The following is a 285,929-nucleotide window of genomic DNA, read 5'->3' on the forward strand; positions in this document are numbered from 1 at the left end:
GAAAACTTGATCTATATGTTCCCATGTTTGTTCAGGTGAAATCTTGATCTATATGTTCCCATGTTTATTCAGGTGAAAACTTGATCTATATGTTTTTTTGTTTGTTCAGGTGAAAACTTGATCTTTATGTTCCCATGTTTGTTCAAGTGAAAACTTGATCTATATGTTCCCATGTTTATTCAGGTGAAAACTTTATCTATATGTTTTTTTGTTTGTTCAGGTGAAATCTTGATCTATATGTTCCCGTGTTTATTCAGGTGAAAACTTGATCTATATGTTCCCATGTTTATTCAGGTGAAAACTTTATCTATATGTTTTTTTGTTTGTTCAGGTGAAATCTTGATCTATATGTTCCCGTGTTTATTCAGGTGAAAACTTGATCTATAATTATGTTCCCGTGTTTGTTCAGGTGAAAACTTGATCTATATGTTCCCATGTTTGTTCAGGTGAAAACTTGATCTATATGTTCCCGTGTTTGTTCAGTTGAAATCTTGATCTATATGTTCCCATGTTTGTTCAGGTGAAAACTTGATCTATATGTTCCCATGTTTATTCAGGTGAAAACTTGATCTATAATTATGTTCCCGTGTTTGTTCAGGTGAAAACTTGATCTATATGTTCCCATGTTTATTCAGGTGAAAACTTGATCTATATGTTCCCATGTTTGTTCAGCAGAACACTTCACCATATGTTCCCATGTTTGTTCAGCAGAACACCTGAATCATACACTATGTTCCCGTGTTTGTTTAGGTAAACACTTGTACCATTTGCTCTCGTGTTTGTTCAGGTGAACACTTGCATTGCCTGTACATGTTTATGGGACGGGTGCCTACGATGGGGTAGAATACGCTCACCTTTCCCGAACAACTGGTATGATCACTATTTGATAATGATTCATAAACACATGGTTATGATATAATCGGAATCGTATAATGGAAGCTGCTTTTACTGCATATTTGTTATCATTATGGAAAGTGTTTTGTCGCTTTTATCACAATATATCAAGATTCACACCTTTGTCTGGAACTACATACATAAATGTATGCCATTAGACACAACGGAGTAATGCATGTTGGAATGATTGAAACATCAAACTGAAACTACGAAAGCTCTATGATATTTCTTTTGTCATGAGAAATACAATCCATTTTCAGACCTTCCATGGTCCCAATTCTAATGCCCCCCAATGTATTACTGTCCCCGGGACAAATATACAGACCAATGTAAATCACTACAAATGATGAATAAAATCAACACGATACATTGTGAAAGTCCCAGCTATGATTGTATCAGTTTCCAACTCACATTGATAGTCCAGACAATTTGCCGTTCAATGCTTTTTATGATATAGATATCATAGCTTCATTTGACGTGGCATTCAAGCTCAACTGGCGGACTACACTGACATTAAAAGTTACCCATAAGTTTGGAATGATCGTGTGTAATAACTTTCCGATATTTGCACATGTTCATGTTAGCGGTTCTCAAAGCTGATTGGCCAACTGTCACAGCGCTTCCTTGTTGAGCAAAATACGATCAGACGTTCATGACGTCACATTTTGATCAACTGATCACATAACGTCATCTGAACAATAGACTGCCTTCAGTGAAGTTTCTCTGGAGGGTTGACATTTTGTACGTTTTTTTCTCTCATAAAATGTCAATGGGTAAAATATAGAATAACCTACTCGAAACTCGGAAATGCGGATTATTTGTCCCTCGTGAATGAATGATGTAAGACCCTAGCCAGGGGCTCGGGATTAACATTAGTCATTCACGCAATTCCTCGTAGCTTGTTGGTTAGTCCCTAAATGTCCCGAGGATTTTTACTTGACCAGGTTCCATTGTACATGTTTTAGACCTTTCGCTTCTTGCGTTTATTCAGATCTGTCTGAAGAAACCCTTAACAAGCTCTACGATCTATCCGAACTATACTATTAACAAGAATAATGTCGTGAGGTAGAAATGACGGGTTTCACATTGCTGATCACCAAAAGGATATTCCGGGCTAGACTATGCTGGTCGTAAGAGGCGACTAAATGGAACGGGTGGTCAGGCTCGGGAACTTGGCTTATTGCATTTCATCGTACCCCGACGGCGTGGATCGATTCTCATAATATCGATCACTGTATCGTCTATCCTAGACTCGATCATCTACAGACCGCCGTCATATCGCTGCAATATTGCTGAGTGGTGCGTTAAACAACAAACAAGCATACTTAAATGAGAGTTTACAGATACAGAGTGGTGTTTGAATAATTTCAATCAAACCAGCTATGCCTGCAAATGACCCAATCCAAGGTGAATGTTCGATGAAGTTAAGTCCTCTGATCTCTATTGGCCAGTTCCTGATGTGACGAAGTGCGAAATGAATTTGTTGTGTTTATTAACGCATGTACAAATGTCCCATGTTCATGGTTATGACCCGATCTTCACATCTGAAACAGAATATGGATCACAGTACACTATTACGTATATATCGCTATATATTCCACGGCAAATGATATCTGATGTAAACTTGTACTTTATTCACACACACACACGCAAATAATTACTTATTTATAATGTCAAGCATATGCCCGCATCCAACCTGGTCCCAGATGATCAAGATAAATGTGTTTGTGATAGACATATAAATAACGACGCATGTCCATGTTTTGTATCTTGCTATCACATGCCCAAGCAAATTGATGAACCCAAGCAATAACAAGATGACCCTCAGTTCCAAGATCACCTTCCCACCAAAAGAATGAGTGAGTGAATATGGTGTCTCGCCGATTTTAGCAATATTCCAGCAATATCACGGCGGTGGACACCAGAAATGGGCTTCACACATTGTACCCATGTTGGGAATCGAACCCGGATCGGCGGCGTGACCAGCCCCACCAAAAGAACATGCATATCATCAAATATCATCAATCAAAGTTTTGGCAATATTTTTGAAAACATCAGGCAGGTGTGAATACACAATGCCAATTAGAAAGTGGTCAAAAATAACAAATGTTCTATTTGGGAAAATACTTTCTCAGTCAGGTACAAATTCTAGTACTTTTGGGTGGTTGAGTCCCGTGCGGGATTCGAACCCACACTCTCAGAATGAGGCACCCATAAGGTAAGTGGGCTGACCATATTATCCCACCTTCGGTCCGATTACGATCCTTGGTTTCTCAGCACCAAACCCTACTTGTACATCTAACTACCATGGTAAACGGCCAATACCTGATTTAATTTGGGCGCTCAAAACATACACGCTACCCACTCGTATATATGTTCTTAGGGCGGTCGGGTAGCCTAGTGGTTAAAGCGTTCGCTCGTCACGCCGAAGACCCGGTTTCGATTCCCGACATGGGTACAATGTGTGAAGCCCATTTCTGGTGTCCCCCGCCGTGATATTGCTGGAATATTGCAAAAAGCGGCGTTAAACCATACTCACTCACTCAAAATATGTTCTTACCGTTAATGTCGTAGGTGGTGCCTTGTTGACAAGCGGCCCTGATGTCATGGCTGAGATGATGGTACTCATTATTGGCCACCACAAGAAAGTGTTTCGCCGATTTCAGTTCACTAATCAGTACGTGCTGATGAGAATAACAGTATATTTCAGTTCACTAATCAGTACGTGCTGTTGAGAATAACAGTATATTTCAGTTCACTAATCAGTACGTGCTGTTGAGAATAACAGTATATTTCAGTTCACTAATCAGTACGTGCTGTTGAGAATAACAGTATATTTCAGTTCACTAATCAGTACGTGCTGTTGAGAATAACAGTATATTTCAGTTCACTAATCAGTACGTGCTGTTGAGAATAACAGTACATTTCAGTTCACTAATCAGTACGTGCTGTTGAGAATAACAGTATATTTCAGTTCACTAATCAGTACGTGCTGTTGAGAATAACAGTATATTTCAGTTCACTAATCAGTACGTGCTGTTGAGAATAACAGTATATTTCAATTCACTAATCAGTACGTGCTGTTGAGAATAACAGTACATTTCAGTTCACTAATCAGTACGTGCTGTTGAGAATAACAGTATATTTCAGTTCACTAATCAGTACGTGTTGTTGAGAATAACAGTTTATTTCAGTGCCAAAATACTTGACCTCTTCCAACCAAAACAACATGTAATATTTTCGGATAAGATACAGTCGAACCTCGTTTTTCGAACCCTGTTATCTCGAACGTACCGATATCTCGAACTTACTTTCCGTTCCCGACCCCTAACAATATAATTTTCATGTCTCGTTATCTCGAATGTCCGGATATCTCGAAGTTACAACACGGTCCCGCTAGGTTCGAGATAACAGGTTCCACTGAAATTTGAACATGTTTTGTGTCGGTATTAGGTAATAGACCTGGATGTAAATGAGATCTGTTAACGCTCGTACCATCGAGTTGATGTACAGAAATGGAAATTTATCTCTGGACATTGCAGGATATGAAATGACATGATTGCAAAGTAATTGTGTTGGTCAAATTGTGTTGTGTGAGGAAATGACGTCGGCCGTTTGGAAACATACATGTATCTAACATACGTCTGTATATACATATGATTTGTTTCAGGTTATGGTTACTTTTTTATTAGAAGTTTCATCATCCATGATTGTTTAGCGACCATAACTGGGATTCGAACCACGGTCGCCGGCTTTGTCGACATGACCAAAGAGGTAAAACCCCGTCAACAAGCTGAAAAGGTACGGATGGTATCTGTGGAATGACTCCACGTCCGAATAAACAAGTTCCTGGAATAACGCATAATACCTACAAAGTTAATTTCCTCTAGATATAGATGTTCCCAACAGGATAATCAGGAAGGTTTCAGAACTATCAGGATACGTAATAATGGTGTTTCACTGTACATCAAAAGTATGAGTAGGTCGTTCTGTGTATAAGAGAATGCAAGGGACTGGCATATCCCGTCTGGGTCGTGAAGATAAACCGCCAATGCCAGAGAATAACCAGTCTCGATTATTTGCCGAAACGTTTCACTGGGCTTAAAAGGCACAACAGCGGAGAAGATCATATGGATGGATCACTGAAAACACCAGGTGTTTAACCTACATCCATGTCATCCACACCGCCTGGGTTGGCCGCACTGAGCACTTCCTCGTCCGTCAGATGGTACAGGTAACACCCGGACTTGGTGACGATGGCCACCACATCCTGCAATACATGACACAGGAACAGGAATATATAGCATACAGTTGACACATTCAACAAACGACCGTGACATGAATATATAGCATACAGTTGACATAAACAGCACACGACCGTGACGGGAATATATAGTATACAGTTGAAACATACAGCACACGACCGTGACAGGAATATATAGCATTAGGTTGGCACATTCAACCCACGACCGTGACAGGAATATATGGCATACAGTTGACACATACAACAAACGACCGTGACATGAATATATAGCATACAGCTGGCACATTCAACACACGACCGTGACATGAATATATAGCATACAGTTGACACATTCAACACACCACCGTGACAGGAATATATAGCATACAGTTGACACAAACAGCACACGACTCTGACGGGAATATGAAGTATACAGTTGAAACATACAGCACACGACCGTGACAGGAATATATAGCATACAGTTGGCACATTCAACACACGACCGTGACAGGAATATATGGCATACAGTTGACACATACAACAAACGACCGTGACATGAATATATAGCATACAGCTGGCACATTCAACAAACGACCGTGACATGAATATATAGCATACAGCTGACACATTCAACACACCACCGTGACAGAAATATATAGCATACAGCTGGCACATTCAACACACGACCGTGACAGGAATATATAGCATACAGTTGACACATCCAACACACGACCGTGATTGGAATATATGGCATACAGTTGACACACACAGCACACGACCGTGACAGGAATATATAGTATACAGTTGACACATACAGAACACTACCGTGACAGGAATATATAGCATACAGTTGACACATTCAACACACGACCGTGACAGGAATATATAGCATACATTTGACACATACAGCACACGGCCGTGACAGGAAGATAAGGCATACAGTTGACATACCGCTGACACATACAGTTGACACATACAGTTTAAATACATACAAATGATATATGCCGTTGACACATACTGATGAGATACATACATAGATAAGGTTGGTTGGTTGTTGTTTTTTTGTATGACGACGGTCTGTAAATACTCGAATCTGGACCAGACAATCCAGTGATTGATATCACGAGTATCGATCCACGCAATTGTGGTCGATGACCTGCATCAACCAAGTCAGCGAGTCTGACCACCCAATCCCGTTAGTCGCCTCTTACGACAAACATAGTCGCCTTTTACGGCAAGCATGGGTTGCTGAGGACCTATTGTACCCCGGATCTTCACGGATTCACAGATAAGGTGATGATGTTGGGTGGGTCAGTTGAACGTTACGCCGCTCAGAACAGCGTATCAGTTATATCGTGTTAGTTTCATGTGGGAGGAAAGCCCATAATGATGCGGGTCGAAGCTGACAAACCGAGGATCATAACCGGGTGATCTTGGATTCGAACCCAGGACAAGCGGATTCTTGCACTGGTAAGTAACACAACACCTCCTTCATCAACACTGTGGTCTTATATGAAGTCGCGGTACTTATATGAACTTCTTTACTGTGTTTAACAAAGTTTCATGTGATTTGTCTCACCAGTTGAAACCTGAACGGGTACGTGTATGTGGTTATATATAGGCTGATGTTTACACAGGGTGGGATTAATGTACAAATATAGAACCGATAGTAGTACAACAGAAGCATCCTTACACGTTTCCTTACGCTGTAATCCTTGTGCAAAACATCCAAGATGAAACTCGGCTACACGATGATCACATTTGAAACTATAAAACACCATCTGATCCATTATGACACATCCGAATTGACTGCACGATGATCACATTTGAAACTTTTGAACACCTTAATTGTTCTTATCCATTATGAAACCTAATTCACAACTCCTAAGCATAATCAGTCTCTAATTTCAGCTGAAACAGATTCCATAGGGCGTAAGAGGCAAAATTATATTACTGGAATACTGAAAGTAGAACAATAGAATACCGACGTTTCTCTGGTCCAGACTGAAGACGGGGTTGCTTGTGTCCGGCACGTGCACTTGTCCACCGGGATCAGTCTGTCGTAGAGACAGCTCCGCACCAATCTGGAACATATGGACATATATCAGTCTGTCGTAGAGACAGCTCCGCGCCAATCTGGAACATATAGACATATATCAGTCTGTCGTAGAGACAGATCCGCACCTATCTGGAACATATGGACATATATCAGTCTATCGTAGAGACAACTCGGCACCAATCTGGAACATATGGACATATATCAGTCTGTCGTAGAGACAGCTCCGCACCAATCTGGAACATATGGACATATATCAGTCTGTCGTAGAGACAGCTCCGCACCAATCTGGAACATATGGACATATATCAGTCTGTCGTAGAGACAGCCCCCGCACCAATCTGAAACATATGGACATATATCAGTCTGTCGTAGAGACAGCTCCGCACCAATCTGGAACATATGGACATATATCAGTCTGTCGTAGAGACAGCTCCGCACCAATCTGGAACATATGGACATATATCAGTCTGTCGTAGAGACAGCTCCGCACCAATCTGGAACATACGGACATATATCAGTCTGTCGTAGAGACAGCTCCGCACCAATCTGGAACATATGGACATATATCAGTCTGTCGTAGAGACAGCTCCGCACCAATCTGGAACATATGGACATATATCAGTCTGTTGTAGAGACAGCCCCCGCACCAATCTGAAACATATGGACATATATCAGTCTGTCGTAGAGACAGCTCCGCACCAATCTGGAACATATGGACATATATCAGTCTGTCGTAGAGACAGCTCCGCACCAATCTGGAACATATGGACATATATCAGTCTGTCGTAGAGACAGCTCCGCACCAATCTGGAACATATGGACATATATCAGTCTGTCGTAGAGACAGCCCCCGCACCAATCTGAAACATTGGACATATATCAGTCTGTCGTAGAGACAGCTCCGCACCAATCTGGAACATATGGACATATATCAGTCTGTCGTAGAGACAGCTCCGCACCAATCTGGAACATATGGACATATATCAGTCTGTCGTAGAGACAGCTCCGCACCAATCTGGAACATATGGACATATATCAGTCTGTCGTAGAGACAGCTCCGCACCAATCTGAAACATACGGACATATATCAGTCTGTCGTAGAGACAGCTCCGCACCAATCTGGAACATATGGACATATATCAGTCTGTCGTAGAGACAGCTCCGCACCTATCTGGAACATATGGACATATATCAGTCTGTCGTAGAGACAGCCCCCGCACCAATCTGAAACATATGGACATATATCAGTCTGTCGTAGAGACAGCTCCGCACCAATCTGGAACATATGGACATATATCAGTCTATCGTAGAGACAACTCGGCACCAATCTGGAACATATGGACATATATCAGTCTGTCGTAGAGACAGCTCCGCACCAATCTGGAACATATGGACATATATCAGTCTGTCGTAGAGACAGCTCCGCACCAATCTGGAACATACGGACATATATCAGTCTGTCGTAGAGACAGCTCCGCACCAATCTGGAACATATGGACATATATCAGTCTGTCGTAGAGACAGCTCCGCACCAATCTGGAACATATGGACATATATCAGTCTGTTGTAGAGACAGCCCCCGCACCAATCTGAAACATATGGACATATATCAGTCTGTCGTAGAGACAGCTCCGCACCAATCTGGAACATATGGACATATATCAGTCTGTCGTAGAGACAGCTCCGCACCAATCTGGAACATATGGACATATATCAGTCTGTCGTAGAGACAGCTCCGCACCAATCTGGAACATATGGACATATATCAGTCTGTCGTAGAGACAGCCCCCGCACCAATCTGAAACATTGGACATATATCAGTCTGTCGTAGAGACAGCTCCGCACCAATCTGGAACATATGGACATATATCAGTCTGTCGTAGAGACAGCTCCGCACCAATCTGGAACATATGGACATATATCAGTCTGTCGTAGAGACAGCTCCGCACCAATCTGGAACATATGGACATATATCAGTCTGTCGTAGAGACAGCTCCGCACCAATCTGAAACATACGGACATATATCAGTCTGTCGTAGAGACAGCTCCGCACCAATCTGGAACATATGGACATATATCAGTCTGTCGTAGAGACAGCTCCGCACCTATCTGGAACATATGGACATATATCAGTCTGTCGTAGAGACAGCCCCCGCACCAATCTGAAACATATGGACATATATCAGTCTGTCGTAGAGACAGCTCCGCACCAATCTGGAACATATGGACATATATCAGTCTATCGTAGAGACAACTCGGCACCAATCTGGAACATATGGACATATATCAGTCTGTCGTAGAGACATCTGCGCCAATCTGAAACATATGGACATATATCAGTCTGTCGTAGAGTCAGCTCCGCACCAATCTGGAACATACGGACATATATCAGTCTGTCGTAGAGACAGCTCCGCACCAGTCTGGAACATATGGACATATATCAGTCTATCGTAGAGACAACTCGGCACCAATCTGAAACATATGGACATATATCAGTCTGTCGAAGAGACAGCTCCGCGCCCATCTGGAACATATGGACATATATCAGTCTATCGTAGAGACAGCTCCGCACCAATCTGGAACATATGGACATATATCAGTCTATCGTAGAGACAGCTCCGCACCAATCTGAAACATATGGACATATATCAGTCTGTCGTAGAGACAGCTCCGCACCAATCTGGAACATATGGACATATATCAGTCAGGTTACTTTTGGTTTTTTGCTAAGCAATATTCAATATATCGGGACTGTACGTGTTTAAGACCTGGGATTAATAACGGAGTTTGCCTTTTTAATTCAGTAACATTTTATTCAAATTTAAGCCCTCCCAGGGCTTAAAAACGAAGAAGGACAAAAACATGATAGGAAGAATGAATGTCCCAAGTTGTTTAATGTACTTACTCTCACAAATGGAACGATAGAGCAACACTTTAACGTAAGACATGGTTTTCACTTTCGACTTGATAATTATGAAACAAGAACGAGTTTAAAATTGAAATGACAGCTGTCAAAAAAGTAACAACAAACTAATGTCGCGGGTGTCTGTGTCTGCCATATGCGTTTTAAATGTCACACTGAATATCCAGAATATATCCTAAGTTAGGGGTCTGGTGTGTCTTGTGAATGTGGAAACCTCTAACAGCGTTTGAAGTGTACTATTGGTGCAAATTGGTCACATAGAAGCGTACTACAACACCCAGTAAGGGAAGTCAAGCAATTTTTCAATTTAATTTATGCCCATGGGCTTAAAAGCGTTCGATTTTGTCCGTTTGTAAGCCCAAGGGCTAAATAACGACGCGAATTAAAAACGTACAGTCCCGGTACCAGCGGGAGAAACAAAGGGCTTCAAACCCGTTTTGCTTTAGCAAGTACACCAACACTCCTCTATCCTCATCTTCGATTGTCTTGTATATTCTATGTCCATTCCTTTGTCATAAATAAAGTGGACACATTCGTTACCATGGCATTGTTTCGGAGGTGACGTCACCACCCCCATCCCTCCTGTCTCTGACGTACCATATAATTTCTCACGCTCGTAGGATTAATTTGATTAGACTGTTTAACGCCGCGCCATTCGAATCAAGGTCAAAACGAGATTATGGGGTTCTATGGTATATATCATAATAGAATGGGAATACAATACTCTGGTTAATAGAGGATCCGCAAGTCTGAGAGAAGGGATATAGACGCATTATATTAAGACAATGAGAATGAATACTAGTCTTTTTATTTCCTTTCAGCCGTTTTTCATTCCTGCTCGTCTTATCTTTTATCAAGATTTCAGTACACTGTAGTGGCGTCATATAAGTGGTAAAAGTGGGTGCTACCTGAGTCAAAAACATTTCAATGGTTCCACCGATTTTACTTCTACCACTTCTACTACCACTACCACTACCACTACCACTACCACTACCACTACTACTACTACCTTTTAGTAGTATAACTCTGGGACGCCGCATTAAATATTTTCTCAGATCATACCAAAGAGAAACATGAAATATATTCTTATGTGCTTTGGAACTTTATTTCTCAAAGGAATGAACCCAAAGATTATAAACAAAATAAAACCTTGATACCAACGGTCTTCAATCGTTAGCTGTTTCTTTTAACAATGGTTTAGTTTAGGTGATCTTGGAGGATCTCACCCAGGTGTCCCTTAATTTCAAATATATCATCGATGACGTCACTATGAACTGCAAAGCATTGTGATGCAATTTCACCCAATAGATATCTCTCGTTCTGTTTGGTACCGATTTTTTTATCTCTTCAAGCTTCTTCAAACTCACTCTCTTTATACTGTCGAAAATGGAAATTAACAGTTAACAAACATGTATCTAAAACTAAAGTTGTTGTTTTCTGCAGTGGTACTAAAAAGAGAAAACCCGCCCCCTTCATTTTCGACAAAAATGAATTAGAAACGGTAGTCTTTAATGAATATTTAGGCATAGAATTTGTCGTCAAAGAATACATGTACTGTCTCCTGAAGGAATCTCGAAATATCAATCTCCCACTCGACTGTAAATTAAATTAAAGCATTTGACGTAATTGTGTTACTAATCTTACTGTGTGGTACCGACGTGTGGGTATTTGGAAGTTTGACTATGGAAAAATCATCTACACCTCCCTTAATAGTCTATGGCGAATGAGGCAGTACCCCCCTTTATATCATAGTAACTAAGAGAATTATAGGATTTGGGATAGAATTAGTAATACTAGTATACAATCCCCTTAAAATGAATGTTCTCTAATGTATCAATCCAGTAAAAGTAATGCTACTCACCCTTGGTTATATGATTTAGAATGTTTAATAAACTCGTGTGGTCTGACCCAAGTGTATAATATGCTATGAAATTACAACACCAAGTGTCTCGTCTGTGGAAAGAATACAGACCGATCATTGTTTACAGTCCTGGAGAAGTTCAATAGTGTCGCGTTCAAAAGGTTTCTATTATAAATATCTTAAAGGAATGTCATTATTTGAAAACTCCATCTACCTTAATCTGTTTATTATCCTCTCTTAACATTTCGTATCAATAACCACAATTTACCAGTCGAGACTGGCCGCTGGAATAATGTACCCAGAGAACAACGTCCATGTACACTCTGTAACTCTCCGTCAATAGCAAATAAATTCCATTATATATTACTTTTACTTATACCTAGCAGATTTTGTAATGTGGTAAAATGTGTTTTTATAAAAAAAGTCTACCAATATGTGTATTATTTGTATCTCCCAACCTTGAATACTCAATCTATATGCACACAGCCATCCTGATGTACATATTATATTTATCTATGTACAGTATATATGTTCTTGTGACACCGTCGGTGGCCTGTGGTGAAATAAAGAATCTGAACTGAAGGCAGTTTTGGATGATAAATGTCTTGTAGACTATTGTGACATTATTGGTTACATGACATCGCAATACAATGACGTGACAATGGTCTGCAGAACATTTCATTCTGGCGATGTCCCCTTGGAGATATTGCTTGATCTCACCGAAGTTCTTCCTCCCGAGGAAGCCAGTTTTGTATGTTTAATCACAGAAAGCGATATAGGTGAGCAGATTGTCACAAACGTCTACATTGTGTGCACAGAAAAGTAGAGAAACCAGACTTTCTTGTCCCAATGACATTCCTTTTTAAAGCTATTTGGTTTAACTGATGCCCTGAAAGTGCTGCGTTTCACGTTGCCTACCTCAAAGTTCTACTTATCAGTAGATACATGTATGGCAGTTTTGTAGTTATGTAGTCACCCCTGCTTCATTTGTCACATGTCTACAATATGCGAAGCACAGTCTTTGTGTCCCCTGTCATCACGCGTTGAATCAGAGACGGACGTTTTACCTTCATTGAAGCAATACAGTAATTATTATATTAAATTATATTTGAGTGCTGCTTTCTGCCCATGTATAGTAACATAATCACGTTTCATTTTTTGCTGATTTTGCAAAAAAAATATTTATGCAATAGTTTTAATTTCTATACCGATTCATGTTAACGCATTCTTTTCAACTCTAAGAAAAAAGATGTTTAAACGAGCATATGAAAAGGCATATTTTCTGTTCAATTGCGTACAGATTAAATTTAAACGTCAACGCCAGAGAATAACCAGTCTCGATTATCCATGAGGCGTAAAAGGCAAAATTATATGAATGGATCAGTGATGACACTCGGTGTTCGCGAACAGGAACTTGAAGCTTGAATATCAAGCAACACTGTGTATACCATACATGTCGAGTGAGTGAGTGAGTGAGTGGGATTTACGCCGCTTTTAGCAATATTCCAGCAATATCACTCCGGGGGACACAGATTGTACCCATGTGGGCATGGAACACGGGCTCTCGGCGTGACGATTGAAAGCTTTAACCACTGGGCTACCCCACCGCCCCATAAGGAGAACAGACTCTGGTCATTCCAATGAAAGGCTGCACAAGTTTAAATACACGTCTGTGTTCAATTGTCAAATACATTTATAAAGATTCGTACAAAAACGATAATACTGTCTGAAAACACCAAGACAACATTTACTTACCGAGGCTATGCAAAGGATAAAAAATGATATTACAGACTTCATGTTAGAGTAATTCTCAACTAAAAAGTGGCAGCGTAATATGTTATCTTATGTAGACATCGACCCAGGACACCAGCTGCTGCTTTCAAGTATTTCTAGGAGTCAGCTGGTATGTGGTGTATGATGACATGGTCGTGGGAAGCCGAGCATATGTAAGTCTCTTTGTGAATTGCTATCTTGTCAGTAGGACTATATATGATCGTCATTGTTCTCTTTCGTCCCTATCTTTTTTTCACATATTGTAGGCGCTTTGGTATTCCAAGGAGTGGATTTCAGAGCGTTATGAACATACAGTTACATTTGCTTATTACCGAGTATTTATAATAATCATAATCATAATCATAGGCCATTTAGATTGCGCATATTTCCACACCACACAGAGGCATGCTCAAAGCGCTATTATGACCCCGATCACTGGATCAGTGTGCACTCAGCTATCATTCTCAGCTCCCAGTGTATACAACCCAAGCTACCCGATAGGCGCAAGAAGGTTAACAGCCACATTACCCATTCACCGCTGGGTGGATAGAGGCACATTGCGAACAAAGTCACTTGCCCAAGGAGACACCACATGTGTAACATGTGCTTCAGTGTGGGGCAGCCTAGAAACTCTCAGGAGCCAAGCTGCCGAAACGAGGTCACTCATCTGAGGACTCTCCGCGACCGACCTTGTGACCTGTGCGCTGTGCATAGGACCAGAACAAATATTCTTGTAAAACGTGGCTGTGTGTATGAGTAGGTGGATAAATGGAGGCTAATGGAGTTGAATAGCTTTTCAGTTATATCACGGCGTGTCAGCTTGATGTGGGGGGACATTTTAATGTATCTTTGACGTTTACCACTTTGGTGAACCCACTACATGTAGCATGGGTCTGGTGCTGACATAATCAAACGTGGGATTCGAAGCCACGATCCTAGGTTCCTGGCGATCATAAGGGATGCAACTCTGAAATCTAAATGTAAACGTTGTCGATGGTTACATTGTGTCTGTGTAATTCTGTAATCATTATCTAGTATATTCACACAGATAATAGTGTTAGAACTGCGAAACTGTTTAAGGTGAGGTGAGGTGAAATTGGGTTTAACGTCGCGTCCAAGATTATTACACTTATATAGCAACGTGCATGCATGTGTATGTGTGGCTACTTTGTACTGACCGGACTGATGCCGATTTATAGTGCTAGCCCACTGAGATACCATGCCGCAGTTTGACATGAATACCCCACTCAGACACAGTATACTGACTCCGAGCCGACCAGTCCTTGCTTTAACCCCTTAATGCCGAGCGCCAGACAGGGTAACAACAAGTACCATCTTTTAACGTCTTTTGGTATGACGCGGCCGGGGATCGAACCCCGGACCTTCCGCTCTCCGGGCGGACGCTCTACCACTAGACCACGGAGGCGTTCGAAACTGTTTAAGCCCAGTCCCCTTTTAACACATGTAACCGTTCATACACGGCTTCGCTCTGTAACGGTACACTTTGTCGATACGATAAAATGTCGTGTCATGTTATAATTTTATAATATTTTGATCAAACACATTTAGCAAATCTGAGTCAATTAGTAGTGGTTAAAGAAATCTAACAGGGACAGAAGTTTTAAAAAAATGGGTACACCATTTTCTATGTACTTCTCATGGACCTTTATCATTTTGTATCGATACATTAACCCATGATACGATATTCCTTTTATGGCACATTGTGCCGTGTTGCATAGAAATGATGAAATGAGGTTAACGTCGCGTTCAAGATTATTGCGCTTTTGTAGGGGCGTGCATGCGTGTGTGTGTGCGTGTGTGTGTGCGTGTGTGTGTGTGTGTGTGTATGTGTGTGCGTGCGTGCGTGCGTGCAGCTGCTGATCGAGCCATCGACATTGACCGCCTACTTCACACTCGTGTTGTTGATGTTGATGTCTTCAGCTATCCATGCTTTCCGTAAAAGGCAACTATGCTGGTCGTAAGAGGCGACAAACGGGATCGGGTGGTCAGGCTCGCTGATTTGGTTGATGCATGTCATCGTATCCCAATTGCGTGGATCAAACACTGGATTGTCTGGTCCAGACTCGACTATTTACTCCAAAAAGTCAAAATCATTTTTTGGTAGCATGTGACGGGCAATTCCAAACTTGACGCATCAGATGATATCGGAGACATTTCCCTATTTTTTACTTTTAGCACATGTTCCCGTCTTTGTGCAAATGAACACTTGATTCTCATGGCGTGTGTGTGTGACAGGAGCTGTCTGTGGGGGTAGGACACGTTCACCTTTCACACACACCTTCGATCATTATTTTTTTATAGTGTTTCATACAGGCATGGTTATGATGAAGGACTCTGGGTTTTCTTAGGATTACAGGGTTTTGTCGCATGAATGTGTTTATCGATAAGATCGATGTCGTGCACCTTTAACTTTAACTTCATAGACACATCATCACACGTAGTTTACCATTCCTGACTAACTGTACAATTAATTATCCACAGTATAAATGTATCAATTTGTCTATCATTTATCATTTTTGTATCCCGAACGTACATGTGTCATTTTTCTAACCATGAGGGGCGGTCGGGTAGCCTAGTGGTTAAAGCGTTTGTTCGTCACACCGAAGATTCCCGACATGGGTACAATGTGTGAAGCCCATTCCTGGTGTCCCCCGCCGTGATATTGCTGGAATATTGCTGGAATATTGCTAAAAGCCGTGTAAAACCATATTTACTCACTGACTCTAACCATGAAGTGAGTGAGTGGGTAAGTGTTATTTTAATCCGCTTTACGATCATTGCAACAACATAATGTCGGAGGGTACCAACAATGTTGGGAATAGAAACCAACTAACGGGTGATCGCTTACACCGCTATCCCACTGACCCCTAAGTCACATTAATGCTATGTGTATAATAGAACATAACAACCACTTAAACATTCTTCTCGTATATTGTAACATGTTTTATCGTGACAATCACCAGTTTACCTATTCCTTTCCTTTTTGAATGTATTCATGGGAACATTGTCTCCGAAGTACATGTACCATGAGACACATAGTGTCCGCGCGTCTTTCTCTACATGAGACACGTAGTGTCCGCGCGTCTTTCTCTACATGAGACACATGGTGTCCGCGCGTCTTTCTCTACATTAGACACATAGTGTCCGCGCGTCTTTCTCTACATGAGACACATAGTGTCCGAGCGTCTTTCTCTACATGAGACACATAGTGTCCGCGCGTCTTTCTCTACATGAGACACATAGTGTCCGAGCGTCTTTCTCTACATGAGATACATAGTGTCCGCGCGTCTTTCTCTACATGAGACACATAGTGTCCGCGCGTCTTTCTCTACATGAGACACGTAGTGTCCGCGCGTCTTTCTCAACATGAGACACGTAGTGTCCGCGCGTCTTTCTCTACATGAGATACATAGTGTCCGCGCGTCTTTCTCTACATGAGACACATAGTGTCCGCGCGTCTTTCTCTACATGAGACACACAGTGTCCGCGCGTCTTTCTCTACATGAGACACATAGTGTCCGCGCGTCTTTCTCTACATGAGACACACAGTGTCCGCGCGTCTTTCTCTACATGAGACACATAGTGTCCGCGCGTCTTTCTCTCGCGTCTTTCTCTACATGGTCACATAGTGTCCGCGCGTCTTTCTCTACATGAGACACATAGTGTCTCTGCGCGTCTTCCTCTACTTGAGACACATAGTGTCCGTGCGTCTTTCTCTACACGAGACACATAGTGTCCGTGCGTCTTTCTCTACATGAGACACATAGTGTCCGAGCGTCTTTCTCTACATGAGACACATAGTGTCCGCGCGTCTCTCTCTACATGAGAGACATAGTGTCCGTGCGTCTTTCTCTACATGAGACACATAGTGTCCGCGCGTCTTTCTCTACATATACCAGAACAATATGACTCGAACGTCAACGTGAGATGGTAAATCATTTTCTAAATGGACCGTTCTCATGATGTCATTTCGAATGGTCATCGCTTATTCCATCCATTCAACTAATCCTCTTATGTGTCTACATGTTTGGCTTAACTTTCATTCGAACAAACAATCTTTCATTTACAAACTCTCATTCTAGATGGATGAACGTTGATATATTATATACGTTAAAAAGAAGTACAAAAAGGTGTCAAGGGAGTTCTCCAGCGTTTATATCCAAATATATAGGTCTTCTAATTCCTTCTCAACGTACTTCAAGATTAACACTCGTTCCTTAAGCACAGCAACTTGTACACTCTCAAGAGAAAATTCTTTAGTTAAATTATCCTCAAACTTTCTACACGAGTCGAGTATTGACGTACCAATACTACACTGATTCTGCAAACATTCTCTTAATGCAACAGCCCTTACATGTCAGTGTGTCCCTTTCAGAGTGAAACATCTTCAGAAATCGGACCCCTTCTGTGCTACATAGAGAAGGTAACTCTCCTCTCTCCTCCATTGTGGGGCCGATAACAGCCTGTAATTGATCATCACACTACCGGAATCAATAGCAAGGCTAACCCACCCAATCTTTGCCATCCAGCAAGAGACATGGACGGGAAATACAAGAGGCACAACTAAAGCCTTCAATCCTTCACAAAGCCCTCGGGGGATTCACGACCTCGTCTTTTTACTTGTGGATTGCTTCCTACATGGTGGTGTCCTGGGTTTTATATAATCTTTAACCTAGGGCTGATTACAGTCTCTAATTTCGAATCCCACGAAAACAATTACATTTGCCTTAATAAGACCACATTCGACCTTAGCGTCTTCCTGGGTTGATTGTATCCTAGGAGGTTTCATTTGATTTTAGCATGATTACAATTTCATTGACCTTTTCGCGTCTTTGATTTGCTCGACATTCTCTTTTAGGACACAATTAACTGATGGAACAGCACCGTTTGCATTCATGTCGAAAGTCATTTAAAGGAACATGGTTTTATTGAGTTCCATGTTTCAAAATGCAACTTCCCGTTTCAATCTGTGTGATGCTGCTTCACATACAAACACGCAGCAGATCATGTATCGGTGTTCGAGGACTCAATTTCCCCATAGCATTACCTCTTGTTACTTTGCTTCTTTTTATAATGATTACGCAAGAGAATTTACTTTCAGACATGTATTTTCAACGTTTGGTGTCACGGTAAAGAAGTATTTCAAAATTGCATCTTTTTCATCAGCGTATTGTTTTCTCTCGTAAATGTATTCTTTTCATGTAGTTTGTCATGACTGCACTGAAGAGAGTCGACTCATCTACAGTTCGAGACAAGCGATGTTAGACCATAGTCCTGTTGCAAATTCTGCCGGAAAAACAGTGCATCGACTTAAACGTTATGTCGTGATAATTGAGTTCAAGTTAATATATTCCTTGTATTAACCCATTCACGAAAAGGTTTTTATTTACTGTTTTAAAACCGTGAACATCTGGAGTCATCTCCGATTGTCATGATTCATAATCTTCTCACTGCTATTTGGCCTTTTATGCCTAGTTGAATCAGTTTCTTCGGATAATAAACGTTAACTTTCATATTAAAGAAAAAATAACGTTTTGAGCTTTGGGTACTTGTGATGAAAAAAATTAATAATGCTTCATTACTAATACCGCTAGGAGACGAGAAATACAAATAGTGGCACTACACTTCAAACAATTTCCAGTTTCGAGACGAAAACCATTTAAGCATTAATTAGATTTAAGGACATTTGAACTGAAAACAAGATATACCATTTATATATGCAGTGTTTACAATGTAAAGACTGGCAAAGTGCAGGGCCATGCCTTTCAAAAGACGTGTTTGGCCATCTACAAATTCTCCCAAGCAACGTATCAATATATCGATGCATATAGCAGCAATTTTCAAGAACTAGTTTTCATTGACCCACTTGCGCATGCATAGCGAGTCGTTATTTGCCCATATGCAACAGGGATAGACGCCAAGACATATGGCAAACACTCCCTGTTCCTAGCTTTTAAACTTATTTGTTTGTAAGTTCTTTCAAGTCCGATTCCCATGTAGAAGCTAGGACGGTGGGTCCAATTAAGAATTATAGTTGTGTTTGTCAGTGAGGAACGCTCATCTTCTCCTCTATCGGCGGGCTGCCATCTTACAGAATTAGAAGGAAAGACCCCGAATGCTCTGATAGGCTTAATATTTCCACCAATCGATAGTTGTCATTCGGGATGAGAGTTCGGTAATTGAAAGCATAACATGTCCTATGGGAAATAAGACTTTAAGTCCTATTGAGGAGACATTTCTGCCGAACTGTGACCTTATCTATAAGATAGTGAAAATTGGCAGGTTCCTTTAAGCCTAATGGAGGGCTAGATACACCGAACTGTGACCCGAGATGACTTAGGCAGGGAATTTATGATGGATAATATTCCGGTGAAGGTTTTGGAAATATACTAAAAACGAAAAATGATTGATTGGTGCCTTGCATCCATGTTTTCATTTATTTTGGTCAAAATGGCATACGTGCAATATAGGTTCCGGGGTTGTTCACGCGCCATGATCCATTTTTTCCTGTGTTCCTTTCGTTTATTATGTGATGCTTTCAACAGTTCACATACTCCACGTTGCAGTGGCTGACTGGGGAAAATGAACACACAGAACCCTTCAGCTACTGTGATGAATACCTGTTTGATTACATAGTTTTGTACATTGATAGATGTAACAATATGAATCTCTCTTTCACGCCGATATTTGATTGAGTGGGGTTTGATTTCATGTCGCTTTTATTAATATTCCAGCTTTATGACGGCTGGGGGCACAGGCAATGTGCTTCACACATTGTGCTCATGTGGGAATCGAACCAGGGCCTTCGGCGTGACGAGCTAACGCTTTAACTACTAGGCTACCCGACCACCCCGGGTATACGAACATAATTCAAGCTGTGTCTGCTTGCTGACACATTTATATTGAACAACGCTCAAGAAACCCCATTGGTAATACCAAATATTTAGTTCTTTCAGTTATGGGTTTACTTCACCCCTCACATTGTTTAGATGGGTACTGAGTTCGAATCCAACGCTTGAAAGAAACCTGTCTTGGTCACATGCTTATCACAAACAGGACGTGGAAATCATCAGGGAAGTAGCGAAAATGCTAGGAAGAAAATAAAAACATGAGTCGCAAGTACTAACTGTAATTATTGCGTGACAATACACCAAGAAACCACCTACATGACAGTAGATTTAATGGCCGAGGGTGAGGAGGTTATAAGGGGATACCCTAATTTAGAAATGGAATAAATTCTATAAAAGGCCTAAATGGCATAACCATACCAGGCCAAATTTAGCTATGTGGCGACTATGTCGCCAAACACAATTGTTGATAGATAAGTAATGCTAAGGCCCAAATGGCGGAAACGTCGCTACCCGACCACAGCTGCGGGTCTGCTGGGAGCGAACGCGGTCAGGGCCAGCCATGTCACAACTTGCGTTGCCAAATTTAATTATTACTCTCGATTCTCGAGTTTAAAAACGGGAAAGACTGGGTTCAAACTGGTAAGAAGGTAACCCAGTCTGGGTTCCCGCTGGAAAGCCGGTAACCGAAAACCCAAATTGGTATATTTATCTATTAATTATATAAATTATGATGATACAGGAGGTGTCCCAGAAGAACCGCGCCACTGCACGACATGTGTAATTCATATTGCTAAGATATTACAATATTCTGTACAATTTGTTGTGCCTGGTACCTCTTATGGACAATAAAATATGATGTACAATGGAAATGAGATGGGTGGAGACAAAAAGGGCGGGCGGGTGGTAAAGGGGAAAGCGATAATGCGATGTGACACCCGATGAAAGGCTGTGCGAAAGTGATGAGTGGAGACAGTGACGTAATTGAAGAAGCAGTGATGACGTCACCACGAGATGGTTACGTAACTTCCGAGGATACGCGCGTGCAATGACGCAATGGATGGTGAACTTGTAAACATAAGATGATATACATACGATAATCTCTCCACGGGTTTCCCACAAAAAAAAACCTACCACGGTCGTTCTCTTAACAGGAAATAACCGAAATGTTCATACCCATCCTCACCGGCCGCGTCATACCAAAAGACGTTAAAAGATGGTACTTGTTTTTACCCTGTCTGGCGCTCGGCAATAAGGGGCTTAAACAAGGACTGGTCGGCTCGGAGTCAGTATACTGTGTCTGAGTGGGGTAGTCATGTTAAAACTGCGGCATGGTATCTCAGTGAGCTAGCACTATAAATCGGCATCAGTCCGGACTAGTACAAGCAGCCACACACACACACACACACACACACACACACACACACACACACACACACACACACACACATACATACACGTGCATGCACGTCGCTATATAAGTGCAATAATCTTGGACGCGACGTTAAACCCCATTTCACCTCATCTCACCTCATACCCATCCGTTTCGTCCATACGGGGTGTGATGCGTTTTTGCTGAAGGAATTTAATGCCATGTTATTGAATGGACAAGTGCGTAAGGGTCAAGGCAGAATCGTCACTTTTATAACCCATTCAACGTCTCCTTTCTAGGTTCTACTACACCAAATCATAACCAGTTTGGACAGTGCGGTTTTCGTAGGGTAAGCCTTCAGTGCAGATCGAGAGATAACTGCAGGCTGTGATTGGAGGATATTGTGTAAGATTTTTATGTCTTTTAAATGTACATCCATCCAGTTATTAAAACTGACCATGGTTTTCTTTATTTAGTACTGTCTTTTTCAACATGATGACTTATGGTGAATTTTACCACAGCTATTTACAAGTAGGTGACATTTGGTGCGAAACTGGGGGTGGTGTGTTTAGCTTCCTGTACTCGGAAAAGGAGCTGGCTAAGCTAGTCATTTTTTCAAAAAAAATTATTGCTGCTCTAAGGCCAAACTGTGTGCACACGTACAAGTAATAGCTGTTGAATGCTTAGTTATTTTTAAAAAAAATATAACGTTGCTATAGAAGTCGTTTAGTTGGGTGTAACCTCTACACTCTGCGCGTCTATTTCCATATCCCAACAAGCGTCCGGGAAACAATCATGTTTCAGAGAAGGTTATCCAGTGACAGGAAGCCAGCACTCATGCAAGCTTAATTAGTGTATCTATTTCAAATAAAGCTCCATTAAAAACATATTTGTCAACACGAGCCAACTCGGTTCATCATTAGCCGAATCCAGCACTCAATCCTGCTGTCCGTTCCCTCTGCTGCTGTCGCGTGACGAAAGAACGCTGACGCAGCTACTACACTGCAACGACTCGTTAGGTCACGTTGCGACGATGTTGCGATGACATATGTTAGCGATGCATCAGTTTAACGTCGGTGGGGTTTGGTAGCCCGTCAGTGCGGCCGTAAACTTTGATATAATGTCAACATTGAGACTGGTTGTGGTGAAATGAAGTTTTATCCAAGTTAATCTAAGGGCGTCTGCGGGAATACAGCGTTGTCTGGGATTGCTAATAGATGTCACTTATTGACATAAGGTTAACTAATATTTAACGACGCCGGGAAACAGCAATTACGATGTCACGGCATGCAAAAATATTAATATGTGTCTGATTGTGTAATCAGAATTTTGCATTTTAACCAAGCTGACAAGAAAAAAACTTTTGGTGTTTTTTCAGATGACCGTTTCGGTTTACAACATGAAGTTTGAAGTTTGCTGGAAGTTTATCTCCCTGTGCAAATTAGTTGCCTGGTACTAAGGGTAATACATGTCATTGTTGAGCGACCTGGTCAGAGTGTGGGTCATCATCCCCTGGCTAATTTTTTTCTCCCGGATTTACTCGAGTGGGGTGGGGTGAGGTAAGGCGAGCTGAAATTGGGTTTAACGTTGCATTTAAGCTATACATGTATACACTTATGTAGAGACCTGTGTGCGTGCGTGCGTGTGGCTGCTTGTACTAGTCAGTTTAATTATGTTTTTTAAAGTGTTAGCCCTCTGAGATACCATGCCGCAGTTTTTCATGGATACCCCACTCAGACACAGCATACTGACTCCGAGCCGACCAGTCCCCTTAATACCGAGCGCCAGGCAGGGTAACAACAAGTACCATCTTTTTGTATCATGCGGCCGGGTATCGTGCCACCGACCTTCCACCCTCAGGGCAGATATTCGAGTTTTGGTCAGGGCCATTCGTCACAAAGCAATCGTAGCAATAGGACGACCGTATGGTCGCTTTAATATGACCCGTAAAGATCCGGGTAGAGAATAGGTCTTCAGCAACCCATGCTTGTAAGAAGCGACTAACGGGATCGAGTGATCAGTCTCGCTGACTTGGCTGATGCATGTCATCGTATCCGAATTGCGTGAATCGATGCTCATGATGTCAATCACTGATTGTCTGATCCAAACTCCATTATTTGCAAACCACCGTCATATAGATGGAATCTTGCTAAGTGCGGCGTTAAACAACAAACAAACAAAACCTCCAACCGTCTAGCAGAGGAAACTGTTGCAGGAGCAGTAATGCGCGATCGTAGAACTGACTAGCGGTTGGCGACTTTCACAAAGCGATATTAGTATTAGCCTATGTGAGTTACGATCGATCTACAGCTACCCTCGCTTTGTGACACGGGCCCGTGTATAAAGTTCCCAACATTATTAATCTTAACGTCCCGTGCCCAAAAGCCAATTTGAATGCAAAATATATGATCCAAACCAGGATGTGACACATCAACAACAATTCTATGTTGGCATGTGAGCGTGGGAGTCGAGGTCCAACGAGCTTGTTGACGCCTTTGCCTCTTATCACAATAATCCACCCACCCAGCAGTGAACGTACCGTCAGGCCAATATACGGAACACCAGCAGCGCACACGTGTACCGCCCGTGTGGCAAGGTTCAGCCAAAACAAACTGGCATGGGCGTCGTTGACATTCCACACAAACCGGCTACTTATAATCCAAGTATGTCACCCTCCCTAACAACATCCATATCGACTTACATGTATTAGAAATAAATGGTCATAATAAGTGTGTTTCAGCAAGAGGTCAAGCTGATTTTCACTTGGGGGACGCTATCACGCAAGGATGGCTGTGTCTGCTCATTCGCTGATGTTCCTTGTTTTCAGCTTGGTGAGTATTTCAATGTACATTTTTTGATGAGTTGACGCTTTGGATTTTAGTGGCAGCTTCATATGGGATGTGAGCCCATGGAGACGTAGAACTTGATGAATATGAGACTCGAACACACCATCAGCGGATCCTGGCTCGACAAAGGAACCTTTGGTGCCTTTGCAATTATGTCATGAACATCCCATGAATAAAAACCTTTGAGTATTGGCATACAACCTACTCAGAAGGTGATTAATTAAACAGCCTGAAGGCAACCTGACCTCAACTGCTGCATTTTATTTTTCCAAGCGTGTCTAACCACTAATGAAAATCGCATGAATATCGTAACTGCGGTTGTAATCAAACAGTTTCCTCAGTAATTTCAGATGAGACTATTCTTTCTTATGATCCAAATAAAAGTGTTACTTGTTCAAAATATCAATTGAACTTTAGATCGAGATATATATCTATAAACAAGTGATTTCATCAGATGTATAAGTTGAATATACCTGTCAGTAAGCTACGGTTATAACGAACTCAAAGGGACCACTCATTTTAGTTCGTTATAACCGTAGTTCATTATAAGCATATATACAGCATATATATAATAAAACGGACGGGACCAAAAATAGTTCGTTATATCCGCCAGTTCGTTATAAGCGTGTTCGTTATAATCTGTACAAAAAACACGAATATCTGGACTCTGTTGTTTTTGCTTTATTTTGGGGGGTCCCGACCATTTCCTGTAGATATGCAGTATATATGCTTATAACGAGCCACGATTATAAATAATTAACCTTAGGTCCCTTTGAGTTCGTTATAACCGTAGTTAACTGTATATGAACAATATTTACATGAACATAAACTCCAAACATTGACGTTGGTGAGAGGCCCGCCTAAGCATCCTGGTATCGATCCACAAAATGAACTTAGCGTTACGACTACCATAAGTGGGACGTAACGCTTCCGTTGCTTAGTGCCCTTGGGTCTTAATCTGCTTTGATTAAGGGTTCGAAACAGCTTCCTTGCTTCAACATGGCGCCAGTATTGGCTGTGCAGAGTTGAGTCATATAGGAATGCTAGAAGCTTGTGATCGTGGTTTCGAATCCCAGTTCGCCCTGGTTATGCTTCTTGGTTTGTCAGCACCGTTCCTGTGCTTAAAGGTTTCGCCAAAATGGTAAGCGTCCAAAACCCGCACCAATTCGGGTTTTCCTCCCACATCAAGCTGACATACCATGTTATAACTGTTGTACTGTTCAAAGGAGCTTTAAACCCAATTCAGTGTCAGTGTCAGTGAGTGTGGTTTTACGCCGCTTTTAGCAATATTTCAGCAATATCACGGCGGGGGACACCAGAAATGGGCTTCACACATTGTACCCATGTCGGGAATCGAACCCGGGTCTTCGGCGTGACGAGCGAACGCTTTAACCACTAGGCTGCCCGGCCGCCCCTAAACCCAATTCACACCAATAAGCTTTAAAGATACATAATGATATCTTATCCCTACAACGCAATAAACTGTTTTGTATTACCTTTCTGCAGAAGAAATCACGTGTGTTTCAAGGCACTGTTAAATATGAACGGGGTAAGTTTTACTTCAGAGAAAATAAGACTTTACTAAAAGAAAACAACATACATTTTACTATACTTGGTACGAGGACAATAATATTAATCAATTGTTGTGTTTTATTCTTTGTGTTACAGGTTGTGGCATTTACGTTGGTTCATGCAAGACGTTGCCCGGTAGGTATTTAACATTGTACTCGTTCACATCTAACCGTCGTTAGCCAGGAAACCTCGCGAATATGTATCACATATATCACGTGCATTGCTCCACCAATTCGTTAATCCGGACACTTTAAATTCCGGACGGAGTTTCAAAAATGTATTTTATTTTGTTTCTTGACGAATCCACGAGGAAAATAGAATGCATATCACACTTGAGGGATCGCTAATATATACATGCGTACCATACGTACCTAACGCCACGTCGACGTTTCCTTCCTACGTCAACTTCCGACGTGACAAGACGGATATTTCGCATTAGTTATCCTACTTGTGGGATTAGGGGTAACGCGATTATTCGATAACAATAGCCACTACTCAAGTGTCATTAGGTATTCATTTGACTGTGTCTAGGCCGTCTAGAGGTGGCACCTTATCCTATCATCCACTGATTAGCTGGTCAATTGGTCAAAGGTAAACGCAAGGCCAACTACAATGTATGCCAGCAATGTATGCTAATGATATACAATGATATGTCGGATAAACGAGTATGTCGGATAAACGAAATTAAGTGTGTGTGTGTGTGTGTGTGTGTGTGTGTGTGTGTGTGTGTGTGTGTGTGTGTGTGTGTGTGTTTATTGCGAGTTTCAATAAATTCAAAACTACCTGGCATATACGCGTTAAATACCGATTGTTACTGCAACTTTGTTTTTTATAAATAAAAGCGACAAATCAGAGTCCAATGCACGATTTTGACTGTATCATTAGCATGTGCCCGCGGCAAATCAGGAAAATAAATTCTAAATACAAAAATGCCCAATTACTGACTGTTTCATGGGAAAACTGTTAAACTGAATCCATGTCAAATGTTAAAACTACTAACGTGAATTCTGTATTTAAAAAATTCAGTTCAAGGGTAGACTAGAATTTTTGACTGAAAGAAGATACTTTTCGGTTACTGATTCAAATCACGTATATTAATTGTGAAACAGGAGACGAACATTTTCTTGTCCAGCATTTCTTGTTTAATGGGCATAAGTTACAAGATGACGGATGACAAAGTAGACACAATTTATGGATAACAAGTTCTTTATTTTACTGTAATGACGACGTTTCGGTACTTAATCCTGCTCAGTTGACTTCCTGTTTATTGGCTTCCTCACCGTGTGTTTTCTGTCCACCATGTTGTTGTGGTATTATCTTTCTGTTGTTATTATTTAACCTACTCATGTTAATCTCACTCGTGTATGCAACTGTGACTACTGTTAATCCTCCACCTACCATATATATTCTGTGCCATGTTCATCATTGAGCCTTGCTTGACAACGGTATAAGGATCTATACCTAAATGTCGCCATTACAGAAAAATGAAGTTATCCATAAATTGTGTCTACATTATCTTGTTTCACATAACCTGATCACGAGGACAAAATATTTTTGTTTCAATTATTTCTGGTTCAAACCACCCCACCAACGCCACCGTACCCTACTTGACTTGACTGTCAGTCAGGGTGACTTAACAAGTTTACATAATTTTTTATCATTGTATTCAAGATAAATCGATAGCCATAACGCCCTGCCCTTGTATCACCCACCACTATAGTCTAGTACTTCTATAGTTCGCAGTCAGAGCATAATATACGAATACTGTTTCAGGCCACTATATCCTGCCCCGAAGGATATACTTGCATCAAGGTTTCGGGATTCGGACATATCTGCAGTGAGTATCTCTCTGATTTAATTAGTGATTTGTTTATCGATAACCGTAATATCGATCTCGATTCCAATTTAGCCGTGTTGATAAAGAAAATTACTCAGATCAACGGGTACAAAATATACAACTGAGACAAACAATCTGTGAAGTTTACTTTTTGTAAAACGTAATATCGATCTAGATTCCAATTTAGCCGTGTTGATAAAGAAAATTACTCAGATCAACGGGTACACAATATACCACTGAGACAAACAATCTGTGAAGTTTACTTTTTGTAAAACATAAAATATTTTACAATGCTCATTAAAATATATGACACACAATGAAAACGCACAATCAATTTCAACTCGAAGGAGAAGAAAACGATTTTACCAAAAAAAGATGACTGTGGGACAAAATGACATTGATGTGTTTGATTATCTCTTGGCTAAATAAACAGAACAACTTAATTTGATTTTTGTTAGGATTTTGTCATGTTTAAAAAACTTGAATATTCGTTATAAAAGTGTTTAAGTGGAAACCCCAAAGCAAGTTATGTGGATGTGTTTGGGATATAGGATACAATATCACGGCGCAATATAACTTAGTGTATTGGATGGCAGGGTAGCTTATAGCCTACTGGTGAAAAACGTCGACTCTTTGGATATACAGATTCGAAAAGCCTAACCATGTACGTACTTCATAGTGACATTGATGAAATGTTGCTAATATTACGTCACCCATGACTAATAGTGTGTACAATGTATGATCTGGATGACAGTGGTTGACAGTATCCTGACGACTAGGGGCGGTGTTCATGATATCAATCATTGGTTTACCAGGTCCCGATTCGATTATATACAATCTAGCGTGATATGTCTTTCCTGGAATATCAGTATCAGCCTGCCTAAAAAAATTTAAAACAGGTTAGATCTTGTGACGAAAATCAGGATTTGCTTGTCATTCCCTTGGTTGGGAATTGTATACATTTCTCATATATTCAAAACAAGTGCTCGACTTGCAGAACTCCACACTCCACTCTAAATCTTAGCCGTGTTCATCCGTACTGATATACTTATCCGCGCATTTAGTAACTTAATTCACTCACCGTTCTTAAAAGAAAGGAAACGGTAATTAATCTTATCCAACTACAAAGTGTTAGAATCTATTATCTGCTATTAATCTCTTTAAAGTCAAACTGTCATAGTTCACTTTCATTTCTTAATTTAAAAAAAATTAATTAATCGTATCCCATTAAGTATTTGATAAAATATGCTTCTTCTAATCTCTATATTATAGCACTATCTTAAGTTGTCCAAACCCAAACACCCCTAAGACCACTAATAGTCTCTCTCAAATAGATTGGACGGATCAGTAACTTCACTGAACCATGTAGAAACCACTCATGCATGGTGAAACAACCGGGACATAGCTCTAAACGTTAGACGACCAGGGTTGTAATCAGAATATCACCGACGGCGTATTACAACATTCATTCTCCCTCTGTTTTTTTTAACGAAGCACTATCCTAGCTGTATGATGGCGGTCTGTAAATAGTCGAGTCCGGACCAGACAATCCAGTGATTGACATCATGAGCATCGATCTACGCAATTGAGATACGATGACATGCATCAACCAAGTCAGCGAGGCTGACCACCCGATCCCGTTAGTCGACGACAAGCGTGGGTTGCAGAAGTTTTAACCCGGATCTTAATGGGTTCATTGTCCCTAGTTGCTACAAGAATGTACACACTAAAGCTGACGTATTGCCATCCTGTGCTATATCTTCATTCAAGTAATCTCATTGAAATCATGATAAGTCTCACATCATCCACTCTGTGTCATTCATTAATGTACACCTGTGTCGGCCGTCAATGGAAACAATTCCAAGAAAAGTCGTTTAACAGACACATTGTCTGCAATATATTATGTCTATGAGTTCATGACCAGTTAAACAGGTAGGAATTTTTAACATTGCATATAACTGTCGGGTAAAAGAAAGTATACACTTGAAAATTGGATTTGAACAATCAATCACAAACGTTATCAAAACGTTACTAGGCTGAAACAGTCGCCGAAACACTTCAAACGTAAAGTCAAAAACACATCTATGTTACCCATATCAAATACACCACTATCGAATAACCATTTTGTTTGTTTAAGTATTAATTAGTCACCATCAAACATACTTCTTTTGACCGGCAGTTTTGTTACGTCTACATTAATAATAATTCAGTACCGTGAATACTAATATTCGTAGTATCAAGTGAAAAATGCAATTTTAAGTATCAAAACCTTGTTGCCTAATGCCAAAATAAACTATTGCACAGGCGCCGACCAGTGCAATTTTGGGGAAGGGAGACAATTTTTATTTTGCTATGTCCATTCATTCATCTATCAGTGCTAATGCCTTCTAAAGACCTAATTTTTATTTTAACCAAACTATTAGAACATCCAGCATACCCACTGAACAATCCAGTGTAGCATCTCCCATCCAACTCCTCTACTCACAGATTCCCCCAATATCAATCAGTATTTCCAACCACTTCATTAAGGAACCACTGCAACAAACTACAGACACGAAGACTCTGACACCGGCGATTGCGGCTGCTACTAAGCGACCAGAGGTTCCATTTAACATGACCACGAACGCTTTTACCATTCCCTGGCACACGGATGCTTCATTACCAATTATCCTTTTTGTTGGTAATCGTTCTGAACTCTATAATTGCGGTAGAGAAACACATGTCAATTTGTGTCAGAGGAGTCCCTCTGGTACATCCCAAATGAGTGTTTCCTTAAGCACACTGGTGCCCTGATGAAGAACCAGAGCACTGTGAGGCGTCCATGTCAGTACATCGTGAACGTAACAAAATATACCTATGTCCTCCTTGTCTAACGATGCATATAGTTGAACCCAGAAAAGAGACTAACAGTACATCTGCAGTTTTTACGAGGTGTTAATTTTGACATTTAATTCTGCAAACATTCAATCACTCAAAGTCAATTAAGTGGATATTTGTTGGCATGGCTCTATTAGCCCCTTTAAAGATGCATCACAACGTACTAAACTATCTACAATGTGTATCTTTGGTTGATTACATCCGATGATTCCGGTCTGATCCACGTGTATCAGACCTCTAAAAGATGACATCCTTTCAACCTTAACCTCTTTAATCATATGGACAAGGGATCCGACCTCGGATCAGAAGGTTCGTGGTTCAAGTCCAATCACGGTACTCTGACCGCTACATTGGCTCTATCCCCTTGAAGATCCGGGGTAGAATAGGTCTTCAGCAACCCATGCTTGCCGTAAAAGGCGACTATGCTTGTCGTAAGAGGCGACTAACGGGATCGGGTGGTCAGGCTCGCTGACTTGGTTGATGCGTGTCATCGATCCCAATTGCGTGGATCGATGTTCATGATATTAATCACTGGATTGTCTGGTCCAGACTCGATAATTTACAGACCGCCATCATGATCATATAGCTGGGATATTGCTGAGTGCGGCGTTAAATAACCAACCAACCAAACAACCGACTACATTGGCTCTATAGCCTTGGAGTTAGGCTGAGCACGTTCATATCAACTTTGTACAAAATACGCCCTACCATGCGACCCGGGATGTGATTCCGTTGACGGAGGAGTATGTAGCAGGGCGTGAAGTCATCCCACAGATGACATGCCCACCTTGTCAGCTTCCTGACGGGGTTGACCTCTTTGGCCATGTGGACTAGGTGTCTTACCTCGGAGCAGAAGGTCCTTGGCTCGAGCCCCATCGCGGTAATCGGAAATTTTATGGCCGCTAGGCACGCAAATTGAGTCCTTAAGAAATAGCCCGAACGATTTGTTTGTGTGTCGTTATACAAAAATATTCGCAACAAATGCATCCAAATATGCACTCCTTGGTCTTTATGAATTCAATCAAGACACCACATGACACCAGTTATCTTGCCCTGCCCTACCGGCAGCAATTTACAGAAAAAGTATACAATCTACATGTTTAAATCACATAACATTTTGAGGGGAATTGGTTTATTTGTAATAACGTTTAAAACAAAGATTAAACCCACACACGAACAAACTTTTGATGAAACTTTTAAGTGAAACTAGTTTCACCAAGACCAACTAAGAGGTTCGATGTCCATGTGTCCTTTAAGGTCCCTGTTGTACAGAGACGTTACAGATACTACGAACGTATACGTAGACGTAATAGATTAGATAGTTGTGATTGACGCTTTTAAGTCAGAATATGTCAGAAATTTTCGCCAAGGGTAGTGTAGAAACGATTACAAATACGCTAATTGGATTCAATAGATCAATATACATCTAGATATATCTCTTATATACCGTGGGGGCTAGTATAGAGTCATACCTCGGTTTTAAGAAGAATTTAATAAAAGCGACAAAAAGATTTCCATAATCATAAGAAAGCTGTGCTTAAAGCAGAGTCAATTGTACAATTCCGACCATATCATTATGTATTCGCGATAAGGTGAGCGTTCCATGCCCCACCGTTGGCACCCGCCTCAAACACATGGAAAGGCAAATCAATTGTTCACCTGAATAAACATTTGAACATACGGTGCAAATCAAAATAAAGAATTGCATCGGACATCATGTGGGTCGCTGATACGTCACGTTTGGACGACCATCACATCACAGACCATCATCACCAGATCACACATTGTAAACATCCGATCCTAAATTTCGCCTACCCTTACGACAAGCATGGGCTGCTGGGGATCTCTAACGCCACGAATTCCCCCACTGGGCATACGTGTGGTATTCACATGTTAAGTTCGATGAACTGTCTGCATCTGACATCAACAGTTTTAGAAATGAATTACTATTATACCAAAAACATTTATGTTATTTGTGTATGTTTCAGTTCCACATCGATGTGCTCAGAGGCGCTATATTGGTAGATGCAGAGCCCGAAAGCCCCGCTATTATTTCCACACAAGGACACTGAGTTGTCGCCCTTTCTCCTATGGCGGATGTAGGGGCAATACTAATCGTTTCTACACAAGGGACGAATGTGAGAGGGAGTGTTCCCCACTTTAAACATAAATGACAGTGGGGCCATTCCAAAGGCACTAAATAAATACTTGAAGCACCAACAGAAATGTTTTCCTTCTTGCAAATATTTATTGTAAAAAAGATTAAGTGAATTGGTTTTATAAGTTCCTAACGGACAATTCAGCGAGTAAATAAGTAAATGAATGTGGTAAACAAATGCAGTATTTCAATTTAATCACGACGTGACAGATTCGTGCGGGAGGACAGCCCGAAGTGATGCAAGTCTTAGGCTTTGACAAGGAACAGGGGGCTGTATCAAAATGTTCAGTGGGTATCGATGCTATCAACAATAAATATCCTGACAATGCTATTATATGCATATGACCTGTTGCATAGTCAGGTCCCATAACAGGTTTGAGGTGTGTGATCCAGATGTATAATATTTCACACCTCTGTTACATATTGCTGTATTTACAAAATGCATTTTGATCTCCGGGAATGTCAGCCCACGAGGCTGAGCTGTTCTCCTGCGTAACCTGAGGCTGATCATCATTCCCGGATTGTGTGATCCAGTTGTACCTGTACACTGTCCTCAGTTATCCCTTGTGGGCATCGGGGGCGATCGGGTAGCCTAGTGGTTAAAGTTCGCTCGCCACGCCGAAGACCCGGATTCGATTCCCGATATGGGTACAATGTGTGAAGCCCATTTCTGGTGTCCCCCTGCCGTGATATTGCTGAAATATTGCTAAAAGCGGCGTAAAACATCGCTGTTCAGGTTTACCGCTGTCTATTGACCACTCAGCAGCGGAGAATATTATAATCACACAACGTCAGATAAAGTGTACAATATTGATAGCATTAGTTTAACACGCTCGGCTCAAAAAAAGTGTTTTTTTATTATATACTCAGAGTGAAAGACTGAGTTTTCTGAAGTTGAGAAAATGGTATTTTCATTGCAGTGAACATAACACTTGATATTTCACTGCAGTCAATATAACGCTTTGACGAAACTATTGTCATACAAGAGCTACCTCCCCGCAAATTGTCTCCCTTTTTCGTAAATATCCAGCCCGTACACAATCTGCTGACTTCCTTTTTACGTTAGTTCCACATTAACAAGACAAAACAATGGCTGATGGTCATTTATGGAGTTAATATCGCTTTTGCCGTTTGTTATTCTCTTGAAAATATTTCGTTATAAACTGTACATTTCTCATTTAACTTGTCAATCGAGACTGTTCGTTTGGCAAAGCGCCAGTGTTGTTACGTGACCAGCGTCTATTCTTTTGTTTCCAACAGCGGTCTCGTAGATTTCAAGAATATTTGTTTTTAAGTTGATTTCGTATATAATTATTTCCAAATGTATGATTAAGAATTTTAGTGACCTCAAAAATATTTTATGACTTTTATTTATATTTATTAGGATTTTGCAAACTCGGAACTACTTTTTAAGGGGCTGTGAAACGTCATTGTGTGTTAGGTAGGGAGAATTTACGTTTCAAGGGTTCACATTTGTAATGGAAAAAGAAATTTCCGGTTGACAACTACCGCACTCGTGAAAATATCTCCTTCCCCATTCACTCGATGAGGGACGCGTGAAATATCCTCTATATGACTTGTACAATGAATACATCTGTCCATTAGCCTCTACTTCTTACATCGGTATGACACTTCTGCGGGGAAGGTGTGTGACATCACTACGGTGAAGGTGTGTGACATAACTATGATGAAGGTGTGTGCATAACTGTACTCACGATGTGTGACATAACTGCAGTGAAGGTGTGTGACATAACTATGGTGAAGGTGTGTGACATAACTATGGTGAAGGTGTGTGACATAACTATGTTGAAGGTGTGTGACATAACTATGGTGAATGTGTGTGGCATAACTATGGTGAATGTGTGTGGCATAACTATGGTGAAGGTGTTTGACATAACTATGGTGAAGGTGGGTTGCATAACTATGGTGAATGTGTGTGGCATAACTATGGTGAAGGTGTTTGACATAACTATGGTGAATGTGTGTGGCATAACTATGGTGAATGTGTGTGGCATAACTATGGTGAAGGTGGGTGGCATAACTATGGTGAAGGTGTTTGACATAACTATGGTGAAGGTGTGTGACATAACTATGGTGAAGGCGCGTGACATAACTATGGTGAAGGTGTGTGACATAACTATGGTGAAGGTGTGTGGCATAACTATGGTGAATGTGTGTGGCATAACTATGGTGAAGGTGGGTGGCATAACTATGGGGAAGGTGTTTGACATAACTATGGTGAAGGTGTGTGACATAACTATGGTGAAGGCGCGTGACATAACTATGGTGAAGGTGTGTGACATAACTATGGTGAAGGCGCGTGACATAACTATGGTGAAGGTGTGTGACAACTATGGAGAAGGCGTGTGACATACCTTCGGTGAAAGTGTGTGACATGGCTCTTGTAAAGGCGTGCGACAACTATGGTGAAGGTGTGTGGCAAAACTATGGTGAAGGCGCAGGACGTAACTATGGTGAAGATGTGTGACACAGCTCTTGTAAAGGCGTGCGAAAACTATGGTGAAGGCGTGTGACGTAACTATGATGAAGGTGTGTGACAAAACTATGATGAAGGTGTGTGACATAACTTTGGTGAAGGTGTGTGACATAACTATGATGAAGGTGTGTGACATAACTATGATGAAGGTGTGTGACATAACTATGATGAAGGTGTGTGACATAACTATGGTGAAGGTGTGTGACATAGCTATGGTGAAGGTGTGTGACATAACTATGGTGAAGGTGTGTGACATAACTCTGATGAAGGTGTGTGACAAAACTATGATGAAGGTGTGTGACATAACTATGGTGAAGGTGTGTGACATAACTATGGTGAAGGTGTGTTACATAACTATGATGAAGGTGTGTGACATAACTGTACTGACGGTGTGTGACATAACTGCAGTGAAGGTGTGTGACATAACTATGGTGAAGGTGTGTGACATAACTATGGTGAAGGTGTGTGACATCACTACGGTGAAGGTGTGTGACATAACTATGATGAAGGTGTGTGACATAACTATGATGAAGGTGTGTGACATAACTATGGTGAAGGTGTGTGACATAGCTATGGTGAAGGTGTGTGACATAACTATGGTGAAGGTGTGTGACATAACTCTGATGAAGGTGTGTGACAAAACTATGATGAAGGTGTGTGACATAACTATGGTGAAGGTGTGTGACATAACTATGGTGAAGGTGTGTGACATAACTATGATGAAGGTGTGTGACATAACTGTACTGACGGTGTGTGACATAACTGCAGTGAAGGTTTGTGACATAACTATGGTGAAGGTGTGTGACATAACTATGGTGAAGGTGTGTGACATCACTACGGTGAAGGTGTGTGACATAACTATGATGAAGGTGTGTGACATAACTATGGTGAAGGCGCGTGACATAACTATGGTGAAGGTGTGTGACATAACTATGGTGAAGGTGTGTGACATCACTACGGTGAAGGTGTGTGACATAACTATGATGAAGGTATGTGACATAACTATGGTGAAGGCGCGTGACATAACTATGGTGAAGGTGTGTGACATAACTATGGTGAAGGCGCGTGACATAACTATGGTTAAGGTGTGTGACAACTATGGAGAAGGCGTGTGACATACCTTCGGTGAAAGTGTGTGACATGGCTCTTGTAAAGGCGTGCGACAACTATGGTGAAGGTGTGTGGCAAAACTATGGTGAAGGCGCAGGACGTAACTATGGTGAAGATGTGTGACACAGCTCTTGTAAAGGCGTGCCAAAACTATGGTGAAGGCGTGTGACGTAACTATGATGAAGGTGTGTGACATAACTTTGGTGACGGTGTGTGACATAACTATGGTGAAGGTGTGTGACATAACTATGTTGAAGGTGTGTGACATAACTATGGTGAAAATGTGTGGCATAACTATGGTGAATGTGTGTGGCATAACTATGGTGAATGTGTGTGGCATAACTATGGTGAAGGTGGGTGGCATAACTATGGTGAAGGTGTGTGACATCACTACGGTGAAGGTGTGTGACATAACTATGATGAAGGTGCGTGACATAACTATGGTGAAGGTGTGTGACATAACTATGGTGAAGGTGTGTGGCATAACTATGGTGAATGTGTGTGGCATAACTATGGTGAAGGTGGGTGGCATAACTATGGGGAAGGTGTGTGACAACTATGGAGAAGGCGTGTGACATACCTTCGGTGAAAGTGTGTGACATGGCTCTTGTAAAGGCGTGCGACAACTATGGTGAAGGTGTGTGGCAAAACTATGGTGAAGGCGCAGGACGTAACTATGGTGAAGATGTGTGACACAGCTCTTGTAAAGGCGTGCGAAAACTATGGTGAAGGCGTGTGACGTAACTACGGTGAAGGTGTGTGACATAACTATGATGAAGGTGTCTGACATAACTATGATGAAGGTGTGTGACATAACTATGATGAAGGTGTGTGACATAACTATGGTGAAGGTGTGTGACATAACTATGATGAAGGTGTGTGACATAACTATGATGAAGGTGTGTGACATAACTATGGTGAAGGTGTGTGACATAACTATGATGAAGGTGTGTGACATAACTATGGTGAAGGTGTGTGACATAACTATGATGAAGGTGTGTGACATAACTATGGTGAAGGTGTGTGACATAACTATGATGAAGGTGTGTGACATACCTTCGGTGAAGGTGTGTGACATAACTATGGTGAAGGCGTGTGATACAACTACTGGGATGACGTATGATAACAGTGGTGAAGCCGTATTACATCATTGCGTTGAGGGCGTATGACCTCCACAGTGAGGGTGTATGACATCCCTACCATCTATTCCGATAAGGACCGTATACCTGCATTCCCCATCCATCCCCTGTATTCCCACCCATCCCCTGTATTCACCATCCATTCCCTGTATTCCCAATCCATCTCCTGTATTCCCATCCACCCCCTGTATTCCCATCTATCCCCTGTATTCCCCATACATCCCCTGTGTTCCCATCCATCTCCTGTATTCCCCATACATCCCATGTATTCCCCATCCGTCTCCTGTATTCTCCATCCATCTCCTGTATTCCAATCTATCCCCTGTATTCCCCATCCATCTCCTGTACTCCTTATCAATCTCCTGTATTCCCTATCCATTTCCTGTATTCCCTTTCCATCTCCTGTATTCCACATCCATTTCCTGTATTCCCCATCCATTTAGTGTATTCATTATCCATTTCCTGTATTCCTCATCAATCGCCTGTATTCTCAATCCACCCACTGTATTCCCATCCATCTCCTGTAATCCCCATCCCAATTCCGGTATACAAATTTCATCTCCTGTTTTCCCCATCCATTTCCTGTATTCCTTATCAATTTCCTGTATTCCCCCAACCATCCCCTGTATTCAAATCCATCTCCTGTATTCCCTATCCATTTTCCTGTATTCACTATCCATCCCCTGTGTTCCCCATCCATTTAGTGTATTCCTTATCCATTTCCTGTATTCCTCATCCATCGCCTGTATTCCCAATCCACCCCCTGTATTCCCATCCATCTCCTGCATTCCCCATCATCTCCTATATTCCCCATCCATTTCCTGTATTCCCAATCCATCTCCTGTATTTCGCATCCATCTCCTGTATTCCCCATCCACCGCCTGTATTCCCATCCATCCCCTGTATTCACCATCCCTACCATCTATTCCGGTAAGGACCGTATACCTGCATTCCCCATCCATCCCCTGTATTCCCACCCATCCAATGTATTCACCATCCATTCCCTGTATTCCCCATCCATCTCCTGTATTCCCATCCATCCCCTGTATTCCCATCCATCCCCTGTATTCCCATCTATCCCCTGTAATCCCCATACATCCCCTGTGTTCCCATCCATCCCCTGTATTCCCCATACATCCCCTGTGTTCCCATCCATCCCCTGTATTCCCGGTACATCCCATGTATTCCCCATCCGTCTCCTGTATTCTCCATCCATCTCCTGTATTCCCATCTATCCCCTGTATTCCCATCCATCCCCTGTATTCCCATCCATCCCCTGTATTCCCATCCATCCCCTGTATTCCCATCCATCTCCTGTATTCCCATCCATCCCCTGTATTCCCATCCATCCCCTGTATTCCCATCTATCCCCTGTAATCCCCATACATCCCCTGTGTTCCCATCCATCCCCTGTATTCCCCATACATCCCCTGTGTTCCCATCCATCCCCTGTATTCCCGGTACATCCCATGTATTCCCCATCCGTCTCCTGTATTCTCCATCCATCTCCTGTATTCCCATCTATCCCCTGTATTCCCCATCCATCTCCTGTACTCCTTATCAATCTCCTGTATACCCTATCCATTTCCTGTATTCCCTATCCATCCCCTGTATTCCCCATCCATCTCCTGTATTCCACATCCATTTTCTGTATTCCCCATCCATTTAGTGTATTCCTTATCCATTTCCTGTATTCCTCATCCATCTCCTGTATTCTCAATCCACCCACTGTATTCCCATCCATCTCCTGTAATCCCCATCCCAATTCCGGTATACAAATTTCATCTCCTGTTTTTCCCATCCATTTCCTGTAATCCCCATCCATTTCCTGTATTCCCCCAACCATCCCCTGTATTCAAATCCATCTCCTGTATTCCCATCCATCTCCTGTATTCCCCATCATCTCCTATATTCCCCATCCATTTCCTGTCTTCCCCATCCACCGCCTGTATTCCAATCCATTTCCTGTATTCCCCATCCATCTCCTGTATTTCGCATCCATCTCCTGTATTAAAATGTTGATATATCTCCTATATTTCATCCCAATTCCGGTATACAAAATCCATATCCTGTATTCCCCAACCCCACACCAATATTTCTAATTCATCCTCTGTATTCCCCATCTATTTCCTGTATACTTCAAAAAATGGTGAAAAAAGATTATTTCTAGACATATATGAAATAAGTATCAGGCAATGCATTTTGGTCTTCGCAATTGGAAAACTGACGATCCGGGGGACTGGCACACCTTCTTGTCAAATATATACAAACTTTATCATTCGAGTGATTATGAAATAATATAATGTACCGTCTTGTATCAACATTTTACATGGTAAGTGGAAAGATAATTCGATCTAATTTATGATATATTCTATTTCAGTAGAACTTGATTTATGCATTTGACTCAGAATGCTCATAAAGTAACTATTTGTTGTCCACTAAAAAACGGCGTAATGTTTACAGAGCAGCAAATCGTTACTGTAGATACTATGTAGATATCATATTTTCTTAACTGCAGAAATGTCACTTCCCGTCACTGGATACAATGAATATAAAAAGTCAACGGTAGATAGCCAGTCTCGATTATCCGCCGATTATTCCATTAGTCCTGAAAGGCAAAATAACGGTAAAAATGGATCACTGAAAATCAGTGATGACACCAGGTGTTCGCGAAAACACTTCACTTCAGATTGTCCATAGTGTTAAATATTGACATAGCTTCGTGACTGTGAGTTAAAATAATTGACTGTACCGTAATCAGAAATGAAATAACATTGTTATCTTCTTGACGATCGAGGTGTGACATTTTGTCACGCATTTTGCTTAATATAGACCTTCCGTATTAAAAGAAATGATCAAATTTCGGAAGCTGAAATAAAACGCAGCCTGTTGTTACATTAGGTAAAGCGAATAGTAAGAACGGACTGGACAGAAGACACCAGCACTGTAAAATACCGTTAACATTGCATCATGAGTATTGTCAGAGTTGCTTCCCTTGTCGTATTTACAAAGTGTCACATGAAGTTTGAGGGGGCGATAAGACAGCAACAAATACATTTATTGTAGAATCATTGCATAGCTGGAAGACAATATCAAAATGTCTTTGGAGATTCCAATGATATACTAATTTTGATTAATGTTTTTCCCGGAATATGAATCTGAAATATCATCGCTTCCACATGCCATTTCCTTCTTTCGTTGGACAAGTACTCACGTCTGAACCCATGCAGAGTCTACAGGTCCACAACGTTGTCTTATAGGGACCGGAGGAAATAATGAACCGTCGTCCAGCCCGTTGAACAATATAATAGAAACATGTTTATTAATTGAATACATACATAAAGGTCATATTATGTACAAAAGACATGGATTAATGTGTTTTTGCATAAATGAACACGTGTGGCCATACTTTTGAAAATAAGTTCACTTTCCATCCCATCGACCCCAGGACACTAAATTAACTATACATTGTTAACCAGAACATCGACTAAAAATCTGATGTGGCCATCTTTATTATGTTTGAAACTTGAGTGTTTTCTCCTTAATAGCGTTTATAGCAAACTGGTAATGCTACAGTGATCTTAATTGGATGTTAAGAATCAAATTGATTTGCAAAGATAATCCCATTTCCTGACAAATTCTTATATGAAACTTTTCGGCTTTAGCTGAAATGAATGCATTGTTACTGGTGTACAATCTGAAACTACACTGTGCGTGTCACCCGTTACACTCTGTCTCCTTGACATTGTATATAAATGATATAGTTGTACATGGGCTGGCCGTTCCACTGAATTATACCTTCTTTCTGAAATGTCGGTAGGGTATAGATATACAAATGCACTAAAACGTCGTTACGATATGGCCTTAAAATCTGAGCTGCACGGGCAATAATAATAATAATAATAATAATAATAATAATAATAATAATAATAATATAAAATAATAATATTAATAATGATAATAATAATACTAATATAATAATAATAATAATAATAATAATAATAATAATAATAATAATAGGTAAAATAAATAAATAAATAAATAAATAATAACAGGACAACCGTTACATGGACAACCATACACCCCATTGGGTAAATAAGTACACAAAGCAGCCACAAGGCATCACGTTATTACACAACAGGTAAACATACAAGTATAACCTCAGTTGAGTTACGGGATTAGCACTAAGGCTGTTCCGCGACAGTTCCCATCGCCAACATGTCACGGTCCTTATACGAAGTGGCTAATCGTGATTTCACTACATTACAATACTGGTTGTTGCCAGACACTCTCCTGGAGGTATCTATCTATACATGTACATGTATAGCACACTTTTTCTCAGTTCATGTAGATTCAGGTATGACTCAACGAGATTCATCAAGCGGACACTGTTAACAGTGGGTTATGCGATATTTAAATTAAATGCAGCTGATGAAGCGAACACGGAGTCCTTAAAGGTGACCTGTCTCTGTACCTACAGCATTGGAGGACTGTAGTCCAGCTGTACAGCTATCATATCATTGCTATTCACTATAACCAAGGCCCGCTTCTTAAAGGACTCGTAAACTGTTCTGGAGACTGCACCAAGTCTAGGTCACGACTCGATCCTCATGGGACTGAATCATACACCAATGAGCAAGCATAACTGTAAAAGTCAAAAGCTGCAGTCTGAGAAAGGCATAGCCAACGGGTCATTGATTCATAGCCAACATGAAATTCGGCTTTCTGATACCAAATCAGATATCCCTACACAACTGCTTGGTGGTGATGGTTGAGGTACACGTGTGTAGTCATTGGTGATCCGTGTTGATCCCAGGTCCTGTTGGTAAATGCTCGTAAGCATATTGAGAGCTGTTGAGGGCTGATGAGAGTTGTACCTGAGCTTGTTAGTCGTGGGTGATGAGGCTTCAGACATCCTCACTATCATCTCTATAGTAGTCATCTTCTGTAACAAAACACTTATTGTAAAGGATCCGTTAGTTATTGAGTTTTGTCCTTGCCCAACTTCCACATATTATCCACGTTCCCATTAAGGGGTTATTGGCAGCAAACCAGAGGCTATAGCTAAATGATCTATAGTTGCTTTCTCAGCATCAGTATTAGTAATAGCAAGCAAAGCATCCTTAAAATCAGCATCTGATATATAGTTTGGTACAACAATTTTCGAAAGTTACTCGCCACCTCCTATATATGATATTTCAACAGGACAAAATATCTAAATTAATCACATACCTAGATGAAATGTAGCCATACTTCTATTTCTTGTGCCACATATTCCAATATCATTTCTGCCGACGAAATTAAAACCATGTTCCGAAAAATGAGGAACAAACTCTTTTCCCAAACTTAACAAGAACGCTCGTATCAAACTTGAAACTAGCAGCTAAGTCAATGTTATCAAGAATCGAATTGGGTTTTTCCAAAGAATATTTCCAGATGTGGATTTTTATTGTATATTGTCGTATTGTATTGTATTGTTTCGTATGTATTGTATTGGTTTCGTGCTGTATTGTATTGTCTGTTTCGGATAATATTTATTGTACTTAATTGTATGGTTTCCGTTTTGTATTTTATTATTGTGATGTGATGTGTTGTATTGTATTGGAATATATAATTAGACATAATCTATATGTTGAAATATGTTGAAATGTGGTATATTTTAAGAGAATAGCACGATTCAAGGTTCAGATACATGTTACTGGAATAGTGTGGAAAGAAAGCTATTTTTGTCCAGTGCATGTTTCCAATGCAAGAGAATTATATATCAGCTGCAAAAGCGGTACCAATAAACGTTTGCTGCACATTGATCTCATTAAAAACTTATACTCCGAGACAATACCTCCATGTGTGCAGATGTGAGGACACTGCCATAAAATGTCAAGTAAGTTGAACCCTGAACGAACTTTGACCTTACAATCTAAATGAAGGAAGCGTGGGTCTTTGAGCCAATCAGATGTCAGCTTTCTAACGTAAAAGGCTTCATTCTTAACCACCACGATTCGGAATGTCGTGGCGCCCATATATGACAGAGTGAATAAAATATCCACAACAAATGCAACGTTTACTTTCGGAAAAAGCCGATAAAATAAGTTTTAGAAAAAAACAGCCATCACATCGTAATGCTTAGCGCACTCGAGAATGTAGATGCCTTGGTGAGACCTTCTTGGAGGTTCCTCAGATCTTGACTCAGACCGGTATTGTATCGGAATAGGATAATTGTAATGAGATTGGCACTACAAACACGCAAGCCATTAAAGCCTTGGTGACAAATGCATAGGACAAAAGCAATAGGAACTCAATCTTTTCATCTGCATCTACGCCTACATGTACCAGGGGTGGCTGAAACGTTCTGAGGCTAACTAGGATGGAATCCGTTTTTGGAATTCAACATAATTCCCTCCGAGGTCCACACACTTCTGCCAAAGATGCTTGTGAATCCGGATGATGTTCAATGACTTCAAAGCCAGTATTACATTGCATCCATGGCGACAAAAGACACGTGCATTGTCCTGGCGGAACAACATACCTTAAGTGAGCAGATTAGCATAGTATTGGCCATATTGGCCACCAAAAGGATTCTTTTGGAATGCCAGAAAACCGAAGCCATCACCTTGAAAGCTGACGGAACAGGCTTTGCATTTGTCTTCGGATTAAAGGTCAGATGTTCCACTATTTTTGTCTCTGGCTGATAGTGCTGAATGCAAGACTCATGGTTATAAATAGCGCAACAAAATATGTTGGATCTGCTTCAAAACGGTGTACATTCTCACGAGAGATGATGAACCTGTAATGTTTCAGTCCAAAGCCTTGGAGCCAAACGTGGAGATACCTTTGTCATACCCAGTTGACAACTCTTTCATGAGATATGCCTACTATATTGGCTATGTGAGTGAGTCATCGATCATTATCATATGATGTACTTAAAAAAATAACCCATAGCGGTGGCAGTTAAAAGACTTCCTGATCTTGGATTACGTTCCATGACCTCTCGTCCCCTATTGAACTTCTCTGCCTCTCAACAATGGCAAAGCAAGGAGCATCAATCCCCAAAAGGTGACACCATGTCAGCATAGATGGCTGTTGGAGTTAGCAATTTCAGATGTATAGATACTTTGATGACAGCACCAGTAGCCAATTTAGTCCATTTTCATCATACCTTGTCAAATTGATCCCAGAAATATGCTACCTGGTTTTGTATTAGGTTCAAATGTAGCCTGTAAGCCTTGAACATATTGTTCTCAATACATGCAAACTGTTAAGGGTGTACTCTACATCCTTCGTAGTTAGGCTCAGAACCTTTTAGCCACACCTCTACAATACTCCTACTACTACCTGCAGCCGCCACTACTCCTACGCCATAAAGGTCAGAGGCTATGTGCAAACCCTGACCTTCTGCTATCGTACTCATCGCAGACGACTTCCGGCGAACATTTTGTTTGACCCGGATACCCAGATCACGTGACATTCGTCTCAGTTGGAAAATCTTCTGCCGAGTTGCTCTTCCAAATCTCATGTATGCTTCCCTGTGAAATAAAATGCGACATATTACTCGGATTTGTCTTGGTTATCATTAAAACACAAACCAAACTGGTTGTGATATTTGGTTACTGTACGTTATACTATCCTTTCAGGTAATCAAATATCATAATCATCATATGAAAACGATTTTCAAAACTACTCAAAGCATCCCAATGGTTACCCTGCCTCACGAACAACTTTTACGTTGATCTTGCACGGAGCTTATAGGAGGTCATTCATGGTTGACTGGTACTGTGTTAATAGTTTTGGAGGAACCCCATTGCCAGAAGGGTTAATGAGATATTCCTGATGTTTAAACACATTGTGTTTTCATTAAGAAAAAAATGCAAACAAAATGTTTTTAAAAACAAAGACAGACTAATACCTGTATTGAAAAGTTTTAATCTAAAACAAATTTAGCTTTATTTCGGAACATAACTTCTAAAATATCCTTCTTTGCAGGCAAAACAACTATTATTTTTAGAGTATGAAAGGCCTTTTTTTAAATCTGTCCTCCAAAGAAAACCCAGGTCTATCCTTTAAAAGTCAACTTCAGCTAATCGTTGTGACAGGCCAAGGGTCGATATTGTAGTTAAAAAGAGACTATAGCGCAAGGTTTATCGACGCGTCTTATAATAGGTCTTGAAACTAGTGCCTAGTTTGAAACATAAATATTTCTCTTGGGAAAATTGGGTAATTATTAACTCAACTTTCTCAATCGTTGTCATTTACGTAAGAATCCCAATTGCGTGGATCGATGTTCATGATATCAATCACTGGATTGTCTGGTCCAGGCTCGATTATTTACAGACCGCCGTCATATAGCTGGAATATTGCTGAGTGCGGCGTTAAACAATAAAGCAAGCAACCATTTAAGTAAGACAGGGGGCAGGAACCCCTTGATATAAACTTACCTGGCTGTCATTTGTCTTTTCCGTGTAATTATTTCATACACAATCAGGAAGAGCAACACGAGGAAGAAGGCAGCCAAGGTGAGACCAACAACTGTCAATACATCCATGCGGAATGTTGATGAAGCACAACAAACGTATCTACTATTGTGAAAGTTGTTACGATGAGCTTATCATCTTCCAAAGACGTTAATGAACGTTAATTATCGTATTGAGTATACAAAGCAAGGCATTTGATGGCAGTGCCTGAAACATCGATACCTCTGTGAAGAAACCTTGAAATGAAACATCAGAATTCCTCACTATATAAATGTTTCCTCCACTTGGTTGTCTATTGCTTTCTTAATGTGTGAGTGAGTATGGTTTTACGCCGCTTCTAGCAATATTTCAGCAATATAACGGCGCGGTACACTAGAACTGGGCTTCACACATCGTACCCATGTGGGCATTCAAACCCGGGCTTTTGGCGTGACGAGCCAACGCTTTCACCACTATATTCTATCAACTAACATTTTGTAACCCGGTTCTTCACAATTATTTTCCATTAAACACGCAACGGAAGTTGGTTATTATCTAATAATAATCGTTGACCTAACTAGAAATACCATTTTGGAATATTTCATAGAAGAAAAATATTTTCTTCATTGTTATCATGTAATTTTGTGACCGCTGACACGGCCCTGTGAGAACAACCGATTAACAATGACAATAATGGGTGTCAAACATGCTTGCTACATGAATGGCCCAAGGTCATAGTTATATCCACCCCGATGGCGAAGGAATGTCTCAAAGTCATATAAATAAATTAAAATGACTTTTGAACGGAACTTTTATTGAAACTGCCTAGCAAATGAAAACTTAATATCAGGCCTTCCTATCTATCGGAGTGAAGTGAAGAAAAACTGGTCTCATTACCATCCATATAATGTGAGGAATTTCGCTATGAGAAGTGAAAACAAAATAGATAGATCATAAAGCTGTTTCCGTGACAAGCGCTTACAATGGTGAATTGGCACCAGTTCTGGAACGTAATGCGCGCGACAAAATGGCGGACACTGGCGTAGGTGGAGAGCAGGCAAGATTTCTAATGCGTCATAAATATAGAATAACGAACATATCTACGGAACTTTGACTGACAACGATTGTATTACATATTTATCTTCACGGAAATGTTAACTTTGATGAATGTCATTAACGTGCTATATTCCTGTACAAGGTGTAGATCTAGTGGCGATTGCGGGTTGCTTTTAATTCCTATTTTCACCATTGGCCCTTTGTGTTTATTGTAGGGCAATTGCATATTGTGATGTGAAAGAAATCGAAAGACATTTATTTTATTCCATACTTCAAGAAGTAAATATAGTGGGTGGGAATTGGAAAACAATTGGAGTCAAATCCCTCGCCATAATACATTCACACGTTTGGCTTTACCGAAAACACAAGTCCTGGCAGGCCATCATGCTCAGGTTGGCAATAATACCACGTATCGATACTTGGACTTGCTTGCTCTAATAATCATATAAATATGAAAACTTTACAAATAGACATAGAACATAATATAAATGTAACATGCGCTGAAATTATTGTTGTTCATCATTTTCTTCTCGTTGCAATACCGGTAAAGGTGTGGTCGCTGGGCTTATATTTTTTTCACTCTGATAGATAGGAATGCCTGAATATTATACCAGAATTGTTGATTAAAACACCTTCCGAGTATCTGAAAATCAGGACATTACATCAGATGGGCACTCGTCGGACAATCCGTGTTCAATGTCTGAGTCATCGTAGTATCTAAATAAATAACGGTATGTGGAATGATATCTCGCAATTCCTGCTTGTCAAAACCTCTTTGAGAGGCATTTAGAAGTTGGAGGACGAAGTAAGGATAAGAGTTATGGATGACCCACTTCTTTATTACAAATAGTAGCGACGTTTCGGTGTAGATTCTAACACCGTTATGAAGCAAGTGATGTACAGAGTATGGTTGACAAGCATGTATACAGGTAGGAGGCAGTGTTTATACAGTAGAGTAGATGAGAAGATGGGGATGTAAAATGTAGTTACACTGGCGTGGGGAAGCCGGTTATGTACACAAAAGGGGTGATACAAGGTAAACATCTGACAGGTGAAGCCAGTAGCATAAATAAAGGGAGTATGACTGATGGGGGTCTTTGATTAGTTGATGGTACGCAGGGGGTATGTAGTAGACTTGATCAGGTTCATTGATGGTTGGAGTCTTTTGAAGTTGATGGCTTCTTGGAGTTTTCTTAGTTTTAAGTCTTTGAGGTTGTTGTAAGGGTTTTGAATTTGTCCCACTGGATACTGTGGCCGGGGCTGTCACGGATATGGTCTGATAGAGCCTACTTAGAGTCAACTTTGCTTTCAGGTCGACTTCTTGTTACTAATAGTCATTTCATTGGTCGGTCAAAGTTCGCGAAAGATCGTTCTGACGTAACCTGTAATATGATGTACTCTGATCTTTGTTTAGCGGTAGCAGGAACAAAGATCTGATTTTAATGAGATTGGCAGCAAGCATGTTAAACACATATTGTCATTGTTAAATCGTCTGTTCTTAGTACCCACCACAGGGCCATGTCAACAGTCACAAAATTACATGATATTAACAATGAAGAAAACATTTTTATTCGGACATGAAAAAGAACAAAACTGGTATTTCTAGTTAAGTCAACGATTATTATCAGATAATAACCAATTTTCGTCGCGTGATTGCGGATTTAATGGAAAATAATTGTGAAAAACCGCATGCCACAATGGTGGTTGACGGATTATAGGGTACCCCATCGTGCTACCAAACAATGGACCAACAGTGGACAGATGAATGAGTGGGGTAAAACGCCTCTTTTTGTGATAGTTTGTTGGCAGAATGTCTTAACATTGGTGGAAAACCTGAAGTGATGCGGGACTTACGAGCACAGGTATGATGATGCCACAACAAGGATCGATCATAATTATTGTCAAATCGTGATTCGAACCTATGATGGTCGGATCCTGCTACGACTAAGGTATGTAACTCTGCATAGCAAATTGCTGCACCTTAGTGAATATGACAGTACCAGAAAAGGTATGATTGAAACATAATGTGTCACTTACATTCCCAGTTGGTCTTACAGTTATCACTTCCGCAGCTGCAATAAGAACATTTAATAATATGATAATAATATTGAACATGATGAGACGTTTTGTTTGTTTGTTTGTTTCTTGTTTAACGCGAACATGATGAGACGACGACGGTGATGATGATGATGATGATGATAATACGTGAAAGTAAATCTAAATACTGTTACTTTACTGCATTCCTTAAATTCGGGATATACATGCACAATCTCTCCTTCGTCGTTTGTTTAGTTACGTATTTGCATGTAACAATTTTCCTACAAGTACTTACGATTCTTGATGCAGTTCCGCCGTCGTTGGTTCTGGAAGCAGATTAATTCTTTAGGAGCTTTAGGTCTGAGAATACTATTTATGATATCAAAACAACGATCTTACAGTCAGGATTACTTCATATCAGCTCGCGTTAAATAATAACGTAACGTATGAATTCGAACTCTCGGGAATGTTATTGTAATGTAAGGTCCCAAAATGTGTTTTATCTAAAGTGGTCAATTATTTATACATATTTCAAATCCCTTAAACGAATCCTTTTCTCATATACAGGTATGGTGAAATTAATTGGACTGACGTAGGGACATGTTTCTTAGCCTAACCAGTATCATTACTTTACGCTGACTTACAAATGATTATTACATTCAGTCAGGATTATTTGTGACTGAAGCGTAAATCACCACTACAAGCTAAGTGTTGGACGGTTAACTAAAACGTCTGCCTGACCAAAACCTGCAAACTTTCCATGATAGATTCCAGTAACCGAAACTTCACATAGTGTAAACAAACTATCGCGGGCGTTGAGATGGTAAGTTGCTTCACGCTGCAGTCAGCCATATTGCAACTTTATCACGGGGCTTGAAAATACGCCAATCTGGATAGGCAAACCCGTGACTGAGAGCAACGCTCCGGGTATGATGACACACAATCATCCAAGTCACAGAGACTCAACAACAGATTCTCCAATAATCGGCATGAGGTACTGGGGACCCTAATCTGAACCAGAATCCCCAAAGAGGCGGAATAAGACCAGGGCCCTCAGGGTCGATTTGCACAAAGCGATCTTAGCGCTAAGTCTTTCGTAACTCCCATGGTTTAACATGGGCCTACGGAGTCGTAGCGCTAAGATCGCTTTGTGCAAGTGAGCCCTGTTTCACGAAGCGATTGTAGCGTTAAGACGAACGTAACTCCAGTACTTTACCATAACGTATGGCAGTCGAAGCGCTAAGGTCCCTTCGTGGAACGGGCCTGACCTTTAATTTTGTTACGCCCAGGCGCTGCATACCCAATATGCCTATATCATTTAACCGTATTATGATGGTTTCATAAGTAATTATACCCTTGAAGACCCGGGTAGAGAATAGGTCTTCAGCAACCCATGCTTGCCGTAACTGGCTACTATGCTTGTCGCAAGAGGCGACTAACGGGATCGGATGGTCAGGTTCGCTGACTTTGCTGATACATGTCATCGTATCCCAATTGCGAATATCGATGCTCATGATGTCAGTCACTGTATTGTCTGGTCCAGATGCTATTATTTACTGACCGCCGTCATACAGCTGGAATATTGCAACAAACACAAGACTTAGTAATTATACACTGCGTCAGCGGACAGTGTTTCCATGTGTGTTCACGTACAGGACAATTTGTTGTTACATGTACCTATACACTTTCGGCCCATCCTGAGTCCCAGTCTCCTGGAGTCGTCATCGTAGATTGACCTACAGACGCACAGGAAGCCCCCGAGGGTGTTGATGCACCAGGAGCCGGAGTGGCAGTCGTTGTAGTCGCTGTGCCTACACTCATCCAGGTCTGTAAACGACAGTACGGTGAAGTCTTTAAGCAGACCCTTCATATAAACAAATGGAACCGTTCCCTATAGTTCTTGTCGTTTCTTCAAGACAAACAACAGTTTTCTCCCACCCCCACCAAACTCGTCCCTAGATATCAAGTGGTCGATTCCTTACAAAAACCTCTTTGCTGAGCAATGCTCAAGTCTCAAAACACATTTCTTCTGTGCGGTTGAAAAGAAGATTGATGTTCATTCTAAAGAATTTGGAAATTAATACTAATGAAAGTAGGTAATTATAGGTACTGTATTGAGCCAACCGATGAGTACAGCCTTAGGTAGCAGACAACCAGATCACTTGACTCTTCTTAGACGATATTGTCTTTGGACATACAAACCGTCTTGCTAACATTTATATCATGATATCGTGTAGTATTCTTTACATATTTATTTGATTTCTCGATTTCATCAATGTTTATAAACTACTTGAAAGAAATTAAGGAACAATCGAATCTTTCATATTACCATAGTTAATCCTTAACTTCTTTGAGCAGTATCTTTCGAATGACAGACTATCCCTACAATTAATACACATGACATTCATATCTTTCCCTCCTTGATAGAACTTACCTTTGACTTTAACATGGCTAAAATAAGGTGTGCCAACTTTTAACCGACTTTGTCCCAATTCGCCATTAGACCTGGAGTAACAGGATTGAGACAAGAATTACATCTTCCATATTACATGGCAAAGAGAGTGAGTGAGTGAATGAGGTTTTAGCAATATTTCACCAATATCCAAACGGGGGACACCGGAAATGGGCTTCACACGTGGTACCAATATTGGGCATCAAACGTGGCGAGAAAGCGCTTTTTTGCACTTGGCCAATCCACCGCCTCCATGGCAAAGTAGTGTAATGGTATCACAAATGGATATTTCGTCATCATAACGTGTAAACAATACACCTTGATAAGGCTTAAGGTCTTATCAGTCTCATAATTAAAAAAAACGCTAGCGTGGTCTAGTGGATAGAGCGTCTGCCTGGAGAGCAGGAGGTCGGTGGTTCGATCCCGGCCGCGTCATATCAAAAGACGTTTAAAGATGCCGGTTTTATAATGCTAGCCCACTGAGATACCATGCCGCAGTTTAACATGAACATCCCTCTCAGACACAGCATGCTGATTCCGAGCCGAACGCTCCTTGTTTCACGCCACAAAGTCCGAGCGCCAGGCAGTGTACCAAGTACCAACTGTTATCGTCTTTTAGTATGACGCAGCTGGGGATCAAACCATCGACATTCCGCTCTCCGGGCAGACTCTACCCAATAGACCACGGAGGCAACAATCTATTGAAGTCTGACTGACTTTCGAAATAGAAAGTAAATATTAATACTTTGGTAAATTTTTGAAATTATTATATTTTACTCATTCATATTGACATGAACACACATAATTTGATTATTATTGAATCTAATAATTGTGGAACAAAGCCGTGTGATATGTGTTACCTTTCTATCAATAGAACCAACCAATCTTCGATAAGCTGTGGCTGCATTGGGTTGTACTTCCGGGCTGTCACCTGTACAACCGCGGATACATTAAGACCCGGATGGAGATCGGTGATATTAAGCAGCGAACTGCGCAGGTACTTGGAGGGTAGGGAGGCGTTGAGAAATATGTTGTCAAGCTGTACAAACACATAAATAAATATCAGTCGTACTATATATCAGTTTCATCATTATAAGGTATAGTAATTTCCCTCAAAGGAAATTAAATCATGCTTGGTTTTTTTTAATTTGTGAAATGAACTATTAGTCCAGGCAAAGAAAGGTGTCATTTAGAACAAATTGCAACAGAATTTATTTCACCACAATGCATTTCTACAAGGTCCCGAAAACAAAATACTAAAAGTCCCAAGCAATCCTAATTTGGGAAATATGTCTAATTTGCATCATCCAATATGGCCACGAATTATCAATATATCTTCCATATTTCAGATGAGGTTCATGTTTTGATGAAAAAAAACATGTGTTGTATTGCGAAATAGCCATATTATGTTTCTAAAAAGGTATTCACAACTACTGAACGTTTTCGACTACTGACAAATCTGCAAAAATTCAAGATGGTTGCCAATTTCAAGATGGCCGACAAGTTTCCTTCATGTGTTTACACTGTTGAATCTTTTAAATCTAAAACAGAGTGCTAGGACTTATATGCATATAACTTGGCACACTAACTCACTGACGTATAGTTAACACTTTTAGATATAAACTCTGTCACCAGACCCCCTGGTGGCCCAACATTCCAAGATGGCCGCCAAGAGTTTGATGGCTAGACATAGAATATCAATACACCGTTGGTCTCTGATGACATATTTGAGTGATTTGAACTTCTACATTGGGGTAAACAGTCCCAATGATACATGAAGAATACTCATTCATTTGCATAAATCCAATATAACCACCAAATATCAATAATCTTAAAAGCAATCTTAAATGACATGGTTTGTCGAGTTAAGATATCATTGTTGATTGTTATTTTCTGAATATACTTATAAACATGACAATAAACGCTATTCACCTTCGATATGTAGGATAAAGGAGCTTCCGTCGCTGTCATTATTGAATATTCACTATTGTATGGGGAGGTGGGGTGAAATTGGGTGTAAGGTCGTGTTAAGGATTAATGCAGTTATATTGAGACGTGCATGCATGTGTGTGTGTGGCTACTCGTACTTGTCAGGACCGGGGATCGAACCACCGACCTTCCGCTCTCCGGGCAGACAACAGAGGCGGTCAACTCTTGTATGGCCTCATACGTGATCGCGATTTTTATACTTATGATTATTTCTATTGTTATTGCTAATGAATAATTATCATAATATAGTAATATACTATAATTGGTTCTGATAATAATAGTAATAGTAAAAGATGATGACTTCGACGATGATGATAGCGAGGGGAAAAGACGAATAGACGTCGCTTTCTACTCACCCCTGCCAAGGTTATCCTTGACCTCATCTCGTTGTAGCGATCAGAGCTTCTGTTGGCAAGACTAGGGTGGAATGTGATGGGCAGGTAATCATATGTGCCAGCCTCCATGGTAATGTTTAATGAGACGTGATAGGACTGGGTTGCTGTAACAAATAACAGTAAAATGTACATCCAAGGGACAAAACATCCTCTATATCTCCAGGACTAGCATAACAGAAATGAATTGTGTACATGACGTTTTGTCTCCATCCTCTATATTTACCGGGCTCGCATTTCGGTAAACGTACACTGACCCTTGGATCCAATCTCAAATTACCCGCCCTTGATTTCCATTTGCTAATTTGATTGGCTACGCTACTAGGTTTAACGTACCAATCAGAATTCGAGTCACAAACAGGCCTTAATGATGGTTTGGCCAATCTCATTGATTATGATCGATTTTGCGAGAAATTCAAAACTGAAAAACCGACTGAGAGGCAAAAGAAAGTCCTCAAAAATCTTTTGGATGGAAAGGATGTCTTCGTGTTACCTCCCTTACCCTTTCCCCTTTCCCTTTCTCTAATGTCGACGTTTGATTTGTCGGTGAACTGTTATTGCAAATCAAGGGCGGGTAATTTGCGATTGAAAGAACCACGAGTGTGGATCCAGGGGTTATTGTAGGTTTACCGAAATGCGAGCCCGGTAAATATAGAGGATGGAGAAAAAACCTCATATACACAAATCATTTCTGTAATGTCAATGGCACCAGGTTCGGGGAGGTGTTAGGTTTAACTTTTTGTGAACACCTGGTGTCATCACTCTGGTTGTGACTCATAAACACAATCTTATATTGCAATTTATAATTTTTAGGTACAATGGAGCATGTTGTTTCTAGATTTCAAATAGCGTCATGCGTCATAGTTGTTTGATCAGGGTCACATCATCAAAGCCTCAGTACAGCTCAGTACAATTTAAAAATTTGACGCATCGTTGAACAAAATAAAGTCTAGGGCAATTTCCTATTTTGACTTGAACCATGTGTCCCCGTGTTTGTTCAGGCGACAACTTGACTTGCCTTTGCATGTGTTTATGACGTGTGCCACAGCTAAAGCAGGATACACTCACCTTTTTGCTGTATCAACACTTTATATAATGGTGATTCATAAACACATGCTCAGGGCTCTTTCTTATGATTATGGAACGGGTTTTGTGCTTTACACAGTGTAGCAGTAACATCCTTGTCAACTCCTGCCTTCCTATAACGCCTTTCACTTCAGTCTGTCCTTCCCTTTAATGATATATAGAATGAGAATCCTTTTGTTTTTTCAAGCCCATTTTTATATTTCATGGAATAATAACACGTAATATAGTACAACCTCTAATATATAGTTTATATATAATTTCCATGATAAAGGATTTCTATTAGCAAACTACCAAGCGTTCCCGGAGAGCAAAGTAATTTAATCCCATCGGGTACCCTTGTTACAACTAATGAAATGCATCCGTGTTTTCTAGCTAAAATGGCAGTGAAGCACTCTGGTGTCGGGTAGTTACATCATCTCAAGTCACGCCAAAGAGCCAGCTTCGATTCCATGCATGGTACAATGTGTGAATCACTTTTCCGATGCCCCGTATACTAAGCTACTGTAGATGCTACGTCAAAGTTCTCTCTTATCATTTTATTTCCGATACATATAGACCACCGGCCTTTGTGTACAGAAGTTGAAACTTCTCTCTCAGAACGTCCATACGGTAAGTGAGTGAATATTATTTAGCGCCGCATCAGGTTGCTGCTATTTTAAATTTATCCTGCTCCACGCTGAAGCACGTGTAGCAAATGTGTTGTCTATTAGATATGTCTATGTGTTGAGAGAGAGTTTTGATATGCCAAAACTCTTAACAAAGTCGATTATTGCAACATAAGTTGGCATGTCTGTGCCGTTATAAGCCTTTGCAGTTTTTGTTGGAATCGATATTGTCTGGTACTATGTTTATTTTAGCAAGGTTCTGATAGAAACCTTCAATTTCATGCTTGGTTTCAAAATAATATGCGCTGTGAGACTAACCAGATATATATTTTTATAGACAAAATCGTTTGTCTCGTTATCTTTATTCGATGTGGGATACAGACGAATAGCATCACCATAACAAACTCAAGTCTTTGATAGGCATTTGGATGTTAGAAGAACATAGATAACAACTTCTTTGTTCAGAAATTTTTATCCGTAAAACAAATGTCATGTAAACATTAGGAACTCATTTGATCATACTGGTTGGGTGAACCCACGACTATTCTAATAGTTATATATAAACTGAGGGCCAAAAGAAACGTTACCAACATTAACTGATTTGCCACTTTGAAACAAAGATGCCAACCTGTTCAAAAACAGTAAAGAACACATCTCACGAATACAGACTTCATGTTCTCTGTCGTTCTTTGCCAGGCTTTGCAGATTTTGGGAGATATTGGTGTTTTTCAGCAATTTTTTAAAACATTCTTTCCCAAATTATCGTGCAATTTCCGGGTATAAATTACGCACGGATCTGTTCCCTATCATTGGTTGCGATGATTAACACCAACGAACATGCCAAGACTGACCGCTGTCCAGAGGGAGAGAGCCATAGGTATGCTGCAGATGGGAGCGACACAGAGAGCGGTTGCCATTAACATGAACTGCTCCAAGATGACCATTACCAGACTGGTCGCACGTCTCCGACAGACTGGCAGAACCGCAGACAGACCACGGAGTGGCAGACCAAAGGTCACGACCCCGCAGGATGACCGCTATTTACGGGTACTTCATCTGAGGAACAGATTTCTTACTGTGACGTCATCAGCTACCAACAGCTTAGGACATCCGGTCAGCAGACAAACAGTGACCAGACGACTACGACATTATGGTCTCCGGGCTTATCGCCCTTTCAAAGGCATGACCTTGACCCGTCAACTTCGACGTGCCAGATTGACGCGGTGCAGACAAACTCAGCAAACTTTGGCAAATTCTTCCCCAACAAAAGCTGTAGCATTATCAGTTACAATAATTTCTGGTATGCCATAAGCTGCAAACATCCGACGCAGCTGGTTTATGGTAGCCTTTGCATTTGACGACGACATAGGTGCACATTCGATCCATTTGGAGTAGGCGTCAATCACTATAAGAAACATGCTACCCATGAATGGACCAGCATAATCCATATGCAGTCTTTGCCAAGGTTGAGAAGGATACTCCCAAGGGTGTAGGGGAGCTACACTCGGACAATTCCTGTCTTCCTGGCAGGAATCACAACTGTTTACTGTTGTTTCTATGTCAGCATCTAGATGCGGCCACCAAACATAGCTTCGGGCCAAGCCCTTCATCCTGGTGATTCCTGGGTGGGACTGATGCAACTCTGACAATATGACAGATCTGAGTTTCAATGGAATGATGACCCTCGAACCTCTCAATAAGCATCCATCCATCACACTGAGTTCAGAACGAACTCTGTAGTACGGCTCATAGTGGTCATCCAACTTATCACGCTGCGGCCAACCTCGGATCACAAATTCTCGAACAATAGACAATGTTCGGTCCTTGCCAGTCTGGATACTTATGTCTTTAGACTTCAGAGGGCACGTGTCCAATTCCTGAAGCATTAAGACTGTCATGTCTTCCATAGGCTTCCCTGAGTCAGGCGCTGGCAACCTGCTCAATGCGTCTGATATCTAGTGCTGTTTAGTGACGAGAGCAGGTTCAAACTCTTCAAACCTGATGGGCGGACGCGAGTTTATCGACGACGTGGTGAACGTACGGCTCCTTGTTGTGTCCAGGAGGTGGAACCTTACGGGGGCGGAAGTGTGATGGTCTGGGGCGGCATTTGCGGGGACGAGAAGACGGAACTTGTCATCATCGAAGGCAATCTGACAGCACAACGCTACATTGACAATATCTTACGGCCAGTGGTTCTTCCTTTCATCCAGCGTCATCAACAGACGGTGTTCCAACAAGATAACGTCACACCCCATAAAGCCCGTATTACTAGAGACTTCCTCAACGCCAACAAAGTGACTGTCCTGCCGTGGCCAGCTCGATCACCAGATCTGTCACCCATATAACATCTCTGGGACCAGCTGGGGCGTCGTCTTTGGAAACGTCAACATCCTCCCTTCACGAGACAAGCGTTGGTCGTTGCCCTCCGTGAGGAATGGAATCGGATACCTGCAGTCGATGTAAGGACGCTTGTCTACTCAGTTCGACGCCGCATTCGAAGATGCATTGCCGCTCATGGAGGTCATATCCCGTATTGAACGGTCTTGGCCGTCGTCACCTTAAAGTTGTAACCAATGTTGTTGATCGAATACTGGACGAATGACCCCTTGTCAAGAAATGTCCCTGTTGGAGGTCAAGGACTTTGTTGATGAATTAGTAAATTCGCATTTTACTGTTCTGAATGATGAATTTCTACAATACAATTGTTATTGCTGCTTCAAATTGTGCTGGTCATATTTTATCCTAGAACTATCGTTGGTAACTTTTCTTTTGGCCGTGTGTTTATTTATACACAACATAGTACAGTGCTATTTCAGCAATACCCAAAAATACACGGCAGCTTAATCATGCTAAACCATTATGATGAAGTCATACTATTGGTCTTACAGTTGATTCTGAGCTAGGAATTCAATTGCCATTCTGAACGTGCATTTTAAACAAATAAACCCGACGCAACTATAGCTCATAATGCAAAATCATAGTGAAAGTATGTTCAACGTAACATAACATGTTCTAATCAAGAGAAATCACTCAAAGCTGTCGATTCCGGAAGTAGAATCAACAAATTCTCATATATATAATTATATATATATATATATATATATACAGATTTGGATACACTATCCTTATATCATTTTGCAACTCTGAGTTTCACGCACCCATGGTATTGTAGGACACAATAAGACATTACAATACACACAATACATATCTGTACTATACAGCAGAATACCTTGGCAAGGTTCATCTTTGTAAGGGGAGGCAAATCCTGCCATACACCGACAGATGCCGCTCGTCACCGGAACAGGACCCAAAGGCAAACTACACATGCTGTTGTTGTCGCTGTTGCATTTCCATTGGTCGCTCGGGTCACACAGCCTCGGGGGAGACGTTGTTGGAATGTGAAAAGGAGGAATGTGCGGACCTGAAGCGAAATAAGATATCAATGCCTACAAATGTGATCAGAAAATCTTGCGGCCAGGAATCGAATCACGACCGCCCTGCGGGCAGATGCTCTGTCTTTTAGGCCACAGACGCCGTCTGCCTGGGTGCGATTGCAGTCTATGTGTTGAAGTTCAAAGCATAACGTATTTAATTAAGGTTCCTTTGTCAAGAAATAAAATAAAGCTGAAACACATGTCAACTTTGTAATTGATACATCCGTGAGAAACCGGTGATGACGTAAACTACCTGGTAACTGGCAGGTTGGTTGAGGTGAGGTGAAATGGGGTTTAACGTCGCGTTCAAGATTATTGCACTTAATATAGCGTAGTGCATGCACGTGTGTGTGTGTCGCTCTGTGTTGGTGTATGTGTGTGTAGCTTTGTGCGTTTGTATTGTTCTAGCACACCGAGATACCATGCCGCAGTTTAACATGGATACCCCACTCAGACAAAAAACCAGTTTTATCAACCTAATGCCGAGTGCCAGACAGAGTAACAAACAGCGGCCAGGAATCAAACTACCGACCTTCCACTCTCTGGCTCGGTTCTCTTCATCGGTACTATTAATGTGCTTATCAAAGTTTTGGCGTACCCGCCGCAATACGGCTAAAATGGTTCCTGAAGTGATGTTCGCTCCATCTCCATCTTCCAACAGTGTGAACATTATTTAAATTACTAGCATATCACGGTGTGTCATCTTGAAGAGGGAGGAAATGATAAATGAATGATGCAGGTCTCAGACGTCACACACTGTTGGAACCAGCGAGCAGGGGTGTTGACAAACCAAGACATAATCAGGCGAAACGGGAGTCGAACCTATGATCACAGATTCCTGGCACGCATAGGGGACCCAAATCAAAAGTGGTGCCTAAATAATGCTGCTACCCGTGTCGTCTACTCCTTTTGTAATAGATCAGGTACAAGGTTCTTTTGTCAAGAAATAGAAAAGAAGTTGAAATACATCAGTCAACTCTGAGTTGTGTTCCTTTGGCGTGACACAAACCATGGTAGCGTGTTCGAATTCCAGTTTCACCCCAATTATGTTTCTTGGTTTTTCAGCACCATATCCGGGTTAGCGAGTTTCACTAAAGTGGTAAACGTATAAAACCTGCATCGCTTCGGGCTTTCCTCCAACGTAAACTGACACACCGTGATATAACTGAAACACTGTTCAAAGCGGCGATAAACACAACTCACTCTTTCACACTAACAGCTTCTATCGGTCATATTAAGCTAATGCATCACTAATGTTTGACCCAACCGGGTCCAATTTGTTCACCTAAGTTCAAACCCTAAAAGAAGGAATCTAACTGCTGGAGATGTGCACAGTGATTAATGCTATCAGACCTTCGAAGAACCAAGTTCGCTTTTTCTGAATTTCGTTAAAAAATAATTTTAAAAGATGAACTTATTTGCTTCATCCTCACTGATGTGCAACTAATATACGTCAGTCAGGTCAACACATGTACACATCGTTATAAGCTGTGAGAACATTAAAACATCATCATAAGCATATTTAATAACGGAAAGAGTTCGAAAAAAGTGTATTCAAAAACACACGTCAGCCATTAAAATATCTTCTTGCAAAAAAAAATAATATTCAAAGGCGCTCAAACCCTTCTGATACGATGCAATTACAACGTAGCCATTGGCTGTATCATTTTACATCCTCTTTATAACCAGATTCTAGGTGCTTCTAGTATAACAGCGGGTTGTGGCCGTTTCAGTGTTGTTGATAATATCCAGGTGTTATTTTACGCATATAAGCCAACTGCTAAATACACCAAGACGCTTGTTGTAGTTTGCATCCGGAAATAACATGGACTTCATGTACACATAGGTTCCTCCACACCAAATGCAACATCTGTGATACGCTAATCGCATTGCAATTAAGCGCGCATCTATGTGAAAAACTGATGGAGTTTAACGTCAAATTCTTCAGGACGTGGCATTTGGATGAAACAGCGCACCATAAATTTGAACACGTGTTGCGCTCGTTTCATATGAGTCCATGTCTACATGGATCTAAATGGTCATATTCGGAATGTTGAACATGCACTTAGGCGGTGCAGTAAGCATATGGCTGTCAGTCTGAGGGATGGCCGGACAGGTAATATACTCATTTACATTTTTGGTTTGGATACAGTTGTCACGCTGTTTTCAAATGGATATTACACTCAGATGGCAGAAAGAGGTATTCATTGAACGCTGCTGCTAATCTTCAGCTTTGGCTTATTTAGATAACTCTTTAGCACTGCGAATGTTTTGAGTGGGCTGACACATGTATAATGTTAATGTATGGTGTGGTTTGTACCTTCAACATAAAATACACAATTTTAAAATCGTGTATATTCTCATATATCCAAACATGTAGTGCATTAAGTGCCCTTCACTTCATACACAATGCAGCAGAACGCTCGCTGCAATAAAGACCGTGACTGTATATATGTGAATGTATTTCAAACTTTTAGATGAAGAGCTGGAATCTAATTATCACACGATGTCTCATATTATCCGACACAGGCCAATCTCCGGTTACCCAGAGCAGACCAGTCTCCCATGACACGTAACAGACCAGTCTCCCATGACACGTAAACAGACCAGTCTCCCATGACACGTGACAGACCGGTCTCCCATGACACGTAACAGACCAGTCTCCCATGACACGTGACAGACCAGTCTCCCATGACACGTAACAGACCAGTCTCCCATGACACGTGACAGACCAGTCTCCCATGACACGTAACAGACCAGTCTCCCATGACACGTAACACACCAGTCTTCCATTACTTAGGACTCGACCCGTGAAGATCCGGGGTAGAATAGGTCTTCAACAACCCATTCTTGCCGTAAAAGGCGACTAACGGGATCAGGTGGTCAAACTCGCTGACTTGGTTGATGCATGTCATCGTATCCCAATTGCGTGGATCTATGCTCATGATCTCAATAACCGGATTGCCTGGTTCAGACTCGATTATTTACAGACCGCCGTCATATAGATGGACTATTGCTGAGTGCGGCGTTAAAACAACAAACAAACAAACAACAGGACTGATCCGTCTCCATAACCCAGGACATGCCTCTAACAACAATTCCCGGGCGAGACCAATCTTCAATTACCTCCAACAAGCATCCACTCACCCTGTTCATACTAAACATATGTAACTGTATCTATATACCTAAATCAGTATTACATGAGTTTTTGGACTTCAGTAACCAAGAACCGGAGCAGTCTCACCCTACCCAAATAGACCGCTCCGTGGTCTGGTGGTAGAGCGTCCGCAAGGAGATTCGAACCTCTGCGGCGTCATACCAAAAGACGTTAAAAGATGGTACTTGTTGTTACCCTGTATGCGCTTGACATTTATGGGCTAAACAAGGACTGGTCGGCTTGGGGTCAGTATGTTATGCCTGAGTGGGATATTCATGTTAAACTGCGGCATGGTGTCCCAGTAGGCTAGCACTATAAAATCGGCATCAGTGCGGACAAGTACAAGCAGCCACACACACGTGCATGCACGACGCTACATAAGTGCAATAATCTTGAACTCGACGTTAACCCCATTTCACCTCACCTCCCTCTTACCCAACTCCTCTGACACACAAAACGCTCCTAATTTACTTACGTTCAACACAACGGGTGTTGTTTTCGACCGGTGTGTAGCCATACACACAGGAGCAGTTCTGGATTGATGAGCACTCCGAATGGTTCAATGTTCTGCTGCAGTGCCAATCATCCAGGCATCTGTCCCCCAACAACACGGGGTCTAAAGGTAAAACAAACAGCACATGCTAACATGATTAAAGAGTATTGTTTGGAGGCTAATGAGGCCATGTGCGACTAAAGAGTAAGAAGCCTTCTTCTTGATGTCTGTTTCGGAACATTCCTTCAGCAGTATATTTAGAGGAAAATACGTTTGGAAGGACGCTCTAACTTACGAACAGAAACATTTCAACAGCTTTTCACGTTATACAAACATACCAGAACATTGTAAGGAGAGTCATGAATCGTTTAAATAAGTATTCCTTCATGCACACGCTCACGTCAAAACTTACATTTTTGACAGGCGTTACTGTCTGTATCTGGGAAGTACCCATCGTTGCAGACACAGGTGTAGTTGCTGCTGCAGTAGCTGTTGCTGATGGCGGTGATGCACTGGGAAGGCCTATTGCAGTAGTCGTTCAGCTGCACAGGATCTGATCCACAGCAAATAACTATAAGCATCTAGTTGATGTTAATAGAGAACAAAGCGGCTCTCTTGGTATTCACTACTTCCATGGGTGAGTCACCATGTTTATGAATAACGTTAACGATGGATTCTAAACTACCTGTACTCTGCGTGTTTATGAGTGAGTGAGTAGTGTTTTACGCCGCTTTTAGCAATATTCTTCCAATATCACGGCGGGGGACACCAGAAATGGGCTTCACACATTGCACCCATGAAGGGTGCCTTAGTTATAACGCCAAAACCCATTTTGACCAGTGCATGTAAAACACTTTCTGAACAGGCTTCTAAAGCACTGTGGCCAGTAAAATCCGTGATCAGGTGACTTGAATTTACTCCTTAAGATTCGTTTTACCTATTTGATAAGAAAAATGTACCCATTTTGTTAAATGGTTGCAAAATCTCGGGCTACCAAAGAAGGGAAATCATAGAAATTGCCCACCGAAAGTTTTGTAAATTATTGTTACACATTGGATATAGATCATCTAAGGCTCCTGAATATGGTGAATGCAACAGAGTTCCTTTGTGCACTATCTATTTTGTAAAATGTGTTAAATATTGGTCAAGATTGCTTCTTATAAATTTTAATAGATATCCATATAATTGCTATCTCTTTTTCTTAGCTACTGTTGATAGGAAACGCACCAACTGGGCCACACATGTAAGAAATTTATTATTTTCCTATGGCTTTGGTATCGCTTGGATTTCACAGGTGATCGAAAGCTATTTACAGTAAACTACGGTTATAACGAACACGCTTATAACGAACTGACGGATATAACGAACTTATTTTTTGGACCCGACTATTTGCTGTAGTTATACTGTATATATTCTTATAACGAACTACGGTTATAACGAACTAAAATTAGTAGTCCCTTTGAGTTCGTTATAACCGTAGTTTTACCAAGTTGTATTACCAAGTTTAAAGAAAGAGTGTACAAATGTTCTTTGCAAGAATGGCATGCCTCCTTAGACTGAAATGTACTAACATTTTATAAGACTCAGAAACCATTGTTAGATTGTGAAAAATATTTATCTCTTCAAATGCCGTGGGAGTACAAACGTCTATTAACAAAGTTTAGAATTGGCTGTAATTCTTTGGGTGTACAGCATCTACGTCGGGGTGTATCTACAACAACTGATGATAATGTTATGTGTGAACATTGCAACGCAATTGAAGATGAAATTCATGTTGTATATGACTGTAAACATTATGAAGATAAGCGTAAAATGTTATTACCTAAATTGGCAAATAAGCAGTATCATTCACTTAAAAAGCCTACGTATTTGACAGATATTAATGTATTGCAATAAACTACGTTTATAACGAACACGATTATAACGAACTGACGGATATAACGAACTTATTTTTAGTCCAGACCATTTGTTGTATATATGCGGTATGTATGCATATAACTACGGTTATTACGAACTAAATTTAGTGGTCCCCTCGAGTTCGTTATAACCGTAGTCTACTGAATTGCATTTACCAAGTTTAAGAAACATCTTTTAAGAACTGTTCCTCTTAATAAGTAATTTTGTTAATTTGAGTCGGTATATCTTCATATGGTATCTCAAATTATAATGTAAAAAGTTTTGTACTTTAGGTCACGTGGCCTTTAATCCAAATAAACCTGCCTGTCTGTCTATCTATCCATGAAGGGAGTCAAACCCTGGCCTTAGGCGGGGCGAGCGAACGCTTTAACCACTAAGCTACCTCACCGCCCCTGCGTGTACAACCTTCAAACATTGAACCGTCAACTGTAATGATGAAGAAACAACCTATCTTTGCGTTCCTCATATTAACCTTAAATAACTATAAACGATCCTACATTTATGTGTAAACGTTAAATACAGAATATTTAACCTCCTTACATTGTACTCATACATGTGTGACGTCAAGTAACGAAAAGTTTGAATTGCGCACATAAGGTTAAATAAACCTCTTTACTGATGCGCGTAAAAAAATTAAAAAGTACCAGAAATCACCTAATAAGTACGTATATCACGTTAATTAAAGAACGGACCGGTGGTTAGCTTAGTGGTTGAAGTGTTCGTTGGTCACGCCGAAGAGCCGGGTTCGTTGCTCAAATAAATACAATGGGTGACGCCGATTTCTGGTGTCCCCCCACCGTAATATTCCTGGAATATTGCTAAAAGCGGCGTAAAACCACACTAACTCACGCATACAGTAAAGGACAATAATAACATATTAAGATATACAATGTACGAGTATCGAATTTACGTGTCTCAGAATCACGTTCATGTGTTCTCTTTGCATTGTACCTTCCAACATTTAATCCTAATATTTGTATCCATGAAAAGATAAGCTGAAGTGTTTGTTTTGCTGCAAAGTGTTTGTATTCAGACCACAAGACACATCAACGACAGGCCAAAGATGAAGCCACGCCTACACGAGGGTCATTATTTAGTACCTATCGAAACGATCACGTGTGTCATTTTAGCAAACACCTGATGGAGGCGGAACGTTAAGAACTGAAAACATTTTGATTTAATGTCAGGAAAAAATACGATCATAAATATAATCAGGAAAAACGAACTCCTCTTAACGAAGTCTGGCTTATGTATTATCATTTCAAAGAAGGTAAACTGTACCCCTCAGATGTGGGAGCAAACAGCGATCCAAGCCGTATCATGCCCTGTAAGTTACACACTGCATGTCATTACGAGTCTCTCATATTACATTTCAGCATCATTATTCTCACCAATAGGACGTTAATGTGCATTCGGTGTCAGAGATCGCTTTAAAGAAGTTTAAACTGAGAGTGTACCGCAATTTATTTCGTATTACAAATGAATATCTGAGGCAGGTGATTGCATACTTTCATGTTTATAATCTATTTAGGATCATAATTCAGGAGTGATATTAATTATGGCAAGTTATAGGCTCGGTTGAAATGTTTTAACGTTCCTTGCACCTGTATCGGCGCACCCTGCAGTTGTCAGAAGCGAGTGCATCGAAATGCAAAACGCTTTGCACATTTGCAGTTACATGTAGATAATTCATGCAAGACGCACACTTGGTATAATTGACGTCAACCTCGTCCCTTATTCTTCGCATATTGGATCATTTTGAGATGTAATGGCTAACGATGGGGACAAGTCTCTACAGGGCCATCCTAATGTAGTTATACTTAGCTAATTGATAAATAAAGCATTGCATTAACACTTGTGTTATTTAAAGAGTAAACCTATGTATTAATGACGGATTGTAAGAAATGTATGACAATGTTCATTGTAGTTTGCGACCGGCTACATTATTTAAAGAGTAAACCTATGTATTAATGACGGATTGTAAGAAATGTATGACAATGTTCATTGTAGTTTGCGACAGGCTACATTATTTAAAGAGTAAACCTATGTATTAATGACGGATTGTAAGAAATGTATGACAATGTTCATTGTAGTTTGCGACAGGCTACATTATTTAAAGAGTAAACCTATGTATTAATGACGGATTGTAAGAAATGTATGACAATGTTCATTGTAGTTTGCAACCGGCTACATTATTTAAAGAGTAAACCTATGTATTAATGACGGATTGTAAGAAATGTATGACAATGTTCATTGTAGTTTGCGACAGGCTACATTATTTAAAGAGTAAACCTATGTATTAATGACGGATTGTAAGAAATGTATGACAATGTTCATTGTAGTTTGCGACAGGCTACATTATTTAAAGAGTAAACCTATGTATTAATGACGGATTGTAAGAAATGTATGACAATGTTCATTGTAGTTTGCGACCGGCTACATTATTTAAAGAGTAAACCTATGTATTAATGACGGATTGTAAGAAATGTATGACAATGTTCATTGTAGTTTGCGACAGGCTACATTATTTAAAGAGTAAACCTATGTATTAATGACGGATTGTAAGAAATGTATGACAATGTTCATTGTAGTTTGCAACCGGCTACATTATTTAAAGAGTAAACCTATGTATTAATGACGGATTGTAAGAAATGTATGACAATGTTCATTGTAGTTTGCGACAGGCTACATTATTTAAAGAGTAAACCTATGTATTAATGACGGATTGTAAGAAATGTATGACAATGTTCATTGTAGTTTGCGACAGGCTACATTATTTAAAGAGTAAACCTATGTATTAATGACGGATTGTAAGAAATGTATGACAATGTTTATTGTAGTTTGCGACAGGCTACATTATTTAAAGAGTAAACCTATGTATTAATGACGGATTGTAAGAAATGTATGACAATGTTTATTGTAGTTTGCGACCGGCTACATTATTTAAAGAGTAAACCTATGTATTAATGACGGATTGTAAGAAATGTATGACAATGTTCATTGTAGTTTGCGACAGGCTACATTATTTAAAGAGTAAACCTATGTATTAATGACGGATTGTAAGAAATGTATGACAATGTTCATTGTAGTTTGCAACCGGCTACATTATTTAAAGAGTAAACCTATGTATTAATGACGGATTGTAAGAAATGTATGACAATGTTCATTGTAGTTTGCGACAGGCTACATTATTTAAAGAGTAAACCTATGTATTAATGACGGATTGTAAGAAATGTATGACAATGTTCATTGTAGTTTGCGACAGGCTACATTATTTAAAGAGTAAACCTATGTATTAATGACGGATTGTAAGAAATGTATGACAATGTTCATTGTAGTTTGCGACAGGCTACATTATTTAAAGAGTAAACCTATGTATTAATGACGGATTGTAAGAAATGTATGACAATGTTTATTGTAGTTTGCGACCGGCTACATTATTTAAAGAGTAAACCTTTGTATTAATGACGGATTGTAAGAAATGTATGACAATGTTTATTGTAGTTTGCGACCGGCTACATTATTTAAAGAGTAAACCTATGTATTAATGACGGATTGTAAGAAATGTATGAGAATGTTCATTGTAGTTTGCGACAGGCTACATCATTTAAAGAGTAAACCTATGTATTAATGACGGATTGTAAGAAATGTATGACAATGTTTATTGTAGTTTGCGACCGGCTACATTATTTAAAGAGTAAACCTATGTATTAATGACGGATTGTAAGAAATGTATGACAATGTTCACTGTAGTTTACGACAGGCTACATTATGTAAGGGTAAACCTATGTAATGATGACGGATTGTAAGAAATGTATGACAATGTTCTTGTAGTTTGCGACAGGCTACACATTGATAGCCCTTGTCATATATATTGCGACTTGAAAGGTTTTGGTCATACTGCCATATCACACAGTCAATGATTGGAAACATATGACTTGATAGGTTGGCTATAGTGTCACAAACACTGATGTGTCTTGATTATACAGTGAAACCCCCTTAATCTGGACAGCATCTTCTTGATGACATCGCCCCTATAGTAAATCAGGGGCACGGTGTAACGTTTGTTTGAACTGTTTAACGCCGCACTCAGCAATATTCCAGCTATATGACGGCGGTCAGTAAATAATCGAATCTGGACCAGACAATCCAGTGATTGACATCATGAGCATCGATCTACGAAATTGGGATACGATGACGTGCATCAACCAATGGAATAACGTCTAAACCTTCTCACCATGATTCGCCCATAAGGCAGACACCGAAACAGGAGGGTCGGATACGTAAGGTTTCGGATTAACAGGGTTTCAATGTTTATGGAAAAAACCCGGACCCTGCTTTTAACATACGTTTACCGTACTGAAAACATACTTACATGGCTGACACGTGATGTTGTCAAAAAGAACAAAGTGTTCGTGTGGACAAACACAGGCATCGTTAGCATCACAATAGCTTTTGGGGTGAATATGCCGACACTGGGCGAAGAAATAGCACCTCTCACTCAAATACGAAGGACCTAGAAAACACTTTCTGCTGAGCAACTAAAACCACACATATTAGTAGAAACCTAAATACCCACGCTATGACCCACTGAACACTAGTCACTCGTGTCTTGACGTCGTAAAACATCTGTACGCTTTGAAGACGGCAATCGCTTAATGAAGCTCTTTTGATATAAAGATCGAATGTTCACATTTGATATTTTGAGAATTCTTTGACTAAGTCTAGTTCACGAGGATGAAGTTGGGTCAGTTTATGCCAAAAACATCATACAAAGAGTATATTTGACAATTGTTCTTAGCGAAAATAGCGTGGGCAAGCAATACACACAATGTAAGTGAGGCTTCCTTTGCCCTGAAATGAGGTCAATAAGGAACATATGATAGTTTGAATGAATGTTGAATAGGTTATGCCGTTATCAAAGCAAAATAACCAAGTCAGGGATAATGCACGTAACATATATATTACCATTGCTTTCACTTCTGTACCAAAACATCTACTGAAAGTATCAATTCGTCTATGTCAGTTACCAAAGCTTGTCAAAAAGACTTTCAACGAAGGATTTGTGAATCTGGGTTTGATAACATTTTCATATATAGAATTTTTAGCATGTAGGTCGGATAATACATGTACAGGAACTTTCTGTATACAGTGAAACCTCACAAATCAGGACGGTGCTGTGTCAAATGAATTCGTCCGGATGTGATTAACAAATGTCCGGTTTAACACATGTTTGGATAAACAAATATCCGGATTAACAAATGTCCGGATAAACAAATGTCAGGATTAATAATTTTTGATTGACAAAAGTGTACGGATTAACACATGTCCGGATGCATAGATGTCCGTTTAACACATGTTTGGATTAACAAATGCCCGGAACAGTGATTATCCAGATAAGTGAGGTTTCTCCGGACGTATAAACATATAGCAATATCTGTACGTTGATTAAATCTCCTGAACTTGGTCATAACATGAACAACATTAAGATTGTAGGCCTCTCTGCAAATTAAACTGAAAAGTAAATATTAGTACTATTTAAACAAGGGTTACTGCAAGCAAAATTAAAAAAGCTTACATAAGATTAATTATTCGCTTGCGCAGATGTATTGCACATAAAGAATTAACTCCAACAAAACTAAAGGTAATCTCATTTGCTCCCAAGAAACTAAAATGATCAACAACATGTAGAAAATAAAAAAAATATTCAATGAATCTTCCTCCAAAGCTTCTCAACCGGCGCTGTCAGCTGGGCAACTTACGCTTGACACACGCAGTTTTTAAGTGTGTGACGTCATATCCGGAGTCGCACGTGCATGTTCCCTCGCTACACCAGCTGTGCGGGACGGCGGCATTGCAGTCAGAGTTTATCACACAGGAAGCATCACCAATCATTCCTGGAAGAACATGAACATACTGAACATGTACATTACATATTGCAGCGGGGGGAAACGGCGATGTAATCACTGGACGAAAAACATTATTTCCAACCTTGAAAAGAGCATGGAATTAACGATCATTTCTAAACTTTCTGAGTATGTCCGCCAATTCAATCAAAGAGTAGAATGATTTCTTTTCGAACAGTATTTCCAAACACGGTTGGTCTCACATTTCAGAGATTATGTCCATGTATTCTTGAATACATTGTATATTGTCTCTTCAGCATGTATGTAGCCAAACATTTTAAAGATGGATTTAATGTTTGGTAACAACGTAATTACATGCTTTGAAAATGAAAGCGCTTTACACGAGTGTATGAAGGCCGAAATTTATCAGAAATGTTAATATTTCATAAGAAAGAAAGAAAAAAATTGAATCTCAATCGCAAACGCTTCAACAACTAAAAACACAAACTGTATTTAGCGTTATTCATTGAATCGGGCCAACACTGTTACAGCGATAATGGTATTGTTGAATTTCTGAGATTTAAAGACAGGAGTCACTATTATCTGTGAAAATCGACGATGAAACACTGCAAACCAATTAAAATCAGATATTTTACTCGTTTTAGACATCTGGTGGGATCAAGAACCCAAGAATCCTCAATTGGAGGGGGGTGGGAGCTGAAGCGACCTTCCACTTCTAGAACCCACATAAAAGTAATGCGTATGGCGAAACAGAAGGGGCACCGACATTACACCCTTGTGCTCTGTTTGTTTGTTGTTTAACGCCGTACTCAGCAATATTTAAACTATATGACGACAGTCTGTGCAAAATTGAGTCGTCATTGACATCATGAGCATCGATCTACGCAATTGGTATACGATGACATGTATCAAACAAGTCAGCGAGCCTGACCACCGGATCCCGTTAGTCGCCTCTTAAGACAAGCATAGACTCCATTTACGGCAAGCATGGATGGCTGAAGACCTATTCAAACACGGATCGTCGCGGGTCAGTGTGCTGAGTGAATAGGGTTTTACGTCTGAATAAAGCTTGCTAGTTATAGGAGTTTCAAGGTAGGCTAATGGGTTTGGGTTAGTTTTACTACTTACTTAGAATACACATAGTCTTGTTGGTGGAAACATGATAACCCGAATCACATTTGCATATTCCACGGGAGCAGTTGCTATGGGAAACGGCATCATAGCAGTCAGCGTCAACCGTACACGTAGAATCAAATATCTTCCTCTTCGTGCACGTAGTCTTCGTATCATCTACTTGGTATCCCGATAAGCACGTGCATCTAGCTTTCGCGCATGCGCTCATGGCAACGACAGAATTACAGTCAGTGTCCAATGAGCAAGAGTCTCCAATTTTGCGTTTTGTACAGGTATCATTGAATTTGTTGCTATAGTAACCGGAATTACAGTAGCACGTGCCATCTGTACAGTTACTGTTAGTCACCGCTGCGTTGCAGTCAATATTTTTTTCACAAGTTCTATCGTAAATTCGGCGTTCGGTGCAAACCGTCCTCTTCTTGTTCACACTGTGGCCAAGTAAACACAAACACACCCCGCCAACACAGTGGCTTTTTGGGACAGCGTCATTGCAGTCGGAGTCAATGAGACATGTGGTGTCATAGATCTTTCGCATGCTGCATGTTGTTTTTTTGGTGTTGGCATGGTAACCAGAATTACACAGACACATGCGAGAGGTACAATTGCTATTGGCAACTGCATCAGAACAGTCGGAATCACGGAAGCACGTAGCGTCGCCTATTTTCCCTGCAACAAAGTGAAGTTGTTTAGATAATAGGAGATGGGTGATTAAATAGAGATCATGGACACATTAATACCAGTAGATTGGTGATGAAATAGAGACCATGGACACATTAATACCAGTAGATGGGTGATGAAATAGAGACAATGGACACATTATTACCAGTAGATGGGCGATGAAATAGAGACCATGGACACATTAATACCAGTAGATGGGTGATGAAATAGAGACCATGAACACATAAATACCAGTAGATGGGTGATGAAATAGAGATCATAGACACATGAGCTGCAGTTAGCTTTCTGGTGGGCATATATGTACTAGTAGCAGTATTGGTGAGCAGAGAGGAAGATACGAGTGAGTATTGGGTTTATTTTAGCAGAGAGGATGATTATATAGATACTGGTAGATGGACTGGTGCGCCGAGAGGTCGGGTATATTGATACTAGTAAATCGATAAGTGAGCAGAGAGGTGGATATATAAATACCAGTAGATGGATTGGTGACCAGAGACGAGTATTTAGATACCAGTAGATGGATTGGTGACCAGAGACGGGGATGTATAGATACCGACAGATGGATTGGTGACCAGAGACGGGAATGTATAGATACCGACAGGTGGATTGGTGAGCAGAGGCGGGAATGTATAGATACTGGCAGATGGATTGGTGACCAGGACGGGGATGTATAGATACCGACAGGTGGATTGGTGACCAGAGACGGGAATGTATAGATACCGACAGGAGGATTGGTGAGCAGAGACGGGAATGTATAGATACTGGCAGATGGATTGGTGACCAGGACGGGGATGTATAGATACCGACAGGTGGATTGGTGAGCGGAGACGGGGATGTATAGATACCGACAGGTGGATTGGTGACCAGAGACGGGAATGTATAGATACCGACAGGTGGATTGGTGAGCAGAGACGGGAATGTATAGATACCGACAGGTGGATTGGTGAGCAGAGACGTGGATGTATAGATACCGACAGATGGATTGGTGACCAGAGACGGGGATGTATAGATACCGACAGATGGATTGGTGACCAGAGGCGGGGATGTATAGATACTGGCAGATGGATTGGTGACCAGAGACGGGGATGTATAAATACCGACAGATGGATTGGTGACCAGAGACGGGGATATATAGATACCGACAGATGGATTGGTGACCAGAGACGGGGATGTATAGATACCGACAGATGGATTGGTGACCAGAGACGGGGATGTATAGATACCGACAGATGGATTGGTGACCAGAGACGGGGATGTATAGCTACCGACAGATGGATTGGTGACCAGAGACCGGGATGTATAGATACTGGCAGATGGATTGGTGACCAGAGACGGGGATGTATAGATACCGACAGATGGATTGGTGACCAGAGACGGGAATGTATAGATACCGACAGGTGGATTGGTGAGCAGAGACGGGAATGTATAGATACTGGCAGATGGATTGGTGACCAGGACGGGGATGTATAGATACCGACAGGTGGATTGGTGAGCGGAGACGGGGATGTATAGATACCGACAGTTGGATTGGTGACCAGAGACGGGAATGTATAGATACCGACAGGTGGATTGGTGATCAGAGACGGGAATGTATAGATACCGACAGATGGATTGGTGAGCAGAGACGTGGATGTATAGATACCGACAGATGGATTGGTGACCAGAGACGGGGATGTATAGATACCGACAGATGGATTGGTGACCAGAGGCGGGGATGTATAGATACTGGCAGATGGATTGGTGACCAGAGACGGGGATGTATAAATACCGACAGATGGATTGGTGACCAGAGACGGGGATAAATAGATACCGACAGATGGATTGGTGACCAGAGACGGGGATGTATAGATACCGACAGGTGGATTGGTGACCAGAGACGGGGATGTATAAAAACCGACAGATGGATTGGTGACCAGAGACGGGGATGTATAGATACCGACAGATGGATTGGTGACCAGAGACGGGGATGTATAGCTACCGACAGATGGATTGGTGACCAGAGACCGGGATGTATAGATACTGGCAGATGGATTGGTGACCAGAGACGGGGATGTATAGATACCGACAGATGGATTGGTGACCAGAGACGGGGATGTATAGTTACTGGCAGATGGATTGGTAACCAGAGACGGGGATGTATAGATACCGACAGGTGGATTGGTGAGCAGAGGCGGGAATGTATAGATACTGGCAGATGGATTGGTGACCAGGACGGGGATGTATAGATACCGACAGGTGGATTGGTGAGCAGAGACGGGAATGTATAGATACCGACAGGTGGATTGGTGAGCAGAGACGGGGATGTATAAATACCGACAGATTGATTGATAAACAGAGAGGACGTGTATACACGACCATCAGACAATCCCAGTATCGCCAACAAAAAGTGAATTTTATATATTTGACAACTACAAGCGTCATACTTACTTTTAACACACTCTGTTCTATAATTTTCATCGTAGAAGCCAGAATTACAGTAGCACGTGCCAGATGTACAGTTGCTATTGGCAACGGCGTCGCTGCAATCGGCGTCAACCTTACACGTGGCATCTCCAACCACTCTGAGCACGCATATCTTGAAGTCATCAGTATGGTGAGACCCGGACACACACGTACAGGTGTTATTCAAGCACATAGAGTCGGGGACTGCGTCAGAACAGTCAGGGTCTGATTTACAGTTACTGTCACCTATTTTACGCTGGATACAGGATGTCATGTTTCCGGTGACGTAGAACCCACCGTTACACTGACACACGCCGCCCTCACAGTTGCTATGCAACACGGCGTCAGAACAATCAGTGTCAATGTCACAGGCGTCATGAATGACCCGCTTTGTGCAAAGGTCTTGCGCGTCTTCACTTCTGTAGCCAGAGTCACAGTAGCAGACACCATTTGTGCAATTACTGTTTGGAACGGCGTTGAAACAGTCACTGTCGACGTTGCAAGACGCATCACCAATCTTTCGTTTTATGCATGTGTTTCTGTCGTTGGACGCCCTATACCCTGGTACACAGGAGCATCTGTTGTTGTCACAGGTGCTGCTATCAATTGCATCTCTACAGTCTGTATCAAGAGCGCACTCATCATTTACTTGACGTCGTATACAAGAGGAGTTGTACACGGTGACCTTGAACCCCGAATCACACAAGCACGTGCCTTTGGTACAATTGCTGTTCCGAACAGCATCGTGACAGTCCGTGTCGCTGAAACAGGTGTTGTCGTATATCTTCCGTTTAATGCACTTGCTGAAATCCCTAGAAGGGTAAAATCCGGAAACGCATTTACACACGAAGTTGAGACAGTCACTATTTGTCACGGCGTCAGAGCAGTCAGTGGGCGTAGCCATAAAACAAAAATCATTTATTTTGCGAAGGATGCATTTAGATTTATCAGAGCTTTGGTAAAACCCAGAATTGCAGGTGCACGCCCCGTTGGTGCAGTTGCTGTCAAGGACAGCGTCGAAGCAGTCTCGGTTTGTCGTGCATGTTGCATCACCTATTCTGCGCTGTTCGCATTCGGTACCCGAGTTTATAGAGTGGTACCCTGACGCACATTCGCAAATCTTACTAACACATTTACCCATGGAAACTGCACGACAATCACTGTCTACTTCGCATTTACTTCCTATAGTCCGAATAATGCACTCATTACTATTGTCACTCGAATAATACCCCATGTCACACACACACGCCTCGTCGGTGCAGTTGCTGTGCTCCACAGCGTCAAAACAATCGGCATGGACGGCACAGGCATCACCAATACCTCGGAGGTCACAGGAATCCAACTCAGGACTTGCGAGGAAACCAGACCGACAGACGCACATTGATCCTCGGCACTCCGAGTCAGCTATGACAGACCTGCAGTCGTCATGGACTTTACAGGTTGGGTCCCCAATTTTACGTTTTAGGCATTTCGTGTTTTCTTTAACAACCCTGTATCCCACTTCACACGCGCATTTTGAGTCCTTGCAATAGCTATTTGGAATAGCATCACTGCAGTGCATATCAAAGAAACAGAAATCGTCGATTTTATTCATGATGCACTCATTGTCGTCATCGCCTACCCTAAATCCAGGCTTGCACGTGCACATTTTGCTGCTGCAAGTGCTGTTTCCAACTGCATCTGTGCAGTCTGAGTTAATGCTACAACGATCTCCGATCTTACGGACTGTGCACTCCGTGCTTCTAGGGTTGCCATAGTATCCGGAGTTGCAAGTGCAGGCGCCTTTGGTGCAGTTGCTGTGTGCCACGGCATCGGTACAGTCGCTATGAACGCTGCATTTGTCCGCGATTTTTCCTGAAAAATAGTTGCTCACATAAAGTCTGTAATACATGAACATGAAATATCATAATAAATATATTTTACTCGAAACCGGATGCATAATAGATGGCTACTTTCCTTTGGAGACACTTGGAAGCGTACTCGCATTCTCGCGATCGCGACCTTTAATACAGGGACAAAATATGGATAAATGACAAGATTGCGAAATCACGTGAACGCGAGATTTGACAAAATTCTTATATTCTTGCATTCTCTGGGGGTGTTTTTTGGACAAAGTACCTTTTCTAAAACACATAGAACAAGAGAATGCGCCATTCTATTTCCTCGCGTTCTCGTCTTTAAAAGGATAAAAAGATCAGTTGGTTTCAGCGTGTCAGTGCCGATTGTATTTTACTTTAACCTGACAACCAAGACTTTTGATCATTAAATTAACCACTGTTAGTTCTGGTACATTAGACCGCCTCTCTGGTCTAGTGGTTAAGCGTCTTCCCGGGGAGCGTTAGGTCGGTATTTGTTGTTACCCTGCCTGGAGCTCGACATTAAGGGGATAAAACAAGGACTGGTCGGCTCGGAGTCAGTATACTCATGTTCATGTTAAACTGTGGGATGGTATCTCAGTGGGCTAGCACTAGAAATCGGCATCAGTCCAGACTAGTACAAGCAGCCACACACACATACACACGTGAATACACGTAGCTGTATTAGTGTAGTAATCTTTAACGCGACGTTAAACCCCATGTCACCTCATCTCACCCGGCACATTACAGATTATCTACAATATATCAACCACTTGTTGTCCAGGAACATCACAGATTATCTGCATGCCAATGCCCAAAAGATAATATTCCATGCCTTTGGAAAGCAATTGATTCTGATTGGTTGATCAAAAGTTTCAAATCACATAAAAAAGTCGCATTATTTTTGTCTGTGAAAATCAATATCCAGAACGGCAGTGGACAGAATCTGACTGAGAATGGAATTTCTAAACGACGGTTGACATGAACCGATTGCATATCTTTTAATGACCGGTTTTCTTATGCAAAAGGTTGTTGCGTTTAACTTACTAAGTATACAGTGCTTGTTGTCTGACGTCACACGATAACCGCTGATACACACGCACGCGCCCTTGGAGCAGATGCTGTTGGCAACAGCAGCCGAGCAATCTTCATCACTGCCACAGGTAGCGTCACCAATCTTTCCTGAAGTTGAAAAAGATGCGAATGATAAAAAGGTGGTGTGTATAAACATTTACACAGTTAGATATCGCTTGTATACATACAATGATACAGTTACATCTCGGTGTACATACGTATATAACGGCACAATTTTAAGGATAAGCGCTAATAAAAGTAAAAACGGCAAATCTATTTGATCCTCGAACGAGCTTAGATATAAAAATAGTATTTTCACAACCATACAATTAGGATATTCGTAGTTATTGTTCAGCTGTGGCATAACAAACGATTTTTTTATAAGAAGAATTACACCGCTCTTATTCTTGATGGTATGCATACGTGACGTACACGCGCAGGCAGTGGGTATCTCATGTCTGATGTTATGAGTGAGTGAGTGAGTGAGTTAGGTTTAACGCCGCTTTTAACAGTATTCCAGTTATATCGCGGCGTGTCAGCTTAATGTGGGATGAAAGCCTGAAGGAATGCAGGTCTCAGACGTTTACCACTTCGGTGAAACCCACGAGCACTGGTATGGTGCTGACAAACCTAGAAACATAATCGGGGCGAACCGGGATTTGAACCCACGACCATAGGTTTCTGGCGTGCCCAAGGGACACAACTCTGCACAGCGAATCGCGGCGCCTGAGACGACTGGGACATCCGTGCCCCTAATAGACATGACGTCACTCTTAAATGCTATGGCGTCATATGCCTGCATGACAGTTGAATTTCATAGTTAGGCGAATGCAGAGAAAAATGAACTAAAACGGAGCTTTTCGGATAAATTTTAACAAAACGCATTTAATAATGGATGCGACATGCATGTCTCCATGCCGAACGCAACTCTGTTCCTGCCTCGAATCAATGAAGTTATCAACGAATTTAGGAGGAAAGAATGGAAAATATTTTCAACAATTCAAACTTAAACATTTAAACATGAAAGATCCAGGAAGCAGGAGGGATGACAAATGCCCAATTTGCACATGGAAGATGCATAATTTAATAGATCAGAAATATTTTTTAAATCAATTTAAAAATGATCAGATGGAAGTAGACTTTGTTCAATTCACCAGCTGCATGTTTGCGACTTATGACAACACAAAATGCAGACGTGAGGCTAAAATGTGTCCAAAAGGCCATTTTGTGGAGGTTACCAGGAAGCGTTTTTACATATTAGAACAAAAGCAAATCTTTGACCCAAGCTGACGGAAAAAAAACATATGGTAAAAAATACATGTTGGGTCACGGACTTGTCTATTTTTAGATTTGGGATAGATCGTTCCTTTTCCCTAATTTCTTGTGTACTTGAACATGCCAGAAGTAAATAACACTTGCAAGTCAGAGAGAGAAAAGGGTCACTTGTCACCATTTTATCATGTCTGGTGATTTTTTAACCATTATTTCAAATTGTTTGTAAGTACACAAGGTCCAAAATGTGCCGTTATCCAAACTATGATGACGCATGTAAAACAATGAATTCCCTTGTTATTGAGTGAGCCACCGCAGAGAGGGGGTTTATTGTCGGCAATCTGAGACATCTTTGTCGGTTATCATTAGGAATTTCACCCTGACTCTAATTAATCTAACAGACAGCACCTGTTGCTCTTATGGCTAGTGGGGTATTCTCTCACAACGCCGGATCCACATTTTAGAGAACCTTTTCTCTAGGAAGACATTCCATGCTAAAGCCAGCACCTGCATATTCACTAAATATCGCGATTTCTCTATGGCGTGCTGTAAGCTAGAACGCCATTCACGAAAGAGCAAACTATATTTATATTGTAAATTGGACACACGACACCACGGTCGTCTGTACCGGAGTCGAGAAAAAACGCATCCGATCTACTTTTGATCTAAGTTTGAAGCACGCGTTCTGGCTTAGATCTCAGAACACAGAATTCCACTGATGATGGGCGTGTTAAACAATTGTGATTGAATTGACGATATCATATTGATCATATTGTGTGTGGTAAAACATACAATAGCAGTTTGGTTAATCGTTTGATATGCTTTATTGTGCCCCTCTGCTGCACTGTTATGGACTCTCTTCCTTTACAGTTCTGATGCACCCCCTTCATTAACCGCCTTTAAATCACGACTAAAGACCCATCAATTTTCAGCAATATTGACATTTCTTGACCGTGGGTTTGTATGCCCACGAGTGGCTTCACCACCACCATCATCATCATCATCATCATCATCATCATCATCATCATCACTGTTATTTACAAATTAAAATACTTTTGCAGAAAAGAGGGTTTGGGTGATCCTGGCAGTCTGTCTTGCTAGGCTCATCATCAGCTCAGGGCCTACATGCAGCCCAGACAGCGAATGGGATTTTCCCCAGAGAGCGCTGCATGGGTCAAACCCACCCAGAACATTTCGGAGCATGTGAAGACTCCTCAACACTGCAACCTTCTGCATTTCCCAGATTGGCAGAAGGGTTGTATTCCTGTTAGCAAACCCGGGTACTCTCCCTATGTCAGTCAACAGATTGGTAGGTACCAAACCTAAGGCTCCGAGAACAATGGGGAGTCGGACAACTTGGTATTTGGGATGCAAGTGGGACATTTCCTGAATCTTGTGTCAAGTGTCAAAAGGAACAGAAAATTCAATTATATAAATGATTTCATTGGATTTATTTTACACGACAAGATCAGGTTTGTTGGCCTGGATAGGTCTGAGGTTGTATACGGGCCTATTCTAAAGAATTTTGAATTTACCATGACGCCCTCTACATATTCCGGGTCGTACCATGGATAGATCTCTGTGTCAAAACCACAAGCATGGCGAAGACGGTAATTAAAAGATCGAGCCACTCCATCATGTCGCTTAAGACAGTGCGTTTATGCCAAAGCTGGCCATCCACTGACAATGTGATGGACAGTCTCATTAAACTTCATTTCACAATCTACATTTCATTTCCTGAGCAGCAAACGGAAAGCCTTCTGTTTCATTTTTTCATGCCAGCCGACTTCATCCAAACGAAGGACTCTGCAGGGTTGCTTGCTCTCAACACACTACACATAAACTTGATGCAGTGGTCGTTCTCCTTGAAAACACTGATCTGATATTGCACTTCGCTTGCTTGACATTCATTTCTGCACCGCCCAGCAGTACAGAACCATCAACACAATCAATATTGACATTGAGATTATGTACCACCGCCTTGGTTGTTTAAGAAAACGATGGAACCTCTTGTTTTCAACATGTGTCTTGACATACTTCCAATGTTCACACAAATAAATGTGTGTCAAAGTGCACAATACAATAGTATCATGAAGAGCCTCCATGTTAATCTTACCACGCAGTCCCATTATAAATGGTAAATATAAACGATTGAGGTAAGAGAGTGGTGGGATCTGTTGTCTCACATGATTCTTCATGTGAGGGTGGCAGTACCGTGAATTTCTTGTTTCGTCCAATTTAACAATACCAAGAGAATACGAAAGGATGGATACAGCATAAGTATTTGTAGCTTTGACTTTATTGCGAGATTTCAGCTTTGAACTCCAGATTTGCTAAACTACCGGGCAAAAGAAAGTTTTCACTTTAAAAACAGTTGTATAAAAAGCAAAAAAGCTGGTACAGGTTTGAACCCCCGCAGAAAACAGTCGCCCAAATGCATCGTGACCACAACCACAACGCAGCTTTCGAAATCATGCATTGTTGAAAACGTGCAAAACGTGATTTTGAGACATTGGTCCAAATGCACGTGCGTGATTGTGGCATAAATACCAACGTTGGACAGAGCAGGCATTCAGTAAGCAAAAAACCACCAAGAATATGCCCAGTCTTACACAAGCGCAACGAGACAGAGCGATCGGTATGGCCAATATGGGGGCTACTCAACGTCAGATAGCCAGAACCTTTAACTGCTCCCAGACCACCATCAGCAAGTTGATAATCCGCTACCAACAGACAGGACAGACTCAAGACCGGCCAAGATCGGGAAGACCGAGAGTGACAACACCGACCGAAGACCGCTACATCCGGCAGATTCACCTCCGAAACAGATGTGTGACGGCGACGTCAACGGCGGCATCAGCACTAGGGCATGCCATCAGCAGACGAACAGTCCTTCAACGACTTCGTACAGCTGGTATACGAGCCTACCGACCCTTCCGTGGAATGGCCTTGACCCGTCTACACCGTCAACGCAGACTGCAATGGGCACGAACTGTACGTCGGTTGCAGCGACGTGACTGGGCGAGAGTGCTTTTTACAGATGAAAGTCGGTTCTGTCTGTTCAGGAACGATGGCAGAGTTCGAGCTTTTCGACGAAGGAGAGAGCGACTGGTGCCAAACTATTTGGAGGTGGAGGCGTCATGGTATGGGTAGGCATATGAGGCCAGATTACAACACGGCTGGTTATCATCCGAGGAAACCTGAATGCTCAGCGATACAGGGATGAAGTGTTGAGACCTGTTGTGGTGCCCTTTATTCAACATCAGCCATGAGGATTAATTTTGCAAGAAGACAACGCAAGGCCTCACACCGCCCGAATTGTTCAAGACTACCTGAACAACGTTAACGTCAACGTATTGCCCTGGCCACCTTGTTCTCCAGTCATGAACCCCATTGAACATCTCTGGGATCATCTTGATCGTCAGCTGAGACAACATGTACCGAATCCAGCGAAACCGACAGGAACTTGAACAGACTCTATTGAACTTATGGAACGGGATTCCTGTTGACGTTATTCGCCGACTGACGACGTCAATGAGGAGGCGTGTGTTGGCGTGCATGGGTGCCCAAGTGGTCACACTCGCTATTGATGACGTGTTACCTGACTACTGTGTCATTAATGGACTCTTTATGCACTTTTTCAATGAACTCTGATTTGTGTAATTTTTAATTTGGACCCCTTGACTCTTTCTTTGTGTATTGCGGAGAATGCAATATCGGCATTAAAATGCATTTTCATTCTAATTCATGGAAAATGATTTCTGTTTTATAAATTAATCATCATAAATCTCACATATGTCTTTGTTTTTGGTGTTTGGCCAAGTAATGTCGGTGAAAACTTTCTTTTGCTCGGTAGTTTAGATGTGGGAATGGGATGAGTATTGGCTGCTACAGCTGTGAGGGGATGAGTATAGTCTGCTAGAGGTGAGAATGGAGTGAGTATATGTTACTAGAGGTGAGAAGGGGGTGAGTATAGGCTGCTAAGGGTGTGAATGGGATTTGTATAGGCTTCTAGGGGTGAGAATGGGGTGAGTATATGTTACTAGAGGTAAGAATGGGGTGAGTATAGGCTACTAGAGGTGTGAGTGTGATGAATATAGGCTACTGGAGATGAGAAATGGGGTGAGTATAGGCTGCTAGAGGTGAAAATGGGCAAAGTACACATTTGAACACAGCCCTCTCTCTTCAACTTTGCCGCGTTTCAGATGAATGTTGCATTTGTCGAGTCCAAAGGACATGCCAATATCATTAGAAAAGTCCGCGACGATGAGAATCTGGGTTTTTTACAGAGTTGATTCTTCTTTGGGAAGAAGTTCAAGGTCATCCAACTCTATCAAAACCCATTACGAAAAGTTTTAAGCAGCACGATAATTTTACACGTTAAAAATTATAAATTGTAATAGCTACATTGGTAACTGGACCATGAAACAACTAAACTAATGCTTACAACAGGTCCTGCGATTTTTATTGTATATTAAAGCTGGGGATGTCCTGGAGGTAGCAGTGTTCAAATACCATCACATCCGGATATATAAATGGACGTCAAATGCGAATGACGGTATAGCTGTAATGTAGCTAAAGGATAGTAGTGTGTTTGATCATGTGTTACATAAGAGCCGCCTGTTGATATGGGTTTCTGCATTTCAGATGTCGAATACCTGGTCATGTTTAGTCTGGTACTAGACTTTTGATCAAAAAGAGCGATTTAACATGGAGTTGTTAATGTGGAGAAATCCGCTAAAGCGTTATATGTTCATTTCGTAATTGTACGGTGCTTTATCTTGAAGTATATCGAACCGCAAAAGAAACGTCACCATGGAAAGATATATGAGAAACCTTATTTGTCCAAACACTGTAAACATACTTTGAGACATACTAAAAAGATAAAACTTGGCAAAACTGATCATCAAGGTTGAAGTGTTCTTAAGGTGAAACACAACACTAGTCTCTGAGAAAATGGCATCACAAATCAGTATCTCGTGTGTCCGCCATGTGCATTGATGACTGCCGTGCAACGTCGATACATGGAATGGATGAGGCGTTTGATGAAGGCCATAGTCACTTGAGCCCACACACTGAGGAACGCCTGACGTAGTTCAGCTGCAGTTGTCGGCCTTGGTCGGACGTCATTCAGCCGTCTTTGAATCTCGTCCCACAGGTGCTCAATGGGATTTAAATCTGGACTGAGGGCAGGCCACTGCATGGTTCTGATGTCATTCTGCTGAAGGAAGTCTCTTGTTGCTCTCGCAGTGTGGGCACGGGCGTTATCACGCTTTGTTGCGGCGACGTGCCAAATTAGGTATGGCGTGTGGTCTCAAGACTTGAGCAATGTACCGAGCTACTGTGACACCATTGCCTCTCCCTGGACCGATGTTCTGGAAGGCCAAAGATCGGACCTCTCTGTGCAAGACCAATTCCACCCAACATCATGGTGCTCGGACCACCCTACGAGTCTCTCCCAACAACACAAGCATCCGAATAACGGTCCCCACGGCGTCGCCAGACTCTCTCTCTCTGCCATCAGCTGTTGAGATACAGTAACGGCTCTCGTCTGAGAAGAGGACTCTTCTCCACTGCTGGTGGCGCCAATGCTGGTGCTGTGTTGCCCACTGAAGACGGTCGCGGCGATTACGTGGTGTCAAAATGGGTCCTCGGTGTGGCCTGTGACAGTGGAGGTGTCTGCTCGTCAATCGTCGACGCACGGTGTCCGCACTAATGTGTCGCTGATGTGTCCCCATGGTCTGTCGAGCAGTTTCCGCAGCAGTATCAGAGCGTTCTTAAAGATGCTGTCGCACAATCTGACGATCCTGACATCGGGTGGTGACCCTTGGTCTTCCACTACGTTGTCGGTCATCTGTACTGTTGGTGGTCTATTACCGTTGCTTGAGCCTGTATATTGTCCTTACGTGGACTTGAAATGCATTGGCTACTTGCCGGAAGGTTTGCCCAGCTTGCAATCGTCCAAGGGCTTGGTGTTGCTGATTTCTTGTCAGTCTTGGCATGTGGTAGCAATTCAATAACGAATGAATATTATCCGATCTGGGGAGATTTTTATAGGGCAAGAAATGGGGGAACGCATGTTCATTAATTTTCAATTTGCACGGAACTCACGTGCATCAGGCTACAATGGCCGTTGCGATCGGTTTTATTGTCATCTGCTTTGTTTTTTTATCATCAAATGTCATTTTTCCGGACAAGGTTAAATTAATGTTAATGTTAAAAAATGTTAGATTTTAGAAACTTTGACAAAAAAAACCGAGATATTTAAATTACAACTTTTCATGCAATGTTACTTGGGGTGACGTTTCTTTTGCGGTTCAGTATATTAACACACTAATTGAGTTAAGATAAAAGGGCGTCAAACAACCGCCAGCAAAATAGAACTTTCGACGTTTCTAAATATCTCCTATGTCTCTGTAAACACGGGGATGTCAAGTACGAGTGATTAAGTAACACCTTTCTACCGATGCCTGGTTTACTCTTCAACCAATCGGAGCCAAGGTGTAGTCTGACTGAAATAGACCGACTGTCGCTTTTCGGTGCGGCTGCATGATTTATATTATTCTGGGCATATAATCTTGATTATATCTGCGATACAGTTCAAGATTATTCTCTCTTTTTTAAATTAATTCGATTTTTATGGATACACCCAAATGTCGAAATTGTTTGGGCCTCGTAAAAGATTTTAGAAGTAATGTAATATGATGTAATATGATCTATCTAAATTAACATTTATATTGCATGTCAGCTGTCAATATGGTACCAGCGGATCGTTCAAGAGCCTTGAAGAATCAGAGAGAACCCGTATCAAGTGTATTTAAGAGGAAATATTGTAAAATGTTCGTAATAATACGTCTTTGCAAATCCGATCGGTAGATAAATTCAAGGTAATGATTTTAAAGAATTTTCCTATCTGGTAAAACCATCTACAAGATACATTCCGTTTCTCTCTGGAAGATACATTTCCTTTCTCGCTACAAAACACAGTTCGTTTCTCTCTATAAGATAGATTTCCTTTCTCGCTACAAGATACATTTCCTTTCTCGCTACAAAACACAGTTCGTTTCTCTCTATAAGATAGATTTCCTTTCTCGCTACAAGATACATTTGCTTTCTCGCTATAAGAGACAGTTCGTTTCTCTCTAGAAGAGAGATTTCGTTTCCCTCTACAAGACACATTTGCTTTCTCGCTGCAAGAAGCATTTCCTTTTTCGCTACAAGATACATTTCCTTTCTCGCTGCAAGATACATTTTCTTTCTCTCTACAAGATACAGTTCGTTTCTCTCTACAGGATACATTTCCTTAATACTCTCTTTTAACATACATTTCCTTTCTCGCTACAAGACACATTTCGTTTCTCTCTACAAGACACATTTCCTTTCTCTCTACAAGACACAGTTCGTTTCTTGCTGCAAGATACATTTCCTTCTCTCTACAAGATACATTTCCTATCTCGCTACAATATACATTTCCTTTCTCTCTACAAGACACAGTTCGTTTCTTGGTGCAAGATACATTTCCTTTCTCTCTACAAGATACATTTCCTTTCTCGCTACAAGATAATTTCTTTTCTCCCTAAACAAGATGCATTTCCTTTCTCTCTACAAGACACAGTTCGTTTTCTATCTAGAAGACAGATTTCGTTTCTCTCTACAAGACACATTTCCTTTCTCGCTGCAAGATAATTTCCTTTCTCTCTAAAATACACAGTTCGTTTCTCTCTAGAAGTTGGATTTCCTTTCTCTCTACAAGATACATTTCCTATCTCGCTACGATATACATTTATTTTCTCTCTACAAGATACATTTCCTTCCTCGCTACAAGATACATTTCCTTTCTCGATGTAAAATACATTAATTTTCCTTTCTCGCTACAAGATACATTTCCTTCCTCGCTACAGCATACACTTCCCTTTTCTCTAAAAGACACAGTTCGTTTCTCTCTACAGGATACATTTCCTTTCTCTCTTCAACATACATTTCTTTTCTCGCTTAAAAAAACCACAGTTCGTTTCTCTCTATGAGATAGATTTCCTTTCTCGCTACAAGTTACATTTCCTTTCTCGCTACAAAACACAGTTCGTTTCTCTCTATAAGATAGATTTCCTTTCTCGCTACAAGATACATTTGCTTTCTCGCTATAAGAGACAGTTCGTTTCTCTCTAGAAGAGAGATTTCGTTTCCCTCTACAAGACACATTTGCTTTCTCGCTGCAAGAAGCATTTCCTTTTTCGCTACAAGATACATTTCCTTTCTCGCTGCAAGATACATGTTCTTTCTCTCTACAAGATACAGTTCGTTTCTCTCTACAGGATACATTTCCTTAATACTCTCTTTTAACATACATTTCCTTTCTCGCTACAAGACACATTTCGTTTCTCTCTACAAGACACATTTCCTTTCTCTCTACAAGACACAGTTCGTTTCTTGCTGCAAGATACATTTTCTTTCTCTCTACAAGATACATTTCCTTTCTCTCTACAAGATACATTTCCTATCTCCCTACAAGATAATTTCCTTTCTCGCTACAAGATACATTTACTTTCCCGCTACAAGATAATTTCCTTTCTCTCTACAAGATACATTTCCTACCTTTCTACAAGACACATTTCCTTTCTCGCTACAAGACACATTTCCTTTCTCTCTACAAGACACAGTTCGTTTCTTGCTGCAAGATACATTTCCTTCTCTCTACAAGATACATTTCCTTTCTCGCTGCAAGATAATTTCCTTTCTCTCTAAAATACACAGTTCGTTTCTCTCTAGAAGTTGGATTTCCTTTCTCTCTACAAGATACATTTCCTATCTCGCTACGATATACATTTCTTTTCTCTCTACAAGATACATTTCCTTCCTCGCTACAAGATACATTTCCTTTCTCGATGTAAAATACATTAATTTTCCTTTCTCGCTACAAGATACATTTCCCTTGCTACAGCATACACTTCCCTTTTCTCTAAAAGACACAGTTCGTTTCTCTCTACAGGATACATTTCCTTTCTCTCTTCAACATACATTTCTTTTCTCGCTTAAAAAAAACACAGTTCGTTTCTCTCTATGAGATAGATTTCCTTTCTCTCTACAAGATACATTTCCTACCTTTCTACAAGACACATTTCCTTTCTCGCTACAAGACACATTTCCTTTCTCTCTACAAGACACAGTTCGTTTCTTGCTGCAAGATACATTTCCTTCTCTCTACAAGATACATTTCCTATCTCGCTACAATATACATTTCCTTTCTCTCTACAAGACACAGTTCGTTTCTTGGTGCAAGATACATTTCCTTTCTCTCTACAAGATACATTTCCTTTCTCGCTACAAGATAATTTCTTTTCTCCCTAAACAAGATGCATTTCCTTTCTCTCTACAAGACACAGTTCGTTTTCTATCTAGAAGACAGATTTCGTTTCTCTCTACAAGACACATTTCCTTTCTCGCTACAAGATAATTTCCTTTCTCTCTAAAATACACAGTTCGTTTCTCTCTAGAAGTTGGATTTCCTTTCTCTCTACAAGATACATTTCCTATCTCGCTACGATATACATTTCTTTTCTCTCTACAAGATACATTTCCTTTCTCGCTACAAGATACATTTCCTTCCTCGCTACAGCATACACTTCCCTTTTCTCTAAAAGACACAGTTCGTTTCTCTCTACAGGATACATTTCCTTTCTCTCTTCAACATACATTTCTTTTCTCGCTAAAAAAAACACAGTTCGTTTCTCTCTATGAGATAGATTTCCTTTCTCTCTACAAGATATATTTCCTTTCTCGTTACAAGATACATTTCCTTTCTCGATGTAAGATACATTAATTTTGCTTTCTCGCTACAAGATACATTTCCTTTCTCGCTACAAGATACATTTCCTTTCTCTCTACAAGATACATTTCCTTTCTCGCTACAAGATAATTTCTTTTCTCCCTAAACAAGATGCATTTCCTTTCTCTCTACAAGACACAGTTCGTTTTCTATCTAGAAGACAGATTTCGTTTCTCTCTACAAGACACATTTCCTTTCTCGCTGCAAGATAATTTCCTTTCTCTCTAAAATACACAGTTCGTTTCTCTCTAGAAGTTGGATTTCCTTTCTCTCTACAAGATACATTTCCTATCTCGCTACGATATACATTTATTTTCTCTCTACAAGATACATTTCCTTCCTCGCTACAAGATACATTTCCTTTCTCGATGTAAAATACATTAATTTTCCTTTCTCGCTACAAGATACATTTCCTTCCTCGCTACAGCATACACTTCCCTTTTCTCTAAAAGACACAGTTCGTTTCTCTCTACAGGATACATTTCCTTTCTCTCTTCAACATACATTTCTTTTCTCGCTTAAAAAAACCACAGTTCGTTTCTCTCTATGAGATAGATTTCCTTTCTCGCTACAAGTTACATTTCCTTTCTCGCTACAAAACACAGTTCGTTTCTCTCTATAAGATAGATTTCCTTTCTCGCTACAAGATACATTTGCTTTCTCGCTATAAGAGACAGTTCGTTTCTCTCTAGAAGAGAGATTTCGTTTCCCTCTACAAGACACATTTGCTTTCTCGCTGCAAGAAGCATTTCCTTTTTCGCTACAAGATACATTTCCTTTCTCGCTGCAAGATACATGTTCTTTCTCTCTACAAGATACAGTTCGTTTCTCTCTACAGGATACATTTCCTTAATACTCTCTTTTAACATACATTTCCTTTCTCGCTACAAGACACATTTCGTTTCTCTCTACAAGACACATTTCCTTTCTCTCTACAAGACACAGTTCGTTTCTTGCTGCAAGATACATTTTCTTTCTCTCTACAAGATACATTTCCTTTCTCTCTACAAGATACATTTCCTATCTCCCTACAAGATAATTTCCTTTCTCGCTACAAGATACATTTACTTTCCCGCTACAAGATAATTTCCTTTCTCTCTACAAGATACATTTCCTACCTTTCTACAAGACACATTTCCTTTCTCGCTACAAGACACATTTCCTTTCTCTCTACAAGACACAGTTCGTTTCTTGCTGCAAGATACATTTCCTTCTCTCTACAAGATACATTTCCTTTCTCGCTACAAGATAATTTCCTTTCTCTCTAAAATACACAGTTCGTTTCTCTCTAGAAGTTGGATTTCCTTTCTCTCTACAAGATACATTTCCTATCTCGCTACGATATACATTTCTTTTCTCTCTACAAGATACATTTCCTTCCTCGCTACAAGATACATTTCCTTTCTCGATGTAAAATACATTAATTTTCCTTTCTCGCTACAAGATACATTTCCCTTGCTACAGCATACACTTCCCTTTTCTCTAAAAGACACAGTTCGTTTCTCTCTACAGGATACATTTCCTTTCTCTCTTCAACATACATTTCTTTTCTCGCTTAAAAAAAACACAGTTCGTTTCTCTCTATGAGATAGATTTCCTTTCTCTCTACAAGATACATTTCCTACCTTTCTACAAGACACATTTCCTTTCTCGCTACAAGACACATTTCCTTTCTCTCTACAAGACACAGTTCGTTTCTTGCTGCAAGATACATTTCCTTCTCTCTACAAGATACATTTCCTATCTCGCTACAATATACATTTCCTTTCTCTCTACAAGACACAGTTCGTTTCTTGGTGCAAGATACATTTCCTTTCTCTCTACAAGATACATTTCCTTTCTCGCTACAAGATAATTTCTTTTCTCCCTAAACAAGATGCATTTCCTTTCTCTCTACAAGACACAGTTCGTTTTCTATCTAGAAGACAGATTTCGTTTCTCTCTACAAGACACATTTCCTTTCTCGCTACAAGATAATTTCCTTTCTCTCTAAAATACACAGTTCGTTTCTCTCTAGAAGTTGGATTTCCTTTCTCTCTACAAGATACATTTCCTATCTCGCTACGATATACATTTCTTTTCTCTCTACAAGATACATTTCCTTTCTCGCTACAAGATACATTTCCTTCCTCGCTACAGCATACACTTCCCTTTTCTCTAAAAGACACAGTTCGTTTCTCTCTACAGGATACATTTCCTTTCTCTCTTCAACATACATTTCTTTTCTCGCTAAAAAAAACACAGTTCGTTTCTCTCTATGAGATAGATTTCCTTTCTCTCTACAAGATATATTTCCTTTCTCGTTACAAGATACATTTCCTTTCTCGATGTAAGATACATTAATTTTGCTTTCTCGCTACAAGATACATTTCCTTTCTCGCTACAAGATACATTTCCTTTCTCTCCACAAGATCCATTTCCTTTCTCGCTACAGGATACATTTCCCTTTTCTCTACAAGACACAGTTCGTTTCTCTCTAGAAGATAGATTTCGTTTCTCTCTACAAGATACATTTCCTTTCTCTCTACAAGACACAGTTCGTTTCTCTCTAGAAGATAGATTTCGTTTCTCTCTACAAGACACATTTCCTTTCTTGCTGCAAGATACATTTCCTTTCTAGCTGCAAGATACATTTATTTTCCTTTCTCTCTGCAAGATACATTTCCTTTCTCGCTACAAGATACATGTCCTTTCTCTCTACAAGACACAGTTCGTTTCTCTCTAGAAGATAGATTTCGTTTCTCTCTACAAGACACATTTCCTTTCTTGCTGCAAGATACATTTCCTTTCTCTCTACAAGACACAGTTCGTTTCTCTCTAGAAAATAGATTTCGTTTCTTGCTACAATATATATGTCCTTTATCTCTACAAGACACAGTTCGTTTCTCTCTATTAGATACATTTCCTTTCTCGCTACAAGATACATTTCCTTTCTCTCTACAAGATATATTTCCTATCTCGCTACAAGATACATTTCCTTTCTCTCTTCAACATACATTTCATTTCTCTCTACAACATAAATTTCGATTGTAGAAAAATATTGTAGATGTAAATTCACACAATACCGTTATGAGAAGTCCGACGATTTTCATCGTTCAATCCTTTCTGACGCAGTAGGAGCCAGAAATACATTTGTATGACAGATCTACATTATTGTGCCCGTCGTTGAGCTCACAGAATGTTCACGCAGTGTGGGAACTGAATTGTGTTGTAACAAGCAAGTGACGCCACGCCGTCGGAAAACGATGACACTCAATGAACTACTTCGCTGATCCATTAAGTCTACTCCACAAGTTCCTAGGGACATATTCTGACTCGGAACCGCAACAATGGCGCATCTTGGTACCGATCCTTACTGTACCATGTAAGTTTCAGCAACATTGTCTGTGTTACATTTGGTACATATTCAAGGGCGAAGATTTAGAGGGTGAGCTGTTATGAGATATATCGGAATACCTAGTGAATGTACGATGAGTTTTCCTTCATTTTGGACAGGTATTCGATGGCCTTAAAGCAACTCAGATACCCGTAACGATTATTCGAGGGACTTACATCATGCACATGTTGGGACACAAAGTATGCATTCACTCCGGACATAAGGTTCATTCACTTGGGACAGGGAAGAAGGTCATCCACAAGGGGCATAATGCATTCACTCAGTCAGGGCATAAGTATTCATTTCATTTCGCTCTGAATTATATAATAAAATGTATTTATTGACTCGAGACATAAATTATTCATTCATTCGGGACATAAAGTATTTATCCACTCAGGTGTGGTTGCTTGTGTCCGGCTAATAGATCAGTGAAGTACGAAACAGTTTGTTTCCTTCTGTCCCATTTATAATCAATGAAGAACTAAACAGTTTGTTTCCTTGTGTCTCATTTATAATCAATGAAGTACTAAACAGTTTGTTTCCTTCTGTCTCATTTATAATCAATGAAGTACTAAACAGTTTGTTTCCTTGTGTCTCATTTATAATCAATGAAGTACTAAACAGTTTGTTTCCTTCTGTCTCATTTATAATCAATGAAGTACTAAACAGTTTGTTTCCTTCTGTCTCATTTATAATCAATGAAGTACTAAACAGTTTGTTTCCTTCTGTCTCATTTATAATCAATGAAGTACCAAACAGTTTGTTTCCTTCTGTCTCATTTATAATCAATGAAGTACTAAAAAGTTTGTTTCCTTCTGTCTCATTTATAATCAATGAAGTACCAAACAGTTTCATTTCCTTGTGTCCGGCTTATAATCAATGAAGTACTAAACAGTTTGTTTCCTTCTGTCTCATTTATAATCAATGAAGTACCAAACAGTTTGTTTCTTTCTGTCTCATTTATAATCAATGAAGTACTAAACAGTTTGTTTCCTTCAGTCTCATTTATAATCAATGAAGTACCAAACAGTTTGTTTCCTTCTGTCTCATTTATAATCAATGAAGTACTAAACAGTTTGTTTCCTTCTGTCTCATTTATAATCAATGAAGTACCAAACAGTTTCATTTCCTTGTGTCCGGCTTATAATCAATGAAGTACTAAACAGTTTGTTTCCTTCTGTCTCATTTATAATCAATGAAGTACTAAACAGTTTGTTTCCTTCTGTCTCATTTATAATCAATGAAGTACTAAACAGTTTGTTTCCTTCTGTCTCATTTATAATCAATGAAGTACTAAACAGTTTGTTTCCTTCTGTCTCATTTATAATCAATGAAGTACTAAACAGTTTGTTTCTTTCTGTCTCATTTATAATCAATGAAGTACTAAACTGTTTGTTTCCTTCTGTCTCATTTATAATCAATGAAGTACCAAACAGTTAGTTTCCTTGTGTCCGGCTTATAATCAATAAAGTACTAAACAGTTTGTTTCCTTCTGTCTCATTTATAATCAATGAAGTACTAAACAGTTTGTTTCCTTCTGTCTCATTTATAATCAATGAAGTACTAAACAGTTTGTTTCCTTCTGTCTCATTTATAATCAATGAAGTACCAAACAGTTAGTTTCATTCTGTCTCATTTATAATCAATGAAGTACTAAACAGTTTGTTTCCTTCTGTCTCATTTATAATCAATGAAGTACTAAACAGTTTGTTTCCTTCTGACTCATTTATAATCAATGACGTTCTTAACAGTTTGTTTCCTTGTGTCCGGCTTATAATCAATGAAGTACCAAACAGGTTTTGGGTTTTTTTTGTATCCGGCTTATAGCCAATCAAGAACTTAACTTGTGCCCAATCCTTTTCATATGAATAAAATATGTGTAAACCAAACTCAAGTATAATAGCACGAAGTTACGTTTTCATGTCTTTCTCTCTTAATCACTGCTGTAATAAGAAAACACACCTCTAGATGTTCATCTGAAGCGAATGGGAATAACCCCCATAAACGCCATTGAACTTACTTAAGTGTGTTCAAGCATTACCCCATCCTGGATCTATTACAATTATTCAATTATTTATAACACGGTTAAATCTTAATCTTTGAAATTGTTAAGCTAAAAAATATTCTTTTTTTAGGATATCCCTAAGTGTTGCCTTAATATGCAGTGCTACACAAGTTCCTCCTAACACCTGAAGACACATTTTAACATTAATTTAACATTTTAATTTACTTTTCTTGCCTTCTTCTAGGGAACAATTCATGAACGGCCTTGCTATATAATGATACCGACAATACTAACATGGTAGGTAGATCAGCAACTGTGCAATGCAAACGAAACAATCACTGAATAACCAGTCGTAAATTATATCATTGGCAATTTCACACTCGCATTATTTTCAAGATTTACAGTATTCAAATGTTGAATCTTCTATGAAGACCACATACGTTATACGCGTATTAAGAAAATGGTTGAGCGCTATTCCTTAAAGACATATGTTAAGTCTGTAACACTTTTGCGTTCCTTTCAGCTGGCCAAATAAACCCTCACGTCTTAGGTTACCAACAGTCAACAACAGTAGCACACGAACAGAAGGTACCGGACACTGAAACAGTTCCTGCAAACCTAGCTGGACTGAACACTTACTTCATTATAAATCTATTTACACCCTCACCCCTCTCATCGTTGGCATCTATGGTATTTTATGTATCTGCTTGGCCAATCAATTCCACTGTTGGTACATCCAATGAATGAGCTGAACTACACGAAGATGAGTCTCATCCAGTACAATCAAGTTGGTATAAAGGCTAATTTAGCGATTTGCATTGTCAGTTAGAGTCGTTAAAATGTGTGAGGGGAAGATATACATCTGGTAGAGTGATATACAAAAGTTAACCACATCTCCCTCGATGGAGGAGGCAGGAATTATCACTTCAGGCAGTGCGGTTCACAGCCCGGCTTTATCTTGGGAGCTTAAGTAACAGGGAAAGAAAAAAATCTGAGTGAACAAACAGACCACCTATAAACCCTGTCGACACTCTATTGTGCTTTCATCTTCAAATAATAAATGGTACAGATATTTTGAGAAAAAATACACCAAATTTCCAAAACCTTCCCTGAAGAATATTTTCTTAAACACGTTTTTTTCCGACATGACGCAATACTGGCTTTTGTCGGTTCACTACCTGTTCTAAAAAGAGAAATTCTATTGACACTTTGGGAGAACATTATTGTGTGATAAAGGATTTAGTTCCGTACCACTCGGCTCAGCTCCTCAAAGCCACATATGCCCAGTACAGTTAAAGCAATGAAAAAATATGCAAAAAAGGAAACATTTTTTATATGTACATCAGCTGAGGTCAAAAACGAAAAAGTACGCGACCTTTCAAATATATAAAGTGTCCACTGAAATATCACAAGTGTCTAATAATTAATTCTTCACACATATCACACCAGTTAAAATAAATGTATATTCTAAATGGCCTCTTAATCTTCTATTAAAACCCACTATAAGACCTTCTTTTCTACAACAAAATATTTAGATACAGTGTATCATATCCCCTGAATCATAAATCTACTTTCTAAAATCCAACAGTCTCGTAATCGAATGAAAAACATATCGTTATTTCTCATGCTGGAAAAATGTTACTTCCAGTATTTGTGATTGGTGCCACCGTTGGGGCAGGATATGCACACCTTTTCATCAACACCTGGTATCATCACTATTTGATAGTCATTCATAAACACATGCTCATAATACAGTCGGAATTTTATCGACTCTGCTTTCGCCAGAGATTTCTAATGAATATGGAGTTTTGTCGCTTTTATTTAGCCGCCATACAACAAGGGTGTATACTTTCTTTTGCTCATCAGTTTATGTGGTCTAATGCTTCCTTAGACTTGCACGATGTTTGAACAATTCATAAATTTGGTGATACACTTTGAACACTAAGTTAGCCAACAGCTGCTACGGTAACAGACGTCACGCCCATGTGAAATATGGATTTTGTCCAATCAATGTCCAGCAATGTGAAAAAGGTATAACTCACGGTTGCATATTAGTTCCCTGGAGGTTTTTTTCATATTTTGGTGAAGATAATGTTAATTATGCTAAGTTTTTGGCATTTCGACAAAATGTCGTTTTTTCGAATTAGGTCATGAGCAAGATTCCTTGGCTATTCCCTGGCTTCTGTTCTAAGACCTACGTGTGTAAGCGCTCACGTTTACCAACAGAGGTTTATGACTGACGTTTGAGTTTTGTATTACCGGAGCTGGGTGAGTTGTAAGGCACGTTGTCTGTCAAAACAAGGAGATGATACAACTATGTAGCTTACTGGAGAGGAGGAGATTGAGAAGAGACGCAATTTACAACTTGTTCACGATGTGACGCACATTAAGCCTTCAGACGAAGGTGAGGTGAGGTGAAATGGGGTCTAACGTCAAGCGTATCGCACTTATATAGAGACGTGCATGCACGCGTATGTTTATATATAGCTGCTTTCACTAGTCCGAGCTAATGCCGATTTTATAGTGCTAGCCTACTGAGATGCCATGCCGCAGTTTAACATGGATACCTGCTCAGACGCAGTATACCGACAACGAGCCGACGTGTTATCCCCTTAAGGCCACGCGCAAGGCAGTATAAGGTTTTGGTATGACGCGTACGGGGCTCGAACCATGGACCTTCAGCTGCCCGGACAGACGCTCTACCCACCAGAACATGGAGGCGGTCAGATGAGGGTACAAGGTACCATTAATTGGGCGAGTTGTGTGCAGTCCCTAATATAAGATTATGTTATCGTTGAAGCAGTTTGCAGTAGTCGAAATATAATTTAAATTGAAATGCCATAGAGGTAGTTAATCCAAATTTATAAATCGTAAACCATTAAAGCACAAATGGCATTTATCTAATACTTCATGCATGAATCAGTAATGAGGACATTCTGGTGTAACTATCTGATACAAGGTGTCCGCTAAGTGGATGGACATATTTGACGTACGGGTTGCATACCGTCACACACCAAGAATACTTTCTTCCTTGGTCAAACCTCCCTCACTCACTCTGTGCCTTAAAATTGCAAATTTCTACTAAAAATATTTACAGGTCAGTCCATTTTCTTCGCTGCCCGAAACAATTCTGTTTCATATCTCTTTCTTTCCTTAAGAGAGAATACATCCTGTATTAGTAGTTAAATGATAAAGGTAGATATTTCTGAACATATAACAAGGAATTGATACATAATAAAAAAAGAAGTGAAAAGAAGAAACAGGCCGATCAAAACGAACACAGCATGTCAAATACTTCCTTTACGCCTTCACTGTACATTGTAAAACACAGTGACTTACTTTTGACGCACTGTGTTCCGTCGTCGGTGGGGTTGAAGCCGACACTGCAGGTGCATATAGTCTGGGTGCATTCGCTGTTGGGCACTGCATCCTCACAGTCACTGTCGATTGCGCAAGTTGTGTCACCTATCTTTCCTGTTGAGAAAATAAGTTCCTTTTGAAAACACACATAACAGTGATACCACTTAACGCAGCTAAATTAGCGCTTCACATATATGAAGAACACAAACGAACAGCACGCCTTGGGAACTCTGTGATGAAAAAAGGAATGTTAGCTTTTCGCAATAAATGATATCAAACAGCGGTCGATTGACCATCATCTATGTTTACGAAAGTAAAACCGAGGTAACACTTCGTACTTTATATATTGCACAAATGCCATTTTATTAATTCAATTACCATATTCAACATGGTCATATTGAATTAATAACAAAGTAAGTTCGGTTTTACCTTTTACAATTCACAATACATAATATCAAAAGTTAGATCATTTACAAATACGTTGCAAAAATTAAAAAAATATAATTCATGTGAATTCCGAAATCTGAAATAAAAAAGATGATTAATGTCATATGATGTTCACATAATATAACATTTGAGTGGGAGCAAATGAGATTACAACAATACATCTGAGCAACAAATGGTACATATATATGTGAATGAACCATTAAGTCCATCAAATATCAGAAAAACACAGCATGAAATTCGCAACGGCGCATAATCAGTTAATGATAAGATACGAGACAGCAAGAACAATAAGCATCTGTCTTTATCGCAAGACACCTCCCATACCCGTCTTAAGGTAACAGTAAATTGATTCAGAGAAACGTGTGGTTTACTCTAATGTTTCTTTAAGGGCGTTGTTACTGCTTATCACTCTTCGGCGTAATGCTTTTCTAAGTGCAGGACCTCACAAAAATCGCTTTTGTTCATTATCAAGATCCAAGAACCTCTTAACCTAACGCAAAGTTTATATTTTCCTAATATAATAATTGACAAGTACACATATATAACATTAATCAGAAGCATGTACATCGGAGACGCTTAAAACATTTATTTTGCAAACAAGAAAATATAATGATAAAAATAATAATTTACAACATCAATTCTATAACAATGTCATACTGAAACATAACATATTATGCAACGTAAATCACTCAAAGGCGATCATACTAAAATATGTTTGCGTATAAACGTAAGGGCATATAAAATACTTACTTAATGTACAGCCAGTAAGGTTATCGTGCCTATAGTAGCCTGATTCACAGGCACATGTTCCGTTCCTGGAGCACACGCCTCTGGGATAGGCGTCCCAACATTCTCTGTTTAATGTACAGCGGTCTCCAAACTTACCTGAAAAGTGTTAAATACTTACGATAAGTCAATATTGCATAAAGGATACAGAGCGAAAGTGAACATCTCCATGTCTTAGGTGGTAACTGTATTGCAGGATGTCCTGTGTGTTCCGGAGTGGTGTCTCTAGCAATAGCTGGGTGTCAGTGAAAGTAGTGTACTGGGAGTATTCCGTATGGAGCTCAAATTGGGGTGATATAACGTTTTAACCGAGTCACCGTATGGCTGAGTAATAACAGCACTCCTTCAAGAACGGTTCTGTTACATGGCTACCATTCCTCCTAACGAGAAGATACAGAGCACCATATCAGCTTCCAAAGCCTAATATTCACCAAAAGGCACCATTAGCGAATCCATCAATGATCCGGTCCAAAACAATAGATTATGGAACTTTTAAGCGCACGGCTTCGAAGCGGCTTTGTCAAAACAGTTACTGCTCCATACAGGCGTAGCAGGATGGGTATCTGTGTACGGAATCCCGTAACGGCCATCTCAAGAGGCTGATGAGGTACGAGTTGGCCCAATCATACCAGAGATTCGCCATCATCAGCCAATCAGCGTCAGCTTCCTCTGATTTACAGCTGCTGCATGTGATGACGTGCACACGAGGGTGGCACGCCTTTATTCTCATCTTTTTAAACAGTGTTTTATTTTGTCATTAATAGGGTAATAGTACCTTTACGAGACGTGCCCTGACTCTTATCACTTAGGAGCATATTGTGTACACTTCATGGATAAAGAAATGGAACCTATAATGGCTAATAACCGCTCTTGTTCTTATAGCGATGGGGAAGGATTATATTTAACAATCTCGTTCAAGGCGCATTCGGGCTTTGGAGATGTATAGGCAGTATAACATGACTGAGTGTGTCACTTTGTTCAGACGTTTTGAATTTCACGAGCAAGGGTGACATTTTCATTAATTCTGATATTCGTTTGTTTGTTTGTTTGTTTTTGTTTAACGCCGCACTCAGAAATATTACAGCTATATGACGGCGGTCTGTAAATAATCGAGTCTGGACCACACAATCCAGTGACTTATGTCATGAGCATCGATCCAAGCAATTGGGATGCGATGACATGCATAAACCAAGTCAGCGAGCCTGACCACCCGATCCCGTTAGTCACCTTTACGGCAAGCATACGCGCCTTTTGTTATAATTCGTAAAATCGGTATGATACACACTCGAATGTAGTATTTATCCATACATGTAGTTGATATACAGCTGTTCAGAAGCGGCGGATGCGTATGGAGAACAGTTTCAATAGATAAACAACACCAGAATGATGCCACCAATGAAGATTGTGACGTCACATCTGTAAATCCCACGTCAGCAATAATGCATTACGTCATCAATGCCATGGAGTGAAAGAGTATGGTTTTACGCCGCTCTTAGAATATTCCAGCAATGTCACAAGAAATGTACTTCACAAACTGAACTCATGTAGAAATCGAACCCGGACCTTTGGCATGACGAGGGAACGCTTTAACCGCTAGATTAACCCACCGCCCAAAATGTTTTTGTATATCTTCAATACCTCGCTTATCGCAAAATTTGAAACTAAATAAACCGAGTTCGAGATAAATGGAATGTCGATGTTATACCCTAGTTCCGATCTGAATTCTGTCGAATCGGCAGAATACGCTCCTCTTGTCACGAACATCTCGTATCACGACTATTTGTTAGTGATTCATAAACACATGATCATGCTATAGTCGGAATCGACATTTAGCAGACATTTCTTGTGATTATGAAATGAGTTTTGTCGCTTTTATTTCCATCACCGAAATAGTGAGTGAGTTGGGTTTTACGCCGTTTTGAACAGTATTCCAGTGATATCACGGCGTTCACCAAAATAACATATTCGAGTTAAAACAGTTCGTGTTAATAATGTGTCTATGTGTTATATATGGAAATTTACATTACATTACCCATTGCATGAACTGCATGAACTGCATGAACTAGTAATTGCTTTAATTCCTTTTTTATCATGTTTTACAAGTTTTGTCATGTTTCACAATTTGTTACACAAGATAAGACGGAATTCATAGAATGCCATAAAAGAGCCATCACGGAAAGCTGCTGTTATCACAACATATCAGTTTGCATTTCCTACAGCAGGAATTATGTTGAGTCGGAGCAACTGTTAGAAACTTTATTTGCCGACTCTACCCATTCACAGTTACCCCTGACAAGTGTTTCTTTGCAACATCTTCCTAGATCGATTACACCCTCCTTACAAACGCTTCCCCACATAACCCCTCACCTCCTCCCCACTAGAAGTATAAGGAGAATGACGTCATGAGTGTCATGAACATTTAGTGTCTGCTGTGGTTTACTGGCAGCTGTAAACGACAATACAATTTACGTTATTTTTTAAGTGCAAAACGACCACATCGAGAAATCGTCTTTCTTATTTCTAACTACACTTGAAACTGTATTCGGGTCAGTTGTGAGTCAGTGGTATCATGTGCCGTTATTATTGTGCATATATGGTCCCTTAGTTGTATCAGGGTCCGCTGAAAATTGATTCCATTTGAATGTGTGCCACTGTACCCGTGATCGGGGGTTTCACAAAAGTGATTATCGTCAACGACATGTTGTCACTTTGGAATTTCCTGCCAAGGAGTGAGTGAGTGAGTGAGTTGGGTTTAACGCCGCTTTTAACAGTATTCCATTTATATCACGGCGCGGCAGCTTAATGTGGGAGGAAAGTCCGGAAAATTACCCATTTAGATGTTCCTGCCAAGGAAATACTGTCCAAAGGTGCACTCAGGTTCATATACGTTAATATCCTGATATACAATAATTAAAGAACAAATAACCCATTTAGATGTTCGTGTTGATATGTGTTTACTTTTTGTATTACCTTTTTTAAACAGGATGCAAGAAAAAATTATAACGTGACACTCGGTTGTCCTTTTATTGTGAATTATTATGGAAACTCTCTCGCCGATATCAATATAAACATATCTCGAGAGGATTTATACTCTATTCCCAAACTCATCATTGTCTATACAATGTCTACGATTAGAAAAGACAAACGCTGTGTTTCACGGTCTTGCCATTCAACAAATAATCATTGCCAATATCTTTCACTGCTGACATTAAATAAAAGCGACAAAAACCCTTTCCATAGCCACAAGAAGTCTCTGCTAAAAGCAGAGTCGAATGTACGATACCGACTGTATCAAGAGCATGTGTTTATGAATCACTATCAAATAGTGGTGATACCAATGATCAAAGGAATCTATCATGCACCTGATCAAACACGGTAACATATGGTACAAGTCAAAATAGGGAATGCATCGGACATCATTTTTGTCACTGATGCGTCAAATTTGGAAATGTCTTCCACATGTTAACCATAAAACTTTTTGAAAGCTTTACTGATGCCATGAATGTAACCTTGATCAAATAACTTTTGAGCCAGATTTGCATGACCCTCTTTGAAATCTCGAATATACCGCAAAGGTTGTGAAATGCAGACACCAAAGGCAAATGTCTGCAAGGTGATTTCATACCTGACCAGTACCATCGTCCATAATGTACGCCTGTACACGGAATCGTGTTCCGATCGTAAAAAGTGTCAGGGACCAAATGGCTTGCATTACGTTAAAAGGTTTTGGAATTAGCTCCATTGTGCTCATTATGAACGGTACGCACTGAGCTTATTTCCAGAGGCGTTCTGCATCTAAATGTCATCACTGATAGACACGACAGCATGTGTTTATTACATGCATTCCTTGTATAATGAAACATATATAGCACGCCCTGTAGGATGTTCTTACCAACAAGCCTCCATATCAGTATGTGCACATAGAAACGTTCAAAGAAGCAGGAGGTATGCATTCTATCCAAGAATTGTGCATTTATGTTATCTTTCCATCAGTCAGACATATATTTTTGTTGTTCTATGACCTTATTGTTTACTGGTCACAGATTATGAGTTGTTACATAATGCAGCAGAAAACAGCTGATAGTCACGAAATGTGCCTGGAGCTTGAAGAACAATTATATCAGATTTATACGCTGTTGGGAAAATATCTTTGAAAGTACATGTCTAGGAATTCACTACCCCTTTTTATCATTTGCCATCTAGGAGCTAGTAGAAAAATATGACTCATTATAAGAAAATGAAAACTTAAGGCAACTCCTCTTTAGTTTTGGAGGTTAAACGCAACGTTTGTACAATGATATAGGTATATTACATTTGTAGCCATACATTAATGACACTTTGACAAGAGATCATGAACTGAAAGCATTTTCTGGAATTTTAATAGTAATAACAGTAATTCCGAAAAAGTAAAATCATAACTGACCAATGATGTAAATCCCAATTTTACAATTTCATGAACACACATTTACGTGCTCGTAGTTGTAGTTCTCAATTACACAAGCATATTACAACGCGTGAGACCTTTCACAATCTGTGAAGCATGCTGCCAATTTATTTCCTTGATATGTTGCTATCTCATCCTTGTACACATATGCAGAGATGATAAAAAATGTCGTATGACGTTATTTGCCTTACTCTTTCTTGCCTGGAGCAAAAATATCTTCCAAAGTGAAACAGCTACTAATTATAGATTTCTGCGACTCCTTGTTTATTTACAAAGGATTTTTTACCAAGGTACAATGTCTGAGATGCTGGACAGAGATAGAATTGACGGATTACATTATGCCCTGAGGTTATCCTTGAATATAAACTGACGTCGATGTTGCTATAATACCCACCGAACATGGTATTCTGGCGTAAATACTGTTGGAAATACCATCAAAACATATTCCAGAGATTGTGTCATTCAAACATCATTATCTGATGTTGCAGAAAAGGTGCCTCATTGAAGACTGGTCGTGTTACACTGGAGATATTATAACAATGTCTGTTGACTGTTGAAGCCAGCATCTTGTGATCAGTGTCTATTTGGGAAATGTGGGAAATGTCTCGGAGGAATTCGACCTACTCGTAAACATGGTTCTCATACTCTCAGTGAAGCTGAGTAGTAAGAGGCTTTGTCTTTAGAAATACAGTAGGAAGGATAATTAGATATATGTTTATAGTGATGATGTGTACATACCGTTGATAATGATTCCTTTCAGATGTACCGTGTTTCTACGTTGTTGTGTTGTTTACCGCCTCCTCAATCATCAATATTCAAGTATTCGCGACGACGCGTTAAAAGATTGTGTCTGGGCAAAACAAACCAGTGGTTGATATTATGAGCATCGTCCCACGGTACGATGACACATTAGTGCTACCGATCCTGATCATCCCATCCATTAAGCGTCTTACGAAAACCATAGTCTACAAGGACCTAGTCTAACATACGGTTCTCTACACGTACAGTGAGTTAGTTAGAAACGGTATCAAACGATCAGGTTTTGAAACGAGTTGTAAGCTAAATGGTATCTGAGAGGCACGAATGTAGTAATCTCTTTCTTACACACCTTAAAATTGCACTATTTTAGCATCGAATCTATGCCTATTTTGTCTATTCTTATGATCACAGTGGCTGTGATCACATACCACTACGGTCATTGTGACGTCATCCGGGCTACTCCTTACTACCCATACCTAGTGTGAGCCTCCACAAAATAGTTTCCACCATATCTGTGGATTATGAAGGCGATGATGGCAATGCAAAACTAGACAAGGCCAAATAATATTTATTAACACTTCAAAAACCACAAAGTCCCGTCACAGACGTTGGTGAAGCACGAGTAAGTTAATTAATTATAATCAGGAAAGTAGTCCGTCATAAATTGACCTTAGGTCATCACCATGAAGTAACCAATCACGGACCTGGAATTCGATCTCACACATACGTTTGGTGCCAGTTATCTCAAATAGGTTTCTCACCAACAGGTATGTACGAAAACTAGATCATTCTGTGACATGTGACTCAATTATACCCAAGGGTAAAGGTCATTCAGGTAAAATAATTATTTTTGTCTGACTGTTGTTTTTTATACAAGCCATCAATCAAAATTAGACAATAACAGCAAACATCAAGATTGTAATGTAAAGGAAGTTGGCATATTTTTTATATAGTCTAAGCTGCAAGTGATAAATATGTCTGCGATATTGTAACTAAATTATTTTAGAGTGGGTGAGTGAATTGTTTTTTAGCGGAATTTCAGGTACACCTCGGCGTGGCATGAAAGAACTAAGCAATGGAGGTCGTTGAACCCTCCTAGCACAGTAGGGGGCTGGGGCGGTCAGATAGCCTAATGGTTAAAGCGTTTGCTCGTAAACGCCGAAGAGCCGGGTTCGATTTCCGACATGGGTACAATGTGTGAAGCCCATTTCTGGTGTCACCCCGCCGTGATATTGCTGGAATATTGCTAAAAGCCGCGTAAAACCGTACTCACTCACTTACTTAATCCTAACAGTGATAATACCCACGATCAAATGAATCCAGCACGCTAAAGGGATAAACTCGACGCAGCGTATTTCAATCATTAAGATTAAAAGAAAATGTCGATTGTTTAATAGTTATTTCAAAATATAACTTACGTCTGATGTTTTGTGGAGGGGTTTTCGGAATGGATTACATTCATGGAGTCTTTGTATGTTGATTTCTGTGTGTGAGAGCGGGTGTTCACATGCGTATGTTTGTGGAACGTCGTCGTAGGTTGAAGCATACCCAGATCAGTTGATATACACATGTAATACGATGAGGCAGTTTATCAAGAGTGGTTGATCCAACCACACGTCATAGAATCTGAGCTGTTCAGTGTGTCGGTATGCAAGCTTGCCTTAAAATTATTATTGACGAGAAGGTAATGTACATTCATAGCTTCTGAACGTTGTCCATGAGTAGAACATTACGATGCCAAAGACGATTCGGGTCAAACGAAATACAGGAACGTCCATATTTTTATTGTTTTAAATATATTTAAGTGCCTTTGAAATCGTAAGCGTTTATGTTTCGTAACATTTGCCTTGCCATCTGTTTTTCAAAACGTACAATAACATTTGATTTGTTCATCATTTCCATAGATATGTGGTAAAAATATCATTTTGAATCGTTATTTTGGCAATATATCAAGACTTTGGATCTTAGACATTGAATACTTGTATTGTCATGTAATAACTCTCTTAATGGCCAAATGAATTCATTCTTGTACAGCAATGCGATCAGGTTTATGGTTTGAAGAAAAATTATTTATCAAAGAAAACTTTGGAAGTAAACGTAACAACAGAGAAGCCCTCATCTCTCTCAAGTGTTCTTATCAGGCAGATAGACACTTGTACCCCAGGACATACAGTTTACTCGTTGTTATCAAGTACGTTATAAAGTTGGCAAATATGCAAAATCCATTTGCGTGATTAAGGCAAGATGATTTCGTAGTTGATGTTTGAATGCCAGATGAAAGCAACCTGTTCCCAAGTACAGGGATGAGCTGTTTAACGGAAGGATGAGAAAGTGGCTAGAACAATTTAAAGCGTAAAACATGGTAAAGCGAGGCCATTGTTGACTGGTCACACTGACCATATGATTTGATTTCTGTCCGATAGTGGTTGATAACAATGAGGCAACAGGTATTCTATGTACCATTTCACTCTTTGCTTTTATTTGTGTAAGCAATTAAGTTTGAATGTCAGGGAAAAGGGAATGCGGGTGGTCCAGTCGCCCGAGGCACCACCCTTCGCTGTCCATAGTTGCTATCATTTGCTGCAAGATCCGCTAATCCTGGGTTCGAATCCAAGATTCAATTGATTATGAACAATGGTCTGGCACCACAAGAGCCGTTTTCGAAGGGGAAAGCATTGAAAACGTAACCCATGGTAAAGGGATCATGGATACTGAATTTGCATGAATACATGTCCGTTGACTACCGTACCAATACCATGCGCATGATGCGTTCCCCTCTGTGCAAGCCCCTCTGTCTTGTGCTTTATAAAAACCAAATATCATATTCATTATTATCATTTGAAAATTCTCTTCGTCGTTTTATTATCATTGCTGATAGTGTTGGCAATAGTATTGTTACTTTGACCGTAATATATTACAAATAAACGTTATTTGCTTTTTATCTTTATCACCGTGTCCATGTAATGTGCTCATACTTTCCCTCATGTACGTATAACTGCCTGTAAAGCCAGCTGACTTTGTAGATATGTGGATTCAAGTGTTTCCGGAATTTTACATAAGATGCATACAACCCTACAAGCATTTCTAGTGCCGTGTGTTTAGCTACATGTGCATCACTGCCAAGGTCAGCGTTCTTGGCCTCGTAATTAAGATAAAAGGCATCCTTCGCAAATAACTGACTTGTTTTGAATATAATATCTATTTTAAGAAGGTTCTTAACTACAAGTATTAAATATTATTTTCTTCTTGTTATTAACTGCACAGTCAAACTTCTTGTGCAGTCTTGTTCATTGTTGGTTCTCTTGACGAACGTTTTATATCTGCATCAAAGTAATGTTTTGTACTGGTAGCACAGTAGAAGAAGAAGGTTTTGTAGTCAGAAGAGTTAAAGCGTGGCATACTGAAATGTCATATTAAAATGAATGACGATTTTATGACTCCATGACGAGACAAATACTGGAGTAAAGATGGCTTCACGGCTGCATGGTATGGCATAAAGTAGTCTTGCGAAATAAAGTACAGACAGCTTTACAACTTTATGCAAAGTTAAGTTGACGTGCAGTTTAGCTAACCTCGCGAATGTTACACAACGCACAAACTGGTTTAGCATTACAGTAGATTCACGATTATTTTCAGGGCACGTGTGGTCCAGTCGTCTGAGACGCAGCAATTCGTTGTGCAGAGTTGCTTACCTTGGATACGCCAGAAACATATGATAGGGGGTTCGAATCTCTGAATATATTCCTAGGTTTGTCAGCACCATACACGTGCTCGTGGATTTCAAAGTGGTAAACGTCAAAAACCTGTATCATTTTAGCTTTTCCGCCGACATTAAGCTAACACGCAGTGATATAGGCAGCGTTTATCATTCACTCAATCACTCACGATAGATTTATATTGTACGAACGTAGCCCAGCGTAATGAATAAATAAAGATAATAATTCATAACAGCGACAAAAAAAGTCTTTCCAAAGAAATATCTGTTCACCTGAACAAATTAGGGAATTGCATTGAACATCAAGCAGAGTCCTTTGTGCACCGACTATATCACAAGTGTGTATTTTGTGAATCACCATCAAATAGTGATGATACCAGGTGTTCGCAAAGAGGGGAGAGTATCCTGCCCCATCGGTGGTACCCGTCAGATACAATTTCAAAATCACGTCAAGTGTTCACCTGAACAAATTAGGGAATTGCATTGAACATGATATGATATGTGGCCTCCATATATCTACAATAAACATTTTAAAAGCATTACTGATGCCTAGAATGCATTTATGCTGATCACACAACTCTGAGCATGAGCCGCATAACGCTCATTCAAATCTTTGTGGAAAGAACATACTCGATTGTACCAGTCCTCAAATATTGACAAAAAGGCTGGAGCTGCCAGACCAGTGTTTGACATGAAGTAAAAGTTGACTATTGGAAACTTCTACATCCTTCTTGACATGGCATACAGTCCTGTGGTAAAATCTGACACTGATTCGTTATGCTGGAATCTAAAAATGAAACGGATAAGGCGCTTTCAGCGGTCCCTTGTTATTCTAGTGGATGGAAAAGTGGAAAGCAATTGGCTATTTGACGATAAATGGTACGATATGACGATATCAGACCATCGATATACTTCTTGGCCAAACTCCCCTTCTCTGATTTTACTAACCCGCGCAGATATTCCTATTCGTACGCAGATCAGCAAGAAGGGGCTCACAATTGGTGCCCATGGGGATGCCTACTTCTTCCCTAAATGTTCTAAGTATCCCCAATCTCATAATGCACTGGATCCAATGAAGACGCGATACTTCAAGGTTGAATAACGGTACATATATTGCAGCGAATAGAAGTATGCACGGTGTTATGTTTGAGCGGAATGAAGTACAAATGTAAGGGTGTCTTTGAGTCTGCATAATGCAGTATCATGGGCTTTGAATAATGATAGTTTCACAACTGTATAACGTATAATACGGTGTTCTGAATAGGAATGAACTAAGTAAGAATAAGATATATGGATGAACAACTTCTTTATTACAATCAGTGTTTGATAACGGTGTTAAAATCTACACCAAAAGGTCGCTCTTCATTGAAGTTGTTCATCCATATATTTTATCCTTACATTATCCTTACTCCTACTTGTGGTTCATCCTTACTCCTACTTGTGTTTTATCATTACTCCTACTTGTGGCCCCTCAAAGAATTTGGGATTGAATTAAGGATAGTTCCAGATGGTTTGTTGCAGCATAATGGTTTTATGGATAACGATGGTATAGAGTAGAACACATCTCGTACTAGGTTGTAGTCACGAGGATCGATGAAGTATGTGCATAGATGCAGGGAACCCTAGTATTGCAGGCATACATGTATGCAGTGTAAACAGCTTCATCATTTTATGAACTAATGCGTTGTAACCTATGCTTGAATGTTTTGAAAAGTGAATTTATCACTGAAGGTAGAACAAGTGTAGTTAGGTTTGGATTGCCAAAGAAAACATAAAATATGCATTACATAAATACATTTACATATCGTTATTATATTGAAATAATGCATAAGGAATATATTTTGTTAATACATGTATACTTACGTCTAGTGCACCGTGTTCCAAGACTGTTGGGGAAGTACCCGGAGAAACACTGGCACGATCCCTTGCGGCACTCAGAGAAACGAACATACTGGTCGCAGTCACAGCAGGGAGGGTTGGGTCGACACGACATCCCGATACGTTTGGCTGTATGAGAAGAAACTCTTGTTCAGTCAAGTTGTTGCATAGTCACGAACATAACCTCTTGAAACAATTGTATTTTTACTATATTTTTGTATATTAACTACCCACATGTTAGGTATCAAATAGACATGTATGTTTGAATAACAACCCGTCCGGGGAATCCAAGATTAAGACACTAATCTAGGAAGGTGGATAAGTACATCAAAACACATCAGACACTAACATATGTTTTAAGTGGGTAACATCAGGCCTGGTTGTTTAACCCTACAGACGCTGTTTATTGTTGGTTTATAAGTGAGTGAATGAGTTGTGTTTAACGCCGCTTTGAACAGTATTTCAGTTATTTTACGGCCTGCCAGTTCATGGATGGTCTTCACAAGCTAAGGGTCATAGCCAGGATTGAATTGGGATTCCAACCCAGAGGTTCCTGGTTCCCCGAAGAGACGCAGCTGGTGCCGCTAAAGTTCCAAATTGATCAGGGTAGTTATATGGGCATCATGTGATATTTACATCTCCCAGGGAGTTGATTTTTTTTCAACTGTCGGTCAAAACAGAAGAGGAAAAGCAAATTTACAAATCTTTCTTTCTTGACCTAGTATTATGGCCGCCAAAAGGATTATGTCATACGATGAAACAAACTTCGTTTGGGTTACTTGTATTCACTTGCACAAGAAAAGAAAATATAAAAACAATAAAATGTCCGCTGATGGCTATAGGTGAAACAAGGGAGACACGTTTATTCGATGATGATGTATTTGATACGGGTGTCATACTTGTTTGCAGCACTAAAGTTTGAAGTACTTCGGCAACTGTTTACAGCTTAGTAACGTTTTGATAACGTTTGTAAGTGTTTCGTCAAATTCAATTTTCAGTTGGCTGTTGAATTCAAGAACTGAACCGAGATGACAATGATGACACCAGGTGTTGGCGAACACTGAGTCTGGGTGTAGTTACTGATGAAACTTGTTTTTATCATTTTATCAAAGATTTGTGTAAGTGTAAAAATAAATACATTGCTTCTTTTCAATCGAGGGGAAAAGGAGGAGAGGGTGAAACATGTTGGGTAAAGTACACTGATAACACTGATAACTTCCTTCAGCACGTTATCGATTATCGTATTATACCAGACTATCCGAAATGTGAACGTTCTCCTTGACCTTAACCCACCTTCATCTGAACCGTCGTGACAGTCATCTTCAAGGTCAAGGACCCATGACTGTTTTATACAGCGTCTGTTTTTACACGTGAATTCTCCCGGTTTGCATGGGCGAGTGACTGGAAGAATTTTCAAGTAGGAAATTACGAGTGCTTAAACCATAAGTAAACCATACACAATCCATCATAGTATTGTGCGACGTACACTCAAGGGTGCAACCTGAGCCACAGAATAAAGCGAGAGCTGAAGGGGACATTTCTGCCTCAAATTCCAATGTGATTCGTGTTTGTTCTTGCTTGCTAAGAGTAGCGGAATCATTTTGACACAAAACTATTTCTTAAATACAGTGAAACCTCGTTAAGACGAACTCATCGGGACCATCAAAAATATTTCGAGTTATGCGCTTTTCGAAGTATGCGGAGTGGCAACATTTTATCATCCTGGTGATGCGGAAGAATATGAGATTGCCTCCCCCCAACCCGAATCCGGAATATTAAGACTATTTTTTCAGTCTCAATTGCTCACCCCTGAAACCCGAGTACTGATAAATAACACTATTCTCAATGGTATATGTCAGAATGCACTCTACAAATGCAGAATGCCAATAACAGACTAAACCCAATAGAATAAGTTCTTAGTTTATAAGAGCGTGCGATTCAGGGTAAATAACTGATTAAAATACAATATATAAAGGAAACGTTTACGCACACCATAATCTATTTATAAATGTTGAATCTACGTACCGCATACGATTTCACTTGTGTTCGCGTACCACACTGCTGAGTCCCTAATACCCTCCAAACAGACCAAAAAGGGGGTTGGCAGCCTAGATAAAGTGCCTAGATACATTGTCTATGACGAGGTATATGAGGTAGAAGGCGTTCGATTTAACGAGGTTTAAATGTAAGCATAAGTGCACTTTAACCAGGATTTGGCCGAAGGTTGGAGATTTAATAGTAATGTCACATTCGGTTTCTCTCAAGATTGATACCCTTTATTCTGTGCCAGTGAGTTGTGAAATGGTGACATACCTTCGTCACTTCCGTCAGCACAATCCATGACGTCATTAAGGACCTGTGTGATGTTGATGCACGTGTTGTCCGTGTTGCACGTGAATGTGCCGACAAGGCAAGGCTCACTAACTGTGAATCAAATCAAACACACACGGTGCAAGATGTGCATTGTGGACAATAAGGTGTGTGTTTATGTGTGGCATCATGAACTATCAGGAACGTCTACATGCAAAAAACAACTTCAAGGTAAAGTGGGTGAAACGTGGCACTGTGCATCTTCCCGGGGCTAGAGAGTTTCCAGCCTTGCCGAACTAGGCTGGAATTCTAGAGTTACATTTCGGCTGTACTAACGAGTCTATGGATAGTCCAATCAAAATCACTCAACGAACTAGACATTCGATTCGTAAACAACATGGATATCGACGTGCCGATTTCGATTGACTGCAGTATTTGCAAAACATGTGTACCGTCAACTGTATTTAATCAAGGTGCTCAAATGATCTGGTGCACTTTGCGAGGTAAGGCCCGTTTTATTACAATATAGATGTTGATTATCAAGCAGATCGTCTTGACTGGGCAGCCGCCATTTTGTTTGAAGCAAATGCAAGTGATGTGAGAAGTGAAATCTGATTGGTCAATAGAAGGGAGTCAGAAGGGACATAACTCGCCACTAGTGGCGCTACGATCGAGGCCTGGAAATTCAAGCGTAGTTCGGCAAGGGTGGAAACTGGACTTTTAAAGTCAGTTAACTCCCTTGCCTCGGGAAGATGGTGGTGTCAGTGGTATTGGTTTGGGGTGCTCAAGTGTTTTCAATAACGGAATCTGCCACACAGCTATATCACAAAAACAAGGTTACATATTGTGTCTCCACAGAGAAGAGACTTCGTTCGAAATATGTCTTTGTTCAACCAGCAGTAAATGGGTACCCGGTAGGGTGACATGGCAAATGCCCGTTAAGCTTCAGGATTATTATTGGACTTATTCATAACATCAACAGCACCGTCATACGAATATATCCACACACACACCAGTTGATATTGTTGTCTTGTGGTTGCTCATCGACGTGAGATTCACAAAAAGCAGCCATTTTGTACACACAATACCCTATCACTCGCGTCTCACGACAAGCGTGGAGTGATTGTGGTAGGGCGGACGGGGGTATGTGTGTGTGTGTGTGGGGGGGGGGGGGGGGGGGGGTGAGGGCCAATCGTTCTTGCCTTAGGACCTGATAGATAGTTTTACACCTTGTGGCACATCAGCTTCCAAAATCAGCAGCCATTTTGTCCACACGATACCAATTAAATGGCCTCGCATGACAGACACGGGATACACCAATCTTTGATGCCATGAAGCTAAGAATGATATATACAGTGACCACTCATCGAATAAGCACCCAAACCCAGCAGCCACTATATCCACGGGATACCCATTTAGTCTCTCACGACAAGGAGGGTTATTGACACAAATGTATTCCTGAACATGAAGAAAACTATTCCAAATATCGATAACGTATCCCGCATGCCTCTCAGTAGTCTCAGCATGTGCCCCAGATCGTAGCCTGTTCACAACATCTGTTACGACCGACCCTGCATGGCGCTGCTACCAGAGGGGAAGAGCCTACATGTACGAGAGCGGACACCATTGCACATAAAAACAAACATTGCCGGTTTACCTGTATACGCTCAATTAACTTTACATAAACCGTATGGTGTATTTGAGGAGGCTAGAATGTAAGCGTGAGCGCTTGATCAACATCTAGATTTCCTGCGATAAGTCCAAAAACGAATAAAAAAATCTCTACTAAAGGCAGCGTCCATTGTACGATTCAGTTTTTGAATAAGTGATGATACCAGGTATTCGCGGGAGGTTAACGCTAAATGCAGTCATTACTGAGTGCATAGGGTGATCAACATAGAGTTTTACTTTTGTAGTAGTGGCCAAGCTATTTTTTCTGTTGTATACATGTATTGACAGATGGTCAACTGGTCATGTGGCCTGTATATAGTAACACTATTACTAAAGGGGAAATGTTATTGCTGCTGACTGGTGATGGTAAAATACGCCAGTCTACTTGTTATACAGGGTAAGGCTCTGAGCCATATCATACTTTTACTGTGACGACTTTCACTGAAAAACGTAAATGTTACTATGTCTATTGGAAAATATAATGAACTTGAAAATACACTGGTTCAATGAAAAACCACACCTTGACTTTTAGAATATTCTTATTAAAAGTTGAGAGTTATAATGTTTGACTTGAATGATTCATAAAGACATGCTTATGATATAGCCAGAATCGTAGAATTGAAAATGCTTTTAGCAGAGACCATCATGGAAACAGTTTTATAGTTGACAGGCGGAATTGGGTTTAACGTCGCGTCCTAGATTATTTCACTTATATAGCGACGTGCACGCATGTGGCTGCTTATACTAGTCCCGATTTATAGTGCGTGCCCACTGAGATACCATGCCGTAGTTTAACATGTATACCCCACTCAGACACCGACTCGAGCCAGTCCCTGCTCGAGCGCCAGGCAGGGTAACAACATCTACAATATTGTAATGTCACGGCAAGGGAATCGAACTACCGACCTTCCGTTGAGGCGGTTTGTAGTTTGAAAGAATTGAAAACTTGCTCAGAACACTTAAAGGAGAAATAGGACGGCCTCCGTGGTCTAGTGGTAGAGCGACCGCCCGGAGAAAGGCAGGTCCGGGATACGATCCCCGGCCGCGTCTTACAAAAAGATGGTACTTGTTGTTACCCTGTCTGGCGCTCGGCATTAAGGGGGTAGGTCGGCTCGGAGTCAGTATACTGTGTCTGGCTGGGGTATTCCTGTTAAACTGCGGTATGGTATCTCAGTCAGCTAGCAGTATAAATCACCACACACACATGCATGCACGTCGCTATATAAGTGCAATAATCTTGGACGCGACGTTAAACCAAATTTCACTTCAACTCACCTTCAAGAGAAATATTGTCATGTATGAAGTCCAACATGGTGTTAAATATAACATCTATAATTATTTACTGGCTGTGATTGTGATGACGAATGTGCACTGTTCAACATGCAGCATGTTAACAATCTGTTCATATTACAAAAGCAATCAGTGGAAAAAGAACATTAACTGACCAGTATAACTTGTTCACGATTAAACTCTAACCTTTAAAAGCGCAATAAATATGAATTCAATTTTAAATAATTGGATTTATCCAAAAATATTAAATCAACAAAGGCGCTTTAGAATGTCTTGTTATTGTTATTATAACCTTCTGGTGATAACGTACCTTCGTCAGAGTTGTCTCCGCAGTCATTGACGGAGTTATTGAACTTGTCGCGAGGCAAACAGCGTCCATTGGCACATTGTAACTCCGTGTCTAAGTTACAGAATGGTCCCCCTGTTTGAAATGTGAATGAGACTTGTTGTTTGTATCTGTGATATAAAATATCGGTTCTTCTCCAGGCGAATTCCACTCTCAACAGTCCAAATATTTTCTAATATTTAGAATAGTCTCAATATGAAAAAATTCAATTAATTAATCTTATCAACATTTTGTGTTTAGCTATATTCGCATATAAAAGAAAAATATTTAATGCACTATTCAACACATTTTTGCAAATTAATGGAAAGGAAATGATACAAACGTTCATCATATTTTCCATCGCCGCAGTCATCAACGCCATTTTGAATACGCGCTTCTGGGATACATCTTCCGTTAGGACATCGTGATTCCCCAACAGGACAAAATGACAACACTGAAAGAGAAAGAGAAAGAATGTTTGTCAAACAGTCAGTTTAACTGCTCTTGTAACTCTACTATATACAGTATGATCCGTTGATCGTCATTTTCATCACAATTGTTTAAGAAATCCATCACCAGATGAATTCTGCATTCTAAAATATATAAAGCCATCTTTGACGGCAGATTAATCACGGTGAGCAGAGTGATTGAAGCGCCATATCAATACCCATGTAGTGTGTGCCTGGTGCCCAAGCAAGGAGAGATTTTGTTTTGTTTGTTGTTGAACGCCGCACTCAGCAATAGTCCAGCTATATGACGGCGGTCTGTAAATATTCGAGTCTGGATCAGACAATCCAGTGATTGACATCATGAGCATCGATACACGCAATTGGGATACGATGACATGCATTTTCTAAATTAGCGTGCTTGACCACCCGATCCCGTAAGACGCCTCTTACGACAAGCATGGTCGCCTTTTACGACAAGCATGGGTTATTGAAGACCTATTCTACCCCGAACCTACCAGGAGAGGTACAACCACATTCCTAGGCTAACGCTTAGTATCTGAAAATGTTTAATATCTGATAGAAACAAGTAACAACATTTGAATTTAAAAGAAGTCTCAATGAAATGGGAGATTCAGAACCTAGAATCTAGACTTTCTTCATTTAGAGCTACAGCAATTCAGTACGAGCTGGACGGAAGCGAACATAATATGTTCAGGGATTGTGAGACAGGCTACCACCTTCCTGCGTAAACAACATCCTAACCGTGAATTTGCAATCAGCCTGAATGTAAAATAGAAAAGAATTGTGACAATTTCAAATAATAACTAATATGCAACATTCAGTAAGAAATCATACAATATTATTGCGAATATATACGACTCATGACATATTAACTATAGTAATATGAAGCATTGGATGTTCTTTAATTTCTTTTGGGTAGTATATTTTGTAATTGTCACAGGTAGACCATGCGACTACATTGCCGCTATTTACTGTGAGGAGTGACGTCCTTGTGAGTGGCACGTTATCAAGCAATGATCATATGATCGAATTCCACATTGGCCTTGATTACGATCTTTTGTTTGCCAGCACCATACCCGTGTTCCTGAGTTTCACCAAAGTGGTAAACGTCTGTGACTTGATTAATGTCGGGCTTTCCTCCCGCATCATGCTGTGACGCTCTGGATTAACTGAAATACTGTTTAAAGCGACGAACAAGACAACCCACACCTCAATCAAAGTGCGATAGTGTCCCGGTCGTCTAAGGCGCCGCAATTCGCAATGAGAGTTGCGTCTCTTAGTCGTGCCAGGATCCAGTGATCGTGAGTTCAAGACCAATATGATAATGATCTCTGGATTCGTCAGCCCCATGCCAATGTGGTGAACGTCTAAGACCCGCGACGCTGTTAGGGTACCAACCCGCACCAAGCTGACACGGCGCGAGGCTGACATTGCTGGAATATTGCTAAAAGCAGCGTAAAACCAAATCACTCGGCCAGTCACTGACACGCCGCGATACAAATGCATTACTGTTCAAAGAGGCATTAACTGCAACAAACTCACTCAATCACTCACTAACACACTAACTCACTCACCAAACAGGAAAATTCAGCAAGCAGAAAACATTATATTATATTCACATGCACGATTAAAGCGATTCTCCACCCATTCTATTACACCTCGTTCTCATGACAAACGGCTGCGCACATTCTTCACAGACGCTTCAACGCCGGCTGCCATTCACATGCACGGCAGCAGCCGGGCGACTGTGTGTTAACCTACTTACATCGTGTGGTATGTGGTAATTATATTCCCTTTGAAAACACACCGCTACTATCGTCAACAATGGGCCTCAGAGTGAACGGCATGAGCGAGTCGGTTGGTTTCATCTACCACCCCCATTTATGATATATTTTTACGACTACACAATCCATGGAGTTTTTGATTGAAAAGGCTTCTTTATATAATAATAATGTGCATCCTTATAAAGCGCAAAGTCACACCTCAAAGCATGCTTAAAATGCTACATTTCTACCTCGGTGTGAACTCGATTTTCATTCTCAGCTCCGTGGAGATCATACAACACAAGTTGCCTGTGAATTGCTAGAACGGTCACATCCTACCGGGTACCCATTCACTATAACAGGTTCCAATATAGTTTACCTCCCCGAACCCTTAATTAATAAAACGGAATTGATATCATGGTGGTTGAATCCAAAGAATATCAATTTCGGTAAACTACGGTTACAACGAACTCATGTGGACCACTAACTTTTGTTCGTTATAACCGAAGTTCGTTATAAGTATATATATATAGCATCTATACAGCAAATTGCCGCTACCAAAAAATAAGTTCGTCAGATCGTTATAAGCGTGTTCGTTATAAACGTATTTTGCTTTATTGGAATGTTATTTAAAAAAATAACTCCCTATATGAACACACATGTGCAACTACTTAAGGCTTTTTTCACATGCAGAAGGGGCAATGGATTAGCTAATTGTGGTTAAATCCGCTCGTTACGCCCGGGTTCGATTCCCCTGATTTGTGTACTACTATTGGTCATCCCTGTGGTTATACATCTTCCTGAGGCAAGGGGGATAACAAACTACAAAAGTCCAATTTCCATCCTTGCTGAACTCGGCTGCAATTACTGAGTTATGTTTTGACTGGAATAACGAGTCTATGCATAGTCCAATCGAAATCGCGTAACGAAATCGACATCCGGTTCGTAAAACTGTCGTGCAGATTTTAGTTGATTGCAGGATTTGCAGAGCATGTGTTCCATCAAATGGGCGTCGACAGATATTTTCCAAATCTTTTCATGTTTTTAATTAAGGGGCTCACGTGATTTGATGCACTTTGCGAGGTAAGATCCGTTTTCTTACGATATAGATCTTGACTATCGATCAGACTGGACTCCGTTTTGTTTGAAGCAAACGCAAGTGATATGAGAGGTGGAATCTGATTGGTTAATAGGAAGGACATGGAAGGGACATAACTACTAGCCACTGGTGGAGCTTCGATCGAGCCCAAAAATTCCAGCCTAGTTCCGCAAGGGTGGAAACTGGACTTTTATAGTAAGTTAACTCACTTGCCTCGGGAAGATGGTGGTTATGATGATGAAATAGTGATACAAGCGGCGTAAAACACCCACTTACTTGTATGCAGTTATGGAGTGATTGCTGCTGTCAGATGAAAGCGCGGAGTGAGACGGAGTGTTCTACTGCCGGGTTGTCGCGCATGAATACAAGAAGAGTATGTCTTCCTCACGAACATGTGGTGTCCAGATATACTTAGTATACCACAGTTGATGTAAACCGTGTGTGTGTGTCACTGAGGTTGTCTCCATCCACCAGAGATGTCGGGATAGCTAAGTGGTTAAGCGTTAGCGTGTCATGTCGATGTCTAGTTCCATGCCTCTAATAGGTACTATATGTGAAGACTATGACTAGTGCCCCCTACGTGTTATTGCAAACATACTGCTAAAGAGGGCGTAACACAATACTCACTCACTTTATCCACCATTCTGTCAACTGGTGGATTTCAGTTTTAAGTGAGTGAGTACGCCGATTTAGCAATATTCCAGCAATATCACGGCGGGGGACACTTTGTACCCATGTCGGGAATCGAACCCGGGTCTTCGGCGTGACGAGCGAACGCTTTAACCACTAGGCTACCCCACCGCCCCTTTCAGTTTGAACTTAAAAACAATGTTTACATTGACAAGAATATGTATGCTAGTCTATGTTCACTTTGTCCAGCGCCATGGTTGTGGAACACAACGTACTAGTATATATAGTTTATGAAACCAATACCATTCTAGGTTAGGAAAAAGCATCTCAAGTCAGCTCTGTTTCACTATGAAAAAGGCACCCGGTAAAAAGTGAACGTTTTCAAGTAGAGAAATGTTTTGTGTAATAAAGGCGAGAGAGTTTTTTAGGAACTTGGTGTTTCCGAAGTCGTCATCAGCATCCTGGTTGTTGGGTTAATTAGCAGAACAGTGTGTCAGTATGTTGTTAAGAAATACATGTCGGTACTATCTCATCCTATCGTTCCTCACACAAGACAAGATAAAAACACTAATAGGACAGATGGCGGAATATAGTTTTTGTGGGTTTCTTTTTTCTTTGCGATAATATCTATATCAATTACATGCTCCATAAACCATTTTCTTTTGAAGCGTGTGTAATGCTGTTTGTCTAGACGACTGTTGGTATGGTCCTTATGCTTGTAGGAATGTTACTGACACAAATATATGAAGAATTAAAGTCAGCAATTCTTAATGGGAATTTATGTATATCTTATTAAATAATGTTCCAGTGTTAAAGTCACAATGATTCTTAACATGGTTATAATTACACATACATACATACATACATACATACATACATACATACATACATACATACATACATACATACATACATACAAACATACAAATGATGTTTAAGGGTTTAAATCAGGACAACAATGCCCTATTTAATTGTAATATTTGTAAATATTGTACTTCATGATCATTAAATGGACGCAGCCACAGAAAGCCGAACCATCCCACTTGCACTGGAAGTTTAAACTTACAAACCTGTGGATGTAGCAGGGGGTACATTGAGTACACAGAGCCAGGAGGCAAGGATATACTATATATCAGAGATTCCAGCAATGAATCCCTCGCCTCGCTACAGGAGTGCTGTAAGGGCGCTGAGGTGTGCTGTTTAATTGTTATCCCATACCGAGCGGCGTTGTGTTTTCTACGGAAACAGATGCTACTAATATCACAAACTGAGAAACTGATTGAACCGATATGACCTTTGCAGCATAGAGACTCGTCTTCATTAATATTGAAGGTGTGGGAGAAAAATAAAGAAAATCATTGAGCGATACACAAGGTAAGAAGACTTGAAGAATCACGTGACTTGAATAAGTCTCGATAGAATTATGACAGTAAACCAGTGCTACACCTACATCTTGAAATTTATGACTAGAAAACCCCCCTATCGCCCAAAATAGCACAAAAACTCTAGACTCGTTTTATGAAAAAGCAGCGCTTTGAATGAGCCGTTGATGCCTTTAATGCGGCGGAATTTTATTCGTACGACCAAATTTGATTGATTTTATAATGACGGGCTAAAATATTTTGGTGTAATAGTTACTAAGATATATTGATCTTCCAGAAATTGATTTGGGTTTGTGCAGTGGAGGTAGATGTCGTTGCAATCATAATTATGTGCGGCATTTGAACCGCCTTATCATTAAGATATTGTTTTTACTTTTTCAACATTGTTTTGGACCTAACTACACGTTGTTTTTTGTCTCAACAATCATGAGGCGTTTTATGTTTTGTTTACGGATCCGCCGATCCTAATAATGTCGAAATAAATAAATTTCAAGTCTTACAGATTTTTTTCATAACATTTAAAAATAAATTCCAAAAACAACCTGACTTTGTTTTTGTGTTAACTCTATAAAATGTTTAACACTCTTGTCACATACCACAAAAAACCAATGATATAACGACAATTTGAAAATCAAATGTTTAATAAATTGCACTGACTGATTTGTCTTTTTCTAGATCCGGCTGATAAAACAGGAAAGGCCTTAAATACGATATCATCTCAGAACTAAAGTCAGGCTATGCTTAGCTGAATTTTAGACATCGTCCTAATTGATTCTACAAATGTATTTTGAAAACTCCACCACTGTACTATACCATCCGAAACCTCAATTATAGTAGGTAAGACGCCGCTACACTACACGGGTTTATAGTGTAGTACAGAGTTAGGCAGAAGACAAGACAGTTAAGGAGCTCATAGAGCTACACAAACACCAAAACTACATCAGTGCCAGATTGTAAACACAAATGTAAATGGCTGCCTTCTCATAAGGATCTCCTCAGTAGTGTCTCAGTGTATAGAGAATCTCACCCGAGTGTCTTTTGATATCAAATATATCAACACGAATTGATATATTTGATATCAAAAGACACGAGGGTGAGATTTTGTTTATCATCCAACATCATTCTTCCAACGTTTTCAGTTTGTAGACACTAATAAGCAGTGTCTTAAGTGTAAAAAGTACTGCTAACAGCTTCAGTAGCAGAGCCATTAGTGATGTCATTTGATTGTGACGTCATGGTAACAAATGATGTTTCAATGGTCTACAACACAGTGTGATGCAATTTCATTGCCGCGATATCTACAATGTAGATTTCGCTTGATCTCAGTCAAGCGATATCTCCTGTGGGAACCTAGTGATTCTACTTCAATCTGACGAGGGAGTGAGTGACGTTTATGCAGCTTCACCAACATCAACATTCCATTACAACATAGTTCTAATTAGGGAATCGAACCCGAATGTTCGACATGACGAGCGAATATTTGCACCACCAAGCTTATCACAATCCTGCAAGGTGTATGGTACAAGACAAGACATGAGATGGATTCTCAGGCCTTAGTTGATAAACCTACAGTTTGAAGTCGTCTCACAGGTTTAACATTAGAAAAAGCGGTATCGAATCTAGAGTGAGAAGGCCTCATATTTTAAAAAAACTTTGGGCTTATCCAAAGAGGCGACGCAAATATTAGCGGCGTCAAGATATATGGTCACATCCAGAATCAGTGCTGTTTGAAAGGAAACGATGTAATGAGGACAGCTCACAAAAGCCCTAATTTAGGTACCTCGTTTTCACCAATCGGAATCAATCATTCTTCAATGTCATGGTAAAATTTGAAGTCCTGTATGTAAAATCTGGTTTCACTTTTTAAAAGTCGTTAATACAAAAAGACGAAATCAACATTTCAAATGTGTGTATATATATATATATGTGTGTGTGAATCTCACCCGAGTATCTTTTGATATCAAATATATCAACACGAGTTGATAAAAGTGGAAAAATTACGAGGCTTGCCGAGGATTTTTGCCACTTTTATCAACGAGTGTTGATATATTTTATATCAAAAGACACAAGGGTGAGATTTTATTTATCATCCAACATCATTCTTCCAGCTTTTTCAATTTGTTGACAGTAATTAGCAGTGTCTTCAATGTAAAAAAAAGTACTGTTAACAGCTTCAGTAGCAGAGCCATTAGTGATGTCATTTTAGTTTAGTCATGTTTAGTTATTTCAGTTACATAGTATACATATATATTGAATGTGATATAAAAAGAGTTCTTATTTACTTACTTACTTACCAAGACAGGCAGAAGCGCGTAGAGGGTATTGGCTTGCAATGAAGTCCTGCTGTGACTGACGATGTGTGCAAGATAGTGATATCTGAAGCATTCGCGACCACCCAGGGGTAATGACAACCGGGCCTCCTACAACTCATGTTTCCGTACAGTACGTAAAAGATTATTTTCTTTACAACTGACCTTATAAGTAACACATAGTGCAAAGCAGCGCAACTTGTTCATCTCCGGTTTAAGTGATGTTTTAGTTCAACAGTGCAGTATCAATTTCGGTTTGTTTGGTTTGGGTGTTCTTGTCGAAAGCTGTAATAATCTTTCCAAACGCACGCTTGTCTTGGCAAGGAGCTGTTAATGAGTATCATTTCTTTATTCTTTGGCGTTGGAAGTATTGCCTCTAAAAATGTCTTGGTATGAGAGACAAGGTTCGGGCACTGTTGGCGTCCTTAGCAAACTTTATTCACCTCATTCAATAAAAACAATAAAACACTTTCCATAATCATACGAAATCTCTGCTACAAATCGGACTATATCGATATGTGTTCATGAATCACTTTCAAAATGAGAACGTATACAACCCAACCGGTGGCACCTGTCACAAAGACATGCAGTGGCAAGTCAATTGCTCACCAAGAAAAACATGGGGAAGTCAATAAATGGGAATTGCTTCCTACATCATTTTGGTCCCTCATGCGTCACATTTGGAAATGCCCTCCACATGTCTCTCATAAAACATTTTGAAAGCGTTACTAGTGAATTGAATGCTGTTGCCTTAATCAAACTATTGAAAAAACGTTGTATGACAATATTTGTCATCTTCTTAGAAATTGCATGCTTTTTTGTAAGTCAAAACTTGTCCTATTGAGACACCAAAGGCTAGATTTGCTTCGAATACTACTCAACGTTAAGAGTCGTATATCGCTCTTTGAAATCCAAATTAAATCAAATCCAACATAAGACTCAGATTGAAATGTACATCAATCATTTGTTTGTTTTGTTTGTTGTTTAACGCCGCACTCAGCAATAGTCCAGCTATATGACGACGGTCTGTAAAACTCGTGTCTGGAACAGACAATCCAGTGATTGTCGTCATAAGCATCGATTCATGCAATTGGGATATGATGACATGCTTCTCCTTAGTCAGCGAGCCTGACCACCCGATCCCGTAAGTCGCCTCTTGCGGCAAGCATAATTGACTTTCACGGCAAGCATGGGTTGCTGAAGACCTACACTACTCCGGATCTTCGCATCAATCAAGTAGTTTTTGAAAACCATAATTACACAGACACAATGTCTCATTGTGAAGTGACTAATCACAACTTCCATACCTTGACCTAATAATGGCCCAGGACAGCGTAGCAGGGCTATAGTCCCTGCAAAGAATATTTAACTGGGCCTTGAAATACTGGTTTCCACGTAACGGCAACATGGGGCATGACGCATCATCAACTGAAACTACTTCCAGACAGTGCGCATCGATGTTTATTGCATATGTTTGCATTCTACTAGTTCTTATTTTGATAACATAGTTCTCAGTTTTGCTGAAAACTTCTTTTTCTAACACTCCATATCCTGATAAACATCTTCAGGTATAGCTACATTGTGGAGAAATCAATTCATTGTTTTTCGTATTATTAAAACTACTGCGGTGTATGACTTTTCTGCTAGACTAACACTTTGTCAATGAAATTTTTTTTTTAATTCTGCAAAAGAACCTTTCCTCTTCTGCTGTTTTCATATGGAATCAAGGAAACTAGACTTGGTTTAGTTTGATCTTGATTTGCCTAGGCTTTTGGTAAATAAAATATCTATATTTATTAATTCCACAGTCATGGCGCAGGACTTCTTTACTACCTACAAGTAAATAACACTACGTAGAATTCTCAACCGAAACATTCAAGGGGATTCCAGAGGAAGGGCTTCTCAGCTCTATATTTCAAATCCAAACTCATCGTATCCATTCTACCATGACAAGTTAAGATGAAACGGTCGATTGTTTCAGGCAAAAGTAATTTGAATCAAATAAATTTATTGATAGCTAAAATTAAATAATAATCATTGTTATATGTTTCGAACTATTGACAACAAAGTACTTTCAATGCAGATAATATGAGCTTAATTTGTCATTGTGGTCGGAAAAAACCTCACACTTCAAATGCTCTTTTACTTTAAAAATGCTGTACATTTCTTCATTCATTGATCCCTGGGCATTTGTTACTAGATGTAGTGACCATGAATATAGTAAGAAAGCTTTCTTCAAATTTGTTAAAAATGCCAGCAAATGCCATCTGAAATAAAAGCGACAAAACCCCTTAAACAGCCACAAGAAATGTCCCTTATATGATACCGACAGAGTATGTGTTTCTGAATGACTATCAAATAGTGATATTCCCAGGTGATCGCGAGGTGGGCGTATACTACCCAACCGATGGCAACCTTCACAAACACAAACGAATGCAAGTCAAATGTTCACCTGGAAAACACACGGGAACAAATTGTACAAGTCAAAATAGGAAAATAATTGCATCGAACATCATTTTTGTCACTGATATGGCAAATTTTTAAATTCCCTCCACATGTCCACCATGAGCTTTTTGAAAGCTACCATAAAACTGTTTGAAAGCTCAACATAGGCCTTCAATGTTGTAACCTTGACCAAACAACTTTTGAGCAAGAGTCGTATGACGCTCTTTGAAATCATTGTAGAAAGAGCATGCTCGATTCCACCTCAAAAGTTGTGAAATGTAGACACCAAAGGTATGAAGGGAAATTTGACTATTGAAAAGTTGAAGTCATTCTTCTTGTCATAAAGTCTTGTCTTGTTGTCGCTCGGGATCTGTATGCATATAGATCAATATAAAACAGCTGAGGCGGTCCCACTGGACTCCTGTGTTCTATATTTTAGGTGGGTAAATTTGATAGTTATTGAACAATGTAAGATCATCGATATAGCTGAAGCGTAAGTCAAACTTCTTGAGTAAATTTCCTTATTTCCTTGTTTTGACTTTGCCAATCCGCGCTGGAATTCGGATTCACGGGCATAAAGAAACAGATCAGCAGGAACAGGAGCAGAATTGGTGCCCAAGGGAATGCCTACTTCTTGCCTCAATGTCTTTCCCAAAGAATTTACATGGATGTTACTAATGAGGAAGTCCTGCATTTCACATATGCATGTAGGGAATTAAACCCGGGCCTCCGGCGTAACGAGGGAACCACTATCCACTGGGCTACCCTACCGACCCCGACGCACACGAGCGACAGAAAGCAGTTTGTAGAAGATGACAAGTAACAGTAAAGACAAGATTCTTGTGGATGACAACTTCTATATTCTATTATGATGCGACGTTTCGGTACAGATCCTTATACCATTGTCAAGCATTGACCTGTTTACCCACACGTTGCTTCTGTTAATCTTTATTAGATTAATAAAACCTTGTACGGTTCTTACTACACTCTTGCTTGACATAAGGATCTCTACCGAAACGTCGCATCGCAACAGAATAAAAAAGTTGTCATCCATAACATATCTTGTCTTTACAGTCGATAACTAATGGATGGTGAGGGTGTATAAAGTGTGTAGGTGTAACTGTGTTGTTTATGCGATTATATGCCATTATTTACCATTATGCACTTTGGCTAATGCCATTATTTACCATTATGCACTTTGGCTCATGCCATTATTTACCATTATGCACTTTGGATCATGCCGTTATTTACCATTATGTGCTTTGGATCATGCCGTTATTTACCATTATGCACTTTGGATCATGCCGTTATTTACCATTATGAACCTTGGCTCATGCCGTTATTTACCATTATGCACTTTGGCTCATGCCGTTATTTACCATTATGAACCTTGGCTCATGCCGTTATTTACCATTATGAACCTTGGCTCATGCCATTATTTACCATTATGCACTTTGGCTCATGCCGTTATTTACCAGTCAGCGCTTTGGCTCATGCCGTTATTTACCATTATGCACTTTGGATCATGCCGTTATTTACCATTATGAACTTTGGCTCATGCCGTTATTTTCCATTATGAACTTTGGCTCACGCCGTTATTTACCATTATGCACTTGGCTCATGTCGTTATTGACCATTATGAACTTTGTTTCATGCATGAAAATGCGAGTGCCAAATGTGTAAAAAAGAAAATGCAAATGCAAATTAGAAACGATAACACGTGTGAAATACAATTTTACATGTGTTACGCAAGAATGATTCTAATTAGCAAAACGGATTATAATCTCACTCTGAAATGTTGCACATGTTGCATTACTGTGCTGGTGTAAATCTGTCGTCCTTGACATCAGATAACGTAAGCTTATTATTGCTTGGTTGGATGCCTACCAACATTATATAACACAGTAGAGCCAAGATGGAATATACACATTTATACACGGAAATATACAGAGAGAGCGCGTATATGATAGTATACTAATGGGATAAAAGATATATACTTAACGAAAACGTTAAGGATCATGAATACTTGGAGGGATATTATTTATGAAATTGTGTGTTCAGTCTTCACAACAACAAAACAGCCCCAAAATATTAATTATCCATTTTTCGTTCAGTATCTTAACAGATGCATGATGTGAAAGTAATTCAGCTGAGGTTATTCAAAATGAATTATGTGTATACCCTTGCTAATCCGTACCCTGTTAACTGTGAACCCTAGCTGGGCCACTATGAAAGGATACAGAATGTTAAACTAAAAAAGGATACAGAATGTTAAACTAAAAAAGGATACACAATGGTAAACTATGAAAGGATAAAGGATGGTAAACTATGAAAGGATAAAGCATGGTAAACTATGAAAGGATACAGAATGGTAAACTTTGAAAGGATAAAGAATGATAAACTATGAAAGGATACAGAATGGTAAACTATGAAAGGATAAAGAATGATAAACTATGAAAGGACTACGAATGGTAAACTATGAAAGAATAAAGAATGGTAAACTATGAAAGGATAAAACATGGTAAACTATGAAAGAATACAGAATGGTAAACTATTGAAGAATAAAGAATGGTGAACTATGAAAGAATAAAGAATGGTAAACTATGAAAGGACTAAGAACGGTAAACTATGAAAGGATAAAGCATGGTAAACTATGAAAGAATACAGAATGGTAAACTATTGAAGAATAAAGAATGGTCAACTATGAAAGAATAAAGAATGGTAAACTATGAAAGAATAAAGAATGGTAAAATATGAAAGAATAAATAATAAACTATGAAAGAATATAGAATGGTGAAGTATGAAAGGATAAAGAATCCTCCAAATTGTATAGTAAACATACGCCATGCTGTTATATTTATCAGTAGAAATGTTTAACTCTCAAGTTATTATTGTTAACCTATGAAAGGATATCGAATGGTTAACTATGAAATGATAACGAATCACATTTACAAGACACAGGATTCAACAGTTAATCTTCCCACTGAACATTCTCTGTGTGAGTTCCAATTCGTGGATACAAACTTTAAGCATTTAATACTTTACTGATACGGCAAGAACACTTTTTTAAAATTAAAATTACCTTGCACGAATACCGAATCCTCCCAGCAATGTCTACATGGAATATGCCAGCACACATGTTACATGTTATAACACATGAACGGTTATATTTAGCAGTGTGTGCGTCTCAAACTAGGTCAATAGCGGTTTAAACACTTCATCTGCACGTTTTTTCGCTCAGTTCGTGCTGATAAGGTATGCACACTGCACACGCCGCTAAACATAACCGCTCGGATTGCATCCAAGAGATGAAAACTCAGCTAGGATGTTTATCGCTGGCAAAATGGATATTTCTTTAAAAGCGCACTTTGCAATTTTTGTCATTACTGTAAGTAATATTCCTCATTGTTTTCACTTTATAAGTATCAGCACACATGCAGCTATCTTCGTAATTAATAATCGTGGTTCTGTTTCAAGTGGCGAGGACTACAAGTGCATGCCATAGAACAGGAAACGTTAATTTAGCCAAAGGGTGTAAGCATAAACAGGACTGGATGTGTGGAACATTACCAAAATAGCAGTTTTTAAGTATGAATATAGGTATAAGTATGACCAGTAGCCCTCACAACGATTCGTTCACCCAATCGGATTTCCATTAAACAGTAACACACGTAGTGTCATATATACAGAGCTCATATTGTGACAGTCGACGATAACGTCTTAATTTGGTTTGGTGATCAGGGTGACAACATTCAGTCCTCAACAATGCTTTCATTTTTTTATGGTAAACGTGTGGAGGTCGTTTCCAAATTTGAAGCATCAATGACAAAAATAATGTCCGATGCAATTCCCAACTTTGAATTGTACTTGTTCCCGTGCGTTTTCTGGTGAACACTGTACTTGCCTTTGCATGTGTTTTGGACGGGTGCCACCGGCGAGGCAGGATACGATCACATTTTCGCGAAGGCCTGGTAAAATCATTATTGTATAGTGATTGATCAATACATGCTCGTGGTTTAGTCGGAATCGTACAATGGACGCTGCTTTTGGTGAAGATTTCTTATGATTATTGAAATGTTTTTGTCGCTTTTATTTTTTGGGTACAGCACAAACCCATACATATGTTCCCATTTAAGCAACCTAGCAACGTATCTACCTTTAATCCGCTTGATAACAGCTTCGCTCATTACTCTACAAACGACTTCATTTAAAACCAAACTGATTTAGTGATCCTGTCAAAATTCAAGATTGCATGTGTAAGTATTTGACATTTTACCAGACAGATATCAAATATCAAGCATAATTATCAGTTTGATCTTTCAGGTACCCTTTCAACCAATCCATTGCATTACATTACTGTCTGTGTAATATTTACGGCTTAACAACTGCTGTCATTTACGTGTTTTCAATTTGGATAGCGGCCATCTTATCTTTCCATCCCATGCTAGACCTGGTGGAATGCATACATAGGTGAAGGTCATTTCGCAAGGAAGGTACACACAGATGTAATCCTTCTTTCAACAAATCATTTCATGTGCCATTTCGTTATCAGCAAGCGTAACTAAGTTATTTTCGCTGCTTTAAGTCTATGAATGATGCAACAACAAGGAAGGAAGGCAGACTTCGTGTGGATCATTTTAGTCACTTCATGTGCCACTTCGTTATCAGCAAGCGTAACTAAGTTATTTTCGCTGCTTTAAGTCTATGAATGATGCAACAACAAGGAAGGAAGGCAGACTTCGTGTGGATCATTTTAGTCACTTCATGTGCCACTTCGTTATCAGCAAGCGTAACTAAGTTATTTTCGCTGCTTTAAGTCTATGAATGATGCAACAACAAGGAAGGAAGGCAGACTTCGTGTGGATCATTTTAGTCACTTCATGTGCCACTTCGTTATCAGCAAGCGTAACTAAGTTATTTTCGCTGCTTTAAGTCTATGAATGATGCAACACCAAGGAAGGAAGTCAGACTTCGTGTGGATCATTTTAGTCACTTCCGGTGGTGCGCGACTCCTCATTTCAAAATGATGGTTCTTTTCAGTAGACAAATAATCAAGATCGTCTGTAAACAAACAGTTGTATTTCATATTTGCAATAATAATCTGCCATAAATCTTAATATTCATTACAGCTGACTCCCTATCCATAATAAAACAAATAACTTCAATGGAGCATACACGTCCCCGCTTATAAGACATTCCTAATTCACAGGAACAAGAACGTCATTTTAACACTTTTGGGTTATACAATAAACATTTGAAACCATGATTTTGTTATGGTGAAGTTGTGTACAATGCTTAACCGGGGTTGGGTACCTAAGGGTTAAAACGTCAGATTCGCTGAAGACCGAGGTTCGATTTCAAAAATAAATGTACCCTGCTGGAATATTGCTAAAAGACAGGTAAAAACATATCATTTGACCCCTAAATATTCTTATCTCCAGACTGACTATTTTATGATATCTATAAGTACATGTTTATTGCGCGGTATCCTTTCTTATTGTCTACACTGCTATCAACACAATTACAGGTTCAGTGTTCATTGCTGCTAAAGCTTCATCCTTTTAGTGGGAAGTAAGTTACCCAATGCGTTGAGCTTAAATAGAAATCAAGTAGAATAGGATATGTAGTACATTTACAGGAGGTAAGGCGGTATTACTATTGTATAATGTCACCTGTTATACCACCACGGAGGACTGTGAGCGAAATGTAGAAAATTAAATGGACGCTTTAACTCATCTCCTTATAGTGTGGGCAGGGATGGACCACTCGTCTATTGCGCGCTGTGTAGAGTTGCGCCTTTTGCTCGCTGTGTAGAGTTGCGTCTATTACTCGCTGCGTAGAGTTGCGTCTATTGCGCGCTGTGTAGAGTTGCGTCTATTGCTCGCTGTGTAGAGATGCGTCTATTGCTCGCTGTGAGAGTTGCTCTATTGCGCTGTGTAGAGTTGTGTCTTTTGCGCGCTGTGAGAGTTGCGTCTATTGCTCGCAGTGTAGAGTTGCTCTATTGGTTGCTGTGTAGAGTTGCGTCTATTGCGCGCTGTGAGAGTTGCGACTATTGCGCTGTGTAGAGTTGCGTCTATTGCTCGCTGTGAAGTGTTGCGTCTATTGCTCGCTGTGTAGAGTTGTGTCTATTGCGCGCTGTGTAGAGTTGCGTCTATTGCTCGCTGTGTAGAGTTGCGTCTATTGCGCGCTGTGAGAGTTGCGTCTATTGGTTGCTGTTTAGAGTTGTGTCTATTGCGCGCTGTGTAGAGTTGCGTCTATTGCTCGCTGTGTAGAGTTGCGTCTTTTGCGCGCTGTGAGAGTTGCGCCTATTGCGCGCTGTGTAGAGTTGTGTCTATTGCGCGCTGTGTAGAGTTGCGTCTATTGCGCGCTGTGTAGAGTTGCGTCCACTGCGCGCTGTGTAGAGTTGCGTCTATTGCGCGCAGTGTAGAGTTGCGTCTATTGCGCGCAGTGTAGAGTTGCGTCTATTGCGCGCTGTGTAGAGTTGCGTCTATTACTCGCTGTGTAGAGTTGCGTCCTTCGGGTGTACCAGAAACCTATGGTCGTGGGTTCCAATCCCTGATTCGCTCAAATTATGTCAATAAACTTGTCAGGACCATTCCCGGTGTCATCGGTTTCACCGAAGTGTTAAACGTCTAAGGCGTGCCTCACTTCACGCTCTTCTAATGGTCCCATTGTTAAAAAAAATGGCACTCCTTGTAATCCTGCCTGGCGCTCGGCATTGTAAGGATAAAACAAGGCCTGGTCGGCTCGGACTCAGTATACTGTGGCTGCGTGGGGTATTCATGTAAACTGCGGTATGGTATCTCAGCGGGCTAGCACTATAAAACCAGCATTAACCCAGACAAGTACACGTAGCCACACACAGAGAGACACACATAGACACAGACAACGAATCAACATGTTGAGGCCTAACCATGATATACCAATGGCATGCTCAATGGGGATTATCATCAAATATCACGGACCATAAAAGCTACACATTCTATGACCCAAAGATGAACACAGAGATGGACATCCTAATGCATGTCTGACCGCAGTCGCTACTTTACGATAATATTTAGTAATGCGACACCTATCTTTGGCAGAGGGGAAGAGTCGGCAGTGCACAAACCTGGCGAAGCCATAAGTCACGGTAGGATGATAGATCGGCAGGTAAGGTATGCCCGCGCAGATCCCATCAGAAGGCTTTCCACACAACTTCCTCTGACAGACACGTGGGTATTTACTTAACCGGGCAGCAATTATATTGCATTATCGTATCCCTTTCATTGTACTGAAATAGGAAACGTGTTGGATGGTTTGGTAATTGGTATTATACGGAAACTTAGCACTGCAAAAAAAACCCATATATACAAGCTTGTATATCCTTTGGAAAGATGATATTTCCAAAGGATATACAAGATTGGAAAGATGATATATACAAAATATACAAGTTTGTATATATGACATATACAAAATATACAAATTTGTATATATGGTGTATCCAAATTTGTTTTGTTTGTATATATTGGTAAAGGGAGATAATTATTATGTATTTGTGTATAATTATGATATATGTGCAAATTGAAGTGTTTTAAGTTGAGCACTGTGTTTCTTTGTATATGTTGGTAAAGGAGGATAATTGCTATGTATTGCTCTATAAATGTTTTGTATGTGCAAAATAGTATCAGCAAGTTACAAAAAACTGATTTAGTGGCGGGTAACATTACTGGAAGGTTTAATTAGTACTCCACACTGTTAGCGGGAGTACATACTGTCCTTGCAATGATATTGACGGGTGGGCGGTTGAGGCGTCTGGTACTTTTCCTGGCGCGGTGCTTGGTATGTAAGTAGACTTTATGGTCAAATGCACAGAGGGGATTAGCTGTCGGGGGCGATTGCTTTGGCGGTAACTTCTGTATTGAAAGTGTTTGAGCTTGGATTTGTTTTACGGGGAGGCCGCGATGTGTTTTGTAACATGCTCTCGTGCACATATGCCAACAGAGTGGATTGCACAGAGGATGAAAACTATTTTATCACTACTTAAAAGTGTTGAATTTGGTTTGTTCTGAGCTGTCGGTTTCATTGTAGATATACATTGTTATAATGTGAAATCTCGGCGGAAACGCGGAAAATCGCGTTTTGTAAAACGGTAGTCCTTGGGGAAAATTGTATTATGAGCAACCGGATGCGTAAATAACGTGTGTAATATATTCCCGTATTATATTTTATAATACTTGTTCTTTAAATATTGTTATCAATGCGAGAACGAAGATTACCTTGAAAAAACACAACAGCATGCATATGTTCTAGCAATTAGGAAATTTGATATATATTCATTTGGCTTAATTTCTACTTTGGAAAACTTAGTTGGCGCTCTAAAAGCTTGACGCTGTATAATTTGGCACGCGCATGGTTGGGTGCAAACCATATGTACATCAATAATAATAGTAAAAATAATAATAATAATAATAATAATACATCATGATGGCAGTTCATTATTAAAGATATGGAAAATAAATCTTGATAACTGCTTTAATCTTTGATCTTCGGGAAAATAATAATGGTATTGGTTGAGTGACTAACGTATTCTACTTTAAAAGTGACAGGAACGTGATTTACATAATTAAAATATAGAATAATATACAAATTATAAGAGAGGGTTTGTGATTTATTTTGGGATGAAGTCAGTATTTAACTTGCGCTTTCCGACATTATGCGTATTTCGCACACGGTTAAGAAAAAAAATGCAATTCATTTATTTATAAAAAGTACGAATGCATCAATCCTACATAACAGGACCATGTACATAATTTGTTGAATGTTATTTCGTGAATACACAAATTGCATAACACATTCCCTGAGGACAAACCCAAATTGCCCGTCCCTTTGTGACAGGTGTTAATTAGAGAATGTATTGCCACCATATTATGTCCCGGCACTTTTATGACATGTAATGAACCTAGTCAATCCCTGGGTCTGTAACAACAACATGGGTCTAATAAAATCAAAGTAACATAAATGTTACGTCATTCGAATTAAAAAAGAGACTGAAAAAATGTAACATGAATATAATTGCCCTTTTGAGGGTAATATAATTTTGGGAAAATATACGTTTTCTTGTATTTATGGACGACTTCACACAAGCTGAAAAATTAAACATATGTTTATATAGCTATATTTACATACATGGCATTAATATGTAATAATAATATTGATCATGTTTGTTAATTTGTACATTTCGTTGTTATTGGTATCCTGAGTATGTTGTAATAATGCATGTGTTCTGATCTTATTTGACGTAGATTACATGAACTAGTAGAGTGACTTTCTTTCATCAGCGTGGAAGGATTACCCTCACATATACCCTTAATCCTTTGTCAAACAGAAAGAAGTCATATAGATATCATATCTAACTGGTACTAAAAGTTCACTATCAATCTCCTCTGATAACAAACTTACATTTAATATCCCCAAGCTACAATACCAAGCATGCTCATGGAGTAATTATGAGAAACCCGAATGATATCCTGTCTACGTGGTCACACCCGGTGATTGTTAAGACATTCAGACAATATGGCAGTCTGTATTCATTTCTTATATCCCAAAAGTCCCCACCAAGCTTCCTTTTATTAACATTGGGATGAGGGGAGATATACATATTGTATTAAATAATACATCAATACATCAAAACAGAACAAAAAAGATAGGTCAACAGTGCGGTTGATGGAAAGGGGTTTCCTAAGAAAAGTTATTTAACTCTTTAATACTTAATACGTGTCTCAAAGTATGTATTAAGTCTTACTACTAGTTATTATATATGTGCAAATCCACCCGAACGTCGGATGTACATGGCCGATTTCAAAATAGCTAAATTAGGCACTGTTCAAATTGTTTCCAATAAACCACTGATTAGAAACTCACTTAACCTTTAGAATAGAATCGTTTCTAAATATATTGTAGTTGGGGCATGTGTAAAAATTAATGCAGTGTACCATTGTGACAGCCACAAGAGCATGCATGATGTGTTATCTGAGATGTGTTTTTTAAGCCGATGGAAGTTTAAAGTGACAAAATCTGGTATCATGGCTTAACTGAATATAACATTGTCTAAGTTTAATAATCCTCTTTTTCCGGTGACTATTCCAATTATTAATGGTATCAGGTAGGAATGACTTGCATTCAGTTCTACAACGTATAGCCTGTGAATTGGTTAGATTTCTTTATATGTAATCACTAACAGCAAAGATGTTTTCCATCTTGTAAAAAGGTGTAATGGCTACGTTGGTCTCACTCTACATTTTCACGTGGCTTGTACCTCTTATTGGCCCACAAATAGTCCGTAATCAGTGAGTGGGCGAGGTAAAAATTAACGTCTCATCGGCATTATTTCAGCGTCCGTAATGAATTAATGTGTAGACATTCTAGGATTAATTCTTTTTCTTTGGTACAATTATCCAAAACATGGGAGCAAAATATTGGCAATATATATATGCTTGTTCATGACTTATGTAAAAGGGGTTATTTATCTGAGTGATTGAGTATGGTTCACGGCGGTGGACACCAGAAAGGTATTTAAGACAATTAATCATAGGGCTTACCTCGTTAACTCGCCAATATCATAATCTGACTGAAATATTAATACCAAAGTCCTTTCATTTTAAGATTAGGTTTTGCACTTGGGCACACTTTGACGTGATATTGAACAGTTTTCTTTTTCCCTGGATTAAGTTTTACTTGCATTCATTCATTTGGTAATTTTCTCCAAATTGGCATTAATATTTTATGCAGTAGTATTTGGAACTGTCCATTTTGGGAATAGGGTTGACCCCACCGCAAGCACAGTAAACAGAAATTCCAAGGTGAATAATATGTACTATAGTTTGTTGGCTCGACATGCAAGACTCCATAATTTTAGCTATAAATTCATAGTAATATTAAATTATTTTTTTTTATAAAGAATTCATTGATGTATTTGACATGAGACGTAGCGACACTCATGTATTTTATAATAATGTACAATTTCAATGCCTTAAATCTGATGTTGTCATATTGTGACTCAATTTGTGTCTAGTCTTCCAAATGTTCTATTGCGAATACATATAGTGTCAGCGCTCATGATCGCCATATCTATGAATGGATGAAAATATCATCATTAATAAACTTACCTGAGCTCAATATGTGTTCTGAAGACAAATCGCTGTAAAGCATCTTGCACGGCTTCGTTCACGTTCACCCTCAAATGTACGAAAGGAAAATCTGCAACTGTGCGTGTTCAATGTTCGTTTGCATTTTTGTGACAGGCGGTCGTTATTTTCATTAAGATTCCACAAATTCATAAATCACAACTGATGTAGCTGCCTTGGTTAACTGGAGTCAGGATATAACTAATTACAAACTCTGTTCTAATTATGCTAATCGAGGAAGTGCATTATACTGGATGACAAACTTAGTAATCCTTTCACACTAATCCTTGTTTACAATGAACGCATGTCAAATGACAAAAGGGCAATACATTAAGAACTTTCATGATCGTAACGTTGTTGCTCCTTATGTTTTAAATACAGGGACCACCGTCGCATTTTAGCTAGTTTTAGATCTGGATCGAAACAGGACGATTTACAACCCCCCAAACCTTTTAGAAAATAGAATTTGCCCGCACTGTTTTAAAATTGTTCATTAAAGTTTGTCGAAAATGAATTTCACTTTATTAAATGTTATGTCCTTTATGATCTTAGAAGTATTTTACTTAGATAATGGTCATCTCTTTTGAAACACGTGACGCATTCATAAAATAACTTCCTCTGTAAGGTTCACACCCAATTGTCAGACATCCCATTTGGCAGGTGACCGAATCATCAGACAGACCAGTCAAGTGTGACCAGTGTATTCGCCTGGTCTAAACTACTAATTACTGTGCTGCTCTCGACTGTGGGCAGAGTAAGCTATTCACCACTCGTTAAGTGATACAGATTAACCAGATTCCTCTACGCTGGGCAAACACTGGTCTATGTAGAATCATATCGTTATCTGGGACTACGGGTTGACGAGCATCTAGATATGTGAAACTGTGAAAGAGTTGTACAATTCTGCCAGCCATGCTTTGTCTTATTCTGTTGGGTGTATGTCTTATGATGTTTTTTATGAAACTGTATGAAAGTCTTGTTGAGCCGGTAATGATCTATGGCTCTGGTATATGAGGATAAAACGTTAATCTAATCCACAATAGAGCCGGTAAATTATTTCTTGGTGTTAGTAACGGTACCTCCATGTATAGCCACTAATGGAGACATGGGTCTCTCCTCCCCGTTTGTTACATTAAATGCTAATGTTTTTAGACTACCCCAAGATTTAATAACAGTACTTGTAACGCTTTGATGAAGAAAATGGTTACTATGTAAAAGTTCATGGAGTACTAAAGTTGTTAAAACTGCCTGTAATCTTAATATTTATGATGTTATGAATATTATGACTGCTCCAATGTCCCGAAAGAAGAAAATTGCCCATATTAAAAACGTTCTCGTAAACAAAGATGAACTGAGCTGGAGAACAAAGCTTTGGAACGATAAACATAACGTTAAGGGCAATACATTAAGAACTTTCATGATCGTAACGTTGTTGCTCCTTATGTTTTAAATACAGGGACCACCGTCGCATTTTAGCTAGTTTTAGATCTGGATCGAAACAGGACGATTTACAACCCCCCCAAACCTTTTAGAAAATAGAATCTGCCCGCACTGTTTTAAAATTGTTCATAAAAGTTTGTCGAAAATGAATTTCACTTTATTAAATGTTATGTCCTTTATGATCTTAGAAGTATTTTACTTAGATAATGGTCATCTCTTTTGAAACACGTGACGCATTCATAAAATAACTTCCTCTGTAAGGTTCACACCCAATTGTCAGACATCCCATTTGGCAGGTGACCGAATCATCAGACAGACCAGTCAAGTGTGACCAGTGTATTCGCCTGGTCTAAACTACTAATTACTGTGCTGCTCTCGACTGTGGGCAGAGTAAGCTATTCAAACTCGTTAAGTGATACAGATTAACCAGATTCCTCTACGCTGGGCAAACACTGGTCTATGTAGAATCATATCGTTATCTGGGACTACGGGTTGACGAGCATCTAGATATGTGAAACTGTGAAAGAGTTGTACAATTCTGCCAGCCATGCTTTGTCTTATTCTGTTGGGTGTATGTCTTATGATGTTTTTTTATGAAACTGTATGAAAGTCTTGTTGAGCCGGTAATGTTCTATGGCTCTGGTATATGAGGATAAAACGTTAATCTAATCCAAAATAGAGCCGGTAAATTATTTCTTGGTGTTAGTAACGGTACCTCCATGTATAGCCACTAATGGAGACATGGGTCTCTCCTCCCCGTTTGTTACATTACATGCTAATGTTTTTAGACTACCCCAAGATTTAATAACAGTACTTGTAACGCTTTGATGAAGAAAATGGTTACTATGTAAAAGTTCATGGAGTACTAAAGTTGTTAAAATTGCCTGTAATCTTAATATTTATGATGTTATGAATATTATGACTGCTCCAATGTCCCGAAAGAAGAAAATTGCCCATATCAAAAACGTTCTCGTAAACAAAGATGAACTGAGCTGGAGAACAGAGCTTTGGAACGATAAACATCAATGTTTAAAACTACTTTCAACTACTTGTTGCTGGCGTACGCATTTTATATTGATCAAACTGTTATTAAGATCTGTAAAACATAACGAAATACAAATTATTTCATAACATCATATAGTTGTCATAATGAAAATAGTATTAAAGCATTATTGTCACATGCAATAATTATACTGTTCGGTATCATTAGTAAACTTTGCAACCACATATTATGTGAAACATTCTATAAGAGGTGAGGAAATTGAATGAAGCAGTGGTAAAATCTAACCATATATACAAAATTGTATATTTTGGAAATACCAACTATACAAAATTGTATATTTTGGAAATATCAAATATACAAAATTGTATATTTTGTATATATGGGTATTTTTTCTTGTGTAGTATTCAGCAGGCGACCTGTATGAGACGAGGTAGGATATAGTACCACTAGCTAAGACACTAGGTACACTAGCTAAGACAATTGGGGAAAGAAGAACAAGGGAATGGAAAAACGTACACCGAGAGAGTGAGTGAGTGAGTTGAGTTTAACGCCACATCATTCCAGATATTTCTATGCGTGTCAGCTTAATGTGAGAGGAAAGCCCGACATGACACAGGTCTCAGGCGTTTATTACTTTGGTGAAACCGATGAGCACGGCTATAGTACAGAAAGACCTAGGATCATATTCGTGTCGAACAGGGATTTGAACCCACGATCATAGGTTTCTGGTGTGCCCAAGGGAGGCAACTGTTCACAGAATCCACAAAACGAACATGGAGCATGTCTCTACGGTAAGATGGGATGCTGACTTCTAAATTAGGCATTGGGAAAGACAGAAACAAAAGTATATATTCAGTTCTCAAATCATGGGACCACTGTTATTGATGTAGTGGAAGTACATGTACTTACATTCGACGTGCATCCTTGGCTATTTCCAATGCTTACATTTGGCATGTATCCGTGGCTATATTTCTGTGTAACCTATTAAATATTTCAACACTGCAGATCTATTCGAAGAACATGTTCCTTGAACTAATGAGAAGAAAATCGTTAATCGTTATTGACGAAACCACATGCATTATCTTTCATAACTTTTTACATATTACAAATATTTGACTCTACGCGCACTGCACTATTACAAATAATATTCTCTTGAACAAATATTTCTCTACACGCACTAAATATAACACATATTTGAGTCTGCATGCACTGTACTGTTCCAAGCAGTACACTGCACTGTTCCTGTCACTACACGCAACGTAATATTAACAATATTTGTCTCTACACGCACTGTATCGTGACAGTGGGTGGGGGAGTATGGTTTTATGCCGCTTTGAACAATAGTCCAGCAATATCAGAACTGCACTGAACTACTGTCTCTACACGCACTTTAATCTTATTATTAATAATATTTCCCTCTACACGCACACGCACTGTACTAGTACAACTATTCTTCTATACACTCATTGTAATATTACAAATATTTGTCTCTACAAGCACTATAATATCACAAATATCTGCCTCTACACTCACTGAACTATAACAAATATTTTTCTCTACAAGAACTGTAATATTACAAATATGTGTCTCAACACGCACCGTAATACTACAAATATCTTTGAGGTGAGGTGAGGTGAAATTGGGTTTAACGTCGCGTCCAAGATTATTGCACTTATATAGCGACGTGCATGCACGTGTATGTGTGTGTGTGGCTGCTTGTACTAGTCCGGACTGATGCCGATTTATAGTGCTAGCTCACTGAGATACCATGCCGCAGTTTAACATGAATACCCCACTCAGACACATTATACTGACTCCGAGCCGACCAGTCCTTGTTTTAGCCCCTTATGCCGAGCGCCAGACAGGGTAACAACAAGTACAATCTTTTAACGTCTTTTTGTATGACGCGGCCCGGGATCGAACCCTGGACCTTCCGCTCTCCGGGCTCAAATATCTTTGAATTCTCTACACGCACTGTACTATCAGAAATATTTGCTTCTACACTCACGGTAATATTACATGTATTTGTCTTAACACGCACCGTAATATCAAAAATATCATTCGCTACACGCATTGTAATATTACAAAATTATGTCACTACTAGCACAGTACTATTACAAATAGTCGTCACGACACTACGGTAATATGACTAATATGTGTCTCTACACGCACTGTATCATTATAGAGTGAGTGAGTATGGTTTTACGCCGCTTAGCAATATTCCAGCAATATCAAGGCGGGGGACACCATAACTGGGCTTCACACATTCTACCTATGTGGGGAATCGAATTGCGGTCTAGGGCATGAAGGGCGAACGCTTTAACGACTAGGCCACTGATATTTTTCTCTACACGCACTGTATGTTTACAATTATTTGTCTCTACACGCACTGTAATATTACAAATATATGTCTCAACACGTACTGTAACATAACAAATATTTGTTTCTACAAGCACTGTTATAGTACAAATATTTGTCTCTACATGCATTGTATCATTATTGTATATTTTTCTCCAGAAGCACTGTAATATGACATATTTGTGTCTACACGCACTGTAATATGACATATTTGTGTCTACACGCACTGTAATATTACACATATATGTGTCAACACACACTGTAATATGACACATATTTGTATCTACACACACTATAATGCTGATTGTTTGAAGGAGACTTCCTGTCACTACCAGATGATCAATGTCCGTCCTTGGCACAAAATAATGAGCTTCTTCAATTCGTTTCTACTCACAGTAGTAAAAACGATGTGTACATTTTGACTCAAGTTTGCGGCAATGCCAGATATGTGTGACTGAAAAACCAGGTTGAACAACACGAAGCATCTGCAGCTTCTCAGACAGCGGCAGTTTAGAAGAAGTGATATGTCAAGATAATGGCTTTGGAATCTGGAGTTTTAGGAGTCAGTGTGTGTTTTAGACTGCCATTTCAAGTAGGAAGTGGTTAAAGGCAGGGTAACAACTTGTATGATAGGACCTCTGGCTACGGGGATACTTTTATACTCAAGTAGATGGTAAGTTGAGGTCAGAGTAGCTACAGCCATTGGTATGATAGGACCTCTGGCTACGGGGATACTTTTATACTCAAGTAGATGGTGAGTTAAGGTCAGAATAGCTGCAGCCATTGGTATGATAGGACCTCTGGCTACGGGGATACTTTTATACTCAAGTAGATGGTAAGTTGAGGTCAGAGTAGCTACAGCCATTGGTATGATAGGACCTCTGGCTACGGGGGTACTTTTATACTCAAGTAGATGGTGAGTTAAGGTCAGAGTAGCTACAGCCATTGGTATGATAGGACCTCTGGCTACGGGGGTACTTTTATACTCAAGTAGATGGTGAGTTAAGGTCAGAATAGCTGCAGCCATTGGTATGATAGGACCTCTGGCTACGGGGGTACTTTTATACTCAAGTAGATGGTGAGTTAAGGTCAGAATAGCTGCAGCCATTGGTATGATAGGACCTCTGGCTACGGGGGTACTTTTATACTCAAGTAGATGGTGAGTTAAGGTCAGAATAGCTGCAGCCATTGGTATGATAGGACCTCTGGCTACGGGGATATTTTTATACTCAAGTAGATGGTGAGTTAAGGTCAGAATAGCTGCAGCCATTGGTATGATAGGACCTCTGGCTACGGGGATACTTTTATACTCAAGTAGATGGTGAGTTAAGGTCAGAATAGCTGCAGCCATTGGTATGATAGGACCTCTGGCTACGGGGATACTTTTATACTCAAGTAGATGGTGAGTTAAGGTCAGAATAGCTGCAGCCATTGGTATGATAGGACCTCTGGCTACGGGGATACTTTTATACTCAAGTAGATGGTGAGTTAAGGTCAGAATAGCTGCAGCCATTGGTATGATAGGACCTCTGGCTACGGGGATACTTTTATACTCAAGTAGATGGTGAGTTAAGGTCAGAATAGCTGCAGCCATTGGTATGATAGGACCTCTGGCTACGGGGATACTTTTATACTCAAGTAGATGGTGAGTTGAGGTCAGAGTAGCTGCAGCCATTGGTATGATAGGATCTCTGAATAGGGAATATTTCTATACCCATTTAGTTAAAGCCACAGAAACCACTTGGTATAAAGCCCTGAAAGGTGGACCTTTTCTTATAATTAAATATAAGGGACAAACCCCTTTCCATAATAATGAGACATCTCTGATTAAAGGAGGGTCCACAGTTGTAAGATTCCGACTATACAATGAGCATGCGTTTATAAATCACTATCAAATAGTGATGACACGTGTTGGCGACAATGTGAGCGTTTTCAGCTTCACCAGTGGCACCCGTCACAAACACATGCAAAGGCCAAAAGCATTGGTCAAACAGAGGCCTCCCCGGGCGATTGTAGCACTGGGACTCTCATACTTTAGCATTGACTTTAACATTGAGATTGACACGTGGCGGACATTTCGATATGGCACGTCAACTGTTCGCCTGAAAATACACATGACACAGTCAAAACGGTGAAGTGCATCGGACATCATTTTTGTCACTTATGCGTTTTTAATTTGGAAATGTCCTCAAAATGTCTACAATCAACTTTTTGAAAGCTTTACTGTGGCTTTCATGTTGCAACCCTGATCACACAACCTATGAGCAAGAACCAAATGACGCTCTTTGAAAACTTCGAAGATCGAGCAATGGGTAACTGGGGTTTTTTTAAAGTTGGGTGAGGGGCCTCTCACTTCACCAGTTCACCACCCAGCATTATCTAGGTCTTATTATAGGAGGGTACTTGTTTAATCTGATAGATTGTACGTTACAGACAGTATAATCACTTGGAGATCTGAAAAGGAGGGTGATCTTATTAAAGTAGAGATTATTTTAAAGCCTGTATCACTTGGTACGATAAGTTCTGAACAGAAGATTAGTAAATGAGGTACACATAGAGGGCGAGTTAAAGCCACACACCACACTCACAGAAAGAGACGGACACAGAGACGGGTGTCCCATTAGTCTAAAGTGAGTGAGTGAGTTGGGTTTAACGCCGCTTTTAACACTATTCCAGTTATATCGCGGCGTGTCAGCTTAATGTGGGAGGAAAGCCCGAAGTGATGCAGGCCTCAGACGTTTACCACTTCGGTGAAACCCACGAGCACGGGTATGGTGCTGACAAACCTAGAAACATAATCGGGGCGAACCGGGATTCGAACCAACAATCATAGGTTTCTGGCGTGCCCAAGGGACGCAACTCTGCACAGCGAATCGCGGCGCCTTAGACGACTGGGCCACCCGTGCCCCCTCATTAGTCTAAAGCACCGGATTTCGCTGTGTAGAACTATGCGTGGTAGAAACCTATGGTCACGAATTCGAATGCCAGATTCGCGCTGATCATCAAGCTCATCAAGCCACATAAAGCTGACACGCCGTGGTATAGCTGAAATACTGTTGAAAGTGTCGTTAAACCAAAACTCACTTACTCACTATCGCGATCTTTCGCAACGGGAGCACACTTACCATGTAGGTTTAACATGTGTGTGTCTTGTGTTTAGTTGTTACAGGGGATAGCCCGAAGCTCGTTAAATGCACGTGCGTTTTCTTTTTGACAGATTGACTTAGTTAAATACCAGTTATATCACGTCGCGTCGGCTTGAAGTGGGAGGAAACCCTGAAGTGATGTGGGGTTTAGACGTTTACCACTTCAGTGAAACCCACGACCGCGCTCTGGATCTTAGAAACAATATAGTTCTTGTAATTTACCAAACAGTTGGGAGGGACTTTACGACATCTTTTCCATTAAAACATCATACATCTACAAGTAATGAAAATACTAGTCTTCAAGAACAATCACTTTGACGGATCCTATCGCTGGTGCCATGCGTTACCAATTTTATCACCGTGTAATTCAATTTACAAACAAATAACCGTTTGGTGAATAAAAAACTGAAGAAGCAGACTTTATAATGATTAAAGCCTGATGGTACCATCCGTCCCTTATCACAGCGAATCCTCGTGGCACCGATTTCCCCAAATGTGCATGCTGATAACTAAGACGCATCCATTCATTAACCGAGCCTCTGAAAGTAGGGGGAATTTGATTGGTTGCAATTATATGCAGGAATTTGCTTGTTTCTAGAGAGTCGGAACTATACTGAAGGGCAAAAGAAAGTGTACCGAATTTGTGTTTTTTTATGTAATTGAAAATTGAAAGAACTTTTGTTAAATTTGATTATGTCTAAGTATTTAACCTTCATTCATTCCTGTAACAGTTTGTGAAAAAATATCTGTGACTAGGTAATTTTGCGTAAAATAAATTGGTTCGATTGGGTGAAAAATTAATTTGCAACAACATGACCCCAACCGTCATGACCCCAATGTTTTTATTTTCAAAAATATGATGTCTAAGATACCCATCAGCAGTTGTTTTTCATGCGATGTTTTTCGATTTTGTAAAAAAAATTAAGTCAAATTATATTTTAAAAATAAAACCTTTCAGAAGTATTCTTTGAATTCTGACTAAGAACCAGTACAGTAAATGTTTTGTGTATAATATCGCTAACATAAGATATTTTTAAGTGAGAATGAAACATATGATTAAATCAACAGAGAGGTATAGTTTCTTTTTCTCTACAGTTTAGATAATCATAAGTAGCTCATTGAGAAGACGGAGTTGTCTTGGGTATTAGCGTCTTCACTGTTTTAATGCAACATTTCGGTACTGATGCTAGTACCTTTGTCAAGCAAATGAGCTAATAGGATTTCGATACCCTGACTCCATGGTGAATGCGTTAGCTTGGTAGGACCAAAGCGCAGGTTCGATTCGCTTAAGGTAGGTTGTATATGTGTATAATGTGCTTCGATGGTGTATATGATAGCCGGAAGCACGAAAAATGCACATGCGGTTTCTGTTTCATAGTGAATGACAGTTTAGTTTAAATTCGCTTTGGGTGAGTGAGTTTGATTTTGCGCCGCTTTTAGCAATATTCCAGCAATATCACGGCGGGGGACACCATAAATGGGCTTCACACATTGTACCATGTCGGGAATCGAACCCGGGTCTTCGGCGTGACGAGCGAACGCTTTAACCACTAGGCTACCCGACCGCCCCAAAATTCGCTTTGATAAGTATTTCAGTCAGCTTGATGGGAGAGGAAAACCTAAAGTGATGCAGGTCTCAGACGTTTACCACTTTGATGAAACCCGCGAGCAAGGATATGGTGCTGACAAATCTGGAAACAAAATTTGGGCAAACCTTGGATTCGAACCCAGGATCATAGGTTTCTGGCAGGCATAGCGGCTGCACGGCAAATTCTGGTGCCTTCACAACGATGACACCAGGTGTTAACTAAAGCAGTGAGTCGCAATTATATACATATGACGTCCACATTAAGTAAATGATGTCATCCAAACGGTAACATGGGACATCCCTGGCTTTCGAATATGACAAAAATGTTTTTCCAGTTCAAGTAAAATTTAAACATAAATCTAAATATTGCCGTGTGTACACAATCCAATAACAGGTAAATCTATATCAATTCTGTTCCGAAAAGCGTCCTCTATAGCTTCCTAGGTTTCTTAAAGGGTGTTTATAAAGTAAAGTGCCGGGCAAAAGAAAGTATACATTTTCAAAAATTATTTGATCTAAAAATTACCCGTACCCGTACCCGTACCCGTATCAAATACATCACCAACGAATTACCTTTTCTGGTTTGTTTCACTTTTAGCCACCACCATGGGTGTATATTTTCTTTTGCCAGGTAGTTTATGTTTGGTATGTATGACTGCCTGCGTAGAGGAATGTTTCCGAGGAGGACATATATTATAGACAATCGTTTCTGACTTTAACAGCGGTGTGGCGTTTTGCATTACCTCATGCTCAAATACCTCATTGTTAAGTCATACATAGCATAGCAATAGCTCAAACTGAATATACCATAAGCAAATATTTCATACGACACTTGCTCAAACGTTGTTTGATCAGGGTTACAAGGCCTAAGTAAAATTTCTTGTAGACATGTGGAGGAATTTTTCAAATTTGACATATCAGAGACCAAATTGGTGTTCGATGCAATTCCCTATTTTGACTTATACTATATGTTACCGTGTTATTTCAGGTGAATAATTGACTTGCCTTTGCAGGTGTTTGTGACGGATACCACCGGTGTGGCAGGGTACGCTCACCTTTTTGAGAACACCTGGTCTCATCACTATCTGATTGTGATTCATAAACACATGCTTATGACATAGTCGGAATCGCACAATGAGCTACGCGAATAGGAAATGTTTGTTATGATTATTAAAAGGGTTTTGACGCTTAAAAAAATGATAAACCACATAAGATGATAAATTGTTCCTTCTCAACATAGATTCCATTTCTGAAAAGTTTAGTGAGTGAGTGAGTTGGGTTTAACGCCACTTTTAACAGTATTCCAGTTATATCATGGCGTGTCAGCTTAATGTGGGAGGAAAGCCCCAAGTGATGCAGGTCTCAGACGTTTACAACTTCGGTGAAACCTACGAGCACGGGTATGGTGCTGACAAACCTAGAAACATAATCGGAGCAAATCGGGATTCGAACCCACAATCATAGGTGTCTGGCGTGTCCAGGGGACGCAACTCCGCACAGCGAATCGCGGCGCCTTAGACGACTGGGCCACCCGTGCCCCTTCTGAAAAGGAATGGCTACATTTATCCCGATATAATTAGTGAAAAAACAAATTATTCAATAGTCCAAAGGTTGAAAACATACCATTTCCAAATGGTCTCCACAATAGCAGATTAAAAACCAATAGATATTAGCCAGAAACCAGACGCATCACACAATGGAAGCCATTAAATGGACTTTCATTCACCTTTAGTGTTACCGAGAAAGCACGTCGTAAATTCAATTAGGCTTGTCTGGTAAGTGTGCAGCGTGGGTGAGTTATCAGCCGGTAATACGATAATGACGGATTTATCACGGCAACACCTGTGTGTTCAGGTAAGGGCGTCTGTATGGGTTTATCGGGCGTCTGAGGCGCTAGCCGGGGCCCTGACCACAGATAGATACGTCTGTTGTAGCTGGTGGCCGTTATCTGTTATATGTACACCATCATAAGGATACAGCAATGACGTCACAACCTTTTGGCTCCAATGGACATTGGTTGTTCCTGTCGATTGATACAGGGCGCCATGATAGGTGAGACAATGGGCTTGTGTGCAGTGTCTTCAAAGACGGGTACAGGTACTTTCTAAAGGACGGGCTTTGGGGTGGGGGTGGGGTGGGGGTTGTCATTTGTTTTACCTTCAGTGTGTATGTGTGTGACATGTTGTGTGCATGTGGCGTATGTATGTGCTTGTATATGTGGTGTGTGTGATGTGTGTTCGTGGGGGTGGGGGTGGGGGGGGTGGGGGGGTGGGGAGGGTGTGTGTGTGTGGGTGTGTGGGTGGGTGTGTGATGTGTGTTCGTGTGTGTATATGTGTGGGTTGTTTGCGTGTGGGTATGCACGTGTCTGTCTACATCTGTGTGCGTCCGTGCGTGTGTATCTGTGTATGATGTGCGTGTGTGTGTCTACATATATATGTGCATGTATGTCTGTCTGTGTGCGTGTTTATGTGGTGTAGGCGTGGGTGTGGTGTGTTTGTGCTTGTGTGTGTGTGTTTGTGTCTGTCTGTGCGTACGTGCCTTGATGTATGCGTGCGTGTGTGCGTGTGTGTGCGTGTGTCGTGGGTTGACTTAAAAATATACGTGTATTTCAAGGTGTGTTGGGTATTTTGAACATTGACTACATGTTATTTTCAAGGGAAAAGGTGGGTGTACTTCGGCCGCTGATGTTGTTATATCGGAAATAGATCTACTTTTATAAACGTAAGTATACCTGTACGGATAATCTGGGAATCATAAAATTGTATTGAGAGTATAACTGACTGTGTCATTATATAATTCCTAAATATGTATATGTAACGTTCCTTTAAATGCCTTTTTTGAATTCCACTGATAAGACAGTTGTCCCTTTTTCAATATAGCTGTATTCAGGTGTAGATCTTCACGCATAGATCTTCACGCATAGATCTTCACGCACTTTGTGTAACACAACTATGTATATCTAAGACTGGTTGTTGATGATGGATATCGCGAGCACCTGGTGTCATCACTGATATTCAGTGATCCATCAACACAATTTTCACCACTTATTGCCTTTCATGCCTAATGGAATTGGTGTTGGCGGATAATCAAGATTAGTTATTCTTTTGAGATGACTTTTCATATTTATATTAAGATTTAGATTTAGCATTAAAATAAGCTGTTAAACTGCTATTTTTCTTATGCATTTGAAGTTTACTATGGTCACACTAAATATTTCTGTATTGACCTGTAGGTCTGGTTTTACTTCTTATACATTTAAACTTTACAGCGTGATGGACAATATATGCATAAGATCTGCGTTTGATGTTTACTTCTAGATAGACGACTAAACACCCCCAAATACAATGCTCTACAAGGAAGAGTGCCTTAACTGAATCCTGTTGTTAGGTTCTGTTATTGAAGGAAGATTGAACCAATATTGGTTTCCGAATATAGACAAGCTCTTATCTGAAGGTTAATCAGATCACAACAGAGTACGATGCAGCTGTTCACGGAGTTGAGCCACAAACTGGCACACAACCCATATTTGCATGTAAGGCCACTCGTGTTTGAAGTATGCGAATTGTAATAACTTCCAAATATTATGAAACATATTTTGTTGATTAATAATTGTAAATGTTTAGTATGTATTGTTTACTCGTACCAAGTGTTGTTGGAAAATAGTCTTGTCATTTTATGGGTATTGGAGAACTTATAATAGCAAATGTGTAGATATCTCTGGGAAGCAAAGAAGTCACATTTCAATAAATAATGATATTCATCAGCTACTTCAGGGAAGAGACGCAGTTGGCATCATCGTTCATCTCCAGTGAGCTTTTTCCATCTACCGGATTCTACAAGGAATCTATGATTACAAGTTCTAAATTTTAATACTGAAGAGATAGATGTGTTTTGGTTAAGTGAAAGTTCTTTTTCAAAGATGACCTCAGGTTGGATATACTTATACAGATTGCCTTTAGAACCAGAGATGATATTGCATATATCATGCCATGAAATATGTGCACTGTAAGTAGCTTGTACCCTATCGGAGTCTGTTGATTGCCTTTTCGGTAGTTTCTGATGAGTATGTGCTTAACTTATTTGTAATATTATCTATAACATATGCTCTGTTTCTATTAACCTATATACATCTTTCACAACAAACGTGCTTTCGTATAATTCTTATAATCTTATTTCTTGCTGAAATAATTAAAACATCGATATCAGGAAAGAAAATATATTCCCGAGCCGAAACTTACCAGTTCCGCAAACTAATCACTGTACGGTGTAATTATATGGTGAATCGTGAATGTAGATTCTTAATTATATCACTTATAACCATTATGTTTGGATTATGTTATATTTGTTGTGGGTGAGATACGAATATGAATATTTGATGACACTGACATATTTATTATTAACGGTTTGTATTGACTACAGTAGGTCATCTCGTGCCATGGTTTTAAGCCACTTGGCATTTGTGAGGAAAGCAGAACATAAGTCTTAGACGTTTACCAGTTTTCAGAATCCCAAGCGCATGGGTTTGGTGCTGACAAACCAATTATCACTATTAAGGCGAATCTGGGTTTCGAACCTACCTTCAAAGGATCCTGGCACCCTAAGGGACACAACTCTGAACTCGACTGATTACGGCTGTGCCCAAATGCTATTGTACTACACTTGAAGGTTGGTTACGCCAGATTATGTTCATATACACCTAGTATCCGAATAATATGTTTGAAATGTTGTATGTATTTCAATTTCGTCTATATTGGCGTGAATACATCAGTTCGATTATCTGTAAAATTTCGCATATCATTATTTTCATCTCTGTCATAGGAAAAGAATTTAATGTTTTGTTAATCGTTGTGACAAATTAAATGCATCTTTACAACAAAGACACTAGGTGCTCGGGTAAGAGTGGCCTAGTCCTGGATTGACATTAAAGCTCTTCTCTGTTACTTATTGGCGGGCATTGATTGCCGAGACGCACGAGACGCCACAATTCGCTGTGCAGACGTGCATCCCTTATACCCCCATCACACCACACTAGTTCTCAAAACGTTCGTGAAAATGTCGTCGAACGAGCTCCAACTGTGTATGAACGTAGTGGACGTAGTAACAACTATTGACAGTCTTTTTACGAACTTCATGGACTGGCTCGGACGGGGAGGGTGCTCTAGAACTTTGAGTCTGCTCAAAATTTTATCCCGTCCATCCCGTTTTGCAATTAGTCGGATTGACAAGGTACTTAAACCGAGAAAGACGTATTACGAACGGAATTGCCGTACTTCTAACGGAATTGCCGTACTTCGAACCTACTAGGGACGTGTTACGACGTGGTGGTATCCACAGGAGTCGGGCCAGGACGGGCCAGGACACGAATACACACGCACTTGGGACGAGATGAGGACGTACTGCGAACGAGTTGGTCGGGTTTAGAATTAGTTAGAACTGGCTTGGACGTATTGTGAACGAGATAGAACAAGGTTGAACTGGTTAAGAACAGGTTGAGAACGAATACGGACGTGCTCGAACTGCTTCCAAACGTTTTCGGGATGAGGTGAACGGGTACTTTTACACGATCTGAACTGGATACAAACGTACTGCAAACTGGCTAAGAACGCGATAAGAACGAGATGGACGTATTGAGGACTGCTTATGAACGAACTAACATCGTATTTAAGCCAAACTACGCGTTCTACCGTGATCACAGCCCGTTCTAGTAATTTATTTAGATCGGGGTAGAACGGGATAGAATTACATTGGTGTGATGGTAGCATTAGGCATGCCAGATCGATTCCCGGTTCGTCCTGATTATACATGTATTTCTAGGTTTGTCAGCTCCATACCCGTGTTCGTGGGTTACACCAAAGTGGTAAAGACCTGCAGCATTTAAGATTCGTGTACGATGTCAGATGAACCAGGCAGATTTGCGTCCCTGTTCCTCCTCTGATCCTGATCCGGTGATCGTGGATTCGTTTATAATCATTGGTGTGCCAGAATCATATCCGTACATGTGAGAGTGGCCACTCACTCACTCACTCACTCACTCACTCACTCACTCACTCACTCAACCACCCACCCACCCACCCACTCACTCACTCACTCACTCACCCACTCACCCACTCACCCACTCACTCACTCACTCACTCACTCACTCACTCACTCACCCACTCACTCACTCACTCACTCAGAAGCCTCCTTTTTATAAACATTTCTACACAGAGTGTCTCAAATTAAACTATGAAACTAGAAGTTAAAAAAAAGAACCCTGAAGAACGCAACCATTAAATATTATTAAATTATTATGGCATATCATCTCAACTGTATTACATTTCATTGAAACTAAGCATGACCTAGTACACATGGCCCATATGTACTCTTTCAATTGTGGTGTGTGTTTGTGCATTTAAGGTTATTTTCATAGAGCTACTTCAGCATTACGCCTATTGTACTGAGTGAGTGAGTGAGTTGGGTTTACGCAGCTTAGAACAGTATTCCAGTTATATCAGCTTAATGTGGGAGGAAAGCCCGGAGTAACGCAGGTCTCAGACGTTTACCACTTTTGATGGAACCCACGAGCGCAGGTATGGTGCTGACAAACCTAGAAACATAATCGGGGAGATCCGGGATTCGAACCCACGATCACAGGTTTCTTGCATCCCCAAGGGACACAACTCTGCACAGCAAATTGCGGCGCCGTAGACAACTTGGCCACCATTGTAAGTCAGTTGCGAAACTTGTAGTACTTTATTATTAACCAGGAATAACCAGGCCCCAGCTTCCTCCATAGTATGATCGCAATAAAGATACAATGTGTGACCTAGATGATTATGTGGCATCGTACCCCAACGAGGGCAATCGTTGCTCATATTATCAACCACAAGTTCTTCTTATTAATAGATCTTCGAAGTAGGATAGTCATAAATCAGTCAGATCACATAGTGTGTCCATTTGATCCCCAGAAGTAAGAAATGGGTTCGTGTAACACAATTCGAAGGTATTCCTACAAGTGATAAATCACTTCGTTAACATGATAAAGCGAACTCACTGAGACTGCGATCCATGCCTCGCCACCAGGCGTCCACCTCGGCTAGTACTTCTTGTATCATACAATGACTCACCACACTGTTTTGCCTATGAGCATTTGATACGAAAAACATTTCTCCCGCCGTTAAATCACAAGGAAAGTGGTAAAGTTGCCTGTTTGGACTCAGATTTACCCCAAGATAGCAACATAAATTGTTTTTCCAGCAAACGTCCCTTTTGGGGCCTTGTGCAAACAAACAGTGTATATAGTCTATCGTGGTAGTGTTGCTGCTTCTTCCAGAGTCCAGGGAGGTAACTGACTTGCCGAACTAGGCTGGAATTTCTGGGCTCGATCGTAGTGCCACCAGTGGCTATTACGAGTTATGTCACTTTTATATCCCTCCTATTGACCAATCAGATTACACCTCTCATATCACTTGCATTAGCTTCAAATGGCGACGCTCAGTCACATTCGTCACCACTCGCCCCTTTCCGTAACCAGCAAGAAGACTCGTCCCCCTATCGATGAATGTAATGTGCGAAAATACGACAAACCAATCACAATACGCGTATGATTTCAAGTTCTTCGTCAAAGAATTCCTCAGATATAATTTTTTATTTTACATATGTCTTGCATCTAAAAATATACCCAAGACACAGTTAAATGTGTTCAATCATACTGTATAATTCCGCATGTCCAGATGTGCTTTAATTCGCATCTGATATAATAATATATGAGGAAATATATGTGAACCATAACGCAACGAGTTGACAATTGTTTAGGTATCCCCATTTGCGCTAAGACGGAACCCGGTCGCAAAAATGGCCATGAGAGGGGCACGAGTCGCTATTCGACTTGTCCCGGAATAACACGAGTTGGTCAAGAATGGCCCAGTCAAGACGGTCTGATCGATAATCAAAATCTATATTGTGATAAAACGGCAGATTACGAACCGGATGTCGATTTAGTTCCGCGATTTTGATTGGACTCGTTAGTCCAGCCAAAATATAACTCCATTATTCCAGCAAATTTCGGCAAGGGTGGAAACTGGACTTTTGTAGTCAGTTAACTTCCTTGGCTCGGGAAGAAGGTGTAGCTGATGCACGGACAATGTTTGTCCGTGTGGCAACTCAAACAATTTCACTTTCCTGTTAAATTTAGTAGGTTTTGGCTTGCATATTGGTTTAAAAAAATAGACGCAAGTGAGCTTTGTTTATTAAACACAACAAACCGTAAAATCATTTGTTAAAAACAGGTGGAAGTGTTTCCGTCTAAGAAATCATGACGTTTCCTCATTTAGTGATGTTTGTTCATGTATGTATATGTAGGTGCAGTAGACGCTGATAATGGTCCGCTGTTCCGAGTCTAGTATATTTCCTTTAGGACCAGTATAATTTAATACATGCTGGTCCGGTGTTAATTGGGGGATGAACAAACTAGTCTAAGTTTTATGACTTTTGAAATCAGCGATAGATCGACTCTAAACTCTAAGCAAAACCAGCCCTAAAACAACCATGCATGGTACAGTGGTTACCTTCTTGCCTGGTTTCGCATTCTAAATGCGCACACTGACCTGTATGAACATGATAAAATATCTGGGAACACGGGAAGGGAACAAATGGAGAATCTGAGAATAGGTGAAAAGTTGACCTTTTGCAAACAATTACACCTCTGAGGTTAATCAGCATTAACTTGTCTAATTACTGCTAATTTAGGGCCAACATAGAGCTTGCAGAATTAGGATGAAGACATATCATATTGGTCATCACCATTGTCTAGTAGTGATGAAACAGGACAAGTAGATTTTTCTTTGTGCCAGTCCTTTGGACCACTGACTTATTTTGGTCGGTGTCAAACACAGACGTGCATACTACTCGGCTATCGAGATGGATGTTCACAGTATTCAAGGTATGACTGAAGGTTTATGAACGCCTGGTGTCATCACTGATGTCTTTCCTTTTCCTTTTACGCCCAACGGAAGCAGTTTGGGTATATGATCAAGACTGATTATTTTCTGAAGTTGATATTTTATATAAAAAATGCTTTCATAAGAAATGTCTTTCTATATGGACACATTTACAGCTTTATTTCATATGATAACAATAAAAGACATACCTACATATTCTGATAAGTTGTTGTCCGAATAACTCATCCCTATCAAACAATGAGCATTTTCACACTATAAACCAACAACAGCCATTTTAAGCGGTTGAACAGGAAAGCGCAACACATATTCATTATCATTATACATCCTTAAGACGTCCATTTCATTTTAAAATCTTCACAGACAGGTAGTTATGACATGTTTGATGTCGATACCTGAAACGTTTTATTTCTGATGTAGCAGATAAAAGCACGAAGAGTCAAGACAGATCTTTGCCCCAACCTCTCGAAGACCTGTTACGAAGGGAACATATCGTGTTATAAACATTACACAGTGACCCAAGGCAGTGCTATGTCTTGTAGTATGGCTGTTTCATATATTTGAACGTGGTCGCCCATGTGGTAGTCATGGCTTCTTTCAGAGAACCATACAGACACCTTCAGTTAGGTGTTTATTTATGGCCAAGATGTATTTGTTGGATCTGTTTTATACATCTTTTCTAGACTTTGGTAATATCTGGCAACGACGTTGGCAAGGCTTCGGTAAATAGAGCTCAAATGAAAGGTTTTAAATTGCTTTACCAGGTTCCGTGGGAATTAACATTCTCAGTTAGTGAGATATTTCAACACTCCCCCATGTGCTGTAGATCCACAGCGTCTTCAAAGAGTAACGTATACCCTTCCAGTTTATGAATATGAACACGAGTCATACAGAAGGTGAAAATATGCAGAACCCTTCAAGATTCATTTCACTCTGAAGAGTATCAAAACCCACCTTTCAATGGTTTCTGTTTAGAATATATAAACAACTGATATGTTTAGACATGTTATCATTTCACGACATATTAAATTTTACTTGAAAGGTCTAGGATATTATATCAGCAAACAAAACACTACGCCCTTAACATGAGGTACAGTGTATATGTAATGTTGATAACATCAAAGACCTATCGACGCTTTTTCATCATAGATATAATTTGCTTATCTCCGCCATTTTCGGCGGAAAGACAGTGTGATTGGGTCAGGTACCACGCCGCTTCAATCAATATGCCAGCCATTATCACAATGGTGAGGTGAAATGGGGTTTAACGTCGCGTCCAACATTATTGCACTTATATAGTGAAGTGCATGCACCTGCTTGTGTGTGTGTGGCTGATTGTACAAGTCCGGACTGATGCCGATTTATAGTGGTAGCCCACTGAGATACCATGCTGCAGTTTAACATATATACACCACTCAGACACAATATACAGACGCCGAGTCGCCAAGGAAGGGTAACAACAAGTACCATTTTTATCGTCTTTTGGTATGACGAGTTCCGGGATCGAATCCCCGACCTTCCGCTCTCCGGGCGGATGCTCTACCACTAGACGACGGAGGCGGTCCCATATCACAAAAAGGGACACCACAAATAGGCCTCACACAATGTACTCTTGTTGGGATTCGAACCCGGTTCTCCGGTGTGAAGAGCTAATTAGATTTGATCAATACGCTCTCCAGGGCATCCTTGGACATAGAGCCATCATGGTCTATGACGAGATAAGCGTAGGCTACCATACTTTGCAAACTGACTTGGTTGATGACTTGGTTGATGCATGTCATCGGTCCAAATTGCGTGGATCGATGCTCGTGATATTAATCACTGGATTGTCTGGTCCAGACTCGATTATTTACAGACTGCCGTCAAATAGCTGGAATATTGCTGAGTGCGGCGTTAAACAACAAAGAAAGAAAGAGAAAGGAAAGTGCTGCAAGATATATTGATGCAATTTATTATAAATAAATATGAAAAAATATGTTAATAAAAGGTTTGTTTTGTTTAAATGGCCATAATTGATGTCTGAATATATGAAATGTTTTTTTACAGCTGAAAACCTTTCGAATACATAGTTGTTTATTATAACACAGAAAACACTAGGCATTACGTGTCGTAACGTAACGTCTTAATAGCGTCACAAACATGTGAAAAGATTAACATGATATATCCCAACACGGGTGGAATAATGACAACCATAAACATGTTAACGTTTTATTTGTAGGTTACAGAGTACTAGCATGTTCCGTGTTAGAACACTTTGTATTTACCAAGCACGCAAATCTGTCATAAGGTTAGATGAAGCAAGAATATGCCTGGTATTACCACAAGTATTCCAATGCCACTTGTATTTAACAAACACACAAACCTGTCAGTTATGATAAGATAAGATGAAGCAACAACATGCCTCGTATTATCAAAGGTATTCCAAATGACACTTGTATTAAAGTAACGCATACCCATTCTTAAACTGTGTCCGTTATAACGTCAAATGAAGCAAGTTTTATCGTGAGGTATCCCCGACATTCAAATGACGCTTGTATTAAACAAACACTTAAATTGTGTCAGTTATGATAACGTCAAATGAAGCAAGTTTTGTCGTGAGGTATCCCCGACATTCAAATGACGCTTGTATTAAACAAACACTTAAATTGTGTCAGTTATGATAACGTCAAATGAAGCAAGTTTTGTCATGAGGTATCCCCGACATTCAAATGACGCTTGTATTAAACAAACACTTAAATTGTGTCAGTTATGATAACGTCAAATGAAGCAAGTTTTGTCATGAGGTATCCCCGAAATTCAAATCACACTTGTATTAAACAAACACTTAAATTGTGTCAGTTATGATAACGTCAAATGAAGCAAGTTTTGTCATGAGGTATCCCCGACATTCAAATGACACTTGTATTAAACAAACATACAAACTGTGTCAGTTATGATAATGTGAGATACGCTCCAGGGCGTGTTGTGATATATCCCCCAAACCGGATTCCATACAGAAGCAGGTGCCCTCGACGTCTACATCAGCCTGACAGCGACAACACCAACATCTCCTACGCCAAGTAAGAGGGGATCAGGTTTCTTAATAAGCCTACTCTTGGTGTTAACGGTACAGCAATGTTACACTGCCTGTTTCGTGGGGTGCCTGTATTCATCTGGCTCTCTTCTGAATTATTGTTGATTTTGTTGGTTTGATGTCGGGGAGAGATTTACACAGCTTTATGGTCAGGCCTTGGAATGTCGCATACCCCGTCGAGCACTGACACGTATGGAACCTTTGTGAAACATAAGTTGAAACACTGATGAATCTAATACAGATCTTCGAGACTTCTGTTACTCCGCTAAAGACGAATCGTGTGAAGTAGTACCTTATCAAGTAGGTAATCAGCTGAATGTTAAACACACTGACGTGTGTTGCACTAACAGCGCTGTAAGTTTGGTTTACAGTTAACATTTTTCTTTGACAATTATAACGTTATTGCTTTCTAAGAATACCGTGGATGTTTATCTGAATAGTATTACGCTTATTCACCTGTAAGCTATGTCATTGTTTGAATCAGTGTGGTCTCTCGCCCAGACCCTAAAACAAATATCCAACACTCAAATTAAGTGTGCAATACTTTGACATGTCTTGATTTCTTCAGTTGCAACCTGAAGTCTTAACTATTTCATTTCTGAGACTAGACTATCGGCCACACAAGAGTGGGTTCGATTTGACTGGTATCACAGCAATAGTCTAGCAGCTCCAGCCTTTGGTGTCTACATTTCACAACTATTAAGGAATAATCGAGCATACTATTTCTACGAAGATTTCAAGTGCGTCATACGATTCTTACACAAAGGTTGTTTGATCAAGGTAACAGCATTCAAGGCCTCCGTAGAGCTTTCAAACAGTTTTATTGCAGGACATTTCCAGAATTGACGCTTCAGTGACAAAAATGTCCACTGCAGTTCCCTATTTCCACTTACATATATTCCCGTGTTTTAAGGTAAACACTTGACTTATCTTTGCATGTGTTTGTGATGGGTACCACCGGCGGGGCAAGACACGCTAACTTTTTCGTGAGCACCTGGTATTTGATAGTGATTCATAAACACGTGCTCATGATATAGTCGGAATCGTACAATCGACTCTGCTTTTGTCAGATATTTCTTATGAATACGGAAAGGAATTTGTTCCTTTTATTTCAGTAACAGCACAGCGTGTCAGATTAGACGATATTTGCGGTTTATATATTCGAACAACCAGATCAATAAACAGCAAAAAAGAGACAAATATACCACTGAAAATATTCAACAAAACAATAACTATTATAAATAATAAAACTGCGTTGTACAGTATTATGCCAATAGAACACCTTATAATGACAAAGGGAGCCAATACTTTACTGACAAGTAAAGATTACATACATGTATGTTACTATTAACACAGCAAACATCCTACACTTTAAATAGAATTAGATTTATTTTACGTAACCTACAGACCAATACAATTTCAAGTCAAATAGAATTTTTTTAAAGTATTGAGCCACACACATTATATTTTTATTCGACCTATTCAATCCAATTGATAAGCAGAGAACCCGTAAACCATGAAATATAAAAATACAGCTTTCAGTTTGGAAGACAGCCTAAAGTTAAAAATCGTATACGTACCCCACTTTCATAAAATCAACGAGCAACGACAAACTAAGGATCACAATTAAGGTGGGATTCGAACACACAATCTGCGGATCTCTGCACATGTAAGGAAGGTAACTCTGGGCATATCATATAATTGTCAGTAAAAATGTTTATCTCCACCTGGAAGCCGTGACCATGGTCACTGTAAACAATAAGACACTTGGGCTCACTCAAGCTCGATCAGAGATTGTATGGTAAAATGTCATACAATAATATATCCTTGTCAAGGAGAAGAAATGTGGCATGTGCATCTGTGAAGAAAGGTTAAATGTGTCGTTGTGTTCTGCGTCCTATAAGGGGCGGTCGGGTAGCCAGGTGGTTAAAGCGTTCGCTCGTCACGCCGAAGACCCGGGTTCGATTCCCGACATGGGTACAATGTGTGAAGCCCATTTCTGGTGTCCCCCGCCGTGATATTGCTGGAATATTGCTAAAAGCGGCGTTAAATCAAACTCACTCACTCACTCACTCTGCGTCCTATAAGCACTAAAACAAATATTGGGCACATAGGTATAAATTGGTTCATTGGATAGAGCGTCTAGCCGGAGACGGAAGGTCGGTGGTTCGATCCCCGATCGTGTCATAGCTATGGTACTTGTTGTTATGCTGCCTGGCGCTAGGTATTAGGAGAATAAAGCAAGAACTGGCTGGCTCAGAGTCAGTTTACTGTTTCTGAATGGGGCATTCATGCTAAACCGCGGCATGGCGTCTCAGAGGGCTAGCATTATATAACTGGCACTAGTCTGGACTAGTACAAGCAGCCCAAAATAGAAACACATAACTCCTCTGTCACTATTAGGGTCATAATTGGGGCGATTGCTGAATTCCACGACCAAAGCAAGCTCATTATCCCAAGCTAAAGAATACTCTTTCAGGTCAAACACACTCTCCTTACAACGATCCAAAACAGTGAAGAACTAAGCATGTTCGTGTTTGCTTTGCCGTTACTTTAGACGTTAAATCCAACTGACCACCTCACCTCATAGCATAATAATAAACATAGTTATATCTCGATGCTGCCATTTACATCGGTGCACAGACTTACCCTTGTGCTGCAGTGACATTCCCGTACTAGTAGTTTACTTTGAATCCTTCTTTCTACAAACGTGTTTCTACATTCAACAGAACAGCAAAAAAAGAAACTATTACATTGAAAGATTATCTGAATGATTATTTGTTTTGGGATTCCCAGTTTCTAACATAAACACTTGATGTATTTTTATCATATTTTGATATTTGCCGAACAATGTGTTATTCACCCCCTGTTAGATAGTATTCATTCGGTCTGTTATAGCTTTTATATCCGACTTCGTTACATCAGGGGTCGATTATGCAGGAAGAAACAATCGAGTTTTTTAGATCCGACAGGATCCCGTTGGTTCCTCCAACAACACAGCTGTGGATCAGCCGTGGAGCATGCCGTCAGTACATAGCTGGAATAACGTTAATCAGACCTTGGCAAGATGTGCACTAATTAGATCTAAGGAGCAAAGTAAAAGGAAATGTATGTTCCGACTGGATTGAAAAGATAAATGGATGAAGTCATGTGTTGTATTACATTCTTTGTTAAAGCTCGAACTGGAACAAGTACGCTGTGGCCAGGTTTTGTGCTGAAGACTGTGTTCGTGGTGAAGACGGCGATTCGGTTTTTTGTTTTTTTGTTTGTTGTTTAACGCCACACTCAGCAATATTCCAGCTATATGACGGCGGACTGTAAAATAATCGAGTCTGGACCAGACAATCCAGTGATTAATATCATGAACATCGATCCACGCAATTGGGATCGATGACATGCATCAACCAAGTCAGCGAGCCTGACCACCCGATCCCGTTAGTCGCTTTTTACGACAAGCATAGTCGCCTTTTACGGCAAGTGTGGGTTGCTGACGACCTATTCTACCCCGGAATCTTCACGGGTCACGTCGAGTCGTATTCATATTCGTAACTAAGTCACACGAGTGAGGGGCAGGGTTTTTACGCCGCTTTTAGCTGTTCCAGCAACATCTACAGCATTGGGCATCAAAGTACCCATGTAGGGAATCGAACCCGGATTTCGACGGGACGAGTGAACCATTAACCACTGGGCTACCCCACAACCCCTTAGTCACATGAAATGAACAGGAGCATGTAAACGTAGTTACAATAAATTATTTTGTAAAAAACCTAAACGCATACTTGCTTGTAAATTATGGTGATGACACCGGTATTCGAGAATCTTAGGAGCATATACAACGTTGACCATCATTGCAATTTCGGTCATTTATTATATTTAATATTTGACCTCATTTCCGCAAATATATTTGAAAGAGTTTTATTTAAAGGGTAAGTGAGTGAGTGGAGTCGCATTTTGTAATATTCCAAGAATATGACGGTTTGGGAAACACCAGAATTTGGCTTCATACATTATTTCCTTTTTTGGAATCGAACCCAGGCCATCGGCGAGCGTATTTGTTCCGACGTTTATACCAATGTGCATGTTGAACTATGTCATTCTTCCCTGCATGCCTGCCCTTTCCGTTTAATTAAAAGTTTGTTCCCCGATTGTTTTAGTGTTGTTAACGTCAAAGAGTCAAATGTTCGATTTGTAGAGCACGGCAGTGACACGACATTTATTTCACCTTTCAGTAAACGGCAATATCCGTGAACGACATCATGTTTACTGAGTACAACAGTGACACGAACCATGCAATTAGGTATGCCTATCTAATCACCGCGAGGTTGACAAGTGATTATTGCTACCTGTAAAATGTTTTCAAACACTCCTTGCAATGAGGTGCGTTTTGTAGACGATAATGTTATGGGAATATTGCATCTGTTATCAAGGAGTGTGTATAAAAAGAGGTTAGCATTCCCTAAGTACAATATGGGTCTGCTATACCAGATACGACTATACTTTGTTTGTAAGCTCGATTTCTTCAGTGAGAGTCCGATGTTACACCGGATCAGCCAGCCTCGTAACAAAATGTGTCACTAGCAGAATGTACGGGACTGAACACCACGAGACCGATGGTCATTATTAGATTACAAGTTAAAAAAAGACTTATTTTCGGCGACACATTTCTTTGTGACAATAATATATATCTTGCGACCGACATCAGATTTACAGCATGGTAACTCAAGGCGGAAACAGATTAATTATGACGTCACAAGTGACGTCAGATCAAATATTATGACGTCATCATATTCAATCAGGACGGCTAGCAAATTTGAATGGGTTTTTACAAGACGACAATCTGCCAATCAGCATTATTTAACGAGTAATGATAAAGGTATTCCAAGCAATCGCCTGCCTCATCTTCATTTACCAGTACCCTGTCAAGCACCTTCTGTAGCAGAGGATGCATGTTGGAACCAGTAGCCAGGATATCTGAGCAAACACGTAACATACACATACAGTATTTACATGCATCTATGCAAAATGTGGACGATGTTTGTGGTACTCACCGCTACGTGATGCTGTCAGAACTATTAGAAGCACAAATATACATCCTTTACACAAGTTTAGTTTGGTGAAGATGGCACGAGTATGTGCGCACTGACTCATGTCACTGACATAACAATCTGCAGTCAGAACGAACTGTCTGTATCAGTCCTCCATGCACTAACTAGCATCAATGCGAGTCACTCGTATCGCCAAGCTACGGCATTTGGATTTCTCCTCCAGTTCCACGCAAGTGTTGAAATACAAAATTAAGTTCCAACGACCACGGCAAACCACAAGACTTCATTGTACGCTCGCTACTTCCGAGTTAAAGACTCTCGTGCGCACGCGCGTCCTTCTTAGAGATGACTGGAATATTAAATACCTCTGCTGGTGGGATAATCAGTGAGCAGAGGGGCCGTGTGTTGTGGGGATGGTAGCGGCGTGAGAGGAGTCTCCTCTGCACTACAGCTTATAGTTGCGGTTAGAGGAGTGCTTGGGTGAGAGCGTTCATAATTCACGGGATTTTCGACTACGTGTATGCATACCTAGGCGTATAACATATTTGTAATCATAACTCATCCGTTACGTTTTAGTAGTTAGAATGGACATCTCAGCAGACTGATGGCTATTTCTGTAAAAAAAAATATGACTTTTGAAACACAAACATATATCTACAGAGATGTTTATTAGTAACTTCGAGCCTAATGTGTTATTCCTCTTATGCCTTTTTATGTCCTTTATGAGACGTGTTTGCTGCACTGAACCAGTGACAATAAGTTATAATCAACTAAATATGCGGACAATCAAATACTTTATATGACTAGATTTTATAAATAAATGTAGTCATACATTCTCGGTGATCAGCCGACCAACGCCTGCTTTCGTTGGATCCATTAAATTTAATTAATGTTGTTGCATTAAATGTAATTAACATTAAACACTACAAAGAATTTCTTTTTTTAATGTGACATTTTCACGACACACGGCTTTTCCATCGGACGAGAGGCCGGTCACATGAAGGTCATATGCGTATGAACAACACATTTTGACGCATTCGCCACCACTCGCCCCTTTCCGTAACAAGCAAGAAAACTATTTTATCTATCGATGAAAGTTATGTACGAAAGTTCGACTAACCAATCAGAATGCGCGTATGATTTCAAGTACTTCGGTCAAAGAATCCCTCAGGAATACTTATATTTTACATATGTCTTGCGTCTAAAAATATACCCAAGATACAGTTAAATGTGTTTAATCATACTGTAGAATACCGCATAAAACCGCATAAATAGCATCTGGAATATATATGATATATATATATGGGAATATATACGTGAACTTTTACGCAACGAGTTGACAATTCTTTTAGCTATGCCCGTTTGCGGTCAGACGGAACCCGGTCGAAAAAACGGCCACGAGAGGGGCACGAGTCGCTATTTGGCTTGTCCGCGAATAACACGAGTTAGTGACGAATGATTTTGACGTTCATACGTATTTCACAAGATCGTATTCTTTAAAACTGACTTAAACACAGACGGACTACTTTCATATTACCCCTGGTAATTCCATTGAACGAATAAACACAGTAGCGTGGTTTCTGATCATTTAGACCCTTTAATCTTGAACTCAGCGTTTTAACATACATTGGGAAAAGTCAGAGAGTTTGACTCCATGCCCGTTCACAAATATCCTCGCTTCGACCCATCGTAGTGAACAAAACGAAGAAACGCACATCCAAACCATCTACGCGATCCGACTGACAGTGACAGTCTACATCAATCTAGGAATTTACCTCAGTATCAATTTGACACATCTTTATAAATGGATCACCTTTCAATGGTCGGCCAATTGACCTCAGATGATCATCCGTGAAGATGCGGGGTAGAATAGGTCTTCAGCAACCCATGCTTACCGTAAATGACGATTTTGCTTGTCATAAGAGGCGACTAACGGGATCAGGTGGTCAGGCTCGGTGACTTGGTTGATGCATGTCATTGATCCCAATTGCGTGGATCGATGCCCATGATATCAATCACTGGATTGTCTGGTCCAGACTCTATTAGTTACAGACCGCCGTCCTATAGATGGAATATTGCTGAGTGCGGCGTTAAACAACAAACAAACATACTTGTAATCGTCCCAATTTCATTTAAAACTTCGGAAATCTCTCCTGTCACGTTTATCATGTTGGCCATATTGACGTCCTGTACGCGTACGTGATGGAAAAGTACGACGACGCGCTCTCGCTGTGACTAAATGTAGTAGTTCTTAACAAACTCTTCTCATCAAAGGATGATATTATTGAATCTATTTGTTGTACAAAGATGTTGCTACAGAGAAATCTGAGCTTACATACGATCATGGTTGTTGAATGGCTGTCAGTCTAAACATGAGTGAGTGAGTGAGTTGGGTTTAGCGCCGCTTTTAACAGTATTCCAGTTATATCATGGCATGTCAGCTTAATGTGGGAGGAAAGCCCGAAGTGATGCAGGTCTCAGACGTTTACTACTTCTGTGAAACCCACGAGCACGGGTATGGTGCTGACAAACCTAGAAACATAATCGGGGCGAACCGGGATTCGAACCCACAATCATAGGTTTCTGGCGTGCCCAAGGGACGCGACTCTGCACAGCGAATTGCGGCGCCTTAGACGACTGGGCCACCCGTGCCCCCTCTAAACATGACGTAACAAGTATACTCTTGAGGTATAATAAAGAAGTGATAGAAATATATTAATAAGAATTGACTTTAAATTTGTGAGAGTTCGTTGAGTATGAGCCTTCATAGAGTAAGGGCCAACGATTATATTGTCGCAGGCTCCGACGTTCATTTAGTTTGGCCCTCACTCTATGAAGGTTCATCTTCCATCAAAGTCCATTCTTAATTAGTTTCCTGTGGAAGGAAGAGCACTCTCGCTTTAGCGCTACCTAGATCTGCACTCAGCCATGGCGTGTTTATCTGACGCAGACATGGGAAATCTTTATCAAACTTCCTGTGACTAATACATTTACTATTTCCGAAAAAAATATATAAACACATCACAGAAGTTCACAATTAACGAAAGGAGTGCTAAGCTAAACACTTTTTCATCTCGATACGAAAACGGTGTTTTCTCAGATTTCAGAGTTTATGATTTTTTATGTTTATGGAAATGGTTCTGTTCTGTTTATATCATTTCGCCAGTCTTCGATATTTCAGCGATTTTTCGACGATATCATTACGATATTCCAGCGATATATCGACGGTATTATTTCGATATTCCAGCGATATTACATGAGATACACGAGAGGTTTTACATGTTGTACCCCTATGTGAATGAAACAAGCGATATTACGACGTTTTTATTTACGATATTAAGCGATATTACGACGGTATTATTACAATTATCCAGTAAAAGTATGGCTATATTATTACGATATTCCAGCGATATTACGACGGAGTTGCAAAGGTTAGTCAAGCGCCCACCCGAAAAATACATGGAACACACGGCACAAGGCGAAAAATTGAACCGCACCAGACATCACCTTGGTGACCGATTGCTATATTCCGATAATAATTTCTTTTGCATAAATCTTTATTTGAGACAGACGAAGCAGTTCAGGTGGGTAAATCAGTGGAAGGGAATTGGCTATTTGACAATAATTTAAAATACCGGATCATCGATATACCCATAGCTCAAGCTAAACTAATTGGCCAAATTCCCTTATTTTGATCTTGCCAATCCCAGCACAAGTTTCCAGAAAACAGATCATCACGGGTGTGTCTACCCGAGGAGAATTATTAGGCGCTGGAAGGTTTACAGAAACATAACCATCTCATCCGACCGAATACCCACCTACTCTCCGCAACTTTATTTTTCGCTTGATTTGTGAACTGTTTGTTGCACACGAAACCACGGGCCACTACAATGGTCAGTTCTCAAATACAGCCTCATATTGTGCGAACTACATGCGGAGGAATCGGTTGGTAGGCGGTGTGTATGTTGAACTCATATCACCACTCCATTTCTCTCCGTGGTAACGGAATAAGCCGAGTGGATCCGAATGGTATAACTCTGCTCCATACTTCATGGCAAGAGGAAAAATTCCAGCTACGAGCATAATATATGACGGGACAATGAAGATGTACGTCATCTGCTCTTTACATCTGCTCTTTATTTGACGTGTCGATAAACTGTAATTTCAGCAGGTGTTGGAAGGTTTGCTCAACTCATAAGATAAGTCACGCAGCTTATCTGATATGACTGATGGCCGACAAGGCTGTCAACAATGATTGTAGATCTCGTTGTGGATAAACACGATGCGCCCACAGAGTATGTGATCGACACCGTAGGATGTGGTATGCAGCTGCCTGCAACTATAGCGGAACACCTCCATTGAGGTCAGATCGAGAAGACTGTGACATTGGGCGCTTGTGTTGTCAGGAATCCGTTCTACAGATTTTATGGCTAACCCATGTTGCTGCTCTTGTAACCGAACAACTAATTAGTGTAGAACCAAGACGCTCTCTGAAAGATGGACGTGGGAGATCAAATCAGCCCAGACTCAGTTTTTCCAGGAGAGGCTTTCTGAACGACCACTGCATCGAGTTTATGTGCAGTGTGTTGAGAAGATCAGCAATCCCGCAGAGTCCTTCGTTTGGATGAAGTCGTCTGGCCTGAAAAGTAAAACAGAAGGCTTTTTGTTTGCTGCTCAGGACCAGTCACTTCCAACTCGAAACCGTCAATGTGTGATTTTGCATCAAAATGTGAATATGAAATGGAGATTATGTTATGAATTTGACTGTCCAACACATTGAGTGGATGTCCAGCTTTGGCACAGACACAGTATCTTAAGCGACATGATGGGGTGGCTCAATCATTTTATTACCGTCTTCGCCATGCTTTTGGTTTTGACACAGAGATCCATACATGGTACGACCCGGAATATGTAGAGGGCGTCATGGAAAATGATAAATACAAAATCCTTTGGAATAGGCCCGTATACAGCCTCAAGCATATCCAGGCCAACAAACCTGATCTTGTCCTTTAAATTGATAAATCTGAGGAAATCATTTATATCATTGAATTCTGTCCCCTTTGACACTAATGTGATTGACAAGATTAAGGAAAAACATGGCAAATATGCAGACCTCGCTTTCGGAATGTCACGCTTGCATCCCAAGTACCAAGTTGTCCGACTCCCCATTGTTCTCGTTGCCTTAGGTTTGGTACCTCCCAATCTGTTGAGTGACATTTGGAGAGTACCCGGGTTTGCTACCAGGAATACAGCCCTTCTGACAATCTGGATAATGCAGATGGCTGCAGTCTTGGGGAGTCTTCACATTCTACTAAAAGTTCTGGGTGGGTTTGATGAGGCTGAATGGAGTATCGATGTTAAACTGCAGCATGGTCTCACAAACACACACAATCACTCACGCGCGGTGCATTGGACCTAATTCTGGAGAAAAGAAACAAGACGACAGTATTAAAGTCAGCCAAAATCGCGAGTCGAGTCGGGTAAATAGGTTGTAAAACTGCTCAAGTGTGGTTATAACATTATAATAATACGGGAATTTAAGGTAGTCAGTGTGTGGCAAAGGTTTGCCTTCGTTCATGATTTCAGAAATACTCCGGACCTCTCTGTTTTAGCTCGAAGTGATGTCATGGTATACCGAAAGTTATGTAGAATTATATAAATCAATCTTCATCACAGGTTTACCTAAATATATAGAGGTTATCACGCGAGTGTGTTTTTCGGAATGTAAAATATCCTGAATTAAGAAAAAAACATTGAATCGTCTGTCAAAAAAGTATTTAAACATTGCATGTTTTCCTGGATTGTGCGCATTACTGTACTACGTCACAATATAAGTGATTAGTCAATCGGACAGTGACCGCAGGCAATTTAGTTTCAACTAGCAATTGCATACAGATAATTTGTCAATGATCGCCTTTTCGCCCGCAAGAATAACTGCCCTTTATCCAAGGGGAGCTACTCTTGTCCATGAAACGTCAGTGTTGTTTAGAATCAGCCTGGCCCGCCATAACGTTTCGTAACGGGATTATGAAATGTTTTCAGATATTCCACGCAGTGACAAAAAAATAAAACAAGGTGAAATACCCACTGCAGTTGTTTTTAAATCGGGAAAAGATCCCAAGCAGAAGTTAACAAGTATGGGAACTGACATCCCATTCTTCGCAATTGTTATCTCCAAAGTTGCCTACACATGTCAAAGGCCTCAGCTACGCCCCTTTTGGACACCGATGTTCGGTATATAAGACTTTTGTTTTCATAATGATAACAACAATGCAAGTAGTTTGTCCAGGTCCTCGAACGTCAATTCTGACTTGATCGACCGCCTCCGTTGTCTCTCCCCGGCCTGCGTCATACGAAAAGACGTCAATATATGGTACTTCTTGTTACCGTGTCTGGCGCTCGGCATTGAGGGGCTAAAACAAGGACTGGTCTGCTCGGAGTCAGTATACTGTGTCTGAGGGGGTATTCATGTTAAACTCCTGCATGGTATCTCAGTGAGCTAGCACTATAAATCGGCATCAGCCCGGACTGCTACAAACAGCCACACACACATACACGTGCATGCACGTCGCTATATAAGTGCAATAATCTTGGACGCGACGTTGAACCCCATTTCACCTCACCTCACCTGACTTGATCGCCGATAGACAAGGGCGACGCCATACTTGTTTTTAAACACTGAAAGTGATACCTACATGACCTTTAACGTCAGCATATGTATCCGTAAACTTAATGACCCCAACTGATACCGTTAGTATACGCGTCGGATCGGTTGAACAGCGAAATGAATAAACGCCAACCTTGAATAAACGCCGGGTCAAATTCTCTGCACATAGATATTACCTTTAGGTACTCAACAACGTGATACTGAAACGAAAGCTCTTATCATACACAGTGCAAACCAAGCGTTACCCTTAAAAATGAATAGACGACCGCCTTGAATAACGGGTGTACGACGTAAGACGTCTCTGAAATACATAGACCCGTCCGTTCAAGCTTTACGGTACATACATATGTATAGGAAAAGGATATGCTATGAATAACATGCCTATCACTTGCACACTATTGCTGCTGTTTGTATCACTGAAGTCAGACTTACTCAATATTTGGAGCTCAACTGTGAGTGGTAGAGGGCCTCAGCAATGTCAGGTAGGTGGTTATGTTACTGTATTGAAGGTTGTAATTCCCACCATTCCACATTCGTTTGTTTTAGTTTAGTTTGCTTTTAGTATTTTTACTTCACAGAAGTATTCGAAGACCCGAAACGCACCACGCTTACACAGTAAACATGGCAGTTGCAGTTTTCATTCATATTCTTAGAACAAATATTTCCTTTTGTATGTCCAACGTTTTTCGGATTAGGGTTAGCGTTTATGGTTTGTTGCATTTTGTTATAAAAAAGGATGCTCAGAACTCTGACGGGATGTTAGACTGACATTTAGTTTCTGGAATTAAAATATTTTATGAATTAATTTTTAACATAAAATAGAACGGAGCCCAGATAATCTCTTTATTTTCAGATGGAAACTGTTAAAATACAGACTTCCCAAAGTATTGTAGACTTGCTTGGTCAATAGGATACTTTTTGTTTCAGGGTCTGTATGAAAAATCAACGGGATGATTTATAAGCCAGATTTCAAACTCATACATTTCCTTTTCATTCATATACTAGTAAACAGTCACCTCAGCATTTAACAAACAGTCCAATAAGTTGAACCGTCGGCTAAAGCGAACGATGGCAACGTTGTCACTGCCTTTTCATATTATTAGCTATGTTTAGTTTATTTTTTGGTTTTTATTATTACATTTTAACGTTCGTTGCACTGAAGCAGCCGTTAGCCACCAAATACAGGAACGGTATTCTGATGGGATGGGATGAGATGAACTTTTGCCGTCCTCACAAACTAGGAGTGACAGGATTCGTCACATGACAGGGTCAGTTGGATGAGAGGAAAGGTCTATTGGATGAACCTTTGTAGTCCCCCAGACTAGGAGTGAGGGAGTGAGAGAGGAATTTGTCACGTGACAGGGTCAGTAGGATGAACCTTTGGCCTCCCCAGACTAGGAGTGAGGGGGTGAGAGAGGAATTTGTCACCTGACAGGGTCAGTAGGATGAACATATTCGCCCTCCCCAGACCAGGAGGGGCAGAGAGGGAGAGAGGCATTTGTCACCCGACAGGGTCAGCATGATGAACCTCTGCACTACCCAGACTTGGAAAGAGAGAGGAAGAGAGCAATTTGTCACCTGACTGAGGATGTAAACAGTTTAATCAGGTGAACTTGGGCAACTGACAGTGTGCACATACCATGATGTAATTTTATTGATAACGAAATCAAAAATTGTGTTATGCGTTCTATTCATACCTGTTTTACCAGCTGTTACCAATCGATCAAAACATGTCTGCATGACTTTTTAGTAGGATGAACCGACTGATATTATATGAGGGTTAACGGACCTGAACCTGCCATGTTAGTCATGCGACCATCACACATGTTACTGTTCACACATGTATTTATGTTGATAGTGCAACAGCTTCTGTTTCTGTAAATTGTGTTTAGTTATGCGTTCTATGCATACCTGTTTTACCAGCTGTAATATGAGGGTTAACGTACATACGTCGCGATCTCTAGTGTTCTGCGAGACTCAGTGTTAGTTGTCGACCCGTAAAGATCCGGGTTTCAATAGGTCTTCAGCAACCCATGGCTGTCGTGTCAAGACTAACGGGATCGGATGGTCTTGGTCAATGCATGTCATATCCTAACTGGGTATATCGATGCCCATAATATCAATCAGTGGCTTGTCTGGTCCAGACTCGATTATTTACAGACCGGCGTCTTATAGCTGGAATATTGGGGAGTGCGGCGTTAAACAACACACAAACAAATATACATTGTCAGTGACCAAGGGATCATTCGACAACACGTCTAAATGGTATTGTGTCTGTGGTGACATTAATGTGTCCCACAAAGTCGTCATATGGGTCCAATATCTGAAGCTATTTGTTTCATCATCATCATATTCGTTTGAAACGGATATTGATACTGCTGTGACATTCACCGAAGTATCTCGATACTTTGTGACACGATCTTAACATCGTATCGTTCGGCCATGCAATGATATTTTCGTGTTCTGTATGCGACAAAAGAAGGTCATGCTCTATAATATGATATTAACTGCAATAATACTATTTCTAGTTATTGATTTATTCTCAAGATATCAGTTCATATTCATACACAATTATTTTGAGGCGGTAAAAAAAAAAAAAATAAAAAAAAAAAAAAATACCAGTCCGAACTAGTGCCGGTTTTATAGTGCTTGCCGGGTGCTTTCCGGGTATCATACCGCAGTTTAACATGTATTCCCCACCCCATTATCTTGACTCCTGGCAGAGCGGCGGGCAGGGAAACAACAAGTACCATCTTTTAACTTAGTTTGCGATCGAAAAACCGACCTTCCGCCCCAGGCAGATGCTTCATCCACTCGACCAAACCAAACTAAGATATAAATTTTTGCATTTACTTAATGATGTGCGTGTGTATGTGCTTTCATGGTTGAAGTTGTATACCAAAACACACATTTGGTCAAAGAGAATGCTATTCAACAAATATTCTTTCCTTCTCTATCTGCTGTGAATTTCTAATTGGGATTGCGAGACAATTCTCAATGACTTTGCACGACCGAATTCGATTCATTGGAGCACTTTAAATGTTTATTTTTAAAAAAACTTTTAAGTCTTGAAAAAGCCATTACAACACCACTGGCACACTTTCAATATTCAAAGAAACTTAGAGCAGCTTGTCCTCCTCCTCCTCCTGAATAGGTCTTCAGCAACCCATGTTTGTCTCCCCTGTGAAGATCCGGGATGGAATAGGTCTTTAGAAACCCATGCTTGCTGTTAAAGGCGACTTTGCTTGTCGTAAGGTGACTAACAGGATCGGTTGGTCAGGCTCGCTGACTCGGTTGATGCATGTGATAGTATCCCAGTTGCTTAGCTCGATGCTCATTATGTGAATCACTGGATTATCTGGTTCAGACTCGCCGTCATATGGCTGGAATATTGCTGAATGCGCGTTAAACAACAAACAAACAATTGAGTATTTTACTATCGCTTCATTGTGTACTCCGATAAATCACGAAAGTCTTATGCCAACAAACAATAACTAAATGAGGAGAAAGGAAATGAACGGTTTTGAAATAAATATAACCCAGTACATTTGTTATATGCACGTACTTTCTTAAAGGCAGTGTAAAAATATCGACATAAATTCGCCTTCTTACATTTACTTATTGTATAATAAGATTTCTCGAGTGTTTCGGTACTAGTTTCCAAATGGCGACTTCCATTCCGAAATAAAATATGTTGACAGTTTTCTCAATTAAAAATTTGAAAACTGAACAGAAGAAATGGAAATGTTTAATTGGTAGCCGAGAGTGTATGGCCGTACTTCCACTCTGGAAAGTATCTTCCGTTTCGGATGTCTAGCATGCCCGTGTCTAGCATTCGGAATCAGTCGTACAGCCCCGTAACTGTCACTCGGAATGTCTCGATGTTGTAGGATTCGCGGTAGATCTGATTTTTATGAGATGGCGCAGATTTTCACATGGATTTACCTGTGTGACTTTGTAGCGTTTACTGAGTAGCACTCAACACTGACATATAACATAACTAAACGGATAATTAAAACCATTTATTGAAATGTTGGAGCCTTCATAATACAAGACTTAATACAAGGGGGAAATGGCTTCGTGAACGGGAAGCGGGCTTTAAAGCAGAGCAACACACATTTCAAACTCACAAACACACGCTCAACATGGCAATGTGCATATATTGAATCTTTCTGAGTGAATGTATATGTCAATACACATGTCTTTCTGGATGCTCGCAGTGTTAAGGTATCTCGGTGTGGTTCTTCCTGATAGGAGGAAGCGACAAAACCCTTTCCATACACATAAGAAATCTCTTCTGATTGTATAATTCCGACTATATCATGGGTATGTGTTCGCGAAAAGGTAAGCGCATCATGCCCCACCGGTGGCACCCGTCATAAACACATACAAAGGCAAGTCAATTGTTCATCTGAAAAAAACACGGGAACATATGGTGGAAGTCAAAATAGGGATTTGACATCATTTTTGTCGCGGATGCGTTATATCTGGAATATAGCACTGAAATGTCTTCCAGATGATTACCATAAAACTTATCTAAAGCATTACTGAGGCCTTGAATGTTGTAAAAAAGCTCGGAATTTAATCGCGTGCACACCGATGTTAGCATGCATTCGGTATGAATTTGGCGCATTATTTATATGCACAATTTTGTTACAATTATTATGTATTTATCAAGATATAGATTTTAAATTGAAAAGGAATTAAATGATGTATGTATCTGCATGTATACTAAATTTTGTAACGAAAATGTTTACATACACACGCACGCAGACACACACACATACACACAACGCAAACATAACACGCACACACCACAACGCTCACACACAACAAACACATAACACACATACAATACACACACACACACACGCACACACACGCACGCACGCACGCAGACATACACACACTCATACATACACGCTCCATTAAGAAATCTGCAAAATAAACCTTCGCGGCTTTCTTTCAGTCAGATTGTGAATGAAACCCTTCCCCTTCCTTATTAATTGTTTCCTTATTCCTTTGATTATGGAAAGGGTTTTGTCGTTACTATTATTACCGGCTCCCTTATTGTACCTTATTCAACTCAGGTCAAAGGTCACCAGCTGCACACGCGGGGGAAACAGCCCAACTACAAAGGAAGTTATTAATAATTAAATTTACCCTACTAACCGGCTCATGTCCTCGAAATACGAATATTTTACAATAAACAAGAGTTGCCATTCGTTCGCCTTATCAGCGGTGTGCTATTAATATTAAACCACGAATGCGGAACACTGACCTAATCTCGCTCTTTGTTCTCGTTCTCGGTGTTCCCGACGCGAGATGTGACATTCATTTGCTACCACACCGGGTAAGCATAGCCAGGCCATGAAACGTAAGTAGACAATTGTTTACGTAACGTCTTTACCCACACCGTTTCACTGCCCTGTTTAATACACCCATCCCTGTATACATGTAAATGTGCCATACATTTCTAGACATGATAGTTGATGTATGGTTAAAGTAGCTTTGAGTGATAGTAAGATGACAGAATGGAATCGATCCAGCATGGCGAGCACACTCGTCAGTATGTGTTGTGTTTGCTGTGATAAATGATATGTCATCATGACATACGTTTAGGCATATCGTCCCTACAACATTTATGTGCGTGTCGTTTTTAGAAGCGCCATCCACCGCGGTTCATTTGGTAGAACCACGGACTTGTATAACCGTTATGCAGGTCCGTGGTTGAACGAAAGCGATCTGTTATGGCGATCAGAGCCGTCAGTGTGTGGTGGTTTGCCTGGTGTTGTTCCAATGTTGTTTGTGTTGTTTCAATTGCTTCTCTACCTTATGACCTACTATTATATATTCTGTCAATCAAACACATGGCCTGGCATGTATCAGCCGCCTGTTGTAATGCGACACTTTGTCAAACATTCATCAGTACGTTTAACGCCGCTTTCAACTGTATTCCAGTTATTTAACAGCTTGTTATGGCGTGTGGAAAGAAAGCCCGAAGTGATGCAGGCCTCAAATATGTACCACTTTGGTGAAACCCATGAGAAAGGGTATGGTGCTGACAAACCTCGAAACATAATCGGGGCGAACCGGGATTCGAACCAACACTCATATGTTTCTGGGTGTCCAGGCGACGCAAATGTGAACAGCTAATTGCGGCGCCTTAGACGACCGGACCACCCCGGGCCACGTAATATACCCTCCAAATGTAATGGTCAGAGGCACCGATATGATCCATACTTTCTGTTTGTACATCGCTATCTTTATAGGGCATATATTTTATAAACATGTGTTTATTTTTACTGTACTCGGAATCGTACAATATCTTCTGATTTGGCAGAGATCTAAGATTTTCAAAAGGGTTTGTCGCTTTTTTTATCAAATTATTATAAACAGAATATTATCGCCATTTGAGATAGCTCACTTTGATGGTTATATCCAACTCAAGATTAAATTGTTAAACTTCAATATCTGCATTCGTGACCAACTCGTGTTATTCCAGGACAAGCCGAATAGCGACTCGTGCCCCTCTCGTGGCCATTTTTGCGACCGGGTTCCGTCTTAGCGCAAACGGGCATAACATTCATCGATAGGGTGACGAGTCTTCTTGCAGGTTACGGAAAGGGGCGAGTGGTGATGAATGCAATATCTGGTGGGGTTTTGTTTCTATTTGCATTTGTCTATTTTTGGAACACAAAATGGTTGAGAGCAATCTGCGTCGTTCTATCATTTTTTTATGAACATACGTGAAGTACCAACTGAGACTTATGTGATATTTACTTCACGTCAATCCGCACTGAACAATATTTTCAGCGATATGACGACAGTCTGTTAATCGAGTCTGAAACTCAATCTAATAGTTAATATGACCAATTATCCACGACGTCAGGGCATGCGGACTGGCAATCAACCAAGTCACCGAGCCTGACCAACAATCCATTAATCGCTTCTTTTGATTGGTTGTCGGGGACCAATGGTAACCAGGAATCCATACGACTAAATGATTAGGGCCTACATTTTGGGGAGTAATATACAATGTAGCGTAGCGTAGCGCAACTGAGACCGGGAACCAGGTTTGTTGTGTAGGAAATTAATAGACCAATCAGCGTTCGCAACTCACGGCGGAGAAGGGAGTTTTCCAGTCGTGTATATTGCACGGCATATTTGCACGATATCGTGTATATAGACGGTCCGCCCTCAACCGACCGTGTTTTCAATGTAGAGCTGTCACCTGCAGATTCAACCATGCTAAATAGAATTTGGAACTTAAAATTGCAATCTACATATATATCGAATGTGTACTTATGTGTACTAATGACATGAAATTAATAATGATAATATAAGGGTAACGGTATTTTTTAGGGCATTATCATTTGCAGAAGCCCGAGGTCTTCCATTAACCACCTGACATAATATATATGCTAATGTATATTTTTTGTGGCTATATAGGAAGATAAACGGGTTCTATGTTTCATTTGTGTTTTGTATTGGATTTAAACTCACGGTAATTGGCAATTGGGTTTCGTTACATGTATATAGAGTTTTGCTATGTATGAGTATATCTGTGCGAGGCTGTCTGCCGGGTCTATATACATCATGTGCAATGTAACCACACACACACACACACACGCACGCACGCACGCACGCACGCACGCACGCACGCACACAGAACGCACACGCAACGCACATACACAATGCACAAACACACACAATAGATAGTATTACTCACAACACAAACATACATACAACACAAACATAACACACACACACCACAACGCTCACACATAACACACACATACAACACACACACACCCACACACACACAATACATACAACACAACACAAACATAACACACATTACACGCACGCGTCACTAAATTTAATAAACTACTTTGTATTGATTAATAATTTGAATTTCGTCTTATTAATGTAACTCCTCTTTACCTACATACATTTGCGAACGGTATTGTATTTGGTAAATATGATTAGCCCAGACGTGGTTTTATGCATACATGTCAAATGTAGATATTTGTAATAGGATTCGTAGCATAAAGGGGATAAAAAAATTAGGACTGATCGGCTTGGAGTTAGGTCTGAGTGTTTGAATGTCTGAGTAAGGTATCCATGTTGAACTGCGGCATGGTATGTGGTACAATTAAACAAACACAAACCACGACACATACACACACAGCCACACACACACACACACACACACACACATACACTCACATACAGACACACAGACACGCACACACACTCACATAAAGACACACAGACACGCACACACACTCACATACAGACACACAGACACGCACACACACTCACATACAGACACGCGCACACACAGCTACACATACAGACACACACACGCACACAAACACTCACACACAGCCACACATACACACACACACACTCACATAGAGACACACACAGACACGCACACACACACACGCACATAAACACTCACACACAGACGCACACAAACAGACACACACACACACAAACAGACGCATACACACAGACGCACACAAACACTCACACACATATACACACACATACACACACACACACAAACAGACGCATACACACACATACACACACAAACAGACACACACACACACACACACACACACACACACACACACACACACACACACACACACACACACAACACACACACAAACACACACATGGCCATATAAGTGAAACAGTCTTCAACGGAACGTTAATCCTACCCCGCCTTCACAATATATACTGATTTTGTGTTCATGTTATATGGCACCGTGAAATCCAGCAGATGTCACAACGCTAAGTTTTTGAAAGTCATTCCATTGTTTTAGAGACATGTTGCTATTGTTCAGTACGTCCATTGTTTCAGTGACGTGTTGCTATTATTAAGTATGTCCATTGTTTTAGAGACATGTTGCTATTGTTCAGTACGTCCATTGTTTCAGTGACGTGTTGCTATTATTAAGTATGTCCATTGATTTAGAGACGTGTTGCTATTGTTCAGTATATACATTGTTTCAGTGACGTGTTGCTATTATTTAGTATGTCCACTGTTTTAGAGACGTGTTGCTATTGTTCAGTACGCCCATTGTTTCAGTGATGTGTTGCTATTGTTCAGTATATACATTGTTTTAGAGGCTTGTTGCTATTGTTCAGTGCGTGCATTGTTTCAGTGACGTGTTGCTATTATTAAGTATGTCCATTGATTTAGAGACGTGTTGCTATTGTTCAGTACGTCCATTGTTTCAGTGATGTGTTGCTATTGTTCAGTATGCCCCTTGTGTCAGTGACGTGTTGCTATTGTTCAGTGTGTCCCTTGTGTCAGTGATGTGTTGCTATTGTTCAGTATGTCCCTTGTGTCAGTGATGTGTTGCTATTGTTCAGTGTGTCCCTTGTTTCAGTGATGTGTTGCTATTGTTCAGTGTGTCCCTTGTTTCAGTGATGTGTTGCTATTGTTCAGTATGTCCCTTGTGTCAGTGATGTGTTGCTATTGTTCAGTATGTCCATTGTTTCAGTGATGTGTTGCTATTGTTCAGTATGTCCATTGTTTCAGTGATGTGTTGCTATTGTTCAGTATGTCCATTGTTTCAGTGATGTGTTGCTATTGTTCAGTGTGTCCCTTGTTTCAGTGATGTGTTGCTATTGTTCAGTGTGTCCCTTGTTTTAGTGATGTGTTGCGATTGTTCAGTGTGTCCCTTGTTTCAGTGATGTGTTGCTATTGTTCAGTGTGTCCCTTGTTTCAGTGATGTGTTGCTATTGTTCAGTGTGTCCCTTGTTTCAGTGATGTGTTGCTATTGTTCAGTGTGTCCCTTGTTTCAGTGATGTGTTGCTATTGTTCAGTGTGTCCCTTGTTTCAGTGATGTGTTGCTATTGTTCAGTGTGTCCCTTGTTTCAGTGATGTGTTGCCATTGCTGAGTGTGTCCCTTGTTTCAGTGACGTGTTGCTATTGCTGAGTATGTCCATTGTTTCAGTGATGTGTTGCTATTGTTCAGTATGTCCATTGTTTCAGTGACGTGTTGCATCCCATGGCGCTATGTTGTGGCAGGCATGTGGTTCATAGCCTTCGTACTCCACGACAGCTTCCGCAGCAGCCTCAGCATCACCATCGTGTGCATGGTAAACCATGACCCCCTCATCAACATCACGACATTGTCCTATGACATCAATTCATCAATAGATCAGGTTGGAATCAAACAGGGACGACCAATGACAATCAACACCACAGCGCCCATCATGGAGGACACATGTTATTCTCAAGAGAGGTCCAAGAGCTCTGATATTTCGGTTTGTATATGTATCTACTGTTTCTTTTTGCATACATATAAATGCAATTATTTCTATATTCCTTTGACAAAATTAACAAGAAAGTGATTATTCAAGCTGCGTAATCAAAAATAGCTTGATCCGTTAGTCCGGATCCCGTTAGTTTAATGTTGACGATTAATGTTGACAACGACTATACATATACCTGTAGGGACATAATTCAACATACATAAGTCATCAATGCTGAAAGTAGTAAATCAGGAGTTGCCAAAGGGAATCTACAATTAAAAAGGCACTACTTGTATGTTTAACAGTCTGGTGCCAATTTCGAGTACCATTGATGCCTTGATATTTTACCGTGTAATTGGCTGAACTACTTCATTGATATTCACTTTTATTCTTGATCATAGAAATCTCTGAGACGCTTAAATCAACCTTGTACTGCAAATGTCCAGAGCCTCTAAATATACATTCGTCATCATCCATGACAGATGATAGGGTGGCCTAGAGGTTTAAGCGTTTGCTTGTCACTCCGAAGGTCCGGGTTCTGTTCCCAACAATGGTGCAGCCCAATGATGAAGCCCATTCATAGTGTCCATCCGCCCTTTTAAGTTGCTGGAATATTGCTAGAGACGTAAAACCACATTCCTCACCAATCATCCATGACGTGTTGCCTCTTCAAGACAGGTAGTTTTGAGTGGAGCAAGCAAGTTCAAGGTCTGCTACTGGGCGCTGTGTTTTGGGGGTACATGGCCCTTCAGTTCCCTTCTGGGTGGTTGGCGGAGAGATTCGGGGCACACAGGGTCATCCTCATCTCCCTCATCGCCGCATCAGTAACAAGCATCTGTACACCTATGGCTGCTCATGCGCATCCATATGTTCTGCTAGCTGTTCGTTGCATGACGGGAGTGTCTATCGTGAGTATCTAACAATTTGGTTGATTCCTACTTACGCTTTTTTGCTGAATCTCGATAATTACCCGTTAAATGAAAATGCTTGACTTTGTACTAATATTCATCGCATTCTGACATGATTCGATACACACCCGATGTGTTGTCTGTCAGATTAATCGGGGTCAAGTGGTGTTCTTTTCACAAATTAAGATTCTGAATCAAATGCTCCACCCTGCTTTGTTATCGTTTTTTTCTGAAATTACAAACTATGAAATAAATTGTTCAATATGGGAAAGGAATCAACGCACATTTTATTTTTCAGTATTCTAACCGACATACGGTACCTTTAAGAGATCACTTACAAAAAAATCACTTTTGACCACATCCGCACTTTATAGGAAAGACGTGATTGAAAACCTGTAAGATGGAGCTCCCTAAATCTGTTGAACGTGGCATAGTCGATATGTCGTCAACAGTGTCCCGTTTCGCAAAGTGATTGTGGAGCTTGGACGGGTGTAACTCATATACTCAATAACATACTCCTTGATGATGTAGGAAAATGACGGAGGTCAGTCCTCAATGTCTATTTCACAGAGGGGTGATAACTAGTACTCTGCCGCACAGATGTGCCGTAACACACCTCTCAGCTCTAACAAACCTCTCAGCTCTAACATAACTCTCAGCCGTAACACACCTCTCAGCTGTAACAAACCTCTCAGCCCTAACACACCTCTCAGCTCTAACAAATCTCTCAGCTCTAACAAACCTCTCAGCCCTAACATAACTCTCAGCCCTAACATAACTCTCAGCCCTAAAATAACTCTCAGCCCTAACACACCTCTCAGCCCTAAAGTAACTCTCAGTCGTAACATAACACTCAGTCCTAACGTAGCTCTCAGCCATTAAATAACTCTCAGCCCTAAAATAACACTCAGTCGTACCATAACTCTCAGCCCTAACGTAACTTTCAGTCGTAGCATAACTCTGAGCCGTAACATAACTCTCAGCCCTAACAAACCTCTCAGCCCAAATAACTTTCCATCGTGACTTTCCTCTCAGCCATAACATACCTCTCAGCCGTAACAACTCTCAGCTGTAACAAACCTCTCTGTCGTAACATGCCTCTCAGCCGTTACATTCCTCTCAGTCGTAACATACCTCCTAGTCGTAACAACTCTCAGCCGTGACAAACCTCTCAGCCGTAACAACTCTTGGCTGTAAGAAACCTCTCAGCCGAAACATACCCCTCAGCCGTTACAATCCTCTCAGTCGTAACATCAGTCTCAGTCGTAACAAACCCATCAGACGTAACAAACCTCTCAGCAATAGAATAACTCTCTGCCGTCACAGAACTCTCAGCCCCAACATAACTCTCAGTCGTAACATAGCTTTCAGTCGTAACTTCTAACTCTCAGCCCTAATATAACTCTCAGCCGTAACATTTCTCTCACCCCTAACAAACCACTCAGTCGTAACAAACCTCTCAGGTCTAAAATAACTCGGAGTAGTAACATACCTCTCATCTTGAGCATAACTCTCAGTCGTAACATGACGCTAATCTATAAAATAACTCTGAGTAGGAACATACCTCCCAACCGTAACATACCTCTCAACCGTAGCATACCTCTCAACCGCAACGTACCTCTCAACCGAAACGTACCTCTCAACCGTTACATACCTCCCAGCCATTACATACCTCTCAACCGCAACGTACCTCCCAGACATAACATACCTCACAATCGTAACATACCTCTCAACCGTAACGTACCTCTCAACCGCAAGGTACCTCTCATCCGTAACATACCTCTCAGCGTTAAAAACCCCTCTACCGTAAAACACCTTTCAGTCGTAACATTACTCTCAGACGTACAAATCCCTCAGCTGTAACACAACACTCAACCGTAACACAACGCTCAACCGTATTACATCCCTCAACCGTAACACAACGCTCAACCATATTACATCCCTCAACCGTAACACGTTTATTGCTATTTGTATAGGTATCACCTACGTTAATATATAGATATCATGGACGAATTTGTTAATGAATTACGGACAGTTGTATATGAGGAGTACTTATGCCTTCATGTTGTATACGATGTTGGAAACTTTCTCGTTTAAGGCAGTGTTGTACCCCTCACTTCCGGTCTTCTGGGCCCGCTGGGCACCAGCTGCAGAGTGGAACCGGATGTTGGGCATTTCTCTTTCTGGTAAAACAAACAATCAAAGCCTGCGAAATCTGTTATGGGAAATTCAGACATCTAATCCACATCGTTGTACCCGGAACCACCGCGAATCAGAATACCTTCTGTACCCTAGTGGGGACGTTACTTTGCGACTCCTCGCCCTTTATTAGGGGCACGAGTAGCCCCGTGGCCTAACGTGTCAACATTCGCTGTGCAAAGCTTTGTCTCTGTTGTATTTGGATTCGCTGGTAGTGGGTTCGTATCCTTGATACTCCCCATTACTATCCTTGGTCAGCAGCATGTCAGTTATCGTGGGTTAAGCAAAGCCGTTTACGTCAACGCTATTTTGTTGGTTGAATTTTCCCTCCAAAGAATGCAGGCACGAAATATTCTTGAAATCAGATCTTAGTTCTCGTTTCTGGTTAGGGACCGACCATCTGATATTCTGAGGGAGTTGTAGAGAAGCAGGATTTTGTATTGAGATATTTTTCAGCTAAAACTACAAAACCAGCATTTGTTTAATTTTAAAACTATGAGTCTAACCTCTGTTGAAGACATTTTTTTCAAAAGTCTGAAACATAATTATTTTTGTCAAGAGTTTTCGGATATTATCTATCCTAGTCAGTGTTTGTGACAAAAGTAGAAAAGACCTCGTCCTCGACAGCTCAGATGGCTTTGTGTGACGAGGCCCATGGACACAGCCAACTGTTTCACCTCGAACTATCTTGTATAATTCAGCTCAAGATCCTGTCTCTGATCTCTTCACCTCTTGCTGTTGACTGCTTGCCAGGATACCTCAAAGAACTGATTCAAATATAGCAACTATCAAGAGCATTAAGATCAGAACAAGACCATCGACTCGTCATACCATACTACAAAACAAAATTGAACACTCTTTCTCTGTTGCCAGTCCAAAGCCCAGGAACTATATCCTTAGCGAACTGAAACAAGTAGACTTTCGTGATTACTTTCGACGTCAACTTAAAACTTTTTGACTTTTCACCTGTATTTTCCAACACTTTTTGTAAGCGCCTCGGAGCAGCTGTATAAAGCTGGAATGCGATACAGGTTTATTATTTCTTATCTTATCATTGCAGGAGGACTGATGGGCAATGCCATCATCTTTCCGTTCGGAGGATACATGTGTAAATACGGACCTGCTGGTGGATGGCCGTCCTTGTACTATGTCCTAGGTAATATGTTCAACACAACTGTTGTTAGTCATCACCATTGATATTGTAACGGCCTAGCTTAATTCCTTGTACTGTTTCCTAGGTAATATGTTCAACACAACTGTTGTTAGTCATCACCATTGATATTGTAAGTGAGTGAGTGAGTGAGTGAGTATGGTTTTTCGCCGCTTTAAGCAATATTCCAGCAATATCACGGTGGGGGACACCAGAAATGGGCTTCACACATTGTACCCATGATATTGTATCGACCTAGCTTAATTCCTTGTACTGTGTCCTGGGTAATATGTTCAACACAACTGTTGTTAGTCCTCGTCTTTGGCAGTGTTACGACCTAGCCTAAGTTCGTGTACTATGTCCTAGGTAATATGTTCCACACAACTGTTGTTAGTCGTTAGTTGTTTATACGTATTTTTTCACAAGACGTTTTCAAACTGAGATATACATATGTACCATGTACTAGGTAACTGTTGTTCATCTTCATCGGGGGCGGTCGGGTAGCCTAGCGGTTAAAGCGTTCGTTCGTCACGCCGAAGATATTGCTAAAAGCGGCGCAAAACCATACTCACTCACTCATCTTCATCGTTTGAATCAGTGTGATAAAGCCAAGGTGATATTTTCTATAAAACTACTCTCCATCTGTTTCATCTCTCTGTTTAGCATCATTGTTGAGATGTGGCAGGATGTAGTATTTTTATGTCCCAACCCATGCTCTGCGTCTTTATGACGGGCCAAATGTACATTTATTACCTACGAGAGCAAACATCGGGGTTCATAAAATCATATGTGCCCTAGGGTCATATCACGTCACGAGACAACAGTGTATTGTTTCCGTCATCCGGACGGCATTTTCGAATCTTGTCGTGGTGTAAGGTCGGAACGACGTCATAGCTGAAGACGGCATTCGACAAATTGTGGACTTGCTGTCCTAACAGGTAAACGCTAAAACTCGTCTCTGTATGCAGACATATTCGGTAATAAAAAGAACACTGTTTGAGTGTTCATGTTATACTATGTTAACGACACTCATGTCGGAAACATAGTGTGACATGAACACTCAAAGTACCCACTATTTCCGACCTCATGTTACTGCAGCTCCAGGTCAAATATTGCAAACTTCCTATACTGACATAAATCAGCTCATAGGACAAGGAGTGCCACGGGTGGCCCAGTCGTCAGCGCACAGTTGTGTCCCTTGGGCACGCCAGAAACCTAGGATCGTGGGTTCGAATCCCGGTTCGCCCCAATTATGTTTCTAGGTTTGTCATCTCCATACCCGTGCTCGTGGGTTTCACCGAAGTGGTAAACGTCTGAGACCTGCATTACTTCGGGCTTTTCTCCCCCATAAAGGTGACATGCCGTGATATAATTGTCATACTGTTCAAAGTGGCGTTAGAACCAACTCACTCACTCACTCAAGGATTGGGTATCTGAGACATATCTGCAGAGTTACGTCCATTGGGCGTGTCAGGGTCATAATCGTGGGGTTGAATCCCATATTCGCCTGATTATAATGCTAATGTCTACTCCATACCAGTTTCATGAGATGTATAATCTCCTAAAACCTGCATCACATCAAAGTTTCTTCAAATATTCAACTGACCCACCCTTATTCAGCTGAAATAATGTTTAGCTCAATTGGCCATAAACAGCCCTACTTATCCCGTTCCGTGTGTGACCCTACAGGAGGAGCTGGCTTTCTGTGGTGTCTGGCGTGGGGTCTGACGGTGAGGGACACGCCTCGAGCCACGACCTTGATAACAAACAAGGAGAGGGACTACATCGAACTTAACATAAAACTTCGAAATATAAGTATAAGGGTAAGAAAAAAAGAAAACCAATTCCAAGCAATTCCTTAAATATATTTGAAGATAAATCAGTAACGCACACATGCATAAACTGCCGGGCCAAAGAAAATATACACCCATATTTGATGGTGGCTAAAATTGAAACTAACAAGATATGGTTTTTCGATGGCACTGGACTTGATACGGATACCGTAGTTGTGTTTTGGTCATAGAGTATTGCGACGTGATTGTAAACTTTGTGGCGCAGGTCCCGTTCCACAAGGCGATCGTATAGTAGCGCAACGACAGTTGTTTCTGTTAAAGTATGTGAGTTACGATAACCTTAGCGCTACGATAACTTTGTGGAACGGACGCCTGAATTCTAAAGGTGGGCCGTTGTATGGTATTAAATTAATATGTGTCAGCGTTGGACGTGTTTGAAGTATTATTCTGTTAAACTCAAGTGAATTACGTTATGGGTCGTGTAGGTGTCTGCCTATTCATACACGACAGTGAAATTCTAAAAACTCGCTCCCGTGTAATACCAATTATATGAAACTCGTGAATAGTTTCGCTCGTCAAATACCAGAACTATTCCCTCGTTTCATAAAATTGGTATCACACGGGAGCGAGTTTAGTATTCTATATATGCGACCCACTAGGAGAAAAGAGACCTGATGGGAGTTAGGATACAACTGTATTATGACGTCATCAAGAAAGACGTTTTACGTCACTTACTTCCGTATAAATCGCCATGTGTGCGGCTGTACAAACATATCTTGTTTTTCTCCCGTTAGTTCGTCATGTAATAGAAACAGTATTTCAAAACATTTCAAAATACATGTCAGTGTTCACTTAATCTGACATTATATCTGCAAACTGCAATTATTACATAAACATTTATTAGTCAGAAAATGGAAAGATTCGAATTGAAGCTTGTGAATTACGTCATTGTGTTCCTAAGGCACTGTAGTTTCAAGATATAATGAGAAATGTGATTTTCATCCATAAGGTCCCATATCTCATGGCTGGTCACATATTGTCTTATATATACCAAAGGCTGAATAAGCGTTCCTATACCTTTCAACAGGTCAGAAAGTTGTGATGGCGTTTGAACGTATATAGATATCTTTTGTCTAGAAACCCCCGACACCGTGGCTAGAGATGATGACGTCACGAGCCACCATCGCCCTGATCACGACCCACACACTTATCAACTATGGAGTATACATGTTGATGACGCAGCTCCCAACATACATGGAGGAGGTCATGATGTTTGACATAAAGTCGGTGAGAATAGTTACACCAACAAACATTTTCTTGCTTCGTTTTCGTCAGCTATGTCAAAAGTTGACATTGAGAAGATAATGCCAAACCCTGTCATTAGCTGTATTATAGTTAATGTTCAATTTACGTAGATTCATTTGGGGATTTGGTTGGTTCAGTTAATGTTTCTATTTTAAGAATTGAGAATTGTATGACGGCATGTCAGCTTAATGTGGGTGTCCTGGCATGGAAAAGTGGTGTGTTGACAAACCAAGGTTATATAGGATCCAGGAACACCAAGGGGACGCGACTCTGTACATCAAATTGTGATTCCTTTGGCTACTGAGTAATGTGAAGAAATACTATCATAATGAATATTCTTGAAAGTACCAGAATCAAGCTCCATACGGCCTATTTGGTCTGTAAAGGATACGTTAAGGCACAGAATTTACAACCCAGTGTTTGTTACATTTATTCCTATAATTCGATGATACACCTTTCTGATAAGTATTGGTGTTAGTTTGGACATACACATTAAAATGATATTCATCGTCAATAGTTTTTACAAATTCTACAAAGTCTATTAAAATACATAGATTACATATCTGCCTGTTTAAATAAATAGATCATATGAACTTCAACTCATTGGTGTAATGTACAGCACTGCGATTATTAATTATTTAACATCTCACAGATGCCAAATAGGTGTAAAAATAGAGTTAAAGCTAATAAAATTGGAATATTTTACCATTGATATTCGCCGGATCAGCACGCTTTCAGCTTCTCGCAACAAACAATACAAGCTCTGCACTCACACTGAACGTGAACTGTACAAGATGATAATGTTGCAGAACGGCATATACTCCATGCTGCCGTACCTGGTGTTCTGGGGTGTCGTGATGCTGACCAGCTGGGTGTCCGACTGTCTGGTGTCCAGGAGACTTCTCAGTGTTGGTGCCACTAGGAAGTTGCTCAATACGCTAGGTAGGTTCCCATCGCTATTCCGTGGTCCTATGACCCATGGAGATCCGGGGTAGAATAGGTCTTCAGCAACCCATGCTTGCCGTAAAAGGCGACGATGCTTGTCGTAAAAGGCGACTAACGGGATCGGGTGGTCAGACTCGTTGTCTTGTTTGATGCATGTCATCGATCCCAATTGCGTGAATCGATGTTCATGATGTCAATCACTAGTCTTTATACAGACCGCTGTCATATAGCTGGAATATTGCTGAGTGCGGCGTCAAACAATTAACCAACCAACAAAGCCATTGCCGTATAGGAAAATGACCCGAACGGAATGATGTAGCAGATATGTGGGAAAGCAACTGCACAATCACTGTCTAGACTAGGTGGGGTGCATTACCATATTAGAGGTATTGAAGTAATGTTACGACCATGGTCTGAATAACAGACACATGTAGCCCCTACCCCGACCATCAGAGTGAGTTGGGTTTAACTCCGCTTTTAACAGTATTCCAGTTTTATCACGGCGTGTCAGGTTAATGTGTAAGGAAAGCCCAAAGTGATGCAGGTCTCAGACGTTTACCACTTCGGTGAAACCGACGTACACGGGTATGGTGCTGACAAACCTAGAAACATCATAGGGGCGAACCGGAATTCGAACCACAATCTCAGGGACGCAACTCTGCACAGCGGATTGCGGCACGTTAAACGGGCCACAGGCCATCAAGGAAGTTATTGCATGTACATGTAAAACAAGTAATTATTCATTTGATTACAATACTTCAGCAATGAACACAGGATTGATTCATAGATTTCAACTATTTGTTCTCTCAATGCGACGTTTTGGTAATCACCGATCTAAGCACCTATATCCACTGAGGGGAAAACTCCCAAAAGCCTTCAAGTTGTATTTTTCCAAATTCTCTTTAACATCATCATTACAACAGCATGTTTTCTCTTGAAAGAGAAAAAGTTTGCTGTATAACTTAAGTTACCTCCATGTTTTCCTCTTAAGGGTGTATGCTGCCGGCTGTGTCGATGCTGGTTTTGGCTATGGCGAACTGTCTACCACTTCCGGTTGCTATAGCCTTGCTGTGTGGAGCTGTTGGACTGGTAGGATTCGCTTTTGGAGGCTATCTTGTAAACTATGCCGACATTGCACTGCAGTTCTCTGGGACCCTCAGTGGACTGGGGAACTGCATCAGTAGCAGTGCTGGGATCATTGCTCCCTACATCGTGGCGTCCATGACCGTGAACGTAAGTTTGACAACTTAACAAACAATTCATGCATGTTTAATATATATGATCCAGGGGCCGCGGTGAGCTGTGTCTATTCAAAAAGGTGCCTTTGCTCCCAGGATCCTCTTGTCATGGGTTCGAATCCCTGAGTTTCCTGGTTTGACATGACAGCACCATAACCCTATTGTAAATGTAGTCCCGACCTTCTTCACGCGAACACCTGGTGTCATCACTATTTGATAATGGGGTGAGTGAGTATGGTTTTACGCCGCTTTTAGCAATATTCCAGCAATATCACGGCGGGGACACCAGTAATGGGCTTCACACATTGTACCCATGTCGGGAATCGAACCCGGGTCTTCGTTGTGACGAGCGAACGCTTTAACCACTAGGCTACCCGACCGCCCCCTATTTTCTTTTTGGTTCAGTTTGGTTTGTTGTTTAACGCCGCACTCAGCAATATTCCAGCTATATGACGGCGGTCTGTAAATAATCGAGTCTGGACCAGACAATCCAGTGATTGATATCATGATCATCGCCCCCTATTTGATAATGATTCATAATTACACGCTGATGGTTTTGGCGGAAGAGTACTATGGTACTTCTCTTAGCAGAGATGTCTTATGATATGGAAAGGGTTTTGTCACTAAATTGTCTTTTCAAGAGGCGATTGTGTAAAGGTCGTCATCATATGACGACTAACGTGATCGAGTGGTCAGGCTCGCTGGTTGATGCTGACATCGTATCCAAATTGCGTGCATCGATGCTCATGATATCAATCACTTGATTGTCTGGTCCATTATTTTCAGACCGCAGATAGCGGCGTTCAACAACAAACAAACAAAACAAACGTTATTGAAACGTTACGAGCCTGAAAACAGTCGTTATTATTCCTGTTTCTTATTATTTCCATATAACAAAAATACCATGGAATAACCATTTGTTGTTTGTTTCATTTTTAACCACCATCAAACATGGGTGTGTTCTTTCTTTTGCCCGTAGTTTTATATCCGTCATAGACTTGTCAAAATGCATGTACCTTTTGTACTGCAGGGAACACGACAGGAATGGCAATACGCGTTTTTCACTGGATTTGGGTCGTTTTCCCTGGCCGCATTGATCTTTCTTTGTTTCGGGAGTGGAGAAACTCAACCTTGGGCCAAACACGATTCTATTACAAAAGAAATCCGAGCGGCGTCTGATACAACTCTACCAGACAAAGATACAGACACAGAACAGTCCTGTGCTTGACATGCATTGTATTGGAGCTAAAGCGGCATAAAGCCAAATAAACTCGTTTTCTTGTTATTGTCAGATCAGTCACTACCTGGAGTTTCAACAGAAATCGATACATGAAGCAATCGACGGTCAAAAGGATCCAAGGACAGAAGGGTGTGATTTGAAACGTCATCCTTTATCATCTTGTTGTTTGTTTGTTTGTTTGTTTGTTTGTTGTTTAACGCCGCACTCAGCAATATTCCAGCTATATGACGGCGGTCTGTAAAAAATCGAGTCTGGACCGCCAATCCAGTGATTGACATCATGAGCATCGATCAACGCAATTTGGATCGATGACATACATCAACCAAGTCAGCGAGTCTGACCACCCAATCCCGTTAGTCGCCTTTTACGACAAGCATAGTCGCCTTTTACGGCAAGCATGGGTTGCTGAAGACCTATTCTACCCCGGATCTCCACGGGTCATAGGACCAAGTCAGCGAGCCTGACCACCCGATCCCGTTAGTCGCCTCTTTGTCTTCAATCACTCGCACAGAGGTATAAAATTGAAAGATAACTAAAAAGTATGTACTTTTTTCCATTTTACTCCAATGACACACTAACAACAAATAATGTATGGTCAAAATTATATAGCGTGAAATATTGACGTTGTGATTTTTTATAACTCAAAATCTAAAAATCTCAATCTCACAACTTCAAAGAGCATCATCAACTCTTGCTCTGATGTTGTTTGATCCATATAGGATACGCTCACCTTTTCGCGAACAAGTGGTATCGTCACCATGTGATAGAGATTTACACACTATTTGCTGTGATTCATAAACACATGATCATGATATAGTCTGAATCGTGCAATCGAAAATTGGACAATGCCTATAAAGAACTATGAAAAGTACAAGTATTGAAAGTGATAAGAAGAGCTACCCGAAAAACATGCGCCTGAACGCAACCAGTGGTTAAGCCCATGCACGTGCAAGACATGACAGTTAACAGTAAATGGGGGCATCCTCAACCACATCCACATCAACATCAACATCATCTACTTTTACATGCATATCAAAATATATTTTCAAAGTATTCCCAGTCACCAAGTTTCTATTTACTCTCTAATAATATACAACAAATGACATCTTTATACCCATAAAGTATTAACAATGGTGTACACAAGTCGATATCAAAGAAGTCCTTGAGTAGAACATACATAAAATATCAAATATTTACACCAAAACCAAACATATTCATGAAAGAAGTGTTGCATAATGTCATGTCGATCTTTCCACACACATGTTTAACAGTCAATCAAATTTCCAAATGAAGGTGAAACATCCTGTCCGGTCACGAGTTCCATTTCAACTCGCTTTGGACTGCCATAGACCCCAAATACAGGCCACATTCCAGCAGCAAGTTGAGCTCTGTGTTCTGTCTTTCCATACACATGATTTACATTAAATCATTAAATCACATTTCCATGACGTCTATCTGCGTTGAACACGGGAGGTAAAGTAACAGTATCTGCAGCGTCAATTCCATTCTGCCCAATATATTACTTGGACAATCTCAGTCTGGCCTTTTCAAGCAGCTGCTTCTTCCAGTCTTCCATCTGTACATCCTGTCCACTCACGAGTTGCATTTCAACTCTCTTTCGACTGCCATAAATCCCAAATACAGGCCACATGGTTTTGTTATGTCCAGCACCATGTTGTAATCTGCCTGTACCAAAACATCCGGATCCCAATGTGCCTCTGTTGTTGGTGTCCACGAAAGATGCCGCCATCCTATCAGTATCAACAAGAACCCCGTACTTCAATGTCACAGATGTTCCACCTTTATTCGCAAACACGTTGTCTGAACTTGCTATATCCCTTCCATCCATAGATACATACCATTTCACATTATTCTCAGATTTATGTGCTATGTCGAGACTGCAGGAATTATATTGGCCGCCAATAAAGTTTTTATTGTCGATGACCTCCTCTCCACACACGCCCACCTCCAACACAAGGCTCCCTCCACCCAGTGGCTTGTCCAGCTCCGCATCCGCCTCCACCTCCCAGTACACCAGGCCGCTAGAGGGCATTGGGGAGGTGCTGCTGGTGCCACTGTAATTCTTCAACATCTTCCCACTGGTGTCAACTGCCTTCATTCCTCCCAATTGGGGATGTCCGGAGTTGATGAGAAGGCCTTTGTCATTAATGTACGCTGCGTTTCGGTTCACTCTGTCAGAATCAAACATCATCGTTGGACCTATCATAGGATGAGACAAAACACAATGTTTATAGTTTTGACATCTATTACATATAATTGTGGTTATTTTAACAGCTTTAGCCATACATATATTCGGTAATGGTGTTATCATTCATATCTGATGACATGGCCCTCTAGCCTGACTTCACTCAGAATCGAATGTCCCTTCTAGTATTCCATAGAATCGTGTCCAGTTTGACATCTGCCTCCCCCTCCCAGTATACCAGGCACCGACAGAGGGCAGTGGAGTGGAGTATTTACTCTTTCGGAACTGAACTTAATCTTTTGGCCTGTATCAAAACTAGATAAACTAGTGACATTATGTCTCAGATCCTGTCTCAGATCCTGCATGTTAGAAGAAGATATGTGGGTTTTTCACATTTTGATTATCATGATTTCATATAATATAAATGTGTTTATGCATTGAAGAGTACGCCAATTTTGACACTTTTTATCAGATGTTACAATTAGTAACACATCATTGTTTCATGACAATCTGTCAATACGAGTTTGAAAAGAGAGGTCAAAGTACGACACATCTATATCTACACTGTAACAATACTTATGTATGTTTGCGCTGTGACTGATACAGCATGTCGATCGTTTATTTACAACACATCGAAAACATAGCATGTTACACAATTCCCTGGGTTGTTGTCCTGGGTCCACTTGCACTTCCTAAGCAATCTTAGAGCTACGACTATCTTAAATCCATGTTAGAGTTTGGGAGTTACGATCATCGTAGAGCTGAGATCGCTTTGCGCAAGTGGCTCCTGGATTATAAATATACTTACATACGACAACATGTCGTGCATCGTTCACTTTCCCGAGCACGTGTAGGCAGGTGTCTTTGTCGTACCCTGAAAGAACTTGATACCTTACGCTTTGTGAAGACACCAGAAAAAGATAATATGCAAAACAACAAAATTTTATATTTGTTAGTTAAATGGTGAAGTTAGTACATGCAATATTTGTGTCCGAAATGATTCAGACTGAGTAGCAGCATTTCTGAAACAACCATCTGGTAAGAACAAGCATATAGACATAGTAACTTTTAAGATGTAATTTCAACAGTGCCAGGAGGAATGGAGGGGTTGGTTAGGGAAAGGCAGCTTTGTAACCTGAACTGACTAATTCCATTCTACATGGCTATGATACCCCCTTAGGACATTTCCTCATTGCCTATTGTGTTTTGACAGAGGTGACAAAACAGGAGATTCAAAGCAAATATATCAATGATTGTAAGTGTGTCTTCTTTTCTGAATAGTATGTATTCTATGTTACTTACCTTTGGGGAGCAACTGAATTGCTATTCTCTGATGTCTGATCACATCTTCCTGCAAGGTCTTTATCCTTTGATCATTCTTTGAGGCCACCTTTTTCAGTGCACTGATTTGCTGAAAAACATAAAGTTCTTTGAAGACCAGAATATTTTTACTGTTCTTTTGCGGTCATCGTTATTATGGTTCGTGATAAGGATAATTCAGTGAGAACTGTTTCTGTCAATTCCTTTTTGGTGATAATATCACTTAAAACTACTTATACTTAAATTTCTTTAGCTTTTTGTCATACCAGCAAACTTCCCCAAAATATCATCTCAACACGATTCCAAACGTTACCGTTTCAGCGTCTCTGTTCAGTGTCTGAAGGTCTTCAATAAGTGCTTCCAGCTTCATCTGAACGGCTGTAAGAACATCAACATGTTGCTGTCATCAAGTACGAGAACGTTACTGGGGTGTGGACACGTTATCTTATCGTTATTTCAAAACACGCCTATGGGTGGAATGGAAAGTGTAATCCGTTCATAACTTATATAATACTTTGATAATATGATTATCCATTAACTTTAATTATTATGCCTCAAAGTGAGATTGACAATCAGAGAGCAGAACTACTGACCCCACATGAGCCATGAAATCCATGATGGTTGTTACTGACCTAATATGAGACCGTATACCGTTAGTAACAGCCATTTTGAATTTTCCAACACCCATCTCACATATTTCACATGGAAATTCTTGTACAAATTATTTTTTTGTTGCCGTATACGGTGTCATATTAGGTTAGCAGGAAAATGTTGGGCGATGCGTGAGGCGAGCCCAATATTTTCCTGCTAACCTAATATGACACCGTATACGGCATCTAAAGACACCATAACTAATTTAAATAAATAAAAAGTATTGACAACAAAAGATGTGAAGGCATCAATAGTTATCATTCTTTATTTACTCACTTGACTCTGTTTGAGTGAGTGAGTGAGTATGGTTTTACGCCTCTTTTAGCAATATTCCAGCAAAATCACGGTGGGGGACACCAGAAATGGCCTTCACAGGCTCTGTTTGAAAATGGACATCAAAAGCAAAGTTACCTGATTTAATTGATGATAAGTCTGTCAGTACTTCTGTCTGAGTAATTGGAGTCATGAAACACCCAAAGGATGATAATGAGGATTTCAAATCTTGTAAACCTTGCTTTGAGAAGACGACACATGGTTCGTATTTGTCAACAGTGGGGACATCAGCCTTCATACAAATCTCATGGGCTTGTGCGATAGAATCCGTCATGTTGTGGATATTGCAAGGTGAGGCATAGAGGAGTGTCTTGTTGATGTAGTCACGAACTGTCTTGCAGCTTGTCTCTGATGACTTCAGGACTGGACGTCGATTGTTATTGATGTTCCGCATGGAGTCCAGAAGCTGATCCAACTCCACAAGAACCTCCTTCTCTCGCTGATCTATCAAAGCTTTTAATTGTGCAAAGGTGTGCTGAACAGTTTCTCGAAGGGATGTAGCTTTCCTTCCAATACTCTCAGTTTGCTCATTTACCTTGTCTGACGATCGAACTATTTCTTCCTGTTTTGTTGATAAAGACTCCAAGTTCTCATTCAGATTATCTTCTTCCTTCTTCAGAAGTTCATCAGCTTTCTTGGTTGTGTGACTGGAATGGTCATTGTAAAAACATCGTGGACAAATGAAACAGTCACAATCATTGTCGTAGATGTCCATTCGTTGGTTGTGTTTCTCACACAAAGGCTGTGATCTTTTGGTTGTCTTGGATATATCAGACATCCATTGAACCGTGTGGTTCTTGGTTGCTTTTATCTTTGAGTGTGACACCTGGCAGTGTTCACAGAGGAAGTCCCCACACTCCCCACACCAACACACAGCCTGGTTCCCATCCTCATCATTGGTACACAGGAACTCTGCTGGTCGGTGTTTGGAGGTCAGGTGGAGGACCTCCGCTGAGATAATTTCATCAACAGGAAGTAGTCTGAAGCTCTTGTCATTTTTGTCATGACTTTTCACGCAGATGGAGCATATGAGAGTTGTTATTACTGTTGATTTGAGACAGTTCTCACATACAGGATGTAGACATGGAAGCAGGTGTGGCTGTGGTCCTCTATACCTGAAGGACGTGCTGCACACCACACACATGGGGAATGGGTCCATTCTGAAGAGAGAAATGACGTTTTACCACAAATACCCTACTTCAAATGCTGCGACTTTATATCTTTGCCATATCGCATTTATAGTACACTGTCAAGGAAGTTAATTGAACATAATGCTCGGGTCAGTTTGCAGTCCCCTTTGAATCAAATCATTCGAATTTATGTTCTAGATCAAACTAGCAATACATCATCGTCCGTATTACATAGAGCAATAAACAAGAGCGATAAATGTCTCAATATTAGAGGGCAGTGGGGTAACCAAGTATTAAGCGCGTTGGCTCGTCATACTGATTGCCAAGGTTAGAATCCTAACATTGGTACGATGTGATAAGCTCATTTTAAGTGTCACCTGCCATTGGGACGAACATTGAAAACAAAAAGTACGGTGAACTCAATCAATCACTCAACTCAGTTTCCAATGCCGCTATAATGTCTAGGCTTACGCTCACAATGGGCACCAAGCATAGTCGCCATTTAATGTTTTGTCCCTGTTAGGAAATTATGGCGTTATTTAGGATCTAAATATATTGTAGATTCAGTGCAGAGCTATATTACCTGTAGATTTTACAGTGGTAAATTAAATTGGAACCATTTTCCCATCATTAAATTAAACGTAAAGTCTGTGGTGTCAGTAAAGTCGCATGGGGTTAAATTTATTTTTTGGAGTGGGTTGTCACTTTAAACAAAGTATGACGCTGTTTATGCACAAACACTGATTTTTATTATCATTATACTTTTCTCCCTTAAATGACAGGCATTGAAAGTGTGAAGTACAGCTACTTCGTAAGCCAGCATTAAGTGGACACTCCACTTCTCGGAAACGAAAGCGAAAGTGGGACAAAGGGTTTTTAATGAAAAGAATATCAAGTCTAACGAAATATGTAAATACATATATCTTCTCTGACAGTATCTCAGCTAGTACAGAGTATGATGTTTGTACGACATACACCAGGATAATGTTATTCCTATTACCTGTACAGCAGCTCCAGTGATGTCTACCCACACAGCAGCCAACAATCTGGCGACATGACAGCCTCCTTGTTGACAGTGCGCTAGATTATTAGAGTTACCCCCCTTATTATAGAGATCGTGTAAACGGCTGTAGTAAACGAAGCGTTGTAAAATCCAAATGTGTCAACGCGTACAAAATAAATCACTTTTTTGGTGAGAGTACTTGTTACGTCACGGGCGTACTTCAACCATATCAAATATCCCTTACATTAGAGATCGCATTTCATTCGTCACCACTCGCCCCTTTCCGTAACCTGCAACAAGACTCGTCCCCCTATCGATGAATGTAATGTGCGAAAATACGACAAACCAATCAGAATGCGAGTATGATTTCAAGTTCTTCGAAAAAGAATCCCTCAGAAGTATTTTTTTATTATACATATGTCTTGCATCTAAAAATATACCAAAAACACAGTTAAAGGTGTTCAATCATACCGCATAATTCCGCACGTCCCGATGTGCTTTTAATTGCATCTGAAATATATATAATATATAGGGAAATGTAAGTGAAGCATTACGCAACGAGTTGACAATTGTTTTAGGTATGCCCGTTTGCGCTGAGACGGAACCCGGTCGCAAAAAGGGCCATGAGCGGGGAACGAGTGGCTATTCGGCTTGTCCCGGAATAACACGAGTTGGTCGCGAATGATCGCATTTATGGCGGTTGTAAGCGACGGGTTGTAAAATCCGAATATATCAACGCGTATAAAGTCTATATAGACCACATGGCACACTATGTTCATTTCCAATATCCTCTTATATTAAGTGGCAAATGTCAGAAAACACCTACCCGTGAAGATTCGGGGTAGAATAGGTCTTCAGCAACCCAGGTTTGCAGTAAAAGGCGGCCATGCTTGTCTTGAGAGGCGACAAACAGGATCGGGTAGTCAGACTCGATTACTTGGTGGATGCATGTCATCGTATCCCAATTGCGTGGATCGATGCTCATGATGTCAATCACTGGATTGTCTGGTCCAGACTCGATTATTTACAGACCGCGTCATATAGCTGGATTATTGCTGAGTGCGGCGTTAAACAACAAACAGACAAAACAAACGTTATCAAAACATTACGAGGCTGAAAACAGCCGTTGAAACCTTTATCATTCCTATTTCTTATTATTTCCACATAAAAGAAAATACCATGAAATAACCATTTGTTATTTATTTCAGTTTTAGCCGCCATCAAACAGTGGTGTATACTTTCTAATGCAAGCAGTTTTATATCCGTTTTATAACCCATGTTTACTTCAGTACCAAAAAAACCCTTTTCATGCTTCTGTTTGTGAATAAGATACATGTATAATAAAATTTGGTATGAAGTTGCAGTTTTGTCCCAATAACACTCATATGATTTCTTTTGGTAAACAATTGACATATATTATTATGCGATATAAACCTTCATTTGTCGAAACTCAAAGAAAACGTAAATTCAGATATGTTCATAGGTGTCTGTCTTAAATAAATCTAAAACATTGCGATTTGTTTTTTACTGCAGTCTACAATATTCCTGCAATATCAGGGCGGCCTGTAAATATAGGATTTTGTCCCTGACAATTTTACCAGTGTTTGATTTGGACAACATCCCATGCCGTCGGGGCATTCGTGTTGTTCCGGGACAAGCATGTTACGGAAAGGGGCGAATGGTAACGAATGACCGTCGGGGTCATTTGTCACCACTCGCCCCTTTCCGTAACCTTCAAGAAGACTCGTCCCCCTATCGATGAATGTCATGTGCGAAAATACGACAAACCAATCAGAATGCGCGTATGACTTCACGTTCTTCATCAAAGAATCCCACAGGAATAATTTTTGATTTTGCATATGTCTTGCATCTAAAAATATACCCAAGACACAGTTAAATGTGTTCAATCATACCGTATAATTCCGCACGTCCCGATGTGCTTTAAATTGCATTTGAAAATTATATAATATGGGGAAATGTATGTGAAGCATTACGCAACGAGTTGACAATTGTTTTAGGTATGCTGGCTTGTTTACAGACCGCCATCGCATGGCCGGAGTACTGTTGTGTCACTTTCCTGTCTGGCTTGTTTACAGACCGCCATCGCATGGCCGGAGTACTGTTGTGTCACTTGATCGTCTGGCTTGTTTACAGACCGCCATCGCATGGCCGGAGTACTGTTGTGTCATTTGATTGTCTGGCTTGTTTACAGACCGCCATCGCATGGCCGGAGTACTGTTGTGTCACTTGATCGTCTGGCTTGTTTACAGACCGCCATCGCATGGCCGGAGTACTGTTGTGTCATTTGATTGTCTGGCTTGTTTACAGACCGCCATCGCATGGCCGGAGTACTGTTGTGTCACTTGATTGTCTGGCTTGTTTACAGACCGCCATCGCATGGCCGGAGTACTGTTGTGTCACTTGATTGTCTGGCTTGTTTACAGACCGCCATCGCATGGCCGGAGTACTGTTGTGTCACTTGATTGTCTGGCTTGTTTACAGACCGCCATCGCATGGCCGGAGTACTGTTGTGTCACTTTCCTGTCTGGTTTGTTTACAGACCGCCATCGCATGGCCGGAGTACTGTTGTGTCATTTGATTGTCTGGCTTGTTTACAGACCGCCATCGCATGGCCGGAGTACTGTTGTGTCACTTGATTGTCTGGCTTGTTTACAGACCGCCATCGCATGGCCGGAGTACTGTTGTGTCACTTGATTGTCTGGCTTGTTTACAGACCGCCATCGCATGGCCGGAGTACTGTTGTGCAGCATCAGGCAATAAAAATTACTTTTTATGCAATTTGCGGTTGCATCCAGTTGGGCAGAGCATGCTTAAACTTATCACGATCTTCAGTGATATAAACCGAAATATTTACCGCTATTTTGCTTTTCACACCCAATGGAATCTGTTTGGGCGGATAATCAAGACTGGTTTTCATGTTGGTTTGATGTTATATATTTGCTATATTCTGTCACAAACATCTAAAATGCAATTAGTAAAAATATAATTAAATTTTCTTGTGTTTAGTGAACTTCCTGCATTCTGATTAGCTGAATTGGCCACGTGTTATTGCATTTATTTCCCAATGAATGTAAAAAAAATTAACCACGCCCACCGAAGCGGACTTCTTTTATTACTGCAGAATGTCGGGGAATTCCAATATCACAATCGAGGGAATTCCCTTTCTGCTCATGTGTATACATATTCATTGTCCAAACAACCCTTTGAGACCGAAGGCAGAGAAGAAAGCAAACAGCAAACGTGCAGGCTCGTTCGCCGGTTTTGTTCCCGCATGCCTCGGTTCCACAACTTACATGTCTTCGGGTTTCATTTCTTACCCGCATTTTTCCAAATGTCTTCCCGTTCACAGGGAACTAATGTTTGAATCTGGCAGTGACTGACCATGTCATTTGAAACAGCCGCCTTCTCCCGGACATATTTGTTCTGGATCGTTACAGTCTGAGCGTTACACTGCTTCTCGCCTCTTGATTGACACGTCCTTGACGAACATTGTTTTGATCTTACTATCCGTTAATTGGCTACTGACTTTGTAGGCGTGTCAAGTTATGGGCTTAAATTAAAAAATCGCGACACAGTATGTATTCCTACACCTGGAATGTTTCTCAATCTCGTCATTTTTGTCTGCTTTGATATATACAACTGTTTTTGGTTAAGCTATTGTAGATAAAGCATGTTTTCATGGAATAATACAGTTTGCACACCGGTTTTTCGATTCACACCTCAATGAACCGAAAACAATCTTGACTCACTTACTAAATAATATTTCTGTATACACTAAGCAAATAGATTTATTTGAGGTTCCAAAGCATTTTCACTATGATAGCTAAAACGTGAGGACCTACATATAATCCACAGGTACACAAAGGAAAAACCAACATTGTCCCTATTCAGTGTGTGATATAAGATTTCAAGCTTTAAGTGCGTAGGCGTACAACAGAAGAATATGTTGACATGTCCTTTCCCTTTGAATCTGCTGTACATCCTGTTGAGAATGGAAACAGCCAGATATGTTACCAAGACTAGTCTAAAGAATTCATGCATGAATTTTGAATCCCACACTAAGAACGTTATCAATGGCGTTTTTCCATTGGCTACATGGTTACATTATCGGCATGCAGATTCAATGGACATGCTTGATAACTTTCCAGCATACATTTTCTCAAATGTTTCAAATTATTGGAGCATTGTCTCTGGGGTTTAATTTGGTGTGCCTTCAAATGAATTTTATTCCACAAGCAAATCCTTCTTCCAATCGTTCATCTGCACCTTCTGGCCACACACCAACTTCAATGCAACTATCATGGCATTACCATAAACCCCAAACAGTGGCCATATTGTAGAACCCTTCTTCACATTACCAAGGCTGCCATATCCCAAACGGCGTTGACATTCATTGTCAATGTATGTTACTTTCCTTTCATCGACATTGACAAGAATTCCATATCGTACCTTGAACATCGTCCAAGCCTTATTGTCGATGCCTGTGTCAATTCGCGTGTGAGGATGTGTGTTGATACTGACAACAGTCTCAATCACACCCAAATGCTCATGCGTGTCAGGATGTGTGTTGATACTGACAACAGACTGAATCACGCCCAAATGCTCATGAGCTGTAAGAAAGAGACTTGATGAATTGAGCTGGTTGCCGACATAGAAGGAATTGTCCATGACCTCCTCACCACACAGGCCCATCTCCAACACAAGTTCCCGATCACCCAGTGGCCTGCCCAGCATCACATCCGCCTCCACCTCCCAGTACACCAGGCCGCTAGAGGGCAGTGGGGAGGTGCTGCTGGTACCATGGTAGGTCTTCAACATCTTCCCACTGGTGTCAACGGCCTTCTCTCTTCTAAACTTAGGATGTGTGGAGTTGATGAGAAGGCCTTCGTCATTGATGTGTGTTCTGTTTCGGTTCACTCTGTCAGAATCAAACATCATCGTTGGACCTATCATAGGGTGTAACAAAATAATATCATGGTTATAGATTTGACATCTATTACAAATAATTGTGTTTGTTTTAACAGCCTTAGACATACACATCTTCGGTCGTTGTGTTATTACTGAAACATTGCCGAAGTAACTATAAATGTTTACTCTTCATGCAAAATAATAACTTAATTTTATCACGGATATGATGTCTAAAGACATTTTCACTGATTCTGTAGTACACCTGATTATATATAAAAACCTAAAAAAGTTGGCAGTCCGTTAAAATAATTATAGCATCATTATTCTGATACCAGGTATTCATTGCTATTGTTTACTTCCAAAAATTATATTATCGTACACAGTTTTATGAGGTGAAATGGGATATAATGTAGCGTTAAAGATTGTTGCATTTAATTATAGCGACGTGAATGCACGTGTGTGTACATGTGCGTGCGTACGTACATCTATAGTTACTTGTACTTGTTAGTGTTATTATCAGTTATACCGTGCTAGCCCACCGAAAATAACATGAGGTCAGTTTTAACAAAAAGAAACACTCAGACAGTATACTGGCTCCGAGCCAACCAGTCATTGCTAACCCCTTAATGTCAAGATCTAGGCAGGGCGAAAACGAGTAACGTCTTTTACCATATTTTGTACCTTGCAACGTACATACTAGTATTCTGTACCATATCATAGATTCCAAGGTGTTGATTGAACTACATTAAAGCGAATTTGTCTCTGGTTTGACCAAAGGAAACATATTTACTGATTATTCTCACATTTAATAATATGTACACGTGTGCCGCTTCTCCGTCCACTTCTTGGTTTGATGACGTGAAGGAACATGTCCTTTTCTTGTCCTGAAATAAAGTCTCAGTGATTGACTTCATGGACAGAAAAATTAAGTACCTCAGCAAATAATAACGCCTGATCACTTACAATACATAAAAACAAAATAAAAGGGTTTAATGATTTGAGTAATAGTGAAAGTTTTCTCTTTTAGATTAAAAGGTTGCCACCTTCTTCTAGTACACAGAAACATAAAATGAGATCACCAGAAGTAATTGCAATTTGTTTCTGATATAGAGATGTTTGTTGTAGAGGAAAAGAAATTGGGGTTAGGTATGTTGGTGTTATCAACATGAGCATGGCGAGAGTGTGAGTTTGGAAACATGCTCAACTTCTTAATTGACCGACAGGCAAGGAATCAACATTGAACACGTGTGAGGAGATGATTAAAGAAGATGTGTTTTAGACGCTCAAGACATTTGACAAGTTAAAGACAGTTCCCTTAGAATGCTACATTCCGATGACTCTCTTTGGGATTCCGGGTTAGGATTGGCCGCCTGGTACCTTTGTGTCTTGGCTGTGATTGTATGCGACGGCATAATATCAATCACTGGATTGTCGGGACTCGATTAGTTACATAGCCAATACATTGCTGGAGCATAAACAAACAAAGACGCATAAAAACTGGAATAGAAAATATCTCACCATCAGGATCCAACTGAATAACAACCGTTTTCAGCCTGGACATAACTGCCCCGAGTTCCTCGACCAGAACTTTGCCGTTTGAAACCATGGATTTCAGAGTTGTAATTTCCTGTTGAAAATGTATATTCATTTAGGTCACAAAACTTCTAATAGTTGCAAAATAAGGAGTTACTTGGGTTAAACACCCTTTAACACGTTGGGTGACATTTTGGCTATTTAACATTCAATCAGCCCATGTACAATTGTAGGAAGACGCTAAGGATGACACAGACACATGCATCTTGGTGAAATACAGCAGATTGTTGGGACAACCCAAACATCACCACCATAGATCACCACTGGTTCCACCACTTGTATTCAAACCCTTAGCAACACATCCTTGAACAGGTACTAGACGGAAATCTGAATTAGTCTAAGACCACCCTTTTTTCTTTTGATGAACGTGAACGTTTCAATATGCACAATACCTAGCTTGAAAGTTGCCTTTGCCTAATACCGAGCTTGTTCAGTTTACCTTTGATGCTTCTGTATTCTGTGTTTGTAGTTCGGCTATGGTTGATTCAAGGTTTATCTGACGAGCTGTTAATAAAAAATATATTTTGCTGTGTTTTTTAATACAGCACAATTTTACTTTGTCTACATATAGAACAGCTGATAACAATCACAACCACTTAACATGTATTTGTACTTTGAGATACAAATTTGAGACTTGAGTGTTCATCACAGACAAAGCCATGTTTAGTTTTTCACTATCTTACTACCATTACAATGGATGTATTTGTGGCTGCAAAAAGAGATAAATTGCATTTCTAGTAATATTGGCGTATTAATTTCATAACTATGACATTATGGTAATTCCAGTGAAATTACTGGATTGATAACAGCATGAAACATGTGTTCAAAAACTACACTAACTTTCAAACTACTTTAGTTTTCAATAGTTGCTATGTTAAATATTCGAGCTATCTAATAATTTAAGTTATCTTGATCGACACGGGGTACTTGTTATTTTCTGTAATCGAAAATAGGAAATAGGAATAGGAAGCAGTTAAATTCTAGCTGATGGTCGACTTCAAAGCATGTACCACTAACCTAAACAAACCGGGGTAAACTCAGGAACCTCTTCACCATTGCCATCAGGAACCATGAAACTTCCGAATGATGAAACTAATGATTTCAAATGTTGCATTTCTTGCTTTGAGAACGCCACCGACGATTCATACTTGTGAACGGTGGGAATGTCAACACCCACACAAGACTCAAACGCCTGTGCGATGGAACTCTTCAGTTTGTGGAGGTCGGATGGTGAGGCATAGAGGAGAATCTTGTTGATGTAGTCAATGACTGTCAGACAACTGGTTTCCGTTGACTTCAGAGATGGACGTCGACAGTCATCGATGTTCCTCATGGAGTCCAGAAGCTGATCTAGCTCCACAAGAACCTCCTTCTCTCGCTGATCTATCAAAGCTTTTAATTGTGCAAAGGTGTGCTGAACAGTTTCTCGGAGGGATGTAGCTTTCCTTCCAATACTCTCAGTTTGCTCATTTACCTTGTCTGACGATCGAACTATTTCTTCCTGTTTTGTTGATAAAGACCTCAAGTTCTCATTCAGATTATCTTCTTCCTTCTCCAGAAATTCATCAGCTTTCTTGGTTGTGTGACTGGAATGGTCATTGTAAAAACATCGTGGACAAATGAAACAGTCACAATCATTGTCGTAGATGTCCATTCGTTGGTTGTGTTTTTCACACAAAGGTTGTGATCTTTTGGTTGTCTGGGATATATCAGACATCCATTGAACCGTGTGGTTCTTGGTTGCTTTTATCTTTGAGTGAGATACCTGGCAGCGTTCACAGAGGAAGTCCCCACACTCCCCACACCAACACACAGCTTGGTTCCAATCCTCATCATTGGTACACAGGAACTCTGCTGGTCGGTGTTTGGAGGTCAGGTGGAGGACCTCCGCTGAGATAATTTCATCAACAGGAAGTAGTCTGAAGCTCTTGTCATTTTTGTCATGACTTTTCACGCAGATGGAGCATATGAGAGTTGTTATTACTGTTGATTTGAGACAGTTCTCACATACAGGATGTAGACATGGAAGCAGGTGTGCCTGTGGTCCTCTATACCTGAAGGACGTGCTGCACACCACACACATGGGGAATGGGTCCATTCTGAAGAGAGAAATGACGTTTTACCACAGATACCCTACTTCAAATGCTGCAACTTTATATCTTTGCCATGTCGCACTTATAGTACACTGTCAAGGAAGTTAATTGAACATAATGCTCGGGTCAGTTTGCAGTCCCCTTTGAATCAAATCATTCGAATTTATGTTCTGGATCAAACTAGCAATACATCATCGTCCGTATTACATAGAGCAATAAACAAGAGCGATAAATGTCTCAATATTAGAGGGCAGTGGGGTAACCCAGTGTTAAGCGCGTTGGCTCGTCATACTGATTTCCAAGGTTAGAATCCTAACATTGGTACGATGTGATAAGCTCATTTTGGGTGTCACCTGCCATTGGGATGAACATTGAAAACGAAAGTACGGTGAACTCAATCAATCACTCAACTCAGTTTCCAATGCCGCTACAATGTCTAGGCTTACGCTCACAATGGGCACCAAGCATAGTCGCCATTTAATGTTTTGTCCCTGTTAGGAAATTATGGCGTTATTTAGGATCTAAATATATTGTAGATTCAGTGCAGAGCTATATTACCTGTAGATTTTACAGTGGTAAATTTAACTGGAACCATTTTCCCATCATTAAATTAAAAGAAAGTCTGTGGTGTCAGTAAAGTCGCAGGGATTTAAATTTATTTTTTGGAGTGGGTTGTCACGTTAAACAAAGTATGACGCTGTTTAAGCACAAACACTGATTTGTATTATCATTATACTTTTCTCCCTTAAATGACAGGCATTGAAAGTGTGAAGTACAGCTACTTCGTAAGCCAGCATTAAGTGGACACTCCTAAAAGAAACATTAGCAAGCCATGTAAGATTTAATTTTAAATCGCATGGCACTTTTATCACCAAAAATCTTTCATTGTGATACAAAGGATATGACGTCACAGGCTGATATAGAATAGTGCGCATGTCAAGCCCTCTGTTGTCCTTAAACCATGAAATACTTTTTTAATCGCTTTCAATCGTTTCATAAATGTCATGTATGTTTTCTGTTTTTTATGGACGTCAAGTCAGTCGCTTTAATCAGAAGTGGTAATTGCGATTTGAAACCTCAGCTTGACCATTCACAATGGACTATTGTAATAATGTTCTCTTCAACACAGTCATATGGTGTGTGGACACAATGCTCATCAGCTGTTCGGAAATTGCAGCAGCTGTGATTTCAAGACATGTATTTCCTTCACGCAAATTTTTTAACAACTTTTATTCAAACAAATTTTATACATCATTTTATTCTATTTTCCCTTCTCTAAAGATCTCCTATCTTGTCTATGAATCCTGGGTTTCGGTTCGTGAACTTAGTTTGAAAAGTAAAGTCACAAAACAACAGAAGGAAGTATAACTAAACTAATATTTTATTAGCTTTAGAAATTCATGCAAAAAATAACTAATCTTGAATTAATCAACACATATACATCCAAAGAACGTCACTTTAAAGGATGCGTCCACTGGTTACGGCACAACAAGTGATAGGGAAAGTCTCCGTTACTCACAGAGATTAATTAGAAACATACATTTGTGCTTATTTATTGATCACGCGGGAATTGCACATTGTTGAATAGAATTTCACAACATGTCTCGTGGGTTTGAAATAATAATATTTTCTGTTTAATTGCATTTCAGCGGGTCATTTCCAAACAGTGATTCAGTAAGCAGCAAGGTATGAGGAGAGGCACGGGATCACGGAATACAGGGAGGGCTACAGTGACATAACAGGTCGCAAGCCCAACTGCCTATGGTTAATCGATATTTCTTGGAAACGAAAGCGAAAGTGGGACAAAGGGTTTTTAATGAAAAGAATATTAAGTCCAACAAAATATGTATACACATATATCTTCTCTGACAGTATCTCAGCTAGTACAGAGTATGATGTTTGTACGACATACACCAGGATAATGTTATTCCTATTACCTGTACAGCAGCTCCAGTGATGTCTACCCACACAGCAGCCAACAATCTGGCGTCATGACAACCTCCTTGTTGACAGTGCGCTAGATTATTAGAGTAGCCTCCCTTACATTAGAGATCGCATTTCATTCGTCACCACTCGCCCCTTTCCGTATCCTATAAGAAGACTCGTCCCCTATCGATGAATGTTATGTGCGAAAATACGACAAACCAATCAGAATGCGCGTATGATTTCAAGTTCTTCGTCAAAGAATTCCTCAGAAGTATTTTTTTTTATGTTACATATGTCTTGCATCTAAAAATATATCAAAGACACAGTTAAAGGTGTTCAATCAAACTGCATAATTCCGCATGTCCCGGTGTGCTTTTGATTGCATCTGAAATATATATAATATATGGGGAAATGTAAGTGAACTATTACGCAACGAGTTGACAATTGTTTTAGGTATGCCCGTTTGCGCTGAGACGGAACCCGGTCGCAAAAAATGGCCATGAGCGGGGCACGAGTCGCTATTCGGCTTGTCCCGGAATAACACGAGTTTGTCGCGAATGATCGCATTTATGGCGGTTGTAAGCGACGGGTTGTAAAATCCGAATATGTCAACGCGTATAAAGTCTATATAGACCACATGGCACACTATGTTCATTTCCAATATCCTCTTATAATAAGTGGCAAATGTCAGAAAACACCTGCCCGTGAAGATTCGGGGTAGAATAGGTCTTCAGCAACCTAGGTTTGCAGTAAAGGGCGGCCATGCTTGTCTTGAGAGGCGACTAACAGGATCGGGTGGTCAGACTCGATTACTTGGTGGATGCATGTCATAGTATCCCAATTGCGAAAATACCATGGAAAAAACATTTGTTATTTATTTCAGTTTTAGCCGCCATCAAACAGTGGTGTATACTTTCTAATGCAAGCAGTTTTATATCCGTTTTATAACCCATGTTTACTTCAGTACAAAAAAAACCCTTTTCATGCTTCTGTTTGTGAATAAGATATATGTATAATAAAATTTGGTATGAAGTTGCAGTTTTGTCCCAATAACACTCATATGATTTCTTTTGGTAAACAATTGACATATATTATTATGCGATATAAACCTTCATTTGTCGAAACTCAAAGAAAACGTAAATTCAGATATGTTCATGGGTGGCTGTCTTAAATAAATCTAAAACATTGCGATTTGTTTTTTACTGCAGTCTACAATATTCCTGCAATATCAGGGCGGCCTGTAAATAATCGATATTGTCCCTGACAATTTTACCAGTGGTTGATATGGACAACGTCCCATGCCGTCGGGGCATTCGTGACTAACTCGTGTTGTTCCGGGACAAGCATGTTACGGAAAGGGGCGAATGGTAACGAATGACCGTCGGGGTATTTTTAGACGAGATTCGTAAAACAGTATGACAAACATAGTAAACGAGTGTAATAACGTCTTTGTTTCCTATTATTTCTTAATCCGTTTGAGCTTTCCTTTAGAGAAATGCACTGATCACGACCGCAGTCTTGGAAAACCACAATTGTCAAATGACGTCAATAGTCTTCAGCTATGACGTCATTTCTAGTGTCAGAATAAAATTTGAATGACGATACCAAACCCGCCCGGATGACACATACAATATACCAGTGCGCGTGAACGATATTGCACCAGTGCACATACGATTTATAGTAACTCGACTATTTCTAACCCTAAAGATAGGGACATGTATTACCCGATGTATTTAATTTATTCCCCTTAATACCTGTCAAGAATATACTGAAATTAAATATAGATATATAGATATATATTATGATCAATCATTATGTTTTTACCCATTAGTGGGTAAATAACTGGTAAATAAAATACCTGGAATGCAGTTTTAAGAAATAAGATTTTATTTGGGTTCCTATATCAAGATCTTCTATTATAAGACTGATAGCTTCAATAAAGATGTTCTTATAGGTCGAATTTCAATTTCTCCCCGATGTCGGCAAATCTGGTGATTCATCATTTTATTACCCACCCATACACACATACAGACAGTATTTCATGAGTATATTATTTCATTATTTATTTATGGTATGAAATTCTTGATAAATTTACGTCAGATCCATTCCAAGAGTATATATATTAAGAAGGATAAATTTCAAATACGCATTCTTATTTTTTTAAATATTTTATAGTAATCTTCTGTATGATTTTAGAATAGTAAAGCATCCAAACTAGGGGAATTTCCGAAATCAAATAGAGAACCATGGGGATATTGGGTTTAAGGATTTCCAAAATACTTGAAACATTTTCGAGCTGATGAATTCTAACTCATTACAGATTTGGATTGCTGAAGGAACAAGGTATTTTGTCAAGTCAAATGATATGTGATCATTGTTTGATGGAAAGTTAACTTGTGGATAAGATATAAGATATACATGCTGAACCAGAAGTCCTTATTCACTTAACGTTCCAACTCGACTTTATGTTATTTACCCCAGTATGTTTGTAAATACAGTATGAGCCGGATAAAACGAACACGTTTAGAGCGAACAAACGGATACAACGAACTGTTACAAAATCCACGATTTATCTCTTCTATATTATCATATAAAATTTACGTACATAACGAACTCTCTACAGCGAACTAACGGATATAGCGAACTGATACCTGATACCCGACAAGCCCATCTACCTATGATTAATGACTTGTACAGCGTCTGTACGCAATCAGCGGCGAATCAAATGTTGTTTAACGCCGCACCAAGCAATATTCCAGCTATATGACGGCGGTCTGTACATAATCGAGTCTGGACCAGACGACCCAGTGGTTGATGTCATGAGCATCGACCCACGCAATTGGGATACGATGACATGCATCCACCAAGTCAGCGAGCCTGAACACCCGATCCCATTAGTCGCCTCTTACGACAAGCAAAGTCGCCTTCTACGGCAAGCATGGGTTGCTGAAGACCATAGGACTAACTTCGCCTCATCACAAATATGCCAACTTTAACCAATTCATTTTAAATCTGAGACGGACCTGCTTCACGAGATAAAGGTTTCTGTTATACATGAACAAATAACTTTAATGTATTTTTTGACTTAGTAGTTCGATACCATTCATTACTTCTCTTCTCTTCATTTGGGGACTACTACCAGCAAACAAAGAATTATTTCATGTACAGCATATTCTTGACAAGAGTGAGCGAGTGAGTTAAAAGTCAAACGTCACATTGGCATTATTGCAGCCCCATAGTGACGAGTTAACATTAACCGTGTGTTAACTTGAAGTATATGTTTAACTCTGCTTCCTTGATAATAACACTAATCAAGAAAACAGTACAATCATTTAAACCGTTGACGCAGAACACCCATCTGCCATTAACTTACATCCCTGCCTTGACATATCATTGGTCTATTAATTCAGGCTTGTGTCAGACAACATCTTTGAGAAGCAACTCTTATCATTGATACCCTATTAAAATGTAACTAATGACCAGCCTATATTCTAGGTTTCTGTACACATCAAGGCCTCCAGGTCGAAGTGTCCCAGTAAGAAAAGGAAATTTGATATAGTATCTGAAATATCAGCAATACAGCTGTCAACAGTATAATGCTCAACGGTAGAAACATTGCAACGAGACTATGTTTGTTTGTTTTTTGTTTCACGCAGCACTCAGCAATATTCATCTGTATAACTGCGGTCTGTTAATAATCGAACCTGGACCTGACAATCTACTGATTGACATCATGCGCATCGATCCAGACCATTGGGATACGATGACATGCATCACATAAGTCAGCGAGCCTGACCTCCGGATCCCGTTAGTCGCCTCTTACGACAAACACGGGTTGCTGAAGACTAGTTCTAACCGGGAATCTTCACGGGAATCGAGACTTTGTGAGGACTCTGTTTGGTGAAGTTAGACACATTACACGCAACACCCTTTACAAACATATTGCATCTCTCAGGCTTTTTACGATCACATTGTTCAATGTCTGTCTTTCCGCACATTTTTCTTAAATGTTTTCTTCACCTATTAGCAGCAGAATCTCTTCACTTCTACACAGCAGACAGAATTCAAAATTAACATACATTTCTGAGTTTCAACAAAATCAGTAAATGCCCTAAATTCCTGGTCTATCACTTTCCTGTCACTTGATTGTCTGGCTTGTTTACAGACCGCCATCGCATGGCCGGAGTACTGTTGTGTCACTTGATTGTCTGGCTTGTTTACAGACCGCCATCGCATGGCCGGAGTACTGTTGTGTCTCTTGATTGTCTGGCTTGTTTACAGACCGCCATCGCATGGCCGGAGTACTGTTGTGTCACTTGATTGTCTGGCTTGTTTACAGACCGCCATCGCATGGCCGGAGTACTGTTGTGTCACTTGATTGTCTGGCTTGTTTACAGACCGCCATCGCATGGCCGGAGTACTGTTGTGTCACTTGATTGTCTGGCTTGTTTACAGACCGCCATCGCATGGCCGGAGTACTGTTGTGTCACTTGATTGTCTGGCTTGTTTACAGACCGCCATCGCATGGCCGGAGTACTGTTGTGTCACTTGATTGTCTGGCTTGTATACAGACCGCCATCGCATGGCCGGAGTACTGTTGTGTCACTTGATTGTCTGGCTTGTTTACAGACCTCCATCGCATGGCCGGAGTACTGTTGTGTCACTTGATTGTCTGGCTTGTTTACAGACCGCCATCGCATGGCCGGAGTACTGTTGTGTCACTTTCCTGTCTGGTTTGTTTACAGACCGCCATCGCATGGCCGGAGTACTGTTGTGTCACTTGATTGTCTGGCTTGTTTACAGACCGCCATCGCATGGCCGGAGTACTGTTGTGTCACTTGATTGTCTGGCTTGTTTACAGACCGCCATCGCATGGCCGGAGTACTGTTGTGTCACTTGATTGTCTGGCTTGTTTACAGACCGCCATCGCATGGCCGGAGTACTGTTGTGCAGCATCAGGCAATAAAAATTACTTTTTATGCAATTTGCGGTTGCATCCAGTTGGGCAGAGCATGCTTAAACTTATCACGATCTTCAGTGATATAATCCGAAATATTTACCGCTATTTTGCTTTTCACACCCAATGGAATCTGTTTGGGCGGATAATCAAGACTGGTTTTCATATTGGTTTGATGTTATATATTTGCTATATTCTGTCACAAACATCTAAAATGCAATTAGAAAAAATATAATTAAATTTTCTTGTGTTTAGTGAACTTCCTGCATTCTGATTAGCTGAATTGGCCACGTGTTATTGCATTTATTTCCCAATGAATGTAAAAAAAATTAACCACGCCCACCGAAGCGGACTTCTTTTATTACTGCAGAATGTCGGGGAATTCCAATATCACAATCGAGGGAATTCCCTTTCTGCTCATGTGTATACATATTCATTGTCCAAACAAACCTTTGAGACCGAAGGCCGAGAAGAAAGCAAACAGCAAACGTGCAGGCTCGTTCGCCGGTTTTGTTCCCGCTCGCCTCGGTTCCACAACTTACATGTCTTCGGGTTTCATTTCTTACCCGCATTTTTCCAAATGTCTTCCCGTTCTCAGGGAACTAATGTTTGAATCTGGCAGTGACTGACCATGTCATTTGAAACAGCCGCCTTCTCCCGGACATATTTGTTCTGGATCGTTACAGTCTGAGCGTTACACTGCTTATCGCCTCTTGATTGACACGTCCTTGACGAACATTGTTTTGATCTTACTATCCGTTAATTGGCTACTGACTTTGTAGGCGTGTCAAGTTATGGGCATAAATTAAAAAATCGCGACACAGTATGTATTCCTACACCTGGAATGTTTCTCAATCTCGTCATTTTTGTCTGCTTTGATATATACAACTGTTTTTGGTTAAGCTATTGTAGATAAAGCATGTTTTCGTGGAATAATACAGTTTGCACACCGGTTTTTCGATTCACACCTCAATGAACCGAAAACAATCTTGACTCACTTACTAAATAATATTTCTGTATACACTAAGCAAATAGATTTATTTGAGGTTCCAAAGCATTTTCACTATGATAGCTAAAACGTGAGGACCTACATATAATCCACAGGTACACAAAGGAAAAACCAACATTGTCCCTATTCAGTGTGTGATATAAGATTTCAAGCTTTAAGTGCGTAGGCGTACAACAGAAGAATATGTTGACATGTCCTTTCCCTTTGAATCTGCTGTACATCCTGTTGAGAATGGAAACAGCCAGATATGTTACCAAGACTAGTCTAAAGAATTCATGCATGAATTTTGAATCCCACACTAAGAACGTTATCAATGGCGTTTTTCCATTGGCTACATGGTTACATTATCGGCATGCAGATTCAATGGACATGCTTGATAACTTTCCAGCATACATTTTCTCAAATGTTTCAAATTATTGGAGCATTGTCTCTGGGGTTTAATTTGGTGTGCCTTCAAATGAATTTTATTCCACAAGCAAATCCTTCTTCCAATCGTTCATCTGCACCTTCTGGCCACACACCAACTTCAATGCAACTATCATGGCATTACCATAAACCCCAAACAGTGGCCATATTGTAGAACCCTTCTTCACATTACCAAGGCTGCCATATCCCAAACGGCGTTGACATTCATTGTCAATGTATGTTACTTTCCTTTCATCGACATTGACAAGAATTCCATATCGTACCTTGAACATCGTCCAAGCCTTATTGTCGATGCCTGTGTCAATTCGCGTGTGAGGATGTGTGTTGATACTGACAACAGTCTCAATCACACCCAAATGCTCATGCGTGTCAGGATGTGTGTTGATACTGACAACAGACTGAACCACGCCCAAATGCTCATGAGCTGTAAGAAAGAGACTTGATGAATTGAGCTGGTTGCCGACATAGAAGGAATTGTCCATGACCTCCTCACCACACAGGCCCATCTCCAACACAAGTTCCCGATCACCCAGTGGCCTGCCCAGCATCACATCCGCCTCCACCTCCCAGTACACCAGGCCGCTAGAGGGCAGTGGGGAGGTGCTGCTGGTACCATGGTAGGTCTTCAACATCTTCCCACTGGTGTCAACTGCCTTCTCTCTTCTAAACTTAGGATGTGTGGAGTTGATGAGAAGGCCTTCGTCATTGATGTGTGTTCTGTTTCGGTTCACTCTGTCAGAATCAAACATCATCGTTGGACCTATCATAGGGTGTAACAAAATAATATCATGGTTATAGATTTGACATCTATTACAAATAATTGTGTTTGTTTTAACAGCCTTAGACATACACATCTTCGGTCGTTGTGTTATTACTGAAACATTGCCGAAGTAACTATAAATGTTTACTCTTCATGCAAAATAATAACTTAATTTTATCACGGATATGATGTCTAAAGACATTTTCACTGATTCTGTAGTACACCTGATTATATATAAAAACCTAAAAAAGTTGGCAGTCCGTTAAAATAATTATAGCATCATTATTCTGATACCAGGTATTCATTGCTATTGTTTACTTCCAAAAAATATATTATCGTACACAGTTTTATGAGGTGAAATGGGATATAATGTAGCGTTAAAGATTGTTGCATTTAATTATAGCGACGTGAATGCACGTGTGTGTACATGTGCGTGCGTACGTACATCTATAGTTACTTGTACTAGTTAGTGTTATTATCAGTTATACCGTGCTAGCCCACCGAAAATAACATGAGGTCAGTTTTAACAAAAAGAAACACTCAGACAGTATACTGGCTCCGAGCCAACCAGTCATTGCTAACCCCTTAATGTCAAGATCTAGGCAGGGCGAAAACGAGTAACGTCTTTTACCATATTTTGTACCTTGCAACGTACATACAAGTATTCTGTACCATATCATAGATTCCAAGGTGTTGATTGAACTACATTAAAGCGAATTTGTCTCTGGTTTGACCAAAGGAAACATATTTACTGATTATACTCACATTTAATAATATGTACACGTGTGCCGCTTCTCCGTCCACTTCTTGGTTTGATGACGTGAAGGAACATGTCCTTTTCTTGTCCTGAAATAAAGTCTCAGTGATTGACTTCATGAACAGAAAAATTAAGTACCTCAGCAAATAATAACGCCTGATCACTTACAATACCAAAAAACAAAATAAAAGGGTTTAATGATTTGAGTAATAGTGAAAGTTTTCTCCTTTAGATTGAAAGGTTGCCACCTTCTTCTAGTACACAGAAACATAAAATGAGATCACCAGAAGTAATTGCAATTTGTTTCTGATATAGAGATGTTTGTTGTAGAGGAAAAGAAATTGGGGTTAGGTATGTTGGTGTTATCAACATGAGCATGGCGAGAGTGTGAGTTTGGAAACATGCTCAACTTCTTAATTGACCGACAGGCAAGGAATCAACATTGAACACGTGTGAGGAGATGATTAAAGAAGATGTGTTTTAGACGCTCAAGACATTTGACAAGTTAAAGACAGTTCCCTTAGAATGCTACATTCCGATGACTCTCTTTGGGATTCCGGGTTAGGATTGGCCGCCTGGTACCTTTGTGTCTTGGCTGTGATTGTATGCGACGGCATAATATCAATCACTGGATTGTCGGGACTCGATTAGTTACATAGCCAATACATTGCTGGAGCATAAACAAACAAAGACGCATAAAAACTGGAATAGAAAATATCTCACCATCAGGATCCAACTGAATAACAACCGTTTTCAGCCTGGACATAACTGCCCCGAGTTCCTCGACCAGAACTTTGCCGTTTGAAACCATGGATTTCAGAGTTGTAATTTCCTGTTGAAAATGTATATTCATTTAGGTCACAAAACTTCTAATAGTTGCAAAATAAGGAGTTACTTGGGTTAAACACCCTTTAACACGTTGGGTGACATTTTGGCTATTTAACATTCAATCAGCCCATGTACAATTGTAGGAAGACGCTAAGGATGACACAGACACATGCATCTTGGTGAAATACAGCAGATTGTTGGGACAACCCAAACATCACCACCATAGATGACCACTGGTTCCACCACTTGTTTTCAAACCCTTAGCAACACATCCTTGAACAGGTACTAGACGGAAATCTGAATTAGTCTAAGACCACCCTTTTTTCTTTTGATGAACGTGAACGTTTCAATATGCACAATACCTAGCTTGAAAGTTGCCTTTGCCTAATACCGAGCTTGTTCAGTTTACCTTTGATGCTTCTGTATTCTGTGTTTGTAGTTCGGCTATGGTTGATTCAAGGTTTATCTGACGAGCTGTTAATAAAAAATATATTTTGCTGTGTTTTTTAATACAGCACAATTTTACTTTGTCTACATATAGAACAGCTGATAACAATCACAACCACTTAACATGTATTTGTACTTTGAGATACAAATTTGAGACTTGAGTGTTCATCACAGACAAAGCCATGTTTAGTTTTTCACTATCTTACTACCATTACAATGGATGTATTTGTGGCTGCAAAAAGAGATAAATTGCATTTCTAGTAATATTGGCGTATTAATTTCATAACTATGACATTATGGTAATTCCAGTGAAATTACTGGATTGATAACAGCATGAAACATGTGTTCAAAAACTACACTAACTTTCAAACTACTTTAGTTTTCAATAGTTGCTATGTTAAATATTCGAGCTATCTAATAATTTAAGTTATCTTGATCGACACGGGGTACTTGTTATTTTCTGTAATCGAAAATAGGAAATAGGAATAGGAAGCAGTTAAATTCTAGCTGATGGTCGACTTCAAAGCATGTACCACTAACCTAAACAAACCGGGGTAAACTCAGGAACCTCTTCACCATTGCCATCAGGAACCATGAAACTTCCGAATGATGAAACTAATGATTTCAAATGTTGCATTTCTTGCTTTGAGAACGCCACCGACGATTCATACTTGTGAACGGTGGGAATGTCAACACCCACACAAGACTCAAACGCCTGTGCGATGGAACTCTTCAGTTTGTGGAGGTCGGATGGTGAGGCATAGAGGAGAATCTTGTTGATGTAGTCAATGACTGTCAGACAACTGGTTTCCGTTGACTTCAGGGATGGACGTCGACAGTCATTGATGTTCCTCATGGAGTCCAGAAGCTGATCTAGCTCCACAAGAACCTCCTTCTCTCGCTGATCTATCAAAGCTTTTAATTGTGCAAAGGTGTGCTGAACAGTTTCTCGGAGGGATGTAGCTTTCCTTCCAATACTCTCAGTTTGCTCATTTACCTTGTCTGAGGATCGAACTATTTCTTCCTGTTTTGTTGATAAAGACCTCAAGTACTCATTCAGATTATCTTCTTCCTTCTCCAGAAATTCATCAGCTTTCTTGGTTGTGTGACTGGAATGGTCATTGTAAAAACATCGTGGACAAATGAAACAGTCACAATCATTGTCGTAGATGTCCATTCGTTGGTTGTGTTTTTCACACAAAGGTTGTGATCTTTTGGTTGTCTGGGATATATCAGACATCCATTGAACCGTGTGGTTCTTGGTTGCTTTTATCTTTGAGTGAGATACCTGGCAGCGTTCACAGAGGAAGTCCCCACACTCCCCACACCAACACACAGCTTGGTTCCAATCCTCATCATTGGTACACAGGAACTCTGCTGGTCGGTGTTTGGAGGTCAGGTGGAGGACCTCCGCTGAGATAATTTCATCAACAGGAAGTAGTCTGAAGCTCTTGTCATTTTTGTCATGACTTTTCACGCAGATGGAGCATATGAGAGTTGTTATTACTGTTGATTTGAGACAGTTCTCACATACAGGATGTAGACATGGAAGCAGGTGTGCCTGTGGTCCTCTATACCTGAAGGACGTGCTGCACACAACACACATGGGGAATGGGTCCATTCTGAAGAGAGAAATGACGTTTTACTACAAATACCCTACTTCAAATGCTGCAACTTTATATCTTTGCCATGTCGCACTTATAGTACACTGTCAAGGAAGTTAATTGAACATAATGCTCGGGTCAGTTTGCAGTCCCCTTTGAATCAAATCATTCGAATTTATGTTCTGGATCAAACTAGCAATACATCATCGTCTGTATTACATAGAGCAATAAACAAGAGCGATAAATGTCTCAATATTAGAGGGCAGTGGGGTAACCCAGTGTTAAGCGCGTTGGCTCGTCATACTGATTTCCAAGGTTAGAATCCTAACATTGGTACGATGTGATAAGCTCATTTTATGTGTCACCTGCCATTGGGATGAACATTGAAAACGAAAGTACGGTGAACTCAATCAATCACTCAACTCAGTTTCCAATGCCGCTACAATGTCTAGGCTTACGCTCACAATGGGCACCAAGCATAGTCGCCATTTAATGTTTTGTCCCTGTTAGGAAATTATGGCGTTATTTAGGATCTAAATATATTGTAGATTCAGTGCAGAGCTATATTACCTGTAGATTTTACAGTGGTAAATTTAATTGGAACCATTTTCCCATCATTAAATTAAAGGAAGTCTGTGGTGTCAGTAAAGTCGCAGGGAGTTAAATTATTTTAAATCGCATGGCACTTTTATCACCAAAAATCTTTCATTGTGATACAAAGGATATGACGTCACAGGCTGATATAGAATAGTGCGCATGTCAAGCCCTCTGTTGTCTTTAAACCATGAAATACTTTTTTAATCGCTTTCAATCGTTTCATAAATGTCATGTATGTTTTCTGTTTTTTATGGACGTCAAGTCAGCCGCTTTAATCAGAAGTGGTAATTGCGATTTGAAACCTCAGCTTGACCAATCACAATGGACTATTGTAATAATGTTCTCTTCAACACAGTCATATGGTGTGTGGACACAATGCTCATCAGCTGTTCGGAAATTGCAGCAGCTGTGATTTCAAGACATGTATTTCCTTCACGCAAATTTTTTAACAACTTTTATTCAAACAAATTTTATACATCATTTTATTCTATTTTCCCTTCTCTAAAGATCTCCTATCTTGTCTATGAATCCTGGGTTTCGGTTCGTGAACTTAGTTTGAAAAGTAAAGTCACAAAACAACAGAAGGAAGTATAACTAAACTAATATTTTATTAGCTTTAGAAATTCATGCAAAAAATAACTAATCTTGAATTAATCAACACATATACATCCAAAGAACGTCACTTTAAAGGATGCGTCCACTGGTTACGGCACAACAAGTGATAGGGAAAGTCTCCGTTACTCACAGAGATTAATTAGAAACATACATTTGTGCTTATTTATTGATCACGCGGGAATTGCACATTGTTGAGTAGAATTTCACAACATGTCTCGTGGGTTTGAAATAATAATATTTTCTGTTTAATTGCATTTCAGCGGGTCATTTCCAAACAGTGATTCAGTAAGCAGCAAGGTATGAGGAGAGGCACGGGATCACGGAATACAGGGAGGGCTACAGTGACATTACAGGTCGCAAGCCCAACTGCCTATGGTTAATCGATATTTCTCGGAAACGAAAGCGAAAGTGGGACAAAGGGTTTTTAATGAAAATAATATCAAGTCTAACAAAATATGTATACACATATATCTTCTCTGACAGTATCTCAGCTAGTACAGAGTATGATGTTTGTACGACATACACCAGGATAATGTTATTCCTATTACCTGTACAGCAGCTCCAGTGATGTCTACCCACACAGCAGACAACAATCTGGCGTCATGACAACCTCCTTGTTGACAGTGCGCTAGATTATTAGAGTAGCCTCCCTTACATTAGAGATCGCATTTCATTCGTCACCACTCACCCCTTTCCGTATCCTTCAAGAAGACTCGTCCCCCTATCGAAGAATGTTAAGTGCGAAAATACGACAAAACAATCAGAATGCGCGTATGATTTCAAGTTCTTCGTCAAAGAATTCCTCAGAAGTATTTTTTATTTTACATATGTCTTGCATCTAAAAAAATATCAAAGACACAGTTAAAGGTGTCCAATCATACTACATAATTCCGTATGTCCCGATGTGCTTTTGATTGCATCTGAAATATATATAATATATGGGGAAATGTAAGTGAACTATTACGCAACGAGTTGACAATTGTTTTAGGTATGCCCGTTTGCGCTGAGACGGAACCCGGTCGCAAAAATGGCCATGAGCGGGGCACGAGTCGCTATTTGGCTTGTCCCGGAATAACACGAGTTGGTCGCGAATGATCGCATTTATGGCGGTTGTAAGCGACGGGTTGTAAAATCCGAATATGTCAACGCGTATAAAGTATCTAGACCACATGGCACACTATGCTCATTTCCAATATCCTCTTATAATAAGTGGCAAATGTCAGAAAACACCTACCCGTGAAGATTCGGGGTAGAATAGGTCTTCAGCAACCCAGGTTTGCAGTAAAAGGCGGCCATGCTTGTCTTGAGAGGCGACTAACGGGATCGGGTGGTCAGACTGGATTACTTGGTGGATGCATGTCATCCTTTCCCAATTGCGTGGATCGATGCTCATGATGTCAATCACTGGATTGTCTGGTCCAGACTCGATTATTTACAGACCGCGTCATATAGCTGGATTATTGCTGAGTGCGGCGTTAAACAACAAACAGACAAAACAAACGTTATCAAAACATTACGAGGCTGAAAACAGCCGTTGAAACCTTTATCATTCCTATTTCTTATTATTTCCACATAAAAGAAAATACCATGGAATAACCATTTGTTATTTATTTCAGTTTGAGCCGCCATCAAACAGGGGTGTATACTTTCTAATGCAAGCAGTTTTATATCCGTTTTATAACCCATGTTTACTTCAGTACAAAAAAAAACATTTTCATGCTTCTGTTTGTGAATAAGATACATGTATAATAAAATTTGGTATGAAGTTGCAGTTTTGTCCCAATAACACTCATATGATTTCTTTTGGTAAACAATTGACATATATTATTATGCGATATAAACCTTCATTTGTCGAAACTCAAAGAAAACGTAAATTCAGATATGTTCATAGGTGTCTGTCTTAAATAAATCTAAAACATTGCGATTTGTTTTTTACTGCAGTCTACAATATTCCTGCAATATCAGGGCGGCCTGTAAATATAGGATTTTGTCCCTGACAATTTTACCAGTGTTTGATATGGACAACGTCCCATGCCGTCGGGGAATTCGTGTTGTTCCGGGACAAGCATGTTACGGAAAGGGGCGAATGGTAACGAAGACCGTCGGGGTCATTCGTCACCACTCGCCCCTTTCCGTAACCTTCAAGAAGACTCGTCCCCCTATCGATGAATGTCATGTGCGAAAATACGACAAACCAATCAGAATGCGCGTATGACTACACGTTCTTCATCAAAGAATCCTACAGGAATAATTTTTTTATTTTACATATGTCTTGCATCTAAAAATATACTCAAGACACAGTTAAATGTGTTCAATCATACCGTATAATTCCGCACGTCCCGATGTGCTTTAAATTGCATTTGAAAATTATATAATATGGGGAAATGTATGTGAAGCATTACGCAACGAGTTGACAATTGTTTTAGGTATGCCCGTTTGCGCCAAGACGGAACCCGGTCGCAAAAATGGCCATGAGAGGGGCACGAGTCGCTATTTGGCTTGTCTCGGAATAACACGAGCTGGTCACGAATGCGTCGGGGTATTTTTAGACGAGTTTCGTAAAACAGTATGACAAACATAGTAAACGAGTGTAATAACGTCTTTGTTACCTATTATTTCTTAATCCATTTGAGCTTTTCGTTAGAGAAATGCACTGATCACGACCGCCGTCTTAGAAAACCACAATTGACAAATGACGTGAACAGTCTTCAGCTATGACGTCATTTCTAGTGTCAGAATAAAATTTGAATGACGATAGCAAACCCGCCCGGATGACACATACAATATACTTGTGGGTGAACGATATTGCACCAGATTTTTAGTAACTCGGCTATTTCTAACCCTAAAGGTAATTAATTATTTTTTGTGATTTATGAGACTTTGTTCCTGCCGTTTTGGCAATATAGGGACATGTCTTACCCGATGTATTTAATTTATTCCCCTTAATACCTGTCCAGAATATACTGAAATTAAATATAGATATATAGATATATATTATGATCAATCATTATGTTTTTACCCATTAGTCGGTAAATAACTGGTAAATAAAATACCTGGAATGCAGTTTTAAGAAATAAGATTTTATTTGGGTTCCTATATCAAGATCTTCTATTATAAGACTGATAGCTTCAATAAAGATTTTCTGATAGGTCGATTTTCAATTTCTCCTGTCGGCAAATCTGGTGATTCATCATTTTATTACCCACATACAGACAGTATTTCATGAGTATATTATTTCATGATTTATTTATGGTATGAAATTCTTGATAAATTTACGTCAGATCCATTCCAAGAGTATATATATTAAGAAGGATAAATTTCAAATACGCATTCTTATTTTTTTTAATATTTTATAGTAATCTTCTGTATGATTTTAGAATAGTAAAGCATCCAAACTAGGGGAATTTCCGAAATCAAATAGAGAACCATGGGGATATTTGGTTTAAGGATTTCCAAAATACTTGGAGCAATTTCGAGCTGATGAATTCTAACTCATTACTGATTATGGATTGCTGAAGGAACAAGGTGTTTTGTCAAGTCAAATGATATGTGATCATTGTTTGATGGAAAGTTAACTTGTGGATAAGATATAAGATATACATGCTGAACCAGAAGTCCTTATTCACTTAACGTTCAAATTCGACTTTATGTTATTTACCACAGTACGTTTGTAAATACAGTATGACCCGGATATAACGAACACGGATAGAGCGAACAAACGGATACAACGAACTGTTACAAAATCCACGATTTATCTCTCCTATATTATCATATAAAATTTACGTACATAACGAACTCTTTACAGCGAACTAACGGATATAGCGAACTGATACCTGATCCCCGACAAGCCCATCTACCTATGATTAATGACTTGTACAGCGTCTGTACGCAATCAGCGGCGAATCAAATGTTGTTTAACGCCGCACCAAGCACTATTCCAGCTATATGACGGCGGTCTGTACATAATCGAGTCTGGACCAGACAATCCAGTGGTTGATGTCATGAGCATCGACCCACGCAATTGGGATACGATGACATGCATCCACCAAGTCAGCGAGCCTGAAAACCCGATCCCATTCGTCGCCTCTTACGACAAGCAAAGTTGCCTTCTACGGCAAGCATGGGTTGCTGAAGACCGTATGACTAACTTCGCCTCATCACAAATATGCCAACTTTAACCAATTCATTTTAAATCTGAGACGGACCTGCTTCACGAGATAAAGGTTTTTGTTATACATGAACAAATAACTTTAATGTATTTTTTGACTTAGTAGTTCGATACCATTCATTACTTCTCTTCTCTTCATTTGGGGACTACTACCAGCAAACAAAGCATTTTTTCATGTACAGCATATTCTTGACAAGAGTGAGCGAGTGAGTTAAAAGTCAAACGTCACATTGGCATTATCGAAGCCCCATAGTGACGAGTTAACATTAACCGTGTGTTAACTTGAAGTATGTGTTTAACTCTGCTTCCTTGATAATAACACTAATCAAGAAAACAGTACAATCATTTAAACCGTTAACGCAGAACACCCATCTGCCATTAACTTACATCCCTGCCTTGACATATCATAGGCTTGTGTCAGGCAACATCTTTGAGAAGCAACTCTTATCATTGATACCCTATTAAAGTGTAACTAATGACCAGCTAATATTCTAGGTTTCTTTACACATAAAGGTCTCCAGGTCCAAGTTTCCCAGTAAGAAAAGGGAATTTGATATAGTATCTGAAATATCAGCAATACAGCTGTCAACAGTATAATGCTCAACGGTAGAAATATTGTAACGAGACTATGTTTGTTTGATTTTTGTTTCACGCAGCACTCAGCAATATTCCATCTGTATGACTGCGGTCTGTTCATAATCGAACCTGGACCTGACAATCTAGTGATTGACATCATGCGCATCGATCCACTGGGATACGATGACATGCATCACATAAGTCAGCGAGCCTGACCTCCGGATCCCGTTAGTCGCCTCTTACGACAAACACGGGTTGCTGAAGACTAATCCTAACCGGGAATCTTCACGGGACTCGAGACTATGTGAGGACTCTGTTTGGTGAAGTTAGACACACTACTCACAACACACTTTACAAACATATTGCATCTCTCAGGCTTTTTACGATCACATTGTTCAATGTCTGTCTATTCGCACATTTTTCTTAAATGTTTTCTTCACCTATAAGCAGCAAAATCTCTTCACTTCTATACAGCAGACATAATTCAAAATTAACATACCTTTCTGAGTTTCAACAAAATCAGTAAATGCGCTAAATTTCTGGTCTATCACTTTCCTGTCTGGCTTGTTTACAGACCGTCATCGCATGGCCGGAGTACTGTTGTGTCACTTGATTGTCTGGCTTGTTTTACAGACCGCCATCGCAGACAGACAGACAGACAGACAGACAGATAATTTATTTAAGTCTCACCTCACAAGTACAGGGTAAAAATGTGCTATACAAAATACAATAAAAAGTTAGCCACCCTTTAAGGGTTACGAGAGACTATATATGAACTGAAACTGCACAAAACATAAAACTATATACACATAAAAGGTTATCACTACAAAACTAAGAACATAGAGAATATACCATTGAAATATCATAAAATATACACAAAATAAAACCTTTACCGATTACAGTATAAAACTTGTTTCCGCTTCTGTATTAAAAGTTTGCAGGTTTTGGCGGAATAAAAAACAACATCCGGATGAGCTAAGATGAAACTAACTTTCTGTACATCTGTAAAATCATTAAAAGTACAACATTTACCCACACATATACTTAAGAGGGTAGAACGGATATCATTATAAAGGGGACAGTGTAATAAAACATGGATTTCATCCTCAACTTCATCCTTACAGTAAAAACACGTTTTCTCCTCAACCGGTGTATTTGTGTATCGCCCAGTCTCTATGTTTATTGGGGCTACTCCGCTTCTGAATTTGGCTAAGGCACTTCTATTACTCCTGGGAATCGAGTTCAAAATATATGTTTCAACACAAATACCACTCTTAAAATGTCTGTACAGTCTCAACTTGTTTCCTCCCACACTTCTCCTGCTGTGAGTTCGCTGTACATCAGTTTGCCAACTGGCTCTTAAACTCTCCTGGATTTTGGCACATATTTCAGATGTGATAAAACAGGTGTGGAAATTGTTGCTAAGAGAGATAAAATGTTCTAGGTTCATACTCCTCAACTTATCATGTACTCGTTTGTTCCAGTTTCGCTTGCGACGTTCTGCTTGGGTGTTGCTCCAGATGAAAACTTTAGATAAGGACCGTTCAGTGTGTATGGAACTTAGACGTTTATACAACTTCGTAACGCTTTTTCATTGTCTCACACATGGTGGAGTCCATCCCATATCACCAACCAGAGCTGCATTTGGCACGTATTTGTTGAGTCCCATATAGAACCGCATGGCTCGATTATGTAAGGCATTGACAGCTGGCACGTTGTACTGACCCCAGATTGCAGCTCCATACTCAACTATATACCAGACAATAGAGTCGTAGAGTTTAGTGTACGTCTGGTATCTCATTCCTCCCATCACTTTGTACTTAGATATGAGGAGTCCAAGTGCTCGGCTTGCTGAACTTGCTGCCACCTTGCCCATCCGTCTATAGTCTAAAAATTCAGTTAGAAAGAGTCCAAGATAGGTGTAACTGTCTGATACTTCCATAGAGAATACTACACTCATTCTCGTTAGATACCATTTTTACGAAACGAGTATACTTTCTATGGTATCTGACCGAGCGAAAGCGAGGTCAGATACCATAGAAAGTTCACGAGTTACGTAAAAATGGTATCTAACGAGGATGAGTGTGGTATTTTATTGATTACCCACGTTAAATATGTATGTAAGTGTAAATACATAACAACTTTTGTTCGTTGACAGACCAAACTGAAACCGGTTGCAAAATCTGGTTGCGCATGAATATTGATATATGCCCAAATATGGGCACTGTTTACATTCCTATGCATACGCATTGACAACATGTGCCTGCGGTTGTATTCGAAAATATTCATTTCACCACGCTTATCCTTTTACGTTAAATCAAATTGAAAGTTGCGAAAAAGGTCGGGTGCGTCGCGCTCAAGGGACGCGCTCGATCGGCAGTCGTACATTGTAAATCGATTTATAGATCTAGCTCGATTATATGTCTGTAGGAGCCCTATGCATAACTTATATAAAATGCAAACCGAATTTGATGCGTGTGACCATCTTGTTTGGTTTAATAAAGTGTTTGTAAATATCTCTCGTTCTCATGAATTTCTTCAGTTCTGCCTTGTAATCGCAAAATGAACGACGTCTCGCGATTTTTTATGAATGAAAAAAGTAGTCCCGGTGTGACAGAGGTCACGGTTATCCAATCAAAACGAATAAAACAAGGTCAACCTTGTACGACACACGTGTGACGTACGGATTTAGTATCTTACCACCTGTATGTTCACCACGTGGGTAATAAAGTTCAATATCCCCACATAGAAAAGCAGCTTCTGACTTAGGAGTTGCAGGATTCCGGAAGTGGATAACCTTGGATTTGGCTTGATTCACTGTCATCTTGTTCTCTAAACACCACGAGTTTAACAGTACAACATCAAGTTCAGGTTGTTCTCATTCTCGGCTAGAAGGAAGACGTCATCTGCGTAGGCAAGAACATTTACATATTCTTCATTGATTTGGACACCAAGTGAAAGCTGATTGATACGGGTGATGAAGTCGTTGATGAAAATGTTAAAAAGGAGGGGTGATAGCAAACAACCTTGACGAAGCCCACATTTCACTTCAAACCACTCCGTACAAACTCCATTCAATCTAACACAGCTGCGTACAGAGTCATACAAAGATACAATAGCATATTACATATTGCCTATTGCCAATTTCGCTCTGTATTAATTTTTCCCATAAAATAGCTCTATCGACACAGTCATATGCTTTTCTAAAATCCACAAAAGCTACAAAAGTTTGTTTCTTCATACTCTTTCTGGATTCAATCAGTGAGGTTAAAATGTATATGTGTTCCGTTGTGGACCTTTTCTTCCTGAAACCATTTTGTTGGTCTGCCAGCAAGTTACGCGTCTCCACGTGGTCAGTTAGTCTGGTGTTGAGGATGTTGCAGTACAGTTTATAGCAGGCACTTGTCAGAGTTATACCTCGATATGATAGCGGGTCTCTGGGATTAGCTGTCGATGTCTTAGGAATTGGATTGATAATGCCTTTCCCCCACTCTGTTGGAATCCTCCCTGAGCTAAAACACATGTTAAAAAGTGTATATAACAATTGCATGCTAGCTGCATTTTTAAGGACCTCTGTTGGAATATCATCAAAGCCACACGCTTTCCCTGTCTTTGCTTGAACTAGAGCAATGTGAACTTCCTCCATGGATATCTCCGCGTTAAGTCCAGATGCATGGGTGGAGTTCGATGTTGACAGGTCACCGATGACGTCATGATGACGTACGTCTGTCGTGTCACTTACATTACTGTTCAGCAGTGTCGAGAATGCCTTACACCGTGTATCCATAACAGTGGGTTGATGACTTGTAATAGTACCATCTTCCAGTAATACCTCCATAGGGATTACCTTCTTTCTCCCGTTCCCAATACCTATATTTCCAATCTTTTTTCCAGAAGTCAGCTCTACCAGAATCACAGAGTGACTCCAACTCGTCCAGAGTATCACGAATATGTTGTCGCTTCCGTAGCTTTACGGTTTTATCAAACAGTTCTCTTTTTTCCACATACACAGTCTTTAGGCGTCTTTTATCTTTACCCGTACTTTTACACCAAGCTTGATTGTCTGGATTGTTTACAGACCGCCATCGCATGGCCGGAGTACTGTTGTGTCACTTGATTGTCTGGCTTGTTTACAGACCGCCATCGCATGGCCGGAGTACTGTTGTGTCACTTGATTGGCTGGCTTGTTTACAGACCGCCATCGCATGGCCGGAGTACTGTTGTGTCACTTGATTGTCTGGCTTGCTTACAGACCGCCATCGCATGGCCGGAGTACTGTTGTGTCACTTGATTGTCTGGCTTGTTTACAGACCGCCATCGCATGGCCGGAGTACTGTTGTGCGGCATCAGGCAATAAACATTACTTTTTAAGCAATTTGCGGTTGCTTCCGGTTGGGCAGAGCATGCTTAACCTTATCGCGATCTTGAGTGATATAATCATAAATATTTACCGCTATTTTGCCTTTCACAACCAATGGAATCTGTTTGGGCGGATAATCAAGACTGGTTTTCATATGGGTTTGATGTTATATATTTGCTATATTCTGTCACAAACATCAAAAATGCAATTAGAAAGAATATAATTAAATTTTCCTTGTGTTTATTGAAATTCCTGCATTCTGATTAGCTGAATTGGTCACGTGTTATTGCATTTATTTCCCAATCAATATAAAAAATTAAACCACGCCCACCGAAGCGGACTACTTTTATTACTGCGGAATGTCGGGGAATTCCAATATCACAATTGAGGGAATTCCCTTTCTGCTCATGTGTATACATATTCATTGTCCAAATAACCCTTTGAGACCGAAGGCCGAGAAGAAAGCAAACAGCAAACGTGCAGGCTCGTTCGCCGGTTTTGTTCCCGCTCGCCTCGGTTGCACAACTTACATGTCTTCGGGTTTCATTTCTTACCCGCATTTTCCAACTGTGTCTTCCCGTTCTCAGGGAACTCATGTTTGAATCTGGCAGTAACTGACCATGTCATTTGAAACAGCCACCTTCTCCCGGACATATTTGTTCTGGATTGTTACACTGCTTCTCGCCTCTTAATTGACACGTCCTTTGATCATTGTTTTGATCTTACTATCCGTTAATTGGCTACTGACTTTGTAGGCGTGTCAAGTTATGGGCATAAATAAAAAAATCACGACACAGTATGTATTCTTACACCTGGAATGTTTATCAATCTCGTCATTTTTGTCTGCTTTGATATATACAACTGTTTTTGGTTAAGCTATTGTAGATAAAACATGTTTTCGTGGATTCATACAGTTTGCACACCGGTTTTTCGATTCACACCTCAATGAACCGAAAACAATCTTGACTCACTCACTAAATATCTTTCTGTATACACTAAGCAAATAGATTTATTTGAGGTTCCAAAGCATTTTCACTGTGCTAGCTAAAACGTGAGGACCTACATATAATCCACAGGTACACAAAGGAAAAACCAACATTGTCCTTGTTCAGAGTGTGATATAAGATTTCAAGCTTTAAGTGCATAGGCGTACAACAGAAGAATATGAATCTGCTGTACATCCTGTTGAGAATGGAAACAGCCAGATATGTAACCAAGACTAGTCTAAAGAATTCATGCATGAATTTGAATCCCACACTAAGAACGTTATCTATGGCGTTTTTTCCATTGGGTACATGGTTACATTATCGGCATGCAGATTCAATGGACATGCTTGATAACTTTCCAGCATACATTTTCTCAAATGTTTCAAATTATTGGAGCATTGTCTTAATTTGGTGTGCCTTCAAATGAATTTTATTCCACAAGCAAATCCTTCTTCCAATCGTTCATCTGCACCTCCTGGCCACACACCAACTTCAATGCAACTCTTATGGTATTACCATAAACCCCAAACAGTGGCCATATTGTAGAACCCTTCTTCACATTACCAAGGCTGGCATATCCCAAACGGCGTTGAAATTCATTGTCAATGTATGTTACTTTCCTTTCATCGACATTGACAAGAATTCCATATCGTACCTTGAACATCGTCCCAGCCTCATTGTCGATGCCTGTGTCAATTCGCGTGTGAGGATGTGTGTTGCTACTGACAACAGACTGAATCACGCCCAAATGCTCATAAGCTATAAGAAAGAGACTTGATGAATTGGGCTGGTTGCCGACAAAGAAGGAATTGTCCATGACCTCCTCTCCACACACGCCCATCTCCAACACAAGTTCCCGATCACCCAGCTTGTCCAGCTCCACATCCGCCTCCACCTCCCAGTACACCAGGCCGCTAGAGGGCAGTGGGGAGGTGCTGCTGGTACCCTGGTAGGTCTTCAACATCTTCCCACTGGTGTCAACTGCCTTCTCTCTTCTAAACTTAGGATGTGTTGAGTTGATGAGAAGGCCTTCGTCATTGATTTGTGTTGTGTTTCGGTTCACTCTGTCAGAATCAAACATCATCGTTGGACCTATCATAGGGTGAAACAAAATAATATCATGTTTATAGATTTGACATCTATTACAAATAATTGTGTTTGTTTTAACAGCCTTAGACATACACATCTTCGGTCGTTGTGTTATTACTGAAACGTTGCCGAAGTAACTATAAATGTTTACTCTTCATGCAAAATAATAACTTAATTTTATCACAGATATGATGTCTAAAGACATTTTCACTGATTCTGTAGTACACCTGATTATATATAAAAACCTACAAAAGTTGGCAGTCCGTTAAAATAATTATAGCATCATTATTCTGATACCAGATATTCATTGCTATTGTTTACTTCCACAAATTTTATTATCGTACAGTTTTAGGAGGTGAAATGGGATATAATGTAGCGTTCAAGATTGTTGCATTTAATTATAGCGACGTGAATGCACGTGTGTGTACATGTGCGTGCGTACGTACATCTATAGTTACTTGAACTAGTTAGTGTTATTATCAGTTATACCGTGCTAGCCCACCGAAAATAACATGAGGTCAGTTTTAACAAAAAGAAACACTCAGACAGTATACTGGCTCCGAGCCAACCAGTCATTGCTAACCCCTTAATGTCAAGATCTAGGCAGGGCGAAAACGAGTAACGTCTTTTATCATATTTTGTACCTTGCAACGTACATACTAGTATTCTGTACCATATCATAGATTCCAAGGTGTTGATTGAACTACATTAAAGCGAATTTGTCTCTGGTTTGACCAAAGGAAACATATTTACTGATTATACTCACATTTAATAATATGTACACGTGTACCGCTTCTCCGTCCACTTCTTGGTTTGATGACGTGAAGGAACATGTCCTTTTCTTGTCCTGAAATAAAGTCTCAGTGATTGACTTCATGAACAGAAAAATTAAGGATCTGCAAATAATAACGCCTGATCACTTACAATATAAAGAACAAAATAAAAGGGTTTAATGGTTTGAGTAATAGTGAAAGCTTTCTCTTTTAGATTCAAAGGTTGCCACCTTCTCCTAGTACACAGAAACATAAAATGAGATCACCAGAAGTAATTGCAATTTGTTTCTGATATAGAGATGTTTGTTGTAGAGGAAAAGAAATGGGGGTTAGGTATGTTGGTGTTATCAACATGAGCATGGCGAGAGTGTGAGTTTGGAAACATGCTCAACTTCTCAATTGACCGCCATGCAAGGAATCAACATTTAACACGTGTGAGGAGATGATTAAAGAATATGTGTTTTAGACGCTCAAGACATTTGACAACTTAAAGACAGTTCCCTTAGAATGCTACATTCCGATGACTCTCTTTGGGATTCCGGATTAGGATTGGCCGCCTGGCTGATAGCATGCGACGGCGTAATGTCAATCACTGGATTGTCGGGACTCGATTAGTTACATAGCCATTACATAGCTGGAGCATAAACAAACGAAGACGCATAAAAACTGGAATAGAAAATATCTCACCATCAGGATCCAACTGAATAACAAACTGTTTCAGCCTAGACACATCTGCCCCGAGTTCCTTGACCAGAACTTTGCCGTTTGAAACCATGGATTTGAGAGTTGTAATTTCCTGTTGAAAATGTATATTCATTTAGGTCACAAAACTTCTAATAGTTGCAAAATACGGAGTTACTTGGGTTAAACACCCTTTAACACGTTGGGTGACGAACTATTTAACATTCAATCAGCCCATGTACAATTGTAGGAAGACGCTAAGGATGACACAGACACATCTTGGTGAAATACAGCAGATTGTTGGGACAACCCAAACATCACCACCATAGATCACCACTGGTTCCACCACTTGTATTCAAACCCTTAGCAACACATCCTTGAACAGGTACTAGACGGAAATCTGAATAAGTCTAAGACCACCCTTTTTTCCTTTGATGAACGTGAACGTTTCAATATGCACAATACCTAGCTTGAAAGTTGCCTTTGCCTAATACCGAGCTTGTTCAGTTTACCTTTGATGCTTCTGTATTCTGTGTTTGTAGTTCGGCTATGGTTGATTCAAGGTTTATCTGACGAGCTGTTAATAAAAAATATATTTTGCTGTGTTTTTTAATACAGCACAATTTTACTTTGTCTACATATAGAACAGCTGATAACAATTACAACCACTTAACATATATTTGTACTTTGAGATACAAATTTGAGACTTGAGTGTTCATCACAGACAAAGCCAAGTTTAGTTTTTCACTATCTTACTACCATTACAATTAATGGATGTATTTGTGGCTGCAAAAACAGATAAATTGCATTTCTTGTAATATTGGCGTATTAATTTCATAACTATGACATTATGGTTATTCCAGTGAAATTACTGGAGTGATAACAGCATGAAACATGTGTTCAAAAACTACACTAATTTTCAAACTACCTTAGTTTTCAATAGTTGCTATGTTAAATATTCGAGCTATCTAATAATTTAAGTTATCTTGATCGACACGGGGTACTTGTTATTTTCTGTAATCGAAAATAGGAAATAGGAATAGGAAGCAGTTAAATTCTAGCTGATGGTCGACTTCAAAGCATGTACCACTAACCTAAACAAACCGGGGTAAACTCAGGAACCTCTTCACCATTGCCATCAGGAACCATGAAACTTCCGAATGATGAAACTAATGATTTCAAATGTTGCATTTCTTGCTTTGAGAACGCCACCGACGATTCATACTTGTGAACGGTGGGAATGTCAACACCCACACAAGACTCAAACGCCTGTGCGATGGAACTCTTCAGTTTGTGGAGGTTGGATGGTGAGGCATAGAGGAGAGTCTTGTTGATGTAGTCAATGACTGTCAGACAACTGGTGTCCGTTGACTTCAGGGATGGACGTCGACTGTCATTGATGTTCCTCATGGAGTCCAGAAGCTGATCTAGCTCCACAAGAACCTCCTTCTCTCGCTGATCTATCAAAGCTTTTAATTGTGCAAAGGTGTGCTGAACAGTTTCTCGGAGGGATGTAGCTTTCCTTCCAATACTCTCAGTTTGCTCATTTACCTTGTCTGAGGATCGAACTATTTCTTCCTGTTTTGTTGATAAAGACTCCAAGTTCTCATTCAGATTATCTTCTTCCTTCTTCAGAAGTTCATCAGCTTTCTTGGTTGAGTGACTGGCATGGTCATTGTAAAAACATCGTGGACAAATGAAACAGTCACAATCATTGTCGTAGATGTCCATTCGTTGGTTGTGTTTCTCACACAAAGGTTGTGATCTTTTGGTTGTCTGGGGTATATCAGACATCCATTGAACCGTGTGGTTCTTGGTTGCTTTTATCTTTGAGTGAGATACCTGGCAGTGTTCACAGAGGAAGTCCCCACACTCCCCACACCAACACACAGCTTGGTTCCAATCCTCATCATTGGTACACAGGAACTCTGCTGGTCAGTGTTTGGAGGTCAGGTAGAGGACCTCAGCAAGGACGACCTCATCAACGGGGAACTGTCTATCAGTGTCACATAAGTCATGACTCTTCAAGCAGATAGAGCAGTCCAGAGCTGTGACTTCAGGTGACTTGAGACAGGCCTGGCATACAGCATGTAGACAGGGAAGCAGGTGTGGTTGTGCTCCTCTGTACCTGAAGGCTGTTCTGCAAACCACACACACGGGGAATGGGTCCATTCTGAAGAGAAATGTTCTTTCATTGCGACCAATCGTAAATAAAATGTCAAATGCAAAATTGGGAAAATTATATGAATCGACAACTGTAAACAGTGATAACACCAGGTGAGCTGCAGGTGTGACAGGAAGGTGTGACAGGGCATGCTTACCCTTTCCTACCGGTCACACCTGCAGCTCACATGATTTGCACAACGTACTCCTTCTATACGAGGGTGGCAAGACATCGAACATGCTGCTACTTATAATGTTTGCCATGTCGCACTTATGGTGTAAGTTCCAGGTCTCGTCTCTGGTCGCGATCGTAGCGCAACCAGTGGCTATTAAGAGTTATGTCCCTTCTATGTCCTTCCTACTGACCAATCAGATTCCACCTCTCATATCACTTGCATTTGCTTCAAACAAAATGGCGGAGCCCAGTCAAGACGATCTGTTTGATAATCAAGATCTGTACTGTCATAAAACGGGTCTTACTTCGAGAAGAACATCAAATCACGTGAGCATCTAGATTCATAACATGAAAAGATTTTGAAAATATCTGTTGACAACGAGTTGGCGGTGCACATGCTTTGTAAATCCTGCAATCGACCGAGATCTGCTCAGCAGTTTGCGAACCGGTTGTAGATTTTGCTACGCGATTGGACTATGCATAGCCTCGTTAGTCCAGACAAAATATAACTCCATAATTGCAGCCCATTTTGGCAAGGGTGGAAACTGAACTTTATAGTCAGTTAACTCCCTTGCCTCGAGAAAATGTTTCCACGTAAAATAAACAAATTTCCATTCTCCACAGAATGGCAAATTTCTGACGTCTCATCACTCATTGTGATATGACGTCATAGTCTGATATAGAAATATCAACTCAGATGTTTCAATCAGAAGTGATCATACAGATTTGAAACCTCGGATTGACCACTCACAATCGAGTATTTTCAAAAATTATAACAAAAGTTGTGTTCACTACAAAACGTCACATGTTTTTTTTTAGAATTGCTGGAAACAGTGCATAGTCACGGTGCAGTTACACACAAAGAAAATTCTTGAGTGTACATAATTGTAAAAAGCCATAAATTAGTAGATAAACCTATTGTGTAAAGAAATATGAGATACATTAACTCTAGGTTAGATACCGCTTATTTTAATTTGGAACCGAGCGGTTGATAGCTTTAGAAATAGATAAGATTTATGTGATACATTATTGATATTCGTCACTAGCTGAAACTAAACGTTACAAAATGCATAGCTTTTCACAAAGAATTTATGAAATAACTCAAAAATGAAATTATATTTTATTTCATCACAACCCATTTCATATTTGTACTGCATGGACTCAACCACGTCTTTCATGGAAATCACCGGGACAGGACATTTCTTGTACACAAACATGACATCTCCCATTGTAGGGGTGACAGGTTGTAGAAATTGTGTGAAGAAATGCTGAACTCATATCATTTATTTCTTCAACAAACTTTAGTAAATAACCTGATTTTTGTTATTTTGAAGTTGTACTTAAGTAGCAGTTGGTTTGAAATAATACACGAACAGTGACACAAATTAAGAATGACCATCTTCAACCTGAACTTCGAGCTTGTGGACCTTCACTTTCTTCCATTGTTCTTCACTGTCAAATGGTGGCAGTACTATTTACAACTGCATGAACCCAGAACTGACAACGTTTTGCTTTGTTACAAACACAGCTGAGATTTATTACGCCTAACCGTTTTTGACCTTACATAACATACACAAAAGGTGAGGCGAAAGTGCATAAATATATCTGGTGTATAGATATAGGTGTATAATCTTTGTTCGTTCGCCGTGCATTGTAATTACATGTATCTAAAGGCATACCCCAAATGGCATGTTCTTGAGATAGTTAAACACGACAACATTCAACGTTTTGTCACTTTAAACTGTACACGTAGCTCCTGAAACTACATTACAGTATGTGCTTTCATAAACTCACCAAATCATTCCCATGTCTTTTTGCGCACCTTTTTTTCAAACCATCAGCACAGTTATTATTCCTACATGGACAATGTATATGCATTCTGAAAGTAACGTGTTAACTGTTTATATATAGTAGTAACGGTTTATTATTCCCGTGTACATGTATCACCTTGTATAATACAATTGGCAGAAAGGTAGGCTGATCTATCAGTGAAATAATTGCTCTCTTGAACTTTTTTTTATATGTTCTAAGATTGCTCACCGTTTGCTCTAACCTTCCAAGAGAGCAGTGTTTTCAAACTCTTGTCGTCATGGTAGAATGCGGATATGTTTTGAAATTTGAGATGGTCTAATTGTATATTAGATGCATCTTATATGTTTCTAAAGCGATAAACGTGTTAACTGTTTATATATACAAGTGAGCGGATTATTCTTCCTGTGTATATGTTTTATCACCTTGTATTATACAATTGGCAGTGGGGTAGGCTTAACCTTCAGTACATAATAGCTCTCTAGACCAAACTGCCGGGTTATGACACCGTAGCCCTCGAGAGCGGTAGTAGGATATATCGTTACTGGTTTAAAGTCACTGGTGTTACGTCAATGCCAAGACCTCTGATGCGGCACCAAATCATGCATTTGAACATTTAAGAATTGACTTTCACTTTGTGTGAGTTCATTGAAGTATGAACCTTCATAGAGTGGGGGCCAAACATTGCGTAAGGCATACGTGAAACGGGATTTTGTTAACGCTATCCAATATGGCGGAAAGTTCACTTCGGCTTTTGTGTTTACATATTTTCTAAAACATTCTAATCGATTCTAGAGTTGTCGGTGACGTTTCAAAAGTTCACAGGTGATTTGATAAAAAAAAACAGATACCCGTGATTAGCACACTGATAATATGCTTTATTTGAAATGCAATTCTCAGAATAAATACCCTATATTTTGATTTCAAAACATACACAAAATAACTGCGAAATGGTGATTTAGTTTTCAGAGGTCATTTTCAGGGGAGGATAACCAGAACATGGAATTTCCCACAGAAGTGAAAAAAAATTCCAGTGTACATGTATTTGTGAACGTGATTTTGTTTCGTCTTCAACGTGCGATATATATGCCCCTCTGGCATCCATGGGTTAATATGTAAATAAGTGTATTTATGAAACATTATGTAAAAAAGGAATGGTAATTTAATGTCCAATATTGCCGATCCTCAAGACCGTGGTATAAGCAGGGAAACGAGACAGCAGAGAAATGTTCAACTCGGGGATTCCCCATGAAAAGTAGTTCCGGTCAAAAGTCGTCAAAAGATGAAGTTTATACATTGTATAAAAGTTTGTTGAAAAATGAACGGGTCTAAGGGGCAGCAAATACACCAATCAAATCAACAGAAACACCTTCAACATCAAAATACGAATTTATTAACAATTGTCTGAGCTGTTTGTTTCTGCCCATTTTATGCTCAGTGTTAGGTTGTTCCATCTCTATTGTTGACAAACGCTGCGGGTGATCAGCTGTTCGGAAATTGCAGCTGTTATGACTTCAACACAAATATTTCCTTCGCGCTAATTTATAACAACCGTTGTACACAGTAATTGTGTGCATCAATACCCATGCTACCTCATTATGGAATATATCTGTTTTGTTGTATTATGCAATATTTTCATTGATGTCTCTTTTCATGATCTAAAGTTCTTGTCTTACCTGTGAATCCTGGGTTGTGGTTCCAGTCCTTAGATTGAGATTGAAACTCACAAAAATCAGAAGGATGTAAAACAAACAGAATAACTTATTTAGTCTTAGAGGAATATTCTTGCAAAAATAACTTGAAATAAGTACCATATATACATTTTAAAGGATGTGTACACTGGCTATGACCCACCAAGTAACAGGGAAACTCCGTTGCTTATGCGTGGATCGATGCTCATGATGTCAATCACTGGATTGTCTAGTCCAGACTCTATATTTACAGGCCGCCGTCATATTGGAGTTTGTTGCAATGACACGTAAAGTGACGTAACATATTCTGTTTAACTGCAGTTCAGCGGGTCATTTCAAAACCTGCAGGGGCTTGGTTGGTGTTTGCCGTGTTTGGGCGCGGTCTTGTCTTGTGTGGTTGGTTGATTTGTTGTTTTACGCCGCACTAAGCAATATTTCACCTATATGACGGCGGTCTGTAAATAATCGAGTCTGGACCAGATAATCCAGTGATTGACATCATGAGCATCGATCCACCCAAAATGGGATCGATGACATGCATCAACCAAGTCAGCGAGCCTGACCACCCGATCTCGTTAGTCGCCTTTTTACGACAGACATAGTCGTAAAAGGCGACTAAAGGGATCGGGTGGTCAGGCTCGCTGATGCGCATGATGTCAATCACTGGATCGTCTGGTCCAGACTGTGTGATGTATCCGCTGTGTAAAGACTATAATCCATACAGTGATTCAGTAAGCAGCAATGTATGAGGATGGCTATAGTATTACGGAATACAGGGAGGGCTACAGTGACGTAACAGGTCGCAAGCCTAACTGTCTGTGGTTAATTGCTATTTCTCGGAATCGAAAGCGAAAGGAGGACAAAGGGTTTTAACGAAACAAGGTATGTATACACATATATTTTCTCTGACAGTATCTCAGTGAGTACAGAGTATGATATTTGTACGTCATACACGAGGAAAATGTTATTCCTATTACCTGTACAGCAGCTCCAGGGAGGTCTACCCACACAGCAGCAGATCTTCTGGCGACATGACAGCCTCGACGTGGACAGTGCGCTAGATTATTAGAGTTACCTCCCTTATTATAGAGAACGTATAAACGGCTGTAGTAAACGATGCGTTGTAAAATCAAAATGTGTCAACGCGTACAAAATAAATCACTTTTTTTGGTGAGAGTACTTGTTACGTCACGGGCGTACTTCAACCATATCAAAGCGGGGATACCGACCATTAGCTTAACAGACTAGACCCATGTGGCAAATAAGACATAGCTCTTTGTAGTGGCGAACAATTGTTCGTTCTTAGTTTATTTTACCCTTCCTTTTATTCAATAGCTGAACATGCCTGTTTTCTCAAATTGTTAATACTTTTTCACAGCTAATCTATAAACAAACTCGATTATGTTTCCATGAACTGTTTCGAAATAAGGAAAAGAAGAACCAACCCAAAACAAATCGCATGTATCTCACTGAAAGCAAAGAGATGCCATGTAGCGTTTATTGTAAATTAATGCACATATACAGTAAAGTACGGTTATAACGAACTCAAAGGGACTACTAATTTTAGTTCGTTATAACCGTAGTTCGTTATAAGCATATATACAGCATAACTACAGCAAATAGTCGGGACCAAAAAGTAAGTTCGTTATATCCGTCAGTTCGTTATAAGCGTGTTCGTTATAACCGTAGTTTACTGTACTTCAAGGTAGACTAATACTTAGTCAATGAAAACATGTCTTTGAGAAAATAAATTTCTTCGAAAGAACCTTTCCTCTTCTGCTGTGGAATCAAGCAAACTAGGCTTGGTTAGTTTGATCTAGACTTGACTTGGCTTTTAGTAAAAGAAAATACCTAAAAAACATAAATTCCACAGTCATGGTGCAGGACTAACTTCAAGGTATTAAAGGCTTTATTGATACCATGCCTTTGAGGCGGAAGTGGAAGTAAACTAACACTTGATATGGTAATATATACATCACATGGCCAGCAAACATCTACACGAGGTGGGGCGGTCGGGTAGCCTAGTGGTTAAAGCGTTCGCTCGTCACGCCGAAGACCCGGGTTCGATTCCCGACATGGGTACAATGTGTGAAGCCCATTTCTGGTGTCCCCCGCCGTGATATTGCTGGAATATTGCTAAAAGCGGCGTAAAACCATACTCACTCACTCACTCTACACGAGGTCGTAGATACACGGCATATATCAACACTCATGCATCAGCTACCGTTATCAACCTGTGCACATACTCCAACTACTATTTTGTTAAAAGAATTACCGTATTCGACGTAATAAGCGCCCAGGGCGCTCTCAAAATGAGAAATAGGGGGCTCTTATTAGAATATTATTTTGGTGAAAAAAACAGAGTTGAAAGATAAATTTCGTGGTTTATGCTGACAGCCTGATATGTTTATGTACGACAGATATATTTTCCCACAATTTAATTCCCAATAATTAAGGGGGCATATAACACACGAGTGCGTATTATACGCGAAAAAATAAATCTTGTGTACATTGATCAATCGGAAGGGGTGCTAATTGGGATTGTTCACAAGCCAATATATTAGCAAATATCGCCGTGGGCGCTTATTACGTCGAATACGGTACTTGTTCTTACTCACAACCACGTGGCCCGGGAATACACTAATTAGGAACTAAACCATAAAGTGAGTGAGTGAGTGAGTTGGGTTTTACGCCGCTTTTAACAGTATTCCAGTTATATCGAGGCGTGTCAGCTTAATGTGGGAGGAAAGCCCGAAGTGATGCAGGTCTCAGACGTTTACCACTTCGGTGAAACCCACGAGCACGGGTATGGTGCTGACAAACCTAGAAACATAATCGGGGCGAACCGGGATTCGAACCCACAATCATAGGTTTCTGGCGTGCCCAAGGGACGCAACTCTGCACAGCGAATCGCGGCGCCTTAGACGACTGGGCCACCCGTGCCCCCCATAAAGTGACGAACAATGAGAGTGAGTGAAAGTTGTTTGACGCCACGGTCAGCAATATTTCAGCAATAGGTGAGGTGAGGTGAAATGGGGGTTAACGTCGCGTTCAAGATTATTGCACTTACATAGCGACCCGCATGCGTGTGTGTGTCTGTGTGTGTGGCTGCTTGTACTAGTCCGGACTGATGCCGATTTATAGTGCTAGCCCACTGAGATACCATGCCGCAGTTTAACATGAATACCCCACTCAGACACAGTATACTGACTCCGAGCCGACCAGTCCTTGTTTTAGTCCCTTAATGCTGAGTGTCAGACAGGGTAACAATAAGTATAATTGAATGGGTGGCCGTTTTCGGCAGCTCTGAGGGTGTCTAGGACTTCGGCCCTGCCCCACACTGAAGCACACGTGGTAAAGGAGGTGTCTCCTTTTGGCAAGTGACTGTTCGAGAGTGCCTTCACGGTAGGATGAGATGGTAATGTGACTGTTACCCTTCCAATGCCTCACATGCAGCTTGGGTTGTATACTCCCCTAGGAGCTGAGAATGAACATCGAATGCACAGTGATCCATTGACCGGGGTATGGAATGGCGCATCATAAATGGAATTATTATAATCAAATTCTTGGACGGACGGTCAGGCATACAGACCAGTGGTTATTATATTGAGCAACCTCACACATAGTCGGGCACAATGGTTTGTTTGTTTGTTTGTTTGTTTGTTTGTTTGTTTGTTTTACGCCGCACTCAGCAATATTCCAGCTATATGACAGCGGTCTGTAAATAATCGAGTCTGGACCACACAATCCAGTGATTGACATCATGAGCATCGATCCACGCATTTGGGATACGAAGACATGCATCAACCAAGTCAGCGAGCCTGACGACCCGATCCCGTTCGTCCCCTCTTAAGACAAGCATAGTCGCCTTTTACGGCAAGCATGGGTTGCTGAAGACCTATTCTACCCCGGATCTTCGCGGGATGGTACTCAAACAGGCATCGAGCCTGACTGTCCAATCCATTTTGTCGCCTATATACGACAAACAATAGTAATGTGGACCTATTCTAACCTGGTTCCCCAGACAGTATTTACTGGGTATCACAATAATACGTTTCTGTACTCATCCATATGATGGGAATATAAAGCTATAGTGTATACAATATTCAAATTTCTGTAGAACATCACGTGTTGTTACTGTAATACAATCTAATCTAGCTTTATACACGTCAATGAATGTAACATTATTTTCATATCAGAAACCACCGTCATATCTGCAAGGGAAATATAATGACATGAAAAAAGACTGGTCACCCATTACATAAAATGTTTTTGGCTTGTTTGTTTGTTTGTTTGTTGTTTAACGCCGCACTCAGCAATATTCTAGCCATATGACGGCTTTCTGTAAATAATCGAGTCTGAACCAGACAATCCAGTGATTGATATCATGAGCATCGATCCACGCATTTGGGATACGAAGACATGCATCAACCAAGTCAAAGCGCCTGACCACCCGATCCCGTCAGTCGGCTCTTACGACAAGCGTAGTCGCCGTTTTACGGCAAGCGTGGGTTGCTGAAGACCTATTCTACCCCGGATCGCCACAGCGACTGGTTATTAATTACATAAAATGTACATTTGTTTCAACTGAACTCAACTCGAAACACTTTGGAAGTCGTATGTACATATCTGCTACAGTTGTTATGTGAAGGTGTCCACATAGACAAAACGAGGTGAACAACAGTTTCGTCGTATCACTGGCTGGAAGCTCTCTGAAGGAGCTCCTTCTTCCAGACCTCCATAATGATCTCCTGGCCACTGACAAGCTTCATGGCAACTCTCCTGGGTCCATCATAAACCCCAAATATCGGCCATAGTTCAGTACCAGAACTCATCTTTTCCAAATGTCCGCATCCCAAAATCTCCCGTTTGGTGATGTCGATGTAGCATATTTTCATTTCATCAATGTCAATGAGAACTCCGTACTTTAGTTTGACATGCATGCCCGCATCATTGTTAAACACGTCATCTATGAAGGCTAACGTATGTCCACTCACTGTAAGATACATTCCAATAGTGCTGCGATTGTCGCTGACGCTAATCAGGAGACTAGACGAGGATGGCTGGCCAATTATATTGGCTGAACTGTCCATGACCTCCTCTCCACACAGGCCGACCTCCAGCACAAGGCTCCCTTCACCCAGTGGCTTGTCCAGTTCCGCCTCCGCCTCCACCTCCCAGTACACCAGGCCGCTAGAGGGCAGTGGGGAGGTGCTGCTGGTACCACTGTAATTCTTCCACATTTGCTGCCCACTCCGGCCCATGAATGACCAGTTTCTCCTGTTGATGAGGATCTGGTTATCGATGTGTACCACCTGCAGGTTAACCCTCTCTGAGTCAAACACCATATTTGGGCCTGCATGTGAGAAATACATTGTTGCAATATGACCACACATGTGACGAGTCTTGCAGTGTATAGCAGAAGAATAATTCGTTGACACTATGGCGTTTCATTGTTGAAAATGATATCTAGCAAATAGAAGTCCTCATCCTAAACGTACTTTAGTACAAAATGTTCATCGCTAGTCAATGACATCTCACTTTGTTTCTTTGTTAGTTTGTTGTTTAACGCCGCACTCAGCAATATTCCACCTATATGACGGCGGTCTGTAAATAATTGCTGCTTACTGAATCACTGTATGGATTATAGTCTTTACACAGCAGCTACATCTGATACATCACACAGTCTGGACCAGACAATCCAGTGATTGATATCATGAGCATCGATCCACGCATTTGGGATCGATGACATGCATCAACCAAGTCAGCGAGCCTGACCACCTGATCCCGGTAGTCGCCTCTTACGACAAGCAGCATAGTTGCCTTTTACGGCAAGCATGGGTTGCTGTAGAGCTATTCTACCCCGGCTCTTCACGGGTCCATCTCACTTCTTCTAAGATGTTTTTGATATAGTTACAAATATCTAATAACCATGTATCATGCATTCGATCCAAAATTGAATGGAATCACAAATGGGAAAATAAGTCTATCCCACAAATACATAGAGATAGCTCCAGACGTATAACATATACTGTGTATCAGATGACATGGGAATCTCAGTAGTACATCTCTTCATCCGCCGTAAGGAGTTACCCTCCGTAACGTTACAGGATCCGCTGGTTGTGGGTTCGAATCAATCGTCCTTGGTTTGCTAGCACCAGGCCTGTTCCAGTGGGTTTACAATTATTGAAAAGTCTACGACATACTTAACTTTTGGCTTTCTTCTCACATTAACGACAGGGTGTTATTGGAGGTCGTCTTGAGTGAGTGAGTGAGTGAGTATGGTTTTACGCCGCTTTTAGCAATATTTCAGCAATGACATTGCGGGGAGGGGGGGAGACCAGAAATGGGCTTCACACATTGTACCAATGGGGGGAATCGAAACCGGATCTTAGGCGTGACGAGCGAACGCTTTAACCACTAGACTACCACACCGCCCCGAAATACGGCTTAAAAACTACCTCATTGAACATATAACATCATAGATTTTCTTACATTCGATAGCAGCAATGGTACTGTCCCGGCTGCTCTCGAGCACATACAGGCACGTGTTGCCGTTGAGTGCTGAAAACAAAATAGTTGCCCACTGAATATCAAACCACTGGTTGAACGGGATTCTTTGCTGATTCTACCCAGTGTATCACTAGAACGGAACATGGAGTTATCTACTGCAAATCTAAATGATCAAATGTGTGGCATTATCTGAATGTAAAAACATCGTGTTTTCGACAAACATGTAATCCATCGTGCGACCTGTCTATGGCTATGTGCCATTGAGGGCTGGACAGCAATTACCATAGTTTCTTTTCGTAGAAATAACATGAATGGGAACATTGTAACTGTATGATTTGTTTGTTTGTTTGTTTGTTTTTTTGTTTGTTGTTAAACGCCGCACTCAGCAAAATTCCAGCTATATGACAGCGGTCTGTAAAATAATCGAGGCTGGACCAAACAATTCGGTGACTGATATTATGAGCATCGATCCACGCAATTGGGATACGATGCCATGCGTCAACCAAGTCAGCGAGTCTGCATGACCAACATCTTAAATAATTACCTTTATTGTCTAAACTGACAATAGTCCTGCGCAGTCGGCTCATTTCCCCCCTGAGCTGCTTGATGTTGCCTCTCAGTGCTTCTATTTGCTACAGAAAAACAACACTGTGGCAATATACATGTTAAAACATGAATAATTCGTCTTTTCCAACAAATCAAGTAGAATTTCCGTATTTGTCAATACCCATTGAGTATATACTGGTCACGTTCACACTTTGTATTTGATATGATATTGTTACCTAACCGCTGACTTTCTCAAATACACTTGCCTATTAATTTGAGCATTGTAGAACCTCATTCTGTCAATGCTTCATTAACCCAAAACATTGTATTCTCCACTCCGAATACTTATGAGTACTAAAATACTTTAATCAGTCAAGTGTGTCATTTCCTAAGATCATGAAATATGATATATAAGACCAGAAACAAAGTTTTATGAATATACTTGCAAATGTACCTCTTCTGCATCTTTCCTTTGTGTTTGAAGTTTTGCAATAGTTGACTTGAGTGTCATCTCACAAACTGCAGAAAAACAAAGAACAGTCAGATTCATTCATCTTTGCCAGGCTGTGCTGTATTTACCAGCTGAATAAAGTAAATACCCGTTCATGATTAGAACATCAGCAAAGTCATAATGTGAGGAAATGAATTAATAAAAGTGATAAATCCCTTTCCATAATCATAAGACCCTCTCCAAGAAGCAGAGTCAATTGTACAATTCATGTTCCGCCAAATCGCTTGTTCGGTAATACCCAACGCCTCTAAGTAGGAAAGAAAGACCATCAGCTTTTAGTCAACATTCAGTAACCAAATGCCCTGCTAACAAATATGACGAAAAAGCAAAAAGTATATGGCCAATTTTTTGTATTGTTAGTTTACCCTCAGTCAAATTCGGGAGTTGGTTCCTGAACATTAGTGAGTGAGAGAGTATGGTTTTACGCCGCTTTTAGCAATATTCCAGCAATATCACGGCGAGGGACACCAGAAATGGGCTTCACACAATGTACCCATGTCGGGAATCGAACCCGGGTCCTCGGCGTGACGAGCGAACGCTTTAACCACTAGGCTACCCCACCGCCCCTCCTGAACATTAACAAAGTACCAGGTTGTAAACAAATACCTGAATCAAGCGGGGTAAATTCATCCACTTGATCCGCCTCTCCTATTGGAGTCAGGAAGCTCCCAAAAGATGAAACTGATGACAACAAATCGCGCAGGCTCTGCTTTGAGAAGACAACAGACGACTCGAGTCTGTGAACGTTTGGAACTTCATCACGTTCACAAGACTCACAGGCCTGTGTGATGGAACTCTTTAGATTGTGGAGGTGGGAAGGTGAGGCATAGTGGAGAGTCTTGTTGATGTAGTCAAGGAGTGACTGACAAATAGTCTCTGATGACTTCAGGACAGGACGTCGGCTGTCATTGATGTTCCTCATGGAGTCCAGAAGCTGATCCAACTCGACAAGCATCTCCTTCTCTCGCTGATCTAGCACAGTTCTCAAATCGGAGAAGGTGTGCTTCATGATTTCCCGAAGGGACGTAGCTTTTTGTTCAATAACTCTTTCTTGCTTATCGACGTTCGTGTTTGCCATTGCTATGTTTTCCATCTTATCAGAAATGGCTTTCATGTGATTGCTCAGATGTTCCTTTTGATCTTCCAGGAATGTGTCGGCACGAGTGGTACAGTGGCCGACGTGGTCTTCGTAGAAACATTGGGGACATATGAAACGGTCGCAGTCGTTATCATAGATATCAAGTCGCTGACCGTGTTTCTCACACTCAGTTTGTGATCCTGTTCCTGTGACTGATAGATCGGATATCGACTGCATCTTGTGGTGTCTGGCTGCTTTGACCTCTTCGTGGGACCTCTCGCAGTGTTCACAGAGGAAGTTGCCACACCCCTCACACCAACACACAGCCTGTCTCCCGTCCTCTTTATTGCTGCACAGCAAGGATGCGGGGTGATGCTTGGCCGTCTCATGGAACACCTCCGCTAGGACGATCTCGTCCAGGGGAAAGTTCGTACCATCCCGGTCGTGACTTGCCATGCAGGCAGAGCAACGCAGAGTTGTTATAACTGTTGATTCAAGACAGTACTCGCATACAGGATGTAGACAGGGAAGCAGGTGTGGCTGTGATCCTCTGTACTTGAAGGCGGTTCTGCACACCACACACACGGGGAACAAATCCATTGATGGACGATGCACTCGCCATGCAGCTGAATACGCAAATGAAGTTTAATTAGTGTGGCTTAATGTACATGTATCAATCATACGAAATACAATTATTCCCGCTTGACCCGGAGTAAAATAGGTCTTCAGCAACCCATGCTTGCCGTAAAAAGGCGACTATGCTTGTCGTAAGAGGCGACTAACGGGGTCGGGTGGTCAGGCTTGCTGACTTGGTTGATGTATGTCATCGTATGCCAATTGCGTGGATCGATGCTCATGATGTCAATCCCTAGGTTGTCCGGTCCTGACTATATTATTGACATACCGACGCCATATAGCTGGAATATTGCTGCGTGCGGCGTTAAACAACAAGCAAACAAAACAAACAAACATGCCCGCTTGTGACATCACTGTTGGTTTAGGTTGACCACTGGGATGACCACTAGGATGACCACAATCCTGTATGGATCTGCAGTGGGAATCAAGCAGGCCCTTTTTGTTTTTAATGCATATTTCATAAAGAAACCCTCAACATCAGTCAAACCAGGTCACGGTGACCTTGAGCTTATACCAAAGTCCCTCAATGGGTTTTTCACATGAACATGTAACGTCAAAGACCTGCATTAATTACACGAAAGTCACTCAATGGGTTTTTCACATGAACATGTAGCGTCTAAGACCTGCATTAATTACACGAAAGTCACTCAATGGGTTTTTCACATGAACATGTAACGTCTAAGACCTGCATTAATTATTCGAAAGTCACTCAATGGGTTTCTCACATGTACATGTAACGTCAAAGACCTGCATTAATTATACGAAAGTCACTCAATAGGTTTTTCACATGAACATGTAACGTCTAAGAACTGCATTAATTACACGAAAGTCACTCAATGGGTTTTTCACATGAACATGTAACGTCAAAGACCTGCATTAATTATTCGAAAGTCACTCAATGGGTTTATCACATGAACATGTAACGTCTAAGAGCTGCATTAATTTTACGAAAGTCACTCAATGTGTTTATCACATGAACATGGAATGTCTAGACCTGCGGTAATACGGGCTTTCCTCCAACATAAAGTTCAAATGACGCGTTAGAACAGTTTTTGTAAATTTATTTTGAGGAAGAAATAGATTGCCGTCGTGTTGATGTTGTCACCGTGTTGATGCTTTTGGATCGTAAAACTATGGACACTTAATCTATATTTAAAACCAGTCGAGTCACGGTCTTGTGTTCGCTACACTCTCTCTTTATGGTCAGGCTTCCGTCACGATTCGGCAAACTCCGGCTGTCGTCGTTATCCAGTGTCTTCACATTCATTGTTGGCCTATTAGTGACCCGTACATTTTATTCTCAAGCGGTTTAATCACACTCTTTTAACATGTATATATTTGATACATGTTGTCTCTTATGTTTGTGACCTTATTCGTGAATGGAAGATGTTTTAGTAACATTGATTTTCTCGCAGTAGAGGGATAATCTGATACTAGTAGATATTTCTCTTGTATTAATGGTCATTTTTGCCACCTCAATAATTGTACATATTAGTTGTACTGTTGGGTAGCTTATGTTCAGCGCTTTATCTTACTTTTTACATCTCGTATTGGTTTGATAGTTAATTAATGTGCTATTCGGCTTTTCCCTAAGTTAGGAAACACACTCTGATTTCCTCAGTAGCTATTGGTTGGTTTGTTGGTTTGTTGTTTAACGCCGCACTCAGCAATAGTCCAGCTATATGACGCCGATCTGTAAATAATCGAGTCTGGACCAGACAATCCGGTGATTAATATCATGAGCATCGATCCACGCAATTGGGACCGATGACATGCATCAACCAAGTCAGAGAGCCTGACCACCCGATCCCGTTAGTCGCCTCTTACGACAAACATAGTCGCCTTTTACGGCAAGCATGGGTTGCTGAAGACCTATTCTGCCTCGCATCTTCATGGGTCCACTGGTTATAGCAATTCCCCAGCTGACTAGGACAGGTTGACCTCTCAGACGTCCGCGCACACGGGTTAAAACCCTTGTCAAAACCATGTGTCTTTACCGGCAGGCTCCGCTAGACCGTTGAGGGGTCTTCTTGCTACTGGGTGGTCATTCGAAACTCAGGTTTCGTTCGTAAGTAATTACGGGACTTACTCTGGTTGTATTGAGCTAAGCTTATTAGCTAGGTTTTTTTTATACGCCGCTTTTTTAGCAATCCGTTGATAACCAACTTTCCCATGATTGTCTCGTTTAGGTCAAGAACCTATTTACTATTGGGAGTCAAGTTACTCCTTTGGTCAGGGACCTTTTAATGATTGTGAGTCTAGATACTCCGTAGGTCAAGTACCTTGTATATTTGGGAAGTTTAGTATTTGCTTGCCCAGTAAAAGTGAATAAGTGAGTCATAAGTCTAAAAGACTAGTTCGCTATTCAGGCGTTTTTCATCTATTTTATGGTCCAAGAGACGTATTTGAGGGATAGGCCCTCTGTTTTTATACAGTTGCTTAGCTAATCAGCTTGTATATTTGCTCTGATTTAATTCATCAGTGATCATTGCCAGTGTGAAATGGGTCTTTGATGCTTCATAGTGTCGTCTATTGATACAATTATCTGCTTGTAATAAAGCTGTGAACCTTTTACCACGTTTTCATTTTTGCTTTATTCATACCCAATGACACCCTGGAGCACAGCTCCGTGTTCTTATTATCTATTAAGAGTTGGTTGGTTTGTTGTTTTACGCCGCACTCAGCAATATTCCAGCTATATGACGGCGGTCTGTAAATAATCGAGTCTGGATCAGGCAATCAAGTGATTAAAATCATGAGCATCGATCCACACAATTGGGATCGATGACGTGCTTTAACCAAGTCAGCGAGCCTGACCACCCGATCCCGCTAGTCGCCTCTTACGACAAGCATAGTCGCCTTTTACGGCAAGCATGGGCATACAATATATATGGACTATGAGCCCATACCTGTGTTGTATGATTATCGAGGGAGGGACGCTGTTCTCATGGTAAGACGGCTATCATGTTCAGAATAAGGTAACAATTGTCAGAGTCCACTTTGAGAAGGGACTATGGGAATGTGTACAGAACATTTGTTTGTTTGTTTGTTGTTTAACGCCGCACTCAGCAATATTCCACCTATATGACGGCGGTCTGTAAATAGTTGAGTCTGGACCAGACAATCCAGTGATTGACATCATGAGCATCGATCCACGCAATTGGGATGCGATGACATGCATCAACCAAATCAGCGAGCCTGACCACCCGATCCCGTTAGTCGCCTTTTACGGCAAGCATGGGTTGCTGGAGTTGGTAGGTTTCACCATTTCAAATGCATGGAAGGGTCTACCCGTTCCACACCCATGGATGAGTCTACACATTTCATACCATGAATCGGTCTACCCTTTTCACCCCAATGGACTAGTCTACCCTGTTCCAAGAAATGTAACAATCACGTGTACATGTACGTGTTTCCTCGGTGAGGTGTCTAATCTCCTTGAAGTTTGTAGAGTGATGATAAGCCTACCGTGTTTAAATGCTTGAAAAATATCATTTTATCATTACAAACAATTGGTCATATTTTAGCTGTATAATATAATTACTGATCTTCACTATTTCATTATTTACAGAGTATTCTTTAACACAAAACGTTTCTTGTTTTCTTCCTGTCAGGAGACATTTTTTGTTCGAAAACAGAAGAAAGTATTGATCTACAACCAGTCATAACGTCAGGAAACCAAATCGTGTCAGCACTTGCCAATGACAAGATATAAGTCCTATTGACCTAGTCAATGAACATTCTCAAAACACTGTGTTTCATGGTATTTGTGAAAGGACGATATTTCTCACTGGAAACTTAACCATGAAATGAAAACTTACCTGTGTGCTTTTACATGGTGTACTGTTATGTCCGAGCGGATCTCTTTGTGATCGTAATGATCAGCTATTGTCAAGCAGACAAACACAGCCGTTAACAACGGCCTTGATTTGGACAGGAGGGGAATCCCCAGTACTTCAGGGAAGTCTTTCCCATTTCATTTCTTGGAATCGAAAGTGAAAGGAAAACTAACACTGTATGTGTATCGGCCAGTAACATATATTTCACAAACCAAGCATAACATCCACATTTGGGCGTAAATACTCTGCAGAGCTCAATACAAATTATACAACACGTGCCCTTGTGTTCCATTCAGTATCGTGTAGCCAGAACTATATGAAGCACGCTGCTCGTAATGTATTGATGACAGTGCAAGCTGAGAGTTACTTCCCTTAAAACGATCAATGAAATCAATTCCATGAATAACACCAACAGCGCTAGTAAACTATATATAGGCAATGTATTTGTGTTTCGTGACAATATCTCCGACGTTCATGTTGTCGGATCGGACGCTCTACCACTAGACCACAGAGGCTGTCATACCCGATAATTCGGGGCGTTGCTCACAGTGCAATATTCCAGCTATATGACGGCAGTCTGTAAATAATCGAGTCTGGACCAGACAATCCAGTGATTGACACCATGAGCATTGATCCACGCAACTGGGCTCGATGATATGCATCAACCAAGTCAGAGAGCCTGACCACCCGACCACCGCCTCTCAAGACAAGTTTTGGGTTGGACACTGCCGGGGATCGACCGACCTTCCACACTCCGGGCAGACGCTCTATCCACGAGACCACCATGGACGGTTGCTTTGTATGAATATATAAATTGAATTTCACTGATGAAAAATTGATAGGTACTAGTTGTATATTAAAGAGTAGACAAGTGTACACACAATTAGTTATTCATAACTGTTCTTTGTTTTACTTCCGTCCAAGGGGGCAGGGGTGGCCCAGTCGTCTAAGGAGCCGCGATTCGCTGTGCAGAGTTGCGTCCCTTGAGTACGCCAGAAACCTATGATTGTGGGTTCGAATCCCGGTTCGCCCCGATTATGTATCTAGGTTTGCTCATGGGTTTCACCAAAGTGGTAAACGTCTGAGACCTGCATCACTTCCGGCTTTCCTCCCACATTAAGCTAACACACCGTGACATAACTGGAATACTGTTAAAAGCGGTGTGGAACCCTACTCACTCACTCACTCACTTTTTCCGTCCGATGTTTCATGCAACAATTTTATCGCCTCTAACGTTGTCAAACGACCCTAGAGCTCTATCCATCACAGCGTTAAGATGGTTTCAGTATTGTATTATACATATATTTCTACGAATTGTCTGCTTTAGCAAATAGTATATGTTTAACTACCTATATGCAAAGAAGAGTGAGAGAGACCATAACACAACTTATCTTTAAAAAACATATACTACTACAAAACATAAAGGACGACCACAACATAAGGGCACACCTTTATGGAACAGCGCAGCAGATGGACGCCTTTAATACAGTACATAAAAACATAAAGATGACAATAAAAACCAACAAGTTTCAAACAAAACTTGTTCTTTGATGGACATGTCTACAAAATGTACAGAGAACAGTTAAACATGCTATAGTGGATTGGGTCCCGTTTCACAAAGCGATCTTAGTCCGAACTCCCATATGTATGCATCAACATAGGGATGGATACTCCATGCGTACTACTACAGCCGTTTTGTGAAGCTGGTCCAAGTTACGTTGAAGAGTAGAGCTGCCAACCTCTTTCAGCCTACCATGCAGGGGAGACCTCACAGTGTATCCATGTTTGGAATAGAACTCAAGTTATCAGCAAACCATACGCTCACCTTACCACAAGGCTTCCGCAAAACCAGGGATACAGGTAAAGTGCTGACAAAACAAGACTCAGGGCGACTCGGGAATTCGAACCCACACAATCTCATCAAAATCAGAACGTTTACTCCCAAGAGTCAAGATCTGATGACACCTCTATAGAAGGTCGCGTCTGGTCAACACTGAGCAAACGTCGACTGCCCGATCAAAATAATGAAAGATGCGTGTGTTCTTTAGACATCAGATGTCAGCATTCTAAAACAATTTGGCCTCGATTCGGAAATGTCCATCTCTGCCAAGGGAGACACCAAAACACAGATATACCCTCCATAGTAGCCCCGGAATTTAGAAACCTCCACGTTGACTGTCCAACTCGAAACTTCACCTGTCGCGACTTCCTCTTAACGCAGAGAAGCGTCATAACAGTGTAAGAGATCTCATTTAATGATTTTCAAAATTGATAAAGAAGAATGTTCTACCAAAGTTAAAATTATGTAACAGTTCTTCAACGCCTTAATGCCACAGGTGTGGTCGGGTAGCCTTGTGGTTAAGACCCAGGTTCGATTCCCAACATGTGTATAGCCCATTTCAGTTGTCCCCCTCGTGATATTGCTGGAATATTGGCGTAAAACAAAACTCACTCACTTAATGCCACATGTCTCCAGCAAATCGCGTTGTAGTCATTCCTGTATGTTACCATTTCAAAGTCAGGTAAATGGCTGTTGAGCTTCCCTGTGGTTGAGGTCAATGTCAGTACTTGGGGGGTTTGTATACACCATGTCCTCCATCACCTCGATTTGAAAACCCTGGACGACCAAAGTGAACCCGTGTTGGCTTACCCCAAGTTAATTGATTGACCAGTGTTAACTCATTTACCTCATACTTTGATTGCCCAAGGTTGCCCATACCTTCTGGGTGCGGTACTCTGGTTAGCAGCCTCTACGTGTCCGTAAAGCAAATTAGTTTCATCAGAGACCATCCGTATATGGTCTCTGGTTTCATTTATTGATTCATCATGGAACCACCTGCTGCCTTCAGGCCATCCACCCCACACATTGCTTCAGTCTCGGACATTGGGAGGGTTCGCACAAACTCCAGCTACAGAAAAGGCCTCATTTCATTAGCCGATTAAAAATAGGCCTTACGATTGGCCTTATGTGAGTGAGTGAGTTGGGTTAAACGCTGCTTCACAACACTATTCAAGCTATATCACGGTTTGTCAGCTTAATGTGGTAGAAAAGCCCGAAGTAATGCATGTCTAAGACGTTTATCACTTTGCTGACACCAAACAGAACAGGTATGGTGCTCACAGACAGAAACAGGTGGGGATTCGAACCAACGATAAGTTTCTATCGAGCCCAGGGGGCACGGGTGTCCCAGTCGTCTAAGGCGCAGCAATTCACTGTGCAGAATAGGGCACACCAGAAACCTATGGTTGTGGGTTTGAATCCCTATTCGCCCGATTATGTTTCTAGGTTTCACAGGAGGAAAGTAGTGTATACAAACACATGTGTGTCTACAAGAATTACATTCAGTTATAATAGGATTGGGTTTGCCCGATCAGCGTCTTTTTCCAGACCTCCATCTGCACATCACCCCCACTAACAAGCCTCATGGCCACTCTGGTGGAGCCGGAAAAAACACCAAACACAGGCCACATCCTCGCACTGTGCTTTAAACCGACCAGACAACAAGCCGCCCACATCCTCTGGCGGTTGATGTCGATGAAGTTGACAGTCCTTCTGTCCACACTGATCAAGACTCCATACTTCAGCTTCTCAAACACACCAGCCTTATTGTCTAGCCTATTTTGCATGAAAACCTGAAACTGACCATTCTGCATTATATTCAAACCAACCGTGTTGTCAAGATCGTTGTGTGCCAAGCTGAGGCAACACGAGTTGGGTTGTCCACCGACAAAGGGAGCATTGTCCATGGCCTCCTCTCCACACACGCCCACCTCCAATATCAGACTCCGGCCACCCAGTGGCTTGTCCAGTTCTACCAACGCCTCCACCTCCCAGTACACCAGGCCACTAGAGGGCAGTGGGAAGGCACTGCTGGTACCATGGTAGTTCTGGAATCTCTTCCTTGTCCAGTCAGATGGTCGCCCGCCTCCTGGCTTCTCATGATTGACGAGGACACCTTTGTCATTGATGTGTACCCCGTTCGTGGACACTCTTCCCGTGTCGAACATCATCTTCGGACCTGCATTATCAATATATTGATTATGTTTGTGCATGCCATGTATTTGTGTGCATGTGGTTAATGTTTAACACGGCATTCAGCAATATCCCAGCTGTAGGATGCCTGTCTGTTAATTACCTAGTGTGGACAGACAATCTCGTGACCGATATTGTGAGGAACGACGCGGTACGATGGTAGGTTGGTTTAACGATTATTCCACTTACCATATTCGACGAAAAAAGCGCCCAGGGCGCTCTCAAAATTAGAAATAGGGGGCTCTTATTAGAATATTATTTTGGTGGAAAAAAACAGAGTTGAAAGATAAATTTCGTGGTTTATGCTGACAGCCTGAAATGTTTATATACGACAGATATATTTTCCCAGAATTTAATTGCCCATAATAAAGAGTGCATATAAGACATGAGTGTGTTTTATATGCGCATAAGTGTCTTGTGTACATTGACCAATCGGAATGGGTGCCAATTTGGGATTGTTCACAAGCCAATATAGTAGCAAATGTCGCCGTAGGCGCTTATTAGAGCGGTGCGTTTATTACGTCGAATACAGTATATACCCTGCAACAGCTTAACATGGATACCTCACGCAGACACAGCAGACTGACATCTTGTTTCAACATCTTAATGCAGAGCGCCAGGCCCCTGGGAACAACAAGTACCATCTTGTAACAGCTTTTGGTGACGCAAGCTGGGATGGATGCACCAACCTTCAGCTCTCTGGGCATCCACCAGACCACAGAGGCAGTCACCTCCATATAAATACTTAAATCTGTGATAGTTACAGAGATACCTAGTTGGTCCAGCCTTTTAACCTGGAAACTCCACATTCCAGACGATCTAGTTGGGATCATGTAAAATTCATAACAAAGTTATTTCGCAACCAAGACCAGTTAATCCGAAATTTAATTATGTAGATTACACTAGGAATGGTACCGTCTGGATCAATGAGGTTTCACGTAAGTATTTCTCTAAGTACTTACACTTCATAAAGTGAATTTCATTCTGGATTCCCCTCACAACATGAAGAAACATGCCCCTGTGTCCTCCTGAAAAATATCCCAAGATAGAGCAAAATATATATTGTGTGCTTTTGTGTTTTGTTTTGTTTGTTTGTAGTTTCACGCCGCACCCAGCAATATCCCAGGTATATGTCGGCAGTCTGTAAATAATCAGTCTGGACCAAACAATCCAGTGATTGATATCATGAGCATCAATCCACACAAATGGGATACAATGAAATGCATCAACCAAGTCATCGAGCCTGACCACCCGGTCCCGTTACTCGCCTCTTACAACAAGCATTTGTTGCCGAAGAGTGAGTGAGTGAGTTGGGCTTAACGCCACTTTTAACAGTATTCCAGTTATATTGCGGCGTGTCAGCTTAATGTGGGAGGAAAGCCCGAAGTGATGCAGGTCTCAGACGTTTACCACTTCAGTGAAACCCACGAGCACGGGTATGGTGCTGACAAACCTAGAAACATAATCGGGGCGAACCCAGATTCGAACCCACAATCATAGGTTTCTGGCGTGCCCAAGGGATGCAACTCTGCACAGCGAATCGCGGCGCCTTAGACGATTGGGCCACCAGTGCCCCCTGTTGCCGAAGACCTAACCCGGATCTTCATGGGTCTGTGTGCAAAGTGCAATCCAGAGGTGAGGTGGGACCACACTTAAGGTCGGGTGAAGATAATTGTACCTATTTAGCTACCTGCATGCATGTTTGTGTGGTTGATTGTACAATTAGAGACTGTTGCTGCTCTTATGGTGCTAACCCACTGAAATCTTTCCACACATCTTTCCCCAAAGTAAAGGGGGAGGTAAGACCTTCTTTCTTCTGGAAAACAATAGTGACGAGCAAGGAACACTTTTATTTATTTTCCCACCAAGACTACCAACAAACACAAGTGGGCGGGCACCTTTGAATTCGGCTTCAATCAGATACTGTTCAACTCACCATCTGGATCCATCTGCACCACGAATGAGGTCAGCCTGGATACATCTTCGTCGAGGTCATTGACAACTTGGACACTTTCTCGGACCTCATTCTTCAGTTCACCATTTTCCTGGAGACAAATGTTGGAACACAAATATTACTTGGTCTACGATTTATACAATGCATTCCATGTAGTGTCACATTCAGTTGGTAATTTAACAGATGTGTAACATGAAAAAATACTGCAGCGATCCACTACAATGGCAATATAATGTAAGCATGTGAATCTAGGTCAGTAACTGATACACCTTGATGACTGACGACTGATGCACATGTACGAATGATACATGTAAATAACTGATACACATGGGTGGATACTCGAGGGTGACCAATGCACGTGGATGACTGAAGCATGTGGGTGGGTGAGGTGAAATGGGGCTTAACATTGCGTCCAAGATTATTGCTGCTTGTGCGCACGGACTAATGCCCATTGACAGTGCTAGCCCACTGAGATACCATGCCGAGGTTTAACATGAATACCCCACTGAGACACAGTATACTGACCAGTCCTTGTTTTAGCCCCTTAATGACAAGTACCAGGCAGGGTAACAATAAGTACCATCTTTTAACGTCTTTAGGTATGATGCGGCTGGGGATCGAACCCCGGACCTTCCGCAATCCGGGTGGAAGCTCTAGCACTAGACCATGGAGGTCGATACATGGAGGTCGATACACGTGGGTGAAACACGTGGGTGACTGATACACGTGGACAAGAAATAGTTTAATGCAAATGAACAATACCTTCACAAGTCTTATTTTCTGGTCCCTGAGTTTGGCAATTGTAGATTCAAGGCACAGCTGACGATCTGTAGAAAAACAAGACCATGCCAAAATATTGAATTAGTGGCATATCGCCTGAAATTGGTGTGTCCAGAATCTAACAACTCTCCACATTTTCTATCAATAGATTTATGGAGGGCAGAGTGGGTCCAAGGTACCCCATGTTTGTCACCTAACAAAAATGACATGCAACTACAAACTGTGACTACTAAATAAGAGGCAAGAGGCAACTAACGGGATCGGGTGGTCAGGCTCGCTGACTTGGTTCATGCATGTCATCGTATCCCAATTGCATGGATCAATTGCGTGATGTTAATCACTGGATTGTCTGGTCCAGATTCAATTATTTACAGACCGCCATTGTATAGCTGGAATATTGCTGAGTGTGGCGTTAAACAACAAACAAACAAACAAAACATGAAATACCTGAATAGAATGAAGACAACTCAGTCACTTGATGCTTGTCCTTGACAGGAGCTAAGAAACTTCCGAAGCATGATATTAGGGACTTCATATCCTGCAACCCCTGTTTTGAAAACAGGACAGACGACTCGTGTTTGTGAACAAGAGGAACGTCAAGTTTTAGGCAGGTCTCAAACGCCTGTGTGATGGAACTCTTCAGTTTGTGGAGGTGGGAAGGTGAGGCATAGTGGAGAGTCTTGTTGATGTAGTCAAGGAGTGACTGACAAATAGTCTCTGATGACTTCAAGATAGGACGTCGACTGTCATTGATGTTCCTCATGGAGTCCAGAAGCTGATCTAGCTCAACAAACACCTCTTTCTCTCGCTGATCGATCAATGTTTTCAACTCAGCAAAGGTGTGTTGGACTGTTTCCTTCAGAGAAGCAGCTTTCTGTTGAATAATCCGTGTTTGCTCATTCACATCATTTGTTGCTGAGTCTAACTTCTCTTTTTTACATGTAGCAGATTTCAAACAATTATTCAACTGCTGTTCTTCTGTCGTAAGAAACGTATCGGCTTTAGTGGTACTGTGACCAACATGCTCTTCGTAGAAACATCGGAAGCAGATGAAGCAATCACAGTCGCCATCAAAGATGTCCAGGCAATGGCCGTGCTCCTCACATTCCAATTGCGATCCTTTCACTTTTTCCGACAGATCAGGGATCAGTGTCGTCTTATGGCTCCGGGTAGCTTTGATTCCTGTGTGCAATACCTGGCAGTGTTCACAGAGGAAGTCCCCACACTCCCCACACCAACACACAGCCTGGTTCCCATCCTCATCATTGGTACACAGGAATTCTGCTGGTCGGTGTTTGGAGGTCAGGTGGAGGACCTCAGCGAGGACGACCTCATCAACGGGGAACTGTCTATCCGTGTCACATATGTCATGACTCTTCGAGCAGACAGAGCAGTCCAGAGTTGTGACTTCAGGTGACTTGAGACAGTCCTGGCATACAGCATGTAGACAGGGAAGCAGGTGTGGCTGTGGTCCTCTGTACCTGAAGGACGTGCTGCACACCACACACACGGGGAATGGGTCCATTCTGAAAATACATGTTAAACGCTTCATCACACGGGTCTTCCGCCTCTACATTGTGGATTTTGTTAGATTTTCATAGTTTTGTGTGTGTGTTTTATTTAACGATCAGCAATATTCCAGCTATTTGATTGCGGCCTGTGAATAATTGAGTCTGATATCAGATAATCCAGTGATTGATAGTATGAGCAATGCCCCATGCCATTGGAGTAAGTTGAAATGCCAAGCCTGACTGCCCAATCTAAAACTCACCTCTTACGACCAGCACAAGCTGCACACTACACATAGGGGCATTTCACACAGAAAGCTGGTCTACGTGTGTGTGTGTTTGAAGGAATGACAATGAACTATGTTGCATTTACACACCTTTGGTCATCATACAGGAAGTAAGTGAAAAAAATATTTTATACAGTATTGGTATAAAATGATTTTTACACGATGTCGTGTGGAAATTTCCAGCTGGGGACCTGAACGAGTATACTTCGACCCCGAGAGACTTACCACTTTGGTATTGTATTCCTACTAAGACGGCAGCCTCTACTGGATAAAAAGTACCCCCCCAGTATATGCTCTTTGGGGCACTGTGAAGGCTACCTATCACATGGGTTATTCAGCTTAGATAGTAACTTACAAATATGTGTATTGATGTATAAGGTACTTTTATATGATACTAAATATACATATGATTGGATTGAACATATCCATACTTCATTAGATTTTTGTTTGTTTGCTTGTTGTCTAACTCTGCACTCAGCAGTATTCCAGCTATTTAACGGCTGTCTGTAAATAATAGCATCTGGACCAGACAATCCAGTGATTGTCATCATGAGCATCAATCCACGCAATTGAGATACAATGACATGCATCAACCAAGTTAGCGAGCCTGAGCACCCGATCTGGTTAGTCGCCTCTTACGACAAGCATGGGTTGCTGAAGATTTATTCTCCTGGGTCTTCACTGGTCTTTCATTAGATAGTCTTAGCTATATACTGCATCAACAAGGCTTTCATAATTTACCATGGTTAAACTCAACTGAACATCAAACAATTCAGATCAGAGGAATGCAGTCACTAAAACGCCTCAAGGTATATTTTACAGGCTCTTCAAAGAATATGGTTTGCTTTAATAGTATTTATTTGACCTGCCAAGACAGTTATCCATGCCACTTGTTCCACTTAGAACTTGTAACCACAGACTCCCAATAGAAGTTGGTAGATGGACGAATGTCCCCACAATAACAGAATTTGTTTATTATGTAATAATATATATAAAATGACCTGGGAGATGAATAACACTATATTCTAATTTGTCCTTACTCTCATTCTTAGAGGAGGAAATATGTGCACTTTAATTACTTTGAAAGACCTGATGAATACTGACAACCCAAGGAAACTACATAACTTAGCAAGATTTCAAAATGACATAAAGATGTGAAACAGTAAGTATGGCAATGAATCGTTGATACTTTAAGTAACTTGGTGATTGGTCAGACGCTTCAATTACTTTTCACTACACCCTGGTTTTCTCTTCACACATACCGTATTCGACGTAATAAGCACCCAGGGCGCTCTCAAAATTAGAAATAGGGGGCTCTTATTAGAATATTATTTTGTTGAAAAAAACAGAGTTGAAAGATAAATTTCGTGGTTCATGCTGACAGCCTGAAATGTTTATGTACGACAGATATATCTTTCCAGAACTAAATGCCCACAATTAAGGGTGCACATAACACATGAGTGCATATTATACGCGAATAAATAAGTCTTGTGTACATTGATCAATCGGAAGGGGTGCTAATTGGGATTGTTCACTAGCCAATATCTTAGCAAATGTCACCGTGAGCGCTTATTAGAGCGGGGCACTTATTACGTCGATAACGGTAGTTGTATTTGATCTCACAACCATAAATCTGTATGCCGATCAATACCAGGTACTTATGACTGTATTAAAATGTTGTCATAACAAAACTATACTTAAATCCATAAGAATAGGTCTATTTTTGAATGATTTGCCTGGTGCTTCAGTGAACCACTTACTGTCCTGTCACTATGATTATTGATATGGGCCATCTTAGAATGCTATACGAGTATTATATATGAGTATGTAAATGATATTGGGCCAAGAATAACTTGGTTTTATATCTTCGTCCTGTGACAATTCTTACAAAATAAAATTCTAAATGGACTAGCCATGTGTTAATATATGTCACACTGAATGTTAGCCATTGGTATTATCATGATTATCATGATTATGTGAACCAAATGCACACTACCTCCTCCATCAAGTGTCCAGAGACATCTATACACTAAACTACAGTTATAACAAACTAAAATGGACTTCTAATTCTATTTCGTTTTTAACTGTAGTTTGTTATAAGCATATATACAGCTTATACCAGCAAATGGCCAGAACCAAAAAAACAGTTTTTTTTATAACTGTCAGTTTGTTATGAGTGTTTTCGTTATAAACGCAGTTTACTGTATTTTTGTATTTCATGTCATGACCTGAAGCGAAATAAAGTTTGTTTGAATTTAAATTTGAGTACTTGTCCAGCAGATAGATACAAATTCACCCGCATGTGGTGATTTGGAAGACAATATGGAATTAGAGGGGCACCTCACATATGGCATCACTGGTGAACATACAAAATAAGTATAATGACACCACTAATTTGTGAACTATATTCACATACACTGTGTATGTATACCTGGAAAATGATTAAGTCACCCTGTTTTTCGACCATGTACGTATGTCAAACCACATATAGTATCACTGGCGTGGAGTCTGAAAGATAATGGAAAAATAAATGCCATCAATTAGAAATAACTAAACAATCAATCAACATTCAATGCCAAACTTAAAAATTAACAACTTTGCTTACATGTAATACTCAAGTACTCGTAAGTACCAGACATTCTACTATCTTACCTTAGTCCACACTTTGAATTATCTACTACAAAAGCTTACAAAGGACAATATATCAAAGTTTATTGTGAATCCTCAGTATTAATGAAATAAATCGAAGCTGTTCGAGGTGTGTAGAGTGTAAGTGTGACCCATTTTCTAAGGACTTCTAGTTCTAGTCACTATGTTGTTGGTTTCTGTAAAACCAGAGTCAAAATTAGTTCCATTAAAACTAGGGCTGGGACGAGTCCAAATTTACCACCCGGGTACCCACCCGAGTATTACCCTACCCTACCCTACCCAGGGTACCTGCTATTGTTCTGAAGGGATAGACTGTACAAATGTCCGATTGGGAATAGTTTGACTGTAGCCCTGGCAAAATGTATTTAGATACCGTACTCAAATAAAAGGATCTGGTCATGCATACACTGAAGTTGACTGAAGTTTTGTCTCTTTTCAAACATATAAAGTAAAAAAGAATGCGTGCATAGTCAGAAATAAATGCGAAGATTTGTCACTTATAGTGCAAAAGTTGAAGTTCTAGGTACTTTTTGCTATTAAACAATATATCACATGACTAACCACGGGTCTGGGTAGTACTGTGGGTACCCGAGTCCTACTCAGGACCCACCCGACCCGAGTACCTGTCCCAGCTATAATTAAAACAAATCCATCCACCATAGAAGTGGTGAAATGGTCGCCCATGATCAAACAAGGAGGTTGTGATCACATGAACTCGATGATAGCGTGTATAGAATAATATATTCGTACAGAAAAAAATTCACTCCCCTCTAAATATATAGTCTATATGTATATAGAGGGGTGTGAATGTTTTTTCTATACGAATGTATTATGCTATACACGCTATCATCGAGTTCATGTGGTTGTGATGTCACTTACTTCCGTAAACACAATTAATTAAGTCCCTACAATATGATTACACCGTAGATAGCATATATAACATGTCTTAATATAACACATGTAAACATATTGACGTTACGTTAATTCGTACCATGTAGCCTATGCAGTGTCGGTTTAAATTTCGGAGGGAGCAGCTTGCGAGTGAAATATGCTGGTTCCCGGCTCCCTATGCGCGCCGTCAACTTGCGCCAATTGTGATGTGAGAGACGTAAGCTGAGCACCGTCTCTCATATAACACTATAAGCTTGGCGCAAGTTGACGACGCGCATATGGGGCCCGGCATAGGAGTACACAGATCAAAACAAAGGCTGCATTGTCTGATCTGAATGACGAATTACGCCATACGCAGTGACAGCATGGTGTGTTGTGACACCGAGTATACAAAATAGTATCTATCCAAAGTATTCCAAACCATACGTTATATTGAATCGTCTCAGCACGAACCCACAACAACCCTCATCTCCGTTTTGCGACGCCTTCGCATGTGCTCATGTTAATAATGAGAGTTGCCCCCCTTCGTACGGAGACCGCTCCTTCCAAGCGCGTGACATCTTCGTTACACTCTCGGTATACAGAGCTCCGCGAACGGCATATCGCTGTGAGGAGCATGGGTGCGTGAGTGAGTGAGTTGGTTTTAACGCCGCTTTTAACAGTATTCCAGTTATATCGCGGCGTGTCAGCTAAATGTGGGAGAAAAGCTCGAAGTGATGCAGGTGTCAGACGTTTACCACTTCGGTGAAACCCACGAGCACGGGTATGGTGCTGACAAACCTAGAAACATAATCGGGGCGAACCGGGATTCGAACCCACAATCATAGATTTCTGGCATGCCCAAAGGACGCAACTCTGCACAGTGAATCGCGGCGCCCTAGACGACTGGGCCACCCGTGCCCCCGAGGAGCATGGGATGAAGAATAAATACGTGATGCTCATAAACTGTTAATTACTGAAAATGCCTAATTGGTTATTCTGTACTATACGAAATAATTACTTTATTGATATAAATAATGGAGGAAGCGATATCTTAATAGCCAAAAAACAATATCAACAAATACATTTTATCATGTCAATGATTTTTCCGTGTTTAAATATTTGTAAATTTATAAGAGAATTGGATATTAAGAAACGGATACTAATTAGTCTACTGTTTGTTTTCATAATATGGATATGAAAGATTAATGTGATGTATATTCAATTGTAACACGAAATGTGAACTGATTCATGGAGAGCATTCGTAGCCATTCGGTGGTATCTAAAACAAATTGTAATGTCACTTATTAATTTCGTAGCAAATGAGGTGAGGTGAAATGGGGTTTAACGTCGCGTCCAAGATTATTGTACTTATATAGTGACGTGCATGTACGTGTGTGTGTTTGTGTGTCTGCTTGTACTAGTCCGGACTGATGCCGATTTGTAGTGCTAGCTCACTGAGATACCATGCCGCAGTTTAACATGAATACCCCACTCAGACACAGTATACTGACTCCGAGCCGACCAGTCCTTGTTTTAGCCCCTTAATGCCGAGCGCCAGACAGGGTAACAACAAGTACCATCTTTTAACGTCTTTTGGTATGACGCCGCCGGGGATCGAACCCCGGACCTTCCGGACCGGAGGCGGTCCCCGCAGCAAATGAAGACACGCCATATATTATTGTGTTGAAAACTGATGGGTAACAAGTTAAGTCTCCTTGACATAAGACAGTACTACGTCAGTGTTAATCCTTATCGGTTTATAAATGTTTTGGGGAGTACGGGGGACCCAGTCGTATAACGCGCCGCGATTCGCTGTGCAGAGTTGCGTCCCTTGGGCAGGCAAGGAACCTATGATTGTGGGTTCGAATCCCGGTTCGCCCTGATTATGTTTCTACGTTTGTCAGCACCATACCCGTGCTCGTGGGTTTCACCGAAGTGGTAAACGTCCGAGACCTGCATCACTTCGGGCTTTTCTCCCACATTAAGCTGACACGCCGTGATATAACTGGAATACTGTTAAAAACTCACTCACCTAATTATAAATGTTTTGGAGGTTCAGTGCATTATATTTAGAGACTACCCCGTATATAGTTTCTGTCACTGTATACACAATTGCTTTACAAAATTCTTTTTAAAGTTTTGTGAAACCTGAGGCAATGTTTTTTCCTGTATCTGCTGGAATATTTTGGGGGGGGCTGTGGATTCCTCGGAATCTCCATAGGGCGTCGTGTGTGATACAGATCAAGTCACTGTGTCGTGACAGTGTATGTGGGGTGAGTGAATATGGTTTTACGTCTCTTTTAGTAATATTCCCGCAATATGACGGCGAAATGGGCTTCACACAACATACCCATGTGGGGAATCGAACCCGGACCTTCGACGTGTCGCCAGAACCCTTTAACCACAAGGCTACCCACGCCCCGTGTGTGAGGTGAGATGTAATAGGGTTTAACACACGTGCGTTCAAGATTATTTAAATTACCGTATATAAGCTACGTGTACTTTCCGGACTTTTAATAGGCTAGGGCTAGCCCACTTAGATACCATGCCGCAAAGAGGATCTGATAATATCAGGATCTGATAATATCAGCTCAAATGGCTTCTAGAGCAAAGTTAACAAAGAATTCGAAATTACATCCCTTTGTTTTTTTGTTTTTGTTTTTTTTCTTGTTGTTTAACGCCGCACTCAGCAATATTCCGGATATATGACGGCGGTCTGTGAATGAGTGAGTATGGTTTTACGCCGCTTTTAGCAATATTCCAGCAATACCCATGTCGGGAATCGAACCCGGGTCTTCGGTGTGACGAGCGAACGCTTTAACCACTAGGCTACCCGACCGCCCCTCGGCGGTCTGTAAATAATCCCGTTTGGACCAGACAATCCAGTGATTGACACCATGAGCATCGATCCACGTAATTGGGACCGATGACATGCATCAACCAAGTCAGCGAGTCTGACCAGCCGATCCAGCTAGTCGCCTCTTACGATGTACTCTTTGTAGTGAACACCAAGATTATCAGGTGACACCCAAAATAACATAGACACCATGCCGCACTGGAACTTGGATACTCCACTCAGACACATTACATCGACTCTGAGCCGACCAGTCCTTGTTTTAGCCCTCTAATGCCGAGCGTCAGGCAGGGTAACAACATATTTTCACGTATTTTGGAATGTCGCGGCCAGGGGATCGAACCAGCGACCAATCGCTCTCCGGCAGACGCTCTTTCCACTAGACCAGGAGGCTGATTGACAGTGTACTTAAGAATGTCAGTGTTCTTAATGCCCCAGTCTGTATACTATTTCAAGATTATGTATTACCACAGTTAAATATCAAACTTTGATATGAAATTTAACACATATTTCGAGCGCACGCTAATTAGAAGCATGAGGTACAAGGGTCCACATGAACGAAGGTCGACACACAATCGGAACAAAGCCTTTAGGTAAAGGTCATTTACAATGGGGGTGGGGTGGGTGGGTGTTTGTGTGTAGGAATGTGTGTGTGTGTGTGTGTGTGGGGGGGGGGGGGGGGGGGGGCGTGCGACGAAAAAAATGGCAGTTCTATTTTTTTCAGATAATTTCAGTAATAAATATGAACATTATTTACAGATTAGAAATTATTTCTTCTACAGAAAGGGGGTGGGGGTGGGATCTCATGATAACTTTTACATGTATTTGAGGGTGGGGGAATTGCATGAAATGTTCCCATAAATGGGGAGTCACACCACACCACCCTCCCACCATCATTGACCAGTCCCCCAGGTGTGCTTTAACTCTTTTAAACCTAGACTTGGTCTTTTGTTAGGCTAAGAAACCTAAATAAAACATCGCAATACAAAATATATTTATTACAAAAACAACACATCATGTCTTCTGGAACGGTGACTTTTATCATTCAAAATATACGCCATACACTGACGCCACGGCAAATAAGGAAGAGTTCTTGTACGTGACGCATGCGCAATTGTCGGTTTTTGAGTCCCATATCGATCTGCTAGCAATTTGTATATCTTGGCCGCAATTTTGCCCTAATATCACTTGACAAACAATTTTATATCGTGGAAAATTGCAATTTTTGGTGACCGCCTTAATCTGGTCCGTGATTCGTCCAGTTACGGCACTGGCTTCCGAGGCGTCGTACTTCCGGTCTGCTAAATGATCTTCAAGAATTCGCTTGACCTGTCGTTCAACGACATTCACAGAAAAGCCATGCCCTTCAACGGGATTCATTCTGAACGTATTTTCATGCCCTCGTTTTGGAAGAGCAGAAGTCTGATCTGGTTTACTGCCCCTGTGTAATGTTAATATTTCTAGCACAGACCGAGCCATACCTCGAAACGTAGAACGACGTCTCGTACATCTCGCACCTGACGAGAAGTCAACAGATGCGCGAGAGAAAGTAACTGCCCTGCTTTCGCCTTCAGTTGCCATCGTGGATCATCACCATCAAAAGCTCTACTTCGGGAAAGGGCGAAACCTGTCACTGTGAAAAACACAAAAAAAGTAAGAATGCATGTCAAGGACGTTTTGTTGAGACGTACATACAAAAAGGAAACAAAAGGGTGCAACGTTTTTATGGTTACTTACAGCGACTATCTTCCCGAGGCAAGTGAGTTAACTGACTATAAAAGTCCAGTTTCCACCCGTGCCGAACTAGGCTGGTATTATGGAGTTAAGATTTTGGCTGGACTAAAGAGTCTATGCAGTCTAATCAAAATCGCGCACCGAAATCGAAATCCGGTTCGTAGAGTGTCATGCAGATTTCGGTCGACTGCAGGATTTGCAAAGCATGTGCACCGCTAACTCGTTGTCAACAGATATTTTCTAAATCTTTTCATCAAGGTGCTCACGTGATTTGATGCACTTTGCGATGTAAGACTCGTTTTATCACAATATAGATCTTGATTATCGATCAGATCGTCTTGACTGGGCGCCACCGTTTTGTTTGAAACAAATGCAAGTGATACGAGAGGTTGAATCTGATTGGTCAATAGGAGAGGCATAGAAGGAACATAACTCGTAATAGCCACTTGTGGCGCTACGATCGAGTCCAGGAATTCCAGCCTAGGTCGGCAAGGGTGGAGACTGGACTTTCTAAGTCAGTTAACTCGCTTGCCTCGGGAAGATGACAGCGACCAACCGCCCTCCCATTTCTTGAGGCAAGGGAGTTAACTGACTGTAAAAGTCCATTTTTATATATAGTCAGTTAACTCCCTTGTCTCGGGAAGCTGCCGCTCTCCGGGCAAACGATCTTTCCACTAGGCAACGGAGGCTGTTTGATAGTATGAAGTGTACAGAATAGTGCTGCGATGTTTTTAATGCCTCAAACTGTACACTATCACAAGGTTTGTATATTACCACAGCTAAAATGTCGAATTTTGGTATGAATATACGAGCAAACACTAACAGGTGTACAACCCTCGACGCACTTATGACACTCGTTTCATTTGTTTGTTTGTTTGTTTATTGTTTAACGCCGCACACGGCAATATTCCAGCTATAAGATGCGACTAATGGGATCGGGTGGTCAGACTCGCTGACTCGGTTGATGCATGTCATCGTATCCCAACTGCGTGGATCGATGCTCATGATGTCAATCACTGGGTTGTCTGGTCAAGACTCGATTACTTACAGGCTGAAGTCATGTAGCTGGATTATCGCTAAGAGCGACATTAAACAACAAGCAAAAAACAATAGCACAACTACTACCAGATATCTTTAAAAGTTTGTAAAAATATACTGAACCGCAAAAGAAACGTCAACCCAAGTAACATTGCATGAAAGGTTGTCATTTAAATATCTGGGTCATTTTGTCAAAGTTTCTAACATTTAACATTACCTTGCCCGGAAAAATGAAATTTGTTGATAAAAAAACCAGAAGCAGATGGCAATATAACCGATCGCCCAAACGCATCACGCCAACGGCCATGGTAACCCGATGCACGTGAGTTCCGTGCAAATTGAAAGCCCTATAAAAATCCACCCAGATCGAATAACATTCATTCGTTATTGAATTGCTGCCACATGCCAAGATTGACAAGAAATCAGCGACATCAAGCCCTTGGACGATTGCAAGCTGGACAAACCGCCCGGCACGTAGCCAATGCATTTCAAGTCCACGTAAGGACCATCTACAGGCTCCAGCAATGGTACCAGACCACCAACACTACAGATGACCGACCACGTAGTGGAAGACCAAGGGTCACCATCCGACGTCAGGGTCGTCAGATTGTGCGACAGCATCTTCAAGATCGCTTTGTTACTGCTGCGGAAACTGCTCGACAGACTTTGGGACACACCAGTGACACATTAGTGCGGACATCGTGCGTCGACGATTGACGAGCAGACACCTCCACTGTCACAGGCCACACCGAGGACCCATTCTGACAACACGTCATCGCCGGGACCCTCTTCAGTGGGTAACACAGCACCAGCAATGACGCCACCAGCCGTGGAGAAGTGTCCTCTTCTCAGACGAGAACCGTTACTGTATCTCAACAGCAGATGGCAGAGAGAGAGAGAGAGTCTGGCGACGCCGTGGGGAACGTTATTCGGATGCTTGTGTTGTTGAGAGAGACTCGTGGGGTGGTCCGAGCATCATGGTGTGGGGTGGAATTGGTCTTGCACAGAGGGTCGGCCCTCTGGTCTTCCAGAACATTAGTCCCGGGAGAGGCAATGGTCTCACAGACGCTCGGTACATTGATCAAGTCTTGAGACCACACGCCATACATCATTTGGCACGTCGCCGCAACCACGAGTTTCAGCATGATAACGCCCGTGCCCACTCTGCGAGAGCAACAAGAGACATCCTCAAGCAGAATGGCATCAGAACCATGCAATAGCCTGCCCTCAGTCACGATTTAAATCCCATTGAGCATCTGTGGGACGAAATTCAAAGACGGCTGAATGACGTCCGACCAAGCACGACAACTGCAGCTGAACTGCATCAGGCGCTCCTCAGAGTGTGGGCTCAAGTGACTATGGCCTTCATCAACCGCATCATCCATTCCATGCATCGTCGTTGCCCGGCAGTCATCAATGCACATGGCGGACACACGAGATATTGACTTGTGATGCCATTTTCTCAGAGGCTAGTGTTGTGTTTCACTTTAAGAACATTTGGCACTCTAATTCCAACCTTGATGATCAGTTTTGCCAAGTTTAATTTTTTAATATATCTCAAAGTATGTTTACAGTGTTTGGACAAATAAGGTTTCTCATATATCTATACATGGTGATGTTTCTTTTGCGGTTCAGTATATATACGACCCCCGCCTCAAATTTTGATGAAAATCTAATAATTACTTTGTACTGGCATTATCTATTTTACATCATGTCAAAGGAAGTCGCAGAATACATGAACAAGATATTTTCAGAAATTAATAAATAAAAAACAACAACATTTAAGCCTATCACTCACCATAAAGGCCTGGGTAGATAGGTAAGCGACCCAACGAAGACTGACGCTACAGTAGAGTCAGAGGCGTGTTTATATATGTATATGTATACCTTGACTAATCCGATTAGGATTAACGTGAGCCGTGTAAAAAGTCGTGCCATTAATGTCATCGTTGGTGATGTAACCGAACAGTACCTGGAAACATTTACAGCCAATAACCTATGGAACAACCGTTTGCTCCGTCAATGTGTGTTTATAGGTTTAGTGATAATAACTTAAGTTATGATGACTGTTACATGTAGGTATATAAGTTGCATTGTTGTTAAAGCTAAAGCTGGTATAATTTATTCATAATAGAAAAATAAGGCTACTGTAATTATATATATTATTACAGGTGTGTCAAAAGGATTTGTTGGTTTATGTGTATGGTGTCGCAAGGGTCAACGTCAACGGCACTGGATTTTTTTTATTACTTTCCAAGGCCTGTTCTAGGAGTTTTGCAATGAACTTGACCATTAACACCCCATGAGTTCAGACTTGGTCCATACAAAGGACACTCACTCACTCACTCACTCACTCACTCACTCACTCACTCACTCACTCACTCTTGCCTTTTCTCATGTTTTCTTGAGACCGTCGCCTTGGTGTTTTGGTTGGTGGGTTGGTTGGTTTTTTAACGCCGCACTCAGCAATATTCCAGCTATATGACGGCGGTCTGTAAATAATCGAGTCTGGACCAGACAATCCACTGATTGACATCATGAGCATCGATCCACGCATTTGGGATACGAAGACATGCATCAGCCAAGTCAACGAGCCTGACCACCCGATCCTGTTCGTCGCCTTTAACGACAAGCATAGTCGCCTTTTACGGCAAGCATGGGTTGCTGAAGACCTATTCTACCCCGGATCTTCACGGGTCGTATTGGAAAGAACGTCTGCAGGAGAGCGAATGCTTGGCCAAAAGACGTTAAAACTATCTAGTTGTTGTTACCCTGCCATTTTGCATTAAGGGGCTAAAACAAGGACTGGTCAGCTCGGAGTCAGTATACTGTGTCTGAGTGGGATATTCGTGTTATACTGCGGCATGGCATCTCAGTGGGTTGGCACTATAAAATCGGCATTAGTCAGGAAAAGTACAAGCAGCTACACACACACATGCATGCATGTCGTTATATGAGTGCAATAATCTTGAACGCGACGTTAAACCCCATCTCACCTCAGCTCAACACCACGAAGGCGAACCATTGGCATTGCACCTCACTCACTCACTCACTCACTCACTCACATTAGTTGACCCACGCTTGTTTCATAAAAGATGTATTCGATGAAGATCAAGATATTAACATACATTGATAAGTGATTTAGACACTTTAACGTAATGACGTGTTCAAATGTACAATGAATCTGGACAGATGTTTCAAAGTGGATATATTTTTAGGTGATAACTCTTTACCTAATTTACACATATTTGGCCACATATATACAATTCTTTGGGATATAAAGAACTGGTTGTTGGAGAAGAGCTTCACACCTAAAAAGAAAGTGAAAGCAGATAAATTGCATAGTGTACAGACACGGTCTTCTCTCAGTAACCCTCGCCATCGGCCGGTTTCAATGGGCAAATGATGATTCGATGTGCGAAATTTTAATATCATTAAGCAATAGGAAATTTTTGAATTTTGGTAATTCTTTAAAGTGTTGGTAATATAAACCTGTGAACTAAATTAAGTCTTGACAAGATACATTCTCGTCACTGTTGAATAATTCAGTCTTTAAGAATTCTCTCGCCCTTTGAAACCAACCATGACGTTGAGCAAATAGACAGTCCGACATCATTTTGTGTTTTGTTTCACTGTTTCTATCCATTGAACGATTTTGCATTTACATCATAATCTTAAATCGAATAGTTATATAAAATATGAGATAACTTTGTGGGACCGTTAAAATTCGTTAATTTATGCCAGAAGGAGATCACCCGTTTAAATACTTTAATTTTGAGGGGTCCCCTGCCAAGTTCCCCATAAACCATAAAATTGGATGTTGAATTCCCCACACCAGTTTATATTTCTTTTAAATTTAATTACATTTTCTCCATTATTTCTAAATTTACAAAACCCAATGTTTCAGAACAAGTTAACGTTTCCTGTTCTTTATATTAGACAATACATTGCTTGTCGCGTTTGCTGTTAGTGATTTCATACAAAACACGATTTATTCCTGAGTATATATAAGTATAAACGATTTCCAGCATCTTTTCCCAAAAATAAAATTTTGATTTGATGGATTTGGCTGGTCCCCCTCCCCTTATTTTGATTATTATTAGCTTCCATTTGAAGCAATATTGATAAAAAGGAATCAAATGATTTTTGTTACCCATTTTGGGTATCGCTGGCTCGTACATGTTTGTAACGATTGTCCATTTGTGCGTTATCTATAACCGGCCTGTGTATGGGCTCAGTAAAGAGTTTGTATTATTTCATAACAGGATTAACCAACTGTTATGCAGATGGATTATTTATGTTAGACTGCGTCACAAGTTTGATCCTAATCCAGCCATCATAGAGATTAACAGCGTAGCTGAATAGGACAACATGATACAGGAGGACTGTAAGCTCGTTATGATGCCGTATGATGCTTGCAGCCCCGCAGCTAATATTTAACAAATACTCAATTAGCAACAAACGTAGACTAATTGGCTGCGTTGAACAATGCGATATTAATGTAACAGGGATAATCGGGTGATATTATATCGTGTACATAAATGTATAAGTAATCATTTTAATCTTATTCCAGGTTTTAGTGATCCGGCAGACGACGATTGGTTTATATATACACAAGTTGCAATTAGTTGTCAGTCCGTCTGTCTCTAGCTTTTATGTTTACTGCACAGTTATGTGTCACAGGGCTGGTCACATTTTAGGTATAAGGGTAGTTGGGGTGATCTATTTTCATGTCATTGTCTTTGGTGTCGGAACAATAGCCCAGGCCTAGCTTCTCACTTGATTGGCCCTGTTTCAAAATTTAATATACATGTCATCCGTCATGTTACTAACCAGTCACACTGAATATTGTACAACTCAAATGTTAGTTATACATTTTAGTATACAAATTGTAGATTAAAGTCTAATATAAATCATTGCATAAAATAGGTATAAATATGTTCATGATCAACCTCGTGTAAGTATATACATAATATACCATTTAACCTGTATGAATGTGCGTATGGTTTGTTTTCTATGTTTAATCTGGTCAATATGCTGGCTACTAATGTTTTGTAACTGTTTACTGTATGATGTAAGATTTATATATCATCAATCCTGTATTGTTGGTAATATTTTAGAATTTCATAGTGGTGGTCACAATTATGTATATATGTTTCAGTAAGTATAATGGTAGCCCTTTATATATTATCTAGTTGTCAAGAAATACATTTGCTCAATGTATTATCCCTTTTATAGGATTCCAGTACGTGTTTGCGGTCCGGCTGCTGGGTGCGTGGACACACTCCCGTGTCACCCACAGGGTAGGTTTCTTTGTGCAGGGGGCGGTCAGGTAGCCTAGTGGTTAAAGCGTTTGCTCGTCACGCCGAAGACCCGGTTCCCGACATGGGTACAATGATTGAAGCCAATTTCTGGTGTCCCCCGCCGTGATATTGCTGGAATATTCCTAAATGCGGCGTAAAACTCACTCACTCACTCACTCTTTGTGCAGACTCTATAGTCCGTTTCATTATCATGTCATGTTGTTATTATAGTCTTAATGTATTAAGATATTTTGTTCATCACATATAAACATGTGATCATATGAAGTCACCTGTATAATGTATTATTGTGTTATACCTGTATAAGATCATAGATATGTACATGTATGTATTTAGTTCAATGTGGTGATATGTTCACCACGTGTGAATTTATTTTATGTATATTGTTTAATGTTTATTATTATTACAGAGTGTCTTCTTCCACTACCATGGAATAAACAGATTGTACCTCGCCACCCGTAGCCTGTGGTTTATGTACATAACACCCTAACACCACTATCTTATGGCTGCGACATTAACGGAGACTATGGTCAGCCAGATTGGATCCATGATCAACCAGGCTTAGACTATGACAAACCAGAAGGGGTCCATGATCAACCAGGCTTAGACTATGACAAACCAGAAGGGGTCCATGATCAACCGGGCTTAGACTATGACAAACCAGAAGGGGTCCATGATCAACCAGAAGGGGTCCATGATCAACCAGAAGGGGTCCATGATCAACCAGAAGGGGTCCATGATCAACCAGACTTAGACTATGACAAACCAGAAGGGGTCCATGATCAACCAGAAGGGGTCCATGATCAACCAGAAGGGGTCCATGATCAACCAGGCTTAGACTATGACCAACCAGAATGTTTGTATTCAACCTGACTGGGTATGTGGTCAACCGGACTGTGTATATGATCAACGAGACTGCGTCTATGATCAACCAGGCTGTGTCTATCATCCACCAGATCGGGTCTATCATCAACCAGATTGTGTCTATGATCAACAAGGCTGTGTCTATGATCAACCAGGCTGTGTCTGTGATCAACCAGACTGTGTCTATGATCAACCAGATTGTGTCTATGATCAACACTACTCGGTCTATGATCCACCAGGCTGTGTCTATGATCAACCAGATATATGTCTATGATCAACCAGACTGTGTCTATGATCAACCAGGCTGTGTCTATGATCAACCAGGCTGTGTCTATGATCAACCAAGCTGTGTCTATGATCAACACTACTCGGTCTATGATCCACCAGACTGTGTCTATGATCAACTAGGCTGTGTCTATGATCAACCAGACTGTGTCTATGATCAACTAGGCTGTGTCTATGATCAACCAGGCTGTGTCTATGATCAACCAGGATGTGTCTATGATCAACCAGGCTGTGTCTATGATCAATCAGATTGTGTCTATGATCAACCAGGCTGTGTCTATGATCAACCAGATATATGTCTATGATCAACCAGACTGTGTCTATGATCAACACTACTCGGTCTATGATCCACCAGACTGCATCTATGATCAACCAGGCTGTGTCTATGATCAACCAAGCTGTGTCTATGATCAACCAGACTGTGTCTATGATCAACCACACTGTGTCTATGATCAACCAGACTGTGTCTATGATCAACCAGACTGTGTCTATGATCAACCAGGCTGTGTCTATGATCAACCAGATTGTGTCTATGATCAACACTACTCGGTCTATGATCCACCAGACTGTGTCTATGATCCACCAGACTGTGTCTATGATCAACCAGACTGTGTCTATGATCAACAAGACTGTGTCTGTGATCAACCAGGCTGTGTCTATGATCAACCAGGCTGTTTCTATGATCAACCAGATTGTGTCTATGATCAACCAGGCTGTGTCTGTGATCAACCAGGCTGTGTCTATGATCAACCAGGATGTGTCTATGATCAACCAGGCTGTGTCTATGATCAACCAGGCTGTGTCTATGATCAACCAGGCTGTGTCTATGATCAACCAGGCTGTGTCTATGATCAACCAGGCTGTGTCCATGATCAACCAGGCTGTGTCCATGATCAACCAAGCTGTGTCTATGATCAACCAGGCTGTGTCTATGATCAACCAGGCTGTGTCTATGATCAACCAGATTGTGTCTATGATCAACACTACTCGGTCTATGATCCACCAGACTGTGTCTATGATCCACCAGACTGTGTCTGTGATCAACCAGGCTGTGTCTATGATCAACAAGGCTATGTCTATGATCAACCAGACTTTTTCTATGATCAACACTACTCGGTCTCTGATCAACCAGACTGCATCTATGATCAGCCAGATATATTTTCTATGATCAACCAGACTGTGTCTATGATCAACCAGACTGTGTCTATGATCAACCAGGCTGTGTCTATGATCAACCAGGCTGTGTCTATGATCAACCAGATTGTGTCTATGATCAACCAGACTGTGTCTATGATCAACAAGGCTGTGTCTAAGATTGACCAGACTGTGTCTATGATCAACCAAGCTGTGTCTATGATCAACCAGGCTGTGTCTATGATCAACCAAGCTGTGTCTATGATCAACCAGACTGTGTCTATGATCAACCACACTGTGTCTATGATGAACCAGACTGTGTCTATGATCAACCAGACTGTGTCTATGATCAACCAGGCTGTGTCTATGATTAACCAGATTGTGTCTATGATCAACACTACTCGGTCTATGATCCACCAGACTGTGTCTATGATCCACCAGACTGTGTCTATGATCAACCAGACTGTGTCTATGATCAACAAGACTGTGTCTGTGATCAACCAGGCTGTGTCTATGATCAACCAGGCTGTTTCTATGATCAACCAGATTGTGTCTATGATCAACCAGGCTGTGTCTGTGATCAACCAGGCTGTGTCTATGATCAACCAGGATGTGTCTATGATCAACCAGGCTGTGTCTATGATCAACCAGGCTGTGTCCATGATCAACCAGGCTTAGTCTATGATCAACCAGGCTGTGTCCATGATCAACCAGGCTGTGTCCATGATCAACCAGGCTGTGTCTATGATCAACCAGATTGTGTCTATGATCAACACTACTGTGTCTATGATCCACCAGACTGTGTCTATGATCAACCAGACTGTGTCTATGATCAACCAGATTGTGTCTATGATCAACCAGGCTGTGTCTATGATCAACCAGATTGTGTCTATGATCAACCAGGCTGTGTCTTTGATCAACCAGGCTGTGTCTATGATCAACCAGATTGTGTCTATGATCAACCAAGCTGTGTCTTTGATCAACCAGGATTTGTCTATGATCAACCAGGCTGTGTCTATGATCAACCAGGCTGTGTCTATGATCAACCAGGCTGTGTCTATGATCAACCAGATCGGGTCTATGATCAACCAGGCTGTGTCTATGATCAACCAGATTGTGTCTATGATCAACCAGGTTGTGTCTATGATCAACAAGGCTGTGTCTATGATCAACCAGGCTGTGTCTATGATCAACCAAGCTGTGTCTATGATCAACCAGGCTTTGTCTATGATCAACCAGGCTGTGTCTATGATCAACCAGGCTGTGTCTATGATCAACCAGACTGTGTCTATGATCAACCAGGCTGTGTCTATGATCAGCCAGATTGTGTCTATGATCAACCAGATTGTGTCTATGATCAACCAGGCTGTGTCTATGATCAACCAGGCTGTGTCTATGATCAACCAGATCGTGTCTATGATCAACCAGGCTGTGTCTATGATCAACCAGATTGTGTCTATGATCAACCAGGCTGTGTCTATGATCAACAAGGCTGTGTCTAAGATCAACCAGGCTGTGTCTATGATCAACCAAGCTGTGTCTATGATCAACCAGGCTGTGTCTATGATCAACAAGGCTGTGTCTATGATCAACCAGACTTTTTCTATGATCAACACTACTCGGTCTATGATCAACCAGACTACATCTATGATCAGCCAGATATATTTTCTATGATCAACCAGACTGTGTCTATGATCAACCAGATTGTGTCTAGGATCAACACTACTGTGTCTATGATCCACCAGACTGTGTCTATGATCAACCAGACTGTGTCTATGATCAACCAGATTGTGTCTATGATCAACCAGGCTGTGTCTATGATCAACCAGATTGTGTCTATGATCAACCAGGCTGTGTCTTTGATCAGCCAGGCTGTGTCTATGATCAACCAGATTGTGTCTATGATCAACAAAGCTGTGTCTATGATCAACCAGGCTGTGTCTATGATCAACCAGGCTGTGTCTATGATCAACCAGATCGTGTCTATGATCAACCAGGCTGTGTCTATGATCAACCAGATTGTGTCTATGATCAACCAGGCTGTGTCTATGATCAACAAGGCTGTGTCTATAATCAACCAGGCTGTGTCTATGATCAACCAGGCTGTGTCTATGATCAACCAGATTGTGTCTATGATCAACCAGGCTGTGTCTATGATCAGCCAGATATATGTCTATGATCAACCAGGTTGTGTCTATGATCAACCAGGCTTTGTCTATGATCAACAAGGCTGTGTCTATGATCAACTAGGCTGTGTCTATGATCAACCAGATCGTGTCTATGATCAACCAGGCTGTGTCTATGATCAACCAGATTGTGTCTATGATCAACCAGGCTGTGTCTATGATCAACAAGGCTGTGTCTACGATCAACCAGGCTGTGTCTATGATCAACCAGGCTGTGTCTATGATCAACCAGGCTGTGTCTATGATCAACCAGGCTGTGTCTATGATCAACCAGACTGTGTCTATGATCAACCAGGCTGTGTCTATGATCAACCAGACTGCATCTCTGATCAGCCAGATATATTTTCTATGATCAACCAGACTGTGTCTAGGATCAACCAGACTGTGTCTATGAACAACCAGGCTGTGTCTATGATCAACCAGGCTGTGTCTATGATCAACCAGGCTGTGTCTATGATCAACCAGATTGTGTTTATGATCAACCAGACTTTGTCTATGATCAACCAGGCTGTGTCTATGATCAACCAGGCTGTGTCAATGATCAACCAGATTGTGTCTATGATCAACCAGGTTGTGTCTATGATCAACCAGGCTGTGTCTATGATCAACCAGGCTGTGTCTATGATCAACCAGATTGTGTCTATGATCAACCAGGCTGTGTCTATGAACAACCAGGCTGTGTCTATGATCAACCAGATTGTGTCTATGATCAACAAGGGTGTGTCTATGATCAACCAGATATATGTCTATGATCCACCAGACTGCATCTATGATCAGCCAGATATATTTTCTATGATCAACCAGACTGTGTCTATGATCAACCAGACTGCATCTATGATCAACCAAGCTGTGTCTATGATCAACCAAGCTGTGTCTATGATCAACCAGACTGTGTCTATGATCAACCAGACTGTGTCTATGATCAACCAGACTGTGTCTAAGATCAACCAGGCTGTGTCTATGATCAACCAGGCTGTGTCTATGATCAACCAGATTGTGTCTATGATCAACACTACTCGGTCTATGATCCACCAGACTGTGTCTATGATCAACCAGACTGTGTCTATGATCAACCAGACTGTGTCTATGATCAACCAGGCTGTGTCTATGATCAACCAGGATGTGTCTATGATCAACCAGGCTGTGTCTATGATAAACCAGATTATGTCTATGATCAACCAGGCTGTGTCTATGTTCAACCAGAGCAGATTTAAGCTCGCTTGGACCGATTTTCGTTTCACCGAATTAGGTGTATGCTCAGGCTCCATGATCAAAATCAGCCAGATCGGATCTATGCTCAGCCGGAGTGAAAACTTATAATCACGGCCCCGATCCTAGATGCGTTACGACCTATCGTAACTCTATAGTTTATCATAGGCCTACGAATGTCAGGGCCCAGATCATGGCAGAACTAAGGCCCTCCCTCCCCTGTGTGGAATCTGGGTTAGAGTTGGTCCACGGCAACCTATGCTGGTAGTAGGAGGCGACCAAATTGATCGGTTGGTCTTGCTCTGTAACTTGATTGCATGTCATCGTACACCGTCGGTGTCTGGCTCGGACGCGATTATTTAGAAGCCGCGGTCAAATAGCTGTATTATCGCTGAGATCGGCATTTAACAACAAACATAAGGCCTATGTTGAGAGTTCATTTTAGTCGAACCCCGTTTAGAAAAATAGCAGTTTGTCAGTTTAATGTTGGAGGTTATTTCAAAGCGTTCAAGTTGGGAAACTTCGAGCACGAGAATGGTGCAACACAAGGATCATAATCTGGGCGAACCTTGAATTCGAAACCATAGTCAGCGGATCCTGGCACGGCTACGTCATTTTACCATGCACGGTTTATTCAATCACCAAGGGATGTCACGGCTCTATTCTCAAAGTGCCTGTCGGTGTTAGAATTGGTCTTTAGCAACTTTTGTCAAAGTATGCTTGTCTAAGAGGCGACTAAGGGGATCGGGTGGTCAGGCTCGCTGACTTGGTTGATGCATGTCATCGTATCCCGACGGCGAGTATCGATGTTCATAATATCAACGAGCACGAGAATAGTGCAACCCATGGATCATAATCGAAGTGAACCTTGAATTCGAAATCATAACCTGCGGATCCTGGCACGGCTACGTCATTTCATAATGCGCCTTTTATACAATCACCAGGTAAAAGCCCATGGCGTTACACTCAAAACGCCCGACATTTATTACCCAGACAACCGGTGTAGGTGAGGTGAGGTGAGGTGAAATGGTTTTTAACGTTGGGACTATTGCGCTTATAGCGACGTGCATATACCAGTGACCCGTGAAGATCCGGGGAAGAATAGGTCTTCAGCAACCCATGCTTGCCATAAAAGGCGACTATGCTTGTCGTAAAAGGCGACTAACGGGATCGGGTGGTCAGGCTCGGTGACTTCGTTGATACATGTCATCGTATCCTAATTGCGTGGATCGATGCTCATGATGTCAATCACTGGATTGTCTGGTCCAGACTCGATTATCTACAGACCGTCGTCATACAGCTGGAATATTGCTGAGTGCGACGTTAAACAAACAAACAAAACAAAGCATATACCAGTGTTTTCTGTTTGTACTTGACCGGACTAATGTCCGTTTTATTGTCCCACCCAGACACTGTATACTAACTCCGAGCCGACCAGTCCTTGTTTTAATCCCCTCAATGCCAAGGCAGGGTAACAACAAGTACAATCTTTAAACGTCTTTTGGTATAACGCTGCCAAACGATCGAAATACCGACCTACCGCTATCGAGGCAGACGCTCCATCCACTACACCACTGTCTTCCCGGACAACGGAACATTTTGCGTTCCAAATTGCATTATCAACTCCCTGGGGAGTACACAAGATATGGAGCTCATCAGCATAACATAATAAGAAAGCAAGAATAGAATCGATTATATATTTATTAGACGAGTATACAAATGTACAAAATATTATGCAATAATACAAGTATTATTATACAGAGAATATGTACAAATCGTTTGGAGGATTGAAAACAAATGTCTAAAACGGGTCCTTCATAATCTACTTTATAAATATCCCACGCGTGTTAGACATTATTACACATCATTCACATTACTCAAACACACAGGATTTCCACTGAAGGGAGACAACCCGTTTTAGACGCAGTGACTGCTATGTGAATATATCCGTTATTTCTTAGCTTTCTCCGATTGCCATTTTCTCGTACAATGTGAGTTTGCCGAACTCTATGGAAATAGACGTTTCCCTACAGCCACACTCAGGAAACGTCCGGAACAACGTGTTTGTATTGTTCATTGGTTACAACACATGGACCACACATGTGACACGTATAACTATGAATGTCTCAACAATACAAATGGAATTCTATTTACATACATAATTAATCAATCTCAGAAAAAAACAGTATGTACAAGGTAGATAATCAAGGGGGACAATAACGTTAAGTACGTACCATGCATGTTTACTGCATGTATTATATTATCCATGTCCGCTATATGTGTCCACATTAAGCAGGTTCGGTGAAACCTCGTTAATCCGGACAAAACCATTTCCAGTATATAGTCCGGATTAGTACATGTACGGATAAACGATCATCGGTGGTTGTAATGTTCCTTCATTGACATGTTGCGTAACGATAGTTGTCCGGATAAAAGAGTTTCTGGAATAACGAGATTTCACTGCATATCAACCAGTATATTTCTTTGATGTAGCGTATTTTGTAGTTAAAATATTATGACTTTATTACAGCTGAAGGTTTAGAAGGCAAATACTCGAAAATGAATAAATAATATTTATTTTATAGCAAATGTTTCAAAAGACATGGGGGCGGTGGTGAAGCCTGGTGGGCAAATCGTTCGCTCGTCACGCCGAACACCCGGGTTCGATTCCCGACATAGGTACAATGTGTGAACCCCACGTCTGGTGTCCCCCGCCGTGATATTGTTGGAATATTGCTAAAAGCGGCGTAAAACCATACTCACTCACTCTAGAAGACGGAGAGGAACATTATGCTTATTTTTAAAGGGAAATTGTGATTTTTAATTTTTATTTGAAATGATTTCATAAAGCTACAAGTTGAGAAACGCTTCAAAGACCAGATACATGTATATAAAATATACGTTTTCGGGAACACCCGGTGTCATCTCTGATTTTCAGTGATCCATTTACATAATTTTCACTACTATTTTGCCTTTTACGCCCCAAATAATCTGTTTCATCAGATAATCGAGACTGGTTACTCCCTGGCGTTGACGTTATATATAAGAACATATCGCGCTGGGCCATCCCACGCAGTGTCACACACCAAGAAATTACTGTAATTCACGCATGTTTCATAAATACATTTTAACTGTGCCTTTCCGGCTTAAATAGCCGGTAAATGGGGGCAGATTTTATATACACGTGGAATTAAACTTATTTTCAGACTTTATTAATTACAAATGACAAATATGCGCCCTTAGCGGATATTGCAAATACGTCATGATCACCCCACGATAAATTGTATCCACACCAAGAAGTGATTGAGGATATACAAATATCGGAACATCAGTCCAAGGGTTTTTGGTTTCTAATACGTTTAACTGACTATATAAATCACATCATTACGAACTCAACACCGTAACTGACGAATTATTATTATGTTGTACAGATTAAAATAAAAAATGCAGCAAAGAGGGTAGGGTGATGCTGGCAAAGTCAGGCTGGTTAGGCTCATATTATTATTATTATTATTATTATTATTATTATTATTTTCATCATCATAATTACTATTATCATTATTATTATTATTATTATTATTATTATTATTATTATTGATAAAGTCAAAAATAATTCTAAGATTCAAGAAAGTTATTTCATTGAAGCTCAATGGAGGTTAATTAATTCAAATAGCTCAGGAACTTTAGGTTCAAAGGAGTAAATTTCTAAAAGCAGAGGAACCCCACGCTTTAAAAGGACTATACAATAGCTATACAATAGTTACCTGTGAAAGGACACTCGAGTTCCATGGAATCATTTGGTTACGCGCGTATAGGGCATGAAGTAAACATAGCATGGCCCTGGATAGGGATCCTCATCACCTGGTGGTTGCTATGTAGAAAACTGAACACATTCACTTACAATAAACAACTATATACAATATTACATACGGAACCTACTCACAACTTTAGGGTGTAATCGTTTCTCGCTCAATCTCCTTAAAATCAGATCTTAGTGCTTCCTACCACTACACAAAGATCTGAGACCATCCCATTACGGGTCAGGTCAGAACGTCAGAACGCGAACTTTCACCAACAAAAAATATTACTAACGAGCGAGTGAGTGTTGTTTTACGCCGCATTTAGCAATATTCAAGCAAAATCACGGGACTCAAGAAATGGAAATGACTAACAAGAAGTCGACATTAGCCAATCAGAAAGCAGCTCTCTCGAGGTTTACGGCACTAGTTTCGTAGACTTCCGTTCCAGGTTATGCTTTGCGAATATTTGGAATGTTCTCGATTCAAAATTTGAACTGAACGAAAGAAAATTCTGGAATATCTAATAGATGGCCGAGACTTTATAATAGTACTTCCCACAGGCTAAGTCGTTTGAAATGTTTGTCCCATTGAAACAAGAAATAGGCGATGATTTTGATTGAATCAGTTGTACAGCACGCAACTGTCGTTCGGAATACCCCGTGTTAACCTTTTCGAGGTGGCATTCCAGAAAACACATTCCGACTGTCACTTTCTCGATCTGGTAAGAACGCTCTGATTGGTCGGATGAAAGGTCGTTCTGACGTGACCGGTAATAGGATGTCCTGAGATCTTTGTTTAGCGGTAGCGAAAACTAAGATCTGTTTTTAATGAGATTGTGTCTCGTTTGAAAACCAATTACACCCTAAATCTGGATAACTATACACATCGCTAATATTTACATATCAGTATGGCCTCATACGTTTGCATTTCATAAACTGTGACATGGAACAATTTGCAACAAAGAAAGAATCACATCTATGATGCATCGGGGCATACATTTGAAATACATTACAGTTCATTACAGAGTGTCGGTCGGCCTTTATCCATTAAGATTTGCCCGCTTTGCGAACATCCCAAACAGTGTTCAATTTTCACGAAACGTCCAAAATTTTGATTGACCCAACATCCCTTTGCCCCCATCCCTATCCCTGCTGACGGCTCCTAGAGTTTAATGACCTGTCACATGCATACATAGGTCCAATTCCTGGACTATACATCGACAACACACTGGTGTGGGTTGCAAAAAAACAAAAACAAAAAGACATTGTAGTTGCGTACGTCACTTAAGAGATAATTGACGACACATAGAAGTTCATCTTCCCGAGGCAAGAGAGTTAACTGACTATAAAAGTCCAGTTTCCACCCGTGCCGAACTAGGCTGGTATTATGGAGTTGCATGTGGGCTGGACAAACGAGTCTAAGCATAGTCCAATAAAAATTGCGCAACGAAATCG

The 285,929-nt window shown here is 40.5% G+C and overlaps 9 protein-coding genes across 22 annotated transcripts; 2 read left to right on the forward strand and 7 right to left on the reverse strand.

The window, feature by feature from the left end:
• Nucleotides 1-2,369: 2,369 nt before the first annotated feature.
• On the reverse strand, nucleotides 2,370-13,870 carry LOC124135923. Its single transcript, XM_046501616.2, has 5 exons — nucleotides 13,736-13,870; nucleotides 7,126-7,221; nucleotides 5,063-5,164; nucleotides 3,455-3,578; nucleotides 2,370-2,438 (listed from the first exon to the last, which is right to left on the reverse strand). Exons 1-5 carry the CDS (start codon nucleotides 13,775-13,777, stop codon nucleotides 2,419-2,421), a joined length of 384 nt encoding a protein of 127 aa, XP_046357572.2. The 5' UTR covers nucleotides 13,778-13,870; the 3' UTR covers nucleotides 2,370-2,418.
• A 10,275-nt stretch (nucleotides 13,871-24,145) lies between these two features.
• LOC124135922 (kunitz-type serine protease inhibitor homolog dendrotoxin K-like) lies at nucleotides 24,146-33,346 on the forward strand. Of its 4 annotated transcripts, XM_046501613.2 has the most exons (5): nucleotides 24,424-24,657; nucleotides 24,735-24,825; nucleotides 26,509-26,547; nucleotides 28,186-28,249; nucleotides 33,115-33,346. In XM_046501613.2, exons 1-5 carry the CDS (start codon nucleotides 24,439-24,441, stop codon nucleotides 33,149-33,151), a joined length of 450 nt encoding a protein of 149 aa, XP_046357569.2. In that variant the 5' UTR covers nucleotides 24,424-24,438; the 3' UTR covers nucleotides 33,152-33,346. The 4 variants fall into 4 exon arrangements, with proteins under 4 accessions (XP_046357568.2, XP_046357570.2, XP_046357569.2 ...); XM_046501612.2 differs by lacking the exon at nucleotides 28,186-28,249 and having other exon boundaries at nucleotides 24,146-24,657; XM_046501615.2 differs by having other exon boundaries at nucleotides 24,553-24,825.
• Nucleotides 33,347-41,335: 7,989 nt separating this feature from the next.
• LOC124135921 (multiple epidermal growth factor-like domains protein 6) lies at nucleotides 41,336-163,814 on the reverse strand. 4 transcript variants are annotated; one of them, XM_046501610.2, is made up of 24 exons: nucleotides 163,463-163,813; nucleotides 115,951-116,061; nucleotides 115,593-115,703; nucleotides 112,325-112,435; nucleotides 109,997-110,140; nucleotides 99,180-99,314; nucleotides 97,962-98,096; nucleotides 78,120-78,254; nucleotides 75,202-77,070; nucleotides 72,091-72,762; nucleotides 70,858-70,992; nucleotides 69,471-69,611; nucleotides 63,591-63,731; nucleotides 63,161-63,301; nucleotides 59,324-59,515; nucleotides 54,368-54,510; nucleotides 52,883-53,061; nucleotides 52,005-52,075; nucleotides 51,248-51,397; nucleotides 49,866-49,896; nucleotides 49,571-49,605; nucleotides 46,463-46,553; nucleotides 45,420-45,553; nucleotides 41,336-42,972 (listed from the first exon to the last, which is right to left on the reverse strand). In XM_046501610.2, the coding sequence occupies exons 1-24, from the start codon at nucleotides 163,560-163,562 to the stop codon at nucleotides 42,938-42,940; spliced, it is 5,142 nt and encodes a 1,713-aa protein (XP_046357566.2). In that variant the 5' UTR covers nucleotides 163,563-163,813; the 3' UTR covers nucleotides 41,336-42,937. The 4 variants fall into 4 exon arrangements, with proteins under 4 accessions (XP_046357566.2, XP_046357564.2, XP_046357565.2 ...); XM_046501608.2 differs by having other exon boundaries at nucleotides 41,336-42,975; nucleotides 45,363-45,553; XM_046501609.2 differs by having other exon boundaries at nucleotides 41,336-42,975; nucleotides 163,463-163,812.
• A 6,671-nt stretch (nucleotides 163,815-170,485) lies between these two features.
• Nucleotides 170,486-191,233, forward strand: LOC124135920 (uncharacterized transporter slc-17.2-like). Of its 3 annotated transcripts, none has more exons than XM_046501605.2 (10): nucleotides 170,486-170,608; nucleotides 180,148-180,422; nucleotides 181,085-181,318; nucleotides 183,417-183,504; nucleotides 184,578-184,673; nucleotides 186,357-186,490; nucleotides 187,598-187,747; nucleotides 188,575-188,707; nucleotides 189,702-189,943; nucleotides 190,979-191,233. In XM_046501605.2, exons 1-10 carry the CDS (start codon nucleotides 170,602-170,604, stop codon nucleotides 191,174-191,176), a joined length of 1,557 nt encoding a protein of 518 aa, XP_046357561.2. In that variant the 5' UTR covers nucleotides 170,486-170,601; the 3' UTR covers nucleotides 191,177-191,233. The 3 variants fall into 3 exon arrangements, with proteins under 3 accessions (XP_046357561.2, XP_046357562.2, XP_046357560.2); XM_046501604.2 differs by lacking the exon at nucleotides 170,486-170,608 and adding an exon at nucleotides 175,343-175,503; XM_046501606.2 differs by lacking the exons at nucleotides 170,486-170,608; nucleotides 181,085-181,318 and adding an exon at nucleotides 175,339-175,503.
• A 499-nt stretch (nucleotides 191,234-191,732) lies between these two features.
• LOC125371580 lies at nucleotides 191,733-197,936 on the reverse strand. The gene is made up of 6 exons (XM_048382238.1): nucleotides 197,829-197,936; nucleotides 195,777-196,858; nucleotides 195,028-195,092; nucleotides 194,697-194,805; nucleotides 194,203-194,268; nucleotides 191,733-193,408 (listed from the first exon to the last, which is right to left on the reverse strand). The coding sequence occupies exons 2-6, from the start codon at nucleotides 196,855-196,857 to the stop codon at nucleotides 192,708-192,710; spliced, it is 2,022 nt and encodes a 673-aa protein (XP_048238195.1). The 5' UTR covers nucleotide 196,858; nucleotides 197,829-197,936; the 3' UTR covers nucleotides 191,733-192,707.
• A 3,635-nt stretch (nucleotides 197,937-201,571) lies between these two features.
• LOC124135918 lies at nucleotides 201,572-208,499 on the reverse strand. The gene is made up of 6 exons (XM_048382391.1): nucleotides 208,384-208,499; nucleotides 205,371-206,452; nucleotides 204,793-204,857; nucleotides 204,279-204,387; nucleotides 203,564-203,644; nucleotides 201,572-202,798 (listed from the first exon to the last, which is right to left on the reverse strand). The coding sequence occupies exons 2-6, from the start codon at nucleotides 206,449-206,451 to the stop codon at nucleotides 202,077-202,079; spliced, it is 2,058 nt and encodes a 685-aa protein (XP_048238348.1). The 5' UTR covers nucleotide 206,452; nucleotides 208,384-208,499; the 3' UTR covers nucleotides 201,572-202,076.
• A 5,798-nt stretch (nucleotides 208,500-214,297) lies between these two features.
• LOC124135915 lies at nucleotides 214,298-240,482 on the reverse strand. 4 transcript variants are annotated; one of them, XM_048381731.1, is made up of 7 exons: nucleotides 239,821-240,482; nucleotides 234,968-235,178; nucleotides 218,097-218,964; nucleotides 217,519-217,583; nucleotides 217,005-217,113; nucleotides 216,290-216,370; nucleotides 214,298-215,524 (listed from the first exon to the last, which is right to left on the reverse strand). In XM_048381731.1, the coding sequence occupies exons 2-7, from the start codon at nucleotides 235,175-235,177 to the stop codon at nucleotides 214,803-214,805; spliced, it is 2,055 nt and encodes a 684-aa protein (XP_048237688.1). In that variant the 5' UTR covers nucleotide 235,178; nucleotides 239,821-240,482; the 3' UTR covers nucleotides 214,298-214,802. The 4 variants fall into 4 exon arrangements, with proteins under 4 accessions (XP_048237688.1, XP_048237690.1, XP_048237687.1 ...); XM_048381733.1 differs by lacking the exons at nucleotides 216,290-216,370; nucleotides 217,005-217,113; nucleotides 217,519-217,583; nucleotides 218,097-218,964; nucleotides 239,821-240,482 and adding exons at nucleotides 230,880-231,554; nucleotides 232,318-232,398; nucleotides 233,012-233,120; nucleotides 233,518-233,582 and having other exon boundaries at nucleotides 214,298-214,789; nucleotides 234,100-235,110; XM_048381730.1 differs by lacking the exons at nucleotides 234,968-235,178; nucleotides 239,821-240,482 and adding an exon at nucleotides 220,921-221,034 and having other exon boundaries at nucleotides 218,097-219,178.
• A 2,798-nt stretch (nucleotides 240,483-243,280) lies between these two features.
• LOC124135917 (E3 ubiquitin-protein ligase TRIM71-like) lies at nucleotides 243,281-252,303 on the reverse strand. Its single transcript, XM_046501602.2, has 6 exons — nucleotides 251,949-252,303; nucleotides 247,020-248,117; nucleotides 246,357-246,421; nucleotides 245,901-245,988; nucleotides 245,339-245,407; nucleotides 243,281-244,199 (listed from the first exon to the last, which is right to left on the reverse strand). The coding sequence occupies exons 2-6, from the start codon at nucleotides 248,089-248,091 to the stop codon at nucleotides 243,538-243,540; spliced, it is 1,956 nt and encodes a 651-aa protein (XP_046357558.2). The 5' UTR covers nucleotides 248,092-248,117; nucleotides 251,949-252,303; the 3' UTR covers nucleotides 243,281-243,537.
• A 2,859-nt stretch (nucleotides 252,304-255,162) lies between these two features.
• On the reverse strand, nucleotides 255,163-264,627 carry LOC124135916. Of its 3 annotated transcripts, none has more exons than XM_046501601.2 (7): nucleotides 264,495-264,627; nucleotides 262,960-263,036; nucleotides 259,181-260,259; nucleotides 258,716-258,780; nucleotides 257,936-258,044; nucleotides 256,962-257,027; nucleotides 255,163-255,985 (listed from the first exon to the last, which is right to left on the reverse strand). In XM_046501601.2, exons 3-7 carry the CDS (start codon nucleotides 260,256-260,258, stop codon nucleotides 255,309-255,311), a joined length of 1,995 nt encoding a protein of 664 aa, XP_046357557.2. In that variant the 5' UTR covers nucleotide 260,259; nucleotides 262,960-263,036; nucleotides 264,495-264,627; the 3' UTR covers nucleotides 255,163-255,308. The 3 variants fall into 3 exon arrangements, with proteins under 3 accessions (XP_046357557.2, XP_048237691.1, XP_048237692.1); XM_048381734.1 differs by lacking the exon at nucleotides 264,495-264,627 and adding an exon at nucleotides 264,169-264,477; XM_048381735.1 differs by lacking the exons at nucleotides 262,960-263,036; nucleotides 264,495-264,627 and adding an exon at nucleotides 264,169-264,478.
• Nucleotides 264,628-285,929: the final 21,302 nt, after the last annotated feature.

Source organism: Haliotis rufescens, unplaced genomic scaffold (assembly GCF_023055435.1).
Source record: "Haliotis rufescens isolate VD_foot unplaced genomic scaffold, xgHalRufe1.0.p SCAF_4, whole genome shotgun sequence".
Classification (NCBI taxonomy): domain Eukaryota; kingdom Metazoa; phylum Mollusca; class Gastropoda; order Lepetellida; family Haliotidae; genus Haliotis; species Haliotis rufescens.

Bases quoted from the DNA above. Each gene is read 5' to 3' on its own strand.
- LOC124135923 (XM_046501616.2), bottom strand. From the start codon at position 13,777: ATGAAGTCTGTAATATCATTTTTTATCCTTTGCATAGCCTCG. The intron at 3,579-5,062 runs GTAGGTTAAACA...TATTCTCATCAG, and splicing joins GCGGTGTGGATGACATGGAT to CACGTACTGATTAGTGAACT. The intron at 2,439-3,454 runs GTAAGAACATAT...ATTCTGTTTCAG, and splicing joins CACCACCTACGACATTAACG to ATGTGAAGATCGGGTCATAA.
- LOC124135920 (XM_046501605.2), top strand. The intron at 181,319-183,416 runs GTGAGTATCTAA...TTCTCGTTTAAG, and splicing joins GCATGACGGGAGTGTCTATC to GCAGTGTTGTACCCCTCACT. The intron at 186,491-187,597 runs GTAAGAAAAAAA...TCTTTTGTCTAG, and splicing joins TTCGAAATATAAGTATAAGG to AAACCCCCGACACCGTGGCT.
- LOC124135922 (XM_046501612.2), top strand. From the start codon at position 24,439: ATGTTGGCATGTGAGCGTGGGAGTCGAGGTCCAACGAGCTTGTTGACG. The intron at 24,658-24,734 runs GTATGTCACCCT...AGTGTGTTTCAG, and splicing joins ACCGGCTACTTATAATCCAA to CAAGAGGTCAAGCTGATTTT. The intron at 26,548-33,114 runs GTAGGTATTTAA...TGTATGTTTCAG, and splicing joins TTCATGCAAGACGTTGCCCG to TTCCACATCGATGTGCTCAG.
- LOC124135918 (XM_048382391.1), bottom strand. From the start codon at position 206,451: ATGGACCCATTCCCCATGTGTGTGGTGTGCAGCACGTCCTTCAGGTAT. The intron at 204,388-204,792 runs GTAAACTGAACA...CATTTTCAACAG, and splicing joins AGAATACAGAAGCATCAAAG to GAAATTACAACTCTGAAATC. The intron at 202,799-203,563 runs GTGAGAATAATC...ACCCTATGATAG, and splicing joins ACGTGTACATATTATTAAAT to GTCCAACGATGATGTTTGAT.
- LOC124135917 (XM_046501602.2), bottom strand. From the start codon at position 248,091: ATGGATTTGTTCCCCGTGTGTGTGGTGTGCAGAACCGCCTTCAAGTAC. The intron at 245,408-245,900 runs GTAATTATTTAA...TTTTGTTTTCAG, and splicing joins TGTCAGTTTAGACAATAAAG to CACTCAACGGCAACACGTGC. The intron at 244,200-245,338 runs GTAAGAAAATCT...TCTCACATGCAG, and splicing joins TACCATTGCTGCTATCGAAT to GCCCAAATATGGTGTTTGAC.
- LOC124135921 (XM_046501608.2), bottom strand. From the start codon at position 163,562: ATGAGTCAGTGCGCACATACTCGTGCCATCTTCACCAAACTAAACTTG. The intron at 52,076-52,882 runs GTAACACATATC...CTGTTACTCCAG, and splicing joins TTGGTTCTATTGATAGAAAG to GTCTAATGGCGAATTGGGAC. The intron at 42,976-45,362 runs GTAGTAGTAGGA...GTTTTGTTACAG, and splicing joins AGGAGTAGTGGCGGCTGCAG to AAGATGACTACTATAGAGAT.
- LOC124135916 (XM_046501601.2), bottom strand. From the start codon at position 260,258: ATGGACCCATTCCCCGTGTGTGTGGTGTGCAGCACGTCCTTCAGGTAC. The intron at 257,028-257,935 runs GTGAGTTGAACA...GATATTTTTCAG, and splicing joins GGTGCAGATGGATCCAGATG to GAGGACACAGGGGCATGTTT. The intron at 255,986-256,961 runs GTAAGTACTTAG...TTGATAATGCAG, and splicing joins TGAAATTCACTTTATGAAGT to GTCCGAAGATGATGTTCGAC.
- LOC125371580 (XM_048382238.1), bottom strand. From the start codon at position 196,857: ATGGACCCATTCCCCATGTGTGTGGTGTGCAGCACGTCCTTCAGGTAT. The intron at 194,806-195,027 runs GTAACGTTTGGA...TATGTTTTTCAG, and splicing joins TGAACAGAGACGCTGAAACG to CAAATCAGTGCACTGAAAAA. The intron at 193,409-194,202 runs GTAAGTATATTT...ATCCTATGATAG, and splicing joins TGCACGACATGTTGTCGTAT to GTCCAACGATGATGTTTGAT.
- LOC124135915 (XM_048381730.1), bottom strand. From the start codon at position 219,177: ATGGACCCATTCCCCATGTGTGTTGTGTGCAGCACGTCCTTCAGGTAT. The intron at 217,114-217,518 runs GTAAACTGAACA...CATTTTCAACAG, and splicing joins AGAATACAGAAGCATCAAAG to GAAATTACAACTCTGAAATC. The intron at 215,525-216,289 runs GTGAGTATAATC...ACCCTATGATAG, and splicing joins ACGTGTACATATTATTAAAT to GTCCAACGATGATGTTTGAT.